The sequence below is a fragment of the Phyllobates terribilis genome, unplaced genomic scaffold, assembly GCF_046119375.1.
Source record: "Phyllobates terribilis strain yellow unplaced genomic scaffold, ASM4611937v1 Scaffold_8__6_contigs__length_399053987, whole genome shotgun sequence".
Lineage (NCBI taxonomy): Eukaryota > Metazoa > Chordata > Amphibia > Anura > Dendrobatidae > Phyllobates > Phyllobates terribilis.
Window position 1 is genome coordinate 178,055,564 of NW_027362768.1, and position 236,797 is coordinate 178,292,360.

General features: G+C 44.6%; 5 protein-coding genes across 14 annotated transcripts; 2 read left to right on the forward strand and 3 right to left on the reverse strand.

The window, feature by feature from the left end:
• Positions 1-930: 930 nt before the first annotated feature.
• On the reverse strand, positions 931-44,266 carry DNAI4 (dynein axonemal intermediate chain 4). The gene is made up of 17 exons (XM_073643850.1): positions 43,666-44,266; positions 25,832-25,994; positions 24,315-24,505; positions 22,862-22,971; positions 22,200-22,356; positions 21,958-22,097; positions 20,984-21,148; positions 19,212-19,406; positions 18,375-18,508; positions 18,201-18,287; positions 17,605-17,756; positions 16,738-16,892; positions 15,420-15,541; positions 6,871-6,969; positions 4,155-4,381; positions 3,033-3,186; positions 931-2,098 (listed from the first exon to the last, which is right to left on the reverse strand). Exons 1-17 carry the CDS (start codon positions 43,710-43,712, stop codon positions 2,048-2,050), a joined length of 2,349 nt encoding a protein of 782 aa, XP_073499951.1. The 5' UTR covers positions 43,713-44,266; the 3' UTR covers positions 931-2,047.
• Positions 18,612-78,672, forward strand: MIER1 (MIER1 transcriptional regulator). 4 transcript variants are annotated; one of them, XM_073643853.1, is made up of 13 exons: positions 18,612-18,720; positions 55,512-55,536; positions 57,576-57,721; positions 58,298-58,447; positions 59,056-59,185; positions 60,134-60,198; positions 60,525-60,597; positions 60,866-61,017; positions 74,552-74,633; positions 74,768-74,862; positions 76,219-76,346; positions 76,431-76,570; positions 77,084-78,672. In XM_073643853.1, exons 3-13 carry the CDS (start codon positions 57,623-57,625, stop codon positions 77,374-77,376), a joined length of 1,407 nt encoding a protein of 468 aa, XP_073499954.1. In that variant the 5' UTR covers positions 18,612-18,720; positions 55,512-55,536; positions 57,576-57,622; the 3' UTR covers positions 77,377-78,672. The 4 variants fall into 4 exon arrangements, with proteins under 4 accessions (XP_073499954.1, XP_073499953.1, XP_073499952.1 ...); XM_073643852.1 differs by lacking the exon at positions 18,612-18,720 and adding an exon at positions 43,834-43,968 and having other exon boundaries at positions 74,771-74,862; XM_073643851.1 differs by lacking the exon at positions 18,612-18,720 and adding an exon at positions 43,835-43,968.
• A 16,488-nt stretch (positions 78,673-95,160) lies between these two features.
• On the reverse strand, positions 95,161-118,380 carry SLC35D1 (solute carrier family 35 member D1). Of its 2 annotated transcripts, none has more exons than XM_073643856.1 (12): positions 118,160-118,380; positions 110,778-110,811; positions 110,611-110,697; positions 107,938-108,005; positions 106,896-106,967; positions 105,694-105,762; positions 105,312-105,414; positions 104,290-104,382; positions 103,457-103,524; positions 102,148-102,226; positions 101,975-102,057; positions 95,161-95,946 (listed from the first exon to the last, which is right to left on the reverse strand). In XM_073643856.1, the coding sequence occupies exons 1-12, from the start codon at positions 118,357-118,359 to the stop codon at positions 95,838-95,840; spliced, it is 1,065 nt and encodes a 354-aa protein (XP_073499957.1). In that variant the 5' UTR covers positions 118,360-118,380; the 3' UTR covers positions 95,161-95,837. The 2 variants fall into 2 exon arrangements, with proteins under 2 accessions (XP_073499957.1, XP_073499958.1); XM_073643857.1 differs by lacking the exon at positions 118,160-118,380 and adding an exon at positions 111,860-112,325.
• A 13,095-nt stretch (positions 118,381-131,475) lies between these two features.
• On the reverse strand, positions 131,476-149,246 carry CUNH1orf141 (chromosome unknown C1orf141 homolog). Its single transcript, XM_073642665.1, has 9 exons — positions 149,134-149,246; positions 147,649-147,735; positions 142,802-142,935; positions 141,858-141,949; positions 140,210-140,280; positions 139,966-140,092; positions 138,152-138,266; positions 136,458-136,569; positions 131,476-134,213 (listed from the first exon to the last, which is right to left on the reverse strand). Exons 1-9 carry the CDS (start codon positions 149,161-149,163, stop codon positions 133,212-133,214), a joined length of 1,770 nt encoding a protein of 589 aa, XP_073498766.1. The 5' UTR covers positions 149,164-149,246; the 3' UTR covers positions 131,476-133,211.
• An 8,922-nt stretch (positions 149,247-158,168) lies between these two features.
• Positions 158,169-230,677, forward strand: IL23R (interleukin 23 receptor). 6 transcript variants are annotated; one of them, XM_073642666.1, is made up of 16 exons: positions 158,169-158,372; positions 174,030-174,142; positions 182,934-183,212; positions 184,634-184,757; positions 198,923-199,083; positions 199,764-199,909; positions 205,635-205,776; positions 207,137-207,219; positions 207,443-207,659; positions 219,219-219,407; positions 219,774-219,875; positions 220,598-220,756; positions 221,077-221,202; positions 222,343-222,442; positions 224,507-224,597; positions 229,364-230,675. In XM_073642666.1, exons 2-16 carry the CDS (start codon positions 174,073-174,075, stop codon positions 229,949-229,951), a joined length of 2,577 nt encoding a protein of 858 aa, XP_073498767.1. In that variant the 5' UTR covers positions 158,169-158,372; positions 174,030-174,072; the 3' UTR covers positions 229,952-230,675. The 6 variants fall into 6 exon arrangements, with proteins under 6 accessions (XP_073498767.1, XP_073498769.1, XP_073498768.1 ...); XM_073642668.1 differs by having other exon boundaries at positions 229,367-230,675; XM_073642667.1 differs by having other exon boundaries at positions 158,169-158,367.
• Positions 230,678-236,797: the final 6,120 nt, after the last annotated feature.

Genomic DNA, 236,797 nt, shown 5'->3' on the forward strand with positions numbered 1-236,797 from the left:
GATCATCACGCTGTGACCATATTAGTTGCAAGTTGTTGCTGAACTTGGTGTTTTATGAATTTCCCTAAATCAGTGGTTTGCCCCTTTAATCTAGCAGTCGAATTTGCATGATTTGACTTTTGATCAAGGTGCCTGTGCAGCTGCTGCCTGACATTGAGCTTACACTTCTTAGCTTTCACTACTATAATCTGTGTACACGTTGTGTTTTTGTCATGTTTTTTTCTCTGCGCAGTTTTGTCACAAACCTTTAAGGATTCCCTAGTGCCAGCAAAATGAGTAAGATTCCTAAAGAATTATGCACATATTTTTTATTTTTTCTTACAAATTTGCAGCAGATTTAAATCTGCAGCATGTCAATTCTTTTGGCGTTTTTGCTGCAGATTTCACCCATATTAATGAGTGGGGAAAAGTGTGCAACAAAAGCGCATGAATGAGTGGGGAAAAGTCTGCAACAAAAGCGCATGAATGAGTGGGGAAAAGTCTGCAACAAAAGCGCATGAATGAGTGGGGAAAAGTCTGCAACAAAAGCGCATGTAAAAAATGTGTGAATTTTAAGCAGCATTTTTGCTGCCAAGAAACACAGAAATGGTGAAAAACTTTTGCCTGCAAATACTTAACGTGTGCCATAGCCTAAAGGAGGCAAAATCTGGTCTCTACCAACTCAACACCATACATGGTCCAGATGGATGTCCAGAATAACCCCTTCATGACCATTCCATTTTCCACTTTTTTCCTCCCTTTCTTTAATAGAGCCATAAGTTTCATCTTTACATTGACAGCCATATGAGGGTTTGTTTATTTGTGCGGCAAAGAAAGGGTTTGTGTTTCTTGTCATTTTGAATGGTACCATTCATTTTACCATATGATATACTGAAAAGTGGGAATTTAATTCCAAGTGGTGGAAATAGCAAAAGAAAAACCCCCACACAATTTTTTTGTTCTATGGTGTTTATTGAGCGGTGTTAGCATAATTCTTCAGGTCAGTGCAAATACGGCGATCCCAAACTATTAATGATTATTTATATAGCGCCTACATTTTCCATATCACTTTACAATTTCGCTCTTACAAGTTGTTTTTTTTTTTACATTTTAATGGTGAAGAAAAAAAAAAGTCAACTTTGTAAAAAAAATGGTTTATGTCACCAATTTCTAGAACCCGTAACTAATTTGTATTTTTCCTCTGTGATGGCATACTTAAGAGCTCGTGCGGACGACCATAATAATCGGACGAGTTCTATCCGTCATTTTGATGGATAGGACTGGTCCCCCATGTTATTCTATGGTGCTGTGCACATATCCAATTTTTTCCTTGGATGGAGTCTGTCCAAGGAAAAAACTCACAGCATGCCTAAGTTTGATCCAATATTCAGATCGCAATCGGCCATACAAGTCAATGAGTCCATAGAAACTATTGGACTGCACTCGGATGACATCTGAGTGAAGTCCATTTCCATGGTCTGGCACAATGGAGAAGATGAAGGTATATTTTTCCCCATCTTCTTCTCATCTGAGAGAATCAGATCAAACTATGATCACACTCTGGTACACAGAGTAGCTGCTCACTGCAGTATTTCAGCCCAGTTCAAAGATTTGCTCATAATTGTTCCTAGTCACTTAGTCTGCACAGCATATGGTTGCCAGAGCAGCGGTTTGTGCTGCAGAGCTGCTCTTCCTATTATAACTAAGCACAAGTAGTTGCAATCAATTAGTAATAGCCACTTTTTTTAGGCTTTTAGTCACCCAGTACAACTACACATACTCTCATTTCAAGATCGCTGCTTGCTGTCAGTGAGTGGGAACAATCATCATTTGTCTTCCAGAGGCTTTTCCATGGTGACAGAATAGGTGGTGAATGTAGGGAAGGCTAGAGGATGGACCCCCAGCTATCTAACGTACAGGTGAGTGAAAAAACGTGAAATCCATCTGGAAATACTAGTCCACAATCAGAAACCACAGTCGGGTCACATTGTAAATGTAGATATGTTTATTGCTCAGGTTCCATGACGTCACCGGTTCTGTCCGTTTGTAGCCGGTTCCTGCTAACACTTCACAGCTGACTTGCTAGAGTTGCTTCAATGAGATCACATAAAGCATTCACCTGTAAGAGAAGACGGGTTACAGCAAGATGGGCCACGGCTATAAGACATGTATGCCGATCATTAATGATGTGGCATAAGCGCCTTTGTCATAAATCCAGACCTCCACCATAAAACTGCACTTAGAAAGAGTGACTCACTCGGGAAAAGGGGCTTTTTTCTTGCAGAAAGCGAGTAATTTTATGTGTCCTATAAACAATAAATTGTGCACTTTCGTGTAAAGGGTTCAACGCGTGAGAAATTTACGAGCTCTCCCTCCTGTTTAGACAAGTAGTCCGCAGCAAAAGCTAAAATGTTGCTTTATCCTCCAACTGATAATACAATGATCAGAAGCGTTACAGTGTATCAGTCAGCAACCACTGATTTCTGCGATTAGAGTGTCATCCAGCTTTCCAGAAACCCTGAACATCTTATCTTAGTTCTGCATTATTACGTAGAGTTTCATTCCACCTCCTCCCGCACCGACTTGCTGCAAAATCTTCATATGCTACATGTGGAATTTGTATTGCAGAGGATAAACCATGGATGAGGTTTGGAGAAGATATGCAGCAGAACATGCATTTAAAGACTGAGGCATCTCCATAATCTGCACGGACTTGTTTTGCTCCATTTGCATTGAGTTTTGGAAAACCTCATTTTATTGCATTGTGTTGTAATGTTGATGGAGTTATGCTGCCCCTTTTGAGAAATCCCAGCATCAATGCACCATGGCCTCATCGTGTAAATCCAGCCTGGATGTCACAGGAGACTCAGACTTGGATAAATTGGTGGAGTGGAGGCCAAAGAAAATCTCTCAGAGCCGAAGGAAGTCCACAGGGTTCACCCTTGTTATGTGGGAAGGCAGGGAAACTGTCTAATCTGTATATAGTGCTCTCTATATGCAGGACCAGTTCAGGCTGAAAGTTACCAACACAGACCAGTATACACAGGACCCACCTGTGACGCTTCCCCGCTGGACACGTTCCTCAGGGTGTACACGCTAACTTGTCCATCACTGTCTCCTATCAGGACACAATCTGTATTCTTGGCAAATAACAGGGTTGTAAGCTTCACTCCTGGGTTAGCGGAGCTCACGATGATCGGATCTAAGCTGTGAGAGAAAAATAGTACAGGTAATACATTTATAATGTATATGATTGTTGTATTTCACATCAGATTTACACAAAGGACACAAAGAAGCTGCCCGACACTGTTCTTCATTCTGACAGTCGGTGAAAATCGGGCTGCACTCAGATGTCATCTGAGTGGGGTCCGATTTTGTCAGTGACCCATTGACTTGCATTGAAGATTTTGATCTGATTCTCGGGATCAAAATCGGACATGTCTCTGCGATTTTCTGCAGACCTCTCACTATGCGAATAATCACAGGCATGTGAATGGCCCCATAGACTAACATAGGTACGAGTGCTATCCGTGAAAAGCACAGATTATTTATTATGCGTTTCTATATATCTCCATCATATTCCACAGCGCTTTACAGACATTATCATCACTGTCCCCATTGGGGCTTACAATCAACATTCCCTATCAGTTTGTCTTTGGAGTGTGGGAGGTAACCGGAGAACTCGGAGGAAACCCACGGGGAGAACATACAAATTCCTTGCAGATGTTGTCTTTGGTGGGATTTGAACCCAGGACCCCGGAGCTGCAAAGCAACAGTGCTAACTCTGAGCCACTGATAGCACTCGTACAAGAAAACCGGACACCCAAATGAGCCCTTAGTCACAGCAAGCAGAGATAGTAAAGAGAACCTGTCAGTCGATTCATGCTGCCCAAACTGCAAGCAGCTTAATTCAGCGCATGGGTGCACGACTGCAGTCAGATATGTTCTTCTCTGAAACACCGAAGAGTTGCACCGCTCTAGGTTCCTCCCTATGTAAGTACACACATTGTCAATCACCTGTAGCGGCCGGGGGCACTGCCGGACTAGTCTTTTATCTCCCTATTGCCCCTTTGAGGCTTGTTGTTTGCGCAGCATGAATAGATTGACAGGTTCCCTTTAAACAGGAGGCATATTAAAATGGCGCTAAGTTACACCAACATTCTATGGTTACTTACATACTAACGCTTAAATCCCAGATCTCCACTCGATTCTCATTCACTGCCCCGAATACCAGCGGAGAACTCGGAGACCACATGATGTCATGGACGGCATTGGTTGTGGCAGAAAACGTTAGGATGGGCTGTAAGATATCCTGACGCCATAAGTGGATGCACCAGTCGGCCGAACAACTCAGGAAGACGTCTGGGCAGAACGGAGACCATGCCAGCTTATACACCGGGCCCTGCAATATGAAAGCAAGTGAACGTAACACAACTGCAAGGAAGAAATCGCTAAATCCATTACTTTTATTGTGTTTGCTCCCTTTAAATTTAATAAATTGAATGTAACTAAGAAAAGCATCTCTTGCTCCGGAGGACCCGACACATCTGTGAATTATGGGTACAGCCTATAGATTTAAATAGGCACCGTGCAGTACTTAATTGCCCCTGTGGGGGCGCTGCAGGGTAAGTGGACACTTGTTGCAGGTTACAGCTGATGTGTAATCTGGGATCTCAGCAGCGAGATAAGCTAAAAAATAGATTTCTAAAGGCAACAACCCTTTAAAACTTAATGATGTATATTTTTTCAGTTCAGAGTGTTCACGCTGTACATTTCTAAATGCGTAGAGCTGACCACAGTCCACATCTTCCTTTACACACAGACTGTCTCATAAGCCCACAGACACGGTTATATTACTCATCACATAGACAGACGTACGTCACGTAGGCCCAGGAGGTGAATCACCAGCAGCTCTCGGCTTCAAGAAAGTCATTTTTTAAATTAAATCATCTTCTTCAGCGCCGGGAAATCTATTAAATGTACTTTATTAAGATGAGGAAAATCAGATTATCCAGGAACACGGCTCGGCTTTTCCCATAATTGTATCAGAGAAATCAACCGTGATATTTTAATAAAACATCTGCACCGAGATTTAATAGAAACCATTCGGCCTTTCTCCTAACCTTAAAGGGGTCAATTTTTTTTTTAGTTTTTGACTATCCCTTTTAGTTAAAATCCCTAAAAAAAAAAGCAGATCACAGGGAGTGAGGCCACCAGCGATCAGCTGTAATCTGCAGGAGAAACAGATTCCTGAAGACCGATGTTTCATACTCCATTCTTAATGGAGGGAGTGCAGGAGTGCGTGCGCCTCTTTAATGAATCACAACTGCCGTGCACCACCGACAAAAACGTTACTCCAGTTTATGGTCTGTAGTGCATCTCTGGTGCAATTCGCAACACTTGATGGCATAACCTTTGATTAATTTTTTGGCTGGGCTTCGCCATGCCCCATCCCAGCTCCACCAACTATGGCGAAGTTGGCCGAGATTGTTGAAAAAATTCAAAAGTCGCAAAAATTTTGTACAACTGCAAAAACTTTGTGACATTTCGAGGCATTTTAGAATTCTGGCAAAAACACTTTGATGAACCGGGCCCTAATAAGTGTTTTGTTTCCCTGCAGCACCTCCGCAGGAGCAGTAAAGTATTACAATAAAGCTACCCATTAGAATTAATGGTTTGTATTTGCAATGTATGGACAGAAAATTAGAACACCCCCTCAATTCTCTACGGCTGTCAAAATGTTAAAAAAAAAAAAAAACCAGACTTTTTTTTAGGTATATTCTTTGCTGGAAAAGCAATCTGATAACCAATATGGCTACCGTCACAGTTGGTACAGTTTAATAGCATAATTTGCTCCTTTAGTATTTGCATCGTATTCTCTAGACGTTTTGTGCCACTATTTAAGTTGTTTTTCTTTTTTAACTCTATTTTTTTTAATTTTTCCCCGACAACTTTGCTTATCCAGATGTTTTAGACAGATTCATGAAATGTGACTTTTACCAGACGTCACTTTTTTTTTTTTTTTTTGACGCATCTTACTCCAGTCCTCCTTTTCCCGTTCCCTCTCAGTAAGGTTTCTGGAGGTGATTTTAATTTGCCGTATTTTTACAACTTTTTAAAGGATTTTAGATCTTTGGTGCTAAAAAAAAAAAAATGGAAATATTGGTTAAAGACAAAAAAAAAAAGGATTTTTTTTTTAACTGTTGCGAAAAATTCATAGACCGTATGCGCCATTTTCAAGAATTTGGCACAAAAAAAAAAAATGACAGCGAATAACTCAAGAAAAGAAAAAAAAAAGTGACTCTACGGTAACAATATAGTAAAAGGGGGATGTTCTGCTCTATAGCCAGAGTAGCAAGACGGTCAGATATGTGTAGGGTAATAATAAAAATGGCGACTAGACAAGCCCTTACTGTAGATAGTAACTTATATGGTACAAGGTGAGGGGTAAAGTTGCACTCATCCTCTTTGTTCAGCGGAGCCTATGACACTGAGGTGGGCTGCTGATTACATTACAAGAGGTAATCAGGAGGGCTGAGAGGCGCAAGGTATTTAACGCCTTCTTGTCCCCGTGAGTTACCATCTAAGTGTTTGACTCCTCTCCATTTCTACCCTATACTGTGTACAGTCGATCGACACTTGTTACTGGTGCATTGACAGGCTGAAATTGGTACCTGTAAATGCATCATTCGTTGAGAAAGACAGGTGACATCTGTACTGGGAACTGTAATGGCCACCATATTGGCTGTCACTCCATGTTTGCCAGTAAAGTATATATAGAAAATATCTGAAGAAGTGTGGAAAAGTTACTACGAATACAAGTACAAAAGCAGGACTGCTACTTATCCAAGGTACAAGGGACGTGGGGTCGGCATCTGCCATCCTTCTTACCTTATGCGCTCGGTACGTATCCAAGAACTGCTCATTGTAGGAACAGGAGCACTTGTGTATGTGTCCTTCTTCTGTCCCGGCAAGATAGATGTTAGAGTCCTGCAAAAGAGAAAAGTGTTCAAGGTTTACAGAAGAATTTCAAAAACTGTGAGCAAGAACAAGTTACCTAGAAGAAGTGATGAAGGCAAAGAGCAATCACCAAATATTGAAGGAATTTATAATATGTGTATATGCACAGCATATATATTTATATATATATATATATATATATATATATATATATATATATATATATCTATATCTATCTATCTATAATTATATATATATATATGTTACGCTCACGCCCGGACTAACTGGCGTGAGGGTGGTTAGTGATTCCACTGGACCTGGAGGGGCGTGACTAAGTATCAACTCGGTGCGGCTCAGTCGACTCCGTGAACCAGGGAGGAACCGAGCAGAGGGACCAGGTGCTACTCCAGATCAGACCCCGGTCACAGCTGTTGACCCACACCGGGGAATGCAGGAACGGGCAGGCACAGCTGGTATGCAGACAGATGGGTACTGGCAGGCTTGGCTGGTATGCAGACCGGTGGGTACTAGCAGGCACGGCTGGTATGCAGACAGGTGGGTACTGGCAGGTACGGCTGGTATGCAGACAGGCGGGTACTAGCAGGCTCGGCTGGAATGCAGACTGGCAAATACTGGCAGGTATGAACGCAGACTGGATAGGGACCAGTACAGACTGGGATACAGGAACAGAGCCGCGGGTGCGGTGGACTAGCAGAGCAGAACCGCAGGTGCGGAGGACAAGCGGGGTAGAGCAGAGCGAAACCACAGGTGCGGTGGACAAGCAGAGCAGAGCGAAACCGCATGTGCGGTGAACAAGCAGAGTGGAGCAAAACCGCAGGTGCGGTGAACAAGCAGAGCGGAGCAAAACCGCAGGTGCGGTGAACAAGCAGAGTGGAGCAAAACCGCAGGTGCGGTGAACAAGCAGAGCGGAGCAAAACCGCAGGTGCGGTGAACAAGCAGAGCAGAGCGAAACCACAGGTGCGGTGAACAAGCAGAGCAGAGCGAAACCGCAGGTGCGGTGAACAAGCAGGGCAAAGCGAAACCGCAGGTGCGGTGAACAAGCAGAGCAGAGCGAAACTGCAGATGCGGTGAACAAGCAGAGCAGAACAGAGCAGAAGGTGCAGGCAGACAGGACAGGGCTCTGTTCACATGGAACAAACTGGAAAACACAGGGAAGATAGTTAGAACACAGGATATAGATACGGAGGCAGGGAAACGGGACAAGCAGAACCAGATACACACAAGGTACTTACAATGAAGTGGCGAGTGGACACAAAACTCACAAACAGAAGTACAGAGACAACGAGTTGGGAGTTAGATGCAGGTTCAGACACTGCAGGAAAAGGGAAGGTTCGGACATAGAGACAAACAGGTAACGGGCTAGGACACAGTTCAGACAGGAACTGAACCAGGAACAAGATACAGGAACGAGCCTGGGAACTCAGCCCCCAGGGTGGCGGAAACAGACTAGAAGTCACAGATACAGGCAACAGGTCTGGGTATACAGCCCCCAGGGTGGCGGAACAGACTAGAAGTCACAGATGCAGGTAACAGGCCTGGGTATACAGCCCCCAGGGTGGCAGAAACAGACAAGACACAGGAAAGGACCTGGCAACTCAGTTGCAAGGAACACACTGAAGGAAAGTGTTGCTCAGGCACCCCCTACTGGGTGGAGGGGGTTTAAGTATCCAGCGACTCACAGCAATAGGCTGGATACCGTGCCGCCGCCCTAAGCAATCAGACAAGAGGCACAGCAGGTACTGGAGCAAAGTGTGCAGCCTGGATTGATAGGTAAGATGGCGGTCTTGCATGGTGAGAGGTGGTAAGCCATGCAAGCACGCCGCCAGGGATGTTACAATATATATACAGTCATGGCCAAAAGTATTGAGAATGAGACAAATAGTAATTTTTCCAAAGTTTACTGCTTCATTTTTTGTAATGGCAATTTGCATATACTCCTGAATGTCAAAGAGTGATCAGCTTAACAGCAATTACTGTACTTGCAAAGTCAATATTTGCCCAGAAAATGAACTTTAACCCCCAAACACATTTCAACATCATTGCAGTCCTGCCTTAAAAGGAGCAGCTAACATCGTTTTAGTGATTGATCCATTAACACAGGTGTGGGTGTTGATGAGGACAGGGCTGGCGATCAATCAGTCATGATTAAGTAAGAATGACATCACTGGACACTTTAAAAGGAGGCTGATTCTTGGTATCATTGTTTCTCTTCAGTTAACCATGGTTATCTCTAAAGAAACATGTGCAGCCATTATTGCACTGCACAAAAATGGCCTAACAGGGAAGAGTATCGCAGCTACAAAGATTGCACCTCAGTCAACAATCTATCGCATCATCAAGAACTTCAAGGAGAGAGCTTCCATTGTTCTCAAAAAGGCTCCAGGGCGCCCAAGAAAGACCAGCAAGCGCCAGGACCGTATCTTAAAACTGTTTCAGCTGCGGGATCGGACTACCAGCAGTGCCGAGCTTGCTCAGGAATGGCAGCAGGCTGGTGTGAGTGCTTCTGCACGCGCACTGTGAGGCGGAGACTTTTTGAGCATGGGCTGGTTTCAAGGAGGGCAGCAAAGAAGCCACTTCTCTCCCAAAAAAACATCAGGGACCGACTGATATTCTGCAAAAGTTACAGGGAGTGGACTGCTGAGGACTGGGGCAAAGTCATTTTCTCTGATGAATCCCCTTTTCGATTGTTTGGGACATCTGGAAAACAGCTTATTCGGAGAAGAAGAGGTGATCGCTACCACCAGTCTTGTCTCATGCCAACTGTAAAGCATCCTGAAACCATTCATGTGTGGGGTTGCTTCTCAGCCAAGGGAATTGGCTCACTCACAGTCTTGCCTAAAAACACAGCCATGAATAAAGAATGGTACCAGAATGTCCTCCAAGAGCAACTTCTCCCAACCGTCCAAGAGCAGTTTGGCGCCCAACAATGCCTTTTCCAGCATGATGGAGCACCTTGCCATAAAGTAAAGGTGATAACTAAATGGCTCATGGAACAAAACCTAGAGATTTTGGGTCCATGGCCTGGAAACTCCCCAGATCTTAATCCCATTGAGAACTTGTGGTCAATCATCAAGAGACTGGAGGACAAACAAAAACCAACAAATTCTGGCAAAATGCAAGCATTGATTATGCAAGAATGGACTGCTATCAGTCAGGATTTGGTCCAAAAGTTGATTGAGAGCATGCCAGGGAGAATTACAGAGGTCTTGAAGAAGAAGGGGCAACACTGCAAATATTGACTTGCTGCATTAACTCATTCTAACTGTCAATATAACCTATTGGTACTCATAATATGATTGCAATTATATTTCTGTATGTGATATAAACATCAGACAAACACTAATAAAAACCAGAGGCCAGCAGATCATGTGAAAATATAATTTTGGTGTCATTCTCAATACTTTTGGCCATGACTGTATATATATATATATATATATATATATATATATATATATATATATATATATGTTATGCACACGCCCGGGCTAGAGCGGCGTGTGCATGTGATTGGTAGTGATTCCACTGGACCGTGCCGGAGAGTGTATGCCTGGAGGGGCGTAACTAAGTATCTACCCGATCCGACCAGGGTCGCACGACGGCATACGACGCCAGAGCACCAAGGAGGAACCGAGCAGAGGGACCAGGTGCTACTCCAGGACAGACCCCGGACACGGCTGTTGACCCACACAGGGGAATACAGGAACAGACTGGTAGACTGGCACACAGACTGGGATGCAGGCAGGCGGATATGCAGGCAGGCGGGTATGCAGGCAGGCGGGCAGGCAGGCGGGTAAAGGTAAGCACAGATAGAGTGCAAACGGGGAGGCACTAGCAGGTAGGAACACAGGCGGGATAGGACCCAGTACACACTGGGACTCAGGAACAATACAGGCAGAGAGGTACAGGCAAGCACAACTAAAGTGCAGACAGGGCTGAGCAGGGAGGACAGGGCTCTGTTCACACTGAACAGACAGGAAGGGAAAGGCAGAGCCAGACACCCACAGGGTACTTGCAGTGAAGTAGCGAGTGGACCACAAACTCACTAACGGGAGTACAGAGACAACAGGCAGGAGTTAGGTACAAGTTCAGACTCTGCAGAAAAAGGAAGGGAACGGGCATAGAGGCAAAACAGGTAAAGGATAGGAGAGAGTTCAGACTGGAACTGAGTGTACGGAGAAGACCGACACTGCAGCGGGATACAGGAGCGGGTCTGGGAATACTGCCCCCAGAGAGGCGGGACGAACAGGCAAGGAGCGTGTTCAGACAGGACAGACAAGATACACAGAAAGGACTTAGTTCAGACACGGGAACTAATACCGCAAAGCAGGAGACATACAGGACTTAGTTCAGACACGGGAACTAATACCGTAAAGCAGGAGACATACAGGACACAGTTCAGACACGGGAGCTGACACCGCAAGGCAGGAGACATACAGGACTTAGTTCAGACAGGCCTGGAAACAAGCCTCCAGGAAAGGCGGACAGGGAAACAAAGACGGGACCTGGCACCTTCAGAGTGCAAGCACACACTGAAAGAAACACATATGCACAGGCAGGGATAGAAGGGAGCTGCTGAGCTATATACCAAGAGACAGACAGCGATAGGCTGAGGACGCACAAGGGGTGTGACCCACAGCAGGTACAAAAGGCAGGAAGTGATCGGGCGCCGCCCTTAAGCAGCAGAAACAGACACAGACACAAACAAGACAGCATGGAGGGAAGCCAGAGAGACATTCTGGACAGGAGATCAAGAGCGCGCTCCTGCACAGTGGGAGATGGACCACTATGCAAGGACGCCGCCAGGTATGTTACAGTACCTCCCCCCTTACGCCCCCTCTTCTTCAGGCCTGCCAGAATCTTCCGCAGGGAATTCGAGGACCAGTCGTTCACTGGGTTGGAGGGGGACAGAGACTTGAGGGTAATCTCTGCTTCGAGGTACATCTTGTCAAGCTCACAGGAAGAAAAAGACGGGTTATCAGGTACAAGAAATAGGAAAGTCTCTGTCCATTCACCACCAGGTGGCACCCCGAAGGGTTCTAAACACAACTGGAGGTCCTCCGCCTGGTCGGAGGGGTGTAGAGACTCGGGAGTAACTTCTGCTTCGGAGAACACTAGGTCGGACTCACTGGAGGAAGCAGGCGAGGTATCAGGTACAGGAAATAGGAAAGTCTCTGTCCATTCACCACCAGGTGGCACCCCGAAGGGTTCTAAACACAACTGGAGGTCCTCCGCCTGGTCGGAGGGGTGTAGAGACTCGGGAGTAACTTCTGCTTCGGAGAACACTAGGTCGGACTCACTGGAGGAAGCAGGCGAGGTATCAGGTACAGGAAATAGGAAAGTCTCTGTCCATTCACCACCAGGTGGCACCCCGAAGGGTTCTAAACACAACTGGAGGTCCTCCGCCTGGTCGGAGGGGTGTAGAGACTCGGGAGTAACTTCTGCTTCGGAGAACACTAGGTCGGACTCACTGGAGGAAGCAGGCGAGGTATCAGGTACAGGAAATAGGAAAGTCTCTGTCCATTCACCACCAGGTGGCACCCCGAAGGGTTCAAAACACAACTGGAGGTCCTCCGCCTGGTCGGAGGGGTATAGAGACTCGGGAGTAACCTCTGCTTCAGAGTACACTAGGTTGGACTCACTGGAGGAAGCAGGCGAGGTATCAGGTACAGGAAATAGGAAAGTCTCAGTCCATTCACCACCAGGTGGCACCCCGAAGGGTTCTAAACACAACTGGAGGTCCTCCGCCTGGTCGGAGGGGTGTAGAGACTCGGGAGTAACCTCTGCTTCGGAGTACACCAGGTTGGACTCACTGGACGAAGCGAGCGAGGTATCAGGTACAGAGTATAGGAGAGTCTCTGTCCTTTCGTTACCAGGTAGCACCCCGAAGGGTTCAGGAGGTCTCAGGGAGGACAGACCCAGGCGTGACTGCTTGCCTCTAAGTCTAGCACGTCTGGACTGCCTCTTGAGGTTGGGAGAAGTATTCCGGAAAGCGTAGTCACCCTGTGAGGATTCTGGGTGGGCAGTAGTCTCATTGGGCTGGAGAACTATTACGCTACCCACACACATTACCCATTGGGGCTGCTCCGGGATATTGGGAAGTGAAGCTTCAGCAGGAGCCTCCGGGTTAGGATCATCGAAGACCATTAGAAAGGCCACCAGGAAGGCCATTAGGTCCCGGAGGATCGGATCCTGTGTCTCATATAGGGGGTTGATCCATTCCAAGGCATCCCCCGCCAGGTAAGACATAATAAAGGCCACTTTAGCCCAATCGGAAGGAAAATAAAGAGGGTAGGCCTTAAAGTGTAGCATGCATTGCTCCACAAATGCACGACACTGTCTTGGATCCCCATAGTAACGTGGCGGATCCGCAGGAACGAGAGCTGATAGATCCATCTGGACGGTGCGTAATTCGCCTGGAACTCAGCTAAGGGAAAAAAAATTTATTTATTTATTTTAATGCATATATTCGCTGGAAAAACTTCTCAAAGAGCGAAGGCCGTGGGGCTCAACGGGAACCATGGCCTGAGCATGCTGTTATGCACACGCCCGGGCTAGAGCGGCGTGTGCATGTGATTGGTAGTGATTCCACTGGACCGTGCCGGAGAGTGTATGCCTGGAGGGGCGTAACTAAGTATCTACCCGATCCGACCAGGGTCGCACGACGGCATACGACGCCAGAGCACCAAGGAGGAACCGAGCAGAGGGACCAGGTGCTACTCCAGGACAGACCCCGGACACGGCTGTTGACCCACACAGGGGAATACAGGAACAGACTGGTAGACTGGCACACAGACTGGGATGCAGGCAGGCGGATATGCAGGCAGGCGGGTATGCAGGCAGGCGGGCAGGCAGGCGGGTAAAGGTAAGCACAGATAGAGTGCAAACGGGGAGGCACTAGCAGGTAGGAACACAGGCGGGATAGGACCCAGTACACACTGGGACTCAGGAACAATACAGGCAGAGAGGTACAGGCAAGCACAACTAAAGTGCAGACAGGGCTGAGCAGGGAGGACAGGGCTCTGTTCACACTGAACAGACAGGAAGGGAAAGGCAGAGCCAGACACCCACAGGGTACTTGCAGTGAAGTAGCGAGTGGACCACAAACTCACTAACGGGAGTACAGAGACAACAGGCAGGAGTTAGGTACAAGTTCAGACTCTGCAGAAAAAGGAAGGGAACGGGCATAGAGGCAAAACAGGTAAAGGATAGGAGAGAGTTCAGACTGGAACTGAGTGTACGGAGAAGACCGACACTGCAGCGGGATACAGGAGCGGGTCTGGGAATACTGCCCCCAGAGAGGCGGGACGAACAGGCAAGGAGCGTGTTCAGACAGGACAGACAAGATACACAGAAAGGACTTAGTTCAGACACGGGAACTAATACCGCAAAGCAGGAGACATACAGGACTTAGTTCAGACACGGGAACTAATACCGTAAAGCAGGAGACATACAGGACACAGTTCAGACACGGGAGCTGACACCGCAAGGCAGGAGACATACAGGACTTAGTTCAGACAGGCCTGGAAACAAGCCTCCAGGAAAGGCGGACAGGGAAACAAAGACGGGACCTGGCACCTTCAGAGTGCAAGCACACACTGAAAGAAACACATATGCACAGGCAGGGATAGAAGGGAGCTGCTGAGCTATATACCAAGAGACAGACAGCGATAGGCTGAGGACGCACAAGGGGTGTGACCCACAGCAGGTACAAAAGGCAGGAAGTGATCGGGCGCCGCCCTTAAGCAGCAGAAACAGACACAGACACAAACAAGACAGCATGGAGGGAAGCCAGAGAGACATTCTGGACAGGAGATCAAGAGCGCGCTCCTGCACAGTGGGAGATGGACCACTATGCAAGGACGCCGCCAGGTATGTTACAATATATATATATATATATATATATATATATATATACACACAGTACAGACCAAAAGTTTGGACACACCTTCTCATTTAAAGATTTTTCTGTATTTTCATGCCTATGAAAATTGTACATTCACACTGAAGGCATCAAAACTATGAATTAACACATCTGGAATTATACACTTAAACCTGACAGGGCACACCTGTGAAGTGAAAACCATTTCCGGTGACTACCTCTTGAAGCTCATCAAGAGAATGCCAAGAGTGTGCAAAGCAGTCATCAAAGCAAAAGGTGGCTACTTTGAAGAACCTAGAATATAAGACATATTTTCAGTTGTTTCACACTTTTTTGTTAAGTATATAATTCCACATGTGTTAATTCATAGTTTTGATGCCTTCAGTGTGAATGTACAATTTTCATAGTCATGAAAATACAGAAAAATCTTTAAATGAGAAGGTGTGTCCAAACTTTTGGTCTGTACTAATATATATATATATATATATATATATATATACACACACACACACACACACACACACACACATACATCACATACATGCATGCATATACACATACACTTAGGACAGGTTGTTACCGTCGGAAGAAAGTCGAAGCACATCCCGGGAGCCTGTCGGGAGATAAAAGCTTCTTTCTTTTCTTTTTCTCCGGTTGACTTCTTCAATCTGTCTTTTCCTGTGCGCTTTAACCTCATTAGATCTGGCGTAAAGACAAACTGAACTGAATGAAAAACATATCACACAACACCTAAATCACTATTTATATAATGATAGGGGTAACAGGGAAGAAACTCAAGCCGTCCATACATAGTAGAGCGAGATTGGCCAAACTGGATATCAGCAGAACAGACAATCTACTGTATGGGGGACCTCCTGACTCCCCGATAAGTGATGGTGATGGTAGAAGAAAGAAAGATCAGACATTCTGAATTTCCACTCCCTATATGCACAGTGACTGCACCAGCAGAATAATGAGTGCAGCTCTGAATTATAATACAGGATGTAACTCAGGATCAGTAATGTAATGTATGTACACAGTGACTGCACCAGCAGAATAGTGAGTGCAGCTCTGGAGTATAATACAGGATGTAACTCAGGATCAGTAATGTAATGTATGTACACAGTGACTGCACCAGCAGAATAGTGAGTGCAGCTCTGGGGTATAATACAGGATGTAACTCAGGATCAGTACAGGATCAGTAATGTAATGTATGTACACAGTGACTGCACCAGCAGAATAGTGAGTGCAGCTCTGGAGTATAATACAGGATGTAACTCAGGATCAGTACAGGATCAGTAATGTAATGTATGTACACAGTGACTGCACCAGCAGAACAGTGAGTGCAGCTCTGGAGTATAATACAGGATGTAACTCAGGATCAGTACAGGATCATTAATGTAATGTATGTACAGTGACTGCACCAGCAGAATAGTGAGTGCAGCTCTGGAGTATAATACAGGATGTAACTCAGGATCAGTACAGGATCAGTAATGTAATGTATGTACACAGTGACTGCACCAGCAGAATAGTGAGTGCAGCTCTGGGGTATAAAAAAGGATATAACTCACAAACAGTACAAGAAAACTAAGTAATATATGTATAATGTTTGCTTCATGTTTAGTTACATATATATAACATGTAAAGTGTAATTCAAAGATATTAGTTCAGTAAAACAAGACAAGCAGCAGGACTAAGCACCAATGTTTTAGGTGGTCTTCCCTGTGAATCTTTGCGCCTCTGCAAACACTTGCAATCTTATGAATAGTATGTTACACCCCAATATTGATGAGTGATGGTATTTGTTATACTTTGGATTTGGGTCTTGATGGTGCTCAGCATTGGTTTGGGCAGGTGCGACATCCCATCATTCATGTCTCACAACCTTTACTACTCACCACTACAGTCCAGTCCTTTCCTGATATGCCACCTTGTTATCCTGCCATCAGCACAAATGGACACCAGGATCTCCCCTTTATCATCCCCCAGGCCGCTGTCTTGTTCGATCCACTTCACTTGCCAGACTGGACACGTGTGCTTGTGGAGGTTGTCGCTAACAAGACATAAGAATAAATGTATTTACTCCTGATCCTGGAATCTAATTGAACCCGAGCCGTGGATTTGTGCTGGTCTAAAATCTCTCAAAAAGTCCAACTGCGTGCGAACACATGAGTGCGGTACAGCGGGACCATGAAAGTAAGAAGCTCTGTATGTATAAAACTCCTGAATATTAAGTTACTGTCATCTGGGGAATCAGATTGGTCCATGTTGTTACCCAGAGGAGAAGATAATGAAGCTGCAAACAACATCATGTGGTTTTCCACTTTATAAAAAAAATACCCAAATGCTATTACATATATAAAATAAAAAACAGAGCAGGTACTCACCCTCCCCAGGTCCAGTGCTTTGCTCTCTTCCACTGCTTCAGTGTATTGGCTGCAGCAGTGATGTCACAACTATAGCGCAAATCAGCACTGCAGTCAATCATTGAGCTCAGCAGCTGGTGCCGTCTACATTAGCAGAGGTGCTGCGCTCAGTGATTGGCTGCAGCGGTGATGTGCGCTGTAGACGTAATGTCACTGCTGCAGTCAATACACAGAGACCAGAGCGGCGGAAGAAAGCCAGCGAGGGAGGGTGAGAAATGTCTGTTTAAAGTGAAAGACCTCTTTAATGTTAAACTATAAGAAGGATGATACTGGGGACATGCGATGCATCACACGGTGTCACATGTTGTGTCTTCGTAGCTGCTATTATCCCACACATACCTGCTGTCTAGCACCGGGACATTTTCCTTGTTTTGCACGTTAAATATTGCCACTGTGCCATTATACATCCCGACTGCCAGAAGGTTGGGAGACAACGCAGAGAAGTCCAGCGCTGTCACTCCACTTTCACACTTGTAAATCCTCTCTGGCCACTGAAGAGAAAAATAAAACCCAAAAGCATCATTAATGCACATTTAGTAACAATTACACCCACATTGGGGCATTATCACTCCGAAAACAGGTGTCTGTACCATTGTGGCTATAGCTAAATTGCAGGTCATAAGCGAATGATATGATGTGTGCGACTTGTGGTCTGCAACCAACATACAACAGTTGGATTTTTCACGGAGCACTGACGATGACCGGTCGTCATGTAGCCCTTGCCTAAGGCTCTGTGCACATTTGTGTTGGAGGCTCCATCGTCAATATTAAAATAATTGTGCAGCATGCAAGATATTGCCCAGGAGTTGCACTATAACAGGTGCCAAGTGTAAAAGCTTTGCAAGAAGTTGGACAGCGGGAGGGTTATGCATTCAAAAATGTAACCCATTACGAGGCAACCAATTCTTGATTTAGCCCAAAAAAATCTTTCTTACTGTTGTGTTCTTCAGTGACCAGCAACACGCCAATCCTCCCTTCTGTTCCTTAAAGCCAAACTGTCCGTAGCCAACGGCTAAAAGATCCTATAAGAGGAAAGAGTCCCGTTAATTGTAGAAGCTGTGGCAAGATCGATCAGAATTCACTCTCCGTGAAGGTCTCGTCCCACTTACTGAGTTTTTCTTGTTCCATGAAGTGCTGCTCACGTTGTGTCCTTTAGTCACCTCACAAACAAAAGACCACAGTCTATCTAAACTGGGGGACGTGACGTTGGGTAAGACTTCTGTATCGTCAGCAGCTTCTGGATCTGTACAGTAAGTGGTTTCAGAAGGAAAAGTGTTAAGAAATGTCAAAAAGTGAAGCGTGGAGAATCTCCGCCTAACAAATAATCACAAGAACAGTCACAAGAACACTGACTGACTGCAGCGGTCACGTGGATGTATGATATGTTACTGCTGCAGCAGTGGAAATCCACTGAGGACATTGGAACGGCAGTGCAGGAGATGGAGGATTTTATAGGTAAGAGATATTTTTCTTTAGATATTTGTATGGAGGTGCAACATGCAGAGGATTTTGTGGATGGTTTTCATGAAATCTTATCAAAGTGCTGCAGACAAAATCTGCAGCATAAATTGACTTTGGCTGCAGATTTGAAATCCACAGCAAATCTCCTTATAATGCAGATTTCACCCTTCTCAAAGCAAAGGTTAAAATGTGCGGCAAATTTTGCGGTGAATTTTCCTCTATGGAATTTACACAGCTGATGCCACCCGTGTGCACTTCCCTCACCGATCAATGGTTTGCGGCAGCCTATCATCTGCAAAGGGATAGACAGCAGGAAAGTAGTGGGAAATTTGGCCCCAATTATTTCCAGCTGATGACAGCGGCTTAACTAATAACATGTAATAAATATTTAAGGAACACCCTACCAGCTCGTAAAGTGGAGCTCCAGACACGTGCTATAATTGAGAGGTCATACAATCGCTGAAGTCATAAATATATGAGCTCACCTATAATAACAGGCAGCTGTCGATAGGCCGCAAGCTTCCCCTGGAATATGTTTTCTACCACAACCCTCTCCATGATGAAAAGGTCTTGCTGGAACTTCTCTGATTGTAGGATTTCTTTCCCATCTGGCACGGATTCATCCGGCATATGTATCACTGATAATCGGTCCAGATCAGTGCCCGTGCTGGAGAAGATGTCTGAAATGATAGCGTAAAAGTAGATGGAACACAGATCTTCTGACATCAAAAGACAAAAGGATGTGACGCGACATTTCCCGTAAAAAAAAACATACACGAAATAGAAGGCACTGAATCAATCTGTTAGGCCATTGTGCACACGACGCCTTTTAAACTCAGGCAAACCCCAGACGAGTTTTTCAATCAAGACCCTCTTTTTTTTCCTGAGATGTCTTTTGTGTCATTTCCTGAACGTTAATTTGACGGTTTGGTACACCAGCGGGCTTTTTTAGGGTATTCTCGTGGATTTTCTGATGTCTTTTTTAGTGTCGTTTCTGGTCATTTTTTCACTACATTGAATAATGAAGAAATCGCTAGTGTCTTTTTAAGCAAAAACTTTGACAAAATGTTCCAAAAAACGTCCAGTGATCTTCTGAGTTTTCCTATTGACTTGTATTGTAAGGAACAGAGCGTCTTCTGATTGGAATACGCCAGAAGAATAGACATCACTTCTTTTAATCGCTTGGTGTTTTTAGAAACCTGGATTGGATAAAAGACGTTTAAAAGCCTGAACATGTACCCAGCGAGGCGTTTCTATATAGAAATGCATATGTTCATTTTTTTCTAATGTTTTTGATACGTTTTTTAGGCTGTTTCAGCTGCAGAATCCACCTGATAAAGATGTTGTGTGTACATAGCCTTGGGGCATATGCACGCAGACATTTAGAATGAGCTCTTTGGAGCTTTAAAAAACGTCTAAAAAAAAAAAAAAGCTTAAAAAAAAACATTATTAAAACTTATTATTTTCTATTGTAAAACCATTTTGTTGTTCATATGTTCAGTCTTTTGAGTGTTTTTTTTTTCTGCCTCAGGTTATCAAAAACGCCTGGCTGAAAAAAAGATAGTGGATGTCACTTCTTAAAAGCGGCTCCAGATGGAAACTTTCCAAACTAGGTGCTCTCCATTCAGAAGGCTGCAAAAAAAAGTTTCAGGAAATAAGAAAATCTTATAAAATGTTTCTGGACAAGAAAGAATCCCTTCCAAAAAAAAACCCTTAAACAAGGAGCATTTCCTGCAGTGCTTTCCTCTAAAAAACTTGTTGTTTTTGACCGCTTCTGTGCACATGGCCTTAAAAACTTTACCCAGTTGTTCCTATGACGTTTCTGCTTTTTGGAAATCTGAGTGGTGATCCAGACGCTTGGCATTAAAGGATTATTTCCACCTCATAATCTATGATTGCAGGGGGGTCCGAACTCTGGACCATCCTTTCCCTGCATAGTTTGCTGCAGTTTTCTGCACAGTGAGCGCCACTGTGCAGGAAAAAAAATGTGAATGGACCACATCATTTATGGTTTCCATGTATCAACAGTTTTTTTTTCCCACAAGAAATAGAGAAAATGGTGGTTGTATCACACGGCAGCCCTATGTGTAGCAGGCGTCATAAAATGATACAAGTGAAACACACAGTTCTATGTATCTTCCCATAGTAAAATTAGCTGGACCCTGTAATATCGAAGAGGAGGTCTTTAAGGAAAGAAGCCGACCATAGATCCCATAGGTATTGCATATTAGCCCTTACACTGCAACTCCATAGTTACCTCCTCTGTCCGTCGAGGCCACGGACGTTGTTTTCCTGCTTGTGGTGGACCTGCTGCTGGCGACGCTCTCTGATCTACTGGTGGTCTCTACGACGGGCATTACCACCGGTGGGGTCTCTTTGGAGTTATATGAGTCGTACAAGTCCCAAACTGAAGACATGACACCTACGCAGATGAAACAAAAACAGACAACACATGAGAAATCCTTCCGATTTCCAATCGGGAGAAGGGGACATTGAGGGGTAGTTCATTTATCGGAGGCTCAAAAAAAGTGCACAAATATACGGTCTATTGCAAGACCTCTCCAAGAAGAGAATGCCGCCAACAAACCTTTCCTCATCCCTCTGAATCATAAAGCCACCGCTAGGGTCAGGGGTAGGCAACCTCCTCTTGCTGAATCTTAGAGACAGACCCTTTTACTCCCAGATTCCACCTGTATTGCCATCCCGGTGTCCACCAAGAGACTCAGTGTTACACACCTGTCCCGGCTATTCCAGGCTCCGCTTCCTTCCCCTGGGTTCACTGCCCTCTGCTGTGCTCCACATCAGGTTGTGCAAGTTGGGGGCCATGAGAACTGGAGTTTGAGAAACACTGCCCTAGACCTATTTAAGGCCCATTTAGACACACATCTGTGTCTTGGGATTGAGACTCTAGTCCTATGCTTGGTGAGCTCCACCATCTGTGCTTATTGTGTTTGTGCTTGCATTCATCCCTGCTGGATTCCACTTCATCCATCATGATACTGTGCCAAGTCCGCAATGTATCAACGCCCGGGGTCCGTGTGTCCACCTGGACCTAAGGCTTAAAGGATTCACCTCACCTGGTGAGCCTAACACTCAGTCTAGTTCTGAGGTTGCAGGGGGTGCAGAACTACATGGCCATGTACCCTCTAGGCTCAGCCTTACACAGAAAATATAAATCTAAAAATTCTCTTAGATTAATAAGTCATTGAGCATATCCCAATAAAACCTCACCGGCATCCTCCAGGAGAATCGGTTCACACTGAACCTCTTTACTCTTCGGTGCCCCATTAATCGTTTGCATCATCCTCTCGACATAGCGATCGTTTCCGGCTCTGTTCTTGCAGAGATCTGCATACGTCTGATTCTGTAAGCTTTAGGGAAAATGAAAGCAATGTTATGTTCAATTATAAGACACAATTCAACGAGATAAGTCGCCATGGTGCGACATTATGTTTTCATGCATGCGGTCATACTTGATAGATTCTGCTTGGGGGTCATCGCTGGAGATCACAGCTGCCGGCATGTCCAGCAACCATATTGTGTCAGTCTCGGTCAGGAATATATTGATTGGTTTATCTAGATCCTCTTCCCTTGGCGGTTCTTGTACACCATCTTGCTTTAAGTGGAAATCTTTGGAAAATAAATTTACACATGTTAGACACTGACTGGAGGGGATTAATTTTACAATATACCCACCAACCCATTTCGGCCTCCGTGCACTAATGATAGGGCTTAAAGGGAGACAGAAGTGGTGAAGAAGTTTTGTAGATACATTAGAGACCAATGAAACTTTAGCCCATTCACAAACTATGTGATCAGTGCAGGGAGGCACAGTTAGAAAGTTCCCCTTTTCCCAAACATTTAGGACCCTTTAGGGTGCTGTTGCAAACAGTTTTTATTTACACGTTAGTTTGTGATGCAGTTTTTTGAGCCAGAAACATAGGAAATATAAGGGAAGGACTTCAAAGACTTATTCCAGCAGGATCCACTGCTATGTGTAAAACTTCCATTAATGTCTATGAAGGTGAAAAGGGAAAGCAGCTGCCAAACCCCACTGGGGTTTATCTTGGAGAACAATATAAACCCCTCAAGTACAGACATCCAATTTTGTTTGAAATATCGCCTGAAACAATACCAGGTAAGCTGAGCCCAATATCACGCTTGAAACTTGGCTCTTCTATATCCTCTGAAATAGATTCTGTCTCTTGGCTCGATCTTGACATACTACTCCCTCCAAATGTAGACCTGTAAGAAAGCGTACCCATAGTTATAATATTGCTGCAGTTATGTATAAATGTACTGTATGTTATATCAAAGAACCAGGGTCTGTCTACAGCACCTCTACCTCAGTAATGAAAAAAAACAGAGAGGGAAGGTAGGGGTGGAGAGGAGGGGGATGCAGCTGCAGTATTTAACTTTGCCTCGTGGAATAAAAGTCCAATAATGTTGTTTAAAGTTGGATTCCTATTTTATAAAGTCATAGTATAACACTAGAATTCACCATCACTTTATGAGAGATGTGACCCCCAATGACCCAAATTATCAAGGGCTGCATTCTCTGCACAACATCGCACCTGGACAAGTGGATGCGCAGGGAACTGCAGTTTAGCTACATACCATACGGCCATACAGTGGGTGGGAAAAACAGTCAACCACTTAATGATGCATCTAAGGTTACACACAAGAGATTTTATTATTCACTCCTCAACATTGAAATTGCAACACCAAGAAGAAAAAGTCCTAGAATTATGGAAATATCAGGATGGAGATGTTACTGATCTGCAAATGAATTAAAAATGGAAGCAAAGTGTTCAAAACATCTGGATTCATTCAGTCTGGAGTATGAGCCTCTTGCAGAAATCCCAGCACTTACAGCCTCGGCTGCTATCACTGAGGTTATTAATGGCTTTCTAAAGAAGGTTCTGCCATTGAATACACTTGGGCAAATCATCAAGATCTGCTGCTGGCAGCTCCTGTGAAATCACCAACCAATGACGTCCCAGATGTGCTTGATGGAGACAAATCCGTAGACTCTGTAGCCATGTTAGCAGGTTTAAGCCACACAGGCAGCTCACAATAGCATCAGCAACATGTGGTCTGGTGTTGTGTTGAGAAGTGGCTCCTGGGACACTTTGGAGAAATGGCTGCACCACACGCTGTATGTATCCACTGACCTCATGCCACCGCTCTCAGAGGCCATCACTGTGCACAGCAAGATGGCAACAGAGGCTGGAATGAAGGTCTGTCCTCTTCAGCGATGAGTCCCACTTTAGTCTTGGATGCAATGATAGCTGGAGATTGGTCTGGAGATGACAAGGGCAACACTTTGAAGAGGTCTTCACAGGGGAGCATCACACAGTACGGTAGCTGGATCCTTCTAGTCTTTATATCTACCTAGGCTGTAAGTGTCAGGATTTCTGCACGTGGTTCATGCTCCAGACTGAATAACTCCAGATGCTTAGAAAAATTTGTTCCCATTGTTCCATCATTTGCAGATCAGTAACGTCTCCATCCTGAAATTTTCAAAATTCCCCGACTTTTCCTTATTGGTGCTACAATTACAATGTTGAGGAGTGTAGTTCAATCACCTTGAAAATGGCCCGATGAAGCTGGCTGTAAGGCCGGTTTGCTGCAAGGACAAGGTTGAAAAGAAGTCGGATGCAGTTATAGTGGAGGTGTCCGGCGGGGTGAATATTTTTGCCTGTTTTGAAGGTGCAGCTCCTGGCTCTGCTTGAAACAATGCACAAGGGGTGACATCATTTCCTTCTTCATCAATCACCTGAGGGTAGAAATAAAGTCAAGTTCAAGAACGTTTGAAAGGGTCTCACTTTGATCGCACTCCAGTTGCCATACTGAGACTAAGGCCACGGCCCCACTATCAGTATTTGGTCAGTATTCGGTCAGTATTTTTTCTCATGAGAAGGAGCCAAAACCAGGAGTGGGTGATAAATGCAGAATTGGTGACTTGTTTCTATTATACCTTTTCTCTGATTGTTCCTCACCTGGTTTTGGCTCCCACTCCAGAGAAAAAATACTGACCGAATACTGACCGAATACTGATAGTGGGGCCGTGGCCTATGGACCCCTTCTGATGATGTCCGGCAGGATCTCTAATTGATGAAATGTTTGATACTAGAAGTCTAGAAGAGACTAGAAAATCTGCAGATATAGGCCCCGATTCGTTATGTAAGTCTTAATGAAGAGAGCGCTGGTGTAAAATGTACTAAATTCATTAGAGGCATGTGCCTTATTAATGAACATGTTTCAATTGCTGTGAAACCACAAGAAATGTAAGCCAGTCGGGGGCTGGAGTATGTTTCTGTCATAATTAAGCCTCTTTTGTGGTGTAAATTATGATAAATTTGTTGGGTGCGCTTTGCCATGACCCGTCCCAAACACTTCACAAAAATTGGCGGAGTTGGCGAAAAAAAAAAAGGAAGTCTGCGCTGCCGTAATCCATCGGCCACGGTTTCTAGGTTGCTTCAAGTGTAACAACTATTGAAGAATGGATTGATCACTTCTTTCAAACACGATCGAAAGATGTTTTAATGTTTATTAAATGCTTTATCAGACGAATTACAGAGCGTTCCCACCCGAAAAAAGATACCGAGTTCACATACACTAATAGCTCCAGATATTTGTCAATTCTCCCTAAAACACAATGTAACTATAACAAACCCAGCTCCAGAGATACTTGGACATGAACAAGAATTTTTTTACGACTGCAAAGAGGAATATTTCCATTCACTGACAACAAGAAGAGATCTTGAAGAAAAATGTCTTACATTAAATCACAGTAAACCCTAACAGAACATTTCAATTGACAAATATTAATCTTCATTTATAAATCAACCGCGATCAATGTATCAAATCCATTAAAGGATAGGAAGGGTTTGCTTGGTGTCCCCCGGACGCCAAGCCTCTGGAAAACAGACTTTATAAAACAGATTTCTCTGCAATCAGACCTCTGCTATGGGCCATACAGGTAAGTATAGATTTACTTTTCTATACCCTGTATGCCCATATTAGAGGTCTGATAACTCCCAGGGGGGTGACACATTCCCTTTAAAGAGTTTCAGCTGTTAAATAATTTTCTATAACTTACTGGTATCACTTGCTTCCCGCTTGACACAGAACTTTTATCCATGTTTTTGCTGTCAATGTGGAGGCTGATACTTTTTCTGCTTCCCATACTCCGGTTTCCTTTGCTTTGTGTTACAAAACCTGATATGTTGATAATCTTCTTGACGTGGGACGCCATCTTTGGTCTATGGAGAAAGAGCAGTATCTATCTTCATAATAAGCAATGGACAATCTATACACAACAACTGAGTATTATAATAGTTATATTCCTGTACATAGGAGAAGTATTATAGTAGTTATATTCTTGTACATGGGGCAGTATTATAGTAGTTATATTCTTGTACATAGGGAGCAGTATTATAATAGTTATATTCCTGTACATAGGAGCAGTATTATAGCAGTTATATTCTTGTACATAGGGGGCAGTATTATAGTAGTTATATTCTTGTACATAGGGGCAGTATTATAGTAGTTATATTCTTGTACATAGGGGGCAGTATTATAGTAGTTATATTCTTGTACATAGAGAGCAGTATTATAGTAGTTATATTCTTGTACATAGGGGGCAGTATTATAGTAGTTATATTCTTGTACATAGGGGGCAGTATTATAGTAGTTATATTCTTGTACATAGGGGGCAGTATTATAGTAGGTATATTCTTGTACATAGGGGGCAGTATTATAGTAGTTATATTCTTGTACATAGGGGGCAGTATTATAGTAGTTATATTCTTGTACATAGGGGGCAGTATTATAGTAGTTATATTTTTGTACATAGGGGGCAGTATTATAGTAGTTATATTCTTGTACATAGGGGGCAGTATTATAGTAGTTATATTCTTGTACATAGGGGCAGTTTATAGTAGTTATATTCTTGTACATAGGGAGCAGTATTATAGTAGTTATATTCTTGTACATAGGGGGCAGTATTATAGTAGTTATATTCTTGTACATAGGAGCAGTATTATAGTAGTTATATTCTTGTACATAGGGGGCAGTATTATAGTAGTTATATTCTTGTACATAGGGAGCAGTATTATAGTAGCTATATTCTTGTACATAGGGGGCAGTATTATAGTAGTTTTATTCTTGTACATAGGAGCAGTATTATAGTAGTTATATTCTCGTACATAGGGGCAGTATTATAGTAGTTATATTCTCGTACATACAGCAGTATTATAGTAGTTATATTCTTGTACATAGTTGCAGTATTATAGTAGTTATATTCTTATACATAGGGGCAGTATTATAGTAGTTATATTCTTGTACATAGGAGCAGTATTATAGTAGTTATATTCTTGTACATAGGAGCAGTATTATAGTAGTTATATTCTTGTACATAGGAGCAGTATTATAGTAGTTATATTCTTGTACATAGGGGCAGTATTATAGTAGTTATATTCCTGTACATAGGAGCAGTATTATAGTTATATTCTCATACATAGAGGATCAGTATTATAGTAGTTAAATTCTTGTACATACGGGGCAGTATTATAGTAGTTATATTCTTGTACATAGGAGCAGTATTATAGTAGTTATATTCTTGTACATAGGGGGCAGTATTATAGTAGTTATATTCTTGTACATAGGGGCAGTGTATAGTAGTTATATTCTTGTACATAGGGAGCAGTATTATAGTAGTTATATTCTTGTACATAGGGGGCAGTATTATAGTAGTTATATTCTTGGACATAGGAGCAGTATTATAGTAGTTATATTCTTGTACATAGGGGCAGTATTATAGTAGTTATATTCTCGTACATAGAGCAGTATTATAGTAGTTATATTCTTGTACATAGTTGCAGTATTATAGTAGTTATATTCTTATACATAGGGGCAGTATTATAGTAGTTATATTCTCGTACATAGGGGCAGTATTATAGTAGTTATATTCTCGTACATACAGCAGTAATATAGTAGTTATATTCTTGTACATAGTTGCAGTATTATAGTAGTTATATTCTTATACATAGGGGCAGTATTATAGTAGTTATATTCTTATACATAGGGGCAGTATTATAGTAGTTATATTCTTATACATAGGGGCAGTATTATAGTAGTTATATTCTTATACATAGGGGCAGTATTATAGTAGTTATATTCTTATACATAGGGGCAGTATTATAGTAGTTATATTCTTGTACATAGGGGCAGTATTGTAGTAGTTATATTCTCGTACATAGAGCAGTATTATAGTAGTTATATTCTTATACATAGTGGCAGTATTATAGTAGTTATATTCTTATAAATAGGGGCAGTATTATAGTAGTTATATTCTTGTACATAGGGGCAGTATTGTAGTAGTTATATTCTCGTACATAGAGCAGTATTATAGTAGTTATATTCTTATACATAGGGGCAGTATTATAATAGTTATATTCTGTACATAGGGGGCAGTATTATAGTAGATATATTCTTGTACATAGGGGGCAGTATTATAGTAGTTATATTCTTGTACATAGGAGCAGTATTATAGTAGTTATATTCTTGTACATAGGAGCAGTATTATAGTAGTTATATTCTTGTACATAGGAGCAGTATTATAGTAGTTATATTCTTGAACATAGGGGCAGTATTAAAGTATTTATATTCTTTTACATAGGGGGTAGTATTATAGTAGTTATATTCTTTTACATAGGAGCAGTATTATAGTATTTATATTCTTTTACATAGGGGGTAGTATTATAGTAGTTATATACTTGTACATAGGGGCAGTATTATAGTAGTTATATTCTTGTACATAGGGGGCAGTATTATAGTAGTTATATTCTTGTACATAGTTGCAGTATTATAGTAGTTATATTCTTCTACATAGGGGCAGTATTATAGCAGTTATATTCTTGTACATAGGAGCAGTATTATAGTAGTTATATTCTTGTACATAGGGGTAGTATTATAGTAGTTATATTCTTGTACATAGGAGCAGTATTATAGTAGTTATATTCTTGAACATAGGGGGCAGTATTATAGTAGTTATATTCTTGTACATAGGGGGCAGTATTATAGTAGGTATATTCTTGTACATAGGAGCAGTATTATAGTAGCTATATTCTTGTACATAGGGGGCAGTATTATAGTAGTTATATTCTTGTACATAGAGGGCAGTATTATAGTAGTTATACTCTTGTACATAGGGGGCAGTATTATAGTAGTTATAATCTTGTACATAGGGGGCAGTATTATAGTAGTTAAATTCTTGTACATAGGGGGCAGTATTATAGTAGTTATATTCTTGTACATAGGGGGCAGTATTATAGTAGTTATATTCTTGTACATAGCGGGCAGTATTATAGTAGTTATATTCTTGTACATAGTTGCAGTATTATAGTAGTTATATTCTTGTACATAGGAGCAGTATTATAGTAGTTATATTCTTGTACATAGAGGCAGTATTATAGTAGTTATATTCTTGTACATAGGAGCAGTATTATAGTAGCTATATTCTTGTACATAGGAGCAGTATTATAGTAGTTATATTCTTGTACATAGTTGCAGTATTATAGTAGTTATATTCTTGTACATAGTTGCAGTATTATAGTAGTTATATTCTTATACATAGGAGCAGTATTATAGTAGTTATATTCTTGTACATAGTTGCAGTATTATAGTAGTTATATTCTTGTACATAGGGGGCAGTATTATAGTAGTTATATTCTTGTACATAGGAGCAGTATTATAGTAGTTATATTCTTGTACATAGGGGCAGTATTATAGTAGTTATATTCTTGTACATAGGGGCAGTATTATAGTAGTTATATTCTTGTACATAGGGGGCAGTATTATAGTAGTTATATTCTTGTACATAGTTGCAGTATTATAGTAGTTATATTCTTGTACATAGGGGGCAGTATTATAGTAGTTATATTCTTGTACATAGTTGCAGTATTATAGTAGTTATATTCTTCTACATAGGGGCAGTATTATAGTAGTTATATTGTTGTACATAGGAGCAGTATTATAGTAGTTATATTCTTGTACATAGGAGCAGTATTATAGTAGTTATATTCTTGTACATAGGGGGCAGTATTAAAGTAGTTATATTCTTGCACATAGGGGCAGTATTAAAGTATTTATATTCTTTTACATAGGGGTAGTATTATAGTAGTTATATTCTTGTACATAGTTGCAGTATTATAGTAGTTATATTGTTATACATAGGGGCAGTATTATAGTAGTTATATTCTTGTACATAGGAGCAGTATTATAGTAGTTATATTATATTCTTGTAGATAGTTGCAGTATTATAGTAGTTATATTCTTGTACATAGGGGGCAGTATTAAAGTAGTTATATTCTTGCACATAGGGGCAGTATTAAAGTATTTATATTCTTTTACATAGGGGTAGTATTATAGTAGTTATATTCTTGTACATAGGGGGCAGTATTATAGTAGTTATATTCTTGTACATAGGAGCAGTATTATAGTAGTTATATTCTTGTACATAGGGGACAGTATTATAGTAGTTATATTCTTGTCCATAGGGGGCAGTATTATAGTAGTTATATTCTTGTACATACGGGGCAGTATTATAGCAGTTATATTCTTGTACATAGGGGCAGTATTATAGTAGTTATATTCTTGTACATAGGGGCAGTATTATAGTAGTTATATTCTTGTACATAGGAGCAGTATTATAGTAGTTATATTCTTGTACATAGGGGCAGTATTATAGTAGTTATATTCTTGTACATAGGGGCAGTATTATAGTAGTTATATTCTTGTACATAGGGGCAGTATTATAGTAGTTATATTCTTGTACATAGGGGGCAGTATTATAGTAGTTATATTCTTGTACATAGGGGGCAGTATTATAGTAGTTATATTCTTGTACATAGGGGGCAGTATTATAGTAGTTATATTCTTGTACATAGCGGGCAGTATTATAGTAGTTATATTCTTGTACATAGTTGCAGTATTATAGTAGTTATATTCTTGTACATAGGAGCAGTATTATAGTAGTTATATTCTTGTACATAGAGGCAGTATTATAGTAGTTATATTCTTGTACATAGGAGCAGTATTATAGTAGCTATATTCTTGTACATAGGAGCAGTATTATAGTAGTTATATTCTTGTACATAGTTGCAGTATTATAGTAGTTATATTCTTGTACATAGTTGCAGTATTATAGTAGTTATATTCTTATACATAGGAGCAGTATTATAGTAGTTATATTCTTGTACATAGTTGCAGTATTATAGTAGTTATATTCTTGTACATAGGGGGCAGTATTATAGTAGTTATATTCTTGTACATAGGAGCAGTATTATAGTAGTTATATTCTTGTACATAGGGGCAGTATTATAGTAGTTATATTCTTGTACATAGGGGCAGTGTAGCGCTGGCGTCCCTGCCCTCTGCTAGGCAGGGACGCTGCTCCTCTCACCGCTCTGCTCCGTGCCCGGCGTCCTCTCCCCGCTCTGCTGTCAGCGCGCGCTCCTTCCCGGCGTCCTCCTCCCGCTCTGCTCTCAGCGCGCGCTCCTTCCCGGCCCCTGTGCTTAGGGCGCACGCGCGCGCGCTCCCCTCCTCTTAAAGGGGCCGCGCGCGCCGTCCTAAGGAGTCCCCGGCCAATGGCCGGAGGACTTCATCATATATAAGGCACCTCCTCCAAAATGGAGGTGCCCGAGCAATGTTGTTTGCACCTGTGTCTCACCTGTGCTTCAGCCCTCAGGTCCCGCTGCCAGTTACCTGCCAGTTTCCTGCCAGTTACCTGCCTGATTCCTGCCTGAATACTTGTTACCTGTCTGCCAGTCCGAGGTCCGACGGTCTGCCTTACTACTCCTGTCAGTCTGTCTAAAGGACCAGCCTGCCCGCTCACCTGGGAGCGCATATCAGCTACCTGCCTGCTTTCCTGAGGTCCGACGGTCTGCCTTACAACTCCGGTCAGTCTGTCTATGGACCAGCTTGCCCGCTCACCTGAGAGCGCTTCTCCGTTACCTGTCTGCTTGCCAGCCCGGAGGCTCCGTTGTCACGTGCTGTGACCACCAGCTATTCCAGACTCTTGCCCGCTCACCTGGGAGCGCTTCTCCGTTACCTGCCTGCTTGCCTACCTGGAGGCTCCGCCGTCACGTGCTGTGACCACCAGCTATTTCAGACTCTTGCCCGCTCACCTGGGAGCGCTTCTCCGTTACCTGCCTGCTTGCCTGCCCGGAGGCTCCGTTGTCACGTGCTGTGACCATCAGCTACTTCAGACTCTTGTCCGCTCACCTGGGAGCGCTTCTCCGTTACCTGCCTGCTTGCCAGCCCGGAGGTTCCGCCGTCACGTGCCGTGACCACCTGCTATTCCAGAGACTCTCGCTTGCTCACCTGGGAGCACACATCTACCATCTGCCTGCTAGCCTACCCGGAGGCTCTGCCATCACAGGTCGTACCTACCCTTTACCCAGAGACTGCCCTGATCACTTGCCGTATCTCCCTGTCCGTTCATCCAGAGACTGCCACCCGCTCCCTTACAAGGGCCGCCCCCTTGTATAGTAGCTCAGAGGTTCCGCCTCCCAGACCCGTTACAGTTTGCTCGGGCCATGGAACCCGGTGGCACCCAAGCTCCCTCGCTCTCGGACCTCTGTCTTGAACTGTCCCGTCAGAGGTCCCAACAGGAGTCCATCCTGGGTCACCTGCGGAATGTTAATACTCGCCTGAACACTCTGTCTGATCCACCAACAACCTCCGCCAGTGCCATATCTTGCAATCCGGCAGCTCCGCTGCCCACTAATACCATGGTATCCTACCCCGGACCCCGGCTTTCTGCACCTCCTCGCTTCGGAGGCGACTCCGTCCAGGCCCGGGGCTTCTTAAATCAGTGCACCCTGCATTTCGAACTTTTGTCCTACCAGTTTAACTCCGACCGGGCCAAAATTGCCTTCATCATGTCCCATCTCACCGGGGAGGCCCTGGCCTGGCTAAATCCTCTATGGGAGAGAGGAGACCCCCTGGTGTCCAACTTGCCTGCTTTTCTCACGGCTTTCCGGAAAGTCTTCGACGAACCCGGACGGAAGACCTCATCTGCATCATCGTTGCTACGCCTCCGTCAGGGGAGTCTCACCGTGGGCCAATATGCCATACGGTTCCGTACCCTTGCCTCGGAGCTGGCCTGGGATAACGACGCTCTGGTTTCTGTCTTCTGGGAGGGTCTGTCCGGCCGTATTAAAGATGAACTTGCCGGTCGGGACATTCCTACCACTCTCGATGATTTAATAACTCTTGCCACCCGGATTGACCTACGGTTCCAGGAGCGTGCCAGAGAGGTCACCCGTGAGAGGAGGTTACCACGTCTAGCTCCTACTTTTCAGAAACCCGTCACTCCTTCTGTCTCTAACCAGGTACACCCTCCTGAGCCTATGCAGGTCGACCAGACCAAGATGGTCAAGACCCATCAGGACTTACGCCGTGCCGAGGGGACCTGCTTCTACTGTGGCAGTAAGGAGCACCGGATCCGTGCCTGCCCGGAGAGGTCGGGAAACGCCTGTGTCTAGGTTCGCTCAGAGAGGTCCACCTAGACAAGAATAAATCCTCTCCATCCCTGCTGTTGTCAGTTTCAATCGTCTACGGGGAGAACCGTTATTTCGAACTAGCCCAACTGGACTCTGGAGCAGCCGGGAATCTTATTTCACAGTCCCTGGTAGAGAAATACCGCATCCCCACCAAACCTCTGGCTGTACCCTTGTCTGTGGCTGCCGTGGATGGGGGTCTCTTACCACGCCCCATCCAACTCATCACCGAATCCATTACTCTGCAGGTGGGAATGCTGCATTCTGAGAGTATCTCCTTTCATGTTCTGCCTGGACTCTCTCACGCCCTCTTGCTAGGTCTGCCTTGGCTCCAGAAACATGCACCCGTGCTTGACTGGCAAACCGGAGAAGTCCTTCGCTGGGGACAAGACTGTCATAAGACCTGCCTGGTTCCCGTCCATCCCGTCCGTCCCTCTCCTACCCCAGCTAATCTACCTGGACTTCCAATTCCTTATTGGTCTTATGCTGATGTCTTTAATAAAAAGGAGGCAGAGACATTACCCCCTCATAGACCATACGACTGTCCCATCGACCTGTTACCCGGTACTACTCCTCCCCGTGGGCGTATTTATCCTTTATCCGCTGCTGAGACCCGGTCGATGTCCGAATATATTGAGGAGAATCTGGCCAGGGGATTCATCCGGAAATCTACCTCCCCGGCGGGAGCAGGCTTCTTTTTCGTCAAAAAGAAGGACGGCTCTCTCCGTCCTTGTATAGACTATAGAGGCCTAAACCAGATCACGGTGAAGAATAAGTATCCCCTTCCGCTCATTCCAGAATTATTTGATCGTCTGAGGGGGGCTAGAATCTTCACCAAACTAGACCTCCGTGGGGCGTACAACCTGGTTCGTATCCGTCAAGGGGATGAATGGAAGACGGCATTCAACACCCGGGACGGCCACTATGAATACCTGGTAATGCCCTTTGGTCTCTGTAACGCTCCTGCCGTCTTTCAAGAGTTGGTCAATGACATCTTCCGGGACCTTCTCTACTCCTGCGTAGTGGTGTACCTGGACGACATCTTGGTCTTCTCTCCGGATCTCCAGACTCACCGGAGGGACGTTCGTCAGGTCCTGCTCAGGCTCAGGCAGAATCACCTCTTCGCTAAATACGAGAAGTGCCTCTTTGAGCAGACCTCGCTTCCGTTTTTGGGCTACATTATTTCTCAGACCGGCCTACGAATGGATCCAGAGAAACTATCTGCCATCGAGAAATGGCCTCGACCGGAGGGGCTGAAGGCCATTCAGCGGTTCCTGGGCTTCGCCAACTACTACCGCCTCTTCATACCACACTTCTCTTCCCGGACTGCCCCAATTTCCGCGCTCACCCGTAAGGGTACTAATCCCAAAGAGTGGCCGCCCGAAGCAGAAGAAGCCTTTCTTTCCTTAAAACAGGCCTTCTCTTCCGCCCCGGTGCTGCATCGCCCGGACGGCAACAAGCAGTTCTTCCTGGAAGTGGACGCCTCCTCCTCTGGAGCTGGAGCGGTACTTACTCAAAAATCTTCTTCCGGGAGGATGGTAACTTGCGGCTTCTTCTCTAAACTCTTCTCCTCCTCAGAGCGCAATTATTCCATAGGAGATCGAGAGTTATTGGCCATCAAACTGGCATTGGAGGAGTGGCGTTACCTGCTTGAGGGGGCTCTTCACCCGGTAATAATTTACACTGACCACAAGAACTTGGCTTACCTCCAGCATGCCCAGAGACTTAACCCGCGCCAAGCCCGGTGGTCCTTGTTTTTTGCTCGTTTTGATTTTGTCCTTCATTTTCGCCCGGCTGACAAAAACGTCAAGGCGGACGCCTTGTCTCGATCCTTTCTGGTATCTGATCTCGAGGAAGATCCGAAACACATCATCGATCCCGCCAGAGTAATGCAGGTGGCTCCCGTGAGTCTAAATCGTCTCCCTCCCGGAAAGACGTTCGTATCAGTACCTGATCGGGAGAAGATCCTTCACTGGGGTCACTCGTCTAAACTGGCTGGCCACGCTGGTCAGAAGAAGACCCTCCAGCTTATTTCCCGACACTACTGGTGGCCTACCCTGCACAAGGATGTAATAGACTTTGTTTCTGCCTGTGTATCCTGCGCCCGCAACAAGGTTCCGAGACATCTGCCAGCCGGTCGCCTCCTTCCGCTCCCAGTACCTGCTGCCCCCTGGCAGCATATTGCAATGGACTTCATAACTGACCTCCCACTCTCTGCCGGTTGTACGGTCATTTGGGTGGTCGCTGACCGCTTCTCCAAGATGGCTCATTTCGTTCCCCTGCCAGGCCTCCCGTCTGCACCCGAGCTAGCTAGAGACTTTATTCGTCACATCTTCCGTCTTCATGGCCTGCCCCTCCACATCGTGTCGGATCGTGGGGTACAGTTCACCTCACGCTTCTGGAGAGCCACTTGTAAACTACTAGACGTCACCCTGGACTTCTCTTCAGCTTACCACCCACAGTCCAATGGTCAAGTGGAGCGGATCAATCAGAACCTGACCAGTTACCTCCGGCACTTCGTTAATGCCCACCATTCTGACTGGGTGGATCTCCTACCATGGGCCGAGTTCTCTTACAATAATCACGAGAGCGAATCCTCCTCCAAATCCCCGTTTTTTGTAGTCTTTGGTCAGCATCCTCGGATTCCTTTTCCTGTCTCCACCTCGGTGGACAACCCGGCTGCGGAATCTCTCGTTAGCAAATTTTCCTCCATTTGGGAGAGTACCCGATCCGCACTCCTTCAGTCTTCCGAGCGTATGAAAAGACACGCTGACAAAAAACGTCTGGACCCTCCTCAATTCCGTCCTGGGGATAAAGTCTGGCTCTCGTCCAAATATGTCCGGCTCAAGATCCCTTCCTATAAGTTAGGGCCTCGGTTCATCGGCCCACTGGAGGTCATCAGTCAGATCAACCCGGTGGCCTATAAATTGAAACTCCCGGCCAACTTACGGATCCCTAACTCCTTCCATGTATCTCTCCTCAAACCTGTGGTACTTAACTCTTTTTCCAAGTCTACAGGTACGCCTCCTGCTCCGGTTTCTGCTGAGGACGAGTTTGAGGTAGAGAACATTCTTGCCACCAAAAGGGTAAGAGGAAAGACCTTTTTTCTGGTAGATTGGAAGGGGTTTGGTCCTGAGGAGAGAACGTGGGAGCCCCGGGAGAACATCCATGCCCCTCTCATCCTAGCTAAATTTCTGTCTGGCCTAAAAAAGGGGGGCCTAAAGGGGGGGGTACTGTAGCGCTGGCGTCCCTGCCCTCTGCTAGGCAGGGACGCTGCTCCTCTCACCGCTCTGCTCCGTGCCCGGCGTCCTCTCCCCGCTCTGCTGTCAGCGCGCGCTCCTTCCCGGCGTCCTCCTCCCGCTCTGCTCTCAGCGCGCGCTCCTTCCCGGCCCCTGTGCTTAGGGCGCGCGCGCGCGCGCGCTCCCCTCCTCTTAAAGGGGCCGCGCGCGCCGTCCTAAGGAGTCCCCGGCCAATGGCCGGAGGACTTCATCATATATAAGGCACCTCCTCCAAAATGGAGGTGCCCGAGCAATGTTGTTTGCACCTGTGTCTCACCTGTGCTTCAGCCCTCAGGTCCCGCTGCCAGTTACCTGCCAGTTTCCTGCCAGTTACCTGCCTGATTCCTGCCTGAATACTTGTTACCTGTCTGCCAGTCCGAGGTCCGACGGTCTGCCTTACTACTCCTGTCAGTCTGTCTAAAGGACCAGCCTGCCCGCTCACCTGGGAGCGCATATCAGCTACCTGCCTGCTTTCCTGAGGTCCGACGGTCTGCCTTACAACTCCGGTCAGTCTGTCTATGGACCAGCTTGCCCGCTCACCTGGGAGCGCTTCTCCGTTACCTGTCTGCTTGCCAGCCCGGAGGCTCCGTTGTCACGTGCTGTGACCACCAGCTATTCCAGACTCTTGCCCGCTCACCTGGGAGCGCTTCTCCGTTACCTGCCTGCTTGCCTACCTGGAGGCTCCGCCGTCACGTGCTGTGACCACCAGCTATTTCAGACTCTTGCCCGCTCACCTGGGAGCGCTTCTCCGTTACCTGCCTGCTTGCCTGCCCGGAGGCTCCGTTGTCACGTGCTGTGACCATCAGCTACTTCAGACTCTTGTCCGCTCACCTGGGAGCGCTTCTCCGTTACCTGCCTGCTTGCCAGCCCGGAGGTTCCGCCGTCACGTGCCGTGACCACCTGCTATTCCAGAGACTCTCGCTTGCTCACCTGGGAGCACACATCTACCATCTGCCTGCTAGCCTACCCGGAGGCTCTGCCATCACAGGTCGTACCTACCCTTTACCCAGAGACTGCCCTGATCACTTGCCGTATCTCCCTGTCCGTTCATCCAGAGACTGCCACCCGCTCCCTTACAAGGGCCGCCCCCTTGTATAGTAGCTCAGAGGTTCCGCCTCCCAGACCCTTTACAGGCAGTATTATAGTAGTTATATTCTTGTACATAGGGGGCAGTATTATAGTAGTTATATTCTTGTACATAGTTGCAGTATTATAGTAGTTATATTCTTCTACATAGGGGCAGTATTATAGTAGTTATATTCTTGTACATAGGAGCAGTATTATAGTAGTTATATTCTTGTACATAGGGGGCAGTATTAAAGTAGTTATATTCTTGCACATAGGGGCAGTATTAAAGTATTTATATTCTTTTACATAGGGGTAGTATTATAGTAGTTATATTCTTGTACATAGTTGCAGTATTATAGTAGTTATATTGTTATACATAGGGGCAGTATTATAGTAGTTATATTCTTGTACATAGGAGCAGTATTATAGTAGTTATATTCTTGTACATAGTTGCAGTATTATAGTAGTTATATTCTTGTACATAGGGGGCAGTATTAAAGTAGTTATATTCTTGCACATAGGGGCAGTATTAAAGTATTTATATTCTTTTACATAGGGGTAGTATTATAGTAGTTATATTCTTGTACATAGGGGGCAGTATTATAGTAGTTATATTCTTGTACATAGGAGCAGTATTATAGTAGTTATATTCTTGTACATAGGGGACAGTATTATAGTAGTTATATTCTTGTCCATAGGGGGCAGTATTATAGTAGTTATATTCTTGTACATACGGGGCAGTATTATAGCAGTTATATTCTTGTACATAGGGGCAGTATTATAGCAGTTATATTCTTGTACATAGGGGCAGTATTATAGTAGTTATATTCTTGTACATAGGAGCAGTATTATAGTAGTTATATTCTTGTACATCGGGGCAGTATTATAGTAGTTATATTCTTGTACATAGGGGCAGTATTATAGTAGTTATATTCTTGTACATAGGGGCAGTATTATAGTAGTTATATTCTTGTACATAGGGGGCAGTATTATAGTAGTTATATTCTTGTACATAGCGGCAGTATTATAGTAGTTATATTCTTGTACATAGGGAGCAGTATTATAGTAGTTATATTCTTGTACATAGCGGCAGTATTATAGCAGTTATATTCTTGTACATAGCGGCAGTATTATAGTAGTTATATTCTTGTACATAGGGAGCAGTATTATAGTAGTTATATTCTTGTACATAGCGGCAGTATTATAGTAGTTATATTCTTGTACATAGGGAGCAGTATTATAGTAGTTATATTCTTGTGCATAGCGGCAGTATTATAGTAGTTATATTCTTGTACATAGGGAGCAGTATTATAGTAGTTATATTCTTGTACATAGCGGCAGTATTATAGCAGTTATATTCTTGTACATAGGGGCAGTATTATAGTAGTTATATTCTTATACATAGGGAGCAGTATTATAGTAGTTATATTCTTGTACATAGGGGGCAGTATTATAGTAGTTATAGTCTTGTACATAGGAGCAGTATTATAGTAGTTATATTCTTGTACATAGGGGCAGTATTATAGTAGTTATATTCTTGTACATAGGGGGCAGTATTATAGTAGTTATATTCTTATACATAGGGGCAGTATTATAGTAGTTATATTCTTGTACATAGGGGCAGTATTATAGTAGTTATATTCTTATACATAGGGAGCAGTATTATAGTAGTTATATTCTTGTACATAGGGGCAGTATTATAGTAGTTATATTCTTGTACATAGGGGGCAGTATTATAGTAGTTATATTCTTGTACATAGGGGCAGTATTATAGTAGTTATATTCTTGTACATAGGGGCAGTATTATAGTAGTTATATTCTTGTACATAGGGGGCAGTATTATAGTAGTTATATTCTTGTACATAGCGGCAGTATTATAGTAGTTATATTCTTGTACATAGGGAGCAGTATTATAGTAGTTATATTCTTGTACATAGCGGCAGTATTATAGCAGTTATATTCTTGTACATAGCGGCAGTATTATAGTAGTTATATTCTTGTACATAGGGAGCAGTATTATAGTAGTTATATTCTTGTACATAGCGGCAGTATTATAGTAGTTATATTCTTGTACATAGGGAGCAGTATTATAGTAGTTATATTCTTGTACATAGCGGCAGTATTATAGTAGTTATATTCTTGTACATAGGGAGCAGTATTATAGTAGTTATATTCTTGTACATAGCGGCAGTATTATAGCAGTTATATTCTTGTACATAGGGGCAGTATTATAGTAGTTATATTCTTATACATAGGGAGCAGTATTATAGTAGTTATATTCTTGTACATAGGGGGCAGTATTATAGTAGTTATATTCTTGTACATAGGAGCAGTATTATAGTAGTTATATTCTTGTACATAGGGGCAGTATTATAGTAGTTATATTCTTGTACATAGGGGGCAGTATTATAGTAGTTATATTCTTGTACATAGGGGGCAGTATTATAGTAGTTATATTCTTATACATAGGGGCAGTATTATAGTAGTTATATTCTTGCACATAGGGGCAGTATTATAGTAGTTATATTCTTGTACATAGCGGCAGTATTATAGTAGTTATATTCTTGTACATAGGGGGCAGTATTATAGTAGTTATATTCTTGTACATAGGGAGCAGTATTATAGTAGTTATATTCTTGTACATAGGAGCAGTATTATAGTAGTTATATTCTTATACATAGGGGCAGTATTATAGTAGTTATATTCTTGTACATAGGGGCAGTATTATAGTAGTTATATTCTTGTACATAGCGGCAGTATTATAGTAGTTATATTCTTGTACATAGGGGGCAGTATTATAGTAGTTATAGTCTTGTACATAGGGAGCAGTATTATAGTAGTTATATTCTTGTACATAGGAGCAGTATTATAGTAGTTATATTCTTGTACATAGGGGGCAGTATTATAGTAGTTATATTCTTGTACATAGGGGGCAGTATTATAGTAGTTATATTCTTGTACATAGGGAGCAGTATTATAGTAGTTATAGTCTTGTACATAGGGAGCAGTATTATAGTAGTTATATTCTTGTACATAGCGGCAGTATTATAGTAGTTATATTCTTGTACATAGGGGGCAGTATTATAGTAGTTATAGTCTTGTACATAGGGAGCAGTATTATAGTAGTTATATTCTTGTACATAGGGGCAGTATTATAGTAGTTATATTCTTGTACATAGCGGCAGTATTATAGTAGTTATATTCTTGTACATAGGGGGCAGTATTATAGTAGTTATAGTCTTGTACATAGGAGCAGTATTATAGTAGTTATATTCTTGTACATAGGGGCAGTATTATAGTAGTTATATTCTTGTACATAGGGGGCAGTATTATAGTAGTTATATTCTTATACATAGGGGCAGTATTATAGTAGTTATATTCTTGTACATAGGGGCAGTATTATAGTAGTTATATTCTTATACATAGGGAGCAGTATTATAGTAGTTATATTCTTGTACATAGGGGCAGTATTATAGTAGTTATATTCTTGTACATAGGGGGCAGTATTATAGTAGTTATATTCTTGTACATAGGGGCAGTATTATAGTAGTTATATTCTTGTACATAGGGGCAGTATTATAGTAGTTATATTCTTGTACATAGGGGGCAGTATTATAGTAGTTATATTCTTGTACATAGCGGCAGTATTATAGTAGTTATATTCTTGTACATAGGGAGCAGTATTATAGTAGTTATATTCTTGTACATAGCGGCAGTATTATAGCAGTTATATTCTTGTACATAGCGGCAGTATTATAGTAGTTATATTCTTGTACATAGGGAGCAGTATTATAGTAGTTATATTCTTGTACATAGCGGCAGTATTATAGTAGTTATATTCTTGTACATAGGGAGCAGTATTATAGTAGTTATATTCTTGTACATAGCGGCAGTATTATAGTAGTTATATTCTTGTACATAGGGAGCAGTATTATAGTAGTTATATTCTTGTACATAGCGGCAGTATTATAGCAGTTATATTCTTGTACATAGGGGCAGTATTATAGTAGTTATATTCTTATACATAGGGAGCAGTATTATAGTAGTTATATTCTTGTACATAGGGGGCAGTATTATAGTAGTTATATTCTTGTACATAGGAGCAGTATTATAGTAGTTATATTCTTGTACATAGGGGCAGTATTATAGTAGTTATATTCTTGTACATAGGGGGCAGTATTATAGTAGTTATATTCTTGTACATAGGGGGCAGTATTATAGTAGTTATATTCTTATACATAGGGGCAGTATTATAGTAGTTATATTCTTGTACATAGGGGCAGTATTATAGTAGTTATATTCTTGTACATAGCGGCAGTATTATAGTAGTTATATTCTTGTACATAGGGGGCAGTATTATAGTAGTTATATTCTTGTACATAGGGAGCAGTATTATAGTAGTTATATTCTTGTACATAGGAGCAGTATTATAGTAGTTATATTCTTATACATAGGGGCAGTATTATAGTAGTTATATTCTTGTACATAGGGGCAGTATTATAGTAGTTATATTCTTGTACATAGCGGCAGTATTATAGTAGTTATATTCTTGTACATAGGGGGCAGTATTATAGTAGTTATAGTCTTGTACATAGGGAGCAGTATTATAGTAGTTATATTCTTGTACATAGGAGCAGTATTATAGTAGTTATATTCTTGTACATAGGGGGCAGTATTATAGTAGTTATATTCTTGTACATAGGGGGCAGTATTATAGTAGTTATATTCTTGTACATAGGGGGCAGTATTATAGTAGTTATATTCTTGTACATAGGGAGCAGTATTATAGTAGTTATATTCTTGTACATAGGGGCAGTATTATAGTAGTTATATTCTTGTACATAGCGGCAGTATTATAGTAGTTATATTCTTGTACATAGGGGGCAGTATTATAGTAGTTATAGTCTTGTACATAGGGAGCAGTATTATAGTAGTTATATTCTTGTACATAGGAGCAGTATTATAGTAGTTATATTCTTGTACATAGCGGCAGTATTATAGTAGTTATATTCTTGTACATAGGGGGCAGTATTATAGTAGTTATATTCTTGTACATAGGGAGCAGTATTATAGTAGTTATATTCTTGTACATAGGAGCAGTATTATAGTAGTTATATTCTTGTACATAGCGGCAGTATTATAGTAGTTATATTCTTGTACATAGGGGGCAGTATTATAGTAGTTATATTCTTGTACATAGGGAGCAGTATTATAGTAGTTATATTCTTGTACATAGGAGCAGTATTATAGTAGTTATATTCTTATACATAGGGGCAGTATTATAGTAGTTATATTCTTGTACATAGGGGCAGTATTATAGTAGTTATATTCTTGTACATAGCGGCAGTATTATAGTAGTTATATTCTTGTACATAGGGGGCAGTATTATAGTAGTTATAGTCTTGTACATAGGGAGCAGTATTATAGTAGTTATATTCTTGTACATAGGAGCAGTATTATAGTAGTTATATTCTTGTACATAGGGGGCAGTATTATAGTAGTTATATTCTTGTACATAGGGGGCAGTATTATAGTAGTTATATTCTTGTACATAGGGAGCAGTATTATAGTAGTTATATTCTTGTACATAGGGGCAGTATTATAGTAGTTATATTCTTGTACATAGCGGCAGTATTATAGTAGTTATATTCTTGTACATAGGGGGCAGTATTATAGTAGTTATAGTCTTGTACATAGGGAGCAGTATTATAGTAGTTATATTCTTGTACATAGGAGCAGTATTATAGTAGTTATATTCTTGTACATAGCGGCAGTATTATAGTAGTTATATTCTTGTACATAGGGGGCAGTATTATAGTAGTTATATTCTTGTACATAGGGAGCAGTATTATAGTAGTTATATTCTTGTACATAGGAGCAGTATTATAGTAGTTATATTCTTGTACATAGGGGGCAGTATTATAGTAGTTATTACTGACTGTTGTGCCTCTGTCTCTATTATAAGTGATGTGATATTATATACACAGCCCTGCAGACAATCCCCGTGATGTACGGACACTTACACGCTGTTCGCGGGCTTCCGTGCTCGGCTCCGGGTAGGACCGGACATGTTGGCGGTGATGGCCGCCGTCGTTTTCCGTGAGTTCTGTCAGTAGCGGCTTCTCAAGAACGCGTTGTGTGTAACTATAGTAACGGTGGGACCGCCCCTTCTCTTCGGTAGAAGCTCCACCCCTCTGTGGCTCTGCCTCCAGCTGCGTCTCCATTGGCTGCGCCTCCTGGCGGTCACTGTGCAGTCGCTTCCGCCTCCATCCGGGCTCTTGCGCTGACCCGCGATGTGACCCGTCAGTTCGGCAAACATGGCGGAGGTAAGGAGGAAACTCATCTAAATATTCTCCCCGGTGGCGCGTAATGGAATTTTTGACCTGGCGGCGGCCGTAGCTCCAGTATTCCCCCTGGGACACGTCCCCAGCTCTGCCCCTGGGCCCGGCCTCCCGCCCTCATCACTTGTTGCTTCTGCCGCCCAATCCCGCGCTCTGAAACTTCTTCCCGTGCTCCCTGCACCGGGTGGGCGCGGGGTCTGTCCGCTCCCCCATAGCTCCGGCCTAGCGCCAATACCTGGTCCTGTCAGCGCTGCCGAGGCGGGAACCGCTCCCATCACCTGTCTCCCGCCCTGCGGACCGAGAGTGAGAGAACCGCCCAGAGCCCGGCTCGGGAGACCCCCGACCTACTGAGCCAAGAGACCCCCCCCCCCCCCCCCCAACCCACCTGTCCATGCCTGAGAGACCACTGACCTAAGACACCCCTGACCCACCAAACTGAGAGGACCCCCCCAACCTACTGACCCGAGACTGCCAAGCCCGAGAGTCCCCTGACCTGAGTGACTCCTGACCTACTGTCCTAAGAGACCCCCAACCCCAGAGCCTACCGACCCGAGAGCCCACTGACCTGTGCATCCCCCACCCACTGAGCCTACTGACCCAAGTCCCCCACCATCTTTCTACCTACTGACCCCAGAGACCTCCAACCTACCAACCCAAGCGACTTCCAACCTACTGTCCCGAGAAACCGCTGACCTACCGACCTGAGCCCAAGGAAGCCACACCAACCCGAGAGCCTCCTGACCTGAGCGATGGTGAGCGGACTGTAAACTATGTCCTACTTGGAACTTGGTTTGGGAATGTTTAACTTTCAAAAAAGAAGGATAACAGGAGACTTAATAGCAGTTTACAGATATCTGAAGGGGCGTCACACTGTAGAGGGGTCATCCTTATTCTCATTTGCACATGGAAACACAAGAAGCAATGGCATGAAACTGAAAGGGAGAAGATACAGATTAGAGAAAACACTTTTTGACAGTGAGAGTGACGAATGAGTGGAACAGGCGGCCACGAGAGGTGGTGAGTTCTCCTTCAATGGAAGTCTTCAGAGGCTGGACAGACATCTGTCTGAGATGACTTAGTGAATCCTGAATTGAGCTGGGGGTTGGACACGAGGACCCTGGAGGTCCCCTCCAACTCTAACATTCTATCATTCTATGACTTCCGACCTATTGTCACAAGAAACTCCTGACCAAGAGACTCCCAACCCGAGAGCCTACTGACCTGAGCGGCACCCCGAACTGTGCCTGAGAGAACCCCAACCCAATAGACTGCCAACCTGAGCGACTCCTGACCCGAGCAGCCCCCAATGCGTGCCTAAGAGACACCTGACCTACTGACCCAAGAACCCTAACCCTGTTTTACCGACTCGAGAGACTCACAACTTGAGCCTGAGACCTCTGGAGTTAAGCGCTCCCTGACTTGCCAATCTAACCCTGAGTGACCTACTGACCTGTACCTGAGTAGCCCCAACCCTGAGACGTCCCTGAGCGACCCCAATTCTCAAATCTGCAAGCCTGTATGACCCCCCCCTTGACCTACTGACCTGAGCCTGTGAGACCCCCAATCCTGAGAGCTTACAGATCCAAGGCAGAGCAACCCCCCCCCCAGACCTACCTTCCCCAATCTTCAAAACCCTGAGCCTGTGACCCTCTTGACCTACTGACCTGAGATCTCCCAATTACTGACCTATTCCCGAGCAACCTCTGACTTAATGACCCAAGTGTGTGTGAGACCCCCAAACCTAAGCGACCCCCACCTACCAACCGAGCTACCCCTGACCTAAGCCTAAAACCTCCTAGCCTGTGAGACTCCCTGACCTACTGACTCTAGCTGGACATTTACCAAATTATCTTGAACACTGACAGGCTCGACTGACTAAACCTTGGAGGAAGGGGGTGGAATAGACAAAACCAAATCGAATTCCACTTGATAAAAAACATCCACCTGCTCCTCCCTATTAAAATGAAAGCGTCGTCTCCCTGCACAGATCCGGTGGCGGAGAAAAAACGTCGCCTTCCTGCACGGATCCGGGGCAGAGCGCGCTTAACTTTTGGTTATGCAACATCAGACGTTCCTGTTGAGATATTTAGTATTTGTAGCAAAATTAACAGCAATCGCAGTATAGACATGACTCTGTGACCCACAGCAGCCAATCAGAGCCCTGCACTCCTCAACTGTAGTAGAACACTAAAAAGTGAGTTCTGTTTGCGGTGGGTAACAAAGAGAATATTAGAACCGTGAGGACTTCATAGGAATTGCCATTTTCTTCCTTGTATGTTCTGTGTGGTGTTGGGTGCAGGACTGTTGTGCTGAACCTTCTGCAGTTACGTATATGCCATTAATAAGAGCATCATTCACACTGGGACTGTAATTCAGTGTAATAGAACCTGCTTTGAAGACCCTCCCACCCCCCAATATTGATGATCTGTATATTGACATATCCAGTACACTTCCCTGAAGATTATAATCATACACATTAAATTATCTCATCTGTTGTGTATGGCCAACTTTATGGAGCCTTGTGATCAGAACATTTCACAATAGGTGATTTCACAGCTAACCTCCTCCCTCCTCCTCCTGTACAATAACACCTACAGTAGAACCCAGGATCCACCAATCACAATAGGCAATGTCACAGCTCACCTCCTCCTCATCCTCTCATCACAGTGACATTTGCACACTCTAATTAGATGCTTCACCACAAAAGATGCGGTCAGAGTCTGTTCATTGTGGCCTATTTTAATGAAAGCTTAGAGTCTCCGAGGAAACATTGTAAGATTTCTAATTAATAGCTTCCCTTTAAATGAGTTGTAAAGGAGCGCCAGACCTATATACAGGCTCAATGGGGTATTACGACTCGCCTCCTTTGACATGAATGGTGCTGAACTTCGATTTTTTTTTTTGGCCTTTAGACCTGTGGTCAGGCCGTGATGTGCGCCAGATGCTAAAATGCGGCAGTGTTACAGCCGTCTAAAGGAGGCCTCAGACCGGCCACGCATTTTATATAGCTGCTGTTTTAAAGCACCACTCCAGCGTTTTGTTTTTTAAATTTTATCACTGGAGTGGTGCTTCTAATCTAAGGTCACTGACCCTGCTCTTATACTCACCTGGCGCCGTCTTCACCTTTTATCTCGGCCTCTCTAGTTAGTGTCTGGAAGTTTGTCACCTGCCGGATCTTTCCGGTGTTTCATGGAGCGAGCCGGAGGTCACTCTACAATACAAGTCATAAGTGCCTTGTTCTAACTTTCATTGACTTATATTGAGAGCAGCGCTGAGAAAAGGTGAAGTTAGCGGCTGGTATAAGATCGTGGACATGGACCTTACAGTAGAAGCACCACTCCAGCGCTGAAAAAAACAACCTGCTGGAGTGGTGCTTTAATGCCGGCAAAGGCTGGCCATATATTGGAATCATTTTTTTTTAAAACAACCTATCCCCCAATTTAGAGCGGTGGTTTGCAAACTGCAGAAGGAAATGTTTGTACTGAGCAATGTTACATGGTTATGTTCACATGTGTCAGGTTTTCAGTGCAGACTTGTATAACAAAAAAAAAAAAGTCATGTTACATATGGATTAATTCTGCCACTAGTGCCGCGATTCCACAACATAATGAACATGCTGCAAATTTTGACACTTTTCATGCAAATTTTTACACTAAATGTGGATTTCTTTTCTAACCCCACAGTAAATCATTATATAGGTATCTGCGGTGTCTGAACATGTTCTAAGATCTGACATTTCAGAATTGCAGGAAGAAGATTGCATGCAGAAGTGAATCTGCTCGCATCCTCAAGGGGTCGGCCTTAGGCTATATTCACACGTTGAGTTTTTGCAGCAGTTTTTTATGCAACATTTAAGATGCGTTTTAAAGTACCAGCAAAGTCTTTGAGATTTCAGAAATCTCTTGCACACACATTGTTTTTTTTTCCTGACTGTTTTGTCAAACTGCTGCGTTTTTGCAAAATGCAACATGTCACTTCTTTCAGTGTTTTTGCAGCATTTTTCACCCATAGAAAGGATACCACAGGTATCAGGTTTTGCTGCGTTTTTGGTGCCAAAACGTGATAAGTTGAATTAGATTATTTTTTTTATACACTAAAACTTTATCAGCATGCTCAGGAGACAAATGCACACTGAAAAAAATGCAGCAACAACTCTGCAAAACCTGCTTTTTTGACGTTGCTTCTTTACTGCCAAGAGAGCAGGATATGCCTGCGGGGGAAAAAGCGCGTAAAAAACGTAACGTGTGAACATAGCCTTATAGTGGCTGAAATTTCAGCAGCGAGTGTGCCTAGAAACCTGCCGTCACATCACAGGTCCCCTAAACGCATTGTCATGTAATTACCACTTTGGGCACTCCCAAGAGAGGAGGGTGATGGAAGCTTGTGGTGAAGTGGAAGAACCACTTGGTCAATACACATCAAAGTGGCGGCTGCCATTATGCTTGTGCTTAACCACTTCGCGCCAGAGCCTGTTTTTGCCTTCGTGACCGGGCCAATTTTTTCAATTCTGACCACTGCCAGTTTATGAAGTAATTACCCTGGAACGCTTCAACGTATTCCCCTGATTCTGAGATTGTTTTTTTCGTGACATATTGTACTTCATGATAGTGGTAAAATTTCTTCGATATCACTTGCGTTTATTTGTGAAAAAATCGGAAATTTGGCGAAAATTTTGAAAATTTTGCAATTTTCAAACTTTGAATTTTCATGCCCTTAAATCAGAGAGATATGTCACACAAAATAGTTAATAAATAACATTTCCCACATGTCTACTTTACATCAGCACAATTTTGGAACCCAAATTTTTTTTTTGTTAGGGAGCTATAAGGGTTAAAAGTTGACCAGCGATTTCTCATTTTTCCAACAAAATTTACAAAAACATTTTTTTAGGGACCACATCATATTTGAAGTCACTTTGAGGGGTCTTTATGACAGAAAATACCCAAAAGTGACACCATTCTAAAAACTGCACCCCTCAAGGTGCTCAAAACCACATTCAAGAACTTTATTAACCCTTCAGGTGCTTCACAGGAATTTTTGGAATGTGGAAGAAAAAAATTAACATTTAACTTTTTTCACAAAAATGTTACTTTAGACCCAATTTTTTTATTTTCACAGGGGTAACATGAAAAAATGGACCCCAAATTTTTTTGTGCAATTTCTCTTGAGCGTGCTGATACCCCATATGTGAGGGAAAACCACTGTTTGGGCGCACGGCAGGGTTCGGAAGGGAAGGAGCGCCATTAGACTTTTTGAATGTAAAATTTGTCTGAATAATTAGCGGACGCCATGTTGCGTTTGGAGAGCTCCTGATGTGCCTTAACAGTGGAAACCCCCCACAAGTGACACCATTTTGGAAACTAGACCCCTTAGGGAACTTATCTAGATGTGTGGTGAGCACCTTGAACCCCAAGGTGCTTCACAGAAGTTTATAATATTGAGCTGTAAAAATAAAATTTTCACATTTTTCCCACAAAACCGTTTTTCATCCCTTAATTTTGCATTATCATAAGGGTAATAGGATAAATTGCACCATGAAATTTGTTATGCAATTTCTCCTGAACACGCTGATACCCCATATGTGGAGGCAAATTACTGTTTGGGCACATGCCAGGGTTTGAAAGGGAAGGAGCGCCATTTGACTTTTTGAATGTAAAATTTGTTTGAATAATTAGCGGACGCCATGTCACATTTGGGGAGCCCCTAATGTGCCTAAACAGCGGAAACCCCCCACAAGTGCCACCATTTTGGAAACTAGACCCCTTAGGGAACTTATCTAGATGTGTGGTGAGCACCTTGCACCCCCAGCTGCTTCACAGAAGTTTATAATATTGAGCCGTAAAAATAAAATTTTCACATTTTTCCCTCAAAAAATGTTTTTCATTCCCTAATTTTGCATTATCATAAGGGTAACAGGATAAATTGCACCATGAAATTTGTTGTACAATTTCTCCTGAGTACGCCGATACCCCATATGTGGGGGAAAACCACTGCTTTGGTGTACGGCAGGGTTCGGAAGAGAAAGAAGCGCTATGTTGGCTGGGATAGGTTGCAGACACCATGTCACATTTGAAGAGTCGCTGACATGCCAAAACAGCAGAAACCCCCACAAGTGACCCCATTTTGTAAACTACACCTCTCAAGGAATTCATCTAGGGAAGTAGTGAGCATTTTTTAATTTTTAAATTTATACCATTGGGCAGTGAAAAAAGCATAATTATATTTTTACCACAAAAAAATGTTTTACCCTCAGATTTTACATTTTCACACAGGGCAATGGGTAAAAATGGTGCCGAAATGTGTCACACAATTTCTTCTAAAAGTGTCAATACCCCATATGTGGCTGTATCGTACCACTTAGCCATACGGTGAGATTTGAGGGGGAAGGAGCGCTATTTGACAATTGGAGAACAAATTATTGTAGAATAGGCATTTGGATTTGGGAGCACAAAATTTTCTGAATTTCTTTTGGGGGGCAAGGACCATTTTGCTTTTCCAGAGCCTTTCTGCTACCAGTAACTTGGAAGTCCCTTATATTTTTAACAGATGATGGACCTGAGTGGGGACTAGCTTTTTTTGAGGACTGAGTTGAAGCTTTTATTGGGAACATTTTACGTAACATTTATCCGGCGCTCTAGGCTGAGCACTTACATCGGGGTTTCCATCTAATTTTCCAAGTGATGTAATTCAGATGAAACCCCTGCGGGATCCATTCACTGTAATGAGGCAGCAGAGTTACTCTGGACTCCGTCTGGCCTCTGTTTAGTGGTGTCCTTTTTTTCAGAAGTGCACAAAACTGTGGCCAACCGCACTTTTATGCACGCCTAAAAGAAATGACACCGTGGGATCCCAGGCTAGACGGCATCCACAGTGGCCTATATCTGCCTCATTACAGGGAATCTTCCATCATGGGTTCTGGCTGAATCACGTATTTCAGAGATTTACACGGAAACTCTGGTGTAAGTGCTCAGCGCAGAGCACAGGATAAATGTGAGCAGAGCCTTACTGGGATCTTTGGGAGACATAATAAACAAATCAGTAGCAGGTGAATAATATTTGTTTTATTTATTTTTTATGCCGTTCCTAGTGTGATATAACTGATTAGATTACTTTATTCTTCGGGTCGGTGCGATTACAGAGATACCAGATTTATATCTGGTTTTTATGACTGACAGCTGTCACACACTAAAATACGCTTTTTTTGCAAAATCTAGTTTTTGCATCACCATATTTTGAGAGCTATAATTTTTCCATATTTCGGCCGATAGTCATGTGACGGCTTGTTTTTTGCGGGACGAGTTGAAATTTTTATTGGAACCATTTTTGGGCACGTGACATTTTTTGATCGCCTTCTATTCCGTTTTTTGGGAGGTAAAGTTAACAAAAACAAACACTTCAGGAATTGTTTTTTGAGTTTTTTTTTTATGCCGTTCTGCGTGTGGTAAAAGTGATCAGGCAGCGTTATTCTTCGGGTCAGTACGTTTACAGCGATACTACACGTACTGTATATTTTTTTATGTTTTGGCGCTTTTACACAATAAAACAATTTTATAGAAAAAAAAATATTTTTTTTGCATTGCTTTATTCTGAGCGCTATAACTTTTTTATTTTTTGGCTGATGGAGCTGTATGGCGGCTTTTTTTGCGGAACAAGATGACGTTTTCAGTGGTACCATTTTTATTTCTATTCTGCTTTTTGATCACATTTTTTTCCACTTTTTGTTTGGCGATATGATGAAAAAGCATATTTTTTTGCTCCGTTTTTTATTTATTTTTATTACGGTGTGCACAGAAGGAGTTAATTAGTGTGACAGTTTTATAGCTTGGGTTGTTTCGGACGCGGCGATACCAAATATGTGTACTTTTTTTGGTTTTGTAATTTACAGATTTATTGGTTTAATATTTTATTTATTTATTTTTATTTTGTGATTTTTTTTTTTTTTAATAGTTTAAAAACTTTTTTTTTACTTTTTTTTACATTTTTACTTAGTCCCTGTATGGGACATTAATTTTTATTTTTCTGATCACTGATCTCATGTAATGTAATACACATATATTACATTATATGAGATCTTCACTGACTGTTTCAGTCAGAGTCTCCTGTCTGACTTCAGCTACATACAAGCTGAAGCCTGACAGGAAGGACACCATATATGGCAGAGCTGGAGGCGGTCATGTGACCTCCAGCTGCCATAGCAACCCCAGGTCCTCAAACGAAACGGAGGTCTTCGGAGGTAAGTAAGACGACCCCCTCTCTTCCTGCTGTCTCCTATATGCCGCGATCACTATAGATCACAGCATATAGAAGACAGCAAAGGGTTAACATCACTGGGACCTGATCTAATCAGGTCCCGATGATGTACCCTGTCAGAGCTAACGCTCTGCACCGGAATCGCAGTGCTTGCAGGACCCTGGGGGTCCTGAGCACTGCGAGACCACCCACCGTTTTTAAACGTCGGCACTGCACAGAGCCCGGCAAGCGCCGACGTTTATCTACAGTGGGCGGTCGGGAAACGGTTAATATGGGTGGGATATTGGAGCAGGGGACTCTCCCATTTCTACACCTTTTTGGATAATTTTTATTCACCATTAAACATCCCAAAGACATTTAGACAATTCGTATAGTGTATATATAATATATTACAATTATTCTGTAACTCACTCCCAACATATTCCCCACCTCTGCCGGAATACAAAAGCATAACATCTTCACTGTCCTTCACTTCCTATCCAGAATCCAAGTTATTTTACAGCACTTAGGTAAATTCTTGTTTCTTCATACCTTGAGGTTAGTTGTAATATTTATTCCATCATTCTGTCCCCGAGAAGGAAAGCGGAGGATAATCCTGGAGTATCCATCCATGGACCCCATATTTTTTTCAAATTTTCACATAGATTTTCTTTTTTTACCTATTAACTTCTGTAATCTGATAATTGAGTTAATTTTATCTTGGAATTCCTCTATCGAGGGGGATGAGTTTTGAATCCATATAGAAGTGATGCATTTTCTGGTCTGGAATAATATTTTAGATATATCAATCTGCATTGGATCAAAATGCATTTCGTCTTTTATCATCCCTAAAATGCATATAACGGGATTTTATGCTATAGATCCTTTGAATGATATTAATTATCCCTTTCCAAAAATTCCCCAAGGTAAAGCATATGTAATTGCATATAATCTACCCTACATTTTGGACATTTATTATCCCCATTTCTACAGCTTTTAATTGCGCAAAAGTGGTGAGTATGAACATGTGTACTGCCGAGGAAACGTATTAAAGTTGTGATTCCTACAATCGGCCCCCAATCATGAAGATTAGAGAGAGTAAAAGGACACGGACACCTAGGGCAATTTTCTTTTGCATGCATTTTGGGCTAAAAAAAAATATTTTTTTGCTCAGTTTTCCTTCTGTAGTCTCTGTGTTACTCTGTCTATTGCTGCGTACAGAATGAGTTATCTAAGAATTAATCAGTGAGCTCATTCTGAGGGCTTGTGCAGACGACTGTTAAATCAGATGAGCGCTTTCCGTCGTTTTGACAGCACTCACGCCCATGTTATTCTATGGGACTGTGCACATGTCCAATTTGCCTCCGAGAATCAGATGGTACTCGCCCATTCATGTCTATGGGTCCGTGAAAAAAATCAGATTGCACTCCGATGACATTTTCACGGACTGACATAATGACTGACATTATTTTTCTCTCCGCCACCAAGAAAAACAGATCCAACCCTGCCAGGGGAGAGTTAAGAGGCCCCATATACATTATGCTGTCAGGCAAGCCCCCCAAAACCGCTTTAACTATCTTATGTCTTCGCTGACCACATTAAAGTTCATCTCACCTTTTATGTGGTCTTTGCTCATAAATCAGTAGAGTGGAGCTCTGCAAAAGACAGATACAGTTTAAATTCTTTTGCCAGAATGAGCTCACTCATTGATTCTTAGTTAACTCATTCTGCTGTCAACAATAAGCCAACCTTTTCATTATTCACCTCTGCAATCAAGCGAAAGAAAAAAACAAACCCTGTATATTTAGTTTAGAATTGTATTTGTTCCCAGGGGAAGAGTTTCTTCCTACTGTATTTACTAAAGACTTCAATTCCAATTATACATTTAATAAGTCTCTATTTTGGCGTTTTTAATATAGGTGGCTTATTGATTTACTCCAAGTTTTTTTTTCCCTAAATTTCTAACGTTGGAGGCTTAATGGCTACCAAAGCTTTTCTGCTTCTTCCAGGCTCCTGTATTATAGGTAGGATCAGTGGAGGTTCTGTTCATCCTTTGATTGCTCTGGTCCTTGACCTCGGCATCACCATAGGGTAACCAGTAGTCCTGCAAGAGCCTGCATGTAAGGCCCCACTAAGTGTTACCCCAACCGCAGTGTCATTGAGACGCAGAACATATAGGAATATACTGATCCATTGTGGGTTTAGAATAGAGTTTGTTTATTTTACTCACTTATATATCACCATTAATTCCACAGCGCTTTACAGACATCACCATCACTGTCCCCATTGGGGCTCACAATCTAGATTCCCTATCAGTATGTCTTTGGAGTGTGGAAAGAAACTGGAGTACCTGGAGGAACCCCACACAAACACGGGGAGAACATACAAACTCCTTGCAGATGCTGTCCATGGTGGGATTTGAACCCAGGACCCCAGCGCTGCAAGGCTGCAGTGCTAAGCACTGAGCCACAGAGTTGAACAGATAGGTTTACATCACCTTGCTTGAGTGGTCATGTAGGTGGTCTGTGCCCTCCAGACCCGAGCCCTGTAAAGGTCTTTCTACCTGCTGGCATCCCTGACTCCTCTTCAGATTAGTAGATACCCCATAATGTCAGTCATTTGCGTTGTGCCCGGTCCTGCTAATCAATAGAGGCACTGGAGATGGTGGCAGATAAAAGGGTGTTTATAGGGCTCTGGCGGCCGTGGACTTCCATGGACTCGCTCAGCCAAGCTTCTGCAAATCTTTTTTTTTTTTTTTTTCTCAACTTTAGTTTACAATAAATAAATACAGAGTAATCACTTAACACGAATTAACCTGAAGATTTGATTTAGAAATGTCTGGCTAATTTCTAGGTAGCTCCAAACACTGAAAATAAATGCAACTTTCTTACACAGGTATTGTAATAAAATAGTTATGGCTGATTAAAAAAAAATTGCTTAAAAAAAATGTACCTGTTTATTATTGATTTGATTGAGCCCTATAGTTCTAGATACAGCCTATATACAGGTGATGTCTTTGATCAGATTAGGGCTCGGGCACGTGGCGCCGGTATCGTGGCATCACGTGTTATGGCTGTCAGAAGGATCGTGTGATGCCGGCAGCATCGTCATTATGTGATGTTCTTTGGGATTGGTTTCTGTGTATTCACCATTATTAAAAAAATGTTTCCATTTTATACATTGTGTATTTTCAGTTGTTACATTTAGTTGGACACATTTTGTTACATTATGTTGCTTTCTGATAATTTCCAATTATTTTATACCTATCTGATTTTTTTTCTTTTTTTTTTCTTTTACAGCCTTCTCTTGGGAATGCCAGCCCAGGTAATTTACATTTATTATCAACGAAATTAAGAAGAAAATTATATATATTATTTCAATTTTGGTTCATGGCGGCACATACTGTACTTTCTAGCTCCGGTGGATAAATGTGTGGCGCGGCGACTCCTATAGGATGTTATTCTTGGAACAGTATTAATTGTTGTAGCTATTATGGGGTCCGCGCTTTCTCTGGGTAATTTTTGTATGTTGTCTTTTCGTCTTCTATATATAGCAGGGACTGCGGTGTTTTCAGAGTTAACGTACATTTATTCGCTGTATGAAGAGTGACCTGCTGACTTTTTCTAATTGCTTAAAGGGCTTCTTACAAAAATGTTACTTAGTGTGTGTGGAACATTCTTAAAGAAATAACCATTTACCTGTTGAACCCTCCAATGAGACCCCGGTGTTCCCCACCGATCTTGTAGTGATGATGGTCTGGGCCTGTCCATCAGTCAGATGACCGCTGCTACCAGTCACGGAACTCGGCTCTTAAATGCCCTATATGCAAACAGCATCAAGTGTAAGAGCTGTCAACAATGGATGATGAGTGGGGACCACCGGAGAAGCTCCATAGGGGGGTTAGTAGTGTTTATTTTAGAACATTCCCTCCTCTTGGGTAAATTTTTATTATTCTGGGAAATCCCATTAAGTTCACAGACAAGTTTTATATTTTTTTTAGTTAAAGGGGTTATTAATTGAGCTGTGGCAGAAGTAGTGCATAAAATAATAGGAAGCGCTACATACCCGATTAATTGGTTGCCTCTCCAGTGGTAGATTTTTCAAAACCTAAATGTTGTCTGATGTGTAATATTCGGCCTCCTTCCGTCCCAAACTTGCCCAATATTTTTTTTTGCAGAGAGATTTGCCGCTGTCAGAAGGGTCCTTCTCCGAATTGATATAAGTTCGCTCGCACGAGGCTTTGGCTGGCATTTTTTCATGGCTTTGCATGTTCCCTTGTTTAGCATCTTTGCACAGATTTAAATAATTTTGCAAGTTTTATTGTAAAAATGGGATTAGTGGGGATTTTTTGGCCAGAAAACAGGTGCTTTTTAATCCATAAGGTGTTCCACATGTCTATTTTTCCCATCCAGATGCCATATAGATGATGCCAGTATTTCAACCTTTTTTATTCACCCCTTGAGTCCTAGGGATAATGGAATATCAGTGCTGCTGTGTTTTTATTAACTTTTGTTTCATGCGGAAAACCTTCCTCCTATCTCGCCTTTCACAGACACATTGGTCAGTGTCCCATGTTTTGCATACTGACAGCGCAAAAATTAAAAATTTGTTCATCTGAATAAAGCCTCATTCAGACATTCATTTTTTTGCCTACAAGTGCTGTTGGTGTTTTTGACGGATAACGCTCGTACCTTTGATAGTCTATAGGGCTATTAACATGTTTGTCATTTTCCGCGGAAGCAGCGGTCCTTGAAAAATCGCGAAGACATGTCGGGTCAAAATCGTTAATGCAAGTCAATGGGTCTCTGAAGGAACCGAACCGCACTCAGATGACACCCGAGTGCATTCTGATTTTCACGGACTGTTAGAAAGGAGAAGGTGGAGAATTTTATTTTTTTTTCTCCATCTACAAGAAAAACCGACACTCAGATCACACTCTGATCAAAGTCTGATCAGAATAACCGATGCGTTTTTCGCGTAGATATGAGAAACTGTTGTCTGAATGGAGTCGTAAGGTCTAAAGGTCGCTGCTCTTGCTGCTTCCGTCTTTTTAGAAAATCTCTCTTGATCCTTTTTCCATTTGACACAAATCTTTTCTATTGATCTACTAAATAATCGGGCAGGCTGAAACAGTTTTATAATATTGGTGGTCTGCTTTGGAAATTTTGGAAAATTTAGAAACAAACAAAAAAAAAAAAAAAAACAGTTTTGTCTTTTTTAAAAAATGTTTGTTCTAACATTTTGATAATGAAATTGCAATAGAAGCAAGTCATTGATTGCCAGACGCACAGCTGTGGGAGTCCTGTGGATGTATAGGAAATATTCTCCTCCTAGTTTACTCTCCTTTTTATCTTGGTGACCAGGAGGCTCGGCTGCATCCGATGACCATGAGTTCGATCCGTCGGCTGACATGCTGGTCCACGAGTTTGACGATGAACGGACGCTGGAGGAGGAAGAGTTAATGGAAGGGGAAGTGAATTTCACCTCTGAGATCGAGCACCTAGAAAGGGTAAAACCTGTGAATCTTGAGTGCTTTGTTTATTGCCTTTTATTTCCCAGTTTACAGCTCACTCCGTTTTATAATGCAAACTATATTCCACAGAAATGTGCCATAGGTAACATGATCGCCTAGTAACCACATTGTAAGCTACAGGTGAGCAAAGTCCAACGCTCCAATTTGCGACCATTTTGCACGTACCAGATTCTTGCAGCCCCCCTCCAAAAAAAAAAATAAGGCCCATCCCAAACAAGCCATTGACTTAGGCAAACAAAGTAGAACATATGACACTTTGGACTCTTTTTGACCTCTTAGCCGGACACCAAATCATAATGTTGACCTCGGCCGTAGATGTCAGTACAGTGTGTGAGTTCAGAAAGACGACTGGTCTGTGTAACTGCCCTTTTGATAATTTAGTTTGTCTACATGCAGTACATTGGGGTGTAGGTGCTGCCTTTGCAGGGATGATTTTATTACACAAATGTCCACACTATTTGCAATTAATTTTTAGTTTTTTTTTTTTCTGAAAATGAAAAATTCTACAAAATTAAAAAAAAATAACTTATTGTAATTTTCTTATGTTATTAGGAAAGTGAGATGCCAATTCATGAGTTACTGAGGCTCTATGGCTATGGCAGCACGGTACCTATGCCTGGAGAAGATGAAGAAGAGGAGGAGGAGGAGGAAGAAGAAGAGGAAGAAAATGATGTGAACAGCGGCTTTAGTGGGGAAAATAAGGTGTGTGTGCATGTCTGCGTTATGAGTCCCTTTATTGACCCTTCTTCCCATTGCCGGAACTGTTTTATCTTATAGCGGTACGAGGGCTTCTGTTTTGTGGCATGAGTTGTAGTTTTGATTGACATCACCATATAGTGTACTGATAGACTGGAAAGAAAAATTCCAAGTGTGGTAAAATGGGCACGCGCGGAAATCGCAACCTTGTCAATTTCCGCTGTCTGAGCCTGGTTAAACAGCAGAGATTTTAGATACGTCCGCTGCTGTTAGAGGCCAGTTGCGGCTGAAATACACAGCTGACATCTGCTGTGTACAGAGCGGGCTTCGCTCCTGAGCTCGCTCAATGCACCAGCACCCGACGGACGAAGTATATGTACATCCTTAGTTGCGAAGGGGTTAAAATAGGGCGTTTCATAGATAAGGAGAATAGGCACTGATTTACAATATAAATGCACGGCAATGTCTGAAAATCTATTTAAAAAATATTGTGTGTTTTTTTTTTAATTGAAAAACTTTTAGAAACTTTCTCCAAATCAGGCAATTTCTGAGGAAGAACTGCTTAATCTGTAAATAGTTTCCAGAAGTCTGACCATAATTTTTTGTTCCCCCAGGATGAAGCCATTAAAGATTCATCAGGTCAGGAAGATGAGACTCGTTCCTCTAATGATGACCCCGCACCATCGGTTACCCAAGACACACAAGAAGTTATACGTCCTCGACGCTGCAAGTATTTTGATGCAAGTGAGTGATCGGTCTTTTGGCTTTTTAATATAAGTATATAATTTTTTTATTTTTTTTATGTTTAAGAAGAATAAAGCCGCATTTCATTAGGATTTAAAAAAAAAAAAAGTGCACGATGTTTCGACTTCAACCATGCCGCCCTGTATCTGGAGGTCCAGTGGTCGGTGGACCCAGGGGCTTGTACCTGCACTTTATTGGATTAGTGTTGCTTTCCTTTTTCCTATATATAGGAACCCTTTTGCCAGCTGACTTTGTTGTGGAAGGTTTCCTTTATCACCAGTGATTTATTTACTTTCAGAGTTGTTCAGTCTTTTGCTTATTTTGTGATGGCGGATTCACATGAAGAAAGTTCAACTATGTGAAACCGGAAATCATTTATATGTGAAAACCCCAAAAATTTTATTTATTTTGTACATTTTGACACTTCAGTCTCCTTCAAAGAACTCTCCATTAGCTGCTGGGCTAATTTTTTTCCCCCTCTGTTCAGGGGTGAGCAGGTGAGGCCCGAATATTACTGCAATTCGTTTCATGCCCAGTCAAATCCTTTGAGTTTATCAATAATCCGACGTCCATCTTCCATGATGGTTTGATGAATTTAACGCCAGTTTTTCATCATTTCGGGCAGTCGATTGTAATAACTAATAAAATAACGAAATAGGTGAATGATTAAACTATTTTTTGGGGGGGTGGGAGAGTCATTGGAGCCAAGCTCAATCTTCCAAAACGAGGTGGACTGGCATACTGGTGCAGATGGACACTGCAAACATTCAGGTAGCAGAGGAAGCCCGTACTATAAGCGTCCTGCGTTCCAGAAGATGATTCCTGATACTTTTTGGGGTCTCCCCTCGTGTATATGTCACATGTAAATATGTTTACAAAATGCTTTCTGGTTAACTTTAATGAATAATTCAGGACATATAGCTACAAAGTAAAAAATAATTTTCACAGATAATGAAATTGAAGAAGAATCAGAAGATGATGAAGATTATATTCCATCAGAAGACTGGAAAAAAGTAAGTGATGAAGACCCCACCTGATAGAACTGTCTGCAGGGTAGATAATGTTTCATAACTGGGGGTCTGGACCTGAAGACCCCATCTGATAGAACTGTCTGCAGGGTAGATAATGTCTCATAACTGGGGGTCTGGACCTGAACTCATAGGGAAAATCGGAGTCTTCCACCCGGAGTTTAGATGTACCTACGTACGTCGCTGTCTCATAAACCTGCTTAGCTTTAGACATGTGATGATGAACGTGACCGTAATAAGGGATTGGTCTTTGCTACGGATGTAAAAATGATGTTTTTTATGCCATATTTTATTTTTCTCTTTCCTCCAAGGAGATTATGGTAGGGTCTATGTTTCAAGCTGAAATTCCAATCGGTATCTCTAGATATAGAGAAACAGAAAAAGGTGAGTAATCGAACCTGGAAAATATTCTAAAAGAGCTTAAATATATGTAGACTTGTTACTTTTATATGGAGGGAATCCTGCCTGGCACTGTACTATTTATTTAATTTATAAGCAATGATTGCATAAATTGTTAGATGGATCTGGTGTACTTACTTTGAAAATTGACATTTTATTTATGCAAGAGAAAGAATGCATATCCAAAAGCAGTGGTAATGTTTCTGTTTTATATTGTTTGATAGTAACTGCATCTTGTTTTTTATTATTGCAGTATATGAAAATGACGACCAATTATTGTGGAATCCAGAATTTGTAGTGGAGGAAAGAGTGATTGATTTTTTAAATGAAGCCTCAAGGAGGACCGGGGAGGAGAAGGGTGTGGATGCCATTCCTGAAGGAGCACATATTAAGGACAATGAACAGGTTTTTATCTTTTTGTTCCTTTCACCTTTTATGTGGATGTGTTCAATACGCTGACACATTAGGTAACTTACTATGGTTGTCCAGGAAAATCTGTGTAGTCGACATGGTAGCGATGATAAGTTATAAAAACTTCTACAAGATAATTACAGAAGAAAAAAATCCATGAAAAGTGTATATGATGCATATACAATACTAGTCAAAAGTTTGGACACACCTGATCGTGTATTGTTTTGTTCTTATTGGAAGGTGTGCACATTATAGATTCAGCCTGAAGGCAGGAAAGCCACAAAAGGGACAGATATGGAATCAAGGAGTAAATAAACACATGTGAAACACACCAGAATATCTCTTTAAATTAGATTCCTCATATTACCCCCCTTTTACTCTGACAGATTTACACGTATCCAAATTTTTAACCGGTTATGTATTAAAAAGGAATCATAGGAATAATGGTAGTTCAGTCAAAATGACATCAAAATCTAAGTATGAGTAAATATATTTAAAAACTACCACAAATAGAGGACTATTATAGGGCCAATCGTAGTTGAGACAACAGATAAAGCACCAAAAAGAACGATAGTAGGCCACAATATTAGTCAAATATATAACTTTTATTTATTTCTAAAATTACATAGATAAATGGGGGACCAAAGTGCATATGGTTACGAACCAACGGTCACGTCACCGTGCAACCACAAACAGCATAGATAAATAATTATTACTAGGTACGCTATAATCATAATATAATATATACCATAGTAAAACACCCCTGTAAAGTATAGTATATAGCAAACATTATGGAGGACAACCTATATAGGTCTGTAAGCTGTATGCAATAAATGTAGGACTGATCGCTACAGGGCACATGAACATACATATATATGTGTATGTACGTACATACCACTCAAATGGGGTTACACAAGAGGCGCGCACCGCCCCGACACGCGTTTCGGTTGCCCTTCGTCAGGTGGCATGAAGGAGTGAAGTGTGGAGAAGTTTAAAAAGGCGCCAGTGAGGCACCGTGGTCTGGAAGTGACACATGGGCTGCTATAGAAACCACATAACCGGTTATGCATGTAGAGTACTGTGCAAAAGTTTTGGGCAGGTGTGGAAAAAATGCTAAACAAAAGAGAAATGTAAATCCTATCAGTATTTTAGTTTTCTCTCTCACTTCATTGGGGGACACGGGAAACCATGGGTGTAGGAGGCTGACACTAATGCACAAAAAAGTTATCTCCTCCCTAGCAGTGTACACACCACCGATTGGCATTAAGTTAATCGGTTTAGCTTTGTGTCAGTAGGAGGTTGACACGGGTCTTTCACTAGACCCAGATCTACCTCTGTTTTCGGCGTATTCTTGTAATCTCTCCCTCTTCTCTTTTTCAGGCAGTGCTTCTCCCGGATTACCTCTGGAGGGATACAGTTTGCGACTGTCACACTGTATTCCCACGTAGAGGATATGAGTACGGCGTGTACTGCCACCCCATATCCTCATATGCCTATCAGCCAGGACCCCCAGCCCCTTCAAGCATGTTCAGGTGATCCAATCATCGGCCCTCACCGCCCTCTCCTGCCCGCTCGCCTACCAGAGTCTGACATTTTCAGGAGGGATGGACGTCTATCACTCGAAGAGGTCCTCGCGTCATGGAGAGAGACTTCTTCCTTCTCTCCATCAGGTTACCGATACGGAGGCGACGAGGAGAGGAAGAAGACAGAAGAGTCAGTTTTTTTTCTGTGTGATTTTTCTCTCTGCAGGGACCTCCTTTATTCCCCCCACCCCCTACAGCAGGAACCCCGCGTCAACAGAGCTGTACAGAGACTGTCTCTGCCAGGCAGCAGGTATGCCCTGGGCTTATGCTTCTCCCGGGGCATTTGCGTCCTGCAGCCGGATTCTCCAGGGCATGTGCCCCTGCAGCAGCACTGCCCTGGGGCTTGTCAGTTTGGGCTCCGGGTCTTCTCTCCTTTTAGGCCTCCGTGCCGCACCTCACCCTCCGGCGGCCTTATCTCCTAATTTAGCCCCTGGCTTCATGATGGCCTAGCTGCTGCGGGTAGCTCTGCCCCCTGCTGTGTCCTCATTGCGCGGGCTCCTCTCCTGCCTGATGTAGCCACGCCCACCTCCTTCCCATCCATTGGCGTTCAGCTCTGCCCCCTCTCTGGTTGCACTGTGCAGGGCCCTGACCTTCATGCCCCCATAACGCCCCCTTACAGTGGTGCGAACTCTGTGCGCTCTCTTTAATGCAGGAGCCCCTCTCCTTCCTCATTCTTTCCTCTACGCCGCCGTTTACCGGCATCCGGATAGCCTGCTTCCCTCTGAGCCCTGAGGTCGCCCTGATCCCTGTGGTCACTCTGAGCTCACCCAGGAACTTCTCCAACAGCGTATCCAGGGCTACCATCAACAGTCTTCAGCCTCTCATCACTTTCTGGGGTAAGCTCTGCGCTGCAGACTGCCACTCTCCTCAGCATCTCTTTACCTGTCCCCTAACCTCTGGCATCTGTTAGAGGCTCTGTCTCCTTTCCTATCATGTGAAGCACTTTGTTCTTCATGTAAATGCAGACTCCCTTCAGGTCAAACTTCTTCTCTCTGTCAGGACTGCAACAATACTCCCGCTGCCCAGGAGACCCCCCCCCTTGCATCTGGAGAGTGTTCCCATTATCCCGGGGTGAGTGACTTCCCTGTCTGTCAGACCTTACCAGGGTTTCTCAGACCCTGGTATCTGAGCTGGACAGATTACCTACCCCTGCTTCCACCACCACCAGCGGATCACAGGAACCCCCAGCTCAGCCTACCAAAATTGGCAGTAAACGATCTAGGGAGAAAGACTGTTCAAGGTCCTCCTCTCGCTCCCTCACTCCTCCCGGTCCTTCCCGGGAGGCAGCAGCTTCTCGGTCCTCATCTCCTGACTTACCTGCCAAGTCAGATTCTGATACGGTTACCAATCTGGACTCTGACGTGAACTCCGACCAGGCCTTCAACATGCGGGACATAGTTCAGAGTCTTTTTGCAGCGGTTAACCAGACCTTTAACATTAAGGATACCGCTTCGGAACCCACAGAACAGGCGGTTTCGTTTAGAAAGTCTAGACGAACCCCCAAGGTATTCGCTGCCCATAAGGAATTTGAAGAGGTTCTTTCCAGGGAGCGTGAATACCCAACCAGACTTCTTCAGAGAGGAGAACGTCTTAGCATCCTGTATCCCTTTGTCTCTGATCTTACTGAACTGGACCTCATCTCCCACGGTGGGCCCTCCAGTTTCTAGGCTATCCACCAACACTGTACTTCCCCTTACAGACCGGACATTTTTAAGGATTGTAACGACAGGCTCATAGAGTCCTTTGCCAAATCAGCCTTTGAAGCGGCTTCTTCCACATTGTGCCCTGCCTTTTCCACCACATGGGTGTCAAAGTCCATCTCGGCATAGGCTAAGCAACTCCGTCAAGGCATCCTCACTAGAGCTCGGCCTGAGGAGTTAGCTGACTTTGCGGACTAGATATCTCATGCGGGAAAGTATGTGGTGTCTGCCTCCTTGGACGCCGCTTCATGTGCCGCCCAAGCAGCCAGTAATATGGTGGCCATACGCAAAACCATCTGGTTAAAGGTGTGGCAGGCGGACCTGTCCTCTAAGCAGTCCCTCACTAATTTGCCTTTCCAGGGATCAAGGCTCTTTGGTATCAAGCTGGACCAAATTATTAAAGAGGCCATGGGAGAGACTAGCTCTCTCCTCCCACAGGCAAAACCCCGTCGCCCTCCCCCAAAGCATAGGTTTCTTTCCTTTCTGCGTTTTTCATCCGCAGATGAACACACACGCTGGGAGAGGCCGCAGCCACGCCAAGTCCGAAAAAGGGCTTCCTTTAAGCTAACAGTCATGGCGCCCCCGCAATGTGCAAGGCTGATCCTCCAGGACCCGATCTGGTAGGTTCTCTTCCGCATGACTCACTACCACCCAGGGATTCCCTCAAGCTGGGCGGTTATCTTCTGCATTTCAAGGACGTTTGGCTAGCTTCCATCGAGGATACCTAGGTCAGAGAAGTTGTATGTTCGGGATACAAGATAGATTTTTTTTCTCACTGCCCCGAGATCGCTTCTTTGAATTCTACCTGTTATGATCTGCAACAAGTACTAAGGAAAGAAAGCGGAAAGATATCCCTACAGTAAGACTAAGCTGAATCCCTGCGATGTAGCGGGCTGCCTGTTCCTTGCGAACAGACCCTCCTTAGTCCTCGGCTAGTCTGAACGAAGACCTAAAGCATAAAGGGGAGGGGTCCCTAAAAGAACTAAGGACTGGAACAAAAATGGGACACCTCCTAAACAGAGAAGTTGTTGCATAACACAAAAAGATAAACTGACAAAAAGGTACTAGAGGTCCCAGAAGGACCAAGCGAACTGACAGAGAAAGGCACAGAAGCACCTGGCTAGCAAAATAGTCAAACAACACTGAAGTCCAGCACAGCCAAAAGGGCAGAGATGGAATATAAAGGCAGATGGTCACGTGACCGCAAAACACAAGATGGGAAAAACAGGAGGGTTCTAACAGTACCCCCTCTCTTATGAGGATCCTCCAGGCCTATCCGGAAACCTCCTGTGGAAAGCTTTAACAAGCCTAGGAGCAGAGACATCATCCGTCCTTACCCAGGAGTTATCTTCGGGACTGAAACCCTTCCAGGAAACAAGATACTGTAATCTCCCTCTATGCCATCCAGAATTCAAGATATGAGAAATTTCATATTCGCCGTCTTCCACCACAGGTGGAACTGTGACAGTGGCATCCCTATTAGAAACGTCAGCCTTTTTCAACAAGGAAACATGAAACACAGGATTAATCTTCCAGGAAGAAGGGACATCCAACCTAACAGCAGACGGGTTAACAACCTGAAGCACTTTAAATGGACCCACAAACTTAGGACCCAGTTTTTTAGAGGGAATCCTCAACCGCAAGTTCCTTGAGGACAACCAAACCATGTCACCCACATTAAACAAAACCTTACGTTTCCTGTCAAAATGCTTCTTGGACTTCTTGTTAGCCTCTTGAAGGTTGCAACGTACATTAGTCTAAACTCTCTCCAAATCATCGGAAAAATTCTTCTCCTCCGGCACAGCCGACCCCAATTTGGAGAACGAACCAAAAGACTGATGTCTCCCAGTACAACAAAAGAAAAAGGAGAACACCCAGCAGAGGAGGATGTATGATTGTTAAGAGCAAATTCTGCAACAGGCAGAAACTCAGACCACACCTCTTGATTGTCTGCCACAAAACAACGCAAAAACTGTTCAACATCCTGGTTCTTTCTTTCAGTCTGTCCATTAGACTCAGGATGATAACCAGATGAAAATGACAAATGGACTCCCAACCTGTCACAAAAAGCACGCCAAAAGCGAGCCACAAACTGTGGTCCTCTATCAGAAACAATATCCGTGGGAACGCCATGAAGCTTGACAATCTCCTTAACAAACGCCTTAGCGAGTGTCTTGGCGCAGGGCAACTTAATGAATGGAACCGAATGACACATCTTACTAAAACTGTCCACGACCACCCAGATCACAGTAAAACCCTTGGACACAAGCGGATCAGTAATAAAATCCATTGAGATGCGTCCAAGGCGCACTGGGAACCTCCAGAGGGCAAAGCAACCCCTCAGTAGGAGTATGTGAAGCCTTTGACCTAGCACACACAGTACATTGACGCACCCACTTGATGACTTCTTTCTGCCATCCAGGCCACCAAAAACTGCGACTGATAAGTCTCTTAGTCTCAGAAATTCCTGGATGACCTGCCAACCGAGACTCATGACACTCCACAAACAAATCTCTCCTAAAGGTTCTAGGCACGCACAACCTCCCATGGGGAGTGTTAGATGGAGCATCATCTTGAGCTTTCAGAATCCCATTCTCCAAAACGGGAGTCCAATGCCGCCACCACAACTCCTTTCTGTAAAATGCTCTTCTCCTCCTCGGCACCGACCGCAGGATAGAAGCTGCGAGATAAAGCATCGGCTTTAACATTCTTAGTACCAGGGATACAGGTAACAGAAAAATGAAACCGAGAAAAACAAAGTGCCCACCTAGCTTGACGGGCATTCAAGCGCTTGCCAGCATCCAGATAGATCAAATTCTTATGATCTGTGAAAACCTGAATAGGAAATCTAGTTCCTTCCAAAAAATTACGCCAATGTTCAAACGCGAGTTTAATAGCCAGCAACTACCGATTTCCAACATCATAATTCAGTTCGGTTTCTGAATTTTTTTTCGAAAAGAAGGCACAAGGATGTACTCCATCCCTGTTCTCCTGAGACAAAACTGCTCCGACCCCCACCGATGAAGCATCGACCTCGACCAAAACAGGCTTGGTCTCGTCAGGCTGCATAAGGATAGGGGCACAACTGAACCTCTCTTTGAGATACTTAAACACTTCAACAGCCTCAGTAGTCCAATGGATCGTATTCGCATCTTTCTTGGTGAGATCGGTTAGAGGCTTAACAATTATAGAAAAATTCTTAATGAATTTTCTGTAATAATTGGCAAACCCCAAAAATCTCTGTATAGATTTCAAACCAATAGGCCTAGGCCATTCCTGCACAGCCTGAACCTTCACAGGGTCCATCTCAAAGCCCTCGCTGGAGACAATGTAGCCCAAAAAACTAATTTTCTGCACAGCGAACTCGCATTTCTCCAGCTTAGCAAAGAGTGAATTATCACTCAATAACTGCAAAACTTCACGTACACTCTGCCAATGGGACTCCAGATCTGGCGAATAAATCAAAATGTCATCTAAATACACAACCACTTTCTTATCAAACAAAGGTCTCAGGATGTCATTAATAAGGTTCTGAAAAAACGTAGGTGCATTGGTAAGACCAAAAGGCATCACCAGATTCTCAAAATGACCTACCGGAGTGTTTAAAAGCAGTTTTCCATTCATCACCCTCCTTCACTAGTAACAAATTGTATGCCCCCCGGAGATAAATCTTAGAGAACCACTTGGCCCCCACTAACTGGTTAAACAAATCAGGAATTAACGGCAATGGGTAGGAATTGCGTACGGTAATCTTATTAATTTCACGAAAATCCAGACATGGACGTAAACCCCCGTCCTTTTTTTTTAACCAAGAAAAATCCAACTGCCACAGGCGACTTAAAAGGTCTAATGTGACCAGCAGCCAGGCTAGTCTGTATGTACTCCTCCAAGGCCTTTCTTTCAGGGATAGTCAGATTAAACAAGCGACTCTTGGGAAGAGTAGCTCCCGGAACAAACTCAATGGCGCAATCATAATCCCTATGAGGAGGTAAAACTTGCGACTCATCCTCTGAAAAAACCCTCCAAAAATCTTGAATAGGTACAGGTAATTCCCCTCTTTCCACAGCCGCAATGCGACCATTACAACATTTATCATGGCACTTCGGACTCCAAGACTTTATCATATTAGTAGACCAGTCCAGTAAAGGATTGTGCAGTTTTAACCAAGGCAATCCTAGAACGACCGGAGAGGGTAAATTATTAAATACAACCAAGTCCAAAATTTCTTGGTGAACTCCATTGATAGTGAGGGGAAATGCAGCAACCTTGTGAGTAATACATTTCAAGGGAGTGTTATCAATTGCAATCACAGAAATAGGTGATGACAAAGGTTTGGATTTCAATTTAAGTTTTTCCAAAAACCCTTTATGAATCACATTAAGTGTTGAACCTCAATCCACAAATACCTGAAATTCAATCAAATTTTCCTGCAAGGTAGTACTCCCTGAAAGAAATACTCCTGCAGAGCGTAAACAAGCTATACGGGCGTACCTGACCTTTTTTTTTTTTTTTCTTTACTTAAACGAAGCTCACAGTACTTAATCAAATGGTCAGCTTTACCACAATAAAGACACAATCCCTCGGCGAACCTCCGGTCTCTTTCATGAGAGGGGAGCGACTTCGCCCCAACCTCCATCGGTTCTCCGCCGTCTGAGCAGATTTTCTGGGGACTAGGACCTGGCATTACAGGAGTCTTTACCTCATTCTGCCTAGATCTCAGCCTCCTATCCACACGAACAGCTAATTGCATGGCATCCTGCAGAGTCTCAGGTGCGGGGAATGCAATTAGCAAATCCTTAACCCTTTCACTCAGACCAGCAAGAAATAGACATTTCAGAGCAGGATCATTCCATTTGACTTCTGAAGCCCACCTTCTAAAGTGTGTACAATAATTTTCAACATCACCTGATCCCTGATTCAAACGCCTGAGTTCTGCCTCAGCAGATGAGATTCGATCAGGATCGTCACATAATAGACCCATAGCAGAAAAAATTTCTTCTACAGACCTTAAGCATGGATCATTAGGTTGGAGAGAAAAGGCCCACCCCTGTGGCTCATTGTCAAAAGTGACATAATAAAACCAATGCGCTGTGATTCATTCCCAGAGGACCTTGGTCTCAAACGAAAATATAACAAACAAGCATTTTTAAAGGAAAAAAATCTTGCTGTTTACCATAAAAAAACATCAGGCTGTCCTACCATGGGTTCCACAAAATGCGCTCCAGAACAGCTACTCACGTGTTGCTGGAACTGCCACCTCCAGAGAGAATCCCTGCCAAAACTTGGACGGAAGCCATACTGATACCCGAATTTCTTTCCTTTTAGTTTTTTTTTTGGGGGGTTGGACTTACTGTTATGATCTGCATCAAGTACTAAGGAAAGAAAGCAGAAAGCTATCCCTACAGTGAGACTAAGCTGAATCCCTACGATGTAGCGGGCTGCGCGGGCTGCCTGTTCCTTGAGAACAGACCCGCCTTAGTCCTCGGCTAGTCTGAACGAAGACCTAAAGCATAAAGGGGAGGAGTTCCTAAAAGAACTAAGGACTGGAACAAAAATGTGACACCTCCTAAACAGAGAAGTTGTTGCAGAACACAAAAAGATAAACTGACAAAAAGGTACTAGAGGTCCCAGAAGGACCAAGTGAACTGACAGAGAAAGGCACAGAAGCACCTGGCTAGCAAAACAATCAAACAACACTGAAGTCCAGCACAGCCAAAAGGGCGGAGCTGGAATATAAAGGCAGATGGTCACGTGACCGCAAAACACAAGATGGAAAAAACAGGAGGGTTCTAACAGTACCCTCCAAAGGATCCTTCCCTGGTGCTGGGTTTTTTTCCGCAGCCATTGATGTTCTTCTCAAATCGGGCGTCATCGTTCCTGTTCCACCACGGGAGCGTTTCACAGGCTTCTATTCAAACCTCTTTGTGGTTCCAAAGGAGAACGGGTTCATTCGACCCATCTTGGATCTAAAGTTACTAAACAGAAGGGTTCGTCTTCACCATTTCAGAATGGAATCCCTTCGTTCAGTAATTGCTTCCATGGAGTTGCAAGAGTTCCTGTGCTCCATAGACATCCAAGATGCCTACCTTCACGTCCCTATTATTCCAGGGCACCAGAGGTACCTGCGCTTTGCTGTACATCAAAATCACTTTCAGTTCGGCCTTTCTACTGCTCCCAGATTCTTCACAATGATAATGGCAGCGGTGATGGCCCTTCTTCGAGGTCAGTGGCCAGGTAGATATTTCCTTGACATTCTCATCAAGGCTCCATCTTTCTCCCTCGCCCAGGAAAGTCTTTCCATCACTCTAGATACTGGCTCGGCTCGGCTCGGCTGGCTAGTCAACAGAAAGAAATCTGGTCTTGTTCCTTACCAGCGTCTCTTCTTCCTCTGCATTCTTTAGAACACCCTTCAGGCCAGAGTCTCCTTCCGAAGGAAAAAAGGACTGCCCTTCAGTGCGGGGTTCGCTTTCTTCAGGCCCCTCGACCTTCATCCCTCCACTCGGCTATGGCGGTTCTAGGGAGGATGGTGGTGTTGGAGGCAATTCCCTTCGCGCAGTTCTACACCAGGCCACTTCAACAAGCCATTCTTTCCCTGTGGAACAGATCTGTCCTCTCTGGACCGTCCAATTCGGATCTTGCACCAAGTCATGGTGTCCTTGACCCGGTGGCTGTCTCCCCCCCCCTCCTCTCACTTTTCAGGGTCGATCCTTTCTCCCAGTTCACCAGCAGGTGGTGACGACGGACGCCAGCCCCCTCGGCTGGAAAGCAGTGTTCCGCAACCTTAAGGTCCAGGGACGTTGGTCTCAGGAGGAGTCCCCCCTGTCGATCAACATCCTAGATATCAGGGCCATTCTCCTGTCCCTTCGTCACTGGCAGACCCTTCTCAGGGGCTTACCAGTCCGAATCCAGTCAGACAATGCCACGGCAGTGGCATATGTCAACCACCAGGGAGGGGCCAGGAGTCCCTTGGCATTAGCGGAGGTCTCCAAGATCCTGCTCTGGGGCAGAGAGCAGGGTTCCGGCAATATCTGCAGTGCATATGCCCAGCTTAGAGAACTAGGCCGCCGATTTTCTAAGTCGCCTCGCGGCGGGGGATTGGTCTCTACATCAGAATGCATTCCTTCAGATTTGTCTGAGGTGGGGCACTCCGGATGTGGATCTCAAGGCATCCCGATTGAACAGGAAGGTGAAGCAGTGTGTCTCCAGATATCGCGACCCCCCCCCCCCCCTCCTCACGGTGGGAGTCGACGCGCTGGCGATACCCTGGTCACAGTTCACTCTACCCTACCTGTTCCCACTCCTTCCCCTTATTCCATGATTGCTGAAGATCAAAGCAGAAGGAGTGCCGGTCATCCTGATTGCTCCGGATTGGCCTAGGAAGTCCTGGTACGCAGAGGTCGTCAACCTTCTCGCAGACACCCCTTGGAATCTTCCAGACAGGCCAGATCTACTTTTCCCAGGCCCCCATCTGTCACCGGAATTCTCAGTCACTTGATTTGGCTGTTGAAACCACGGTACTAAAAGCGTTGGGTTTTTCAGATCGAGTAGTTCAGATGATGATCTGGGTTCGAAAGCTTTCGTCGTCTCGAGAATACTACCAGACCTGGAAGGCCTTTTTCCGTTGTTGTGAGAGTAATCACACCGCGCCTATGACTTTCTCCCTTCCGTCTGTTTTGGCCTTTCTTCAAGCCAGGCTTGAAGCGGGTCTTGCTCTCAGTTCCTTGAAGGGCCAAGTCTCTGCGCTTTCTATTCTTTTCCAGAGAATCTTGGCTTCTCCCTCTCAAGTAAAGACCTTTCTTCAGGGAGTGGCTCATGCAGCCCCTCTGTTCCGGAAGCCAATCAATCCTTGGGATCTCAACCTGATCCTGGAGGCTCTTAGGAGTTCCCTCTTTGAACCTCTTCGAGAAGTGTCTCTGTCCCTTCTTTCTTGGAAGGTGGTCTTCCTTGTAGCAATTACTTCCATACGGCGCGTTTCAGAGCTGGTGGCTCTCTTGTCGATCCCCTTTTCTGATTCTCCACCAAGACAAGGTGGTCTTGAGACGGGTGCCTTCCTTTCTCCCCAAGGTGGTCTCCACCTTTCACCTCAATGAGGACATCGTACTCCCTTCCTTTTGTCTGACTCCGTCTCACCCTCTAACGTTCTTGGAATAGGTTGGACCTTGTCAGAGCAGTTCAGTTTTACCTGGCTATGACTGCTCCCTTCCGAAGGACTGATTCCCGCTTTGTTATCCCTGAGGGAGTGTGGAGAGGCCGGCCGGCTTCCAAGGGCTACAATTCCTCGCTGGATCCGGACGGCAATCCTTGAGGTGTACCAGAGTAATAACAGGATTCCTTTCCCCCGTATTAAGGCCCACTCTACCAGAGCGGTGGGCACCTTCTGGGTGGTTCATCATAGGGCATCCACACTACAGCTCTGCAAAGCGGCAACCTGGTACTCTATCACACGTTTGCGAAGTTTTACAGGGTTCATACCTACACTTCGGCAGATGCCATCCTAAGTAGGAGAATCCTGCAGTCGGCAGTGGCTAGTTCTCCGACCTGAATGGAGCCGTTTACTGCTGTTTCCCTCACCAGGGACTGCTTTGGGACATCCTATGGTTCCGGTGTCCCCCAATGAAGTGATGGAGAAAACAGGATTTTTGGTTACTCACCGTAAAATCTGTTTCTCAGAGCCTTCATTGGTGGAAACAGCACCCTCCCATTTTGACAGCTTTACTAATGGTTATTGTTATGTTACAGTTTGAATTTTTGTATTTCTCTCTGTTTAATGTTGCTTCTCCTACTGCTTGTACACTAACTGATTAACTTAATGCCCGCCGGTGGGGTGTACACTGCTGGAGAGCAGCTAACTTTTTCTGTGCATTAGTGTCAGCATCCTAGTGTCAGCAGCATACACCCATGGTTTCCTGTGTCCCCCAATAAAGGCTCCGAGAAAGGATTTTTGGTTACTCACTGTAAAATCTATCTTACCAATGCTGAGATCAGGGCTCTGTGGGTCTGTATCGTCACTTCCAGGACTCCTCATTCTTAATGACATTGGCTGGATGTTGACGGTCGTTATTTGGCTGCAGAATAAATTTTGAGCTAATCAGACGCCTCCTGATGGTATTATATGATGGATAAGTTTTCGTCTGGATTTCTCAGCACTGAGGACACCATTAATCCTGACCAAATCCCCCAACTCCAATTGCTGAAATACAGCCGCAAACTTACAGGACACTCAATTGTGGGTCACTGCTCCTGCAGACCCTCTTTATTGTGCCGCTGCTTCTCCTATAACTAAATATTTCACATTTTGCCTCCTCAGTCCAGAGCACCTGCTGACATTTTTCTGCACCCTGGTTCTTATGTTTTTGTGCATAGTCAAATCACTTGGCTTTGTCTGCAGGTTGAAGGTTTTTTGGCAACAGTTATTCGATAGACGCCTCTTCTGGCCGGACTTCTCTGAACAGTAGATGGGTGTAGCTGGTCTCACTGGTTTCTGCCAGTTCTGAACTGATGGTATTGCTGGACACCATGTCCGACAACAGTGTCTATGCTCCTCAGCATTGCTTCTTTCTTGGTGTCCTCAATGCTGAGAAATCCCGGCAGATACTTCATCGTATAATGCCATCAGGGAGGTGTCTGATTGGCTCCAAATTTATTCTGCAGACTGACAACAACCCCTAACATTCAGCCAATTTCATTAATAACAAAGAGTCCTGGAGGTGATGATCCGGTCCCACAGAGCCCTGATCTCACGTCATCCCGTCTGTCTGGAATCGCATGAAGAGACTGAAGGATCCGCACAAGCCTCATACACAGAAGATCTGGAGTCAGTTCTCCAAGATGTTTGGAACAACTTCCCTTTCAAAAACTATAACCAAGTGACCTTGAAGAGTTGATGAAGGTGGCGGGTGGTCACCAAATATTGATTGGATTTAGATTTCTCTTTTGTTCATTCACTTTGCATTTTTATTAATTAATAAAAACAAACTTAATTCTATTTTTGCAGCTTTTTTTTTTCTACACGTGCCTAAAACTGTTGCACTGTACAATGTGTGTACATACATACATACATATTATTTTATTATAATGTGTGGGTTTTTCTTTTTTGGAATGTTTGACACGATAGATCACAGGTCTCCTAACCCCAACTAACAGCCTCATCTGAAAGTGGCCTCTTTCTTTCTGTCTGTGTCTGCTTGGATAGATCTGAGTACAAGCACAATTAATCATACTAAATTACCGATCTCTGTTTCTCAGGCCCTTTATGAGTTGGTGAAATGTAATTTTGACACAGAAGAAGCTTTGAGAAGATTAAGGTTTAATGTGAAAGCAGCACGTGGTAAGCAGCCATTTCAGTACGAAGACCAAATTTGTCATATGGTATTTTATTGGTGTATAAATGACTTGTAATAAACATTGAAGTTATGTACTATGAATTGTATTTTTTTTTTTTTTTTTGCCATTTTTCCTCAGAAGAACTTTCTGTGTGGACGGAAGAAGAGTGTCGAAATTTTGAGCAAGGTCTTAAAGCCTACGGGAAAGATTTTCATTTGATACAAGCAAACAAGGTAATAACACTGCTGACATTTTGGATTGCTGCTGGTGCAACGGCGATCCCATCATCACCTTTGTAATAGGAGTACACTTCTATATAATTTGGAGCGTAAAATATTGACCAATATACAAATATTCCAGAAATAACAGGCAAACTACTCTGCATGTGGTAATCCCATTGAAGAACATTGCAGATGTTTTCTCCTTTCGAATGGCTCATAATGAACATTTAACTTTGGTGTTAGCATCATAGTTAAAGCGGGACTGGTGTTTGCTTCTTCATGTCTACAATACTATGTCATTTCTTAGCACAGAGTTCTTGTTCTCTACCCTTTTATGAACAGCGTTCAGACTGGTGGTAGAAAAGCAGAACATGAAACTTGTAAACTACATCCCAAAACGCATAGAGATAAGGAAAGGAGTAAAAGGCGCAGTTTACACATAGCGAACTTGTTACAGAAAATTGCTACAGGAAATTCGCACCAAATTTGGTGCTGATTTCCCTGCTGAAAAGAGAGAATCCCTTTCAGTTTCTGTAGACTCTGACCTCCTGCAACAATGACTTGTCCTGTGTCACAGCTGCAGCCTGTCATTGAAAGCAGCGGTCACTTGGGACGAGACTTCATCGTAGGAGGCTGGGATACACAGGGACTGGTGGGCAACCACTCATGATGGCCACGTAAACCCCCAATGAAAGGGTAACATGTCGTTTTCTTTGGTTAAAGAGTAACCGTCATTTTAATTACAGAAATCAATAGTACACGTGAAAATAAGAAACTTTTGCAGTATATCTTAGTTGGCCACTTTTTCCCTTCTGGATCATTCTAAAAAGTTCTTAATTCACAGGTAAAATATGTCGTCTTTGAATAAAGTTTTCCCCATTACTGAGACAGGAGATGACAGTTGGTGCTCATAAAGTTCTATGTTCTGTGTCAGCCTCTAGCTCCTCCCTCCTCCATAGAGTTTTAAAAGCACCAACTGTCACCTCCCATCTCCGTAATGGGAAAATTTGTACCCATGAATTGAGAATTTTGCGAATGATCAGTTCAAGAGAGAGAAGCGTATTTCTTCTGATTAAGATATATTACAAAGTTTCTTATTTTCACGTGTCCGATTTTGATTTATGAAATCAAAAATGAAAACGATTACATTATAACTTTTGTGACATGTTTAAAAACCCCGGACAATTCAACAATAGGAGTCCTTATTACATGCAGATATTTTTTAGATGAGACTATTGAAAGTCTGCTGATGTCGTAAAATGCTGCAGATTTTCCACCCAACAAAAAGCCATGTGAAAAATCTGCGGCATTTCTGCTATGTGTGAACGTAGTCTTATACTCAGCTGGAGATGTTCATTTATCGCTTAGGTGAGAACGCGATCGGTTGGGGAATGTGTGGCTTTTTACTACATGTGGAAGAAGTCGGAGCGGTACGACTTTTTCGCTCAACAGACAAGATTCGGCAAAAAAAAATACAATCTGCACCCTGGTGTAACGTGAGTATCCTGGTTAAACAGTTTAATTTCTGTGTAAGTTTACGGTGGGGAAAAGTAATGACTACTTTTTTTTTCTTCTTTCAGGGATTATATGGACCGGCTTCTAGATGAGAGTGAAAGTGCCGCATCTAGCCGAGCTCCGTCCCCACCACCTACTACCTCTAACAGTAGCACCAGCCAGTCTGAGAAGGACGATGGCACGGCGTCCAACACTAACCAGAATGGTAAAGAATCCGTGTTTTATTTACAGATGTTAAGCATATCCCAAAATACCCTGATGGACCCCACTGACTGATAATGGGGGTCCACCAGGCAACGAGTAAAGACTTAAGAACTCAACTAGTCTTCCTCCAATTTAGACCAACTTTAAGTATATTTGGAAGCAAACTGATGTAGCGATCGCCATAGCAAAAAATTAAAACCTAGTGTCATTACCCTTCTCAGAATGGAACCAATTGGTTCTACACTTTCTGAAGTTTCTTTCCTGCCTTGTTAACAGTACATGGAGAGGAGAAGCTCTTCACAGGTTTATTCTATATCGGGAGGGATAGACACCACTAAAGCTAGGACCCCCCCCTCACTTTATTGTACTTGTAGCATCCACATGGTCACCCTTTTTGGTGAGTTCTTGGTCCAGTTCCTTGACTTTGCCCTTCCCATATACTGTGCCCCTAAAGGAACAATTTTTTAATTTTTGGATTAGTGTGGTCTCTAATTTTGGCTTGTGAATTTCCCAGGGGTTGCTGTTAATGGTCCTTCTGAAGTCTCCACTTATAAAGATGATGCCACCGCCGGAGTTGTTCACCTAAACGGCCCCAGCACCGGAGAACAGTCTTCAAACGACACGGACACCAATGGCTACAACCGCGACACTTTATCCAGCGATTCCAAATTCAGCCACAGCCGCGATAACGAGCTGGACGACACCAATGAACGATCCGCAAAGAGACGACGGATCGACAGCCCCGAAAAAGACAGTCCTGGCTCGTCGGAAATTTCTCAGGAAATATATTCACAAGGAGAGATTTAAAGAAACGTTCCTTTCCCTCCGGCCAGCAACGATTGAGACATTACTATTATTATTATTTTTTTTTTTAAGTATGTTTCAAGGCATCTTGAAATTTCAGGGTTCAACTGGTTATTTAACAAGTTCTGTTTTAATGTATATTTTTATTGTTTCATAAACCATCACCCCCTTCCCCAAAAACAAACATTTCAGCTTCAACATCCTTGGGATTTTTTTTTTTATTTTTGAGAAATGATGGAAGGACCTTCAGAATGTATCGTTATTATACCACAACATGTGTGTGAATGGTTGCTGGTAATGTAGGATTTACATTTTCTGCAATTTTTTTTTTTTTATCTTGTCAGATTTGAAATTGCTAAGAAAGTTGGACTCCGAATGTCGTAGGCACCAATTTTATAGGTAGAAGTTAAGAGTAAACCAAATAAGGTTTGTGTATGTAAATTATTGACATCAATGATGTCTTTTTCTATTTCTATCTGGGCTGAAAAAAAAAAAAAAAAAAGATACATGGTGTATTTTTCCAGATTTCTTCGTAGCCTTTGAGAGATTTTTACAGTAACTATGTTTTGGATGAACTGTCCTTTCTTAAACAAAGCTTGTATAATTTTCTTAACTTGTACAGTTGATAAACTTTTATTATGAGAAATGAATATTCTGGGAAATGTATGTTTTGCTTGTTTTTGCCTTTTTTTTTTATTTTTTTTTATTATCTCTTGCAAAAGAAAGGTCTCCGTTTGATCCTTCTCACCGTCAATGTGGTTTTTTGTTTTGCTGAAACGATCATGTTGCAGGTTAATCATGAAATCGGCTAATTTTCCCTGTGTAATGCGATTTGTTTATCCTCATTACTCCCGATGTGAGTTGCCTTATGTAGGGCAAACTAAAATCATTCACATGTACGTATGCAAATTTACTGAAACTTGGAAGCATTAAAGGGGTTGTCTACTACTTTATATTGATGACCTATCCTCTAGATAGGACATCAATATCAGACTGGTGGGGGTCCAAGACCAGGATGGATGTAAATACATTGAATGGAGATGGCTGTACATCTCCATTCAAAGTGTAGCAACCACTGCCGGGTACTGCAGAACGGCACCTCTTCATTGGGTACACCTACCGATCAGATATTGATGACTAGACAACCCCTTTAAAAATCCACTTGACATTCATTTACCTTTACCCCATCCTGGCTGCTACCTAATCTGCACATACATTCCCTTTAAGTAGAAGAAAGAAAATGTTATCACATTTTTTTATTTTTATTAATATTTAAATAAACATATATTTAAAAAAAAATCACTGAATTTTATTTATTTTTTAACTATCACTCATTGGGGCTGCCATTTTTTATCTGCTGCTGTGTAAGTGTCAGAGCACGACACTTACCGCCAATAGGGCAGCTCCCCCCCATCCTAAGCCATAGGAGACTGCGGTCAAACACCGACCGTATCTCCCATACGGTGGCCGTATCAGCTGCAAACATCCCCCAACATGACTGCAACTGTCCCTCTATACAATGTAGAGGGAAGATTGTTTTATTGCAAACGGAAAAGTTCATGAGTTCTGCAACTTTACATAAATACATGTGAAAGTTAAAAAAAAAACTTCTTTTGTTTTTTTTTTCTTGTGTGGCATATAGGGGCGTATTCTATAAAGTTGGTTCCAATGAAACAGAACGCAGACATTAAATTATTTTTCCCACTTCTACAACAGTCTATTTGCACTATGAGCCGGAGGCGCTAATGATCAGTGGCCCCGGACTATGGTCATGTAAATTTCTGCCATGTGATTCTTAATTGTCCTGTATTTGCCAATCCACAGAAGAGACATTCAGCGTGACCTCACGATACCGAGAAAGTTTTGGTGTGAAACCATTTTCTAGAACGCGGCCCGTGCAATAATCATGTTCTGGCATTGTAACTACATTTGCATGATGTTTATAGCAGAACTTATTAAGTGTAGTATCTTTCACACTTTTTCCTTCTGGAATCAAATGTTAATCATTTGTAGATTGTGTTCACACGTGTACATCATGGATCATAATTACTTTCACTGCATAATTATACGGCATCTGTCGCTCTACGACTTTCCGAATGGTTTTTCATCAGCAAATCCTCGTATAGTACAAGTCTGGGACGTTTCATATTTGCCTAAATCCACAAACCCTTTTGGTCAGACCTTGCAGCCCTCTGGCGCCCCCTTATCCTGCTGGTCAAACACTGTATTGACCGAGGATAAGCACCAGGGCACAGCTGCTCTAATTTATGTTGACTATTGTGGCACGTGATGTGACAGGACGTATGTATACCACCAGTTCCTTCCAGGAACGTGTATATATACCTCCATCCAGCCACCCTCAACCACAATATCACAAATACTGGTATACTGCCACCACCGATCTCTTAACAAGGTGGATCGGGTACCTGTTAGGTAACGTGAATTAGCGGGTGAGGAACGGGTTTGCTCGACATAGGACAAGAAGAACAAAGCTGGTAAATAATAATGATTTACTCCCGAAAGTGGGCAGTGTTTACAAAAGATATACAAGATATTATAAAAGACAATTTACATATATGCATAAAACAGTTATTAAAATAAAAGGGAAAAGTAATAGCAAAACCTGCGCCACGAGGTGATGGTCTCAGATTCTGTGGGGGGACAGCTCCCAGGAAATTAAATGTGATTCTTCCACACAGCGAGGAGTGCATGCATCTGACGTCCTGGGTAAGAATGAAGTAAAATGGCCGTTCTGGTTTTTAGTAAGGGGCCAAAACTCTAGGAGACACCCATGTTGTTTACCTCACATGGGGGCTCGGTTTTGTGAACCCACCCAGCTGCATAAGACATAAAAATCCTTCAGATTTCATATCTTGGTATGGGGGTGTCCCACATCCAAGATGGAGACATCATGTTTGCGGTCACCAATATTCATGAAGATGGATATCAAATAGAGATATCATATGACGCTCAGAACCCATTTCCCAGGTTCCTGGTGGTCTTCCAGCCATGAAAACCACACCATCACAATTGGAAAAAGGTGAGCATCTCAAAAATGTGGTCCCTAGGTTTGTGACAGTCATAGGCATTATTAAAATCAACATTAAAGGTTTGTACAGTTAGACAATAGGATTTTGGAGGGAAAATCCAGGGTATACCAGTATGCTTGCTGACGTTTTATGGCGGTAATAAAAATTCCTTGTTAGAGGGGAAAGCAGGAGTGAGTTCGATGTAGCCTCTTCCAAATGAGCAGAGGGTGGAGATTTAAGACATCTCTCATTTTTAAAACTAGGACAAAAATACATTTTGCCTGACACCTCCCCCTTTTTGGACTGCGCTATGGAGGTAGGACCTTCTGGTACTCCTCCAGGCGTATCTCTGGAGGCTCCCCTCGCCGGGACAACCCATCGGCATTGCCATGCTCGCTGCCTTTGCGGTGTTGAACGGTAAAGTCGTACTGCTGGAGGGTGAGGCTCCGGCGCAACAACCTTCCATTGGCACCGGTCATGGTGTGTTGCCAACTCGGGGTTGTGGTCAGTCACGACAGTGAAGGGGCGCCTGTACAAGTAAGGCTGTAAGCGGTGCCGGGCCCATACAATGGCCAGGCACTCCTCCTCTATGGTGGAATAGGCCACTTCCCTCGGCAGCAGTTTCCGACTTAGGTACAACACGGGGTGTTCTTGGTTCCCAGAGTCGACCTGGCTGAGTACAGCACCGAGGCCAAACTCACTTGCGTCGGTCTGTACGAAGAGTGCCCGTGTGTCGTCGACCGCCTTTAGCACAGGAGAGCTGCTCAGGGCAGTCTTCAAAGCCCTAAAGGCCACCTCGCATTCATCTGTCCCTTTGACTGAATGGGGTAGGCTCCTCCTGGTGAGGTCTGTCAAGGGCTTCGCAAGGCTACTATAGTCTTGTACAAAGCGTCTATAGTACCCTGCGGTGCCCAAGGAGGACTGCACCTGCTTCTTGGTCCTAGGGGTGGGCCAGGACACGATAGCATCCACCTTCCCAGGCTCTGGCTTCAGAGTACCCCCACCTACCCGGTGCCCCAGGTAGTGGACCTCGTTCATGCCCATCTGGCACTTTCCTGGCTTGATGGTCAAGCCCGCCTCGTGAATGCACCCGAGCACCTGCTGCAGATGCTCGAGGTGATCCTCCCAGGTGGGACTGAAGACGGCAATGTCATCCAGGTACGCCACTGCGTACCTCTCCAGTCCCTGGAGCAGGTGGTTGACCATTCGCTGGAAAGTGGCAGGGGCATTTTTCATGCCAAAAGGCATGACCGTGGATTCATACAATCCTGGGTCCCGGGGCTCAAGGGAATCTGCCAATATCCCCGACATAGATCCATAATGGAGAGATAGCTCGCGCTGGCTAACCGCTCCAGCAGCTCCTCAATGCGTGGCATTGGTTGTGCGGCAGAAGCTGTGATAGCGTTGAGCCCCCTGTAGTCCACACAGAACCGGGTGGTCCGGTCCTTCTTTGGCACCAGGACTACAGGCGAGGCCCACGCGCTCCTGGACCGCTTAATCACCCCCAGCATCTCCTCGACCTCCTGGCGCATGACATGCTGCACCTCGTCGGAGATTCGATAGGCTGTCCGCCGGAGTGGGGCATAATTCCCGGTGTCCACTTCATGGACCGCCACTTCAGTCCTGCCAGGCAGGTTGGTGAACACTGCTTGGAAGGGTTTCAGCACTGCTCGCATCTGCGACCTCTGGTCTGCAGATAGCAAGGTGCTTATCTCTACATCCTCTAGGGACGCGCTGGCCTTCGCTTGGGCCAGCATGTCCAAGAGGGGGTCGTCCTCCCCATCCTCGGGCAGGCTGCAGACCGGTAGGACGCAGGCTCCACGTTCTTGATGAGCCTTCATCATATTAACGTGAAAAGCCTTCCGCCTACCCCGCGCGTGGTCAAGAGTGATCACGTAGGTGACCGGGTTGAGCTGTTGGTGAATGACGTACGGGCCTTCCCAGGCCGCCTGAAGCTTGTCCTTTGGTACGGGGACCAGCACCACATCTTCTGACCCACCTGGTAGGTCCGCTCTCGGGCGTTCTGGTCGTACCAATGCTTCTGGTCAGCCTGGGCTTGCGCCATATTGTCATGTACCAACTGCGTCAAGGTCTGCATCTTGTCACGGAAGCGCATGACATACTCCACGATGGAAACTCCTGGGGAGCTCGGCTCTTCCCAGAATTCCCTTATCAAACCAAGGGGTCCTCGGACACGCCTGCCATACAGGAGCTCAAAGGGGGAGAACCCCGTCGAGGCCTGTGGAACCTCTCTGTAAGCAAAGAACAGGTGTGGGAGGTAACGCTCCCAGTCGCGTCCCTGGGTCTCTACCAGCATTTTTAACATCTGTTTGAGGGTACCGTTGAATCGCTCACACAAACCATTGGTTTGGGGATGATACGCGCTCGATACCAGATGCTGCACCTGCATTTTCTTACATAGGGCCTCCATTAAGGGAGACATGAACTGGGTCCCCTGGTCGGTAAGCATCTCCCTGGGAAAGCCTACTTGCGAAAAGATGGCCAAGAGGGCGTCCGCCACCTTATCCGCCCTAATTGAGGACAGGGCTACTGCCTCCGGATACCAGGTAGCATAGTCTACCACGGTAAGGATGAAACGTTTTCCAGAGCTGCTGGGTATGGCCAGTGGTCCCACAATGTCCACAGCAATACTCTGGAAAGGCTCCTCTATCACTGCCAAAGAGATCAGGGGGGCTTTGGGAGCCGCCCCTGACTTTCCCACTTTTTGACATGTGGTACAGGAGCGACAGTAGTTCAACACATCCGTCCCCATTTTGGGCCAATAAAAGTGGTGAGACAGCCGGGCCTTGGTTTTGCTGACCCCCAAGTGTCCAGCGAGTGGAATCTCATGGGCGATCCGCAACAACTCATCCCTGAATTGGTAGGGGACGACCAGCTGTCTTTCCCTCAGCCATTCCTGTTGGGGGGTACAGGGAACTGTCTCCCGGTACAACCTCCCTTGGTCCCAGAATACCCTCTCCTTATCCGACTCGGAGGTGGGTTTCTCAGCGAGGCTCCTTAACGTCTCCAGGCTAGCATCTGAGTGCAGAGCTGCCTGAAACTCCTGGCTGGAGGAAGCCAGAAGTGAGGTTAAGGCTACATCCTCACTGGGATCGGCTCTGGGTCCATACCTGATTCTGTTATTCCTCTGTCCGAGGAGGGTCCAGAAGGCAGGGCGTTACTTGCGTTCTGGGCACTCTGACTGCGGGTAACAGCGGCTATACAGGCCGTCTCCCCGGGGAATAACACCGTCCCATTAGCCTGCGCGGCTATGAGTACTACTTCCCCATCCTCCTCTATTACCTCAGGCATAGTGCTACGTATGGGGCAGCTACCATCAGCCAGGTCACCATCTGTTGTGACACTGGTCACTGGCACAGCACCACCTGCTTCATGGTCCCCGTGCCTCTCCCCATTACCCTTAGCACTGACACTTGCTCCTGCTAGGGGATCCTCAGCAATATCACCCCGCAGCGTGACATGGCAGAGTTCTCCTGCACCTTCCAGTACATCAATCATCATCATCATCATCATCATGTAAAAGCATTGACATTCACATTATCAGCATTAACCTTACCAACCGTATCAGATCGGGGAGAGGTGTCAGGGACATAACAAGCAAACATCCTCCCCAAATCAGTTCCCAACAAAACATTTGCAGGTAGGTTTTCGGATACTCCCACTTCCTTCACCCCAATCAATAAAAACTGGGGCCATGGGCAAGGGGCATCGGACGCCCCCAATCCCGGTGACAGTCAGGGTCTTTCCCGGAATAAGCTCTTCAGCGGACACCAGTTCGGGTAGGATGAGGGTTCGTTCGGCCCCAGTGTCCTTGAGGCCTACAGTGACAGTGTTCCCCACCATGACAGACTGCAAGTTTTCACAGGCCCTCCCAACCGGCCCACCCACCAAAAGAACTGATGCATTAGGCCCTGGGGCCTTGGGAGGGGGGGGGGGGGTTCTTCCTCTGCTTCTCTGGGCAAGTGGCGCTGAGATGACCAGTCTGGTTGCAGAAATAACACCTGCGGGCATCAGATGCAGGCCGGGCATTGGTAACGGGAAAAAGGCCTCCGGACGGTCAGCTGGCAGGGGCAGGGACGGTGGTTGATTGCTTACCCCCTTTCCAGCTGGCGACGACCGGCTTCCACACCTCTGGTCTCCGGTTGGCCTCGTAGGTGTCTGCGATCTGCTCTGCTTTATTGGCATCTGGTGGCTCCCGATCCATCACGAATTGCCGTACCTCACTCGGACACAGATGCAGGAACTGGTCATTCACCATCAGATCCTTTAGCTGTTCAAAGGTGGTCGCTGACAGTCCTTGGATCCACTGCTCATAGTTGGTTCTGAGCCCATGCACCACATCGCTGTAACTGTCGTGTGGTCCGTGTTGGAGGTTCCGGAACTTTTTATGGTACACCTCAGGAGTCAGTTGGAACCTCTGGATTAGGGCCTGCTTAATGGCATCATAGTTCCCATTGAGGCTCGGAGGAAGAGCCACAAACACATCCAGAGCTTTGCCTCGCAGCCCTGCAGTTAAATATCGCGCCCACTTTTCCTCAGGCAGCTGGTATTGTCTGCAAGTCTTTTCAAAACCCCTCAGAAAGGTGTCGAGGTCGCAGTCCTTTTCCATCACAGGAAAATGCTCTGGACGGGGCTTAAACAGGGTCGCATTGTTGGTCTCACCGTTCCGTGAGGTGGATGCTGGGATCCCGAGTTGGGCCATCTGCAGTTCATGGGCCCTCTGAGCTTGGGCCTCTGCTCGCCGCTCGGCTGCCTCTCGCTGCGCTCTCTCGGCCTCCTGGTGCTTCTGAATTACTTTCAGCCGTCCTTCATGATCCTCTGCAGGAAGTTGCTGTAGAGCCATCTGCAGATAGGGGTCCAGGCTGCCCTGGTCGCTGACGCGGCGTGCGTCTACAGGTGGGACCCCTGCAGCAGTACTGTCCATATCTCGGCTGACCCCTGGCCCTGCTGAGGTCTGGAGACGGGCTTGCTCGGCCTCCAGTTGCGCCAGTGCAGCAGCCATTTGTTCTTTGTTTTTGCCGGGGGGTCAATTCCTTTGGTTACACATATTCCAATAAGAGTGTCCTTTTTCTGCTGGCTGTACCAGAGCTCCCCAACTAGGACCATGATCACCAAAATAAAAATAGAAAAGAAAAAACGAAGGGTAGGGGTAACTGCTACACATACAGTATTGTCTCAGATCTAATAAAGACTGAGTTCGATCTTCAAAACTTTTGTGCAGGGTCCAGGTAAGAACCGTGGAAGTTTTTAGTGAGAGGAATGATTGCGCAAACCAGTTCACTAATGTCCTATGATCCCACCGCTTGCCACCAATTGTCACGAAAACACACTTGGTCAGACCTTGCAGCCCTCTGGCGCCCCCTTACCCTGCTGGTCAAACACTGTATTGACCGAGGATAAGCACCAGGGCGCAGCTGCTCTAATTTATGTAGACTATTGTGGCACGTGATGTGACAGGACGTATATATACCACCAGTTCCTTCCAGGAACATATACAGTACAGACCAAAAGTTTGGACACACCTTCTTATTTAAAGATTTTTCTGTATTTTCATGACTATGAAAATTGTACATTCACACTGAAGGCATCAAAACTATGAATTAACACATGTGGAATTATATAGTTAACAAAAAAGTGTGAAACAACTGAAAATATGTCATATTCTAGGTTCTTCAAAGTAGCCACCTTTTGCTTTGATGACTGATTTGCACACTCTTGGCATTCTCTTGATGAGCTTCAAGAGGTAGTCACCGGAAATGGTTTTCACTTCACAGGTGTGTCCTGTCAGGTTTAATAAGTGGGATTTCTTGCCTTATTAATGGGGTTGGGACCATCAGTTGTGTTGTGCAGAAGTCTGGTGGATACACAGCTGATAGTCCTACTGAATAGACTGTTAGAATTTGTATTATGGCAAGAAAAAAGCAGCCAAGTAAAGAAAAACGAGTGGCCATCATTACTTTAAGAAATGAAGGTCAGTCAGTCTGAAAAATTGCGCAAACTTTGAAAGTGTCCCTAAGTGCAGTTGCAAAAACCATCAAGTGCTACAAACTGGCTCCCATGAGGACCGCCCCAGGAAAGGAAGACCAAGAGTCACCTCTGCTTCTGAGGATAAGTTTATCCGAGTCACCAGCCTCAGAAATCGCAGGTTAACAGCAGCTCAGATTAGAGACCAGGTCAATGCCACACAGAGTTCTAACAGCAGACACATCTCTACAACAACTGTTAAGAGGAGACTTTGTGCAGCAGGCCTTCATGGTAAAATAGCTGCTAGGAAACCACTGCTAAGGACAGGCAACAAGCAGAAGAGACTAGTTTGGGCTAAAGAACACAAGGAATGGACATTAGACCAGTGGAAATCTGTGCTTTGGTCTGATGAGTCCAAATTTGAGATCTTTGGTTCCAACCACCGTGTCTTTGTGCGACGCAGTAAAGGTGAACGGATGGACTCTACATGCCTGGTTCCCACCGTGAAGCATGGAGGAGGAGGTGTGATGGTGTGGGGGTGCTTTGCTGGTGACACTGTTGGGGATTTATTCAAAATTGAAGGCATACTGAACCAGCATGGCTACCACAGCATCTTGCAGCGGCATGCTATTCCTTCCGGTTTGCGTTTAGTTGGACCATCATTTATTTTTCAACAGGACAATGACCCCAAACACACCTCCAGGCTGTGTAAGGGCTATTTGACCAAGACGGAGAGTGATGGGGTGCTACGCCAGATGACCTGGCCTCCACCGTCACCAGACCTGAACCCAATCGAGATGGTTTGGGGTGAGCTGGACCGCAGAGTAAAGGCAAAAGGGCCAACAAGTGCTAAGCATCTCTGGGAGCTCCTTCAAGATTGTTGGAAGACCATTTCCGGTGACTACCTCTTGAAGCTCATCAAGAAAATGCCAAGAGTGTGCAAAGCAGTCATCAATGCAAAAGGTGGCTACTTTGAAGAACCTAGAATATAAGACATATTTTCAGTTGTTTCACACTGAAGGCATCAAAACTATGAATTAACACATGTGGAATTATATACTTAACAAAAAAGTGTGAATGTACAATTTTCAAAATTATGAAAATACAGAAAAATCTTTAAATGAGAAGGTGTGTCCAAACTTTTGGTCTGTACTGTATATACCTCCATCCAGACACCCTCAACCACAATATCACATAAATACTGGTATACTGCCACCACCGATCTCTTAACAAGGTGGATCGGGTACCTGTTAGGTAACGTGAATTAGCGGGTGAGGAACGGGTTTGCTCGACATAGGACAAGAAGAACAAAGCTGGTAAATAATAATGATTTACTCCCGAAAGTGGGCAGTGTTTACAAAAGATATACAAGATATTATAAAAGACAATTTACATATATGCATAAAACAGTTATTAAAATAAAAGGGAAAAGTAATAGCAAAACCTGTGCCACGAGGTGATGGTCTCAGATTCTGTGGGGGGACAGCTCCCAGGAAATTAAATGTGATTCTTCCACGCAGCGAGGAGTGCATGCATCTGACGTCCTGGGTAAGAATGAAGTAAAATGGCCGTTCTGGTTTTTAGTAAGGGGCCAAAACTCTAGGAGACACCCATGTTGTTTACCTCACATGGGGGCTCGGTTTTGTGAACCCACCCAGCTGCATAAGACATAAAAATCCTTCAGATTTCATATCTTGGTATGGGGGTGTCCCACATCCAAGATGGAGACATCATGTTTGCGGTCACCAATATTCATGAAGATGGATATCAAATAGAGATATCATATGACGCTCAGAACCCATTTCCCAGGTTCCTGGTGGTCTTCCAGCCATGAAAACCACACCATCACAATTGGAAAAAGGTGAACATCTCAAAAATGTGGTCCCTGGGTTTGTGACAGTCATAGGCATTATTAAAAGTTTGTACAGTTAGACAATAGGATTTGGGAGGGAAAATCCAGGGTATACCAGTATGCTTGCTGACGTTTTATGGCGGTAATAAAAATTCCTTGTTAGGGGGGGAAAGCAGGAGTGAGTTCTATGTAGCCTCTTCCAAATGAGCAGAGGGTGGAGATTTAAGACTTCTCTCATTTTTAAAACTAGGACAAAAATACATTTTGCCCGACACCTTTAATAATGTAATTTTGAAACCTGACATAGTACTATCCGTGACTGCGGCACACGTGTTCCTGTATAGTATTTACAGACCTGTGTTTTTGTTCTTAGCAGATGTGCCACCTATGGTCTTCGGCACGCACGTGGTTAATTTGCAAAATATCCCTTCAGCTGTCAAAGGTTTGTGTTCGAGACCATATGAGATCAGATAAAAACATCGCCTCCTACTGTATTACGTTGATGGAAAATGGCACAGCCACGAGGGCACATAAGAATATTAGGGGGGTTTTTTTTGCACATGATTAGTGCAAACTGAGAGCTCATCTTGCATACACCAGCGTGTAGGAGTTGTAAGTTAATATTGCACCTGTTTCCAAGTTAGTGATATATTCCCAAAGATTTACCTGCCGTTTTCAGTGCACATTCTGGTTCGGAGATGCTATTCCTTCTTCTACTCCAACTCGTAAAAATACATTCCACGTTACTGGTCAGTATTTTAGAGCCAGATTGAATGGACGAGTTATCTGGCTACGGCAACAAGTTATGCAATATCCCGTGTAATAATTATCATTGCAACTGCTGCAAAAAAAAAATTAACTACATAGTCTTCATTGTAAGTCAGGTGAAACAGACCTGTGATTTTTTTTTCTCTTCTTCAGCTCTAAAATAATCACAACCATATGTGGCATAAATATTTTTGGTTGTGCAACCAAAGCCAGTCTTTCCCCAGCTGTTAGTCCCAGACTATATCCATCTTTGCAACAATTTTCTAAAATGATTAGAAAAAATTTTTTTGACAGTGAGGTGATGAATGAGTGGAACAGGCGGCGAGTTCTCCTTCAATGGAAGTCTCCAGAGGCTGGACAGACATTGTCGGAGATGGTTTAGTGACTCCTGCATTGAGCCGGGGGTTGGACACGAGGACCCAGGAGGTCCCCTCCAACTCTAAAATTCTTGAATGCAAGTAAAATACAGAACTTTTGTAAGCAGTTTGGTTTTGACAGCTCCTCTGCAGACTTACGGGTATGTGCTCAGCTTTCAAAGACTTATTTATATCAAAATATCGTAAATGTTTGGTTTGAGCAGTTTTTTTCCCCGACTTCAGGTTTTGATAAACACCTGGTGAGGGGAGACTGTGCTTATACTTTCTAGGAAGCTGCTACTGATAGAAGATGTTCCAGTCTCAGCACCGTCCAATCAGAAAACCAAAAACTCGCTAAGGCCCCCTTTAAAATGTCAGTGTTTCTAGTAGATCTCATCTGTTTTTTTTAATGGATACCACACGTACCCAATTATAATCTATGGTGCTGCACATGTCAGTGCAAAACACATGAGGACATGTCCGTTTACCAGCAGCACGGATGACAAGGGCTGGTACAAGTCTATGGGTCCATGTAAACCACACGCAGCTATAGTGATGGCATCCGTGTGCTGTACGTGGTTAACATTGTGAAGTATAGGAGACGCTTTGGAATAGATTTTTCTTAAGCCATAGCGGGAGAAAAAAAAAAAAAAAACAGATGGCAGACTGATCCAAAATACAGATTACACCAGTAGTGTGTTTTTTTTTTTATAGTATTATACAGACATCTGAAGGAGGCCTAAATGAGAAGGGTTTTCTGAATCTTAAAGAAAAGTTCTAGGTGTACGCCCCTGATGTGTTTAAAAACCTTTTCTAGTCTGATCGTGCAGTTGTGCTCTTCCAGATCAGGCTTTATTTTATTTACAGACTTTTAAGAGAAGGGGGAAAAAAAAATTCATTGAAAAAGGTGGAGATGGTCACTGAGAAATACTGTAAAATATATTTTTGTATGCTGTACCTTGTTTATATATCCATACAATTTGTGCTGGTGCAGTGGTACTGTACAGCCGGAGCCTCAATTACTTCGTTAGTAACCCTGTGCTGACAAGTTTGTGCACGTTCCAAAAGTTTGCACTTTACTAGTATGAATGCAGCATAAAAATGTACCTTTATATACAAGGTCCAATGCACTTTTGTATTTTGGAAGCTTCACTCAGTGTCATGTCCTCCCTACCAGGAAAGTCTTCACTTCATAGGTGCCAAGTTGAAACACTGGCTGAGGTAGAGCTCAGGGGTGAGACAACTTATAAGGGTCTTGTGGAAAGGGAAAGGCTTCTTATTCTGGCCATATACTTGCACAGGCTGACAATCCTTTCTCTCGACCCCCCCCCCCCCCTCCCTGGCTACAGCCATGAATGCTGCCAAACTCTTCTAAGGGTCCGTGCCCACGATGGGTTTTTCAAACGTTTTTGCTGCGGAAACGCTTGGTAATACGTGCCCCATGGTCCCCAATGACAATCCGCATGTTCTGTGCCCGTGCTGCGGAATTATCAGCAGCGGATTATATGTGCGGAAAAATCCACAGCATGTCCATTATTTGTGCGTTTACGCATGTGGAATTACCTACTCAATGCATTAAGAAAAAAAAAAAAAAAAACGCGTAAAAATCCGCACGCATTTTTTACGGGCAATGACATGCAGAAATTTTCTGCTGCATTTCTGCATCTGGGCTCATAGCCTTACTGATGACAAAGAACACAAAGTATCATCCCAAGAACAAAAAGGTTTGGCCAGTTGAAAACCAAATACCTCCCACCACATTTGCCGTAAGGGAGCGCCCTGTATAAACTAGATGGTCAGACGGCCCTACCTCCTGATTCATTTCTCCTAGCACTTCTTCCCACGTGATCCCGTTATTGGTTTCCACCATATTTGCCCTTAAATAACAGTATAGCTTTGGACCTTAGATTGAAATATGGCACAGTAGCTTATCCAGTCACTCCAGGTACTGGATATGGGGTGGCTGGGGGGGGGGGGGGGGACAATGAGGAGCTGTGCATTTTCAAGGCAATACCATGTCAAAGGAAATGACCTGTTTAAAATCAGATGATGTTATAGGTCTAAGCGCTCATAGCCTGTACAATGACTGATCACATAGGATCCACAATAGAGGGATGTCACAGCTCACCTCCTCCCCCTCCTGTACAATGATTGATATACACATACAAGAGAATCTGACCAGTTTTATGCTGCCCCCGGAGAGCCAGATTACAACAAACTACTTAGTGGTTTGTATACAGGGGCTTGGATAAAATTGTAGTGTTTCTCCCCTCCATTGGTGGGCTCCCTGTTTGCACACCTGCTCCTGACTACTCAATATTCATGAGCCGCAACTTCCTCTACGCTCCTGCCGCTGATTGACAGTAATCCCAATACTGAGTACAAGTAGAAAGCGGTCAGATCATAAATGCGTTGGATGCAATTGCTGTTTTTCCAAACTCCTGCATACCAGTAATACCGTTGTGACATTTACTTGCATGGTACGGCGCCACCTGGTGTTCAGTGTGTATGCAATGTGCATGTCCACCCAATGAGCTGAATGCTGGTGGTTGCACATGCTCAGTCACTCACCCAGCGCTTTCAGGAATGGAGCAGATTTTCAGCAGTACATTTCTATACATCTGAGAAGACCTCTAAATTAAGGATCAAGTGGAGGCAAAAATGACAGGAGACAGAAGTTTATATATAAATTCATGTTTAAAAGTTATTTGATTGTACAGATACAAATGGCAAAAAAAATAAATCAAACTGTATTGTACAGAAATAAGGCCTCGTACTCCATGGTCATAAGAACTTACAGTCCAGACTGACATAAAACAATGTACAAAGTAACAGACAAACTTCATAGACATGTTCCACTGGCAGAAATACTCTCCGAAGACTGCCCCCTACAGGCTGGTTACTAAACCATTATGAATGGATTATTGGCCTGCAGTTAGAAGCAGCCGCCCCATGAGCAAAACCGGACACAGCTCTCCGCGACGGCGGCCAATATGACCCCTATATAAAAACGGTCACAGAGAGGGAAATACTTCATTCATACAGCCGGGTGCGGGCACGCTCATAGAGCCACAACTCCTGCAGAAACCTGACCACAAGGCGTCGAACAGGGATTCTCAAAAGTTACACTTGATCCTGCCATCATAATCAACAACTGCTAATTTTGGGGGTTTAGTTCCCATTTAAAAAAGGTACAGATAACAGCCAGCAATGGCACAGATTTGTGCAGAGTCACCCGTGTCTCGGACTAATAACTTGTAAAAGTGGCAAACTTTTAAAACAACTTTTGTTTTAGGGCAAAAAAAAAAAAAAAAATGGTTTAAATATAAAAATATAATTTTTTTTTTTTATTGAGGAAGGGGGGTTGGAGTTTTCTTTTCCAGGTAGTGTCCCAAGTATTCTGCATTGTGTAGATTAAAGGGGTAACTGCACTCCATTTTCTTTTTAGTGATTGATGGGATCCCCGCTAACAAAAGAAAGCGCAGAGGCTCATCCTCATCTACCTGAGTGAGTAAGGGTATGTGCACACACCAGTGTTTTTTCTGCACCAAAATCTGCTGATAACTTTTCTGACTTGAGATGAGCTGCATCAAAAACGCAGGTTTAGCTGCGTTTTTTGTTGCGTTTTTGCAGCTTTTCTTTTCACTGTCCTTCTGTCTCTATATAGTAATGCACAAAGTTCTGTGGAAAAAAAAAAAAAAAAAAAAAAAAAAAAAAAAAAAAAAAGACTCCCATTCTATTTTGCCATCAAAAACGCTACAATTACGCAGCAAAATACACAGATGCGTTTTTGCAGCTTTTTTTCACTCCCCCATTACTGCCTATGGGTGAAAAAATGCTGAAACTAGTGACATGTCGCTTCTTTCAGCGTTTTGCTGATCACTGAAAATACGCAGCAAACAAAAAGCAACATATGGGAACAGCGAATTCTGGTTTCTTATAGGCTTTGTTGTCATTGCCAGACGCAGCTGAAAATTTACATAAAAATCTGCAGCAAAACACAACGTGTGTGCACATACCCTAATAATGCTTTATTACATGGTTTAAGGTAATGCGGCAAACAGTTTGCATAATAGGAATTATGGGAACGGTTGTCCTTCACATTGGGGATCCCACAAATGGCAGCACAGAACTGGGCAAGAAAAGAAAACAAGTCTCCAACCATTAGAAATACATATTCGGAAATAAATCTACTCCGAATTTGACCTAATTAGAAAAAAAAAACAAATTTGTGGACATTCACCTTCTGTTTAGCTGCCATCTAACACTGGAACAACGAGATGCGGCACATGCGCCATTTACACTCTCAGAACATTCCACATTCTATTATGGAACTTTTTTTAAAGTCATGTGACAACTGGGTGTGGCCAACTAGTAAGGTTTAAGACATTAAATGAGCTTGTGTACCGCTCAGAGTCAATCACTGATAGACTAATATCCCTTTGAGATCCCTGCCCGACGCCAACGTTAGCAGCAAAAACTGTGGATTTTTCTTCATAGAAAAACAAGGGCCCATCCAAAGTAACCAAACTTTTCTTTCCCCCACCCCCAGTATGTAAAAGAACATCATGACGTAGCCCATGATTCTTAAGACTATGGACACCCTTTTGTTGTTTATTTTTTCTCATCTCTTAAATGAATGTATTTTTGGCTAAAAATATTTTTTGCACTTGCACGGTTTGCCTGCTGTAGCCTTTGTGTTGCCCTGCCCATAGTTGGCTGCAGAATGAGTTAACTGAGAATCTGTCAGCAAGCTTGTTCTGACAGGAGAGTTTATGACACTTATCTCCGGTGTTTTGAGCTCCTCTCAGCTGATTCTTGGCCACAAATTTTAGCTCAACTTTCAAGAGGTTGTAAATTAGCAAAGGAGCTCCCAAGAAGACAGATAAGTGCTATAAACGCTCCCTTTAGAAAGAGCTCACCGACTAATACCCAGTTAGAAGGGTTGTCTTTAGACATGAGAGAATCGATTCGCAGGACCCTGATCCTCACGTCATTATTCCATGGCCCCAGGACAGGAGATCTGCGAACCACATACTACCTTCTTACATCCCCGATGCCTCTCCTGATTTGTGGGCCCGGCGGGTCATCAGCATTGTGGTGTAATGCAGACATGGCGTTGTGTCAGGATTACTAATCAGAAAAGACGTGGATGATGCCGGCTGGTAGGAGGAGGGTCGCAGGGTTCCCGTCGGGGGCCGTGGACTGCTGGCATGGCTGCTGGACCAGGGTCCTGGCATCAATTGTTTCATCTTTTTAAATTGGTAAAATTGCAAAAGTTCTTGCTAAAAAATAAGCAACTTGAAATGCATCTCTTATTAAAAATACTCTCTGTTCAAGAAATATATTCTTTAATGGTCATTACCTAGGTTACCAGCCACCTCTGAAGTCTATTAATAGGTGGTCAGTTTCCTGAGGAGCATGGACTTGCTGGATGGATCAGTGTCTCCGATGCTGTAGAGGCAAACTGGTCTCCGCTTGCAGCTGGGAGTGCGCACAGATTGGGTAAGCGGCACGGCCATGCCATTGGGTCTTCAGGAGCGCAGGTAGCCGAGAAGCCAGGGAACGGTGTGCTCCTGAACACAGACGGTAAGCTCACCCCTTTAACTCATTCTGCAATAGACAGCGCCACCCAGAGGCTACAGAAGGCAAACAGTGCTACATTTTCAGAGACCCAAAGAAGATGTCCATATCTTTTAAATTATCTATTAGATGCGGTGTACACCTGCACCCACAAAGAAATGCAAGTATCCTTTGAATTAGAGGGCAACAAATCAGGCGTACAAGTGTGTAATCAGCTCCGGGGTCGTACCTAATGGGAACTTTGTCACCACGAGAGCCATCTATCCTGAACGACAAGAGTCAAACCAGCTAATTAGCCAATAGAATGCCAAAACTTGCAGCCCCCGCCAGTCACAGCAACTTTTAACGGGTGCAGATGTACCAGGGTATCTCATGATCCACAACATCACAGCTCGGAATAAAATAAAAAAAATAATTGCAATGTATCATGAAGAATTTGCTACATTGTGTCAAACTTTGTCCCATCCAGATCAGGATATTAAAAAGGTATCAGATTAGAGTTGTCTGCAACCGTTATAATAAACCGCACTTCGGTCAAGTACCTAAAAACATGGCTGCTCCAACAGGGATCAGTCCCCATACTGGCACCATTGTAAGAAGATAAAAATGTGGTTGAGGTGAGGACACTGGCCAGTTCAGTCCTGGGGGATAAAATATACTGATAGGTCGGTTTTGTAAAAAAAATACTTAATTTTTCAGTTCCGGAATTAAATACAAGGTTTTGCCAAATAAAAAAAAAACAAAACCAGTTCTGTTTAAAATCTATAAAAAAGGCATCATTTCAATTAGAACGATTGTGCAAATTAGCAATAGCTGTGCGCATGAGCTCACGTCTGACATGCAGAGCACGCGGCGCCCATGACAAAGGCAGGGAGGACCTGATGGTGGCGCTCACACTGCGATCTTCCCCTTGTTGTCCAGTTTACTGATAGACTCCAATGGTTTGCTCATGTGTTCTTCTGAGAAGGTGATGTAGGAATACACCAGACTGCCAGCAATACTGGAGAGAAGGGAAAACAGGACAATAAACCATCATCATCACATACTATATAGACCCTTAAAATATGAATGGCCACACAATATGGTGGGAACTGAAGGTAACTGGATACTTGGACACTGTAAACAATGTTGGTCTTTGTTTTCACTCTCACCCCCATAATCCTTCACTTTTTACAACCACCCCTACATCTAGCAATGAACTCTTCATCTCTCCCTCCATCTTCCCCATTCATCTCACCTCCTCCTCAGAGCTATTCCTCAACATTCAATCCTGTGTCTCTAAGCACAGACAGCCATCTTATGCTCTCTCCTGCTCCCACCTACTAACACTTTCTCTGCTCCTCCTCACTGCTGGCGATGTCTCCCCAAATCCTGGTCCTCCTCCCCACATCCCCAGTCACTTCCACCTCCTATCCACGATCTGTCACAAACGCTCACAACCCTCCTAACCTCATACACATCCGCCCAGCCCAAGCTTTCCCAGTCCCACTAACAGGAGCTCTATGGAACGCTCGCTCTGTCTGCAACAAACTTTCCTACATCCATGATCTTTCCATCACCAACAAACTTTCCTTCCTCGGCATCACCAAAACCTGGCTCACCCCCTCTGACACGGCCTCTCCAGATGCACTCTTGTACGGTGAATTCCACCTTTCCCACACCCTCCACCCCATTGGCAAGCATGGTGGAAGAGTAGGTTTTCTCCTGTCAGATAACTGCTCCTTCACCCAAATCCCACTGCCATCCTCCATTACTCTCCAGTCTGTTGAGGTGCACTGTGTGCGTATCTACTCCCCCTCCAACTGGCTGTCATTTACCGCCCCCAGGACCAGCCACCACCTTCCTAGACCATTTCACTTCCTTTCCGCTGACATCCCCACTATCATGACAGACTTCAACATCCCCATTGACACTTCTCTCTCAGCTTCTATCCCTAACTTCCTCCTTCGGCCTTTCCCAATGGTCTTAAGCAGCTACTCACAAAGATGGCCACACTCTGTACCTCATCTTCACCGGCCTCTGTTTTCTGTCTAACCTATCTAACTCTCCTCTCCCTCTTTATGACCACAACCTACTCACATTCTCTTCTCTCTCCTCCACGGGGCAACAATCCCCACTTCACAAACTTGCATGCCCTCCCAGAAATCTCAAACACCTTGACCTACACTCGCTCTCTGAATCCCTTTTCCCTCTTACAGACATCAGTTCCTTAGATGATGCAGATGTTGCTGCCACTTTACATAACACCACAACAGCAGCAGCTCTCAATATGGTCGCCTCCCTCACACATACCAAAGCAACAGGCAACCCTGCCACACCAGCCTAACCAAAGAACTGCGACGGGCATCCAGGTTTGCTGACCGTAGATGAAAAAGGTCCCACTCCAATGAGCACTTCATCATATTCAAACAGTCTCTCATTACCTACAAGTCCACACTCACTGCAGCAAAACAAACATACTTCTCATCTCTCATATCCTCCCTGTCTCACAACCCCAAACAACTATTCAACACCTTCAATTCTCTCCTCTGTCCCCCAGTGCCTCCTCTCTCTCCTATCAGCCAAAGTCTTTGCCTCATTGTTCAAGCAGAAGATTGACACCATCAGACAAAGTTTTTGCCTAAAGTCCCCACAGCCCCTCCCCACACCTACGTAATCCTCCTCCACCAAAACCAGCTACTCCACCATTACGGAAGATCAACTTTCCTCTTTACATCACACCTCATCACCTGTGAACTTGACCCAATCCCATCCCACCTCATCCCTAACCTCACCACAGTCTTCATCACAACGCTAACCCACCTTTTCAACCCGTCACTAACAACTGGTGTCTTCCCCTCATGCTTCAAACATGCCTCGATCACACCCATCCTCAAAAAGCCCTCCCTTGACCCATCCTCTCTGTCTAGCTACCGCCCCATATCACTTCTCCCCTATGCCTCAAAACTACTGGAACAACACGTCCATTCTGAACTGTCCTCCCACCTCTCCTCCTGCTCCCTCTTCGACCGCCTCCAATCTGGTTTCCGACTGCACCATTCTACTGAAACTGCCCTGACTAAAGTCACCAATGACCTACTAACCGCCAAATCCAAGCGACACTACTCTGTCCTCCTTCTCCTAGACCTGTCATCTGCCTTTGACATAGTGGACCATTCCCTCTTACTACAGCCTCTCTCATCTCTCGGCATCACAGACTTGGCCCCATCTTGGATCTCCTCATACCTAACAGACCGGACATTCAGTGTCTACCACTCACGCACCACCTCCTCATCTCGCCCCCTATCTGTCGGTGCCCCCCCAAGGTTCAGTCCTAGGACTCTGCTCTTCTCCATCTACATCTTTGGCCTGCGACAGCCCATAGAGTCTCACAGCTGTCAGTATCACCTCTATGCTGATGACACACAGATCTACCTCTCCGGACCCGACATCTCCTCCCTACTAACCAAAATCCCACAATGTCTGTCCGCTATCTCATCCTTCTCTGCTAGATTTCTAAAAGTTAACATGCATAAAACTGAATTCATCATCTTTCCACCATCTCATTCATATCCCCCATCTGACCGATCTATCAACGTCAATGGCTGCCCACTCTCCCCAGTCCATCAAGCTCGCTGCCTTGGGGTAACCCTGGACTCTGATCTCTCCTTCAAAGCACATATCCAAGCCCTTTCCACTTCCTGTCGACAAACTCAAAACTATATCTCGTATCCACACATTCCTCAAACACGAATCTACGAAAACACTAGTGCACGCCCTCATCATCTCCCGCCTCGACTACTGCAACCTCCTGCTCTGTGGCCTCCCCTCTAACACTCTCGCACTCCTCCAATCTATCCTAAACTCTGCTGCCCGACTAATCAACCTGTCCCCCCGCTATTCCCCGGCCTCTCCTCTATGTCAATCCCTTCAGTGGCTCCCCATTACCCAGAGACTGCAGTTCAAAACCCTAACCCTGGCATACAAAGCCATCCACAACCTGTCTCCTCCATATATCTCTGACCTAGTCTCCCAGTACTTACCTGCACGCAACCTCCGATCCTCACAGGATCTCCTTCTCTATTCCCCTCTTATCTCCTCCTCCCACAATCGCATACAAGATTTCTCCCGTGCATCCCCCCTACTCTGGAACTCTCTACCCCAACATATCAGACTCTCGCCTACCGTGGAAACCTTCAAAAGGAACCTGAAGACCCACCCCTTCCAACAAGCCGACAAACTGCAGCAACCCTCAATCCACCATACCACTGCACAACCAGCTCTACCCTCACCTACTGTATCCCCCACCCATACCTTGTAGACCGTGAGCCCTTGCGGGCAGGGTCCTCTCTCCACCTGTACCAGTCGCCGTCAAGTTATGTTCAAGCTTATTGTAATTGTTTTTGCTACGTATACCCCATGTAAAGCGCCATGGAACAAATGGCGCTATAACAATAAATATAATAATAATAATAATAATAATAATAATAATAATAATAATAAAGGTATCCAACAACGCTGCGGAAGAAAGTCAATACAGAGAGCTGGGGGGCAGATACAGTTATATGAAAAAGTTTGGGCACCCCTATTAATCTTAAGCTTAATGTTTTATAAAAATTGGTGTTTTTGCAACAGCTATTTCAGTTTGATATATGTAATAACTGTTGGACACAGTAATGTTTCTGCCTTGAAATGAGGTTTATTATACTAACAGAAAATGTGCAATTTGCATTCAAACAAAATTTGACAGGTGCATAAGTATGGGCACCCTTATCATTTTCTTGTTTTAAATACTCCTACCTACTTTTTACTGACATACTAAAGCCCTTTTTTTGGTTTTGTAACCTCATTGAGCTTTGAACTTCATAGCCAGGTGTATGCAATCATGAGAAAAGCTACTTAAAGTGGCCACTTGCAAGTTGTTCTGTTTGAATCTCCTCTGAAGAGTGGCATCATGGGCTCCTCAAAAGAATTGTCAAATGATCTGAAAACAAAGATTATTCAACATAGTTGTTCAGGGGAAGCAAACAAAAAGCTGTCACAGCGATTTAACCTGTCAGTTTCCACTGTGAGGAACATAATAAGGAAATGGAAGGACACAGGGACAGTTCTTGTTAAGGCCAGAAGTGGCAGGCCAAGAAAAACATCAGAAAGGCAGAGAAGAAGAATGGTGAGATCAGTCAAGGACAATCCTCAGACCACCTCCAGAGAGCAGCAGCATCAACTTGCTGCAGATGGTGTCACTGTGCATCAGTCAACTATACAACGCACTTTGCACAAGGAGAAGCTGTATGGGAGAGTGATGCGAAAGAAGCCGTTTCTACAAGCACGCCACAAACAGAGTCGGCTGATGTATGCAAAAGCACATTTGGAGAAGCCAATTTCTTTCTGGAAGAAGGTCCTGTGGACTGATGATACCAAGATTGAGTTGTTTGGTCATACAAAAAGGCGTTATGCATGGCGGCAAAAAAACACAGCATTCCAAGAAAAACACTTGCTACCCACAGTAAAATTTGGTGGAGGTTCCATCATGCTTTGGGGCTGTGTGGCCAATGCCGGCACTGGGAATCTTGTTAAAGTTGAGGGACGCATGGATTCCACTCAGTATCAGCAGATTCTTGACAATAATGTTCAAGAATCAATGATAAAGTTGAAGTTACACAGGGGATGGATCTTTCAGCAAGACAATGATTCAAAACACCGCTCCAAATCTACTCAGGCATTCATGCAGAGGAACAATTACAATGTTCAGGAATGGCCATCCCAGTCCCCAGACCTGAATATCATTGAACATCTGTGGGATCATTTGAAGAGGGCTGTCCATGCTCGGAGACCATCAAACTTAACTGAACTGGAATTGTTTTGTAAAGAGGAATGGTCAAAAATACCTTCATCCAGGATCCAGGAGCTCATTAAAAGCTACAGGAAGCGACTAGAGGCTGTTATTTTTGCAAAAGGAGGATCCACTAAATATTAATGTCACTTTTCTGGTGAGGTGCCCATACTTATGCACCTGTCAAATTTAGTTTGAATGCAGATTGCACATTTTCTGTTAGTACAATAAACCTCATTTCAAGGCAGAAACATTACTGTGTCCAACAGTTATTACATATATCAAACTGAAATAGCTGTTGCAAAAACACCAATTTTTATAAAACATTAAGCTTAAGATTAATAGGGGTGCCCAAACTTTTTCATATAACTGTACATATACCCCTATACATATGTCCGAGCAGATTAAACACACATTCCTTTAAAGGGTTATTAAGCTGGGAAGTTATGTGATAGGGGGTAACTTCCCAATCGCTGTGCGTTCCGACCCTTGGGACCACCACAGCGGGGCATATGAATAGCCACTTTTTAATGGAGCATTGGTAGATCAAGCACATGGCCGCTCCAGTCATCCTTAATGAAAAACAGGGGGGGGGGGGGGGGGATATAAAAAAATAAATAAATAAAAAAAAAACACTTTTTTTTTTAAACTACTGTCTTCCGAGAGCCATGCCTCTGGCTTTCTGGATTTTTTTAAATGGTATCAAATCAAAGGCATATAATGTAAAACTTATTTTCTCTTTAATATTTTTAGGAGATTGAGAAAAAAAAAAATTGCTGTTCTTTGGGTTTTGATTTTAACATATTTCCCCATGTGGCATTTTTTATTCTCCGGATCGGAGTGATTACAATAGTACCCAATTTATAGGGATTGTTTCATGTTTTACTACAGTTGAACATTGAAAACTTTTTTTTTTTTTTCTGTTGCTTTATCTGGAAAACAATCTTCACTTTAAAAAAAAAAATCAGAGCTTTTTGAAGGTGATACCACTGAAGGGTTAAACAAGAGCGTTGTCTCCGATCCCTGCAGTCACAGTATAGTATGGCCCAGACACCACGCAACATCCCGGTGCTGGATATTTACCGATACGCTGCACTAACTCCAATGCTGAAAATGTCTCCAAGAACATTATAAAATTAATAAAGAAAGAAAAGTGGAAGAAATACAATATATTGCATGTACAAATCATATGAACACAATACACTGGCTCCTGTACCTGATATTTAACCCCAAGAAGTTTGTCCACGAGAAGATGTAATCCCCACCGAAGAACATTCCAATGTAGGTGATCAGGATATTCTGGAGGGAAAAAAGAAGAGGAATTTAATTTTATTATGGCAGGTGACACATAATAAGCAAAGAACAGAAAACAAAAATCTTAACACTTACTTTGATGCATCCTACTATTGTCGTCGTCAGCGCAGAATTATAATGTGTGCACAAGACTGTGGAATACATCAGGATAAACCTGGAAATAAGGCAAGTAGATTGTCAGCTGGGAAATCAATAAATAAAATTAAAAAAAAAAAAAAAAAAAAAAAAAAGAAGTGGAATTTAATGTGTAGTAGCAGTTGCCAGGAGCAGCCAGCAGATGGGGCTATATGATACGCATTACCATTGGTAAAGTGAACATTTTGCAAGAAATCTGCTGCGCGTGCCAAAAAAAAATAAAAAATCCGCAAAGACGACCCGCAAATCATGAAAAAACAACTTTGTAGCCGATTTAATTAGAAATGTGCATTGTACCATTCGTCTGTCGGGTTCTGCCATCAATTTTCAGTAGGGATAATATGGTGGACTCATTTTTGATCTTACAATATTTATTGCATCTGTTACTTTTCTTGGCTCCTCATCCCCATTAAATTGTAAAATATGCAAAAGATGCCGATGACGTCCGTGTGCTTCCATGTTTGTTTTTTTTCTGAGTCACCATTGACTTGCATTGGCAAGTTTGATCTGGATCAAAGATGGACTTTTTTTTCCTTTTGTGGACAATTGGTCATTGAAAAGGAACATTGATAATAATGGGTCTGATTTATCCGAATAAAAAGCACTAAGAGGGCATGTACCAAAAAAGCCTGATTTATGAAAAAGCCCAAGCTTAAACTAATCAGTAGAGACAGTGACACAAAATGTATTGTAAAATATATATGATAGCATACAGTTTTTCCTATGTATCCGTATGAGGTGCAGGGGGTTACCATCTACATTTGTCTGTTTTGTTTTTATAATCCCCCCCCCCCCCAAAAAAAAAAAAAAAAAACAACACAACATTAAGAAATACAATTGAATTTTCTCTAAATTGGTTATTGTAGCATTTCCAAAAATCGCTTCATTGAAGGGTTTGTCCAATAAGACTTACTCACATAGCAGGCAATCTATGCATGATCAGCGGTGCCCTGAGGAGTGTGAAAAAAAGGGGTCCTAAAAAGTATCCCATATGAATGCAGAGATATTGAGCATGTGCATCCTCTGCTCCATTCACTGTCCATAGGAGCGGTAATCGCACATGCTCGCTACCTCTCCATCACACAGGGGACTTCGGCCCTCTATTCTCGGGATTGGTGGGGACCTCAGCAGCTGGACCCTCAATGCTCATACATTTAACCTCTATTCGGTGGATGGATTATAGTCCTGGAAAAACTCATTTCTACCACCCATCACACACACCTACGTGATAACAGAGCCGCAGACTTACCCCATTACACAGGAAAGTGTAAACTGAAAGATAAAGATGGGATCACTCCAGTCTTCATATTCCACGGCCTGCAGGAATATACAAGACGTCAGTACAGGATTACAGAACATGTAGAGTCCTATGGAGAAGAGTGACCCGACGGGAGCCTCCAGCCCCGCCGCTCACCCGACGGGAGCCTCCAGCCCCGCCGCTCACCCGACGGGAGCCTCCAGCCCCGCCGCTCACCCGACGGGAGCCTCCAGCCCCGCCGGTCATACCCTAATAAAATCGCCTAGGGCACCACTGCATCTAGGCGATGGTCACCAGCCATTTGCAAGATTAGGCTAAACCTGTGGGAATATATATTCTGAGCAAATACAACATACATCATTCTGTGACAGGAGGAGCGGTAATTACATTTGTCACCGTTTTCATTCAGGAGCAGATTAGACGGCCGAGCGGAGCAGTTTGGGGTTTTTTTCCCCTCTTTTTACCTCCAGACAGAAGTCCTTTGTTCTGCAGCCTGATACACAGCGGCTGTATACGGCACAGACCCCCGGCAGCCCCTGACCCTGACACACAAAGCCGCCATTCTCCGGCAGCTACACTGAAACAAACGGGAGCTGGAGAGGAAATGTCAGAAGCAGGAGAGACACGATCTGTGTCTTGCCCGCATTTATAATGGCTGCCGGGCAATAGGCTGTGAGAATCAATGACTTGTAGGGAAGATACAATTTTTTTTTTTTATTTATTTATTTTTATCTTCTCCTGCTGCAGACCCCAATAGAGGAACGAGAAAACACATTTCCTACAGACTAATCAGGATTAAGGTTTATCCCCCCCCCCCGTCTTACCCTCTGGATGTCACCAGTCACATATGCAATAGCCAGTGTTGGTACAATCATGAATAACGCATTGTAGTACAAGAGACCGTACTTTCCAAGTTCCTGTAATATCAAAAATACAAAACACGTTCAGTGTAATATTCTAGTGGCAAAATATTAATTCCCATCATGCAGAAATGCAGTTCATATTAAGTTTTAGGGGTGGTCTGCTTACATGAGTAAATGGGCCTGGGGCCAAGTCCCCTTAGCCAACTGGATGCACCCAGGGAATGGGATCACATGTTGCATAACTGGAGCAATTTTTCCACCTAAAATCTGCAGCAAAATCGTTTTATATACGGATTTTGCTGCAGGTTTCACTCTTTCCTCTACAAAAGGCGAAATCAACACATATAACTTCCATGTTGCAGGCGACATGTGAATGAGATTAAGCTAAAGAGTGACGGTTAGTGTAATATTTTATTTCCTAAATCAATAGCACACATGAAAGGAAGAAACGTTGTAATATATTGTATCAGAGAACTCTGCTTCTATCTCCTCCGGGACTGATCTGTCACTCTCAACTCACAGGTAAAATCTGCATTCAATGAAGACAGATCTCCCCGTTACTTAGATAGGACTTGATGCTTTTAAAATTCTATGGAGAAAGCTAGAGGCAGATTCTTCTGCAAGTTCCATAGAACTCTATGAGAACCAACAGTCATCTCTTAGTAATGGGAAAGTCTGTGTTCACTGAAGACCGATTTCTCCAGTGAATTGAGAATTTAGAGAATGAATTGGTGGCGAGAGAAGCAGATTTCTCTGATAAAATAGTTTCTGATTTTCTTGTGCACCATTTATTTATGAAAAAAAAAAATGAAAAACAACCGTTACTCTTTCCAAGAGTGCAAAAAAAGTAGGGTAAAAGGGATATCTTTCTCCATAGTACGAAAAAAAAAAAAAAAGGGAAGGGCGCCGAATATCATCCCTGAGCTGCTGATGAGGACGATGATGCGCGAGTCATCCACATTTATTTGCATTTCTTATATTACCTTGGAATCTAACTTCTGTTTCACATATGCACCATTGGCCGCCGTTAGGACGTCATTGATCAGGATAAATATGTAACCTTCAAGGTCGAACGCCAGATCAGAACTATATAGAAAGTGGGGTAAAAAAAATAATAAATCAATTTTCCAAAATTATTCTTCATGCCAATTAAAGCCAATTGCAGAGCCCCAGCTGATCAGCAGCAGAAAAAAAAAAAAAAAAAAAAAAAAAGGAAAGAAGGAACAACCCCTTTAAAATGGCTTAACAAAACTGGGAGACCTATATTGGACTGACTTGGTCATGCATGCGGTGTCCCAAGTTACGTTGTCATTTCTAAGTGTTCCCCTTTACCATCTTACTGGTAATAAATCATACAGTAAGTACCTGGCAGCTATGAAGGCTCCGATTATCATAGCGAATACTGTCATCTGAATGCTGCGAGAAAACTTTTTCCTGTGGAAATAACCCAAAAAAAAAAGTTATAGGAATGTGAAAATAAGATTCCTATGATAACTTTACGGCCGGACAGAGAGTTAGTCGCCAAACATTGTAAAACTAGGAGAGAGGCAGCGTCTTCTGAGTGTATTTGAGGAATAAAAGTTTTTGCTAAGATCTATACAAATAAATTCATCCTCAACGTATTCTATAATGGATCCTTCATGACCTCTGATAATGTCACATGTAGACCACAGGAGGCGCTGTTCTATGTCAATTTGTGACATTTGTGTACCTAGGAGTGCGCAATTTGCTCTGCGGCATGGGCAGGTACGAGACTTTGCTCAGTGCGTTGATAGCGTACAAGATGTCATCCATGCCAATCATAGGCGGGAGAGCGATTTTACAAGGCAGATTTGGGCCCATCGGACTGTTAGAAAACAGCATGGGACAAATTCAGATTTTTATGTATTTATTTTTTTTGGTGCTACCACAATGAAATAGGAGACTTGTTAGGAAGGAATAGATTCGCCAATTCTTTTCTTTTTTAATATTTAACTGCAAGCAAATCAGTGGAGTCTGTGTTCGGAAACACCCATCCATTGCCCAATAAAACTCCCCGAGAAGTCTGCAGCTCAGAAAAACGGAGCGCACACAGATGGGGCATCTGCATGTTCAATTTTTGCAATTTTTTATTTTTTAAGCAATCGGTGTGAGGGGAAGGAGCACAGGAGCCAGAACCCACGGATCTGCTTGCAATTAAAGGATCAAAAAAAAAAAAAAAAAGTAGCAAAAAGTTTTAGAACTTTCACCAATGGCTTGGAAAGGCAAAACCTGATGACCGGTTCCCTTTAATGAGGATTGGCCAATGCTTGCTCACCCACAATTCAGGGAATGGGGCAGATCTTGACACCCTACAAGACCTGGATCTCAAGCGGTGCCTATACACGTGTGGCCGAGAAATGGGCAGAACTAACCTTTTTCCTCCTAGTCGCCGCACTGCGCCAGTACTTGCCAATAGTATGAAGTGGCAAGTCCAGGATGGCGACCGGTGGTCATCTGCAACAAAGTTTCAGCCCCAATATACCTACATATCCATCTCAGCTTCATTCCTCTGATTTTACACAACCCCTTCACTGACCGGTACTCACTTGAGTAAGAATCCTTCCGCCATCATTGTAAACAGGATGGAAAAGCGCCGGAGAACAGTAAACATGGGGAGACTGCGAAGAGAGGAGAAGACATAAGTATCTGAAGCGGGACCACCAGCCATATCCATGCCAGAAAGTATTGAGGTTTTTTTTACTTATATAAAGGGATATTATTTGTTCAGGATTCTTCAAGGAAAGGCAACATTAGACAAAGTTTGAAACCGTTCAGGATCCAGGAAAAGTAGAGTGATCAGAGGGGGCTCAGTGACAAATTAATCTGAAACGGCTGCCTAAATTCTCTTGGACATGGATGTATCTGTGTATTCATTTACAATTTCCTGGAAAGCGTTGGATGCATCCGTTTTACAATGTAATTACAAACATGTGTCCATAAAGGTTTACACAATGTGCAGGAAAGAGCGCTGCTCCGCTACACGGCTGAAACTGCGCCAACTTTAGTTAGAGAGCTAATCGCCGCCAAATGCCTAAATAAACTAAAAAAAAAATAAATAAATAAAAAAAAAAAAATACACCCAACTTGTCCCTCGCTCATATTAAAAGTTTGATTTATGGGGCTCCGGCTGCTCTGCCCCCCACAGATCACTAAAAACGGACAGAAGCGCTCAGACGATCACTGGTCCCATTCGTTTCCGCTTAGATAGTGCCAGATAAACCTACAGAAAGTCTATAGATAACTGATCAGAAATGTGCAGCAGGTCAATATCCAAGAACAAAAAAATCCTGCAACAGACGGATATTCACATCCCATCAATGTGGCTTTGACGGTCGTCCACTATGGATTTTCAGTGTTCAAATCTGGATGTAAAGTCGGCAGCATTTCTGTCTCATGTGGACAAGACCCTAAGAAATGGCATTAAGCAAAAAGAGAAAAGAAGAAGCCATATAAAGTAGATTGAGAAAATGCTCCTTTTTATTTAAATTAGCTGTTTTTTTGAGGAGGAGGAGGCGGTCACAATTTAAGCCCTAATAAATCTATTTTGGTCCCAGCAGCCCCATGTAAGATGAGAGGTATCGCTCTTACTTTAGCGCCTTTGTGCTGAACAGTCCCGTGATTTGATTTCCAAAGTACAGGAGAGGTAGCGGAAAAGTCTGGGATAAAAAATAAATAAAGACAGATTATTTAAAAAAAAACACATTGATAAGGCAACATAAAGTGAAGAATTAAAGGGTTGTCCGCTACTCTGACAACCCTTCTCAATCACTATGTCCCCCCTTTATAAAATAATAACACCTATACTCACCTCTGTTGTCGGCATTGGCTCTCCTGGGGATTGCATGACGTTATGTCATGTGATCCCTGAGGCCAATCATCGCCTGCTTCACTCTCCTACGGACATAAATGACATCCGGAGGAAGTGAGGGGCAGCAGCAGCTGTCGCTTCCTTCGGATGTCTGATTTGGCCGAATAAGGAGAGAGTGAAGTGGTCGTTGTTTGGCTGCATGGATCACATGACACAACGTCACGCAATCTCCAGGAGAGCCAGTGCCGATGAGTATAAGTGTTATTATTTTACTGGGAGGGGAAACAGGGATTCAGAAGGGGTTGTCTGATTAGTGGACAACCCCTTTAAGACAATCAGACCCCTGACCAGTGACATTTACCTCCTGCTTGCATCATCGGCAGCAGATTACTTGTGATCAAAATGAAAGTTATCTGGTAACAAGTAATCTGATCACAACGCCGATTGAAAGATGCTTATTTAAAGGCGCAGTACACCTAAACTTAGCAAATCAGTCACAGCATGGAGATCATGGAAGCAAGGAGAATTTTCAGAAATATTAGTCATTTATCCCATTGAAGAAAACAGTAAACTTCTAACCTGCCCCCCAAAAAAGCTGATAACGGAGCATTCAGCTCCAGAGAAGGTGGAAATGTAACAACTCCAGGAACCCCATACAGGAATGTTATATACCAGACATATGAACTTTGCTAAAAAGTTATGCAGATTTACCCAACAGCTACCTGATCTGCTGTCAGTGTGTACTGGAGTGAAAGGGGTTAACTATGTGGTGGAGCTGATCTCCATCCTCCAGTGAAACTGTAACTCCCAGCATCTCCTCGACATCCTGCTGGGAGTCGTTTTCACCACAATTGAACAAGCAGAAACCATCAGATTGATCAGCAATGGAATAATAATGTCCGTCACCTCCAATGCGCAGAATAAAAGCAGAAAAGTCTCCTATTAAATGCAAGGTGGGGGGTGAATATCTCCATTGTGACATCTTCTTTTGTATGCAGAACAGCCGGTGTTGTGCTCTGCAGGGGGCGCCCCTCACACCCTCCGCAGACAATGGGCTCCACGTAGAAATGTACATAAGGCAAGACCTGAATTTATCACATTCCAGAGGAAATAGATTTAGGGGGGTCCCTACCAGTCTACAAGACTGAGTGTCCCCCTTCAATAGGCGTAAATGCCCAAAAACGATGCAAAGCATAGCGCACGTTCGCACCATTATAGTCTATGGCCCGACCAGCGCGTTTTGCGAGGGGGTTCGGACATAAGCCCCAAAGAACGGGTTCCAGAACGCAATGTGAAAGGACCGTTAGACAGGGGCTATAACATGTCAAAACAGTGGAGTTACCCTTCAAGGGGCAGGTGATCTTATCCCAAGGACATTGACTTGTTGGGAAAGCCTTTTCTTACACAGCAGAAGACTCCATGATAAAAAGTGTTAAAGGGGTTTTCTAATTTAAGAAAAAACCCTCTCCCCAGATTCAGTTTGTTTAAAAAAAAAAAAAAGTGTTACCCACCCTCACTGGGTCCAGTACAGAGTCTCAGTCGCTGCTCTTGGCGTTTGTTATTGTCTGCACGTCGACGGCGCTGCAGTCGATCAGTGAGCTCAGCGGCTTGTGCTGTCAACCCGGGCAGAGGTGCTGAGCTCAATGATTGTCTGCAGCGCTGTTGAGGAGATGATTACACTGCGGACAATAAGACACCGGGAGCAGCGATAGAGACTAAGTGCTGGACCTGGGGAGGGTGAATAAAGCAGAGTTTGTTTTTAATTAAGATGGCACAAGATATTTGCTGGCTGATCAAACCAATCATAGCGGCATCTTCTGACATTATAGGGTCTACGGCCCACCATACCTGGCTGGATGCCTGTGATCAGTAATGTTATAATGGAGCGACAGGGAGTCAGTGCGCAGCTGAGAGAGCAGACCTCGGCCTTAATAGATAGAAGTGGGGTCTGCAGTGAGCAAACTCTCCATTAAATAAAGATATAGGGATTTCCTATCGCCAGATGTCGCCTTAGTAGCAATTAGGATTTTTCCTACAACATATTGTGCCACATCTCAGATCTGGTCCATATGTACCCCACCCCACATAGATTAGGAAAACAGAGCACCTCTGTAATCATTGCCAAACCCACTGTTTATCTGCATTTACTGTGCAGATTAATGCATCTATTGTTCTCCGTTATCATCCATCATGCAAAGAAAAAGGCAACTATGGTGCAGAATGTTCCCCGATACTTTAGGTCATACACTTCCAGTGCGGAGATCTTGATTTTATATCCATGGATATCTGATATCAGCTGGTCGTCTTATTACGCTACTGCACTATTATAAGCCACAGAACCATAGATTTAGCAGCTGCTTAAAAAAAGTTGCATAGGTCGGATCATTGCAAAATAAAAAGTTCTGTGTGTACTCCGTGCACGGGGTGTAATAATAATTACTGGTGTGGTTTACCTTGCGAGGTATGTGCCTGTCGATATCTGGAAAATGCACCACCCTCAGAGCCTTTCCCACCCAGAGCACGACCACCGTCGCCAGCATCTGCGGGGAACAAGAACGCTCAGTGTTAGCACCGTGACGTCACAGCGAGGAGGAAGCACAACCGAAGGCTTCTTACTGACCTGGCCAAGTCCAACACATAATGAGGAGGGAAACCTGCAAGACAGAACAGAGCGCCATTATTCCCTGCTGCGATCACCCGGCACGGCGCACACTCGGTGCAGCTACATCACATCTGCTGTACACAGATAATTACGGCTGTAACATGAGTGTGCAAGTCTGCGGGTCAGGAATGTGCTCGGGATCAGATGCTATTTGAGGTAATAGAAATCCTGGAGACATCTTCTTTGTAACAAGATGGGAAAAATACTGCTCATCTGGAAAGCTGCGTGACTGGCTCTACTAAGAGAGGACCAGTCACCGGGTCAGAAGTTGCAGTTTTTGCTCATTTATTCCCGCTGCACCCATGAGAATTTTTTTTTTTTTCTTTTAAATCCGCCATATGCTTCCAGGGATCAAGATCTTTTTATAAAGTGCTTCTTTTTACGGTCTTTATCAAGAGGGCGTGATTCACCGGATCCTCAGGGGCTTGTCTTCAGACAGCTCTGCATAATTACCCTGCGATTCTCGCCCCTTTGGAAAGACCATAAAAATCAACACTAAATAAAAAAGGCCCATATCACTGGAGCCGTATGGCGGATTTAAAATAAATAAATAAATAAATACTTACAGGAATGGCGGGAGTAAAAAAATCAGATAAAAAACTGGACACTTCTGACCCGGTGACTGATCCTCTTTAAATGCAGAATAACAAATCTACACAAACAATGAAGTCACGGGACAAGGTCTTCATCACCGGTGAAACGTTCCTTAATTTGAAGACAGATCGTACAGAGTTTGGTCTTTTCTGTAGTAACATATGGATGCGAAACCTGGATAATAAAGAAACGAGACAGAAGAAGAATGGACGCCTTTCGAGATGTGGTGCTAGAGAAGGATGTTAGCAATACCATGAATAGCAAGAAGAACAAAAATCAATCTTGGAACAAATAAAGTCAGACATAGAATCCTAAAATGGTAGAGTTGGAAGGGACCTCCAGGGTCATCTGGTCCAACCCCCGGCTCAATGCAGGATTCACTAAACCATCTCAGACAGGTGTCTGTCCGGCCTCTGTGTGAAGACGTCCATTGAAGGGGAACTCACCACCTCTCGTGGCCGCCTGTTCCACTCATTAATCACCCTAACTGTCAAAAAGTTCTCTAATATCTAATCTGTATCTTCTCCCTTTCAGTTTCATCCCATTGCTTCTAGTCTTTCCTTGTGCAAATGAGAATAAAGATGATCCTTCTACAATGTGACAGCCCTTGACATATTTGTAGACAGCTATTAAGTCTCCTCTCAGTCTTCTCTTTTGCAGCTAAACATTCCCAGATCCTTTAACCGTTCCTCATAGGACATGGTGAGCGGACTGCAAACTATCCTGGTTGCTCTTCTCTGAACTTGTGCCAGTTTCTTCATGTCTTTCTTAAGATGCGGTGCCCAGAACCGAACACAGTAATCCAGATGAGGTCTGACCAAGGAGGAGTAGAGGGGGATAATTCCTTCACGTGATCTTTACTCTTTATGTTCACACATGTTGGGTTTTTTTATGTCACCAATCTGCAGCAAAACTGATCTCTGGCAGGAAATCAGCTGTGCATTTTTTTAATGCGTTTTTTTCACCGTCCTCCTGTCTCTATTTATGCATGTACATAAAGTTCTGTGAAAAAAAACAACCCCCTTCCATTTTGCCATAAAAAATGCAGATGCAAATTTTGGTGCATTTTTTCAGCGTTTTTTTTTCACCACCCATTACTTCTTATGGGTGAAAAAATGCTGAAAGAAGTGACATGCTCTATTTTCCAAAAACCCAACCAAGGTACAAAATCCGCAACAAAAAAATAAAGATGTGTGAACAGAGAATTCTGTTTTTTTTCCATAGACTTTGCTGGTACTGCAAAAAGCAGCTGAAAATTTGCATAAAAATCTGCAGCAAAAAATGCTGAAAAACATAACATGTGTGAACATAGCCTTAGGTTTCTGTTAATGCAACCCAGAATTGTGTTTGCTTTTTGCTGCTGCATCACACTGTTGACTCATGTGCAGTCTGTGATCTATTAGTATACCCAAGTCTTCTTCACACTTGCTGTTGCTTAGCTCTATTCCTCCCATTCTGTATTTTTTTTTTTTTTTTTTTTTTCCCATTTTTCTTGCCCAGATGTAGGACTTTGCATTTCTCCTTGTTAAAAAATATTCTGTTAGTTGCTATCCACAGTTCTAGTTCATTTAGATCTTTTTGAATCCTCTCGCTCTCTCCTTTCTAGTATTAGATATCCCTCCTAGCTTTGTGTCATCATGTAATGTAAGATGTAATGGTCGGAAGAATAGAAGGAACAAGGCGAAGAGGAAGACCAGCAACCCGATGGCTTAATACAATCAAGATAACAGTGGCAAAGACTCTGAAATTTGGGGGCTACAAGAATTGGCCCCCACATGTTACAATGTTGCAGTGAATAAGACTTGTATACACCAAGATCATTCACCAGCAAATACATCGTGCCTTTCCGTCATAAACCTCAAATCTCTAGTGAAAGGAGAAGTCATTGCTTCCTAAAAATTTGGATCTCAATCTAAGTGGATCATCACTTGAGGGGAAGCAGCATCCCAATGAGGACTTCCCCAGCATCAGGGACTGCATTCAATCCCTTTATCCAGGCGGCAGTCGCCTGCACCCATCAGCGGTTGTGTCCTTTCCATAAAGAAAATGTCGTTTGCAGATCAGATGCCTACAAATTTTTATATTATTGCAATTCTAGACAATAAGCAGCGAACATTTGTGTCAAGATGAAAGTTAAGCGACTACTGTAACAAAAGGAAATGTACTAAATCTCGCACTTCTGTAGTACACGTTACAATGTGTTCACAACACGACCCCTAAAGCCCCAGGAAAACTGCAAGCAGCGGTGATCCTGTAATAATATTCCCAGATCCTGGAGGGGGAACAGATTAAGACCACATGGTCAATTACACATGAGACCTGTAAACCTGAGTACAGGACTGATCTGACACAGGGTATCAAACCCGCAGCAACAATATCTGCAGTTTATAGCATTCCTGCAAAATTCCTAGAAGTACAAGTCATCTCGTAATAGTAAAGTGGTAGCAATCACTGATCGCTCAGCAGAGCGCCCCCTTCCTGCAGACATCCGAAAACTAAACAACGCACAATCAAAGACACTCCAGCCGTCGCTCCAATCTACACTATTATTACTAAGCCATATAAATGCTGAACCGGATCATCGCACTGACTACCACTCCTACCATCCATCAATAGAAGCATATAAAAGAATAAAAAGTCTCACTTAGGGACATTACAGCAAAACATTAACTAGGATTTGGGAGTTATTTCACTGGCACATTAGTAGGCATATAATAAAAAATCAAGCTCAATTATTATAACAAGCTGTTATTACACCTCAGCACATCAGGAAAGGCTATGTTCCCAGAATTCACTTGGGTCACAGTCAAAGTGACTGCCGGAAGCAACATTTTTTGCATCCAACATGCACCAGTCGCACACAAAAGTTGTGCGATGCATTATTTTATGTACATCACGGGGTTAAAAGGGTTAGCCTCGGGGTATTTAAAGCCTCTAGGATGAGCCTAATTATAGCAGGGAAGCATGGAGTTAATCCAAGGTCCTCACTACAGAAAATAGTAACAGCGACACATTGTAACGGTGTCAAATATAAAAATGTAACAATAAATACAGCATTACAGCATCAGTCAGATATTATATGGTTATATCACTCCTGTACATTATACTGCAGGCTACTGATACAGTACCAGTCAATTATACCACTCCTGTAGATTGTACCCCAGGATAAAGATACAGTACTTGATGCATTATATGGTTATGTCACTCCTGTAAACTAAATTGTAGGATACAGAACCAGATGCATTATATGGTTATACCACTCCTGCACATTATACAGCAGGATACAGATACAGTACCACTTGCAAATACATTATACCCCAGTACACAGATACAGCCATCCCAAGATAAAGATACAGTACTAGATGCACTGTATGGTTAGACCATTCCTGTACATTTTATCCCAGGATACAGATAGAGTACTGGTCACATGTATTATAAACACTCTTGTACATTATACTGCAGGATTCATATATAAATATATATAATACACCTACTAATGTATCTGAATCCTGCAGTATAATGTACAAGTGTGATACAAATAATGTATCACTCCTGTACATTATACCACAGGATATAGATACAGTAGTAGATTACATGGTTATATTAAGCTCCTGTACATTATACTGTAACAGTACAGAAGTATTATATGGCTGTATCAGACCTATACATTATATCCCAGGATACAGTTACAGTAGACATATTTATATCACTCCTGTACATTAGACTTCAAGGTACAGATACAGTATCAGTCACATGTATTATTATAACACTCCTGTACATTATACTGCAAGCTACAGTTACAGTAGCAGATGCAATGTATGGCTCTCACTCCTGTGCATTACGCTGCAGGATACAGATACAGTAGTATTTTACGTGGTTTTATTAAGACCATGTACATTATACTGTAAGACACCGTACCGTACAGAAGTATTATATGGCTGTATCAGATCTGTACATTATACTGCAGGACCAGATGCAATGTATGGCTCTCACTCCTGTACTTTATAGTGCAGGATACAGATACAGCATCGGTCACATGTATTATCATAACACTCCTGTACATTATACTGCAGGATACAGCTACAGCACCGGTGACATGTATTATCATAACACTCCTGTACATTATACTGCAGGATACAGCTACAGCACCGGTGACATGTATTATCATAACACTCCTGTACATTATACTGCAGGATACAGCTACAGCACCGGTGACATGTATTATCATAACACTCCTGTACATTATACTGCAGGATACAGCTACAGCACCGGTGACATGTATTATCATAACACTCCTGTACATTATACTGCAGGATACAGCTACAGCACTGGTCACATGTATTATTATAACACTCCTGTACATTATACTGCAGGATACAGCTACAGCACCGGTGACATGTATTATTATAACACTCCTGTACATTATAGTGCAGGATACAGCTACAGCACCGGTGACATGTATTATTATAACACTCCTGTACATTATACTGCAGGATACAGCTACAGCACCGGTCACATGTATTATCATAACACTCCTGTACATTATACTGCAGGATACAGCTACAGCACCGGTGACATGTATTATTATAACACTCCTGTACATTATAGTGCAGGATACAGCTACAGCACCGGTGACATGTATTATCATAACACTCCTGTACATTATACTGCAGGATACAGCTACAGCACTGGTCACATGTATTATTATAACACTCCTGTACATTATACTGCAGGATACAGCTACAGCACCGGTGACATGTATTATTATAACACTCCTGTACATTATACTGCAGGATACAGCTACAGCACCGGTGACATGTATTATTATAACACTCCTGTACATTATACTGCAGGATACAGCTACAGCACCGGTCACATGTATTATTATAACACTCCTGTACATTATACTGCAGGATGCAGCTACAGCACCGGTGACATGTATTATTATAACACTCCTGTACATTATACTGCAGGATACAGCTACAGCACCGGTGACATGTATTATTATAACACTCCTGTACATTATACTGCAGGATACAGCTACAGCACCGGTGACATGTATTATCATAACACTCCTGTACATTATACTGCAGGATACAGCTACAGCACCGGTCACATGTATTATTATAACACTCCTGTACATTATAGTGCAGGATACAGCTACAGCACCGGTCACATGTATTATCATAACACTCCTGTACATTATAGTGCAGGATACAGCTACAGCACCGGTCACATGTATTATCATAACACTCCTGTACATTATAGTGCAGGATACAGCTACAGCACCGGTGACATGTATTATCATAACACTCCTGTACATTATACTGCAGGATACAGCTACAGCACCGGTCACATGTATTATCATAACACTCCTGTACATTATACTGCAGGATACAGCTACAGCACCGGTGACATGTATTATCATAACACTCCTGTACATTATAGTGCAGGATACAGCTACAGCACCGGTGACATGTATTATTATAACACTCCTGTACATTATAGTGCAGGATACAGCTACAGCACCGGTGACATGTATTATTATAACACTCCTGTACATTATAGTGCAGGATACAGCTACAGCACCGGTGACATGTATTATTATAACACTCCTGTACATTATAGTGCAGGATACAGCTACAGCACCGGTCACATGTATTATCATAACACTCCTGTACATTATACTGCAGGATACAGCTACAGCACCGGTCACATGTATTATTATAACACTCCTGTACATTATAGTGCAGGATACAGCTACAGCACCGGTGACATGTATTATTATAACACTCCTGTACATTATACTGCAGGATACAGCTACAGCACCGGTGACATGTATTATTATAACACTCCTGTACATTATAGTGCAGGATACAGCTACAGCACCGGTCACATGTATTATCATAACACTCCTGTACATTATACTGCAGGATACAGCTACAGCACTGGTCACATGTATTATTATAACACTCCTGTACATTATACTGCAGGATACAGCTACAGCACCGGTGACATGTATTATTATAACACTCCTGTACATTATAGTGCAGGATACAGCTACAGCACCGGTGACATGTATTATTATAACACTCCTGTACATTATACTGCAGGATACAGCTACAGCACCGGTCACATGTATTATTATAACACTCCTGTACATTATAGTGCAGGATACAGCTACAGCACCGGTCACATGTATTATCATAACACTCCTGTACATTATACTGCAGGATACAGCTACAGCACTGGTCACATGTATTATTATAACACTCCTGTACATTATACTGCAGGATACAGCTACAGCACCGGTGACATGTATTATTATAACACTCCTGTACATTATAGTGCAGGATACAGCTACAGCACCGGTGACATGTATTATTATAACACTCCTGTACATTATACTGCAGGATACAGCTACAGCACCGGTCACATGTATTATTATAACACTCCTGTACATTATAGTGCAGGATAGAGATACAGTAGTGGATTACACAGTTCTATTAAGCTCCTGTACATGATACTGTAAGTTACAGTACAGAAGTAGTATATGGCTGTATTAGCCCTGTACACGATACTGCAGGATACAATGTATCAGACTCTCAGCTCATTGATTGCACTCAGTCCCGGCAGCAGCCGCCGCCGCCGCCGCCGCCGCCGCCGCCGCCGCCTCCTCCTCCTCCTCCTCCTCCTCCTCCTCCCTCCGCCCCGCACACTGGACTCTGTCCCCGGAGCCTCCATACCTGCGGCCGCTCAGCACATTCTTATTTACCACGACGATCAGGAAGGAGCTGAAGCCGTAGAAGGCGGCCGCCAGCAGCTTTATAAACACGGTCATCGTTTCGGCCGCCATCCCCAGACCTTCCTCATCCCTGTGTGCGGGGGGCTCCGGGAAGGCAGCTCCTTTAACCCGGGCATGCTGACGTCTGCTTACTTCCGCCATGGTTCAGATGGGGGCGTGACTTACTGCAAGGAACCAATAGTCTGTGGAGGATGAGGCTGGGATGGGCGGGGATAGAACGCTGAAAGCCCAAACTAGTGAAGGCGGTAAGACGAGGTGGGCGGGGCAGAACAGGGGGCGGTGGTGAAATGGAAATGAATATGGGCGGGGCGTAACGGGTCATTTCAAGAAATAGGCGTGTTTATATTAGCATTTAGTCAGCTCCGCCCAGTTCTGAAGACTTGCTGCCAGCATGTTACCAGGAGGAATGAGGTGCTGCAGCACGTGACTGTGATGGAACCACAAGTCCCAGCATGTCCACAAATTCCTGATCATTGTAACTTTTTTTAATAGCTCATTTCACCTGCAATTATTCATTTTTTTTTTTTTTGCATTCAAATCTATTCTTGCCCTTTTTCCAAGAGCCATAACTTTTTTTTTTTATCTCGGTTTACATTGAAGGACACCATTCATTTTACCATAAGATTTACTGAATAAAAAGGAAAAAAATTCCAAGTGCTGCAAAATGTTGGGAAAAAAAAAGCGAAAATGAAATGCGGTCTTTGTGCTGTAAAAATGATCCGGAATGGCGATTCTCCAGGTCGGTAGAATAAACTTGTCATTTTTTTTTCTATATATAATTTTAGTGGTTAAAAATATTATAACTCTGTTAAAACAAAAGTTTGATTTTTGTCACCATTTTCGGAGACCCGTAACTTGATTTATTTTTCTATCAATGCACACTTCTGGGCGGTGGCAAACTAGTTTTTACCGGTACCATTTTGGGTACATATGATTTTTGGAACGGAGCAGCAACAACAAAAAAAACAAAAACAGTATTTTTGATGTTTGGATTTGCGGTTCGGACTCCTAGTGATCATAGATTAATATCTTGTCCTGTGGATGGGTGGTAAATGCTGAAGAAAGGACAAAATACATTGTCATTGACATGTAATGGTCAGCTAGTGCTGCCTGTTATCAGCTCCATCAACAAAGCTCATAGCTCCAGGCTAGATGACCTCTTCATGCCTCTATACAAATGCACCTACATTTAATTTCCATTTGCTGTGAGATAAGTGTGGTCTATTGTTCCCTGTTATCAGCCAGTTAAGGCTGAACAATAGCTGACTGCACAGTTCTCCCATTGGACTATTGACTGGATGTCTGTATGGCTCCATGATCCTTCTTACTACAGCTCACATATCTTCAGTGCAAACATCACCAGAGCCTATCGGTGACCATTCATTGCAAACGAAACTTAATATATGACCATTGGGCTCATGTATAAGGGCCACGTTGTAGGGGGTTCATGATACGGCGGCAGTGTCTATACTGCACCCCAGGCCTCATACAGTTTTATTGTGGCATGCTCCTTCAAATTCAACCTTAAGGCCTGTACACACATTGCAGATTTGTCTCATTATTTTTTTTTTCTGTGCAGATTTATCACAAAACCTGAAGAGTTTGCTGATGCCAGAAAAGTGAATGAGAAATCTGAAGCCTCATGCACACCTAAACGCTGTGTTGTACATTAGAAGCACAGCGGATGGGATTAATAGAAATCTCATGCCCACTGTGCTTCTATTTGACGCCGCGTAAACTCACTGGCAGCTTTACGAGCCGCAGCATGCCAATTTCTGTTGTGGAGACGCTAGTCTCTGCAACAGAAATTTCCACAATTGAATGTATAGGGTGTGATAACTCTGCATTGTTCAATGAACACATGCTGATTTACCTGCGTGATCGGACTCAGCTCTTTGGACGCAGCGAAAATACACTGCGTCCAAAGTGCTGCTGGTTCCTGATCGTGGGGACATAGCCTCAGCGTTTTTGCTGCCGCAAGTGGGGAAAATTCTGCACCAAAGACGCATGTAAAAAAAAATGCAGTAAAAATGTGTCTATTTCACACAGGGTTTTATCGGCCAAGAGATGCAGAAATGGGCAGAAATTTCTGCACCAAATACTTGACGTGTGCACATATCCTTACACATGAGGACACCACAGTGTGGGGGTCCGCTGGTTGTGTACTACAACCATTTTTTAAATCAGTGATTCCCAACCGGGCTTCCAAATGGTCAAAATGGATATATACATCCAGAGGGCACTAAATATAATTCCATATATATACAGGATGCACAGTGTATATTTACTTACACATCCAGAGGACACAGTGCATATTTCCTTATACACTGCTCAAAAAAATAAAGGGAACACTCAAATAACACATCCTAGATCTGAATGAATGAAATATTCTCATTGAATACTTTGTTCTGTACAAAGTTGAATGTGCTGACAACAAAATCACACAAAAATCATCAATGGAAATCACATTTATTAACCAATGGAGGCCTGGATTTGGAGTCACCCCCAAAATTACAGTGGAAAAACACACTACAGGCTGATCCAACTTTGATGTAATGTCCTTAAAACAAGTCACAATGAGGCTCAGTATTGTGTGTGGCCTCCACGTGCCTGTATGACCTCCCTACAACGCCTGGGCATGCTCCTGATGAGGCTGAGTATTGTGTGTGGCCTCCACGTGCCTGTATGACCTCCCTACAACGCCTGGGCATGCTCCTGATGAGGCTCAGTATTGTGTGTGGCCTCCACGTGCCTGTATGACCTCCCTACAACGCCTGGGCATGCTCCTGATGAGGTTGCGGATGGTCTCCTGTGGGATCTCCTCCCAGACGTGGACTAAAGCATCCGCCAACTCCTGGACAGTCTGTGGTGCAATGTGACGTTGGTGGATGGAGCGAGATATGATGTCCCAGATGTGCTCAATCGGAGTCAGATCTGGGGAACGGGCGGCCAGTCCATAGCTTCAATGCCTTCATCTTGCAGGAACTGCTGACACACTCCAGCCACATGAGGTCTGGCATTGTCCTGCATTAGGAGGAACCGAGGGCCAACCGCACCAGCATATGGTCTCACAAGGGGTCTGAGGATCTCATCTCGGTACCTAATGGCAGTCAGGCTACCTCTGGCGAGCACATGGAGGGCTGTGCGGCCCTCCAAAGAAATGCCACCCCACACCATTACTGACCCACTGCCAAACCGGTCATGCTGAAGGATGTTGCAGGCAGTAGATCGCTCTCCACGGCGTCTCCAGACTCTGTCACGTCTGTCACATGTGCTCAGTGTGAACCTGCTTTCATCTGTGAAGAGCACAGGGCGCCATTGGTGACTTTGCCAATCCTGGTGTTCTGTGGCAAATGCCAAGCGTCCTGCACGATGTTGGACTGTGAGCACAACCCCCATCTGTGGACGTCGGGCCCTCATACCACCCTCATGGAGTCGGTTTCTAACCGTTTGTGCAGACACATGCACATTTGTGGCCTGCTGGAGGTCATTTTGCAGGGCTCTGGCAGTGCTCCTCCTTTTCCTCCTTGCACAAAGGCGGAGGTAGTGGTCCTGCTGCTGGGTTGTTGCCCTCCTATGGCCCTCTCCACGTCTCCTGGTGTACTAGCCTGTCTGCAGCGCAGTGTATATTTCCTTATATATTCAGGGGGCACAGTATATATTTCCTTATATATTCAGGGGGTACAGTGTATATTTCCTTATACAGTTATATGAAAAAGTTTGGGCACCCCTATTAATCTTAAGCTTAATTTTTAATAAAAATTGGTGTTTTTGCAACAGCTATTTCAGTTTGATATATGTAATAACTGTTGGACACAGTAATGTTTCTGCCTTGAAATGAGGTTTATTGTACTAACAAAAAATGTGCAATCTGCATTCAAACAAAATTTGACAGGTGCATAAGTATGGGCACCTCACCAGAAAAGTGACATTAATATTTAGTAGATCTTCCTTTTGCAAAAATAACAGCCTCTAGTCGCTTCCTGTAGCTTTTAATGAGTTCCTGGATCCTGGATGAAGGTATTTTTGACCATTCCTCTTTACAAAACAATTCCAGTTCAGTTAAGTTTGATGGTCGCTGAGCATGGACAGCCCTCTTCAAATGATCCCACAGATGTTCAATGATATTCAGGTCTGGGGACTGGGATGGCCATTCCAGAACATTGTAATTGTTCCTCTGCATGAAATGCCTGAGTAGATTTGGAGCGGTGTTTTGGATCATTGTCTTGCTGAAAGATCCATCCCCTGTGTAACTTCAACTTTATCACTGATTCTTGAACATTATTGTCAAGAATCTGCTGATACTGAGTGGAATCCATGCGTCCCTCAACTTTAACAAGATTCCCGGTGGCAGCATTGGCCACACAGCCCCAAAGCATGATGGAACCTCCACCAAATTTTACTGTGGGTAGCAAGTGTTTTTCTTGGAATGCTGTGTTTTTTTGCCACCATGCATAACGCCTTTTTGTATGACCAAACAACTCAATCTTGGTTTCATCAGTCCACAGGACCTTCTTCCAAAAAGAAATTGGCTTCTCCAAATGTGCTTTTGCATACCTCAGCCGACTCTGTTTGTGGCGTGCTTGCAGAAACGGCTTCTTTCGCATCACTCTCCCATACAGCTTCTCCTTGTGCAAAGTGCGTTGTATAGTTGACCGATGCACAGTGACACTATCTGCAGCAAGTTGATGCTGCAGCTCTCTGGAGGTGGTCTGAGGATTGTCCTTGACTGATCTCACCATTCTTCTTCTCTGCCTTTCTGATGTTTTTCTTGGCCTGCCACTTCTGGCCTTAACAAGAACTGTCCCTGTGTTCTTCCATTTCCTTACTATGTTCCTCACAGTGGAAACTGACAGGTTAAATCTCTGAGACAGCTTTTTGTATCCTTCCCCTGAACAACTATGTTGAATAATCTTTGTTTTCAGATCATTTGACAGTTGTTTTGAGGAGTCCATAATGCCACTCTTCAAAGGAGAGTCAAACAGGAGAACAACTTGCAAGTGGCCACTTTAAGTAGCTTTTCTCATGATTGCATACACCTGGCTATGAAGTTCAAAGCTCAATGAGGTTACAAAACAAAAAAAAGTGCTTTAGTAAGTCAGTAAAAAGAAGGTAGGAGTATTTAAAACAAGAAAATGATAAGGGTGCCCATACTTATGCACCTGTTAAATTTTGTTTGAATGCAGATTGCACATTTTCTGTTAGTACAATAAACCTCATTTCAAGGCAGAAACATTACTGTGTCCAACAGTTATTACATATATCAAACTGAAATAGCTGTTGCAAAACCACCAATTTTTATTAAACATTAAGCTTAAGATTAATATGGGTGCCCAAACTTTTTCATATAACTGTATATTCAGGAGGCACAGTATATATTTCCTTATATATTCAGGGGGCACAGTATATATTTTCTTATATATTCAGGAGGCACAGTGTATATTTCTTTATATATTCAGGAGGCACAGTGTATATTTCCTTATATATTCAGGGGGCACAGTATATATTTCTCCATATATTCAGGAGGTACAGTGTATATTTCCTTATATATTCAGGGGGTACAGTGTATATTTCCTTATATATTCAGGAGGCACAGTGTATATTTCCTTATATATTCAGGAGGCACAGTGTATATTTCCTTATATATTCAGGAGGCACAGTGTATATTTCCTTATATATTCAGGAGGCACAGTGTATATTTCCTTATATATTCAGGGGGTACAGTGTATATTTTCTTATATATTCAGGAGGCACAGTATATATTTCCTTATATATTCAGGGGGTACAGTGTATATTTCCTTATATATTCAGGGGGTACAGTGTATATTTCCTTATATATTCAGGAGGCACAGTATATATTTCCTTATATATTCAGGGGGTACAGTGTATATTTCCCCATATATTCAGGAGGCACAGTGTATATTTCCTTATATATTCAGGAGGCACAGTGTATATTTTTTTATTTATTCAGGAGGCACAATGTATATTTCCTTATATATTCAGGAGGCACAGTATATATTTCCTTATATATTCAGGGGGCACAATATATATTTCCTTATATATTCAGGAGGCACAGTATATATTTCCTTATATATTCAGGGGGCACAATATATATTTCCTTATATATTCAGGAGGCACAGTGTATCTTTCCTTATATATTCAGGAGGCACAGTATATATTTCCTTATATATTCAGGGGGCACAGTATACATGTCCTTATATATTCAGGAGGCACAGTGTATATTTCCCCATATATTCAGGGGGCACAATATATATTTCCTTATATATTCAGGAGGCACAGTATATATTTCCTTATATATTCAGGGGGCACAATATATATTTCCTTATATATTCAGGAGGCACAGTATATATTTCCTTATATATTCAGGAGGCACAGTATATATTTCCTTATATATTCAGGAGGCACAGTATATCTTTTCTTATATATTCAGGAGGCACAGTATATCTTTCCTTATATATTCAGGAGGCACAGTATATATTTCCTTATATATTCAGGGGGCACAGTATATATTTCCTTATATATTCAGGAGGCACAGTATATATTTCCTTATATATTCAGGAGGCACAGTATATATTTCCTTATATATTCAGGGGGCACAGTATACATTTCCTTATATATTCAGGAGGCACAGTATATATTTCCTTATATATTCAGGGGGCACAGTATATATTTCCCCATATATTCAGGGGGCACAGTATATATTTCCTTATATATTCAGGAGGCACAGTATATATTTCCTTATATATTCAGGGAGCACAATATATATTTCCTTATATATTCAGGAGGCACAGTGTATCTTTCCTTATATATTCAGGAGGCACAGTATATATTTCCTTATATATTCAGGAGGCACAATATATATTTCCTTATATATTCAGGAGGCACAGTGTATATTTACTTATATATTCAGGGGCACAGTATATATTTCCTTATATATTCAGGAGGCACAGTATATATTTCCTTATATATTCAGGAGGCACAGTATATATTTCCTTATATATTCAGGAGGCACAATATATATTTCCTTATATATTCAGGAGGCACAGTGTATATTTCCTTATATATTCAGGGGGCACAGTATATATTTCCTTATATATTCAGGAGGCACAGAATATATTTCCTTATATATTCAGGGGGCACAGTATACATTTCCTTATATATTCAGGAGGCACAGTGTATATTTCCCCATATATTCAGGGGGCACAGTATATATTTCCTTATATATTCAGGGGGCACAGTATATATTTCCTTATATATTCAGGAGGCACAGTATATATTTCCTTATATATTCAGGAGGCACAGTATATATTTCCTTATATATTCAGGAGGCACAGTATATATTTCCTTATATATTCAGGAGGCACAGTATATATTTCCTTATATATTCAGGAGGCACAGTATATATTTCCTTATATATTCAGGGGCACAGTATATATTTCCTTATATATTCAGGAGGCACAGTATATATTTCCTTATATATTCAGGAGGCACAGTATATATTTCCTTATATATTCAGGGGGCACAGTATATATTTCCTTATATATTCAGGAGGCACAGAATATATTTCCTTATATATTCAGGGGGCACAGTGTATATTTCCCCATATATTCAGGGGGCACAGTATATATTTCCTTATATATTCAGGGGGCACAGTATATATTTCCTTATATATTCAGGAGGCACAGTATATATTTCCTTATATATTCAGGAGGCACAGTATATATTTCCTTATATATTCAGGAGGCACAATATATATTTCCTTATATATTCAGGAGGCACAATATATATTTCCTTATATATTCAGGGGGCACAGTATACATTTCCTTATATATTCAGGAGGCACAGTGTATATTTCCCCATATATTCAGGGGGCACAGTATATATTTCCTTATATATTCAGGGGGCACAGTATATTTCCTTATATATTCAAGAGGCACAGTATATATTTCCTTATATATTCAGGGGGCACAGTATATATTTCCTTATATATTTAGGAGGCACAGTATATATTTCCTTATATATTCAGGAGGCACAGTATATATTTCCTTATATATTCAGGAGGCACAGTATATATTTCCTTATATATTCAGGGGGCACAGTATATATTTCCTTATATATTCAGGAGGCACAGAATATATTTCCTTATATATTCAGGGGGCACAGTGTATATTTCCCCATATATTCAGGGGGCACAGTATATATTTCCTTATATATTCAGGGGGCACAGTATATATTTCCTTATATATTCAGGAGGCACAGTATATATTTCCTTATATATTCAGGAGGCACAATATATATTTCCTTATATATTCAGGGGGCACAGTATATATTTCCTTATATATTCAGGAGGCACAGTATATATTTCCTTATATATTCAGGAGGCACAGTATATATTTCCTTATATATTCAGGAGGCACAGTATATATTTCCTTATATATTCAGGGGGCACAGTATATATTTCCTTATATATTCAGGGGGCACATTGTATGTTTCTTGGTCATTTGTAAAAAAAATATTTGCTGCTTTATAGGGGTGTCCCTAAGCTAAAAAGGTTGTGAACCACTTCTGTAAAGGCTCCGTCTCTTACAGGGTATATGGTGCATTATATCATTTCCATGGATGCCTGAAGCCCCAAAAAATCTAGTGAAGATTTTCATCTTTGGTCAATAGATGAGGATCCAAATTGGGTGACTCCAATCCCAGTGGTAGTTGTCTATATCTCTGCCCCTATGACGCCATCTTCTGTGTTGGATGGATTGGCCCCTGTACATGAGGCTGGGGGGGGGGGGACACATTCCTTATGTAAATAAAGCCCAAATAAAAAGCTCAGTTATCCCTCATCCCTGGGGTTATCTTTGCCCCCTGTATACCAGACTCTTCTACAATTGCGACTGTTATCTTTAAAATAACATTGTCTCTGTGTGCGGACCCTCATGTCTCACCCTCATTATGAAGTCGTTACCATCCCTGGAGACTGGTGCCAGTGTTATGTCTGTGGCACAACCTGAGGGGTCATTGTCCTCACCTTGTTGTGTGATGTCTAGTACAATAGTGTAATCCTGAGCTGTGGGTGCTCAGAGTAGAAATGATTGGCTGACATGGTCACCGTGTATCGTCAATGTGGAGGTCACCAGACACTTTACAATATCCACACCCGTGAAGCCACATATTTTGCACAACATCCAAACTTCCCCACACATTTATAAGACAAGAAATCCCACTTATTAAACCTGACAGGGCACACCTGTGAAGTGAAGACCATTTCCAGTGACTATCTCTTGAAGGTCATCAAGAGAATGCCAAGAGTGTGCAAAGCAGTCATCAAAGCAAAAGGTGGCTACTTTGAAGAACCTAGAATATAAGACATATTTTCAGTTGTTTCACACTTTTTTGTTAAGTATATAATTCCACATGTGTTAATTCATAGTTTTGATGCCTTCAGTGTGAATGTACAATTTTCATAGTCATGAAAATACAGAAAAATCTTTAAATGAGGTGTGTCCAAACTTTTGGTCTGTACTGTACATAGCAAAAATATTTACATAATCTTAACAAAACGAGTCAGTGACTGGTACAGGAGGAGCGAGGACCCTGCCCGCGTGGGCTCACAGTCTACAAGGGATGGGTGAGGATACAGTAGGTGAGAGTAGAGGAGGTCATGCAGTAATGTGGTGCGGCGGTGGTTACTGCAGGTTGTAGGTTTGTCGGAAGAGGTAAGTCTTCAGGTTTCTTTTGAAGGTTTCCGTGATAGGCGAGAGTCTGATATGTTGGGGTAGAGAGTTCCAGAGTAGGGGGGATACACAGGAGAAATCTTGTATATGATTGTGGGAGGAGGAGATAAGAGGGGAGTAGAGCAGGAGATCTTGTGAGGATCGGAGGCTGCGTGCAGGTATGTACCGGGAGACTAGGTCACAGATGTATGGAGGAGACAGGTTGTGGATGGCTTTGTATGCCATGGTTAGGGTTTTGAACTGGGATGAAATATGGGGAGAGTATGTAAATGGCTATCATATAGCACCAGCTCTAATCATGATTCCACACCCATTTAAAAAGAAAAAGGAAAATCTACTAAAAGGCGACTAGGACAGATAAATACTTGATGGCAGAGAATCCGATCACTCCCATCTTGTACTTCATGCATTGTAATAATATGATCCATATCCTGCTATCTCATTTGTGGACTTTGCATAGACTCAGGGTAAATAATCAGTGGACCTTTATATGGAGGACACCCTGCTGATGTGCTGTACTTTTGTGCAAGCCTTCGTATAAAGGGCCCGATTTATTGTCATATTTGCACCTTTTTTCTTTTAGTTTTTGGTGGTTTTCGCCTTTTTTTTTGTTCGCGCCTTCTTTTAATTTTCACCATTTTAAAGTATTTTTATGCGTTCATCTGTTTCACAGTTTTTTTTTTATGTGTGTCACTGTGGATTGGGATTGGTTTGGGATTTCCAAACGCTGATCTATCACTTGTGGCTTTTTAAACGTGTCACCATTTTTGCACAAATGTATTCTCTCCCCTCTACTCAGAGCGATTTTTTTTTTTTTTTTACTATGTAGTCCTGAAATTTTTGCACACGTTTGGCATTATTTCAGCAGAACCTAAGACTTTTTGAGCGAAAAAGTGTCAAAAACACTTACGACATTAATAAAAAGCATTTTTGCCTGTGCAAAATTTCGTGACTCAAGTGCACCATTTTGAAGAATTTGGTGCAAAAAACGTCAATGAAAACAAAAAGACAAAAAAAGGAAAATGATGTAAAATTAAAAAAAAAAAAAAAATGCTAGAGTAGGGTCCAAAGTTCCTGGATTTTATGGGAGTACTTGATCTCCTTTGTAGCATATTGTATAGAATTGTCACTCTGCTTTGCTAGGAACAGGAACACCTAAAAATTAATTGGACAATATACAACTCATGGACTATGACTAGGTTTCTATGTTAGGAGACGTGCTATATATACCTCGTTTGTGATTGCTTGTTGCTCACCTTTACGCCGGTTATGAATACGCTCCATTATTCTTACTTTAGCATATTTCTTGCACCAGGAAATCTGCTACAAAGTGATAAGGCGGGATGTATATTAACAAGATCCACTTCCTTGTATGTCAACGGCCACCGTGCGGGCGGCGTGGCTTCCTACGCAGGTTCAGTCATTTTATAAGGCCAGACAGGAATCGCTGCAAGTAGGTGTTAGTTCTGCATAGTTAAAAAAAAAATTGGGGTAGGGCTCTTTAAATATCATTAACCCCCTCCTGACCTCAACATTCTAAGTTCCTTATACAAGTAATATTAGACATAGAGGACCCCAAGTATTGTCAGATTGGTGAAGATCTGCTATAAATCTATATTGAAGTGTCACTGAGCACATTAATATCCCAGGACCCCCCTAAAAAATGCACCCGGAAATGAGGGAGTAAATGAGAGATGTAATTTATGAACCCCCAGGCGCCTCTTTATGCCTATGGTTGGGGTTTGAAGGTCTGAAAGGAAAGTAATTCTGCTCATGAAGAAATCGATTTTAGGAAATTGTTATTTAAGCGTTTTTATATTGGGACATTTGGTTCCTCTCTGGTTTGGTTTCTCTTCACAATTCATCATTTATAGAATATGATAAGCGGCTAAATCCCCGTGACCCATCTGCTCTCTGATGAATGAGGTCTGAGGCTCTCACCCTAATTAAAATAACAGACTGACAGACATCAGCAGGTGGTCGGGAAGTTCAGAGTCATTTCTTAAAAACTGTCCGATTACCAATGTTATCCAGATTATCCACCGCTCTATAGACATTAAAGAGGCTGTAATGCAAAAACTGACCCTCCCCCACCCTCCTGTATACAGGATGGGCTACAAGTTTATACCGGCCCTTAGGGGAACGAGTCCCACTGGGCCCCTCTTCACTCTCCATGTTTCCTCTTCGCCTTCCAGCAGCAATTTTTTTTTCTGGCAATGAAAATTGTATCAGGTGTTAATTTTTTTTATTTTTTTTTATTGATTATTATCATTTTGAGTGATCTTTTTATTTGCTTTTTGAGAGGGAAAGCGAACAACAGCAAAAAAACAGCAATTACGCCATTCTTTTTTCTTTTGCCTTTACAGTATGGAATAAATATTAGATTTTAGGAGTTCACACAGTTACTCCGGCAAGACAGCAAATGTATTAATTTTATTTGTTACATTTTATTTATATTGCAAGAAAAGTTAGGTGGTGGGACCTAAACTTTTATATTTTTTTATAGAATTTTTTTTTCTTTAAATTTTTTTATTTTACCTTTAAGGTATTTGAAACTGCACTTAGTTGATTGATTGCGCTATTATAATACAGCAGTTTATTGTAAAATCACGATCTCTTATGAAGCCTAGGTACAGGCCATAGGCTTCATTGGCACCCCGTGATCATGTTGCACGGGAGGGGGGGGGAGGGGTCAATGGGGGTCATATACCCCCATTTCCAACCTCTTAAATGCAGCCTATTGACAGCAGCATCTAAGAGGCTGAGATCAGAGTTGAATGATCACAGCAGTTTAGATCAGATGCCACATGTGTAGCACAGCCTGCACCGGTGCTCTAAGAAGGTGGGCTTGGCTCTTGCGCACACATGTATGACAGACATCACCAATGGAAATCTCGACACTTGCACGGGTTTTCCAGGTGCTTATGCTAGTCCTGCATATATAAATTATTGATGAAAAGTAGTTTATGCCTATGTAACGTTTCCTGATTTTATTTTACCAGTACTCCACCGTGTTCTCTGCAGCAGCTAATGGAAGAGATCTGTGTCCAAACACTGCACATATCAGCGCCATCTGCCTCGTTCACAGCAGGAAGTCCCAGCACGTTCCCAATCAGCAGCTTGCAATCGCTCCATCATCTTTCCATGTTCAGTTTGCATCCACCAATCCAATAAGTCTAATAAGTTTGCAATTATTAATTTAATGTCTATAGGACTGACTTTTCTCCATCAGTCCCATAGACAGTCAGTGGAGTTGTACGTATGCACAACCACCTCTCCAGACAGGGAAGTCAGGACCTCGGTTTTTGTGAACAGTGGGACCCCCAACGTGCCAGTGGATATTCTGGGAATATTCTTTTAATAACTTTTAATAACTTATGACGGCCTCCACATCCCATAAGCGCACAAGGACCGTAGTAATAAAATGCACCAGTATACGAGCACATATGCCATCACTGTGTTTATAGCAGTTTGCTCGGCTTTAAAACTCCACATAAACTCATATGATACATCCAAACTACAGACCTCACATCTATTATAATAGCTAAAGTACATAATTAACTGCATCAATGTGAACACGATACAAGCAGCAGGAGGATGTAACCCTGTAAAAAGTGTCAGCATAAAGCTTCCCTCTACAGTCATAAATTAAAGGAGTTGTCCAGGATTTAGAAAAGCATAATGACTTTTTCTTCCATAAACAGCTCCATCCCTCTTCACAAGTTGTATGGGCAGTATCAGACATAAACTTTAATCAGGTGTTGCAATGTTTATAGAAGAAAGCAGTAATGTTTTCCTAATCCTGGACACCCCCCCATTAAATTTTAAAATTCTGTCTGGCTGCATCCACCACTAGGGGGGAGTATGATATAAATACATATGCAGTAAGCTCCCCCTAGTGGTGGAGGCCAGCAGACATTATCAGGAAATTGCCTGACAATATACTGCATAGAAGAGCATTCACAATCATATATTTCAGCCTGATACAATCAATTGATGTGTTGGAGTATTGTAATGTTTCTGATTAAAGAGGTCCTATACGATGAGCTTAAAGACTACAGAGGATGAAACTGGAGCAGGGGAAACGCTCTAATAAATAATATGAGAGAGAAAGCTCAATCCATTTGTAGAGAAAGCCTGCAAGTGCTGCTTCTCCTGCCCACTAACAGAGAAAGCCTGAGTCTCGTTTCCCCCCGCTCACTCATAGAGAAAGTCTGTGAGTCCAGTATCCCCAGCCCACGCCGATAAAGAGCCTGTGAGTCCTGCTCCCCCTATTCATTTTTTAGAGAAAGCCTGTGAGTCCCGCTTCTCCCGCCTACTCAGAGAAAACCTGACTCCTGTTTCCCCCTGCTCACACAGACAGAAAGCCTGTGAGTCCTGCTTCTATCTATCACCCACTCAAAAAAAGAGCCTGTGAGTCCTACTTTATTCGTCCAATTATTGAGAAAGCCTGTGAGTCCCGCATTTCCCACCCACTCAGATAAAGAGCCTGTGAGTCCTGCTTCCCCTACTCATCCATAGTGACAGCCTGTGAGTCCTGCTTCGGCCACCCACTCATAAAGATACCGTGTGAATCCTGCTTCTCCCACCCACTCAGATAAAGAACCTGTGAGTCCTGATTCCCTCGCACACTCATAGAGAGCCTGTGAGTCCTGCTCCCCCTACTCATCCACAGAGAGAGCCTGTGAGTCCTGCTTCGGCCACCCACTCATAAAGATACCGTGTGAATCCTGCTTCTCCCACCCACTCAGATAAAGAACCTGTGAGTCCTGATTCCCTCGCACACTCATAGAGAGAGTCTGTGAGTCCTGCTCCCCCTACTCATCCATAGAGAGAGCCTGTGAGTCCTGCTTCCCCAGCCTTTCATCGTTTAATCCAATATCTTCTAAAACAACAAATCCGATAATCCAGCGTTTGTTTATGGCACAAAACTGCAATATCCAGAAAGAGATCCAAAATAACAATTATGGAACCATTTGAGTGCCAATGTTATGTACTGAGTGTCATTTCTGTAAATTTTGTGCCTTTCAAAGTTTTTAAAACCAGTCAATAATCAGAATATTTGATTATCCAGCACTTTCTGGACCACATTGAATTTTTGGAATTAAAGAAATTTTACAACCTAACTCAATAAGCAGATTTAATGATGAACCCAATAATCAGGATGCTGGGGGTGAGGGGTGTCAGCTCTAACTTTACTGGTTATTATCTAATTTACCCTCCCCCATGATATAATATGAATTAATCCGCACTATCTACAGTTGCTGTTGGGATACTGATAATGGGGGTTGTATTGAGATGCACGGGGATAGCAGGGGATTTCTGGACTTGCTCCTCACTGGATTCTTTTTCGGAGTTGGTAATTTCCAGCAGCTCAATTGATGGAGGAGGATGAATCTGACCGATTTCACCCTTTATCTCTCTGGTCCCACCACCTTCCATCTTGGTTTCTTCTGTAGTGCCCTCAGAGGACCTTACACATTCCAAATATGTTCCTCCAGAATGTATTTCATCAGAAGAACATCCAGGTTTCCCATTTCTATTCTCTAATATCACAGACTTTGTGATGAACATCACTCTGGATGTTGGCATCACCTCGTCCTTCACCATGTCAGGAGATGCGTTACCACCTGTCTTCTTCTGTAGAGGTTCTTCTAGGATCACTGGGGGAGATAATGGTTTGGAGATGGAGACGTAGCTCCAGTTGTGTATTTCCCTTACACTGCTGGGTCTGGAGATCTGAGAACTTGAGGTTCTCGTGCTGCTCGGATAAAACAGCCTTGGCACATGATGGGAACTTGCATGGAGAGAAGGTCCACAATCCACTGATGCCATAGGGTTCATCCCATTTATGACTGGTCCTACACCACGCTCCTTATCCTTCTGCTCAATAGTAGGAGATATGTGTATTGATTTTCTGTCTTGCACAAAGTTCTTCCTAGTTTCAGAACTGTTTACTTGTTTCTGCTTGGTGACGTTTCCGTCTTTGGCCATTTTCACCCTTTGCTGTGTTCCGTCTGCTGATAAGTAATAGAGGATGACCTTGGTGTTATCAGATGATGACACTTTACTGCTTTTACTCTTCTTCAGCATGGCGCTCTGTAATCCAAATTGTCTGTTTCTTAGGAGGGGGCTGGCTCCAGCTGGAGAGAAGGTTCTGGATCTTATAATCAGGTTCCTCTGGAAGTCAGACAAGTTGTTCGTGTGATTGTTGTAAATGATCGGGTGGGTTTCACTGACGTTCTACAAAGGAAAATACTAATTGTAATAATATGCTTTTTATTAATTGAGATTTGCACGTGTCAGGTCTCCAATGTGTGGGTAGCACAGGAAAGGGTGAGATGCCGAGATATGGAATGTATACTTTTCTGTGCTTTTTCTATGGTGAAGGAAGCGGGACTCACAGGCTTTCTCTATGGAAGGACAGGGGAAGTAGGAATCACAGGCTTTCTCTATGAGTGAGCAGGGGAAGCGGGACTCACAGGCTTTCTCTGTGAGTGAGCAGGGGAAGCGGGACTCTCAGGATTTCTTTATAAGTCGGAGGGGAAGCGGGACTCACAGGCTTTCAGTATAAGTGGGTGGGGGAAGCAGGACTCACAGGTTTTTTTATGAGAGGGTTGGGGAAGCAGGACTCACAGGCTTTCTCTGGCAGAATTTACACCGATTTTACGCACTGAAACAAGTCATAAAACGTTCTATGCTCAAGGTCAGCATCTATCTCAATCCGTTGCTGCCCTCACACAGGAGACCTGACATTTACACCTTCATTCTCTGAACTCTCCACACTGTCAGGGAATGCTGAGAGTAGTAGTTGTGGAGATCTGCAGGTTGCAGATTCGTGCTTAGGATATGCCATGTATTTTAGTATTGGTAAGAGATAACGACCTAGTGTTAGAGTGCTTTCACATTGCGCTTATCCTCACGTTCGTGGGTCACATTGGGGCTTGCGTCCGAACCCCCCCTCCCCTGAAAAACGGGATTCCGACATATGCGTTGACAGGTCTATAGACTATAATGGTGCCGACAGAGCGAATGTGCGCTCTACCATGCATCATTTTCAGGTGTGCTCGCCTACTGGAAACAAAACACCCAGACACAGTCTACTACGCCTGAGTGTCCAAGTCCAGTAGGTGTACACCAGGGCCGGATACAGGTTTTTGTGGGCCCTGGGCGAAAGAGGCTCAGTAGGCCCCTTTAACACATACCACGATTCATGATGCACAGATACCGCAGAGAAATATGTATATATATACATATATATATATATATATATATATATTTATTAGTACAAGACCAAAGATTTCACTTCTTACATTACATGAGTGATATCTATTGTAAATTCTACAATAGCACAGAAACCGGCGAATCGCTCCATACAGAATACTGGCCCCCATAAAATGCTCCATACAGGATGCTGGCCCCCATATAACGCTCCATACAGGATACTGGCCCCCATATAACGCTCCATGCAGGATACTGGCCCCAATATAACGCTCCATGCAGGATACTGGCCCCCATATAATGCTCCATGCAGGCTGTTCCCCCCACATAATGCCTCATGCAGGCTGTTCCCCCCACATAATGCCCCACGCAGGCTGTTCCCCCCCCATATAATGCCCCATGCAGGATGTCACCCCCCCTTATAATGCCCCATGCAGGATGTCGCACCCCCTCCTCCCTTATAATGCCCCATGCAGGATGTCGCACCCCCCCTCCCTTATAATGCCCCATGCAGGAAGTCACACACCTCCCTCCCTAATAATGCCCCACGCAGGATGTCACCCCCCCCTTATAATGCCCCATGCAGGATATCACCCCTCCCTCCCTTATAATGCCCCATGCAGGATGTCACCCCCCCCCCCACCCCACCCTATAATGCCCCATGCCTCCATACAATAAAAAAAAAAATCAAATACTCACCTCACTTCTCCTCACCTGCTGCCGCTGCTCCGGACTCCTCGCGCGCGCTGGCGTCTTCCCACTCTGCACTGTCACGGCTCAGGAGAGAGTGTGGTGTAAAGAAGTCACCGCGCCCTCTGACCTGAGACGTCACAGTGCAGCAGCCACGGAAGAGACAGGACCTGCTGTGGACTTACCCGGGTGCTGACGTCGGCCCTGGTGTACACGCTCGAAAATGATGTATGGTAGAGCGCACCTTCGCTCTGTCGGCACCATTATAGTCAATAGCCCCGTCAGGCGTATATACCCGAATTCTGTTTTGCCGGGGGGTTGGTTGGGCGTAAGCCCCGAGGAAGTCAATGAACGAGTGCCAGAACGCAATGTGAAAGCCCCCTGAGTGTCCGCCTCCAGTAGTCGTACACGCCCGAAAATGATACATATTAGAGCGCACATTCGCTCTGTCGGCACCATTATAGCTTATGGCCCCATCAACGTATACGTCCGAATCCTGTATTGTGAGGGGATTCGGATGTAAGCCCTGACGGGACCAACGATCAGGTGCCAGAACGCAGTGTGTGAGCACCTTACCTGCACATGGGCACTAATTGTCTTCTGTCTCACTGTTAGAACTTTATTGTCAGGATTCTTCATTTCATCCTCTATGCAGAGGGAGATGGCGGCTGTATTCTGGGTGTTCACCCTATTAATGGAAAAAAACGACAAAAATAAGTGACACTCAGCAGGGTTCTACTCTGGGCAAGCTAAGATGTGGGGGTCGGATTGGACTTAAAGGGATTTCCAGGACTAAATAAACGCGCCAGCTTTTTCTGCAGGTTATATATGGTATTGCGTCTCAGCCCTATTGAAGTGAATGGTGCTGAGCCGCAATACCTGACACAACCTGTATACATTGGTGGTGCTGTTTTTCAAATAAGACAGCAATGATTTCTAAGCCTGGACAACCCCTTTAAGGATTTTTTTCTGAGCTCATGTTAAGGTAAAGCTTAATTAATCATAGTATAAGGAATAATTAAGCAACGCTCTACATTTTACCATTTTTGAAGATATCTGGTTATTTTCAGTGAATCGAAACTTTATTATTTAAATGCAGAGTTTCAAAACCTCTGCAATGGTTTAGCCCTGACACACTGTACCGAGCACTGCAGCTGTTTTAGTTAGATATTATCAGGACAGTTTTTCAGCTTCTGTAGCTAAGCAAGAATTTTCCTATTCGCTGAAAGCAATCAGAGATCTTTAGGCTGCGTGCCCACTATGCGTTTTTCAAGCGTTTTTGCCGCGGAATTTCCGCAGTGAAAATGCTTAAAAAACGCTTGGTAATACGTGCCCCATGGTCCCCAATGATAATCCGCTGCGGATTATCATTGCAGAAAAATCCGCAGCATGTCCATTAATTTTGCAGACACGCAGTGTAATTGCCGCCATTGACTTGCATTGAATCGCTTAATATCAGCATGACTACATGTGCACATGCGGATATTAAGCGTTTCAATGTGCGGGTGATACCCGGGTCTGGAGGAGAGGAGACTCTCATCCAGACCCGGGTACCATGGTACCTGTAAAAAAAAGAATTTAAAATAAAAAATAAACATTATACTCACCTTCTGATGGCCCCCGGTCTCCCCGGCGGCTCGCAATGGTTGAAAAGGACCTGCCATGATGTCGTTTAGTCATGTGATGGATCACCGCTGACGTCGGCGGTCACGTGACCTGTCACATGACTAAATGACGTCATGGAAGGTCCGTTTAGACCATCGCGAGCCGCCAAGCAGACCGGGGGCCATCAGAAGGTGAGTATAATGGGTTTTTTTTTTACCATTTTTATTCTTTTTTTTAACTAACTTGGTTACACTATATAAATCCATTCCGTTTGCATGGATTTATATAGTGTGACCAAGTTGTCAAGCGCTTTTCCAAGTGATGCTAAAAATCGCTTGGAAAGCGCTTGACAACCCGCATGCAGAAATGCATGTGAAGAACGCTTGACAAATGCTTCTACCTGGCAGGAAAAACGCATGTAAAATCCGCACTTCTGGCAAGGAATTAAAATATGAAATACATTAGATAAAAATATAGTCTTGATCACATTATTAAATCTAATGAGAATGCATGTGACTGATACGATTTATAATTAAAGTTCATGTTTTCATAATAAAAGTTACAAAAGTGAAACTTGTTACTTTCTATATAGCAGGCTGCCCCCTTCTGGTGGCTCCAGGAACTTATTATTCTATAATACAAGAGCAATTCATCATCTATTTCACCTGGAGGGAGGACTGTGGTCGGTGAAGTCTTGTGCTCTGCTACATCCAGATGTATCTGTTGATGTCTTTTCCGGTCTGAAATCATCCACACATACGGGCACGTCTGATTTTTCTACTGTAATGCAAAAAAATTGAAGAGTCTGAGATCCAAGATGTGGAGCATTTACTGATTTATCCAGGTTGTATGTAGAATAAAAGTGTGCAGTGTCAGATCAATGTTGGTGACGTTCCCTGGAAAATGCAGTTTTTTTTCCCCCATATTTCAGAAAGAGGAAGAAAAGCTCAATTGTTATAATTGTTTTTATACTGCACATATAATAGCACCTTATGGCTCATTCAGACGTCCGTGCAGATCAGTGTCAGATAGGATCACAATGCATGGACTGACCATGGGTCTTTCAACCCAAGTGTGACAGCCTGATAGAAATGTATGGAGCTGTCACACTTGGGTCTAGAGAGCTGTGGCCAGTCCGTGCATTGTGCTCCGATCCTGGACTGATCTGCATAGACGTCTGAATGAGCCCTTACAATTAAATGTCCATATAACTGTACTATCAATGCGCATAAAAAAAGCATCACTCAGTGCTCACAATATTATAGCTATACAGTGCAAATATACTAGCATCATCCAGTGCCCACATAATAGTGTTATACAGGGAACATATAATACCATCATCCAGTGCCCATAATAAGTGCTGTACAGGGAACATATAGTACCATCATCCAGTGCCCATAATAAGTGCTGTACAGGGAACATATAGTACCATCATCCAGTGCCCATAATAAGTGCTGTACAGGGAACATATAATACCATCATCCAGTGCCCATAATAAGTGCTGTACAGGGAACATATAATACCATCATCCAGTGCCCAAAATAATAGTGTTATACAGGGAACATATAATACCATCATCCAGTGCCCATAATAAGTGCTGTACAGGGAACATATAATACCATCATCCAGTGCCCATAATAAGTGCTGTACAGGGAACATATAATACCATCATCCAGTGCCCAAAATAATAGTGTTATACAGGGAACATATAATACCATCATCTAGTGCCCATAATAATAGTGCTATACAGGGAACATATAATACCATAATCCAGTGCCCATAATAAGTGCTGTACAGGGAACATATAATACCATCATCCAGTGCTATACACGAAACATATAATACCATCATCCAGTGCCCATAAAAAGTGCTGTACAGGGAACATATAATACCATAATCCAGTGCCCATAATAAGTGCTGTACAGGGAACATATAATACCATCATCCAGTGCTATACACGAAACATAATACCATCATCCAGTGCCCATAAAAAGTGCTGTACAGGGAATATATAATACCATCATCCAGTGCCCAAAATAATAGTGCTATACAGGGAGCATATAATACCATCATCTAGTGCCCATAATAATAGTGCTATACAGGGAACATATAATACCATCATCCAGTGCTATACACGAAACATAATACCATCATCCAGTGCCCATAAAAAGTGCTGTACAGGGAATATATAATACCATCATCCAGTGCCCAAAATAATAGTGCTATACAGGGAGCATATAATACCATCATCTAGTGCCCATAATAATAGTGCTATACAGGGAACATATAATACCATCATCCAGTGCCCAAAATAATAGTGCTATACAGTACACACAATAACATTCAGTGGTATACAGTGACAATATAACAGCATCATTCAGTGCCCACATAATAGTGCCATGCAGTGGCATTAATCTTCACTAGCATGCATTTCTATAGTGCCTGCAGATACTGTAGTCCTGCTGACAGTTTCACCAACCTGTTGCCTTGGATTCTTGTACTACGTCCCTAGGAGATGCAATTAATGACGCTCCCCCCAGACTGGACAGGACAGGGCCGGTGTGCACCATACGACACAGAGTATCCAGGTCCAGGACAGATTCCACCTAAAGGGAAAAACAAATGGCAAAAAAATAAATAAATAAAAAAAATCAGTTATTAAGAATGCGTCACCCTTCACCATGCGCTGATTAACCCTGAAGAACGCGGCTCAGGTCACGCACCTCACTTCTCCAGCATCTCCTCCGGGTTGCAGAGATACATCTCGGCTTTGGACACTTCTTCAGTTCCCTCCCTGTAAATGGGGAATACATTGCTATTATAATATAGAATGGACGATATATCCCAACGCTTCATCTCTTATCTACACAGTAACAATCCATATACACAGAGTAACTATAGAATGGGCCAAAGGTTATAATCTTCCCTGATTTACCTAAATAGAGCAGCTACAAAGTATCTCAGGCGCCGCTTATCTGAAGACAAACTTTAGGATTGGGAAGGTGAAATGCAGCCTGTCAGATCCAAGTATCCCCCCCACCCCCCCGTACTTAATCTAATGCGGACCACTGACATTACAATGTCTTTATACTGGGGTATATCTGCCAGAATTAGACCTCGCCACTGCTATGAGACCCCGAATTGAATGGATGGCTGTAAATAAATTGCTACCACTGCTTCTGTCTATAGGAACCAGTGCCAGATACATTTTTATGGTAACATGTAATGCTGTTTTATTAAACCCTAACAAATATACATATACATACATTCGGGCGCCATGCAAATTGTTACCAACACACTTCCTGCTCTCCCCACAAGAGGGCGATCAGTGTGTTTAATTCCTTTCAATACAAGACATATTCATCTCTATATAGAGTGTCCCTTAGTGGTGGAAACAGTCAAGGCATGATAATGAAGCCTTCAGTCGTGGCCAAAAGTTGAGACAAACACAAATTTTGCTCATTCAGTTTTTATAGTGGCAGTTTGCAACTCTAAATTGTTATGACAAATAGATTAATTGCAAAAAAATTGCAAAGTGATTCCATGTCAAGAAAATTAACAAAAAACCTCCAAACATTTCCACTGAATTTCAGCTTTGCCAAAAAATAACCTGCTTACGTAATATCAGTGATTTTCTCATTTGCTCAAGAGAAAGTGTTGACGGGAACAAGGCAGTTGATACTACTCATGCTGCTTGAATTATATGACCAGACTGAAACATGCAGTCATCATTGGTTTGCATCTAAAGGGCTTTACAGGTAAGGACATTGCTGCCTTGTAAGATTGCCCCTACCTCAACCATTTATTGGATTATCAAGAACTTCAAAGACAGTGGATCAATTACAGAAGGCATCAAGGAAAAGTCCAGCAAGTGCCAGAACCATCTCCTAGATTCAGCTACTGTCTCTGTTCAACACCAATGCAGAGCTTGCTCAGAAATGGCAGCAGGCCAGTGTCAGTTCATCTTCACACACAGCGAGGTAAAGGCTTTTGGTAGGTGGGCCTTTTGTCAAGAAAACCAGCAAATATGCAGGAGATTTGGAGCTCTGTATTAAAAAAAAATGGAGCTACGACAGCTATAGAGAAATATCAAGGAAATCATCTAACAATCACATATATTATAACTGTGTCTATACATGTATGTTGATTGAAATACCTCCAAGAGACATTACTACTTCAATGACCTGCCCCTCTGAGCAACCTTTGTTCAGATGCCACTTTACTCGGGAGAAAGTGGATGGCTGGAGGGTTCGCATTGTCGGGACCATCAGTAATTAGTTATCATGTAATGGGGAGTATAGAAAGCAAACAATTCCTGTAAATATTTTTTTTGTCACTGATAATCTACAAATGTCAGCATTAAGAACGCACCTTGGCTACGGTAATCATTCGCAGGGCAGCGTGCAGGTGCAGTGAAGGGTCGGAGATATACTGCCTTTCCAAAATCGTTGTCAATTGGATATCTGGGGGGAAAAACATAAATTAGCACCTTAGGTTTAGCTCTGAGAGTATGTTCTGCACCATTGAGGAGTCGTCAGCCAGTTGAATTAAATGCTTATCTTCAGTATGCAACTGCCACTAGAGGGAGCTCCATACACACGCATGTATGTATGAGCTGGGTATGCAGTCAGCTCCCCCTAGTGGAAGTTGCAGACAGCTATACTTTTTTAGTAGTGTCCTAGATTTAGGAAAAATATCCCAATAGCAACACCTCTGATTAAAAAAAAAAGAAGAATTAACCATAACTCGGCTTTTAAACCCGCTTCTACCGTGCCCCCAATTTGGTGATTTGCACGTGTTTTTGGTTACTTGACTTCCAATGATAACATCATGTACAACCAAATGATTGCTACAACAAATCACTGTCTGTACTCAGCGGGTGTGTGCCATACATGCTATCATCACTACTATGCCCTGTGACTGGCGGCATAAGGCCACGGCCCCACTATCAGTATTCGGTCAGTATTTTTTCTCAGGAGTTGGAGCCAAAACCAGGTGAGGAACAATCAGAGAAAGAGAATAATAGAAACAAGTTACCAATTCTGTATTTATCACCCACTCCTGGTTTTGTCTCCCACTCCTGAGAAAAAATACTGACCGAATACTGACCAAATACTGATAGTGGGGCCGTGGCCTAAGTCACATTCACATCCGGACAAAAGCGGGAGCCTGGAGAGCGGTGAGAGGCTGAGGGTTGTAGGGGAGGTTTGCTCAGGATGTCCTTGATACATTTGTATTATTAAAATAAATCAAACTCTGAATGAAAAGTATAATAAAGTCCAGGGCTGATTTGTAAGATGTTGACTAATGCCCACCTGGAAGATCTCGCTGATGGGGGCTTCTCTCTGTTAGTTTTTTCATCAGGGTCCTCACAAGTCTTTGGCTCACAATCTAAGGCCAGGGAGATTCTTAAAGGCGGGATCCTCTGCAGATAGCCCAGGCTGCATTTCTAGAAGAAAACAGGTGAAATATGATTTACAACCACATAAGTCACAATTCCTCCCAAAATCTTGTGCATGGCTGCTGGAGATGCAAAACCAGACACTGCCCATCTACCAGAGTGGGGCTATTCTGGAAGACAGCAGCCAGGTCTTTCTATCCTTTTAGAATCTTTGCTCTCCAGCGTAATGGTCTACATAAGCCCCCTTCATGTACATGTTTGCAGTACATGTGGCAATTATTGTATTTATTTATTTTACTCACTTCTATAATTTCACAGCGCTGTACAGACATCATCATCACTGTCCCCATTGGGGCTCACAATCTACATTCCCTATCAGTTTGTCTTTGGAGTGTGGGAGGAAACCTAAGAACCTGAAGGAAACCCACGGAGAACATACAAACTCCTTGAAGATGTTGGATCTGTACACATGCAAGTTGTTTTTTTTTTTTTTACTAGCAGCACTGATGACAAGGGCCAATACAAGTCTGTGGGTCTGTGTAAAACACATACAGCACAGGGATGACATTCGTGTGTCATTTCTTTTTGACGTCCGTTTCCTGTATATGTTTAACATTGCAAAGTATAGGAAAAAATTTGGAATTAAAAATAAAAAGAGTTAAAATCCTGTAAACTGGGTACATAGACCCCAAAAATTGATCATCTAATTTCCCTTCTGTACTGTACGCCACTAGATAAAATCAAGGAATTGCTTTATAGCAATGATGCTCATCCTGGGAGTCCATGGTGTTGCAAAAACTATCATGCTGGGAATTGTAGTTTTACAATAGCTGGAGAGTCACAGATTGGACATCACCATACCACAAACTGTCTGCTCCACTGAAACAGCCGGCCTCAGAGAAACAGCCGGCCTCGGAGAAACAGCCGGCCTCGGAGAAACAGCCGGCCTCGGAGAAACAGCCGGCCTCGGAGAAGCAGCCGGCCTCGGAGAAGCAGCCGGCCTCGGAGAAGCAGCCGGCCTCGGAGAAGCAGCCGGCCTCGGAGAAGCAGCCGGCCTCGGAGAAGCAGCCGGCCTCGGAGAAGCAGCCGGCCTCGGAGAAGCAGCCGGCCTCAGAGAAGCTTGTTCTAATGTACCATAGTGTGGGCGTTCTGGTGGCATTTATGGGTGCTGCATTAAATGCTACGAGGTAGGTGTTGCTGCATTTTTTCTTAAGTGTATGGGGCTATATTCACATATTGGGTTTTATATTCTGCTTTTTCTGACATTTTGGCTGTATTTTTGCCAAATTGCATCAACAAACTGAATATAACTGCAACATGTGACTATACCCTGTCTTTGTGGGATGAGTAGCTGCCGGCTCCTGTAGACATTAGATTGCCAGTAGTGATGAGCGAGCATGCTCGCCACTGCTCGGTACTCGCCCGAGCATCTCAGTACTCGAGATGCTCGGAGCTCGCCGAGTACTTTCAAGATGCTCGGGTGGGAGCTCGGGTCCCCATCCTGCATGTTTGGCACTATTTAGAGCACCAATCATGCAGGGATTGTCTGCCACTCACTGTAATGTCACAGCCATGGTGGTTGTGGCATTACAGTGGTTGCCCAAATCGATGGGAACAGTGCTCACAGTGAAACATGAAAAGCCGGCAATTCATCAGCGGCATACACCGGTACCCGACAATTTAGAACAGAAAGAATAGAGCATCACACATAGATTAGATAGATAGAAACATGTCAGTCACATATATAAGAAGTACAGTGATAGTGTTGATTACTGTACTTGTCATTTAGTGTTAAAATAAAAGATTAAAAAAAAAAAATTGGCGTGGGGTTCCCCGTAATTTTAGTCTCTAGAGGAGGTTAAGCAGACGGCTGGGGCAGATGTTTGAAGCCTGGGAAGGGGGTAATACCCACGGAGCTTCCCAGGCTACTAATATCAGCCCCCAGCTGAATACCTAGCCTTTACCAGCTATTAAAATGGGGGACCCCAAAAAAAAAATGACGTGGGGTCCCCCCTATTTTAATAGCTAGCAAAGGCTAGGCAGACAGCTGGGGGCTGATATTAATAGCCCAGGAAGGGTGCCATGAATATTGGCCCCCTCCCAGGCTAGAAACACCAGCCGGCAGCCGCCCCAGAAATGGCGCATCCATAGGATGCGCCAATTCTGGCACTTAGCCTCGCTCTTCCCACTGCCCTGTTGCAGTGGCAGTGGGGTAATACGGCTGGGGTTGATGTCAACTTATAATGCCAGCTGACATCAAGCCCAGGTTAGTAATGGAGAGGCGTCTATAAGACACCCCCATTACTAACCCCATAGTCAAAGTTAAAAAAAAAAAACACAAACACCCAGAATAAAGTCCTTTAATTGAAATAAACACACAATTCTTTAATGTTCTAAATTAAACAATACTTACCATCACGCCCATTCCAGCTGAAGCCAACGATCTCCTGCAATAAAAATAAAATAATAAACCAACCTCATCCTTACCTTTCCATGGTTCCCAGGAATTCTCTCACGCTCACCGCATGTGCAGGAGAATTCTCCCACGCTGTCAGTGACGTGCATGAGGTGAGCTGAGTTCATTGGACATGAACTCGGCTCATCTGGTACCAGTCACAGTCAGACACTGAGGAGCGCAAGCATGCCTACGGTTCTCAGTGTCTGCGGCATGGCAAGCTGGATGGCAGCTTTCAGCTGTGATCCAGCCTGTCATGTGAATGTAGCAGAGCTGGAGCCGTCCTGGGAACCATGGAAAGGTAAGGATGAGGTTGGTTTATTATTTTATTTTTATTGCAGGAGATCGTTGGCTTCAGCTGTAATGGGCGTGATGGTAAGTATGGTTTAATTTAGAACAATAAAGAATTGTGTGTTTATTTCAATTAAAGGACTTTATTCTGGGTGTTTGTGTTTTTTTTTAACTTTGACTATGGGGTTAGTAATGGGGATGTCTTATAGACGCCTCTCCATTACTAACCTGGGCTTGATGTCAGCTGGCATTATAAGCTGACATCAACCCCAGCCCTATTACCCCACTGCCACCGCTACAGGGCAGTGGGAAGAGCGAGGCTAAGTGCCAGAATTGGCGCATCCTATGGATGCGCCATTTCTGGGGCAGCTGCCGGCTGGTGTTTCTAGCCTGGGAGGGGGCCAATATTCATGGCACCCTTCCTGAGCTATTAATATCAGCCCCCAGCTGTCTGCCTAGCCTTTGCTAGCTATTAAAATAGGGGGGACCGCACGTCATTTTTTTTTGGGGTCCCCCCATTTTAATAGCTAGTAAAGGCTAGGTATTCAGCTGGGGGCTGATATTAGTAGCCTGGGAAGCTCGTGGGTATTACCCCCTTCCCAGGCTTCAAACATCTGCCCCAGCCGTCTGCTTAACCTCCGCTAGAGACTAAAATTACGGGGACCCCCACGCCAATTTTTTTTTAAATAAATCCTTTATTTTAACACTAAATAACAAGTACAGTAGCCAACACTGTCACTGTACTTCTTATATATGTGACTGACATGTTTCTATCTATCTAATCTATGTGTGATGCTCTATTCTTTCTGTTCTAAATTGTCGGGTATCGGTGTATGCCGCTGATGAATTGCCGGCCGGCTATTTTAAAGAGACGGGTACATGAAAATCTGAGGGCACTAGTGTGTTCCAAGTGCCCTGCTATGTTTTACATGCACCCTCCTATATACCCTGCCTGTCTGCCTATATATTCTGCCTGCCTGACATTTAATTGAGCACCGTTCCCACGATTTGGGCAATTTTTGACCTTCTGCAGACCGCCGGGGGGGGGGGGGGACCACCAGAAAAATGCTGGAGTTTCCCATAGACTTACATTGGGCTCGTTGCTCGGGTCGAGCACCCGAGTATTCCAATGTGCTCGACCCGAGCAACGAGCACCCGAGCATTTTAGTGCTCGCTCATCACTAATTGCCAGTAATCCATCTATTTCCTTCACTTGGTTGCTCTCTATAGTTGCAGCATGCACCGCCCTCCTGGATTTATTGCATAATCTAGTATTACACTATCATAACACGAAGCCAAGTTCACAAATCACTCAGAATATCTGTGAATGTGACTTGCGGTTAACAGCTCTGCACACAGAAACGGGGTCACCGCTGGATTTCTGCAGAATAAAATCTGTGCCCTACATTTTTCTTTTGACTCTTGCAGACAACATATGGGCTCAGAGAGACACCTGGGTTTAGTTTACAGTAATAGGGGCCCAACTAATATAGACGCCTGATCGTAATGAACTCGCAGGTGCAAAAAGCCGTCAGATGTTCTGGATAATTGGGCAATCAGAAAGCGATATACATTTTATCTGCAATGGTTGAAGCCTTGAAAACCACTAAACAGTTTGCAGAGTCTCAAGCTTTTTAGACTCAGTCTTCTGGTCTCTCCAGATTATCCTGTGCAAGTCTATTAAATGCAGGATAAAATGAGAGGTCTATGGCCTGGTTCACACATTTAATTTTCGGTCAGTATTTTATATCAGTATCTGTAAGCCAAAACCAGGAGTGGAACAAAGTATAATAGAAACATGTCACCACTTCTGCATTTTTCACCCAATTATAATTTTGGTTTACAAATACTGAACGTGTGAACGAGGACTAACAAAGACATTACTACTAGGGCATATAGTTATTGGGGTGGGGCGTTCCCTGCTCAGAAACCCCTTTATGACAGCAGATGGCCGCCGGGTAATTATACATTTGTCTGGCAGCTGCTCACAATCTAGATCATTGCCGATCACTCACCTTTGCACGTTTGTCCATAATCTCTTGTGAATATTTATCCAGCGCATCAAGTCCGAGCAGAATCCTCTGAGCCATTTCTCCATTAAACTAAACATGGAAGTGAGATAAAAACATCTAAAATAGATCCGACTATATAAATGATACAATGATAAGATCAATGAAAAATATAATTATTACGGCAAGTGGTCCACAGCAGAGCTCTGGCGGCGGACAGTGTAAGGGGCGCAGAGGGAATGGTTGTATCCAGGCATCACTCCAGGTCATGGTGGGATTGCCAGTGACGTCACCTTTTAGCTGGGTCTAGACGGCTACTTTGGCCACAACACAGGTCACACGGTCCAAGCTCAATCAGTGCAGCTGCTACCTTGCAGAGAAATGCAGGTGAATGGGGTCAAATTGTGAGACAAGCAAGTTAAAAAAAGTAAGTTAAAATTGGTTGCATTATTGCGACTTGCTTCTTGCATTTGTGATACAATGTCACCGTATTCACCTACATTTTGCTGCCATGTAGCAGCTACACAAAGCGATCTATGTTGCAGCCAAATTTGCCATCCAGCCTAAGGCTATGTTCACATGTTGCATTTTTGATACGTTTTTTTTTTCATGCAAACTTTCAGCTGCGGTTTACAGTACCAGCAAAGTCTGAGATTTCAGCAATCTCATGCACACACATTGTTTGTTTTCTCCTGACTGTTTTGCTGTGTTTTTTGCAAAATGCAGCATGTCACTTCTTTCAGCGTTTCAACAAAAAAAATGCAGGTATCAGGTTTTGCTGCGTTTTTGGTGCCAAAGCCTGATGAAGTTGAATTAGGTTATTTTTTTTTTATGCATTAAACTTTATCAGCATGAACAAGAGACAAATGTACACTGACAAAAATGCAGCAAAAAAACTCAACGTGTGAACATAACCTACAATTTAAGAGATTTCAACCGCTTGTGTTCCATGGAGTCCTAATCTAAGCTGGATATTTCCAGGAAAGCTGCATGACGAGTCCCGACAGCCTCCATATTGGTTGTCAAGTAGATGAATAATATAATTTTTTTTTACAATGTAACCGTGAACAGCGGCTCCAGGAATCAAGACCATTTTCCAGTTTTATCCCATATTATATCCGATCCCTGAAATGATTACATGAAAGCTGCATAATGGTGATGGAAAATCCAGCAAGTGGCGCCATAATAAAAAGTTTGCTGCCTGACAATGTGCAGCAAGTGACAAAGGATCGCAGCGGGGTCATTGGGGATTATTGTGCAGGTGACACCTCAGTCAGTACCATAAATGCAGTTACTGTAATGATCTGCAAGCTGTGGCTCTCCAAACTGTTGCAAAACTACAAGTCCCATCATCCCCTGGCAGTGTCACAGCAGTTGGAGAGTTATGGGCTGCATATTGTTGCATGAAGGAATTGTAAGACCATTTGCAGACATTATAGCAGACAGTGTGGAGCCTGCAGATGAGTCATGTGCTGAGATGGTCATCATTACCCCGTGTGTCTGGATCCCTGTGCTTGGCATTCATGCCCAGTGCTGCTCTTGTTTCCAGCTCTTGTGCTTTGCAACAAAGTATCAGCAGATCTGTGCGTCCTTCTGGTTCCTATGGACACGACACGCACTTCACCTTACTGTCCATTAGAGGGAGCTCTATATGAATAATAATGAGTTGATCTCTGCAGATTATCTCCATTTATGTCCTGGTGTCTGGTGAACTGCAAATACCAGAATGCCTTGTCAAAGCAAACATGGTGTGCTGGGCAGGATTGTCAATACTTCATATTATCAGTATTCAAGACTTGATCAATAACACAATTATGCCAGTTTTCCAGTGTGCAGTAGCCATTACTCAGCTTTCATGGAACTAGCACCATTGCTTTAGAGCTCTGCAGTTTTCATCAATGTTTTTATTTATTTCTAAAAATTCTTAACATTTAAGGAGGACCTGTCATTGGGTCTGAAGTGTAAAAACTAGACCCTTTTGATTTGATGATTGGTTCTTTTTAAAGGGCTATTCCCATCTTGACCTGTCATTGGGTCTGGAGTGTTCAGTATTCCACTTTTTCTATTATTCTTTTAATTTTCCGCAAGGGTCCAGACATATGGGACTTTTTATTTAGTGCTAATTTTTATGGTCTGGGGTGTGGCTCAGAGGATTCTTTGGGGGCGTGTCTGTAGGAAGTCTGCATAATAATTACCCTTTAAGCAACACCCACTTGGGCAAATCATAAAAATTAGCACCAAATAAAAACACTCAGTTCTGTGGATCCGTATGGCAGATTTTTAGAAAGAAAAACTGGAATATTCGGGAGCAGGGGGCATAAAATAAGAGCAAAAACTGGACACTTTTGACCTGATGACTGGTTCTTTTTAAAGGGCTATTCCCATCTGAATACATTATCACCTATCCACAAGATATGAGTGCCTCCGCTCCATTCGTTGGGGCCCATTTATCAATTTGCCCTCGAAATCTGCTGTAAAAAATTTTGACATTTTGGAATGTTTTTTGCTCAACTTACACAAAAATGTTACGATATTTCTTGTTTTTACGTCGACTCTTCCAACTTTGAAAATTGGGCAATGCTTAGCGGCATGGAGCGCGGCCGAGCATAACAGTCAAATTCATCATAACTTACTGAAAAATTGGTGTAAATTATAACAGAAATATTTTCCAGTCAAAAAATAAAGTACATTTCTTACTTTGGTTTACGACAACTGAAACAGGCGCTAAATTCATAAGGAGATGGATGCCTTTTAGTGAATTTGATGCATTTAACTCCAGTGCACCTTCAACAAGATTGGAGTTTAATAGACCTATCTTGATAAATTGACCCCGTAGTCTGTGGGTCTACTGAAGATAGCCAAGCACTGTGCTCAGACATCGCTGGCCGTCATCTCATCACTCAACAGAGAATTATAGAATCCTTTTTGTAGCATCGGCGTCTCTGCCCCCTGCTAGGCAGAGACGCCGTCCCTCTCACCTTTCCGCTCCTGGCGCAGCGTCCTCCAGCGCTCCTCTCCCCGCTGCTGCCGGCGCGCGCTCCTTCCCCGGCACTGTGCTTAGGGCGCGCGCGCGCTCCCCCTCTCTTGAAGGGACCGCGAGCGCCGTCCTAAGGAGTCCCCGGCCAATAGCCGGAGGACCTCCCATATGTAAGGCACCTCCTCCAAAATGGAGGTACCCGAGCAAAGTTGTTGCACAGAATACTTACCTCTGCTTCAGCCCTCAGGTCCCGTTGCCAGCCTGACTACCGGTCCTGTCTGCCAGCTTCTCTTCCCTCCTGCCCGACAGTCTGCCTCCGGTCTTCCGCCAGTCTGTCTATGGGCAAGTCCACCTTCGTTCCAGGAAGCACCTGCCAGTTACCTGCCTGCTACCTATCGTGCCTGCTAAACCCGCTCACCTGGGAGTGCACGTCTGCTACCCGCCTGTTACCTGCTAGCCTACCTGGAGGCTCTGCCATCACATGCCGTGACCACCTGCCTGTCAGCCTAGAGACTACAGCCTGCTTGCCGTCACTTGCCGTGACCACCTGCTAGCCTACCTGGAGGCTCTGCCGTCACATGCCGTGACCACCTGCCTGTCAGCCTAGAGACTACAGCCTGCTTGCCGTCACTTGCCGTGACCACCTGCTAGCCTACCTGGAGGCTCTGCCGTCACATGCCGTGACCACCTGCCTGTCAGCCTAGAGACTACAGCCTGCTTGCCGTCACTTGCCGTGAACACCTGCTAGCCTACCTGGAGGCTCTGCCGTCACATGCCGTGACCACCTGCCTGTCAGCCTAGAGACTACAGCCTGCTTGCCGTCACTTGCCGTGACCACCTGCTAGCCTACCTGGAGGCTCTGCCGTCACATGCCGTGACCACATGCCTGTCAGCCTAGAGACTACAGCCTGCTTGCCGTCACTTACCGTGACCACCTGCTAGCCTACCTGGAGGCTCCCGCTGTCTCTTGCCGTGACCATCTACCCGCTTGCCAAGAGACTTCTTCCGTCACGTACCGTGACCACCCGTCAGCTAACCCAGAGACTGCTGCCTACCTGTTGTGTCCATCCGCTATACCGGTCAGTCCCTGCTGTCTGACCTGTGGGAGCCACCTGCTCTCTTACAAGGTCGTCCCCAGAGTAGCACCTGGTCCCTCTGCTCGGTCCCTCCCTGGTTACGGTGTCGTTTGCCACCGTCCGACCAGGGTCGGTCCAGGTTGATACTTAGTTACGCCCCTCTGGGTCCCTCCTTGCACCGCGGCACAGAGCTTCCACCACCCGGACCCGTAACAGTTTGCTCGGGCCATGGAACCCGGTGGCACCCAAGCTCCCTCGCTCTCTGACCTATTCCACGAAGTCTCCCGTCAGAGATCCCAACAGGAATCCATCCTGAACCACCTGCGTAATGCCTGGACACACTGACTGCTCCACCAAGACCTGCCTCCAGTCGCACGACTCACGCCCAGGCAGCGCCGCTGCCCATCAATACCATGGTACCCGGCCCTGGCCCCCGGCTTTCTGCACCGCGTCGTTTTGGTGGAGACCCCGCCGTGGCTCGAGGCTTCATTAACCAGTTCACCCTGCACTTTGAACTCTTGGCACATCATTTTACCTCCGACCGGGCCAAAGTGGCCTTCATCATGTCCCATCTCACTGGAGAAGCACTGGCTTGGCTAAATCCCCTGTGGGAGAGAGGGGATCCCCTGGTATCCAACTTGTCAGCTTTCCTCACTGCTTTCCGGAAAGTCTTCGATGAACCTGAACGAAAGACCTCATCAGCCTCATCTCTGCTACGTCTCCGCCAAGGGAGTCTCACCATGGGCCAATATGCCATACGGTTCCGTACCCTCGCTTCTGAGCTTGCCTGGGATAACGAGACCTTGGTGTTCGTCTTCTGGGAGGGCCTTTCCGGTCGGATTAAAGACGAACTTGCCGGTTGGGACATTCCAACCACCCTGGATGACTTGGTGACACTAGCTACCCGGATTGACATCCTGTTCCAGGAACGTACAAAAGAGACCACCCGTGAGAGGAGCTTTCCCCGCCTTGCTCCTACTTTCCAGAGACCTGTCTCTTCATCTGTCACTTCCCGGGTGCACTCACCCGAGCCCATGCAGATCAACCCGACCAAGATGGTCAAATCTCGCCAAGAGTCACGCCGAGCCGAGGGGACCTGTTTCTATTGTGGCAGTAAGGAGCACCTGATCCGTTCCTGCCCGGAGAAACCGGGAAACTCCGGTGTCTAGGACCGCTCGGAGAGGTCGTCCTAGACAAAAGTAAGCCCTCTCCATCCCTGACTCTGTCTGTCTCTATCTCCTGGGGAGAGAACCGTCACTGTGAACTCGCTCAGCTAGATTCTGGAGCTGCTGGAAATCTCATTTCCCAGTCCCTAGTAGAGAAATACCGCATTCCCACCAAATCTCTGGCTGAACCATTGTCTGTCGCCTCCATGGATGGAAGACTCCTACTGGTGACCATCCTGCTTGTCACGGAACCCATAACCCTGCAGGTGGGAATGCTGCACTCTGAAAAGATCTTCTTCCATGTGCTACCAGGACTCTCTCACTCCCTATTGCTAGGCCTTCCTTGGCTCCAGGCGCATGAACCCGTGTGGAACTGGCAATCCAGTGAAGTACTCCGGTGGGGTCCGGACTGCCATAGGACCTGCCAGGTTCCGGTTTGCCCGGTTCGTCCACTACCCACTCCAGCTAATTTACCCGGTCTTCTGGCTCCTTACTGGCCCTATGCAGACGTCTTCGGTAAAAAGGAAGCAGAGACATTACCACCTCATAGGCCATATGATTGCCCGATTGACTTGGTACCTGGCGCCACTCCACCCCATGGGCGTATTTATCCGTTGTCTGCGGCCGAAACCCGGGCCATGTCAGAGTACATAGAGGAGAATCTAGCTAGGGGGTTCATCCGGAAGTCTACCGCCCCGGCTGGAGCCGGATTCTTCTTTGTCAAAAAAAAGGATGGCTCGCTACGCCCCTGTATTGACTATAGAGGACTCAATCAGATCACCGTTAAAAATAAATACCCCCTGCCGCTCATCTCCGAGTTGTTTGATCGCCTTAAAGGCGCCAGGATCTTTTCCAAGCTGGATCTACGTGGAGCGTATAACCTGGTCCGTATCCGTCAAGGAGACGAGTGGAAGACGGCATTTAATACCCAGGACGGACACTATGAGTACCGTGTGATGCCCTTCGGTCTATGCAATGCTCCCGCCGTCTTCCAAGAACTGGTCAATGACATCTTCCGTGACCTTCTTTACTCCTGCGTGGTGGTATACCTGGACGATATCTTGGTCTTCTCTCCGGATCTCCCCACACACCGGAGGGATGTTCGTCAGGTCCTGCTTAGACTCAGGCAGAACCACCTCTATGCTAAATACGAGAAGTGCCTTTTCGAGCAGACCTCTCTTCCATTCCTGGGCTATGTTATCTCCCAGACAGGCTTGCGAATGGATCCCGAGAAGCTCTCTGCTGTCCTAAAGTGGTCCCGTCCGGAGGGGTTGAAGGCGATACAGCGATTCCTGGGCTTCACCAATTACTATCATCTCTTCATTCCACACTTCTTGTCCCGGACTGCTCCCATATCTGCGCTCACCCGCAAGGGGGCAAATCCCAAGGTATGGTCGCTCGAAGCCGAGGAGGCCTTCCTTTCCTTAAAGAAAGCCTTCTCCTCTGCCCCAGTTCTGCACCGTCCAGACTGCAATAAACAATTCTACCTGGAGGTTGATGCCTCCTCTTCCGGAGTCGGAGCAGTACTTACCCAAAAATCTTCTTCCGGCAGAATGGTAACCTGCGGCTTCTTCTCCAAAATCTTCTCCTCTTCTGAGCACAACTACTCCGTAGGAGACCGAGAATTGCTAGCCGTCAAATTGGCACTGGAGGAGTGGTGCTACTTGCTTGAAGGGGCTCTTTACCCAGTGATCATTTACACAGATCACAAAAATCTGGCATATCTCCAAAATGCCCAGACACTTAATCTGCGTCAGGCCCTGTGGTCTTTGTTTTTTGCCCGCTTCTACTTCATGCTGCATTTCCGCCCGGCGGACAAGAATCTCAAAGCTGATGCTTTGTCCCGATCCTTACTGTCCTCCGATCAAGAGGAGGAGCCTATGCACATCATCGACCCCTCCAAGGTGATGAATGTGGCCCCCTTGGATTTGACTCGTCTTCCACCCGGCAAGACGTTTGTAGCAGTTCCAGACCGTGAGAAGGTTCTTCGCTGGGGTCATTCTTCTAAACTAGCTGGCCATACTGGCCAAAAGAAGACCTTCCTGCTCATTACCCGGCATTACTGGTGGCCTACCCTGCGTAAGGATGTGGTAGACTTCGTCTCTGCCTGTTTATCTTGTGCCCGCAACAAAGTTCCCAGACACTTACCAGCCGGTCATCTCCTGCCGCTTCCCGTACCTGTTGCCCCGTGGCAACACATCGCTTTGGACTTCATTACCGATCTCCCTGTTTCTGCCGGGTGTACAGTCATTTGGGTGGTCGCGGACCGCTTTTCTAAAATGGCCCACTTCATTCCCCTGCCTGGTCTCCCGTCTGCATCTGAGCTGGCTAAAGACTTTATCCGCCATATCTTCCGTCTCCATGGCCACCAAGAGGGTAAGAGGAAAGACCTTTTTTTCTGGTAGATTGGAAGGGGTTTGGTCCTGAGGAGAGAACTTGGGAACCCAGGGAGAACATCAACGCCCCGCTTCTCCTTGAAAAATTTCTTTCAGGCCTAAAAAAGAGGGGGCCTAAAGGGGGGGGTACTGTAGCATCGGGGTCTCTGCCCCCTGCAAGGCAGAGACGCCGTCCCTCTCACCTTCCCGCACCTGGCGCAGCATCCTCCAGCGCTCCTCTCCCCTCTGCTGCCGGCGCGCACTCCTTCCCCGGCACCGTGCTTAGGGCGCGCGCGCGCGCGCTCCCCCTCTCTTAAAGGGACCGCGCGCGCCGTCCTAAGGAGTCCCCGGCCAATAGCCGGAGGACCTCCCATATATAAGGCACCTGCTCCAAAATGGAGGTGCTCGAGCAAAGTTGTTGCACAGAATACTTACCTCTGCTTCAGCCCTCAGGTCCCGTTGCCAGCCTGACTACCGGTCCTGTCTGCCAGCTTCTCTTCCCTCCTGCCCGACAGTCTGCCTCCGGTCTTCCGCCAGTCTGTCTATGGGCAAGTCCACCTTCGTTCCAGGAAGCACCTGCCAGTTACCTGCCTGCTACCTGTCGTGCCTGCTAAACCCGCTCACCTGGGAGTGCACGTCTGCTACCCGTCTGTTACCTGCTAGCCTACCTGGAGGCTCTGTCGTCACATGCCGTGACCACCTGCCTGTCAGCCTAGAGACTACAGCCTGCTTGCCGTCACTTGCCGTGACCACCTGCTAGCCTACCTGGAGGCTCTGCCGTCACATGCCGTGACCACCTGCCTGTCAGCCTAGAGACTACAGCCTGCTTGCCGTCACTTACCGTGACCACCTGCTAGCCTACCTGGAGGCTCCCGCTGTCACTTGCCGTGACCACCTACCCGCTTGCCAAGAGACTTCTTCCGTCACGTACCGTGACCACCCGTCAGCTAACCCAGAGACTGCTGCCTACCTGTTGTGTCCATCCGCTATACCGGTCAGTCCCTGCTGTCTGACCTGTGGGAGCCACCTGCTCTCTTACAAGGTCGTCCCCAGAGTAGCACCTGGTCCCTCTGCTCGGTCCCTCCCTGGTTACGATGTCGTTTGCTGCCGCCCGACCAGGGTCGGTCCGGGTTGATACTTAGTTACGCCCCTCTGGGTCCCTCCTAGCACCGCGGCACAGAGGTTCCACCACCCGGACCCGTAACACTTTTCCTTAGATTGGTGAGACTCCCATATCAGAAAAACCCTTTAATTGATCTCTATTGAAATGCTCACGAAAAAAATCTGCAAGTAGAATTAATATGTGCCATTAAATGATAAGGTGGCTAATCATTGCATATTCTTGGCCCATGCACAGCAGAAATCTGAGTGTCAACCTCTAATTTCTACTATGGATCTTCTTAAAAAATACAGATTTAATCTTGTTGTTTGAACACTCCCTTCACATCTAAATGTATAATACAGATAATCCCTTTAGGGCCCCTTTGTTTTATGTCAATTGAAGAAATGACTTAGACAAATAATCTTTTTGCTCAGTTTGTATTATTATAAAGGTTATTCTGGTTTAGTTCTGCAGCTTTTCCTTCTCTCCAGCTCCTCCTCCTCTCCAGCTCTTTCTTCTCCCCAGCTCTTCCTCTTCTCTAGCTCTTTCTCCCCAGCCCTTCCTCCTCTCCAGCTCTTTCTCCTTTCCAGCTAATCCCTTCTCTCCAACTCTTCTTCTCCAGCTCTTTCTCCTTTCCAGCTAATCCCTTCTCTCCAACTCTTCTTCTCCAGCTCTTTCTCCTCCTCAGCTCTTTCTCCTTTCCACCTAATCCTTCTCTTCAGCTTTTCCTCTTCTCCATCTTTTTATCCTCTCCAGCTGTAACTCCTTTCCAGCACTTTCTCCTCTCTAGCTAATACTTTTCTCCAGCTCTTCCTCTTCTCCAGCTGTTTCTCCTCTGCAGCTTTCTTCACTCCAGCTGTTTCTCCTCTCCAGCTGTTCCTTCTCCCCAGCTCTTCCTCCACTCCAGCTCTTTCTTATTTTCAGTTAATCCGTCTCTCTGGCTCTTCCTCTTTCCCAGCTCTTTTTTCCTCTCCAGGTCTTTTTTCCTCTCCAGGTCTTTCTTCCTCTCCAGATCTTCCTCTTCTCCAGCTCTTTTTCCTCTCCAACCATCTCTTTCTTCTTTCCACATCATCCTTCTCTTTAGCTTTTCCTCTTCTCCTTCTTTCCCCTCTTCAGCTGCTTGTCTTCTCCAGCTGTTTCTCCTCTTCAGCACTTTCTACTCTCCAGCTTTCTCCTTTCCACCTAATTCTTCTCTTCAGATTTTTCCTCTTCTCCAGCTTTGTCCTTTCCAGCTCTTTCTCCTCTCCAGCTCTTTCTCCTCTCCAGCACTTTCTCCTTTCCACCTAATCATTCTCTTCAGATTTTCCTCTTCTCCATCTCTTCCTTCTCTCCAGCTCTTTCTCCATTCAAGCTCTTTCTCTTCTCCAGCACTTTCTCCTTTCCAGCTCTTTCTCCTCTCCAGCACTTTCGCCTCTCCAGCACTTTCTCCTCTCCAGCACTTTCTCCTCTCCGGCACTTTCTCTTCTCCAGCACTTTCTCTTCTCCAGCACTTTCTCTTCTCCAGCACTTTCTCCTTTCCACCTAATTCTTCTCTTCAAATTTTCCTCTTGTCCATCCTTTTCTTCTCTCCAGCTTTTTCTCATTTCCAGCTCTTTCTCTTCTCCAACTCTTTCTTCTCTTCAGCTGTTTCTCCTCTCCAGCTCTTGCTTTTCTCCATATGGCGCTGTGTACCTGCACACTTGTGTGGTCTTTATTTGGTTTAGTATTTCACCTATGATACATTGAATCATTCTGATAGATGTGTCAGGCAGTGTAATAATCTCTATCTACAAGAAGCAGTTGTGCAATATTAGTGTCTTTGCACACAGTACAAGATGAGGTTTCAGTTCCTTTCCAGGACAGGGGACAAGTAGTGTTATCTGGGGCACAACGTCGTTTGTAAAGGTTACATTTTGAGTATTTAGGTTACCACTGCATTTACATCTATGTCCTAGATTCTTGATATAAGACTTAGTAGGCGGCGGAAAGAGATGAGCAGATAAAGGGGCTTTGACGACGCAGCTGGCATTTCTCCACTAGATCGCACAGGGTAAGGTAGGTCTGATAGATACTGCTGCTTTTTAGGCTTTACATATGTTTAGATACCTTCTATGATGTCTACAAGACTCGTCAGAAACTGTCTTATGTCTGGACCTCCACCCCAATCTAAGATAATGAAGCCCCCTGATTACCACTATCTGTGCCTTCTTCCTTGGGAGTTGTGTTAACAGGTAACCTATTGAGATCAATGACCCTAATTACAAAATGAAGGTTCGTAGAAATGTCGCAGAGGCCTTCAATCCTCAGGGGCTCAGATCATGATCCCCTACTCATCAGAGGAATAATGTGGACAAGATGTAAAATTGTCAATAATCCGAAACCTCCCATTTATAATGATGGAATCTTTTCATGTTTCAAACGGTCATGAAAAAAAAAAAAGGATGGCAATGTGCGACTTCTACCTCTGCACCTTCGCTACTTATGAGACTATATCTCTCAAGGTTTTTAACCTTGATTTTCTCGATTAAAAAACGTTCCTGGGATTTTATTATATTCTTTATAATATATAATGTATATGCCAAGCCGGGGTGCTTATCTCTATTTTTTGTGATCTTTCCACTTAGAGATAAACTGCTGCACTTTTCTAAAATTGTTCAAAAATGCAAAATCATACTGCAAAAATTACCAAAAAAGAAACTCCAAAAATACATATACAGATAATCGCATGTGGTTGTGAAAACAAAGCTAAAAGTCAATCCAAAATCAAATGTGTGTGAATTAAGCATTATATAAAAAAAAAACCTCCAATTTGTCTTGGCATATTTTTCCGGGTCTAGAGTTTTCTAGTTTTTTTTCCAAAAGACTCAGCCCTAAATACATAATAAGGAGCCTCCATTAAAGCTTTCTTGGAGAAAAAAAATTGTGTGATCTGGTACTTAGTTAAGAGAGCATACCCAAAAGAGAAGATACAAGGCGACTCCTGGAACTGGCGAACGAGCATTGGTTTATGTGGCCACTCGTTGAAGAGTCACTTTAAGCGTCTGAGCTTATATGTTTTGTAACAAGGATTGCAATATAATAGAATCCAAGATACAGTAGAGAATGAGCGATTTATGGAATAACATTCTAGCATTTGTCCACCTGAGCAAGCAGATGAGGAATCCTTTCTACATGCAGATCTTGCACCATGGATGCACTTCCAGCCTGATTTGCTTATGGTTTCTACATACGGTTTCTCATGAGTGGCACCTCAGAACGGCACATTGGATCTCTCTAAAAAAAAAAAGGTCTGCATATTGTCATTATCATTTAGAATACAATGGAGAAATAAACCAAGAAAACAGTTGCAATAGTGTACACCCCCTGTAAATTACATGGAACCTTGTTCCACCCATGGTTTTTTATAGGAAATCTTTATATGTTGTGAAATGACAACTTGTGATTTTACTGCAGGCTTTTGCAAGGGTCTGCAGTGTCGCCTTTATGTCCAATAGGTGGCAGCAAAATTAAAAAGTGCAATGTTTAATATTTATAATTTTTCATGAATAGATATGACAAAATAAAAAAAAAATCAAAACTCCAAACACGACCTGTGGCCAAGAGTGGTCCTGATTTGGAATAAGGTTTGATTGGCCATGATTGGTGAGCAACATTCTTAATGGCCAGGTAAACTCAGTATAAGGCCACGGCCCCACTATCAGTATTCGGTCAGTATTTTGTCCCAGGAGTGGGTGATAAATGCAGAATTGGTGACTTGTTTCTATTATACCTTTTCTCTGATTGTTCCTCACCTGGTTTTGGCTCCCACTCCTGAGAAAAAATACTGACCAAATACTGACCAAATACTGATAGTGGGGCCGTGGCCTTAAGGAAATACTATCTGTGCGGCGTTTCCCAGGCACATACAAAGAATCACCAGATAGTCTCAAAATTGATGATGGACCAACCATTGGCTGATAGACTTGGTTGATGGGGGGCAGGTGGGTCTTGGCGCATGGAGTTTTGAGTTGCAATTGGGAGCATTGGGAGTTTGACTGCTGGGACCCTCTGAATGGGATTCTGCCAGGGGCGATACTACAATAGGTGCAAGGGTTGCAATCACACCCGGGTCCTGGAGCCTGGGGAGCCCAAAAAGTTCCTTTGGCCTATATAAAAATACCAATCCTATTAAAAATTTGCAATAAATAGGGGCCTGTTGGAGCTTTTGCATTAGTTTCAAGCTACACCCCTGGACTCTGCATCACCTTCATGCATGGAGCTGAGGTGCACATGCTCCATCTCTGCTCCATCATTGTCTATGAGACTGCCAGAAGTAGTCAAGCATTGTACTCTGCTTTCTTCAGCAGTCCCATAGACAGGGAATGGTGCAGAGATTGCACCACTGCTTCATTCATGATGGGACTGCAGAATCCCATTTATGGGATCGTTTGGGGTTCAATAAGATAGAGGATAACTTATTATTTAGGGAATAACCCTTAAATTATAGGGGAAGGGGACATACAATGTGTTCTCCTTAACGCCTTAAAAAAAATTTTGGTTTAGAGACCACAGGAATAGTGTGGGGATTCCTGTTTATAGGAATCTTATGTGTGAAAGACACCAAAAACATCACATTCTTAATTCAGGGGGGAATGAGAGGTTTGGGGGAAGCGACTAGCAGCCATCTGTGGTCGCTGTTTACTGCTCCATCTTCCTGACAGGGGTTGGTGTTAATATTAGCAGGAAGGTAGCAGGAAAGTCAATTGTGCTTAGAATATGCCTAGAAAAGCAGCTTTTTAGGGTCCGACCTTAGTCCAATACTAAACCCACCCCAGTGAAGGGTAGGGAACAGTTTGTGAGGGATGGCAGATGCCTGGATAAGATAGGACATGACCGTGTACGGCCAACCCGGGTTCCATAGTTCCGTAAGACCCCTCCCCATCTTACCGACCTCAAGTACCTTAACAAATAAAAACACTGCACCTGTAGTTTCTTTGGATAAATTTGGGCACAGCGGCCACTTTATTAACAAACAACATTAACATATAAACATTATTCAAATAAATAAGAAGGGAGGGTTCTTGGAGTTAAAAATTAGATCTGGCATAACTAAACCGAAATCGAACCACCGTATTACCCTCAGCCGTCCATCACCAGCTCAAGGGCACCAAAAGCTCCCAGGGTAAAACCCCGTCCAGAGCCCCAAAAACCAAATGCCAGATCACCCCGGTTAATCAAGCCACTGCCTGTAAATTTCCAATAACTTTTCCACCGACACTTCTGTGCCAACTCCAAGAACCCCACCCCCCGCCACAAACGAACAGCCCTGACCACCTCAGGCTCGTGAGCGCCCCAACACTGCCAAAGCCCTCTCAATCCCCTCCTGTATAGATAATGCCCATAAAACAATCCCAATATCGTTCAGGTGCACACCATCCTTTGCCCAAAAATCACCAACCCCTGCCTCAAGATCAAGATGCCGAACACTTACACCCCCATTTCTACCAACAAAAGCTGCTATGGCTCTATTCAACTTTACTCGTGCCCTATTAATGCCCTTCACTGATCTGGCCTCCCTCCAATTTTTTCTCGACACAATGTCAGACCAAACCGTCAACCCAGGAAAAGATGTCCATAACCTTAAAAAATCAATTCGAATATCCCTCATCAATTCCCTAACCGGCCGAACCCCCAAATCATTCCCCCCCATATGCACCACCAAAATGTCCGGCGCCCGGTCCAAACGAGCCGCCTTATGGAATTCAGGCAGCACCCTTCTCCATACCATCCCTCTAAAACCCAGCCACCGGACCACCACTTGCTCTCTGCTAAAACCCAGTTGCCTACCGTTTGGCCTCACATCCGCCCGCAGCGCCCCCCAATGAACGAAAGAGTGTCCAAGAATCCAGACTAATAACGGGACGTCACCTGCAATAAGACAACCAAAATGGGGTATTCACTTCTGGACAAAATAAAAACCACCATTCCGCATACCTAATGCCGTACATAGGACAGATAACGATCTGAACTCCACCTCCCGATGCGTTTTATCACATCCTTTCCTAAGCCCAAACCGTCCGCTTCTGACGCCGCACCGATTCTGAAAGAATGCGACCCGTACACCTCAGGACTAAGGCCCAACTCCCGGATCCCTTTTTTAAATACTGCAATAAATTGAAAACGTGACAAAAACTCTCCGTTTTTATGACACAATAATGGGCCCTTACGTCCCGACCAAACCTGCCAGTAAGCAATTAAACATCTCTTAGGACAAATAAAAGATCCATTAACCTCCCCCAATACCACTCGCTTGCCTCTGCCCAATTGATCCATCTTCCCCCTCCTAATCCAAAATTCGATGCCCCCTTTGCGACCGCTCACATCCTCAGCAAACAAACCCCCAACCTTATTCCTACTTGGTGCCACCAACTCACCTAATCTTAGTGCGCCAAAGAACGCCAATGAAAAAGCCAATCTAAACAGTGTGGCTTCAAAAACCTAACAACAGATCTTATCCAACACTAAACCCAACCGCTCTAAAATACTAAAAGTCACTGGTCTTCGTTTAACTAACACTTTACTTCCTCTCCTAAAGCCCCTAAGCGCTTGCTTCACTAAAAACGATTTTATAACATCTTTTAACCCCTGTAATCTAAAACCGAATGCCAATCCTGCAACAAATTTACTAACTTTTGACACAGACCATCCAATCTCTGCTGCCCTTCCCACAAGAAACAACACCGCCATCTCTCTATCTCCTTCACTTTCCACCACACCCCACTCCAGAATCCAACTTTGCCATACTCACCACGATGCCTCGTATGATGTCCAGGTCTGCCTCGTAATGGACTCCCTTATTAACCGTCCGGCTCCTCCATAACCAGTTGCCACAAATGCGAAGGGCATTCTTGACCCACGTCCCCTGCCTCTGGTGCTAGCGCCCGAAAACGGTCCCACTGAAAACGAGATAAGGCATCTGCTATAGAATTTTGTACACCTGGAACATGGACTGCTGTAATCCAAGCGTTCAAATTGAGACAACAAAGAACTAGTTCCCTCAACAGCCTAATCACCGGAGGAGACGAGGCCGACAAGCTGTTGATGACAGACACCGCTCCCATGTTATCGCAATGAAACCGAATTCTCCTGTTGGCAAAACACTCCCCCCAAATAGTAACCGCAACAACAATAGGGAACAATTCCAAAAACGCCAGGTTCCTCGTAAGTCCCCTCTCCGTCCACCCAATCGGCCATGCCCCAACACTCCACCGCCCTTTCCAGTAGGCCCCGTATCCAGCACCTCCTGCAGCATCTGTAAAAATCTCACAATCAAAACTGCTTACAAACTCCTGCTGGATTAACGACCTGCCATTATAGCTTTCCAAAAACAACTTCCAAACCCTCAGGTCCTCCTTGTGTTCCTTATTTAGGCGGATAAAATGATGAGCCGCACGCACTCCTGCTATGGCGCCTGACATCCTGCGACAAAATATTCTGCCCATTGGCATAATCCTGCATGCAAAATTTAAGCGCCCCAACAGCGATTGTAGCTCCCTCAGGGTCACCTTGCGCAACCTCCCGACTCTATCGACCTCCTGCTTGAGCAGACACAATTTATCTTCAGGTAACCGGCACTCCATCCTTTCTGTATCAATAACAATGCCCAAAAAACTTAGGATTGTGCAAGGGCCTTCCGTCTTTTCTTTTGCCAATGGTACGCCAAAATGCTCCGCTACCCACACCATAGTACCTAACAAATTCCTACACAATAACGATTGCGGAGGGCCTATAAACAAAAAATCATCCAAATAATGAATGACTGAATTAACTGATGCCAGGTCCTTCACCACCCATTCCAAAAAGGTACTAAACGTTTCAAACAAAGAACACGAAATTGCACAACCCATTGGCAAACACCTATCCATGTAATATGCCCCATTCCAAAAACAACCTAACAACGGGATGCTATCCGGGTGAACTGGCAGCAACCGAAAAGCAGACTCGATATCCGTCTTGGCTAGCAACGATCCTGACCCATATCGCCGTACCCATCGCACCACCGCATCAAATGATGTATATTCAACTGAACATAATTCCTGTGCAATGCCATCATTCACCGAGAGCCCCTTCGGGTACGACAAATGCTGAATCAAACGAAACTTATTCAGCTCTTTTTTGGGCACAACCCCCAACGGCGAAATAATCACCCTGCTGCTAGGTAATACCCGAAACGGTCCCGCCATCCTGCCCAATTCCACCTCCTTAGCCAACTTCACGCTAACCACATCCGGATGAAGGGAAGCCGACGTCAAATTTTTTACTGAAAAGGGGGACCTCGTGCTCAGGAGGAGGGATTCTAAAACCTTCCAAAAACCCATCCGAAATGACCTTAGCCTTCAACTGATCCGGATACCTACTTAGAAAGGGGGCCATCGCGTGCACCCTCACCGGAGTCAACCCTTTGACCGGTACCCACTGTCGGCTTTCCCTTACCCTTCTTAAAGCATTTTGATGCTCCGTGTGAGCTTCCATTACAATGGGAGCACACGTGTTTGAATTTACAGGAGCTCCCGTACTTGCATTGGCCGTCATTAAATTGCCAGCAAGTTCCCACTTCCTTCTTAGTGCTTTGTGCCCCCTGGAAACTTCCCCCGTGTCCTGCTGATTGGTTACCACTACTGCTGCTCCCGTGAAAGGACTGCCCATACCTCACTGGGGCCATAACCTTCAGCCACAAACCAATGTCCTTTTGATCCCATCTGATCTCAGGGCGGACTGCCTTCCTCTGCCGAAATTGCTCGTCATATCGTAACCACGCCTGACCCCCGTAAATCCTATGAGCCTCCCCAATAGCATCAAGGTAGCAAAACAAACCCGAACAATTATCAGGAGCTTTTTCTCCAATAACGCTAGCCATTATTGCAAAAGCTTGTAACCAATTGACAAACGTCTGTGGAATCAACCTCCACCTACGCTTCTCCTCCTCCACTTTTTTACGGTCTTCCTTTTTTCCCTTATCCAGGTTAAACTTTTCCAACGGAAGAAGGGAAAAAATTTCGACATATTCGTCCCGCCAAATTTTTTCTTTAACCTCTTTTTTTAAATGCGCCCCCAACGGCCCCTCAAAGCACACATATACCTCCCCTTTCGGCCTATCATCCAGTTTTATAGTATCCGCATTTTCCTTTTCTGTCTGCACACAAACCGATACCCCAGAAGGTGTCCCAGCTGTACACCCCGCCGACCTGGCCGACTCGCTCCCCACCTGCAACAACGCCGGTTGACTAGGTAGCCAAGCCCCCGCCGGTGACAACCACCTTTGAATGGCTCCCCCGCCGTCTATTCTCGCCAAAATGCGCGACATGCTAACCAACAAATCCCTAAACCCGCTTACATCTGACCCACTACCTCCCCTAACATTTTCCCTGCTGGGCCCAGACACCTGCCTATCACCTACCCCATCCGCTACAGACCCCGTGGGCGACAAACCATACATAGACGCATACTCACGAAGCTGCGCAGGTGCTGTGTCCCCGCCAGCCGTACTCCCCGAGTCCTGATGAGTCCTTGGTTCGTCTTGTTCTTCTCCATAATCCAGTCCGACCGACCCCTGCTGCTCAAGGCCCGCGCCCCTGGCCTCCTCGTCACCAGGGGGGACCCGAGCCCGTGCCGACCTCCCCGCCGTTCGTCCTCCAGTCCTCACCGCCGACCGTGCACATCCGCGATTTTTAGACCCGGACTCACCAGCCCGATCCTTGTTGGTCCGTGGATAACTGCCAGGCAACTCCGTGCTGCTGCCCGCCGCTCCATCCCTCTGCCTGGAGAAACTTGAGCCAGGCAGCAGGTCCTGGAATTGTTGCTGCCTGCCCGTGTAGCTCCGCTGCTGTCTGTGCCCTCTGGTCTGTCTGGCAGGCACCCCGACAGGAACGTCTCCAGGTGTGCCTGCCGCGCTGGTGTTCCCTCCGTTCCCCACTGCAGGATTGCCGCCCTTTTTTCTTTTGAATAACCGGCGTCTTGAATCGCTGCTGGATCTTGGAGCGGGGGGCGTGTCCCTGCGCCCGCCGCTCATTGGCTGTGCGTCCCTTTTATCTGTCTCCGGGGCCGGAAGTGACGTAGTCCCCATTTCCGGTGAGGCCCCGCCCCCCGGATGACGCGTCTGCGGCCCGGGCCTTGCTTCCGGCGCGGCCTGGGCTCTAGTACTGCGGCGCGCCGACGGGTGAGGCCGCACCACTACGGACCGGGGAACTTCAGTCGCGGACCGCGACCCGATGCAGGGGGAGCCCGCAGACCGGCTGGGCCGATTCCTGCCGCGGCGGGCACGCCGGCAGGGGATTCCGCCGGCATGCTTCCCGGACACAGGGTCCCCTGAGGGGCTCCGTAGCCTGCGCCTGCTGCCCGTACCAACGATCTCCAGGGAAAGCCTCTCGGGGGGCCGCGTCCTCCTGGCAATTCTTCCCAAACCTGACGGGGATTCTTCCTCTCCGTCATTCCCCAGAAGTCCGGCCAGCTGGGCCTCAAGCCACCCTCCTTGCCTGGATCTGGCAGTCTCCCTCAGCCTGGCGATAAGGGACTCCACGGACTCCATAATAGCGAGAAGAGTGTCCAAGCAATTAGAAAGGTAAAAATAATTTTTTTTTTTTTTTTTTTGATCAGTGCTCCAGAACTTCTCTCAATGACTTCTTCCCTGGACTGCCCGTTTTCCCGCACTTTTCCCTATTATACCCCCCCCCCCCTTTACCCCAACCCCCCATCCAAATGCCAGCCCCTCCAAGCCTATACCCAATCCCGACCATTTGGATTTAAAAATTGCACCCTCCTGGCCAATCCCGGTCATGTGGGGCTTCCTTCTAGGTTCCCATGCCTCCAGCCCCCTTCTAGAAGTATAATGTACAAAAAGCCCAGAGAACAATGTTGTAAGTAGCAACAGATACAAAGTACGAAGGTAGAAGTATTTGCCCCCCTAGTCCTGAAGCCCCATAGTTATTGGAGGTAGATCCGGAGGGGTCGACTCGAGACACATTTTTTAGAATCTCAAGAACAGGGGTGGATGTGCTGTAACATTATAAGACAAGTATTGAAAAGAAAAGCTTCAATGAGTAATACAAAAATGCAACAATGTAACATATTTTATACTGTTACTTTTTCACCGGGATTGTTAGAAGCATCTTATCTGCTCATCATAAACATTCTGCACTTTTATATCAAACCTACAATCTCTTACTGAAATAGATCGCACAGGAAATGGAAATATACAAGTGTATATCACCTGGTATCAATGCGGATTCATATTGCTGTTAGATTAATATTCAGTGTTGATTTTTTTTTTAATATATATATATTTGTAGTGAGCGGTGCTCCAGGGTTTTTTAATTTGATAATAAAATTCTCATTATCTGCAGGCGGAGCTTACTGCATACTATAATATTGAGTTTAATGTATATACAGTAAATAGAGGAAATGTAGAGTAAATATCAATATTCTCCTAAAATTCTCGGCATTATCCTACGTTTTAGATCTGTATTATCATCTGTGCAGATTTCAGAAATCTCAGTATTACCAGTTGGCTCAATGTCTGCAAAGTCTGAGCTGTTGTTGCTGCAGCAGGTATTGTATAATAATCTGAAGGAGGTGAAAGGTTGAATTCACATTATTGCTGCTCATTTGTTAATAATGTGTTTGTTGACTGTTTCGAATGACAACCAGGAGAATAATGAGTGCAGCTCTGTAGAATAAGATGCAACAAAGCATCAGTACAGGATAAGTAATGTAATCTATGTACACAGTGACTCCACCAGCAGAATAGTGAGTGCAGCTCTGGAGTATAATACAGGATGTAACTCAGGAGCAGTACAGGATCAGTAATGTAATGTATGTACACAGTGACTGCACCAGCAGAATAGTGAGTGCAGCTCTGGAGTATAATACAGGATGTAACTCAGGAGCAGTACAGGATAAGTAATGTAATGTATGTACACAGTGACTGCACCAGCAGAATAGTGAGTGCAGCTCTGGAGTATAATACAGGATGTAACTCAGGACCAGTACAGGATCAGTAATGTAATGTATGTACACAGTGACTGCACTAGCAGAATAGAGAGTGCAGCTCTGGAGTGTAATACAGGATGTAACTCAGGATCAGTAATGTAATGTATGTACACAGTGACTGCACCAGCAGAATAGTGAGTGCAGCTCTGGAGTATAATACAAGATGTTACTCAGTCAGAATCAGTACAAGATAAGTAATGTAATTGACGCGCCCCCTGGGCCAGTGTTGTTTGGGGGATTACCCGGAGCCGGATCAGATAGGGGGGGGGTTTGTAGTCTCCGAGTGGCGGTGACCCGGTCCGTGCCCAGGGTGTCAAGCTCAGTGTGTGGCAGTCCTTATAGATGTTACTAGATGTTCTTTTATGTCGACTACGCCACCCGTTGAATTGCGGTCAATACGGCCGCCGCTGCAGCAGGGTCCGCTGAGGCTGGTGATGTGTGTGCAGCTCAGGTAGTATAACCCCCAGCGGGAGGGGTATAGCCTCAGGGGGTCAGGTGTAGAGGATGGTGGTTGTGGAGGTGCAGTGAGGATGGTAATGAGACTCAGAGTCGGGCTGTGCAGTTCAGGGTCTTTACTTACTGCTGTTATGCTGGTCACTCCGGCCTTGAGTGACCGCCCGAGCCGTGCTGCGTCCACCAGGTCCTGGACTCGGCCAACTCCCAAGTAATTCTGGAGCGTGATCCTGAGCTCCCTTTCTGACGTTCCTTCTCTCTGGCCTTCCCCACCAGGGATCCACCTAAGTCCGGCTCCCTCGGGCCTCTTGTTGGTAAACCCTTGTCTCTGGGTTCCCTGACCCTATTCTTGGTTTGCCTTCCGGGTGGATTTAGTGGGTGGTCGTGGCAGATCCTGCCCACGACCTCCGGTCTCTGGCTAAGGATTAGGGCCCTCCACCAGCTTGGGATCCGGTACCCTTGTGCCAACTCTTCACCCTCTGATCTAATCTTGGGTTCTTGGAGTTCTCTCTTCTCCCCCTCTGGGTCCTTCTTTCTCCTCTCTCTCTCTGGGCCTTGGAGCTGCTCTTCTCCTCTGCTCTCTTCCTCTGACTCACTCTACAAAAGACTGACAGACTGACCAAACCTCTACAAAAGACCCTGTTCTAAGATGGTTCCCACCTTATATACTCCCTCTATGTGTGAGCTCAGGTGACCAGCACCCAATGAGCTCCTAGCACTACCCAGACTGCTCCCCCTATCTGCCCCTACACTACTGGGATGTTCCACCCCCCTCCCACTCCAGCCAGGGACAGACACTGTCGTACCTGCACATTTCTCTAGTGGGAGTACCATTGGTCTGTCCCCCGGAAATGGGATGTGTGTAGTGCATGCAGCCTACTGAGCTCAGTTCCACACTCCATCCTTACCCGGGAGTGGAATACCACACCTCTGGCTTGAGGTGTAATACCCCTGTAGCAGCCGAATCCTCAGGGTGCTACATTCCCCCCTGGTAAATCACAGCACGTCCTCGGGCTGTTAAAGATAAAAACATCCAAAACATACAATTATTTTTCATAAACATCAACATATAAACATATAAAACATCATATATATATCAGCAATAAAACGTTTTCATAAATAACATTCTTGTAAACATTCCTGTCTCTGGTTCCTCCGGTCACGGTGCAACTTGTGACCGGGTAAAGTGCGACAGTCTCTTGAAGAAAAATGGTTTTCCCATAAAACCAGTAGGGGGCGCTTTAGGAAGCGCAACTATATACAAAGGGGATATGGCCGCTCTCAGTCCTCGGCCAGGTATTAGGAACTAGGGACACACGGGCATCAGTTCACACTTTGTCCCAACGGGGAACATATTTTAAATAAGTAACAGTTCTTGGTACCCCGACGGGCAACTTTATACAGTCTCTCTCTACCGTACTTCAACGACGGCGTCCTCCTGCTCTTTCTTGTTGGTTGGTTTCAGTTTCAGACCCGTCCGGGCCCTCTTGCTCCTCCTCACACCGCAGCTCCTCCTCCGTCAGGCGATGCACATGGAGGGCGTAGGGTCCTTTGGCACACTTGTGCCGGGTGAAGGTGACCTCGTCCCCTACATACAGGTCACGACCTCTGTGTCCCTCCGGCAGATGGCTTTCTATGTCTCTGCGGGTCACAAAGACGTCGCCGGGGGTATGATGGTCTCTAATGAAGCCCCACCCATGCTGCATGTTGAATTTTATCACAGTCCCGGTGGAAGGGGGACCATGAGCTGCACGGGGATTCCTCCTGGTCCGGCTCTTCTGCTCCGCGCTCCTTATCTGTGCTTGCTGTTCCCGGACCCGCCTCTCTCTCCGCTCCCTCTCGAAGACTTCGAGCTGCTGCCGGCAGCACTCTGCACGCTCCGCTGCGGCCGCCCGAGTCTCCTGAGTGAACCCCATGAGGTCTCCTCCGGTGGGGTCCCACTCAAACTGTGCCTCCTCTAGCGGGGGCTGGGTCCTCCTGACGGGCTTCGGAACCGGAATCAGGGGTTCATCTAGGGGTCTTTCTTTCCGGAGTCGGGGATGGTGAAACTCCGGTGGCCATATGAAGGGCTGCCCATCCGGGCACGTATGCTGGGCAAATAGATTTTCATCCAGGTGCGGCACTCTAGATGTTGAGGGCGCGTTGATGGTAGCGGCGCCCGGGTTGACCAGGCCTTGCGACCAGGCTTGGGGCACCCTAAAGGCAAAGGGCACCGTAAGAACGGCGGCGCCCTGGGTTACTCGGCCCTGCGACCAGGCCGGTGGCTCCGCGGAGGTAGGGGGCGCTGTTGGAATTGCGGCGCCCGGGGGTACTAGGCCTTGCGACCAGGCTGATGGTATTTCCTGCTTGGCCACGCTCGAGGTCGAGGCGTGTGACGTCACAGGGGTCGCGGCCGCGGTTTCCGGTTGAGGCCTAGTCGGCGGCGGTGACGATGCAGCGACGGGCACGGCAGGGGGAACTTCGGGCTCTGCGACGGGGAGCTGTGGCAGGCACGCGGTTTCCCGGCTCGGGGTAGAGACGTCCCCTTTACCTGCCTCCGTCCGTTCAGCTCCCTTCTCGGCGCCGTCTCCGGCCTTCAGTCCTCCTGCACCATCCTCAGAGGCGGTCTGTCTCCTCGTCTCGGGTGGCGTGCTCCGCTGTCGGGTTTCGATCTGCTGGGCCATCTCTCGGCTCCACTCCGCCAACGTCTCTCGCTGTACCCGGGCCATCCTCCGTGCGAGGCTCTCCAGCGCGGTCTGTGCACACTCCCGGTCTCGGGGGAGCTGTGCCAGGACCTCCACTAAGCCTAGTGGGGTCGTTGCTTGCAGCAGGCTCCTGACCACTGGGTCGGTGCTGTCTGACTCTCCCTCCAGACTTCTTGTCTCCGGGTGCGCTCTCTCCAGACTGCTCCAGGCGACACCCATCTTTGCTCTCTTGTTCTGTCTCCGCGCACATTTAGGGTGGTCCCGGGGCAACTTTGTGATTGTCAGTTCCAGGGGCAGTTCTCTTACGCTGATGGACACTTCCAGCATCACAGTCTCTGTTGGTGGGCGCGGTTTCCGCTTTTGGCGCCATTCTTCGACCTGGCCCACGATGGGAGGTGGCCTTTTGCCACCCTCTGGCACGCCCATAATGGCGTCCGCTCTTCCAAGGCGGGAAATCTTTGGAAATGGCGGGAATCGTCTCCCAGTGGCGGGAAACTCCATGGATGGCGGGAAAAAGCTGCAAATGGCGGACAACCGGCAGGAAACGACCTGTGATGGGGTCCGTTGGCGGGGACCCTCCGGAACCGGCGGGAGACTTCTTTTTGAGGTAACGGTGAACTTTTCTTCAGGCACGCAGTACCCGGTTGTTGCGGGCACGTAATCCTGCCGACTACGCCAAAGTTGACGCGCCCCCTGGGCCAGTGTTGTTTGGGGGATTACCCGGAGCCGGATCAGATAGGGGGGGGGTTTGTAGTCTCCGAGTGGCGGTGACCCGGTCCGTGCCCAGGGTGTCAAGCTCAGTGTGTGGCAGTCCTTATAGATGTTACTAGATGTTCTTTTATGTCGACTACGCCACCCGTTGAATTGCGGTCAATACGGCCGCCGCTGCAGCAGGGTCCGCTGAGGCTGGTGATGTGTGTGCAGCTCAGGTAGTATAACCCCCAACGGGAGGGGTATAGCCTCAGGGGGTCAGGTGTAGAGGATGGTGGTTGTGGAGGTGCAGTGAGGATGGTAATGAGACTCAGAGTCGGGCTGTGCAGTTCAGGGTCTTTACTTACTGCTGTTATGCTGGTCACTCCGGCCTTGAGTGACCGCCCGAGCCGTGCTGCGTCCACCAGGTCCTGGACTCGGCCAACTCCCAAGTAATTCTGGAGCGTGATCCTGAGCTCCCTTTCTGACGTTCCTTCTCTCTGGCCTTCCCCACCAGGGATCCACCTAAGTCCGGCTCCCTCGGGCCTCTTGTTGGTAAACCCTTGTCTCTGGGTTCCCTGACCCTATTCTTGGTTTGCCTTCCGGGTGGATTTAGTGGGTGGTCGTGGCAGATCCTGCCCACGACCTCCGGTCTCTGGCTAAGGATTAGGGCCCTCCACCAGCTTGGGATCCGGTACCCTTGTGCCAACTCTTCACCCGCTGATCTAATCTTGGGTTCTTGGAGTTCTCTCTTCTCCCCCTCTGGGTCCTTCTTTCTCCTCTCTCTCTCTGGGCCTTGGAGCTGCTCTTCTCCTCTGCTCTCTTCCTCTGACTCACTCTACAAAAGACTGACAGACTGACCAAACCTCTACAAAAGACCCTGTTCTAAGATGGTTCCCACCTTATATACTCCCTCTATGTGTGAGCTCAGGTGACCAGCACCCAATGAGCTCCTAGCACTACCCAGACTGCTCCCCCTATCTGCCCCTACACTACTGGGATGTTCCACCCCCCTCCCACTCCAGCCAGGGACAGACACTGTCGTACCTGCACATTTCTCTAGTGGGAGTACCATTGGTCTGTCCCCCGGAAATGGGATGCGTGTAGTGCATGCAGCCTACTGAGCTCAGTTCCACACTCCATCCTTACCCGGGAGTGGAATACCACACCTCTGGCTTGAGGTGTAATACCCCTGTAGCAGCCGAATCCTCAGGGTGCTACATAATGTACACAGCAAGTCCTCTAATATAACAGTGACTGCAGCTCCTGAGTATAATATTTCCTGTATTATACTCAGGAGCTGCACTCACTATTCTGCTGGTGTACGTACATTACGTTACTTGTCCTGTACTGATCCTGAGTTATATTCTGTATTATACTCCAGAGCTTCACTCACTGTTCTGCTGGTGCATTCACTGTGTATATACATTACTTATCGTGTACTGATCCTGAGTTATATTCTGTGTTATCCTCCAGAGCTGCACTCACTATTCTGCTGTTGGAATCAGTGTGTGCATACACTACATTACATATATAATGGTGACTGCACCATGAGATCGGGAAGTGCTGCTCTGGAGTACAATGCAGGTTGTAACTCTAGATCAGCACAAGATTAAAAAATAAGATTTATTTGTAAAGTAACTGAATTTATGTTTATTTTATCTACTGTATACGTAAACTGTATAATGTTTAAAGGTGAACTTGCTCTTTATCGGAGGATTGAGTGTGAGGTTCTGTGCTGCAGTGGATAATACTATGGTACAATTCATGATTTCCTTGATAACAGTGTTATGAAGAGATACACAAGGGAGGTAACATCCTGAATTGGAATATTGTTACAACGCCCTTTTTGTTGTTGCAGATGTCAACTCTACTTTTCATCATGTGATATGTGACATCCAGATATGGAAATCAAGTTTACTAAATGGAATGTAATTTGGATTTTCCAAGTATTCACCATAAAATTGTCAGAAGGTGATTATTCATTGTGCGGAATATTTCCAAATTTATATCTTACATTTACAAGTTTCTTATAGCTACTGTGTGCAGAGTCCTAATGCGTCCCCAGCCTATTGCTGTGAGTCACTGGATACTTAAACCCCCTCCACCCAGTAGGAGGTGCCTGAGCAACACTTTCACTCAGTTTGTGTTTTGCAACTGAGTTGCCTGGTCCTTTCCTGTATCTAGTCTGTTCTGCCACCCTGGGGGCTGAGTACTCAGGGCCGCTACCTGTACCTCTGACTTTTAGTCTGTTCCCACCACCCTGGGGGCTGAGTACCCAGGGCCGCTACCTGTATTTCTGACTTCTAGTCTGTTTCCACCACCCTGGGGGCTGAGTTCCCAGGCTCGTTCCTGTATCTTGTTCCCGTTCAGTTCCTGTCTGAACAGTGTCCTAGCCCGTTACTTGCTTGTCTCTATGTCCGTACCTTCCCTTTTCTTGCAGTGTCTGAACCTGCACCTAACTCCAACTCGTTGTCTCTGTACTTCTGTTTGTGAGTTTTGTGTCCACTCACTACTTCACTACCTTGTGTGTATCTGGTTCCGCTTGTCCCCTTTCCCTGCCTCTGTATCTACCTCCTGTGTTCTAACCATCTTCCTGTATTTTCCAGTCTGTTCCATGTGAACAGAGCCCTGTCCTGTCTGCCTTCACCTTCTGCTCAGTTCTGCTCTGTTTGTTCACCTCTCTTTCCGCTTGTTTACCGCACCTGCGGTTCTGTTCTGCTCTGCTTGTTCACCGCTCCGGCGGTTCCGCTCTGCTCCGCTTGTTTACTGCACCTGCGGTTCTGTTCTGCTCTGCTTGTTCACCGCTCCGGCGGTTCCGCACTGTTCCGCTTGTTTACTGCACCTGCAGTTCTGTTCTGCTCTGCTTGTTCACCGCTCCGGCGGTTCCGCTCTGCTCCGCTTGTTTACCACACCTGCAGTTCTGTTCTACTTTGCTTGTTAACCACTCCGGCGGTTCCGCTTGTTTACCGCACCTGCGGTTCTGTTCTGCTCTGCTTGTTCAACGCTCTGGCGGTTCCGCTTGTTTACCGCACCAGCGGTTCCGCTCTGTTCCGCTTGTTTACCGCACCTGCGGTTCTGTTCTGCTCTGCTTGTTCACCGCTCCAGCGGTTCCGCTCTGTTCCGCTTGTTTACCGCACCTGCGGTTCTGTTCTGCTCTGCTTGTTCATCGCTTCGGTGGTTCCGCTCTGCTTCGCTTGTTTACCTGCGGTTTTGCTCGGCTCTGCTTGTTTACCGCACCTGTGGTTTTGCTCCGTTCTGCTTGTTCACCGCACCTGCGGCTTTGCTTCGCTCTGCTTGTTCACCACACCTGCGGTTTTGCTCCGCTCTGCTTGTTCACCGCACCTGCGGTTCTGTTCTGCTCTGCTTTTTCACCGCTCCGGCGGTTCCGCTCTGTTCTGCTTGTTTACCGCACCTGTGGTTCTGTTCTGCTCTGCTTGTTCACCGCTCCGGCATTTCCACTCTGCTCCGCTTGTTTACCGCACCTGCGGTTTTGATCCGCTCTGCTTGTTCACCGCACCTGCGGTTTTGCGCCGCTCTACTTGTTCACCGCACCTGCGGTTTTGCTCCGCTCTACTTGTTCACTGCACCTGCGGTTTTGCTCCGCTCTGCTTGTTCACCGCTCCGGCGGTTCCGCTCCACTCTGCTTGTTCACCGCTCCGGTGGTTCCGCTCCATTCCGCTTGTTTACCGCACCTGCGGTTCTGTTCTGCTCTGCTTGTTCACCGCTCCGGCGGTTCCGCTTGTTTACTGCACCTGCGGTTCTGTTCTGCTCTGCTTGTTCACCGCACCTGCGGTTTTGCTCTGCTCTGCTTGTTCACCGCACCTGCGGTTTTGCTCTGCTCTGCTTGTTCACTGCACCTGCGGTTTTGCTCTGCTCTGCTTGTTCACCGCACCTGCGGTTTTGCTCCGCTCTGCTTGTTCACTGCACCTGCGGTTTTGCTCCGCTCTGCTTGTTCACCGCACCTGCGGTTTTGCTCCGCTCTGCTTGTATACCGCACCTGCGGTTTTGCTCCGCTCTGCTTGTTCACCGCACCTGCGGTTTTGCTCCACTCTGCTTGTTCACAGCACCTGCGGTTCTGTCCTGCTCTGCTTGTTCACCGCTCCGGCATTTCCACTCTGCTCCGCTTGTTTACCGCACTTGCGGTTTTGCTCCGCTCTGCTTGTTCACCGCACCTGCGGTTTTGCGCCGCTCTACTTGTTCACCACACCTGCGGTTTTGCTCCGCTCTACTTGTTCACCGCACCTGCGGTTTTGCTCCACTCTGCTTGTTCACCGCTCCGGTGGTTTTGCTCTTCCCGCTTGTATACCGCACCTGTGGTTTTGCTCTTCCCGCTTGTTTACTGCACCTGCGGTTCTGCTCTGCTTGTTCACCTCTCTTTCCGCTTGTTTACCGCACCTGCGGTTCTGTTCTGCTCTGCTTGTTCACCGCTCCGGCGGTTCTGTTCTTCCCGCTTGTTTACTGCACCTGCGGTTCTGCTCTGCTTGTTCACCGCTCCGGCGGTTCCGCTCTGCTACGCTTGTTTACCGCACCTGCGGTTCTGTTGTGCTCTGCTTGTTCACCGCTCCGGTGGTTCCGCTCCATTCCGCTTGTTTGCCGCACCTGCGGTTCTGTTCTGCTCTGCTTGTTCACCGCTCCGGCGGTTCCGCTCTGTTTCGCTTGTTTACTGCATCTGCGGTTCTGTTCTGCTCTGCTTGTTCACCGCACCTGCGGTTTTGCTCTGCTCTGCTTGTTCACCGCATCTGCGGTTTTGCTCCGCTCTGCTTGTTCACCGCACCTGCGGTCTTGCTCCGCCCTGCTTGTTCACCGCACCTACGGTTTTGCTCCGCTCTGCTTGTTCACCGCACCTGCGGTTTTGCTCCGTTCTGCTTGTTCACCGCACCTGCGGTTTTTCTCCGCTCTGCTTGTTCACCGCACCTGCGGTTTTCCTCCGCTCTGCTTGTTCACCGCACCTGCGGTTTTGCTCCGTTCTGCTTGTTCACCGCACCTGCGGTTTTGCTCCGCTCTACTTGTTCACCGCACCTGCGGTTTTGCTCCGCTCTGCTTGTTCACCGCACCTGCGGTTTTGCTCCGCTCTGCTTGTTCACCGTACCTGCGGTTTTGCTCCGCTCTACTTGTTCACCGCACCTGCGGTTTTGCTCCGCTCTGCTTGTTCACCGCACCTGCGGTTTTGCTCCGCTCTGCTTGTTCACCGCACCTGCGGTTTTGCTCCGCTCTGCTTGTTCACCGCACCTGCAGTTTTGCTCCGCTCTGCTTGCTCACAGCACCTGCGTTTTTGCTCCGCTCTGCTTGTTCACCGCACCTGCGGTTTTGCTCCGCTCTGCTTGTTCACCGCTCCTGCGGTTTTGCTCTGCTAGTCCACCACACCTGCGGCTCTGTTCCTGTATCCCAGTCTGTACTGGTCCCTATCTAGCTTGCGTTCATACCTGCCAGTATCTGCCTGTCTGCATTCCAGCCGTGCCTGTCAGCACCCGCCTGTCTGCATATCAGCCGTGCCTGCCAGTACCCACCTGCCTTCATACCAGCCGTGCCTGCTAAGTACCCACCTGCCGTCATACCAGCCGTGCCTGCCAGTACCCACCTGTCTGCATACCAGCTAACCTGCCTGTTCCTGCATTCCCCGGTGTGGGTCAACAGCTGTGACCGGGGTCTGACCTGGAGTAGCACCTGGTCCCTCTGTTCGGTTCCTCCCTGGTTCACGGAGTCGACTGAGCCGCCGCGCAACCTTGGTCGGACCGGGTTGATACTTAGTTACGCCCCTCCAGGCACTCTTCGGTTCATGGTCCAGTGGGATCACTAATCACGCTCATGCCAGTCAGTCCGGGCGCGAGTGTAACATCTTACACGGGTCACATCCTCTATATACTATACGGGACACATCCTCTATATACTACACGGGACACATCCTCTATATACAGTACTACGCTACACGGTACACATCCTTTATATACTACACTACACGGGACACATCCTCTATATACTACAACACACGGGACACATCCTCTACATACTACACCACACGGGACACATCCTCTATACACTACACGACACGGGACACATCCTCTATATACTACACTGCACGGGACACATCCTCTATATACAGTACTATGCTACACGGTACACATCCTCTATATACTACACTACACGGGACACATCCTCTATATACTACACTACACGGGACACATCCTCTATATACAGTACTATACTACACGGTACACATCCTTTTATATACTACACTACACGGGACACATCCTCTATATACTACACCACACGGGACACGTCCTCTATATACTACACCACACGGGACACGTCCTCTATATACTACACCACACGGGACACATCCTCTATATACTACACCACACGGGACACGTCCTCTATATACTACACCACACGGGACACGTCCTCTATATACTACACCACACGGGACACGTCCTCTATATACTACACCACACGGGACACATCCTCTATATACTACACCACACGGGACACATCCTCTATATACCACACCACACGAGACACATCCTCTATATACTAACACCACGCGGGACACATCCTCTATATACTACACCACACAGGACACATCCTCTATATACTACACCACACAGGGCACATCCTCTATATACTGCACCACACAGGACACATCCTCTATATACTACACCACACGGGACACATCCTCTATATACTACACCACACGGGACACATCCTCTATATACAACACCACACGGGACACATCCTCTATATACTACACCACACGGGACACATCCTCTATATACTACACCACACGGGACACATCCTCTATATACTACACCACACGGGACACATCCTCTATATACTACACCACACGGGACACATCCTCTATATACTACACCACACGGGACACATGCTCTATATACTACACCACACGGGACACATCCTCTATATACTACACCACACGGGACACATCCTCTATATACTACACCACACGGGACACATCCTCTATATACTACACCACACGGGACACATCCTCTATATACTACGCCACACGGGACACATCCTCTATATACTACGCCACACGGGACACATCCTCTATATACTACGCCACACGGGACATATCCTCTATATACTACACCACACGGGACACATCCTCTATATACTACACCACACGGGACATATCCTCTATATACTACACCACACGGGACACATCCTCTATATACTACACCACACAGGACACATCCTCTATATACTACACCACACGAGACACATTCTGTATATACTACACCACACGGGACACATCCTCTATATACTACACCACACGAGACACATCCTCTATACACTACACCACACAGGACACATTCTGTATATACTGCACCACATGGGACACATCCTCTATATACTACACCACACGGGACACATCCTCTATATACTACACCACACGAGACACATTCTGTATATACTACACCACACGGGACACATCCTCTATATACTACACCACACGGGACACATTCTGTATATACTACACCACACGGGACACATCCTCTATATACTGCAGCACACGGGACACATCCTCTATATACTACACCACACGGGACACATCCTCTATATACTACACCACACGGGACACATCCTCTATATACTACACCACACGGGACACATCCTCTATATACTACACCACACGAGACACATCCTCTATATACTACACCACACGGGACACATCCTCTATATACTACACCACACGGGACACATCCTCTATATACTACACCACACGAGACACATCCTCTATATACTACACCACACGGGACACATCCTCTATATACTACACCACACGAGACACATCCTCTATATACTACACCACACAGGACACATCCTCTATATACTACACCACACGGGACACATCTTCTATATACTACACCACACGGGACACATCCTCTATATACTACACCACACGGGACACATCCTCTATATACTGCACCACACAGGACACATCCTCTATATACTACACCACACAGGACACATCCTCTATATACTACACCACACAGGACACATCCTCTATATACTACACCACACGGGACACGTCCTCTATATACTACACCACACGGGACACGTCCTCTATATACTACACCACACGGGACACATCCTCTATATACTACACCACACGGGACACATCCTCTATATACCACACCACACGAGACACATCCTCTATATACTAACACCACACGGGACACATCCTCTATATACTACACCACACAGGACACATCCTCTATATACTACACCACACAGGGCACATCCTCTATATACTGCACCACACAGGACACATCCTCTATATACTACACCACACGGGACACATCCTCTATATACTACACCACACGGGACACATCCTCTATATACTACACCACACGGGACACATCCTCTATATACAACACCACACGGGACACATCCTCTATATACTACACCACACGGGACACATCCTCTATATACTACACCACACGGGACACATCCTCTATATACTACACCACACGGGACACATCCTCTATATACTACACCACACGGGACACATCCTCTATATACTACACCACACGGGACACATGCTCTATATACTACGCCACACGGGACACATCCTCTATATACTACGCCACACGGGACACATCCTCTATATACTACGCCACACGGGACATATCCTCTATATACTACACCACACGGGACACATCCTCTATATACTACACCACACGGGACATATCCTCTATATACTACACCACACGGGACACATCCTCTATATACTACACCACACAGGACACATCCTCTATATACTACACCACACAGGACACATTCTGTATATACTGCACCACATGGGACACATCCTCTATATACTACACCACACGGGACACATTCTGTATATACTACACCACACGGGACACATCCTCTATATACTACACCACACAGGACACATTCTGTATATACTGCACCACATGGGACACATCCTCTATATACTACACCACACGGGACACATTCTGTATATACTACACCACACAGGACACATCCTCTATATACTACACCACACAGGACACATTCTGTATATACTGCACCACATGGGACACATCCTCTATATACTACACCACACAGGACACATTCTGTATATACTGCACCACATGGGACACATCCTCTATATACTACACCACACGAGACACATTCTGTATATACTACACCACACGGGACACATCCTCTATATACTACACCACACGAGACACATTCTGTATATACTGCACCACATGGGACACATCCTCTATATACTACACCACACGGGACACATTCTGTATATACTACACCACACGGGACACATCCTCTATATACTGCAGCACACGGGACACATCCTCTATATACTACACCACACGGGACACATCCTCTATATACTACACCACACGGGACACATCCTCTATATACTACACCACACGGGACACATCCTCTATATACTACACCACACGGGACACATCCTCTATATACTACACCACACGGGACACATCCTCTATATACTACACCACACGGGACACATCCTCTATATACTACACCACACGGGACACATCCTCTATATACTACACCACACGGGACACATCCTCTATATACTACACCACACGAGACACATCCTCTATATACTACACCACACAGGACACATCCTCTATATACTACACCACACGGGACACATCCTCTATATACTACACCACACGGGACACATCCTCTATATACTACACCACACGAGACACATCCTCTATATACTACACCACACAGGACACATCCTCTATATACTACACCACAAGGGGCACATCCTCTATATACTGCACCACACGGGACACATCCTCTATATACTACACCACACGGGACACATCCTCTATATACTACACCACACGAGACACATCCTCTATATACTACACCACACAGGACACATCCTCTATATACTACACCACACGGGACACATCCTCTATATACTACACCACACGAGACACATCCTCTATATACTACACCACACAGGACACATCCTCTATATACTACACCACACGGGACACATCCTCTATATACTGCACCACACGGGACACATCCTCTATATACTACACCACACGAGACACATCCTCTATATACTACACCACACGGGACACATCTTCTATATACTACACCACACGGGACACATCCTCTATATACTACACCACACGGGACACATCCTCTATATACTACACCACACGGGACACATCCTCTATATACTACACCACACGGGACACATCCTCTATATACTGCAGCACACAGGACACATCCTCTATATACTACACCACACAGGACACATCCTCTATATACTACACCACACAGGACACATCCTCTATATACTACACCACACAGGACACATCCTCTATATACTACACCACACGGGACACATCCTCTATATACTACACCGCACAGGACACATCCTCTATATACTACATCACACGGGACACGTCCTCTATATACTACACCACACGGGACACATCCTCTATATACTACACCGCACAGGACACATCCTCTATATACTACATCACACGGGACACGTCCTCTATATACTACACCACACAGGACACATCCTCTATATACTACACCACACGGGACACATCCTCTATATACTACACCACACAGGACACATCCTCTATATACTACACCACACAGGACACATCCTCTATATACTACACCGCACAGGAGAGCTGACAGATCCTTTTCATTGATAGAGTATTGTGTAACATTTATAACTTACTTGTGATGTCACTTCTTTCTGCAGGTCTCGTATCAATTAACGGAGACCTGATATTTAAACCGGCCTCATTGGTGTCAGTAGGAGCGAACCTTACAATAATCTGCATCAATAAATTGAAAACCTGCAGTGGATTTAGTACATTTAAATTTGAAGTAAATGAAGTTATGAGGAGTCCAGACTGGCAGAACCACACGGCGTCCATGATTCAGCTCCTCCACATCAGAGAAGCTTACCCTGTGGTTTGTTACATTGAATGTCATAGATTCCTGCATGTCATCAATATGAAGCAGTTACAGGTGGGATGTAAGTGTTCAGTTTAATACTTCTCATTATGAGGTCTCCTTAGATATCACACACTGTATGATCTGTGCCAGGGCAATATTTTTTGCAGTATTTTCTGTGTCTTGATGTGTAAAATTGCGCCTGCCTTCTGTTACAGGTGTAATGAAGTCTGTGGATTATTTTCTACTGTTGATACATGTTTCGTTACGACTTATTATAACAACTTTTCTTACTCGTAGCAGCTAATCAAAAACATATAATTTAATGATTTTTATAAAGTTTATAAAAAAAAACAGTAAATCATAATGCTCCTGTTATTCATCCATTGCACCTTGACCAACAGTTCCTAACATAATATGATGCTCCCACACGGAATATGATGCCCGCACAGTCCCCATGCACAATACGATGTTCCCACACACAATATGATGCCCGCACAGTCCCCACACACAATATGATGTTCCCACACACAATATGAAGCCTGCACAGTCCTCACACACAATATAATGTCCCTGCAGTCCTCACACACAAAATGATGCCCTTCTAGTCCCCACACACAATATGATGCTCCTACAGTCCGCACACACAAAATGATGTACTCTCACACAATGGTGCCCTCACAGTCCCCACACACAATATGATGTCGCCACACACAATATAATACCTCTGCAGTCCGCACACACAATTTGATGACCTCACACACAATATGATGCCCCTGCAGTCCGCACACACAATATGATGCCCCCACACATAATATGAGGCCCCCACAGTTCCCCATATACAATATGATGCCCCTGCAGTCTTCACACACAGTATGATGTCGCACTTTACCCAGGTCTGTCCTATTACAACTATTATAAACTGATAGTGGGGGAGGATCCTGCTGCGGCCACTTGTCTTACAGCCAGGTCTATGGAAAGGAGAAAGGAAATGGCAACACACAGAACAATAGACAGGATAGAATCACAGGAAAGGAAAAGGAGAGAAATGACTGGGATTTTATGTTTACACGTGTTTTACTTTTTCTATCTTAATAGGATTAATATTTGTAACTGCTTTTGTCATTCCTATAAAATGTCCTCACAGGTTTCTTTAATGTGTATTTTTCTCATTTTTATTTTTCATCCACTAGTTTTATTTTACATCATAGTTAAAGTAGAAAAAAATGTATAGCAAAAAAACACAACAAAAATGCAAAAAGTGTTCCAACTGGGAACCTGTATGGGGGATAGGACTTTGCATACAGTATGAGCAAAGTCATTCCTTATACAGGTTCCTGGGAGGGTCATGGAAATTGTTGCCCAACATCTGAGTACTATAGGAAAACTACAGAAATTAAAGGCCTGAAAAGGCGCATAAGTGAGTACTTGTGGTGTATTGAACCCTACTTTTCTCCGCATTATTTTTTAATAGATCGATTAAATTTTCTTTCACCAACACAGATCCTCCCGACCGACCTATGAACGTTCAATGTCGTGTGGAAGAGTTTTCCACAGAGATGAAATGTGAATGGGACAAAGGGCAGATTACAGGTTTACCCACTCACTATGAAGTGCATCTAAAGAAGTACGTTTTATTTAAATAGACTTTCGCTAATGTCACTTATACTGTTGGATTTTCTTGATTTTCATCTGCTTTAGAAATTGAGTTTTTCTTTTTCCATGTAGGGAAGGCACATGTGCATTAATGGACACAAAAGGCTCCCAAAAACCACATTATTATAGTGGGGTCTGTTGGTTTTATGTCATAACATTCATTATTTTTTTAAGCAAATATATTTAATACAACAATTATTTTATTGTAAAAAAAAATGCAACAGATGCTAAAATACAGTCATGGACGTCTGTTTTGGCCTCCTTGAAATTGTTCCAGAAAATGAAGTATTTCTCCCAGACAATTATTGGAATTACACAGGCTTTGTTATAAACCTGATTATTTCCTTTGTGTGTATTAGAGCAACACAAAAAAAACAGAAAAAAAAGGAAAATTGGACTTAATATCACACAAAACCCCAAAAATGGACCGGACAAAATAGTTGACACCCTCAGCTTAATATTTGGTTACACCCTTTGGAATAAATAACTGCAATCAATCGCTTCCTATAACCATCAGCTTCTTACACCTCTCAGCTGGAATCTTGGACTCTTCTTACAATCGTCTCCAGGTCTCATATGTGAAGTCGCCTTCTCCCAACAGCAATTTTAAGATCTCTCCACAGGTGTCAATGGGATTTAGATCCGGACTCATTGCTGCCACTTCAGAACTCTCCAGCACTTTGTTTCCATCCATTTCTGGGGGCTTCTTGAAGTATGTTTGGGGTCATTGTCCTGCTGGAAGACCCATGACCTAGGACGTAAACCCAGCTTTCTGACACAGGGCATGACATTGCCACCCAAAATCATTTGGTAATCTTCATATTTAATGATGCCTTGCATACAGGCTAGACCCCAGTGCCAGAGGCAGCAAAACAACCCCAAAACATCTGTGAACCTCCACCATATTTGACTGTAGGTTCTGTGTTCTTTTCTTTTTTGGCCGCATTCCGTTTTCGGTAAACAGTAGAATGATGTGCTTTACCAAACAGCTCTATCTTGGTCTCATCTGTCCACAAGACGCTTTCCCAGAAGAATTTTGCCTTATTCACGTACATTTTGGCAAACTGCAGCATAGCTTTTTTATGTCTCTGTGTCAGCAGTGGAGTCATCCTGGGTCTCCTGCATAGCGTTTAATTTCATTCAAATGTCAACGGATAGTACACGCGGACACTGATGCCTCCTGAGCCTGCAGGACAGCTTGAATTTGGGGGAGGGTGCCATATATACCAGAATGGGGGGGCATGTATGACAGGATGGGGGCCTTGTATACCAGGATGGGGGGGCATGTATCCAGGGTGGGGATAGGTGCCATGTAAACCAGGATCGGGATGGGGGGGAATATATACCAGGATGGGCGATATTAGTTCAGAATTGGGGAACATTACCGCTATAACAGTGTCAGCTTCAGACCTCCTCCTCATAACAATGCGTCATGACCACATTTTTTGCTTCAAGATTTTTTTCTATTTTCCTCCTCTAAAACCAAGGTGCATCTTATTTACATGGAGGCACAGGACAGCTGTACTATCTGTGCCTGAGTAATTTTATATATATTCTTTCGATATTCAATCATTAACCCTTATTTAAATAATATTTGACATCCCCTTTAACTTTTTGCCAGATCCCTCAACTGATTGCAGCTGATCACAGAGGGTCCAAGTTGCATTTACCGCCATGTCGTACTGATTAGCGCTCTAGATCCTTACAGTATCTGATACATTGATCTCTGTCCTCACCGAGTTTTATTTTTCATCTTCATAGAAGTGATTAGATCTCTAGAAAAGTTAAAAGGAAACATTCAGCAATTAGAGCTAGAAGTTATCATCCTCCATCAGAACAAAGAATGACATTTACTGAAAATCAAGTCATATATTTTAAAACCGCAATAATAAGTTAATAAGGAATCCAGGTAACTATAGAATGTTCTAGAAATAAATGTACAAGAAAAATCACACTTTCATCATTAGACGCATCTTATTGTCTCATGCACACGGCAGAGCCATGAGCTTGGAGCCAGTATGATGTCCCATATTGTGCAGAACCATATGACTTCTACGTCACCCATGTGCTACACATACATGAGGGCTTGTGACACTTCACCGTTGGTGAACTGAGATCATCAGGTTATTTAGGAAGTCAGAAGATCGATATTAGAGCAATATAAGATACTCGTACATAATAGATTGGTTGGTTGATTTTAGATCACTATAGAAAGATATGAAATGGATACAGTTAGGTCCATACATATTTGGACAGAGACAACATTTTTCTAATTTTGGTTCTAGACATTACCACAATGAATTTTAAACAAAACAATTCAGATGCAGTTGAAGTTCAGACTTTCAGCTTTCATTTGAGGGTATCCACATTAAAATTGGATGAAGGGTTTAGGAGTTTCAGCTCCTTAACATGTGCCTCCCTGTTTTTAAAGGGACCAAAAGTAATTGGACAATTGACTCCAAGGCTATTTCATGGACAGGTGTGGGCAATCCCTTCGTTATTTCAGTCTCAATTAAGCAGATAAAAGGCCTGGAGTTGATTTGAGGTGTGGTGCTTGCATTTGGAAGGTTTTGCTGTGAAGTAAACATGCGGTCAAAGGAGCTCTCCATGCAGGTGAAACAAGCCATCCTTAAGCTGCAAAAACAGAAAAAACCCATCCGAGAAATCGCTACAATATTAGGAGTGGCAAAATCTACAGTTTGGTACATCCTGAGAAAAAAAAGAAAGCACTGGTGAACTCATCAATGCAAAAAGACCTGGGCGCCCATGGAAGACAACAGTGGTGGATGATCGCAGAATAATCTGCATGGTGAAGAGAAACCCCTTCACAACAACCAACCAAGTGAACAACACTCTCCAGGAGGTAGGCGTATCAATATCCAAATCTACCATAAAGAGAAGACTGCATGAAAGTAAATACAGAGGGTTCACTGCACGGTGCAAGCCACTCATAAGCATCAAGAATAAAAAGGCTAGACTGGACTTTGGTAAAAAACATCTAAAGCCTGGAAGAACATTCTTTGGACAGATGAAACCAAGATCAACCTCTACCAGAATGATGGAAAGAGAAAAGTATGGCGAAGGCGTGGTACAGCTCATGATCCAAAGCATACCACATCATCTGTAAAACACGGCGGAGGCAGTGTGATGGCGCGGGCATGCATGGCTGCCAGTGGCACTGGGTCACTAGTGTTTATTGATGATGTGACACAGGACAGAAGCAGCCGAATGAATTCTGATGTATTCAGAGCCATACTGTGTGCTCAGATCCAGCCAAATGCAGCCAAACTGATTGGTCGTTGTTTCATACTACAGATGGACAATGACCCAAAACATAAAGCCAAAGCAACCCAGGAGTTTATTAAAGCAAAGAAGTGGAATATTCTTGAATGGCCAAGTCAGTCACCTGATCTCAACCCAATTGAGCATGCATTTCACTTGTTAAAGACTAAACTTCAGACAGAAAGGCCCACAAACAAACAGCAACTGAAAACCACCGCAGTGAAGGCCTGGCAGAGCATCAAAAAGGAGGAAACACAGCGTCTGGTGATGTCCATGAGTTCAAGACTTCAGGCAGTCATTGCCAACAAAGGGTTTTCAACCAAGTACTAGAAATGAACATTTTATTTACAATTATTTAATCTGTCCAATTACTTTTGGTCCCTTTAAAAACAGGGTGGCACATGTTAAGGAGCTGAAACTCCTAAACCCTTCATCCAATTTTAATGTGGATACCCTCAAATGAAAGCTGAAAGTCTGAACTTCAACTGCATCTGAATTGTTTTGTTTAAAATTCATTGTGGTCAGAGTCGGACTGGGGTGCCCAGGGCCCACCAGGGGAACTGACTCTAGGGGCCCACACTACAGCCCACCATAAACGGTTTTATTACTTGTTATGCTTTTCTATAATGCACTAGTTACATGATTGGCCACGCTGTGAAGCACTGAGCGGCAGGACTTTGTTCGAACAGTCATTCCGTACTGCCAGAGTCCCTTTAATGGTAACTTGTCACCTTGAAAAACGCTATTTATCTGCAGATATAGCGGTAATCTGCAGGTAAATAGGGTTTAAAGCCTGGTTAGACGGCTTAATGGAAAAGCGTTGGCTACACAGAGAAAATTACGTTTTATTCTCCCTGCCGCAACTCGCTTCCTGTTATTGGGTCGGTGCAAGGAGGGAGACATTACAGTCACCGCGAACTACAAAGTGAGCGTGCTGCAATAACGTCCGGCACCTTGATTGTGACACTTCCATGGAGCCCAGCCTCAGGCTGAGCTTCATTGAACGACTAACATGGCAGCAGCACCTGGCAACTAGTGCTGAGCGAGCGTGGTCGGATAAGGTGTGATCCCAGCATGCTCGGGTGTTATCCAGGTATCTTGTAATGTTCTTCTAATATGCTCGAGTCCCCAGGGTAGCATGTTTTGCAGGCAGACGCAACACATGCAGGAATTGCCTGTTTGTTAGGTAATCACTGCATGTGTTGCTTCTGTCTACCGCCGCAAAACATGTTACCGCAGGGACTCGAGCATATTAGCAGAGCACTACAAGATACCTGGATAACACCCGAACATGCTGAGATAACACCTTGTCCGACCACGCTCACTCAGCACTACTGGCAACCCACCAGCAACCTGCAACTGCGTCACAGGGGGCAGAAGGGAGCAGGTGACTGCATGCCCCGGCCATAATGCTATCTAAATGCCGCTGTCAGTGATTGACAAGGGCACTTAAATACTCAGAACAGCAGCAATCAATGCGAACTCCGATCACTGCTATTACAGGCAGACGCCGGCTATGTAACACAGCCGACATCCGCCTGGTATGGAGCAGGCTCAGCTCCTGAACCCGTGTCCATACAAGTACAACCCTATGGTTATGACAAGGTTAGCAAATTTCACTTGTCTGTTCCTAAATGTGGAAAGACAAATGGAATTCCCTAACACATGTGAGTGAGTCCTAATAGATTTAGTAAAGGTGCCCCAAGCATATGAATGTTATTACACACCACAATGCACAGTTACATACACGCATCTTACAAAATACATATTATTCCAGATACTCAGACGCGCACAAACACATCAGTACATGAATACATCATCTGAACCACCATCATTTGTAATGTCAGGTCAGCCCCATATATCTTTGTATCGCATAAACCTACAACTCCCAGTATGTAATTAACAATAGAGATACTGGGAGTTGTTATCAGTCATCATCAGACTGTGGACCATACAGGAACCACAGTACTGATGAGACGCAGGATCACAAATGAACATTTACATCCAGGTATCTTACCTGAGACGTCTTCTCTGATTAGAGTTGTTCTCTTTCTTTTCTTCCTCTTGTCCAGTCTCCATGATGACTTTTCTCATCCACAGCTCGTCTCTGCAGACTTCCATCTTCTCCGGTCTTCTGCAGCACATCCCGACACGATGCCCTTAAAGATAGCAGAGTCATTATAATGCTCCTGAATAAAAATATCTACACTGAGCCCCTGAATAAACCTAACTCTTACAATGCTCTCTGCACAAAACATGACATACACTCTACCCCTCTTATGGTACCTGCACTCCACACTGTCCTCTCCTTACCATACTGGGCCCCCTCTTCACACTGTCCTCTCACACTGTGCCCCCCCTATACTGCCCAGTCTCTATACTGTGCCCCTTCATCACACTCCCCCTCCTCAGCATACTGTTCCCTCCTTTCTGTGCCCTCACACTGTTTCCCCCATACTGCCGCATCTCTATACCTTCCCCCTCACTACCTAGTATCTGTGCTGTGTCACCTCACACTTTTCTCCCTCCATACTGTCTCCTCACACTATTCCCCCACTCTCCATACTGTCTTATACATCCCTTCCCCATTCTGTTCCCGCACCCATTCTCACCCCTCCCCTAGTTCACCATACTGTTTCTTCACACATCTCCCCATTCTGTCTCCTAGAATTTCTCTCCCATCTCTCTCCAAATATAATAAATCTTCGGAAGTGCACACAGACATGCAGAAGCACGCTTACACACACAAAAGCGCACACAGACACATACTAAGGGCTCTTTCACACGTCAGTACATGCGGTGACCGTTTCCACACGTACCAGAGACACTGACACACGTAGACCCATTCACATGAATGCGTATGTGCACATGTCAGTGTGTTTCCACTTTACACAGACCATGTGGTGTCCGTGGGCAAAACACGCTGGCATGTCTGTTTTTTACCTGATGTCCAGACCGCAAAATGTCCCGCACACTGATGACAGTTAGCACCCGGTGCTTGGGAAGAGCGCTGAGCGCTGCCCTCATCATAGATCCCTGCAGGCGCTGCGATCAGCACCCCAGGGTCAATGATGAGAGTAATAGTCTATACCCGCTGTTTCCAACTGTAAAAAGAATAAAATAAAAAAATCCTTATACTAACCTCTACTAAGTGTCACCCGCTGTAATCCGTGCGAGCGCTCTCGCCGAGGAGAATGTCTCCTGCAGCGAGTGGGCTCCGGAGCTGCGCTCAACAAGCGGTGCCCTCTCATTCACTAAGCGCAGCTCTGGAGCAAGCTCGCTGCAGGAGTCATTCTCCTTGGCATGAGCGCTCGCACGGATTACAGCAGGTAACACTTAGGAGAGGTGAGTATAAGGATTTTTTTATTTTATTCTTATTTTTACAGTTGGACACGGACACAGTGGGAGTAGACTACTACTCTCATCATTGACCCCGCTGCTGCTGATCACAGCGCCTGCAGGGATCTATGATGAGGGCAGCGCTCAGCACCCGGCTCTTGGGAACAGCGCTAACTGTATACTGATTCCCAAGCGCCAGTATGTGTCGCTTGGATGACACACAGGTGGACACGGATATCTCCAGTCCCGTAAATATCAGGACATGTGAAAGAGCCCTAATATACACACGCAGATACACATACTCCCAGAAATGGGGTCACGTACACACACAGGCAAGCACACACAGAAATGCACAGACACACTCAGACAATCACACACACAAAAATGCAGACACGCAGGGAAGCACACACACACGTATGAAGACACATAAACACACAGGCATACACAATGGACACACACAGGCATATAGACACACACACACACACAGGCATTTACACACACACATATAGGCATATACACACACACACACACACACACATACAGGCATATACACACACAGGCATATACACACACACACAGGCATATACACACAGGCATATATACACACACACACGCACGCACAGGCATATACACAAACGCACAGGCATATACACACACACAGGAATATAAACACAGACACACAGGCATATACACACAGGCATATATACACACACACACGCACGCACAGGCATATACACAAACGCACAGGCATATACACACACACAGGAATATAAACACAGACACACAGGCATATAAACACACACTGTACACACACACTGTACACACACAGGCATATACACACACACAGGCACATACACACTGTACACACACAGGCACACACACCGGCATATACACACACTGTACACACACACAGGCATATATACACACACTGTACACACACACAGGCATATACACACACACAGGCACATACACACTGTACACACACAGGCACACACAGGCATATACACACACTGTACACACACACAGGCATATACACACACTGTACACACAGGCATATACACACACTGTACACACACAGGCATATACACACAAGCATATACACACACTGTACACACACAGGCATATACACACACATGCAGGCATATACACACACTGTACACACACAGGCATACACACACTGTACACACACAGGCATATACACACACACAGGCATATACACACTGTACACACACAGGCACATACTGTACACACACAGGCATATACACACAGGCATATACACACACTGTACACACACAGGCATATACACACACAGGCATATACACACACTGTACACACACTGTACACACACAGGCATATACACACACTGTACACACAGGCATATACACACACAGGCATATACACACACTGTACACATACTGTACACACACAGGCATATACAGACACAGGCATATACACACACTGTACACACACTGTATACACACAGGCATATACACACACTGTATACACACAGGCATATACACACACTGTACACACAGGCATATACACACAAGCATATACACACACTGTACACACACAGGCATATACACACACATGCAGGCATATACACACACAGGCATATACACACACTGTACACACACAGGCATATACACACAAGCATATACACACACTGTACACACACAGGCATATACACACACACACAGGCATATACACACACAGGCATATACACACACTGTACACATACTGTACACACACAGGCATATACACACACTGTACACACACAGGCATATACACACACATGCAGGCATATACACACACTGTACACACACAGGCATATACACACACTGTACACACACAGGCATATACACACACATGCAGGCATATACACACACAGGCATATACACACACTGTACACACACAGGCATATACACACAAGCATATACACACACTGTACACACACAGGCATATGCACACAGGCATATGTACACACACAGACATATACACACAGGCATATACACACACTGTACACACAGGCATATACACACACTGTACACACACAGGCATATACACACAGGCATATACACACACTGTACACACAGGCATATACACACACTGTACACACACAGGCATATACACACAGGCATATACACACAGGCATATACACACACAGGCATATACACACACTGTACACATACTGTACACACAGGCATATACACACACAGGCATATACACACACTGTACACATACTGTACACACACAGGCATATACACATACTGTACACACACAGGCATATACAAACAGGCATATACACACACTGTACACACACAGGCATATACACACACATGCAGGCATATACACACACAGGCATATACACACACATGCAGGCATATACACACACAGGCATATACACACACAGGCATATACACACACTGTACACACACAGGCATATACACACACTGTACACACACAGGCATATACACACACATGCAGGCATATACACACACAGGCATATACACACACTGTACACACACACATGCAGGCAGCATATACATAAAAATCCATACAAACACACAAATATTACAGTACCTTGGCTTGTTTCCAGCCCATAGTGTACAGACACGCTCCTAATGCGGGAGACTGCAGTGCAGGGCGCGCTGTGACGTCACTTTTAGCAGATGTACGGCCCTGTCTGCTGAATGTGACGCTGCAGTTCAGCCCCTGCTCTCCTGCTCCCAGGCCCCTCCCGCTACTGTCCTGGGCATCGCATCGGTGAAAGTGCGTGCGCGCGCCCTTAAAGGGCCCACGACCACTTTTTTTTTTTTTTGTATTCTCCTGTTCCCTCTGCAAGGGGCCCGGGGCCCACCGGGAAATTTCCCGGCGCCCCGCCAGGCCAGACCGAGCCTGATTGTGGTAATGTCTAGAACCAAAATTAGAAAAATGTTGTCTCTGTCCATATATATATGGACCTAACTGTATTAGATACATACATACAGTACAGACCAAAAGTTTGGACACACCTTCTCATTTAAAGATTTTTCTGTATTTTCATGACTATGAAAATTGTACATTCACACTGAAGGCATCAAAACTTTGAATTAACACATGTGGAATTATATACTTAACAAAAAAGTGTGAAACAACTGAAAATATGTCTTATATTCTAGGTTCTTCAAAGTAGCCACCTTTTGCTTTGATGACTGCTTTGCACACTCTTGGCATTCTCTTGATGAGCTTCAAGAGGTAGTCACCGGAAGTGGTTTTCACTTCACAGGTGTGCCCTGTCAGGTTTAATAAGTGGGATTTCTTGCCTTATAAATGGGGTTGGGACCATCAGTTGTGTTGTGCAGAAGTCTGGTGGAAATACAGCTGATAATCCTACTGAATAGACTGTTAGAATTTGTATTATGGCAAGAAAAAAGCAGCTAAGTAAAGAAAAAAGAGTGGCCATCATTACTTTAAGAAATGAAGGTCAGTCAGTGCGAAAAATTGGGAAAACTTTGAAAGTGTCCCCAAGTGCAGTTGCAAAAACCATCAAGCGCTACAAAGAAACTGGCTCACATGAGGACCGCCCCAGGAAAGGAAGACCAAGAGTCACCTCTTATACTGAGGATAAGTTTATCAGAGTCAGCAGCCTCAGAAATCGCAGGTTAACAGCAGCTCAGATTAGAGACCAGGTCAATGCCACACAGAGTTCTAGCAGCAGACACATCTCTACAACAACTGTTAAGAGGAGACTTTGTGCAGCAGGCCTTCATGGTGAAATAGCTGCTAGGAAACCACTGCTAAGGACAGGCAACAAGCAGAAGAGACTAGTTTGGGATAAAGAACACAAGGAATTGACATTAGACCAGTGGAAATCTGTGCTTTGGTCTGATTAGTCCAAATTTGAGATCTTTGGTTCCAAAAACCGTGTCTTTGTGCGACGCAGAAAAGGTGAACGGATGGACTCTACATGCCTGGTTCCCACCGTGAAGCATGGAGGAGGAGGTGTGATGGTGTGGGGGGGCTTTGCTGGTGACACTGTTGGGGATTTATTCAAAACTGAAGGCATACTGAACCAGCATGGCTACCACAGCATCTTGCAGCGGCATGCTATTCCATCCGTTTTGCATTTAGTTGGACCATCATTTATTTTTCAACAGGACTATGACCCCAAACACACCTCCAGGCTGTGTAAGGGCTATTTGACCAAGAAGGAGAGTGATGGGGGGCTACGCCAGATGACCTGACCTCCACAGTCACCAGACCTGAACCCAATCGAGATGGTTTGGGGTGAGCTGGACCGCAGAGTGAAGGCAAAAGTGCCAACAAGGGCTAAGCATCTCTGGGAACTCCTTCAAGATTGTTGGTAGACCATTTCCGGTGACTACCTCTTGAAGCTCATCAAGAGAATGCCAAGAATGTGCAAAGCAGTCATCAAAGCAAAAGGTGGCTACTTTGAAGAACCTAGAGTAGAAGGTATATTTTCAGTTGTTTCACACTTTTTTGTTAAGTATATAATTTCGCATGTGTTAATTCATAGTTTTGATGCCTTCAGTGTGAATGTACAATTTTCAGTCATGAAAATACAGAAAAATCTTTAAATGAGAAGGTGTGTCCAAACTTTTGGTCTGTACTGTACATACAAAGTTGTTAGATAATACTGCAATGGCCAAAAGTTTTGAGACTGACACAAAGTTTCCTGCTTCAAAGTTGGATTAGATGGAAATGTATTTAATCACAATAACCCAATTCAAAGACAGCGATTCAGTTGCTGTAAGGAGGCTTCAGGGGCCCAAGAAAGTCCAGCAAGTGCCAGTACCATCTTGTAAAGAGGATTTAGTTACGGGATCCTGTAAGCAAAAAATGCATCCGTTACAAATGAAAGAAAAATGAATGGCTAATTAATGGATCCGTTTTCCATAGACATCGATGTTAAAAAAAAAACGAATCCAGCCGAGATCAGTTATTTAAAAACGGTCTAAAAAGTTGTGTCTGCACAACGTATTGCTGCTGGATCCGTTCTAACTGATCACTACTGGACGTGTGAACATAGCCTTAGACCAGGGGTCTCAAACTCGGCTGGGTATATGGGCCGCACATGGAAAAAATTAGAATTTGGGGGACCGCATTCTTTGTTCAATGTGACATTTTTAGTGATACCATTTTTTTGTGTACACCTTTTGAACATTTTTTCCGTGTTTATTTTTTTATAGCTTGGGTCGTTATGGATGTGGCGATAATAAACGTGCACTTTTTTGTGTTTACTTTAGTTTACATATAAAACAGCATTTTTAGTGCCCAATATTTTTTCATGCTTTATTTTTATTTTTTTGATTTTTACAATTTTGTTTCCCCCAATTGGCCACATACAGTAATATTGTCTTACAATTAGCATCATATAGTAATAATGGCAAACATCTTGTACTAATGTTCCCCATCCAAGTCCCCATCTTGTACTAATGTGCCCCATCCAGGTCCCCATCCTGTGGCTATGTGCCTCATCCAGGTCCCCATCTTGTGGCTATGTGCCCCATCCAGGTCCCCATCTTGTGGCTATGTGCCCCATCCAAGTCCCCATCCTGTGGCTATGTGCCTCATCCAGGTCCCCATCTTGTGGCTATGTGCCCCATCCAGGTCCCCATCCTGTGGCTATGTGCCCCATCCAGGTCCCCATCTTGTGGCTATGTGCCCCATCCAGGTCCCCATCTTGTGGCTATGTGCTCCATCCAGGTCCCCATCTTGTGGCTATGTGCCCCATCCAGGTCCCCATCTTGTGGCTATGTGCCCCATCCAGGTCCCCATCTTGTGGCTATGTGCCCCATCCAGGTCCCCATCCTGTGGCTATGTGCCCCATCCAGGTCCCCATCTTGTGGCTATGTGCCCCATCCAGGTCCCCATCTTGTGGCTATGTGCCCCATCCAGGTCCCCATCTTGTGGCTATGTGCCCCATCCAGGTCCCCATCTTGTGGCTATGTGCCCCATCCAGGTCCCCATCTTGTGGCTATGTGCCCCATCCAGGTCCCCATCTTGTGGCTATGTGCCCCATCCAGGTCCCCATCTTGTGGCTATGTGCCCCATCCTGGTCCCCATGTTGTGGCTATGTGCCCCATCCAGGTCCCCATGTTGTGGCTATGTGCCCCCTGTTCTTCACACACATAAAATAGAAAAAAAAAGATGATTCTCACCTGTCCTCCGTTCCCTCGGCGGCCTTCCTGCAGATGCGGCCCGCAGGCACAGACCCCTTGATGATCCCGACCAGGTCCATGAGGAGCCGCCGACAGCAGCGCTGCATTGCCGCACAGAGACTGTCTCCCAGCACAGCATTTCCAATGCCAGTCGCCGACCAATCAGAGGCCAGCAGCTGATATCTGCGTATGGCAATGACGTCATACTCGCTGCGCCGACACGCAGATATCAGCTGCTGGCCTCTGATTGGTCGGCGACTGGCATTGGAAATGCTGTGCTGGGAGACAGTCTCTGTGCGGCAATGCAGCGCTGCTGTCGGCGGCTCCTCATGGACCTGGTCGGGATCATCAAGGGGTCTGTGCCTGCGGGCCGCATAAAGCAGCCTCAGGGGCCGCATGCGGCCCGCGGGCCGCGTGTTTGAGACCCCTGCCTTAGACTAATGGGAGTGGATCAGCCAAATATAGGCGCAGTCACCACCTGCAATAGTATACTAAGAAAAACTAACAGAGTTAAGCAAGTGTGAACATGTGTGAACTGCCATGACTGCATAATGTACAAACAAAAGAATACAGCAGCCTCTATAAGCGCTAAGATCCCTGCAAACATCATATCTGCAGACCTTCATAAGTTTATTCTGTATAGCAGGAATGCAGTGCAAATGTCATATATTCAGTGTTTGCTTATATCTCAGCGCTTACATTCTTTTGTCTGTATGTTATATTGTCAGAGTAGCTGGCACCTGTTCACACTTGCTTCAATCTGCTAGGAGTTGCTGGTTAGTTTTTATTATTAGATAGATATGAGTTAAATAGATCGAAGGATAATGATAGATAGACTGGTTTGTGTCTGTGACAAAAGAGTTGCTTGCTGTTTTGGAGTTAGAAGTGGGCGCCTTTACCCCTTGGGCACAGGTCAATGTTACTAGTGGACACAGACAGACAAGGGCCCCTGTGCCTAAACAATATATGGGCCCTTTCAGTCCAATAGCTCATGATAATGCACAATTTCACGTGTTTTAGAGGTGGTAGTGGCCCCCGTACCTCTTTGGCCCCTGTGCGCCTGCACAGCTTGCACCAATGATATGTTCGCCCCTGGGTGAATGAGTCTACTGTTTGTGCCTGAATGAGGCTAAAGGTTGGATCTTCTGGCTGGATTGAACCAATCATCTTGACTATTTTACAGAAGTGAATGGAAGGTCCTGGGAGGTCCTAGGAGAAGAAGCTGCTATATTATGTAAAAGAACAAATTAAATGAATATTAATTAGCAAATTACATTTACAAGGGTAATCTAACCTTCTCATAGTGCAATACATATATTAATGACATCTTTCTTATATAATCATCCTTCAGTCTGCAGACAGGAGAAGACGTTGCTGTGAGCACGACCGAGGCCGTTGTGACTTTCCCTATGAATATGACTCAGAATGTGACGCATCAGATTCAGATTTTTGCTGTGAACCAACTGAATCAAAGCAAATCGGAGACTGAAAACTTCCATCTGGCAGATATAGGTAACTGCGATTCTTCATCCCCAGACTGATCTGTTCACCTACACGATGAAGGCAGAAAACAATCTCATCGCTTTCATCTCTGAAGTTATTGTCGTCTGCTGAAAGTAATAGTCATGTCCCCTGGTGTGTATGGGAGCAAAGGGGAAAGGAGGCGTCATAGCTCGTCAGACATACACAGCATGTGGGGGCGATGGGGTCCTGGTGGGAGGTGGCACACAACAGTTGGCTGTTTCATCAATTCTGTAATTTGGGAAGTTTTGAGATTTTATTTTCAGAAAGATTTGGGAGAGAAAAGTTTTTGGGCGTAAGCCCACACCCTCTGAGCGAAGACAAAAGTTGATGAGTATTAATCAATAGGTTACATGTACCCAAATATTGGCCTATATAACTCACCCGAGCCCTCGTACCGCTATAACAATGGAGGTATTGAGTGTTTTCCGCTCCTCTAAATGAAATGCCGAGACACAAAAGGAAAAAAACAACTAAACAGTAGGTAGAACCTACAAAAATAATAGCGAATACATGCTTAAATTCACTCCAAAAACGTGGCCAGCACCTTGCCCATGCCCATGGTTTTTAGTGTGAAACATCTAAATAGTCTCGGTACTGAAGTAGTTAAAGGAACACTCCACTTAAAAACTTTATTGCTTTTTTCATGTTTTTTTTTAATTCTACCATAGTGGTTCCCCTGACCCCGATGATCAGGAAGATGAACTACTCTGAGACAAGCCTCATAATTTACATAGAATGGAGAAATCAAACGTCAGAAAACCAACGTTATTGTGCGGTGGAATATAAGACCCTAAAAGAGCCGAACTGGACACTGGTAGGTGGGATTCTGTTCTCAGTTGTGCACCTGAGCATATACATATGTACCTGAATATATGTCAAATCGTGTAGGAAATTGGATGCTGTACTATATATGTACTGGTGCTCAGGAGTAAAGCATCAAATACTCAATAGGAACTCCGGCACTCGGATGTGAAATGCAGATTCTTTATTAATGGTGAAATAACAAAAAATAAGACCCAAAAATGGAATCAGATACATAAATCAACGTTTCAGCCTGTCATGGCCTTTTTCAAGGTATCTGGTGGCTGTGGGGTCCCAGTGTGCGGAAGCACAGTCTCAAAAAATATAATATATATGTGTATATATTATTATTATTATTATTTATTATTATAGCGCCATTTATTCCATGGTGCTTTACGTGTAATATATATACATACACATATTCATATACACATACAGTGTATATAAACGCAAATATACATAGACACATACTATATAAATACATACATACCATATATATATATATATATATATATATCTATCTATCACAGTACAGACCAAAAGTTTGGACACCCCTTCTCATTTAAAGATTTTTCTGTATTTTTATGACTATGAAAATTGTACATTCACACTGAAGGCATCAAAACTATGAATTAACACATGTGGAATTATATACTTAACAAAAAAGTGTGAAACAACTGAAAATATGTCTTATATTCTAGGTTCTTCAAAATAGCCACCTTTTGCTTTGATGACTGCTTTGCACACTCTTGGCATTCTCTTGATGAGCTTCAAGAGGTAGTCACCGGAAATGGTCTTCCAACAATCTTGAAGGAGTTCCCAGAGATGCTTAGCACTTGTTGGCCCTTTTGCCTTCACTCTGCGGTCCAGCTCACCCCAAACCATCTCGATTGGGTTCAGGTCTGGTGACTGTGGAGGCCAGGTCATCTGGCGGAGCCCCCCATCACTCTCCCTCTTGGTCAAATAGCCCTTACACAGCCTGGAGGTGTTTGGGGTCATTGTCCTGTTGAAAAATAAATGACGGTCCAACTAAACGCAAACCGGATGGAATAGCATGCCGCTGCAAGATGCTGTGGTAGCCATGCTGGTTCAGAATGCCTTCAATTTTGAATAAATCCCCAACAGTGTCACCAGCAAAGCATCCCCACACCATCACACCTCCTCCTCCATGCTTCACAGTGGGAACCAGGCATGTAGAGTCCATCCGTTCACCTTTTCTGCGTCGCACAAAGACACGATGGTTGGAACCAAAGATCTCAAATTTGGACTCATCAGACCAAAGCACAGATTTCCACTGGTCTAATGTCCATTCCTTGTGTTCTTTAGCCCAAACAAGTCTCTTCTGCTTGTTGCCTGTCCTTAGCAGTGGTTTCCTAGCAGCTATTTTACCATGAAGGCCTGCTGCACAAAGTCTCCTCTTAACAGTTGTTGTAGAGATGTGTCTGCTGCTAGAACTCTGTGTGGCATTGACCTGGTCTCTAATCTGAGCTGCTGTTCACCTGCGATTTCTGAGGCTGGTGACTCTGATAAACTTATCCTCAGAAGCAGAGGTGACTCTTGGTCTTCCTTTCCTGGGGCTGTCCTCATGTGAGCCAGTTTCTTTGTAGCACTTGATGGTTTTTGCAACTGCACTTGGGGACACTTTCAAAGTTTGCCCAATTTTTCAGACTGACTGACCTTCATTTCTCAAAGTAATGATGGCCACTCGTTTTTCTTTACTTAGCTGCTTTTTTCTTGCCATAATACAAATTCTAACAGTCTATTCAGTAGGACTATCATCTGTGTATCCACCTGACTTCTGCACAACACAACTGATGGTCCCAACCCCATTTATAAGGCAAGAAATCTCACTTATTAAACCTGACAGGGCACACCTGTGAAGTGAAAACCATTTCCGGTGACTACCTCTTGAAGCTCATCAAGAGAATGCCAAGAGTGTGCAAAGCAGTCATCAAAGCAAAAGGTGGCTACTTTGAAGAACCTAGAATATAAGACATATTTTCAGTTGTTTCACACTTTTTTGTTAAGTATATAATTCCACATGTGTTAATTCATAGTTTTGATGCCTTCAGTGTGAATGTACAATTTACAAAGTCATGAAAATACAGAAAAATCTTTAAATAAGAAGGTGTGTCCAAACTTTTGGTCTGTACTGTACATATACATTCATATATATATATATATATATATATATATATATATATATATATATATATATATATATATATATGTGTGTGTGTGTGTATGTGTATATATATATATATATATATATATATATATACATACATACATACATACATACATACATACATACATACACATAAACACATTGTGCATTTAAAGGGGAAGCTCCATAATCAATTGAAACTCCATTCGTTTTTTAGAAATATAAACCCTTTAGACACCCCACTTTGGTCGTTATGACACTGAAACTTTTTTTCCGTTTTTCTCATCCTGCCTTCTGAGAGCTATAGTTTTTTCTTTGCTGTTTGGGGGCTTCTTTTATCTCTGGACAAATTGTATTTTTCAAAGGCACAATATTATGCATTGAAAACCTTTTATTTTTAGGTTTTGTTTTTTTGGGGTTTTTATCTTTATGGCACTTAGTATGCAGTTTATATGATGTGTTAACCTTAAAGGTGTTGCACACTACTTTATATTACCCCCCCCCCCCCCAATGTATCCCCCCGGGGCCCCTAAGACTTTTTGTAAATACCTTCCATTGCAGATGCTGCCTGTGAGTGGCGCTATCTCTGGCCGCTCACAGGCATCACGTGACCCCCCGGCTGCAGCCGGCTCTGACATCCGCTGACGTCATGACAAGTGCTGGCAGCAACCGGGGGTCTTTTTCCTCCTAGTTCCACGGTGGATGCCAGGCTGTGGGTCGGGTTACCCCATCCCCCGCGTCACACCCGGCATCCACCGCGCGCACTGCTTCTCCCCATTCATTGGGAAAGCGCGCGGTGGATGCTGGGTGTGACATGGGGGCTAACCCTGCCCACAACCCAGCAGCCACCGCGGGGACCCCAGCGCTGAGTCACGCCTCACTTGTCGTGACGTCAGAGCGGGGTCACGTGATGCCTGTGAGCAACCCCCGATAGCGCCGCTCACAGGCAGTATCAACAGCGGAAGGTATTTACAAAAAGTCTTAAGGGCCTGTAGTGCTTAATGGCCATCAGGAATCCATATTGGTAGCCTGTCTTTAAAGAACCCTTTAAGATAATTCACAGTAATAGTTTATCTTTGTATCTTCTGTAATTTTTCTAACACCTGGAGGCTGCAATATCTAATGAGAACATGCATGTTTATAGGACCACCCAATGCCACATAGTTCTTTTATCACTGTTTAATGAGAACGGTGCATGTTTATATTATCATCCAATTACTGCATAGTTTCCATATCCGTGTTTGGTGAGAAATGATATGTCTATAGTATGGTAAAACATTCGGTACCAGGAGATTTTTGGTATGTTTCATCCGGTGACGTATTTGTCCGGTGTAGATTGACATCTGAAGAGCCGGCTAATCAGAAGAGATACTATATTGGACAAATAGAATTTGTTAGAGTTTGTGTAACACAAGCCTTTGTTTCTAAACAATATATCAGTTGGGGAAGACTTCAGCTTAGACAGAAGCCTGTTAACCTGTGGACTGGAGGGGACGCCCAGGGGGGTCCGCAGTGTGGATATCCCAGGAATCTCTCGGTCTTCGCTCTTTGCTTCTCACGGCTGATCTTTCTGCACAGATGATGTGTGCGGTTCCTGGTGACGTTTCTTTTCTTTCTTCCTGTGTAGTGTGCAGTGTAAGGACTTTACCTTTGTGATTTTATATTATGCAAAAGTGTCTGCAATATCACACTATTTCCTATTTTCTGTAATCATTTAATTATACTAAAAATTAATTGCCTTCTTTAAAGATTTATCCGAGCCCTTTAAATACTTGGCAAAACAGGGCCCCGGAGGGATACATTGGGGGGATAATCTAAAGTAATGCACAACTTCTTTAATGAACACAATGCAATTTTTTTTTTATGGTTTTATGACTTTTATATAATAAAAACAAAGATATAACTTCTTTTTGACGCACTGTAGCTTTTGTTATTCCATTGTCGTCAGAGATACATGAGGACTTTTATTTCTATTAAATATGGACCTTGAAACAAACCCCTTAAGAAGTGCAGACCCCAGACCACATCCCCTAAAAAGTACAGTCCGCATACCAGATCCTGCTTACCTCCATGTACACAGTACATAGCACTATATTTTACGATCCAGGTGCTTTGGGGGGCCGCCTTGTCAGTGCAGGCGTCAGTCATGATCTGTTCACTTCAAAGAATGTGGATGTGGTTTGTGAATTCCCATTTACAGTTGAGGTTCCCAGAAAACCCCCAAGAGGCCACGAGCCGCCCTCTCTGCAACCGTTTCTTCACTTCACCTGTTATAAGCTGATGTCTGCTACTGAAAATCCTCCTCAGCTGTAATAACAGGAAATGTCACTATTATATAATGTAACCCACGTTCACACTATGCAGCTTTTTCCGCTGGACCTAGGATGGAATCCAAAAAAAGGGAAATGTATAAAAAGTAAAATATTTTTTATTTTCACCGTTTGGACATGGCCTAAACCTTCAGAGCCATCTCCTTTATCCACCTATATAATGGGTGAATGGGAAGAACAACACAAACTCCGTAAAGTAAGTAATGACGTCAGCAACAATGGCTGAATCTGTCATCCTACTGGTGCAAACTAGAGGGCAGCACTGAGCTAACTAAACAACTATGCAAAGCGGCAATCAAGGGCTGGGGGCAGCAGGGTCACAATGTAAAATCTAGATGAGAGTCCGTCCTATTACTGTCACTTATACCTTGTAAAATGAGTGCAAGTTTTATTCTTGACTCTAAATTTGAGAGTGTCTTATAAGAAAGTGCATCGCGTAGCCTGAAATAAGTTCTACCCATTATAATGAAGTTTTGATGTACTGCTGCACTGCCCCTTTATTACACCGCTGACCCATTAAGGGTCTTGCAAAAAAAACAGATCTTGGAGCAACTTCAACCTTTGTAGCCCTAAAGCAACACAGTTGGTCAAATGACAAACCACGTTGTGTTCTTAAATGGAGTGAAGACGACCTATTGTTTAAATCAGGCTTTTATGTTTTTTTTTTTTTTTTTGTTGGCATTGTTTGTTTCATTTCACAATCTTTGTTTAAAAAAAACATACATATATAATTTTTTTTTACAAAAAATATGGACGTCTACTAACAAATCATACAAGATGGAGCTTTAGCACTGACCATGTGCACTAGTTTGTTCTCACCACAAGATGGCAGCGTTGTATAGTCTTCTGTTTAAATCAATTAGAGCCATTGACAATTGTATACATGTCGCCACCTAGTGGTAAAATATGTAATATTTATTTTTTATATTCATTCATCAAAAATATTAGAAAAGTGCTGAAAATGAATTATGATGCAGGTAAAGTATATGGCGAGTGCATTGTAATCTAGAATGGAATCTGTTTCTGTTGACAATTATCAGCGTGCAATTATTATAATCGATGGCAATTAGTTTTGATTATCTGAGCAAGACAGCCCTGGACTATAAGAGCTCACATAGGGTCAGGGTATCCTCACTCAGGACCTTCCTCTCTGAAAATTTTACTTAAATGGGTGCCATGTAATACTAATATAATCTGGAGAATATTAGACTCTAATATAAATTCTTGCATCCATTTCACAGGCCGGGGAAGAACTGAATATAAATAATGTTATTTTATTAAAGAAAATCCGTAATGCAGATTCCTTACGTGTTCGATGCAGAGAGAAGTTTGGAAAGAGTTTTTGGAGTAAATGGAGTGCCCCCCATATGATACCACCTTCACGTATGTACTCCACTGCCACTAGGGGGCTCCCTAAATTGGCTTACAGCAGCCACCACTAGGGGGAGCAGTGGATTTTATGAAGCAGTAAGCTTCTAAGCTCCCTCTACTGGTTGGTGCAATGAGATGCAATTTCGATGAGAATTTGGAGCTCTACAAATGAAAAACTACAAAAAAAAAAAAAATCAACAAAGAATTCCAGACCTAAATATAAGATTTTATCAACCCACCATCTTTGTTATGACGCAAATCTACAGTGAGCAGGTGATGAGTGGTTGCTGCACAGCTCGGGAGCCGCTTATCTGCGAAAGAAGCAGAAGGGACAAGCAGGAAAATAAATATTTGATCCCAATGCTGACCACCATACGTTTTATATAAACGGACAAATATTTTAATGTTTTCCCATTTCTGACTTTCCTCCAGTAGACTATATACAGATGTAGCAACCATTTCCTTTTGCCAGGACAATAGGAGAATTGTGGAGGAAAGCTGCAGGTTTATTATACTTAAAAAAAAAAAAAAGTGCCATGTTGCTGTTGTCGATGCAAAAATAAATGTGTTATAAGTATTACATCTGAATATACTGTATATTCTTCGGCTTTATCACACAGCTGTGAATGCTGCTGCCATCTGCTGTTCACATTTGAATATTGCAAGAGATCAATAAAGCGAGATCTACATGAGACCCAATTTAAAAATATCAGAATAAATACTTTCGCAGGGACAACTTTTGGTGTTGTGTGAGGACTGCAATAAATGTGAGAGACCAAATTTTTTGCAAATGATAAAGTTGTAGTTAAAATGGTCTCAGTCTCCACTAGGGGGAGTTGTTCCCTGCATACAGATATACATTATAAGGTACTGCCTGTAGCCACCACTAGGGGGAGCTCCCTGATTACACAGATACATGATAAGATTCTGTCTGCAGCCACCACTAGGGGGAGCTCCCTGTATACAGAGATACATGATAAGATCCTGTCTGCAGCCACCACTAGGGGGAGCTCCCTGTATACAGAGATACATGATAAGATTCTGTCTGCAGCCACCACTAGGGGGATCTCCCTGTATACAGAGATACATGATAAGATCCTGTCTGCAGCCACCACTAGGGGGAGCTCCCTGTATACAGAGATACATGATAAGATTCTGTCTGCAGCCACCACTAGGGGGAGCTCCCTGTATACAGAGATACATGATAAGATCCTGTCTGCAGCCACCACTAGGGGGAGCTCCCTGTATACAGAGATACATGATAAGATTCTGTCTGCAGCCACCACTAGGGGGAGCTCCCTGTATACAGAAATACATCATAATATTCTGTCCCTTTTGGAAAATGATTTGAACATTTTACTTTTTCCTATAGCTCCTGGGGAAATTCCTAATGTGTGGAGGCTTCTTGGTCAGCGGCACCCTGATGGAACCCAGGAAGTCACCATCCTCATTGCGGTATTATATAAAGTTATGGCTCCCAGGGGTGATTTGGATATGATTAAATATTCATAGATTGTTAACATGTGTTAATTCATAGTTTTGATGCCTTCAGTGTGAATGTACAATTTTCAAAGTCATGAAAATACAGAAAAATCTTTAAATGAGAAGGTGTGTCCAAACTTTTGGTCTGTACTGTACATCACGTACCATTTATTAATGTGATGCCTTTGTATCTCAGCCAGATCCCGATGATCCACCACGGATAAATGTCTCCAGTTATGAAGTATATTATGATAATAAAGGGGTACGGACAAGTCTGAAGCGATGCTTCCCTTTCGGGGTAAAGTGTGACGCTCTGATACCAAAAGGAGTACAGATGGTGTTCACCATGGCGTTAAATCCATATGGGTTTTCCCCAGCAGCTGATCTGCCGCTCCAAGAGGAAGACGGAAATGGTGAGAATCTCATGGTCAGAAATAAGCTACATGTTTATGGTAAATCAACTTTCACTAATCTGAGGAAGTTCACTACTGAGTTCAGCACCGAGAGCCCGGAATATAATGCAGTTATGGTTTTTCATCTTAACGGGTCCAAAATTCTGCTCTAATTGATATTTTTATATTTATAGGGGTGTTTGATGCCAATATAAGGGGGAGCTCCCTGTATACAGAGATACATGATAAGATTCTGTCTGCAGCCACCACTAGAGGGAGCTCCCTGTATACAGAGATACATGATAAGATTCTGTCTGCAGCCACCACTAGGGGGAGCTCCCTGTATACAGAGATACATGATAATATCCTGTCTGAAGTCACCACTAGGGGGAGCTCCCTGTATACAGATACATGATAAGATTCTGTCTGCAGCCACCACTAGGGAAGCTCTCTGTATACAGAGGTACATGATAACATTCTGTCTGCAGCTACCACTAGGTGGAGCTCCCTGTATACACAGATACATAAGATTCTGTCTGCAACCACCACTAGGGGGAGCTCCCTGTATACAGAGATACATGATAAGATCCTGTCTGCAGCCATCACTAGGGGGAGCTCCTTGTATACAGAGATACATGATAAGATTCTGTCTGCAGCCACCACTAGGGGGAGCTCCCTGTATACAGAGATACATGATAATATCCTGTCTGAAGTCACCACTAGGGGGAGCTCCCTGTATACAGAGATACATGATAAGATTCTGTCTGCAGCCACCACTAGGGAAGCTCTCTGTATACAGAGGTACATGATAACATTCTGTCTGCAGCTACCACTAGGTGGAGCTCCCTGTATACACAGATACATAAGATTCTGTCTGCAACCACCACTAGGGGGAGCTCCCTGTATACAGAGATACATGATAAGATCCTGTCTGCAGCCATCACTAGGGGGAGCTCCTTGTATACAGAGATACATGATAAGATTCTGTCTGCAGCCACCACTAGGGGGAGCTCCCTGTATACAGAGATACATGATAATATCCTGTCTGAAGTCACCACTAGGGGGAGCTCCCTGTATACAGATACATGATAAGATTCTGTCTGCAGCCACCACTAGGGAAGCTCTCTGTATACAGAGGTACATGATAACATTCTGTCTGCAGCTACCACTAGGTGGAGCTCCCTGTATACACAGATACATAAGATTCTGTCTGCAACCACCACTAGGGGGAGCTCCCTGTATACAGAGATACATGATAATATCCTGTCTGCAGTCACCACTAGGGGGAGCTCCCTGTATACAGAGACACATGATAAGATTCTGTCTGCAGCCACTACTAGGGGGAGCTCCCTGTATACAGAGATACATAATAAGATTCTGTATGCAGCCACCACTAGGGGGAGCTCCCTGTATACAGAGATACATAAGATCCTGTCTGCAGCCACCACTAGGGGGAGCTCCCTGTATACAGAGATACATGATAAGATCCTGTCTGCAGCCACCACTAGGGGGAGCTCCCTGTATACAGATCTATATAATAAGATCCTGTCTGCAGCCTCCACTAGGGGCAGCTCCCTATATACAGAGATACATGATAAGATCCTGTCTGCAGCCACCACTAGGGGGAGCTCCCTGTATACAGAGATACATAATAAGATCCTGTCTGCAGCAACCACTAGAGGGAGCTCCCTATATACAGAGATACAGGATAAGATTCTGTCTGCAGCCACCACTAGGGGGAGCTCCCTGTATACAGAGATACATGATAAGATCCTGTCTGCAGCCACCACTAGGGGGAGCTCCCTGTATACAGAGATACATGATAAGATTCTGTCTGCAGCCACCACTAGGGGGAGCTCCCTGTATACAGAGATACATGATAAGATCCTGTCTGCAGCCACCACTAGGGGGAGCTCCCTGTATACAGAGATACATGATAAGATTCTGTCTGCGGTCACCACTAGGAGGAGCTCCGTGTATACAGAGATACATGATAAGATTCTGTCTGCAGCCACCACTAGGGGGAGCTCCCTGTATACAGATACATGATAAGATTCTGTCTGCAGCCACCACTAGGGAAGCTCTCTGTATACAGAGGTACATGATAACATTCTGTCTGCAGCTACCACTAGGTGGAGCTCCCTGTATACACAGATACATAAGATTCTGTCTGCAACCACCACTAGGGGGAGCTCCCTGTATACAGAGATACATGATAATATCCTGTCTGCAGTCACCACTAGGGGGAGCTCCCTGTATACAGAGACACATGATAAGATTCTGTCTGCAGCCACTACTAGGGGGAGCTCCCTGTATACAGAGATACATAATAAGATTCTGTATGCAGCCACCACTAGGGGGAGCTCCCTGTATACAGAGATACATAAGATCCTGTCTGCAGCCACCACTAGGGGGAGCTCCCTGTATACAGAGATACATGATAAGATCCTGTCTGCAGCCACCACTAGGGGGAGCTCCCTGTATACAGATCTATATAATAAGATCCTGTCTGCAGCCTCCACTAGGGGCAGCTCCCTATATACAGAGATACATGATAAGATCCTGTCTGCAGCCACCACTAGGGGGAGCTCCCTGTATACAGAGATACATAATAAGATCCTGTCTGCAGCAACCACTAGAGGGAGCTCCCTATATACAGAGATACAGGATAAGATTCTGTCTGCAGCCACCACTAGGGGGAGCTCCCTGTATACAGAGATACATGATAAGATCCTGTCTGCAGCCACCACTAGGGGGAGCTCCCTGTATACAGAGATACATGATAAGATTCTGTCTGCAGCCACCACTAGGGGGAGCTCCCTGTATACAGAGATACATGATAAGATCCTGTCTGCAGCCACCACTAGGGGGGAGCTCCCTGTATACAGACATACATGATAAGATCCTGTCTGCAGCCACCACTAGGGGGGAGCTCCCTGTATACAGACATACATGATGAGATCCTGTCTGCAGCCACCACTAGGGGGAGATCCTTGTATACAGAGATACATGATAAGATCCTGTCTGCAGCCACCACTAGAGGGAGCTCCCTGTATACAGAGATACATGATAAGATCATGTTTGCAGCCACCACTAGGGGGAGCTCCCTGTATACAGAGATACATGATAAGATTCTGTCTGCGGTCACCACTAGGAGGAGCTCCGTGTATACAGAGATACATGATAAGATTCTGTCTGCAGCCACCACTAGGGGGAGCTCCCTGTATACAGAGATACATGATAAGATCCTGTCTGCAGCCACCACTAGGGGGAGCTCCCTGTATACAGAGATACATGATAAGATCCTGTCTGCAGCCACCACTAGGGGGAGCTCCCTGTATACAGAGATACATGATAAGATGCTGTCTGCAGCCACCACTAGGGGGAGCTCCCTGTATACAGAGATACATGATAAGATCCTGTCTGCAGCCACCACTAGGGGGAGCTCCCTGTATACAGAGATACATGATCAGATTCTGTCTGCAGCCACCACTAGGGGGAGCTCCCTGTATACAGAGATACATGATAAGATGCTGTCTGCAGCCACCACTAGGGGGAGCTCCCTGTATACAGAGATACATGATAAGATCCTGTCTGCAGCCACCACTAGGGGGAGCTCCCTGTATACAGATATACATGATGAGATCCTGTCTGCAGCCACCACTAGAGGGAGCTCCTGTCACGCGGTCTCTGTATACTGGAGGTAGGGAGCCTAAGCTGACCCTAAGCTGGGGCCCTGACTAATCCCTCAACCTGGAGGTACTGTTAAAGGTACAGAGGTCCAGGCCGCCAGCGTAACCCCTACCTCCTGAGGATCCCTGCACCTAAGTAATCTAGTCCTGAGAAGGACCCCGATCACAACAAAAGAGGACAAGTAATAATATGCCCACACACAGTACTTAGACGAACGAGACAGTACAAGGGAAAAACCAAAACCACCTTGCATACAAAAACTACACAACTACAACAGAGGGAACTCCAACGGGAAAGGAGATAAATGATAAAGCGAGGAAGGGAAAAAACACTCCAAATACACTTATCTCAGAAACTCCAAATACAACGATCCGCTCTGTAAGTCTGTGTGAAATGCTTTCACCGACACTTCCCAAACAGACCAGCAGGCATATGAAGGAGTCTCATTACAGCAACATTGATTGCAGCTGGGCGAGGCTGGACCTCGTCTAGCACAGAGAGAGAGAGAGAATTAACTCCCTCACTGCCGAAAACACCAAGCACCAAAAAGTCAGCTGCGAGAAGTCAGGCTGTGTAATCGTGACGATCTTCGTGGCGACACACCCGTGACAGTACCCCCCCTTCTACGAGGGGCCTCCGGACCCTCAGGGCCAGGTTTATCCGGGTGAGTCGTGTGGAAGGCCCGAACTAATCGGTCTGCGTTAATATCCGACGCAGGAACCCACATACTCTCCTCAGGACCATACCCTTTCCAATGAACCAGGTACTGAAGGGACCGGCGATTAAAACGTGAATCGATGACCCTTGATACCTGGAACTCCAAGTTACCATTGACCACCACTGGAGGGGGAGGTAAAGGTGACGGTACCACCGGCGCCACATACCTCTTAAGCAACGATCTGTGGAACACGTTGTGAATTTTAAACGTAGGGGGGAGGTCAAGACGGAATGCCACCGGATTAATAATAGAACTGATTCTGTACGGCCCGATGAACCTGGGACCCAGTTTCCAGGAGGGAACCTTAAGTTTAATATTCCTGGTAGACAACCATACCCGATCGTTCACACTTAGGTCCGGACCAGACACTCTCCTCCTATCAGCCATACGTTTGTATCGGTTCCCCATAGTATTCAGATTCTTCAGCACCCCTCTCCATACTGAAGCGAGTGATGAGGAAAATCGTTCCTCCTCAGGAACCCCCGAAGAGCCCCCCCTACTGAAAGTACAAAACTGGGGGTGAAAACCATATGCCCCAAAAAACGGGGACTTACCAGTGGACTCGCTCCGCCTATTATTAAGAGCAAACTCTGCCAGAGGTAACAAAGAAGCCCAGTCCTCCTGGTTCTCTGACACAAAACACCGGAGATATGTCTCCAAGCTCTGGTTCATACGTTCCGTCTGACCATTGGTCTGAGGGTGAAAAGCCGATGAAAATGACAAATGCATCCCCCGCCGTGCACAAAACGCCTTCCAGAACTTGGACACAAACTGAGACCCCCGATCAGACACCACATCGGAGGGTACCCCGTGAAGCCTCACAATCTCCCCAATGAACACCTGCGCAAGAGTTTTAGCATTAGGGAGAGCCGGAAGAGCGATAAAATGTGCCATCTTGCTGAACCTGTCCACTACAACGAGTATGACCGTTTTACCCGAAGACGGAGGGAGGTCCGTAATAAAGTCCATAGACAGATGAGTCCAAGGACGCTCCGGGATCTTCAAAGGTAAGAGGGCCCCAGACGGACGGGTATGTGAGGTCTTAGAGCGCGCACAAACCCCACAGGACGCGACAAAAGTTACCACCTCCTTATGTAAGTTAGGCCACCAAAACCGACGCGAGAGGAGATCCACAGTTGCTTTACTCCCCGGGTGTCCTGCCAAAACTGAGTTATGGTGTGCCTCGATCACCTTTTGTCGCAACTGATCTGGAACAAACAGTCTCCCCGGAGGTCCAACAGGGGCGTCCCCCTGAGCCTCCAATACCTCCTCCTCCAGCTCAGAGCATACTGCCGAAACCACCACCCCCTCCTGAAGGATAGGAATCGGGTCGTCCGTATTCCCGGCCCCAGGGAAACTACGAGACAAGGCATCCGCCTTTACATTTTTTGACCCAGGACGATATGTAACGACAAAATTAAACCTGGTAAAAAACAATGACCACCTAGCTTGTCTGGGATTCAGACGTTTCGCGGACTCCAGATATAGCAGGTTCTTGTGATCGGTGATGACGGTGACCGGATGGACTGCCCCCTCCAAAAAATGGCGCCACTCCTCAAAAGCTAACTTAATGGCCAAGAGTTCCCTATTGCCGACATCGTAATTCCTCTCAGCGGACGACAATTTTTTAGAGAAAAAGGCGCACGGATGCCACTTACCAGGGGACGAACCTTGTGACAATACTGCTCCCACCCCTACCTCGGAAGCGTCTACCTCTACAATGAATGGCTGTGACGCATCAGGTTGAATGAGTATGGGTGCCGAGGCAAAACATTTTTTCAAGGAGGAGAATGCTTGACAAGCCTTGTCAGACCACCTAGAAAAATCCGTCCCCTTTTTAGTCATGTCTGTGAGAGGCTTAACCATGGACGAGAAATTACGAATGAACTTCCGGTAATAATTAGCAAACCCCAGGAAACGTTGTAGTGCCTTAAGATTCTCTGGCCGATCCCACTCAAGAACTGCCCGCACTTTCCCAGGGTCCATACGAAAACCGGACGCTGAAACCAGGAAGCCTAAAAACTGGAGTTCCTGTACGGCGAACACACACTTTTCCCATTTGGCATACAGTTTATTATCCCGCAAGATCTGTAACACCTGCCTAATGTGCTCCTGATGAGACACCAGATCCGGCGAGTAAATTAAGATATCATCCAGATATATGACAACAAACTGTCACACCAGGCGGCGAAAAATGTCATTAACAAAGTGTTGGAACACCGCCGGGGCATTAGTCAGACCGAATGGCATGACAAGGTTCTCATAATGCCCCTCCGGAGTGTTAAACGCCGTCTTCCACTCATCCCCCTCCTTCATCCTAATCAGATTGTACGCCCCCCTGAGATCCAACTTAGAGAACCATTTGGCGCCCACGATCTGATTAAAGAGATCGGGAATAAGTGGGAGTGGATACGGATCTCGGACCGTAATCCGATTAAGTTCACGGAAATCCAGGCAAGGGCGTAGGCCTCCATCTTTCTTCTTAACAAAGAAGAACCCCGCAGCCACCGGTGAAGATGAAGGTCTAATATGCCCCTTAGCCAGACTTTCTGAAATATAATCCTTCATGGCCTGCCTCTCAGGACCAGAAAGGTTATACAACCTAGCTTTAGGTAACTTGGCCTCAGGGAGCAGTTTTACAGAACAGTCATACTCGCGATGAGGTAGTTCCTGACACCCTTTCTCCGAGAATACATCCTCAAAGTCTGCCAGAAATGGAGGTAAGACCCAAGGAGTAACCGCACCGATGACCGTGTTCATGCAGTTTATATTACAGAATTTACTCCATTGGCTTATCTCTCTGGTTTGCCAATTAATAACCGGGTTATGCTTAGTTAACCAAGGAAGGCCCAACACTATAGGAGCGGGAAGACCCTCCAACACGTAGCAAGACAACAGTTCTTTATGTATCGCCCCCACTTGAAGTTTTACGTCATGCACAGCTTGCAAAAAACTTCCCTGACTGAGAGGCCTGGCATCGATCGAGAATATGGGGATGGGTTTAGCCAACTCACTCAATCGCATACCTTGAACCCGGGCAAACCGAGCATCAACCAGATTAGCCCCGGCCCCACTATCCAGAAGAACAGATATCCTCTCAGTTCTCGTACCCACCACCACCTCCGCCGGTACGAGAAACTGAGACGAACCTAGGGACGAAATACCTACTCCCAGATTGCTGTCCACCACACAACCTGGGATCAACAGTTTTCCGACGACTCTTCACTCTGCAAGGGACGGGATGGACACCCCCCAATAAAATGTCCCTTTCTCCCGCAGAAGAAACACCTTCCTGTCTTATGGCGCACCACCGGTCCCCTCCCCCGAAAAGATGTCCCTCCTAATTGCATAGGCTCCTCTGGACTGACCAGGGGAACCACCATATGAGGGGACCTTGTAGGAGGTGGAGTCATCACAGGGGGTCGAGTTATCCCGCACCTCTCCCGAAGCCGTCTGTCAACGCGAATAGCCAGGGCCATAGCGGCTTCCAGTGACGCGGGAGAGTCATACTGTGCCAACACATCCTGTAATTTGTCGGATAAACCTTGACAAAACTGGCTCCTAAGAGCCGGGTCATTCCACTGGGTGTCCGTGGCCCACCTACGGAACTCCGAACAGAATTCCTCCGCCGGACGATCTCCCTGCTGGATCGTACGTAACTTAGACTCAGCAAGGGAGATCCGATCTGGGTCATCATATACGAGTCCCAGAGCAGCGAAAAACCTATCCACTGACTGGAGAGCCGGGGAGCCCGGGGGAAGAGAGAACGCCCAAGATTGTGGGTCCCCTTGTAGGAGCGAGATGACAATTCCCACCCTTTGTTCTTCACTCCCCGATGACCGAGGCCGCAGCCGAAAGTACAATTTGCATGCCTCCCGGAAAACAAAAAACTTGTCCCGCCCCCCAGTGAACCTGTCAGGGAGAGCTACTTTAGGTTCCGGTCCGGCTTGCTCCAGAGGATGCAAAACCTTGGACCTAACGTCCGCCAGCTCCATGGACAAACTCTGCAACTGCCGAGCTAGACCGGCTACTGGATCCATGGTAGCTGGAGAAAAACTAAGTGGGTCGGTGAAAATGTCACGCGGTCTCTGTATACTGGAGGTAGGGAGCCTAAGCTGACCCTAAGCTGGGCCCTGACTAATCCCTCAACCTGGAGGTACTGTTAAAGGTACAGAGGTCCAGGCCGCCAGCGTAACCCCTACCTCCTGAGGATCCCTGCACCTAAGTAATCTAGTCCTGAGAAGGACCCCGATCACAACAAAAGAGGACAAGTAATAATATGCCCACACACAGTACTTAGACGAACGAGACAGTACAAGGGAAAAACCAAAACCACCTTGCATACAAAAACTACACAACTACAACAGAGGGAACTCCAACGGGAAAGGAGATAAATGATAAAGCGAGGAAGGGAAAAAACACTCCAAATACACTTATCTCAGAAACTCCAAATACAACGATCCGCTCTGTAAGTCTGTGTGAAATGCTTTCACCGACACTTCCCAAACAGACCAGCAGGCATATGAAGGAGTCTCATTACAGCAACATTGATTGCAGCTGGGCGAGGCTGGACCTCGTCTAGCACAGAGAGAGAGAGAGAATTAACTCCCTCACTGCCGAAAACACCAAGCACCAAAAAGTCAGCTGCGAGAAGTCAGGCTGTGTAATCGTGACGATCTTCGTGGCGACACACCCGTGACAGCTCCCTATATACAGAGATACAAGATAAGATTCTGTCTGCAGCCACCACTAGGGGGAGCTCCCTGTATACAGAGATACATGATAAGATCCTGTCTGCAGCCACCACTAGGGGGAGCTCCCTGTATACAGAGATACATGATAAGATTCTGTCTGCAGCCACCACTAGGGGGAGCTCCCTGTATACAGAGATACATGATAAGATCCTGTCTGCAGCCACCACTAGGGGGGAACTCCCTGTATACAGACATACATGATGAGATCCTGTCTGCAGCCACCACTAGGGGGAGATCCTTGTATACAGAGATACATGATAAGATCCTGTCTGCAGCCACCACTGGGGTGGCTCCCTGCATGCAGAGGTACATGATAAGATCCTGTCTGCAGCCACCACTAGGGGGAGCTCCCTGTATACAGAGATACATGATAAGATTCTGTCTGCAGCCACCACTAGGGGGAGATCCTTGTATACAGAGATACATGATAAGATCCTGTCTGCAGCCACCACTAGAGGGAGCTCCCTGTATACAGAGATACATGATAAGATCATGTTTGCAGCCACCACTAGGGGGAGCTCCCTGTATACAGAGATACATGATAAGATTCTGTCTGCGGTCACCACTAGGGGGAGCTCCGTGTATACAGAGATACATGATAAGATTCTGTCTGCAGCCACCACTAGGGGGAGCTCCCTGTATACAGAGATACATGATAAGATTCTGTCTGCAGCCACCACTAGGGGGAGCTCCCTGTATACAGAGATACATGATAAGATCCTGTCTGCAGCCACCACTAGGGGGAGCTCCCTGTATACAGAGATACATGATAAGATCCTGTCTGCAGCCACCACTAGGGGGAGCTCCCTGTATACAGAGATACATGATAAGATTCTGTCTGCGGTCACCACTAGGGGGAGCCCCCTGTATACATAGATACATGATGCGATTCTGTCTGTAGCCACCACTAGGGGGAGCTCCCTGTATACAGAGATACATGATAAGATTCTGTCTGCAGCCACCACTAGGGGGAGCTCCCTGTATACAGAGATACATGATAAGATTCTGTCTGCAGCCACCACTAGGGGGAGCTCCCTGTATACAGAGATACATGATAAGATCCTGTCTGCAGCCACCACTAGGGGGAGCTCCCTGTATACAGAGATACATGATAAGATTCTGTCTGCAGCCACCACTAGGGGGAGCTCCCTGTATACAGAGATACATGATAAGATCCTGTCTGCAGCCACCACTAGGGGGAGCTCCCTGTATACAGAGATACATGATAAGATTCTGTCTGCAGCCACCACTAGGGGGAGCTCCCTGTATACAGAGATACATGATAAGATCCTGTCTGCAGCCACCACTAGGGGGGAGCTCCCTGTATACAGACATACATGATGAGATCCTGTCTGCAGCCACCACTAGGGGGAGATCCTTGTATACAGAGATACATGATAAGATCCTGTCTGCAGCCACCACTGGGGTGGCTCCCTGCATGCAGAGGTACATGATAAGATCCTGTCTGCAGCCACCACTAGGGGGAGCTCCCTGTATACAGAGATACATGATAAGATTCTGTCTGCAGCCACCACTAGGGGGAGATCCTTGTATACAGAGATACATGATAAGATCCTGTCTGCAGCCACCACTAGAGGGAGCTCCCTGTATACAGAGATACATGATAAGATCATGTTTGCAGCCACCACTAGGGGGAGCTCCCTGTATACAGAGATACATGATAAGATTCTGTCTGCGGTCACCACTAGGGGGAGCTCCGTGTATACAGAGATACATGATAAGATTCTGTCTGCAGCCACCACTAGGGGGAGCTCCCTGTATACAGAGATACATGATAAGATCCTGTCTGCAGCCACCACTAGGGGGGAGCTCCCTGTATACAGACATACATGATGAGATCCTGTCTGCAGCCACCACTAGGGGGAGCTCCCTGTATACAGACATACATGATAAGATCCTGTCTGCAGCCACCACTAGGGGGGAGCTCCCTGTATACAGACATACATGATAAGATTCTGTCTGCAGCCACCACTAGGGGGAGCTCCCTGTATACAGAGATACATGATAAGATCCTGTCTGCAGCCACCACTAGGGGGAGCTCCCTGTATACAGAGATACATGATAAGATCCTGTCTGCAGCCACCACTAGGGGGAGCTCCCTGTATACGGAGATACATGATAAGATTCTGTCTGCGGTCACCACTAGGGGGAGCCCCCTGTATACATAGATACATGATGCGATTCTGTCTGTAGCCACCACTAGGGGGAGCTCCCTGTATACAGAGATACATGATAAGATTCTGTCTGCAGCCACCACTAGGGGGAGCTCCCTGTATACAGAGATACATGATAAGATCCTGTCTGCAGTCACCACTAGGGGGAGCTCCCTGTATACAGAGATACATGATGCGATTCTGTCACCAATGTTGTTCAGTCTGTGGTGATGTTTTCTAGGACCACAGAATGTCACAGTCGGATCTTTACATTCATCATCTCTGTTGGTACGATGGCAGCCCCCCGCCAGCTCCGTGGAGCCCATTAGATGGTACGTTGTTCAGTGGACGTCTGATTCTTGTGACGGAAAACACAGAAAAGTGTCATGGAAGAAAACTGGAAAGGAGCAAAGAAACTTTACAATACAAGGTAAACTCCACAGAACAACAGGGGGGATTACTGCAGCGTCATCAGGTGTGTACAGGGCCAGAATATAATATGGACTGAAGGAGCAAATGCTGGCAGATCCTGCTCCACTGTGGTGTAGATTTGTCAGCACTATATGGCAGTATTATGTGGGGGTATTGCGGATTTCTTATGTGCTCAGCTCTCAGGGGGAACAATCCCCTAAGTTGATGTAACATGGTCAGGTGGACATTTAGAATATATGGGGTCACCCGATCACTTCTCACTATGCAGTGAGGGACAGATTTGGGATTCTTCTTCTTCTTCCGCTGATCCATGTTTCATCCTCACGTTTTACGCTCATTGATTTATATGCGCCTTGTATTGTAGAGGACGTCGCTCCAGGACAGCGTATCGGTATTTCCCTATACGCAGTATACAGCACTGGGGTCCGCAGAGCCGGGACCCTCTATGGGCGCAGTCAAGAATTAGGTGGGTCCAGTATGAATGTGATCTTCCGCTATACTGCGCCTCCATCTGCTCCTCACTATGACGCTATACAGCCTCTGGATCTCCATCTATTCATCACTGTCAATGTATATGGCGGTTTTATGTGGGAATAACATGGCAGCATTATTTAGGATCTAAAGGATTATTATTTGGACGCTGCATCTTAGTAGAACACTATGGACTCGATTCATCGTTGACGTTTTTTTTTCTCCTAAACTTTTCAAAATTTTGAAGTTATTTTTTTGCAACTTTTCAAAGAAATTCAGCAGCGTGGAGGAGGGAGACTGAGGAGCTGTCAGAGTGGGTGCGCGGAGATGGAGTGTAAACTTTCAAAAATCATTATGCAGCCATTCTAACATAGAATTTTCTACGCAAGTATACCAGCCTCATCAGGTTTAAGAGATCTATGTAATGAGGTTTGCAGTTTTGATAGTGAAATCTGACGATAGGCCGGCTTTATGGTTTTTCAAATGATCTATGCAAGAAAATATTCTTATCTCACCTGAAGTATTCTGATCGTATCAGACACAGTATACAGTCACACGGCTGAAGCTATTGGAGGGACTTATAATTAGAAAGGAGCGCAATAACCAACCAGCACCACAGCTACAAAAATGTTATATATTCATTGAAATTATGTTTCCATGATAGTATCGCCTTCATTTATAATAAAACTAACATAACTGTACCATAATCTCCTACAGAACCCAAGACAGGTCCCAGTTCTATCAAAATAATCAGCCCCTCGTCGAAAGCAAGAATTATTGAATGGTCTGAGATTGCACAATGTGACAGACGAGGACTCATCACTGGGTATACACTGCATATAAAACAGTTCCCAAATGAAACAAATTTCATTCATGGTAAGTAATTCGTTTGATAGGTTCATACAATTGTAGGTGCATTCTGCAACTTCAGCACTAGATGGCAGTGTCTGCAATCTCAGCAATCTGGAATGTGTGGCTATTAGAGATGAGCGGATCAGGCCAAACTCAAATTTGTCTGTTCTCGCATTTTTTTCCCGGGAAATTCGATATGCAGAAAAGTTATGTAATGTCACTGCCTCTATCCAGACCATAATAAATGCAATATGTAAAAAAATAAAATCCTTATAAATCCTTATACTCACTTCTCACCGCTCCAGGTATCACAATGGTTTTTACACATTTACTTCTCTTTATAGAAGTCCCTGAATCGACAAGACATTTACTGTTTGATAAATTTAACCCGGACAAGCAGTATTCTGTGTGTATTTCTGCTTCCACGAGGGCTGGAAAAGGACCCGAGCACTGCACTAACTTCCATCAAGGTAGGAACATTGGGGCAATACTGACAAGTCACTGATTGGTTGCAGAAATTTCTGTGACTGTTTCTTTCATGTGAACAGGGCTTGTAGAAATCCATGGAAAACATTATTTCAGATTTTAAAGGGTCTGACCGCTTTCAGAAAACTTTGCTCTATAAGCTGCTGTGCTTTAAAAAAATAAGTGTGTATTTCTCACCATCCCCGGGTCCAACACTGGATCTCCATTGCTGCCCTGGTCTAGGCTGTTTGAGCTCAGCGGCCTGTGCCATCTAATCTACATGAGCTCAGCGATAGGCTGCAGCGCTGTCACCATGGCGTGAGCGCTGCAGACAAATAACACAAACCATGGCAGCAGTTTTAACCCCTTTACGACATCCACATCCGCCATAAAGGTACAGTAGATGTGTACACTAACTATAGAGCTGAGTCCGCTCCACGCCTGTGTTATAAAGCAAGCACCTGAGGCTAATAGCTGGGATCGGCGCAGTCTCTAATCGTAGCAGTTTAACCCCTTAGATGCAGCTGTCAATCGAGACCACAGCATTTAAACAGTTTGGAGGTGGGGTGAATTAAATAAAATCAAACATTTGATTTAATGCGACTGATACCAATTAAAACCACAGGTTAGACCGCAAAGACAAAAAAAAGTGCCTTCATACAGGTTCATTGACTGAAAAATAAAAAAAATATATAAAAAAATGGAAATATTTTAAAAATTCAAGCATAAAAATTAAAAGATAGCTTTGTCGTAAGGGGTTAAGTAGATTCCAAATTTTGTACTGATTAACTTTTTAAATATATCTTTTTAGGGTTCAAAGTTCACTACAAACCCCCTTTTCATAAAGTTGTTGTTGCTCGTAGAAACCACTAGAGGGAGCCCTCATAGATTTATAAATCTCCCATTTGCACTGTAAAACACCATTAATTCTTAGCTCCCCCTAGTGGTGACTGCCAGCAGAAAAAAAATTAGAAAGCTGAGAACTGAAAAGGCAACTTGTAGACCTTCCTTCATTTATTATTGATACAAGTGGAACCAATATACTTTAGAAGTTTTGTTATCTGCTTTGAACTGTTGCATGACTATGATGTACCTCTACCTTATATTATGGCAATAGCAACTTAATACCAATTCTGTTTTTTTAGACAACGATTTTACCAGCTATGTGGGCCTCCTGGTGGGAATGGCTTGTGGAGTGATGGTTTTGGCTACAATCATTTTGACTTTATCTGGAATGCAGGAAAGGTATATAACCTGTACACTCCCCCACTCACATATTGCAGCACATTGACCACAAATATGCAAAATGTATGCAACAGCGATCAAAGAATGGGGCAAGAGGAGTGTTCCAGACAGGATGCTGAAACTTTTGCACATGTATATTTTCTGACTGCCATATAAACAGATGAGGAAAGCATGCATGCATTACCAGTGTTTAGCCAGCAGAGGGAGACAGTGCATCCAGTCACTGACTACATGCACTAATGAATTCCTAGAATAAGTGGTTTAGCAGGGTGACGCCATGGAGGTTTCACACTGACGTCAATAGAAAGTACAGCATGTGGGAGATGGGTTAACACAGCAAAACTGACCCGACGTCAGCAAAAAGAAAAAAAGGCAAGATACAGGCTGCTGGAAATGACATCTCTAATATAAAGCTTTATTTCTTTTGGTGATTTACCCAATACTTTTTCTTTTTAACTTGGCCCAGTGTGGACAAAAACACAATACTCACTGATTAGCTGCAGCGGTCATATACCACCTCCACTGGTTAAGGAAGCAAGGAGACCTCCAGGGGACCTGGGTATGGCTATAGCAGAGCGGCAGCGGATCAGTGGGTGACTTTTTCTTTATTGAGATTATTCTGGGCCATATGTTCTTTCTTTCTTTTTTTTTTATATAGTGGCACAACCTTTGGTAACAATCATTTTGCACTCACTTTAAACTATATATTCCAGGTTTAAAAATAAATATTTTTTTTGTTGTATAATGAAAATGTCTGCAGTTTTCCAATGTTCTCTTCTGTATCAATTCCTCGTGGTTTTCAAGATCTCAGTGATTTACAGGACGCTTTACCAATTCACTTGTACTTCTTAAAGATCAGATTCTTCTACATTTAATTCAGTTGTCTGTAAGCCGGTGGATGGTGATGAGCTGCTATGATGTCTCCCATACACAGCACACACAGAGATGGGGTATTCCTGCTCTCCTGTCTGTATGCAGCACATAATCAGAAGCAGCAGCAGCATGGAGGCCATTATACAGCAGTACTGAGCAGTGTAGCTGTGAATCCAGCACTGGGGTGAGATAATACACTTACTAGAAAGCAGCAGCATGGAGGACGTTATACAGCAGTACTGAGCAGTGTAGCTGTGAATCCAGCACTGGGGTGAGATAATACACTTACTAGAAAGCAGCAGCATGGAGGACATTATACATCAGTACTAAGCATTGAATCCAACATTGGGCTGAGCTAAAATACTTAGTAAAAAGAAACAGCATGGAGGATATTATACAGTGGTACTGAGTAGTGTAGCTGTGAATCCAGTTCTGGAGTGAAATAAACACTCACTATAAATCTGCAGCACCTGTGTGTTTCTCTCTACCTCTATTTCAGCTCTTTCGTCTTCCTTCCCATAGACTTAAATAGATACGCAGTAATCTGATTCCTCAGTGATTTTGCAATCCATCTTGTATTGAGCAGGACACATTTTAGCTGTTTTTTTAGAGCATATTTCTCTAGATATTACAAAGTTTTTTGACTGCAGTTTATTGGTTGATACTACAATGACCATTTATTACGGGCAGTATATTGGAAAATGTTATGACTTGTCATTGTACAAGAAAAAATCCCCAAAAACTGGATACCCCTTCTATTGAACGCAGCTCTATATGCAATGATGTGCTTCTGATTATTAATAGCAGCAGAGCTGCAGTGTAAAGCATGGAGGAGTAACAGAATGGCAGAATATTAGTGTACGTCTGCTGTAACTTGAAATAAAATATAACTCCAGGCATCCAGTCATGAAACCTAAAGTGAGCTGAACCAGCAGAACTGCAGTGTAAAGCATGGAGGAGAAGAGAAGAGGAGTAGCTTGATCTGATGAAAGTTCAGTGGAGCTCAGATTTTCTTTATAGAAAGCCTGTGACTTATATTGTAGATGTAAGTCCATCACTGCACTTCTGCTGTTACTAGAAATTAAAGTAGAACTCCAGACATTTGATTTTTTGAAACAATGATAATATTGTCTTGCTTGATACATTCATTATCAGATGGTTTTCAACATAAGACATTTTTCTTTATTTTAGGGTAAAAAAAGTCTTGACCAAATTGTTACCTGAGTGCCTCCATAAGGAATACCCCGATGTGAGGAAGAGTTCAGCTGTGAAGTCTCTGCAGGTGAATACTCTGTATAGAAGACCGTGATGTCATGTAAAGCCCCCCATTCAGTCCTGGTGACAGCAGCCATTGTTCAATGAACTTCAGTCAGCCCCATTCACATGCAGCAGCTCCATGTACAGCGGGTGGGGGCGCTACTGTACAGGGTAAAATGTGAGGGGCACACGGAGCTAAATACTTCTTAGGATCAATATGGGTCCTAAAGGTCAAACCCCCACTGATCATAAAGTAAAGGCATATATTAGCAATATGCTCAGGGGCGTATATAGGAATCATGGGGCCCCATAGCAGAAGTTCTAATTGTGGCCCCCCTCCCCCCCCCCCAAAAAAAAAAATTAAATAAATAATTGTCGGGGTCACAGAAGAGCAGATCTTACAACTTTCCAGCCTTTACATAGTAATTTTCCTCCTGCTGAAGTCCTAGATTCCTCTTAAAGTGCCCCCCAAACACAGTATGATACCCCCATGGTGCATTCCTCCACATCAGCCTCCACATGCACAGTATGATGACCCAACTGTACCCCACCTCAACTCCCAAAGCAAAGTATGGTTACCCCAACACAGTATGATCCCCCAACTGTGACCCCAACACAGCCCTCCATGCACATTACTGGGTTTACATACAGTATAATGGCCCGCACTAGCCCTCCAAACAGTATAATGGGCCTGCATACAGTATAATGGACTGCAAACAGTATGAAGGACTCCACACAAACCTTTACACTGTATAATTGCTTGCATACAGTATAATGGACACCCACATATTATAATGGCCCCATAAAGCCTTCCATATAGTATAACTAGCTGTACTACCCGGCTTCGCCCGGGTTAATAACTGCTGTTAGCAAAATAGAATGTGTTAACAAAAATGTATTCTCCACACAAAAACCACAAAACAAATAGATAGAAATGTAATTATTAAAAGGCAAAAACTAAGCTAATAGAAACATTTCACAACATGTATTTCAACACCAGAGATATTCCACACAGATTTAACTACATTGGCCAAGTAATGTGAAGTAATCTTCTACTCCTTATTCGAGAGCCTTTTGATAAACGACATTCTTAGTTCTTCCTTCAGGTGCAAACACGAACAGATTTTTGGCTGTTCCAACTCTTTTCTGTTGTCTGCAAGCCTCGCTTCCCTCTCCTCAGAAAGTTCATTGGCTCTTGAGGAAGCAGCTCTTGTTTTCTTGTCTGCAAGCCTCGCTTCCCTGTCCTCAGAAAGTTCATTGGCCCTTGAGGAAGCAGCTCTTGTTTTCTTGTCTGCAAGCGTCGCTTCCCTCTGCTCAGAAAGTTCATTGGCTCTTGAGGAAGCAGCTGCTGTTCTCATGTGTGTCAGCCTTGTTTCTCGGTCTTCACATTTTTCATTGGCCCGTAATGCAGCTTTTCTTTTCGTATCAGCTGACATTCGTGCCATGAAATTCCTTTTCTTATGAGGCATTATTGTGGTAAAAATAGTCTGTAACTGGCAGTTTCTATATCCTCTCACATAGAAATAATGTGACTGACATCAGCCTTTCCACCAACACACCCTAACTGACATCTTATTACCTTACACAAGCTTTGTTATACTGAGAATGTCCTTTGTTGCCTATATTAACCAATCACAGCTCAGATTAATTAACTGTAGCAAAATAGAAGCTGAGCTGTGATTGGTTGTTATTGGCAGCCTGATAAATCTTTGTGAGATGCGTTTTGTGTGTGCTGAGGGTGGTATATGTGTTCAAGCACGTGGTGGTGTGTGGCGCATTTTATGTGTGTGTTCATATCCCCGTGTGTGGTGAGTATGAGTATCCCATGTCGGGGCCCCACCTTAGCAGCTGTACGGTATATACTCTTTGGTGCCATCGCTCTCATTCTTTAATTCTCCCTTGTTCACATGTGGCAGCTGTCAATTTACCTCCAACACTTTTCCTTTCACTTTTTCCCTATTATGTAGATAGGGGCAAAATTGTTTGGTGAATTGGAACGCGCGGGGTTAAAATTTTGCCTCACAACATAGCCTATGACGCTCTCGGGGTCCAGACGTGTGGCTGTGCAAAATTTTGTGGCTGTAGCTGCGCCGGTGCAGATGCCAATCCCGGACATACACACACACACACACACACACACACACACACACACACACACACACACACACACACACACACACACACTCAGCTTTATATATTAGATGTACCCCCCCATAATCCTCCATATAGTATAATGCACTCCCCCTGGTCCTCCATAGAATATAATGCACTCCCCATGGTCCTCTATACAAGTATAATGCACCCCCATGGTCCCCCAACAGTATAATGCACCCCATGGTCCTCCATACAGGATAATGCACCCCCCATGATCCTCCACATCATTATGCACCCCCATGGTCCACCATACAGCATAACACACTCCCCATGGTCCTCCACACAGTATAATGCTCCCCATGGTCCTCCACACAGTATAATGCACCCCCATGGTCCTCCACACAGTATAATGCTCCCCATGGTCCTCCACACAGTATAATGCACCCCCATGGTCCTCCATACAGCATAATTCACTCCCCATGGTTCTCCATATAGCAAAATGCACCCCCATGGTCCTCCATACAGCAAAATGCACCCCCCATGGTCCTCCATACAATATAATGCACCCCCATGGTCCTCCATACAGCATAATGAACACCATGGTCCTCCACGCAGTATAATGCACCCCCATGGTTCTCTACACAATATAATGCAGCCCCATGGTTCTCCACACAGTATAATACACCCCCTATGGTTCTCCACACAGTATAATGCACCCCTCATACTGTATTATAGCCACTGGTCACTGATTTAAAAAAATACAGTACTCACCTCTCCTGGTTCCAGCCGATGCTCCAGTCCCCTCAGCATAATGCACCCCCCATGGTCCTCCATACAGGATAATGCACCCCCATGGTCCTCCATACAGCATTATGCACCCCCATGGTCCTCCATACAATATAATGCACCCCCATGGTCCACCATACAGCATAACGCACTCCCCATGGTCCTCCACACAGTATAATGCACCCCATGGTCCTCCACGCAGTATAATGCACCCCCATGGTCCTCCATACAGCATAATGCACCCTCATGGTCCTCCATACAGCATAATGCACCCCTCATGGTCCTCCACACAGTATAATGCACTCCCCATGGTTCTCCATATAGCAAAATGCACCCCCATGGTCCTCCATACAGCAAAATGCACCCCCCATCGTCCTCCATACAATATAATGCACCCCCATGGTCCTCCATACAGTATAATGCACACCATGGTCCTCCATGCAGTATAATGCAGCCCCATGGTTCTCCACTCAGTATAATACACCCCCTATGGTTCTCCACACAGTATAATGCACCCCTCATACTGTATTATGGCCACCGGTCACTGATTTAAAAAAATAAATACAGTACTCGCCTCTCCTGGTTCCAGCCGATGCTCCTGTCCCCTTAGCGTGCGGTGTGAGGCCAGGCTGTAGAGACACATAAACCTCTCATCCAGCCTACATTACTGGAAGAAACACACAGACCTCACATCCAGCCTATATTACTGGGAGAGACACACAAACCTCTCATCCAGCCTATATTACTGATAGAGACACACAAACCTCTCATCCATCCTACATTACTGGCTGGATGTGAGCTCTGTGTGTTTCTCCCAGTAATATAGGAGTAATATAGGTTGGATGTGAGCTCCGTGTGTCTCTCCAGATAAATTTAAGCTGGATGTGAGGTATTTGTCTATCCCAGTAATATAGCCTGGATGTAAGCTCTGTGTCTATCCCAGTAATATAGACTGGATGTGAGGTTTTTGTGTCCTCCCAGTAATATAGGCTGGATGTGAGCTCTGTGTGTTTCTCCCAGTAATATGGGCTGGAAATAAGATCTGGGTGTCTCTCCCTGTAATACAGCCTGGATGTTAGCAGTGTGTGTTTCTTCCAGTAATATAGCCTGACTGTGAGCTCTGTGTGACTCTCCCAGTAATATAGGCTGGATGTAAGTGGTGTGTTTCTCCCTGTAATATAGGCTGGATGTGAGCTGTGTGTATCTCTGCCAATAATAAAGGGTGGATGTGAGCTGTGTGTTTCTCCCTGTAATATAGGCTGGATGTGAGGTCTGTGTGACTCTCCCAGTAATATAGGCTGGATGTGAGCTGTGTGTTTCTCCCTGTAATATAGGCTGGATGAGAGCTGTGTGTTCCATCCCAGTATTATAGAGGTCTGTGTCATCTTAGTAATATAAGATGGATCTAAACTCTGTGTGTATCCAGAATACTGCCATTCTTACTAGCTCTTATATCAGCATAGCATCTACCCTGCACTTATTTCCTCTCCATGAGCTTTCTTTCTTGTCTGCAGCCTGTTTTATCTGCCCTCCCGGAGACTGTGGATACTTTCTCCCCTCTCCACTGCAGGTATTTGTACAACCCCCTCCCTTCTGCTATCTCTATCACTGAAAGTAGGGAGAGGAGAGCTAGTAGAGCCATCAGAACTGACCAGGAGATGTTATGAATCGGTAACATTTTTGTAAAGCTCCCAGATAGATAAATGAGTTACAGATTTTCTGCAGCAGAAAATTGGTATAAATTTTTTTTTAATGAAAGTTAGAAAGTCGCTTAATTTTGCATTTAGGCAGCAAATAAAAAAAAACACTGTCCAGTGGTGTAAATGGCCTTTAATACCAGGTGTCAGGTTGGTTGTATAATGTGTATTCATCTATTACATACCCAACTAAACCGCTGATCTTCTCCTTTAGCAGGAAAGCAAAGAGAGTTTGATCCCTCCACATAGTCTGCTACCCTCGGACCCGGATATTGTGGAGATCGAAGAAATGCCAGTTGTACTGACATGTCGCCCAATCCCGTCAGCGAATCCTGCCCAAGAAACCAACAATATCAATGATGTGGAGGAGTCGCCCCTTATCCCAACCGCTGAAATTGAGGTTCCTGAACACACATTGGGGTATAGACCACAGATTACTAATGTCACTTGCCAACGGCGAGGATCCTACTGCGGTCCGGCTCACATGCTGGAACGACAGAGCTCCTTCCTGGAATCGGGAAGCCCGGGGGTCCAAAGCAACGATACGCCCCTACTGAACATTGCAGATGATATTTTTAAGGGGCTGAACCTAACGGTCACAATGGATATCAATCTGCATGATGACGCTCTGCAGTCAATGTCCAATCCTACACTGCAAAGCCTATGGGAGAACCAGACGTTCATAGATAAATTATTAATGTCGGATGTTCCCAGTGATCAGGAGATCTGTCCTCCAAGTCTTCCTGAGGAATTCGATAATACAAAGTTCTATTTTCCTCAAATTTTTACCAGCGGATTATAACTGTGTGTAAAGGCTGAACCTCACCGCGGACTGGATCACTTAGTTTGGTCGATCTCTGACTCAAGATCCTAAAAGGATTTTTAACTGTGGCTGCTGAATGTGATGGAAGTCTGGACAGAAGGGGCGCTAGAACTTTGGCAATAAGGGTCACATTTGTATAATAAAAGTTTTTTCACAGTTGAAAATTGGATAAATTAAAAAAAAAGGGAAAAACCTTGGTGATCTGCGGTTCCAAATGTTTAGATTGGCTTCTGATAGAGAAAATTAATTCAACATGATCATCGATGAGGGGTCTTCAGAATTCATAACTCCCCCAAAGGCACATATACATCTGTAGGTCACCTTCCAAGTTACGGAGTAATATTGCCCCTAATGTTGCTTTTTAACCAGGTTGATTTCCCTTTTAGAACCCCACAAAGATGAAAAACTGTAGGGAATGTCATAAAACATTCTCCAAAAATAAATTTTGAGGACCGAATCAAATCAGGTTAAAAATGACATTTTCACGCAGAGATAAAAACGAGTCGCCAGACCCTCCGGATGCTCCGCACTGCACCTCCGATGTGTTAATGAGCATCCGATTATTTGCAGGAAGCCAAACAACAGCAATTGTAAATATGCAAGTGAAAACGAATGTTTTGTGGTCGCGCCGCGCCGGAATGGGAACAGAATGCTTCATGGGTTCTATAGAAATGTCTTAATTTAGTGACTTCTTTTGGGCAGCACAGGAAGGAAGCGGTTTACCGTACGATGAGATGTAAATGCTGAAACCATCCAGCATCGGGCCATGCAGTAGTCGTGTCATTCAGTAAGTGCAGTGACTACAGCGCCGGATCCGTGCAGAGCAAAACTGCAAGAGCAGCTGATGATCTACCGACCAAACCGCCAGCAGTTAGAAGAACTGTGCAGCCAATTACTAGAAATGTCCCCAGTGTCCCGGAGAGGGACCCAGCCGGGAAATCCCATCTTAAAAAAACGCAGCAAAACCGGATACCTGCGTTTTTGCTGCTTTTTTGCACTTACCCATTGCTTTCTATGGGTGAAAAAAATGCTGCAAAAACGCTGAAAGGAGTGACATGCTGCAGTTTTCAAAAACACAGCAGATTTCCAATTCAGTCAGTAAAAAAACCAACGTGTGTGCATGAGATTTCTGAAATCTCATAGCTTTTGCTGGTGCTGTAAGACTAGGCTTTTAATTTGCATAAAAAACCGCAATGTGTGAGCACAGCCTAATCCTTGCAGGCCGCGTTATCCAGATAGTCGATAATATCACTCTCGGATATCTTAAACAAAGTATGTGCCCCCTTCACATCCACCTCCAGGAGCTTTCCTCACCTCCCATCCTACATCCATAGACATTAATTCTACAGGATTTCTACAAGATTTTGGAGATGTTTGTGGGGATTTTTTCCCCTTCATCCAGAAGAGCATTCGTGGGGTCAGACCCTGATGTTGGGGGGTCCGGGCTCACAATCTCCATTATAGGATAGGGCTGAGGTCCGGGGTCTGTCATGTTCTCCCCTTCATGTCTGTATGGACCTTGTGCACATTCATGGGGAGCAGAAAAGGGCGAAGCCCAAGCTGTTCCCACAAAGCTGAAGCTACAATTGTCCACAATGTCTTGTGTTGAAGATGAAGATTTCCCATCACTGGAGCTGAGGGTCCGCGGCCGCCCCCTGATAACAGCCCAGATCATTATCCCCCTCCACCATCTGTACAGGGGGCACAATGCAGTCAGGGGGGGACGTCCTCCTGAAATCACCAAACCCAGACTCCTCCATCAGACGCAGATAGAGAAGAGCGATCCGTCACTGCACAGAACACGTCTCCTCCAGACTCCAGTGGTGGCGGCTTTACTCCACTCCATCAGACGCTCGGCATTGTGCTTGGTGATGTACGGCTGCATGCAGCTGCTCGGCCATGAAGCTCTCGGCAGGGGGCACAGTGTTTGTGCTGATGTTAATACCAGAGGAGATCTGCACCCTGTAGTTATGGGGTCAGCAGAGTGTTGGTGACTTTTCTACCCTCGGCTCCTTAGCACTCGGCCCCCCGCACTGTATTGTTACGGGGTCTCCACTTCGTGGCTGAGTTGCTGTGGTTCCTTCCACTTCTCAGTAATATCACTTACAGGTGATGGGGGAAGATCCAGGAGGAAGAAATGTCATGAACGGACTTGTTACCCCGGTGGCTCCTATTACAGGACCGCGCTGGTGTCAGTGAGCTCTGCATCACCGGCCGTTCTGTCACATGGAAGAAAAGGCAGACGGCAGGGCGGGGGGGGGGGGGGGGCATATGTTAAACACTGGGGGGATGATGGGGCAGGAGGTTATACACTGGGGGGATGATGGGGCAGGAGGTTATACACTGGGGGGGTGATGGGGCAGGAGGTTATACACTGGGGAGGTGATGGGGCAGGAGGTTATACACTGGGGGGGTGATGGGGCAGGAGGTTATACACTGGGGGGGTGATGGGGCAGGAGGTTATACACTGGGGGGGTGATGGGGCAGGAGGTTATACACTGGGGGGGTGATGGGGCAGGAGGTTATACACTGGGATGGGGGCTGGATGTTGTACACCGAGTGGGTGACAGGACTGAAGGAAAAACTGGAATTGAATACTTTCCTTCCTATTGCATTTGATTACGCCTATGAGCTTCCCGCTGCAGAACGTTTTGTTGCCGTTGTGTCCAGGACTCTTCTCTCTGAGCTGCAGACGTTTCTCTGTCCTGGATGTTACAATGGATCAATCTGAGATGCATACACTTTAGTTCACAGATTACTTAGACATGATACAATTGTAGAAAACCTTCAGCTCCAGTATTATTCCTGAGCAGATTCTATTTATAAATCTTTAAAATTAAGTTAAGTTAGAACAAATTGCATCTGGATGTGAAATCCACGTAAAAGCAGAAGTTTTTATTTCACGTTTTCATATTTTATGGTGATGTACAATACAAAGTTATATTGTGGTACCGTGTAAGCCAGAAAAATCTATGTAAATACTTTTATGCCCAAAAATGACAAAAGTATTCTCGGAGTTATACCTTTATTGACCAACCAGAAAAAAAAAATATATGCAATCTTTCAGAGCACAGAGGCTCCGTCTTCAGGCAATATTACAAATGAATTCATAAGACAATAGGCACAAGATTTAAGAGATGTTATAGTAAGTCACTTGTTCATGAGCTGTAAGGGGTGATGCCTCCTAATGATAAGTTAAAGAGATCAAATTTAGGGTTTTAGTTGCAAATGGCAAGTCTGTGGGAATGTTTAATTATCCGCAGACCGTCTGGTGGAGATGTGAATTGAATCCATGTAGTGAGTCATAAATCCAGGTGTTAAATTGAGTCCTGTTGTCAAGGAATTGAACATTCTTAACAATTTGAATTCCCAAATTTTTCTCTCTGTCATCCTTGAAATGACCTTTTAGTATTAAAGCTTTTAGATCTGTCAGACAATGTCCCGGACCAGAGAAATGTTTTCCCACAGGCGTGTCCAGTTCATTCCTAATTGTGTGTCTGTTTAAATTCATTCTCGTTTGCAGTTTTTGCATGGTTTCTCATTGAACATTCGTTCTCCTTAATCGCGGCGTACAGTGACTGCAGCAGCCGCGGCTCCTGCAGCGCTCAGCGGTCATTTGTGCCCGCTACTAAGGAGCATGAATATTCACCCCCTCTCCACGCCCATGGGAGTGGAGAGGGGTGAATATTCATGCTCTTTAATAGCGGGCACACGCAATTGCTCAGCAGCTGTATGAGCCGTGGCACGACTACAGTGTGTGCCTGCTATTAAGGAGAGTGAAGTCACAACTCCCCACGCCAATAGTCCCAGCATGGGGAGCAGTGACTATTACGGCAGCTGATCTCCCTGTGTGAGCACGCATGGCAGTGACGTCACGCACGGCTCACACAGTGAGATCAGTGCTGGCAGCAGAGCAGGACGCGACGCTGGAGCAAAGGGAAGAAAGGTGAGTAGGAGTGTTTATTTTTTTGTGTGATGGGGATGGAGGTGAAATGCATACCAGGATGAGGGAGGGCATGCATATCAGGATGAAGGGTGCTATATATACCAGGATAGTGGTGCCAAGCATGCCAGGATGAGGGGGCCATGCATACGAGGATGAGGGATGTGGGGGTGCTATACATACCAGGATGAGGGGGATGTCATGCATACCTGGATGAGGGGTGCCATGCATACCAGGATGAGGGGGGGGCATACATACCAGGATGAGGGATGTGGGGGTACTATATATACCAGGATGATGGGGGTGCCATGCATACCAGGATGAGGAGTGCCAAGCATACCAGGATGAGGAGTGCCAAGCATACCAGGATGAGGAGTGCCATGCATACAAGGATGAGGGGTGCAAAGCATACCAGGATGAGGAGTGCCAAGCATACAAGGATGAGGGGTGCCAAGCATACCAGGATGAGGAGTGCCAAGCATACAAGGATGATGGGTGCCATGCATACCAGGATGAGGAGTGCCAAGCATACCAGGATGAGGGGTGCCAAGCATACCAGGATGAGGAGTGCCATGCATACCAGGATGAGGAGTGCCAAGCATACAAGGATGAGGGGTGCCATGCATACCAGGATGAGGAGTGCCAAGCATACAAGGATGAGGGGTGCCAAGCATACCAGGATGAGTAGTGCCAAGCATACAAGGATGATGGGTGCCATGCATACCAGGATGAGGAGTGCCAAGCATACAAGGATGAGTAGTGCCAAGCATACAAGGATGATGGGTGCCATGCATACCAGGATGAGTAGTGCCAAGCATACCAGGATGAGGGGCGCCATGCATACCAGGATGAGGGGTCCCAAGCATACAAGGATGAGGGGTGCCAAGCATACCAGGATGAGGAGTGCCAAGCATACAAGGATGATGGGTGCCATGCATACCAGGATGAGTAGTGCCAAGCATACCAGGATGAGGGGCGCCATGCATACCAGGATGAGGGGTGCCAAGCATACAAGGATGAGGGGTGCCAAGCATACCAGGATGAGGAGTGCCAAGCATACAAGGATGAGGGGTGCCATGCATACCAGGATGAAGGGGGCCAAACATACCAGGATGTGGGATATTAGTACAGAATTGGGGAATATTACCCCTATAAAAGTGTTAGCAGAAGACTCCCTCCCCCATAACAGTGTATCATGACCACATTTTTTGCTTTAATTTTTTTGCCTATTTTCCTCCTCTAAAACCTAGGTGCATCTTATGGTCCGGAGCGTCTTATAGTCCGAAAAATACGGTATATATTTTTTTCTGGTTGGCCAATAAAGGTATCACTCCGAGAATACTTTTGTCATTTTTGGGCATAAAAGTATTTTCACATATTTTATGATGAATTTTGTTTTCCGGGGCTTCACTTACACCTGTTTTTTTATTTTCACTTCTGCCCATCCCCCATGTTTCACTACCTTTTTACATGTCTTAAGAACATTCTACTTGTTCTTCTTCACCTTGAAGCATTTCCTCTTTTGCTCATGGAGATGAACAGAAAGGTAAAGTAGTGACCCCACGACATGAGCTCTGCCAGCCCAGCACAATGCTCCCCAAAATCCGCACAGGAACTTGCCCGTCTTCTCTACAGAATGTCATTGGCCACTTAAAGGGGTTGTCCTCTATCAGAAAATCTTTGTCTCTAATTGCAGTTTGTTACAAAAAAACTAACCAAGCTTTACTCACCGTCCCCGGGTCCAGTGCCGAGATGCTGACACTGGTTCAGGTGTCTGGTATTAGCTGCGGTGATGACATTTTGTTGACTCCGCGACAGACATTCAGTCATCAACGCAGCCAATACTGGTGGGATCAGCACCAGAGAATCAGCGTTAGACCAGGGGACGGTGAGTAATGAGCAGTTTGTTTGTTTTTTTAAAACAAAGGGAACCATAAGATATGTGTATGGAGGTTTTTTTTTTTAGAAGTTTCTTGGAACTTATCTGCTCCAGAAAACATCTGGAAAAATTGCTTTAAAAATGTTCAAAATACTTTTCCTGTTCATTTATTTTGTAAAACCCCTTTTGCTGTTCATATGTTGAATGTTTTTTAGCCGCTTCAGGTGTTGAAAAATGTTTGATGGGAACAAAGTGCCTGTCAGTTCTTTAACGTGTCTCCTGGAATGATGGAATCTGCTCCAAACGAGGCACTGACCAATCCAAAGTCTGCAAATAAAAAAAATACAAACACTTTAAAAGCGCTTCACAAAACAAAAAATCCTCCAAAAACTCCCCAAAGAGGAGGATTCCACTAGAAAACTGACTAATTTGTAGATGACAACCAACCAGGACAAGGGATATAATACATAGACAGCAGCTGGTACCTGTTCACATTGGCTTCATTCTGTTCGGAGGTGTGGATCTGATTTTGTTTCATTTGCAGGTGATGACTGCCTCCTTATTTCTCTGGGTTCTGGATCCTACCTGTCCTTTATACTTGTAGCTTTTAACCCGGGAGAGACGTGTGATAAATATTTAGGTTTAGGGTCATATAAGTGAAAGAATCGCCTTGTCATGGCTGGTGGGATCACATTAATTGGCCAATTTGAGTACTTCCATCTTATAAGTATATTCTATACAGCAGTAATGCAGTTTATATTCCATATATGCAATGTTTGCAGACCTGCGCTTACAGAGGAGGCTAGATTCTGCAGTTTGTATATTATGGAGTCACAGCAGCTTGTACCTGGTCTATTGGGCTACACGTCACGCGGCAGCAATTCTCAGAAAAGTCACGCGAGTCCTATAGAGCTCAGATTCTGCCTGAGATAAAGCCGTGGCTGCACTGCCACTTCTGATTAATTGTATCTAATAAGCGTCAGCCGCCGTCCACCTTATTGTA

Excerpts from the sequence above, each read along its gene's own strand:
- MIER1 (XM_073643851.1), top strand. Across the intron at positions 61,018-74,551 it reads ATATTAAGGACAATGAACAG|GCCCTTTATGAGTTGGTGAA; the intron begins GTTTTTATCTTT and ends TCTGTTTCTCAG. Across the intron at positions 74,863-76,218 it reads ATTTGATACAAGCAAACAAG|GTGAGAACGCGATCGGTTGG; the intron begins GTAATAACACTG and ends TTTATCGCTTAG.
- DNAI4 (XM_073643850.1), bottom strand. The coding sequence starts at position 43,712 with ATGTCCGGTCCTACCCGGAGCCGAGCACGGAAGCCCGCGAACAGCGT. Across the intron at positions 19,407-20,983 it reads GGCCTCGACGGACAGAGGAG|ACATCTTCTCCAGCACGGGC; the intron begins GTAACTATGGAG and ends CTATCATTTCAG. Across the intron at positions 6,970-15,419 it reads GCTTCGACTTTCTTCCGACG|GACTCTAACATCTATCTTGC; the intron begins GTAACAACCTGT and ends TCTCTTTTGCAG.
- SLC35D1 (XM_073643856.1), bottom strand. The coding sequence starts at position 118,359 with ATGGCGGAAGTAAGCAGACGTCAGCATGCCCGGGTTAAAGGAGCTGCC. Across the intron at positions 108,006-110,610 it reads ACAGGCACATACCTCGCAAG|ACTTTTCCGCTACCTCTCCT; the intron begins GTAAACCACACC and ends TTTTTATCCCAG. Across the intron at positions 105,415-105,693 it reads GGAGCCTTCATAGCTGCCAG|TTCTGATCTGGCGTTCGACC; the intron begins GTACTTACTGTA and ends CTTTCTATATAG.
- IL23R (XM_073642666.1), top strand. The coding sequence starts at position 174,073 with ATGGAAATCAAGTTTACTAAATGGAATGTAATTTGGATTTTCCAAGTA. Across the intron at positions 199,910-205,634 it reads AAGAGCCGAACTGGACACTG|GCCGGGGAAGAACTGAATAT; the intron begins GTAGGTGGGATT and ends TCCATTTCACAG. Across the intron at positions 219,876-220,597 it reads TGGGCGCAGTCAAGAATTAG|AACCCAAGACAGGTCCCAGT; the intron begins GTGGGTCCAGTA and ends AATCTCCTACAG.
- CUNH1orf141 (XM_073642665.1), bottom strand. The coding sequence starts at position 149,163 with ATGCCAAGCACAGGGATCCAGACACACGGG. Across the intron at positions 142,936-147,648 it reads TTATGGACAAACGTGCAAAG|AAATGCAGCCTGGGCTATCT; the intron begins GTGAGTGATCGG and ends GTTTTCTTCTAG. Across the intron at positions 140,093-140,209 it reads GGAGATGCTGGAGAAGTGAG|GTGGAATCTGTCCTGGACCT; the intron begins GTGCGTGACCTG and ends TTTTCCCTTTAG.